Below are 206,449 nucleotides of genomic sequence, written 5' to 3'. Positions count from 1 at the left end.
TAATTATCAATATGTATGTTCCTATTACCATTTTCTTAATTGTTTTGGGTTTGTTATTGTAGGTCTTTTTCTTCTCTTGTGTTTCCTGCCTAGAGAAGTTCCTTTAGCATTTGTTGTAAAGCTGGTTTGGTGGTGCTGAATTTTCTTAGCTTTTGCTGGTCTGTAAAGGTTTTAATTTCTCCATCGAATCTGAATGAGACCCTTTCTGGGTAGAGTAATCTTAGTTGTAGGTCTTTCCCTTTCATCACTTTAAATGTGTCCTGCCACTCCCTTCTGGCTTGCAGAGTTTCTGCTGAAATATCAGTTGTTAACCTTATGGGGATTCCCTTGTATGTTATTTGTTGTTTCTCCCTTTTTGCTTTTAATATTTCTTTTGTATTTAATTTTTGATAGTTTGATTAATATGTGTCTTGTCATGTTTCTCCTTGGATTTATCCTGTATGTGACTCTCTGCACTTCCTGGACTTGATTACCTATTTCCTTTCCCATATTAGGGAAGTTTTCAACTATAATCTCTTCAAATATTTTCTCAGTCCCTTTCTTTTTCTCTTCTTCTTCTGCCACCCCTATAATTCGAATGTTGGTGAGTTTAATGTTGTCCCAGCGAGCTCTGAGACTGTCCTCAATTCTTTTCATTCTTTTTTCTTTATTCTGCTCTGCAGTAGTTATTTCCACTATTTTATCTTCCAGGTCACTTATCCATTCTTCTTCCTTAGTTATTCTGCTATTGCTTCCTTCTAGAGAATTTTTAATTTCATTTATTGTGTTGTTCATCATTCTTTGTTTGCTCTTTAGTTCTAGGTCCTTGTGAAATGTTTCTTGTATTTTCTCCATTCTATTTCCAAGATTTTGGATCATCTTTACTATCATTATTCTGAATTCTTTTTCTGGTAGACTGCCTATTTCCTCTTCATTTGTTTGGTCTGGTGGGTTTTTACCTTGCTCCTTCATCTGCAGTGTGTTTCTCTGTCTTCTCATTTTGCTTAACTTGCTGTGTTTGGGGTCTCCTTTTCACAGGCTGCAGGTTCGTAGTTCCTGTTGTTTTTTGTGTCTGCTGTCTGCCCCCAGTGACTAAGGTTGGTTCAGTGGGTTGCGTAGACTTCCTGGTGGAGGGGACTAATGCCTGTGTTCTGGTGGATGAGGCTGGATTTTGTCTTTCTTATGGGGAGGTCCACATCTGGTGGTGTGTTTCGGGGTGTCTGTGACCTTATTATGATTTTAGGCAGCCTCTCTGCTAATAGGTGGGGTTGTGTTCCTGTCTTGCTAGTTGTTTGGCATAGGGTGTCCAGCACTGTAGCTTGCTGGTCGTTGAGTGGAGCTGGGTTTTGGCATTGAGATGGAGATCTCTGGGAGATTTTTGCCGTTTGATATTACATGGAGCCGGGAGGTCTCTGGTGGACCAATGTTCTGAACTCAGCTCTCCCACCTCAGAGGCACAGGCCTGACACCCGCCCGGAGCACAAAGACCCTGTTATCCACACAGCTCAGAATAAGAGGGAGAAAAAATGAAAGAAAAAATAAAGTAAAATAAAATAAAGTTATTAAAATAAAAAATAAAAGATAATTATGAAAAATAGAAAAAAAATTTAAAGTAATAAAAAAAGAATGAAAGAAAGAAAGAGAGAAGAGAGCAACCAAACCAAAAAACAACTCCACCAACAATAACAAGCGCTAAAAACCACTAAAAAACAAAAATAATAATAACGGACAGATGGAACCCTAGCACAAATGGTAAAAGCAAAGCTATACAGACAAAAATCACACACATAAGCATACACCTGCACACTCACAAAAAGAGAAAAAGGAAAAAAATATATATATATCATTGCTCCCAAAGTTCACCACCTCAATTTGGGATGATTCATTGTCTGTTCAGGTATTCCACAGATGCAGGGCACATCAAGGTGATTGTGGAGATTTAATCTGCTCCTCCTGAGGCTGCTGGGAGAAATTTCCCTTTCTCTTCTTTGTTCACATAGCTCCTGTGTGAACAGCTTTCAATTTGGCCCCACCTCTGCCTGTAGGTTGCCTGAGGGTGTCTGTTCCTACTCAGACAGGGCGGAGTTAAAGTAGCAGCTGATTAGGGGACTCTGGCTCACTCAGGTGGTGGGGGGGGAGGGAGGGGTATGGAATGCAGGGTGAGCCTGCAGTGACAGAGGCCGGCATGACATTGTACCAGCCTGAGGCACTCCGTGTGTTCTCCCGGGGAAGTTGTCCCTGGATCACAGCACCCTGGCCATGGTGGGCTGCACAGGCTTCTGGGAGGGGAGTTGTGGACAGTGACCTGTGCTTGCACACAGGCTTCTTGGTGGCTGCTGCAGCAGCCTTAGCATCTCATTCCCGTCTCTGTGGTCCACGCTGATAGCTGCAGCTCGCTCCCGTCTCTGGAGCTCATTTAGGTGGTGCTCTGAATCCCCTCTCCTCGTGCACCATGAAACAAAGAGGCAAGAAAAAGTTTCTTCCTCTTCAGCAATTCCGGACTTTTTCCCAGACTCCCTTCCGGCTAGCTGTGGTGCACTAGCCCCCTTCAGGCTGTGTTCATGCAGCCAACACAAGTCCTCTCCCTGGGATCTGACCTCCGAAGCCAGAGCCTCAGCTCCCAGCCTCTGCCCGCCCCAGCAGGTAAGCAGATAAGCCTCTCGGGCTGGTGAGAGCTGGCTGGCACCGATTTTCTGTGCGGGAATCTCTCTGCTTTACTCTCTGCACCCCTATTGCTGCTCTCTCCTCCGTGGCTCCGAAGTTTCCCCCTCCGCCACCCGCAGTCTCCACCCGTGAAGGGGCTTCCAAGTGTGTGGAAACCTTTCCTCCTTCACAGCTCCCTCCCACTGGTGCAGGTCCCATCCCTCTTCTTTTGTTTCTGTTTTCTCTTTTTTCCTTTGCCCTACCCAGGTACGTGGGGAGTTTCTTGCCTTTTGGGAGGTCTGAGCTCTTCTTCCAGCGTTCAGTAGGTGTTCTGTAGGGGTTGTTCCACATGTAGGTGTATTTCTGGGGAGGAAGCTGATCTCCACTTCTTACTCTTCTGCCATCTTGAAGCTCCTCCCATTTGTATTTTTTTAAAGAAATGCATTTTACTTTATTCTTAGATGGAATATAAATTCTTCTTTTATTCTTGGATGAGATATAAATGCATAATATATAAATCCAAAAGGTAAACAAAACGGTAAAGAGTGAAAATATTACTAGTTCTTCTTTTGATAAGCAACCAGTGTTACTAGCTCCTTAAATACAGAGATAATCTATGCAAATGCAAACATGTATGTATATTAGGAATTAGGAAATTCCTCTTATTTTGAAATATTTATATCTTCTTCTGCATTGTGTTTATGAGAGCCCAAAGGGTTTCGCTAAGACACTGGTTGAGAGAGAAGTACTTAGACTCTTACGTTACCATTCATGTTAGGAGCACAGTTCTGTATTGTTTCATCATTCAGTGTCTGATGTACATCATAATTATTGAAGATCCTAAAGATCTTCAAGATAGAAAAGATCAAAAGATCAAAAAGACACATGCACCCCAATGTTCACTTAAGCACTATTTACAATAGCCAGATCATGGAAGCAACCTAAATGCACATCAACAGACGAATGGATAAAGAAGATGTGGTGCATATATACAATGGAATATTACTCAGCCATAAAAAGGAACAAAATTGGGTCATTTGCAGAGATGTGGATGGTCCTAGAGCCTGTCATACAGAGTGAAGTAAGTCAGAAAGAGGAAAACAAATATCGTATATTAATGCATATATGTGGAATCTAGAAAAATGGAACAGATGAACTGGTTTGCAAGGCGGAAATAGAGACACAGATGTAGAGAACAAACATATGGACACCAAAGGGGGAAAGTTGGGGGATTTCAGTTGACATATATACACTAATATGTATAAAATAGATAACTAATAAGAGCCTGCTGTATAAAAAAATTCAATTCAATTCAATAATAATAAAAATAAAAGTTGTGTTTCTGTTGATTTTCACTATATCTGTCTCTTCAGTCTGGAGGAAAGGATGGCCATGGATATAGGGAGTTACACTGCTCTTGTCCACAAGTTTTTAAAACAGTATCCAATCTAGACTCTTCTCTATGACAGAGACTATATAATATCACAACATCTTTTCCTTTCTTCAATAATAAGAGAATTCAAACTGGACACATGATTGAATAACTAGGAACTATACTTCGTTAGCTCTCTTCTGGTAGATGTGATCATGTGACTAAGTTATTTCTTATGGTCTAAGAGTGGAAGTGAGGTGTGTAAACTACAACTTTAATTGTTTACTCTGGATTTATACTCATCGTTTCTCCACAAGCTAGCACATAGATAAGTCCTCAAGCTTTGAATATGTAGAATAGTCCAACAATCTGGATGAGCAACAAAACAGAAGGAACTAGGTTCTCTGTATGATGGTGTGAAGCACAGATGTCCCACCAACCTTCATTGCTCAACTTGGGGTGTTACATGGGAGAGAAATAAATTACTGCCTTTTTAAAGCCACTGTCTTTTGGAGACCAGTTTATTACAGAGCTCATCCTGTACCTTAAATAATACAGATCCATGCTTGGATCTCAGAAGACAACCTAAGATTCCTTTGTCCTCTGCTGTGTCTCTCTTAACCTACTTCCTCATTTTGGTGGAGCACAAAATGACTTCATTGTTTTTATTTGTACATGTTTGAAAATATCTTTATTTGACCCTTCAAGTAGGTGGATAGGTTGATTAAACCTGGAATTCTAGCTGGGAAATAATTTCCCTTCAGAGTTTTGAAGTTATTACTATTTTCTTTGTTATTCTAGAAAAAGTTCATTTGGTTTATTAATTTTTTTCTTGCTTTACCAAGGGTTTTAAGATCTTTATTACAGTAAGATTCTGAAATTTTTCAGTGTTGTATTTTAGTGTGGTTTTATTTTTATCCAGTGTGTTCAGTGTTCAATGGATTCTTTCAGTATGCCCTTTAATCCTAGGAAATTGCCTTGAATTACTTGATGGATAATTTTCTCCTGTTTTCTCAGTTCTTTCCTTCTGAACTGCTATTTTTTGGATGTTGAAACTCTTAGATTGCTCCTATTTTCTTAACCTTCCCTCCTGCCTTTCATTTCTTTGTCTTTTTGCTCTATTTTCTATGAGACTTCCTCAAATTAACCTTCCATCCCATCCATTGATGTTTTTCATTTCTGCCATCAAGTTTTTAATTTCCAAGATCCACTTTTCTGTTCTTTGAATACTATTTCCTGACATGATCATGGATGCCTTTCTTCTGTTTGGGAGGATATCAGTAATAGTTATTTGTTTTGTTTTCCCCTACAGTTTTTGTCCTCCAAGTGGCTTTTATCCTTATTGATTGTTTGTTTTGATTGCTAACTTCCTGTTAGCTTTCCTTAGATGTTTGTAGATCCTTTCTGGTCTGCTTATAGAATGTGGGCTTAAATTGAATGCTCTGAGTCTGGGAATGGGGCTTGCAGATTTATAGGTTCACAGTAGGGTGGTCTTGGCAGATAATTAGCTGCCAAGCTCCAGATGTCAATGTCTTTATAAATTTCCTCCTGGTTGACCAGGTGTCCCAGAGAAGGGTCTCCCAGCTCCCAGCCTAGATGTTAGAGATTTGGCTGCCAGAGTTCTGGGAGGTAAGGAGAGGATGGGGGTGGGGCTGGTGGTTCCAACATTCAACAGTGCCCCTGTTGCTTTTATCCTCCACTTAGTGCCCCTGTCTGCTTTTTCTTCTTGAGCCCCAAATTTTATTTCACTTAATATCTTTTCATTTTACCACAAACTCTCTAGAGTGAGAGCATTGCAAGTTAATAGGTTATATTGGGATTAAAAGCTTATTGCCTTGGAAGAGTTTAGGAAATTTTAGAACGTTTCTTAAAATCTCAGTTTCTAGTTGGAATGAAGACTGTAATAATAAACAAAAGCCTCAATTACATAGAGTCCAGAGATGGGGGGTGTGTGAGGGGGGGAGGAGGGAGGTCTCACGCCCTGGGAACAGAGCAGAGACCAACAAGAAGAACGAAGACTACTTTCCTGAGTGCCTCTGTTTTTATTAAGTTTCCCAGGTCCACAACTGTACTAAATACGCCCAGCCCAGAGATTCTCCATTTAAAACTTTTCTGAAGGATTATCTTTCATATTTCTGTTGGGGTGGGGGAGGTACATTCACTCTATGGAGTAGAGTCTGGAAGGACATCTAGGGTTTTAAAAGATTCTCAAACAACTTTTACCATATTTTTATTTTATTCTTTCACTCACTCAGTTTTCCCTTCACTCCCATTCCAGAAACAGCAGAGGTCCCTGGTATTGCCAGCTTCTGAGCCTTTTGAGTGTAAATCAGGTATGTTTCTAGCTATTCTCCACTGAAGACTTAGGAGTTTGGCTGTATTAGATCTACTTAATCAGTGGCCATTCATTTATCTGATTTTTATAGTTTCAAAAATTAGTGGCTTTCTTCCTGATATCTTTGAGAGTATTTTTTGTTTGTTTCTATATGGGGATTTTGTTTTTTTTAAAGATCCCATTTGGTTCTACTTCAGGAAGGAGTGAATTTAGATGTGTGTTTTCCATCTACCATTTTAACCTGGAATGCTGGTGATTGCTTTTATTAGTCATTTATTTTTCTCTTAGACTAGCAGAGAAAGTTTAAAATGATTTACATTGCTTTACATACATTCTTCTATGAAAAAGAAAGTGAAATTTTATTATGAAGGCTGATGGAGAGTATTAAGTAGTTATATTCTCTTAATCAGGGAATTAATTTTGGACAAAAAGAATGCTATGAATGGGGAGGATAAAATTTAATGAATTTTCAATAACTTTCAGAATCCACTATTTAGTACTCCATTTATTTAAAAGGACAGAACTTGTGCCAAACATGTACTTGGGATAAAAAAATGACACTAAAAGGCTGATGGTAAACTGGCCAAGTATAGAAACTCAGTCACATAAAAATGATATAAAAGAAGTTAATCAAATGGATCAAAACTCAGAAAATGGATTTGTTTGTAGGCAGTAGTACCTCTACAGCTGACAAATTTGTAATGAAGTCTAAAGATATTGAGAACTCTTTCTCTATTCATTACTAATTGGCATTCTAGAAAGAGTCTGCCTGTATGTACCCAAGTGAAACAGAACCAGATCTATTTCTTCTACTACTTTTATCTAAATTTTGTGTCTTTGTTAGTATTAGTCCCAAAGTGCTTCTCTTTTTTAGTTCCATGTCGAGTTCACTGAATCACACTGACCAGTGGAAATAAACTTTCCATATCCCCTTGCCGCTTTCAAATGAGAAGTTTCCATGGCATTCAGAATTATCTGACTTTCTGAAACCCATTAAAAAGCCTGTGAGGTAGAGAGGTTGTAATTGTAATCACTCAGGTCCAATGTAATCAGCTGTCCAACTACTCGTCAGCTCTAACAGCGGCTTTACCGCCTTCTTGCTTCTGAGATGCCTCTCTGAGGATCACTCACATCGGCCAGGGCAGAGAGGGAGAATGAATGAACTTAGATTCTTGTTTGCAAGCCAACTATCCCACACAGAATGAGATCATTTCTAACAGAGGAACTGGTGGGGCTTCTGACATTTGCAGGGTGTTAGCTGTTGGCGTGTTTGAAGTGGGCTCTGGGAGCATGTCTCTGCACAGAGAAACCTAACATGGAATCCATTTATAGTTTCTTTCCAGGCAGTTGAAGCATCAGTGAAATGTGGTTCATCATGATGAAACTCTTTTTTAAATTATATGAATGATTCACGTGGTCATTCAGTAGGACCCACTAGAATCTATATTGTGTCCTACCAATCCCCCTTTCCTGTGAGTGTTGTTACAGAAAATCTGGCTACTTGGCCAATGAAGGGAGATAAAGGATACTTCAGAAGGACCATTTGCCTTCAGGAAGCCAATATATTTTGGTAGAATATTTAGAATATTTAGAGCACAGAGACATAGACTATGCCACTAGGAGACATTTTTAACCCAGATCTACCATAGTATTTTGTGCTTTTAAGTGCTTTACGGTTATTCATGACAGGTAGAGTCTATTTCCAACAGTCTTAGAACAGGCTGGCACCATCTGGAATGAAAAAGAAAAACAGACCTATACCTTCCACCATAGTAGTCTGCTCTTCTAGGTTGTCCAGGGTTGAAGAACCTCTCTTTGTCTCTTGTGTGGATTGGCTTTTCCCTCAGGCATCTCTTATTGTTTTTATGCACACTGAAAGGGCCTTGAGACAGCAGAGCTATGAGTGACTGGTTTGTCTACGTTGCCTCTCATTATGTCCTATCTGGGCTTTTTCTCCCTTTTCTCATTTATACCAGCATCCCCAAATGCCCTCAGACTCTTTCTTCCTCTTCAACCCTGAGTTTCTTAAGAAATGACCTGTTAAATTAATGTTTCTGATGAGTAAACCGATGAGGAGTCATACTATATACCCTCATAATGTTAGCATTCTAACAAAGAGTAAAGAAAGAAAAACAGTGAAGCCAAGGGAATGCTTTTGTTGTTGTGGCATTTCAGATGTCAGTAAAAAGTTGGTGGAGTAATCTGAGGGTGGGTGGGTGAGGTGGGCGGAAGGGTATTCTTTGTCTTCCTGAAGTTATCTGAAAGTTTCTACCCTATCCTTCCATAGAAACGTACAGAGGTATTGGTTGGATTTCCAGATAGAACACCATGAAAAGAAATGGTGACTTCATGAAAGTGCCTAAATGTGAACTATTTTTCCTCCCAACGTTTTCTGCCTTGAAGAACAACTCTAAGTTTTACAAAATAAATTAAATTGATAGTAGAATAAGTAGGCCAGACAGGTGCACTTCAGATTAAATAAAAATTACAAGCCAATATATTCTGCTTTCACTCTGACACTCAAAACTTCTCTCCCTTTATATTACTCACTCAGCAATTCTTAGAAGCCAGCATTATATGGACAAAATGCTGCTCGTTAACCAACTCTTTACAGAGGGAGAATGCGTGTGAACTGATTTGCTGCGAAATAAAAGAATGTTATTGGAACTTGAAGATCCTGTATTACAGTAAGACTTAGTTTGTATAATTCTTAAGAATACAACTTAGAAAACTCCCCATTATACAGGTAGGGCCATAGTCTCAGAGATGAGAAGTAATCTGTCTAAACTCATAAAATTTATTCAGCAGAGCTTGGATTAGATTCTCTTTCCCAGTCAGTGTTCTTTCCATTACACTGTGCTGCTACTTCCATTTAACAACAATATCCCATATACACTTTCAGTTAGTTTATTATGAATCAAGTAGTAAATTTCACAAAAAAGGAGACAAGGAACCTTAGAATCATTAATTAGGCAGGTTATAAAGATTCAAAATATTAAAGCATTGGAAAATTCTTTGTCCTCCAACATTTTATCTTGAATAATTTCAAACCTACATACCCTTCACTTAGATTTGCTGATTGTTAAAATTTTATCATATTTACTTTCTCTTTCTCTATTTACATACATACATTTACTGAACTATTTGAAAATAAATTGCAGACATCATGACACTTAACTCTTAAATGTTTTCTAAGAATAAGGCATTTTCTTACATAATCAAAATATATTAATGAAATTGAACATTGATACAACAATATCTATTAACAACATATACTTTAGATTAAAATTAATCTAGGTAGTTCCACTACTTTTGTATTGTTTTCATAACACTGACTATTATAAAGAGACAAGATTAGTGCTTTTTTTTTTTTTTAACTTCCAATAATTTGGATTGCCTGATTGTTTCCTTATGATTAGAGTCAGTTTAAAAATTTTTGGCAAGATATCAAATACAGGATATTATGTTCTTCACGGTGCATCAGCGTTTTAAGTGTCACTTTCCTAATTTATAAATTCTGTGTTGTACAGTGATAATTTTTAATGCAAAATTTGTCAGTTTTAAAAATTTATTTCATTTTTAGTTTTCATACAATTTTGAAAAGTTACTTCCGTTTATAGTTATTAAAAAATATTGGCTATATTTCTATGCTGTACAGTATATCCTTGATCCTATTTTACACCGAATAGTATACCTCCCATTCTCCTGCCCCGATATTGGCCCTCCCCAATCACTGGTAACCACTAGTTTGTTCGTTATATCTGTGAGTCTGCTTTTTTTTTTTTTTTTGTTATACTCACTAGTTTGTTGTATTTTTTAGATTCCATGTGATATCATATAGTATCTGTCTTTCTCTGTCTGACTTATTTCACTTGGCATAATACCCTCCAAGTCTATCCATGTTGCTGCAAATGGCAAAATTTTGTTCTTTTTTATGGCTGAGTAGTATTCCATTGTGTATATATACCACATCTTCTTTATCCATTCCTTATCTGTTGATGGACACTTAGGTTATTTCCATATCTTGACATGTTCATAACAGCATGTATCGTTTTGAATTAGTGTTTTGTTTTTTCCAGATATATACCTAGGAGTGGAATTGCTGGATCATATGGCAGTTCTCGTTTTAGTTTTTTGAAAAACTTCCATACTGTTTTCCACAGTGGCTGCACCAATTTACATCCCTACCAACAGTGTACAAAGGTTCCCTTTGTTCCATATCTTCCCCAACACTTGTTATTTGTGTTCTTTCTGTGGTGGCCATTCTGACAGGTGTGAGGTGATATCTCATTGTGGTTTTGTTTTTGTGTTTGTTTTAATATTTATTTATTTGGCTGTGCCAGGTCTTAGTTGCAGCACGTGGGATCTTCATTGCCACATGCAGGATCTTTAGTTGCAGCATGCAGAATCTAGTTCCCTGACCAGGGATTGAACCTGGGCCCCCGGCATTGGGAGCGCAGAGTCTTAACTGCTGGACCACCAGGGAAGTCCCTCATTGTGGTTTTGATTTGCACTTCCCTGATCATTAGCGATGTTGAGCATCTTTTCATATGCCTGTTGGCCCTCTGCAGTTCCTCTTTGGAAATATCTATTCAGTTCTTCTGCTCATTTTTCAACCAGGTAGTTTGTTTTATTGAAGCTGAGTTATATGGGCTGTTTATATATATATGTTGGATATTAATCCCTTATTGGTCATGTCATTTGCAAATATTTTCTTCCATTCATTTGGTTGTCTTTTCATTTTGTTGATGGCTTCCTTTGCTGTGCAAAATATTTTAAGTTTAATTAGGTCCCATTTGTTTATTTTTGCCTTTTTTTCCATTACTGTAGAAGACAGATCCAAAAAATATTGCTGTGATTTATGTCAAAGAGTGTTCTGCCCATGTGTTCTGCAAGTTTTATAATATCCAGTCATATATTTAAGTCTTTAATCCATTTTGACTTTATTTTTGTATATGATGTTAGAGAATGTTCCAATTTCATTCTTTTACATGTAGCTGTCCATTTTTCCCAGTGCCACTTACTGAAGAGACACTCTTTTCTCCATTGTATATTCTTTCCTCCTTTGTCTTTGATTAGTTGACAGTGAGTGTATGGGTTTATTTCTGGGCCCTCTATCCTGTTCCATTGATCTATATTTCTGTTTTTGTGTCAGTACCATACTGTTTTGATTACTGTAACTTTGTAGTATACTCTGAAATCAGGAAATGTTATTCCTCCAGCTCCATTCTTCTTTCTCAAGATTGTTTTGGCTATTTGGAGTCTTTGTATTCCATTCAAATTTTTAAATTATTTGTTCCAGTTCTGTGAAAAAATACCACTAGTTTTTGATAGGGATTGCACTGAATCTGTAAATTGCCTTCAGTAGTATGGTCATTTTAACAATATTGATTCTTCCAATCCAAGAACACAGAATATCTTTCCATCTGTTTGTTTCATCTTCAATTTCTTTCATTAGTGTCTTATAGTTTTCAGAATACAGATCTTTTGCCTCCTTAGGTAGGTTTATTCCTAGGTATTTTATTTTTTTTTGATGCATGGTAAATGGGATTGTTTCTTTAATTTCTCTTTCTGATAGTTTGTTCTTAGTGTATAGAAATGCAACAGATATCTGTATATTAATTTTGTATCCTGCAAATTTACCAAATTCATTGATGAGCTCTAGTAGTTTTCTGGTTGCATCTTTAGGATTTTTTCATGTCATCTGCACACGGGGACAGTTTTACTTCTTCCTTTCCAACTTGAATTCCTTTTCTTTCTTTTTCTTCTGTAATTGCTATGGCTAGCTCTTCTAAAACTCTGATGAATAAAATTGGCAAGAGTGGGCACCCTGTCTTGTTCCTGATCTTAGAAGGAATGTTTTCCACTTTTCACCATTGAGTATGATGTTAGCTGTGATTTTGTCATATATGGCCTTTATTATGTTGATGTATGTTCCTTCTATGCCTGCTTTCTGAAGAGTTTTTATCATAAATGGGTGCTGAATTTTATCAAAAGCTTTTTCTGCTTATATTGAGATGATCATATGGTTTTTATTCTTCAGTTTTTGGGGGTTTTTTTTACATCTTTATTGGAGTATAATTGCTTTACAATGTTGTGTTAGTTTCTGCTATATAACAAAGTGAATATTCTTCAATTTGTTAATATGGTGCATCACATTGATTGATTTGCAGATATTGAAAAATCCTTCATCCCTGGGATAAATCCCATTTGATCATGGTGTATGATCCTTTTAGTGTATTGTTGGATTTGGTTTGCTAGTATTTTGTTGGGGATTTTTGCATCTATATTCATCAGTGAGATTGGTCTCTAATTTTCTTTTTTTGTGATCTCTTTATCTGGTTTTGGTATCAGGGTGATGGTGGCCTAATAGAATGAGTTCAGAAGTGTTCCTTCCTCTACAATTTTTTGGAATAGTTTCAGAAGGATAGCTGTTAACTCTTTTCTAAATTTTCTAAATTTTTGGTAGACTTCACTTGTGAAGCTGTTGGTCCTGGATTTTTGTTTGTTGGGAGTTTTTTAAATTACAGATTCAATTTCAGTACTGATAATTGGTCTGTCCCTATTTTCTGTTTCTTCCTGGTTTAGTCCTGGGAGGTTGTATCTTTCTAAGAATTTGTCCATTTCTTCTAGGTTGCCAATTTTATTGGCATATAGTTGCTCATAGTAATCTCTTGTGAGCTTTGTATTTCAACGATGTTGGTTGTAACTTTCATTTTTCCTTTTTTATTTTATTGATTTGGGCCCTCTCCCTTTTTCTCGTGATGAGTCTGGTTAAAGGTTTATCAATTTTGTTTATCTTTCCGAAGAACCAGCTTTTAGCTTCACTGATCTTTTCTATTGTTTTTTTAGTCTCTATTTCACTTATTTCTGCTCTGATCTTTATGATTTCTTGCCTTCTGTTAACTTTGGGTTTTGTTTGTTCTTCTTTCTTTAGTTCCTGTAGATGTAAGGTTAACTTTTTTATTTGAGATTTTTCTTGTTTCCTGAGGTAAGCTGGTATCACTGTAAACTTCCCTCTTAGAACTGTTTTTGATGCATCCAGTAGGTTTTGGATCATCGTGTTTTCGTTTTCATTTCTCTCTAGGCATTTTTTTTTTCTTTCTGACTTCTTCAGTTACCCCATGGTTGTTTAGTAGCGTATTGTTTAGCCTCTTCATGTTTGTGGTTTTTGCAGGTTTTTTTCTTGTAGTTGATTTCTAGTCTCATAACATTGTATCCAGAAAAGATGCTAGATATGATTTCAGTTTTCTTAAATTTACCAAGGCTTGTTTTGTGGACTAACATGTGATCTATCCTGGAGAATGTTCCATGTGAACTTGAAGAGAATGTGTATTCTGCTTTTTTCAGATGGAATGCTCTCTCTTGTCTCTATGTATATATCAATTAAGTCCATTTTGTCTAATGTGTTATTTAAGGCCTGTGTTTCCTTGTTGATTCTCTGTCTGGATGATCTGTTAAAAGTCCCCTACTATTGTTGTGTTACTGTCAATTTCTCCTTTTATGTACCTTAATATTTGCTTTATATATTAAGGTGCTCCTATGTTGGGTGCATATATATTTACAATTGTTGTATCTTCTTCCTGGATTGATCCCTTGATCATTATGTAGTGTCCTTCTTAGTCTCTTGTAACAGTCTTTATTTTAAAGTCTATTTTGTCTGATATGAGTATTGCTACTCCAGCTTTCTTTTGATTTCTACTTGCATGGAATACCTTTCCCCAGCCCCTCACTTTCAGTCTGTATGTGTCTCTAGATCTAAATTGAGTCTCTTGTAGGCAGCATATATACAGGTCTTGCTTTTGTATCCATTTAGCCACTGTGTCTTTTGGTTGGAGCATTTAGTCTGTTTACATTTAAGGTAATTATCAATATGTATGTTCTTATTGCCATTTTGTTCATTGTTTTAGATTTGCTTTTGTAGGTTTTTTTTTCCCTTTCTTCTTTTGTTCTCTTCTCTTGTGATTTGATGACTATCTTTAGTGTTGTGCTTGGATTCCTTTTTCCTTTTTGTGTGTATATCTATTACAGATTTTTGGTTTGCAGTTACCATGAGGTTTTTAGATAGTAGTCTAATATCTATCTATCTATCTATCTAGATAGATATGATTTTAAGTTGCTGATCTTTTAACTTCAAATGCATTTAAAAACCCTGTATTTTACTCTCTTCCCCTCATGATTACTGTTTTTTATATCATACTTTACATCTAATTGTTTTGTGTATCCCTAAACTGCTTATTGTGGGTAGAAATGATTTTACTACTTTTATCTTTTAACCTCCCTACTAGCTTTTTGTGTGGATGATTTCCAAACTTTACTGTATGTTTGCCTTTACCAGTGAGTTTTTTTCATTTTGTAATTTTCTTATTTCTAGTTGTGGCTTTTTTTTTTCACCTAGAGAAGTTCCCTTAACCTTTATTATAAAGCTTTTTTGGTGGTGCTGAACTCTGTTAGCTTTTGCTTGTCTGTAAAGCTTTTGATTTCTCTATCAGATCTGAATGAGAGCCTTGCTGGGTGGAGTATTCATGGTTGTAGGTTTTTCCCTTTCATCACTTTAAATATATTGTGCTACTCCCTTCTGGCCTGCAGAGTTTTTGCTGAAAAATCAGCTGATAGCCTTATGAGAGTTCCCTTGTATGTTATATGTTGCTTTTCCCTTGCTGCTTTTAATATTCTCTCTTTATCTTTATTTTTTGTCAGTTTTAATTGCAGTGTGTCTTGATGTATTCCTCTTTGAGTTAATTCTGTATGGGACTCTCTGTGCTTCCTGGACTTGGTTGACTGTTTCCTTTCCCAGGTTAGGTAAGTTTTCACCTTTTATGTCTTCAAATATTTTCTCAGGTCCTTTCTCTCTCTTTTTTCTGAGACATCTATAACATGAATATTAGTGTGCTTGATGTTGTCCCAGAGGTCTCTTAAACTGTCCTCATTTCTTTTCATTCTTTTTTCTGTTCAGCAGCAGTGATTTCCACTACTCTGTTCTCCAGCTCACTGATCCATTCCTCTGTATCATTTAGGCTACTTTTAATTCCTTCTAGTGTACTTTTCATTGTGTTTTTCATCTCTGTTTGGTTGTTCTTTATGTTTTCTAACTCTTTATTTAAAAATTCTAACTTCTTATTCTGTGCATCCATTCTTCTCCTGAGTTCTTTGATTTTCTTTATGATCATTACTCTGAACTGTTTCTTGGGTAGATTGCCTGTTTCCACGTCACTTAGTCCTTCTTCTGGGGTTTATTTTGTTCTTTCATCTGGAACCTATTCCTCTGCTGCCTCATTTTGCCTACGTTGCTATTTATATTTTTATGTATGTAGTAGGTTAGTTATGTTTCTCAACTTTGGAGAAGTGGACTTCTCTAGGAAAGGTCCTTTGCATCCCAGAAGTGCCCTCCCCTTCTGTCACCCCAGGTATATGCTCTAGGGGTTCCCCTTATGAGGGCTGTGTGGGTCCCTCTATTGTGGTGGGCTGACTATGTGGGTTTTCCGGTAGGTTTGGTTGGCCCTTAGGCTGGTTGGTTGCCAGGCTCTGCCTTGTGTGGATGCTGCTGGCTGCTGTTTAGCAGGGCCTAGTCATGAGGTGGCTGGGTGCAGAACAGTCAGATCCAGTCCCTGAAGTCTGGCCGCAGGGCCCAGGGATCCCAGAGTTCATTTTAAATTGTTGGGGGGGTGGTGTGTGTGGGGGGTTTCCTGACACAGTTGGGCATGAGGTCTGGGATGTCCCAAAGCTTGTGTTGGCCTGCTAGTGGACAGGACCAGGTCCCGGGTGAGCTGTGTCCACAGGCTATAGGATCATAGTTTTCCTGTGTCTAGTGTATACCCCCTGGTGTATGAGGCTGGTCTAGAGGATTCTGCAGGCTTCCTGGCAGGAAGGGCCAGTGCCTGCCCATTGATAGTTGGAGCTGGGTCTTGGTCCTCTAGTGGGCAGGGCTGTGTCTAGGGTCATGTCTAGAGGTGGCTCTGGGGTCAGGAGGTCTTTAGCCAGCCTGTCTACCAATGGGTGGGGCTGTATCCCTACCCAATTAGTTGTTCAGCTTGAGGTGTTCCAACAATTGTGCCTACAGGCTGTTGGGTGGGGCAGGTCTTGGTGCTAATGAACCAGTATGGCAGCCACCAGCAACAATGTTCACATGATAGAATGTTCCTAAGTATGGCTGCCACCAGTGTCTGTGTCCCCAGAGAGGGCCACAACTGCCCCTTGCCTCTCTGGGAGACTCTCCAAAGACTAGAAGGTAAGTCTAGCCAAGGCTTCTATCCAATTACTGCTTTTGCCCTGGGTCCCAGTGCACATGAGATTTTATGTGTTCCCTTTAAGAGTGAAGTCTTTAATTCCCCTAGTCCGGTGAGGCTCTCAAAATTAAGCCCTATTGGCCTTCAAAGCAAAATGCTCTGGGAGGCTCATCTTCCCAGTGCAAGACCCCTGAGATGGGGAGCCCAACGTAGGGTTCAGAACTCTCACTCCTTTGGAAGAACCTCTGTAATATAATTATTCACCAATTTGTGGTTCACCCACCTGGGGGTATGGGATTCGATTATATAGAGAGTCTACCCCTCCTACCTGTCTCGTTGTGGTTCCTTCTTTATGTCTTTAGTTGTAGAAAATCTTTTTTGGTAGATTCCAGTCTTTTTCATCAATGGTTTTTCTGCAGAAAGTTGTGATTTTGGTGTGCTTGTGACAGGAGGTGAGCTCAGGGTCTTTCTACTCTACCATCCTGGCCCCTCTCTGTACAGTGTTAATTTGAGGCTGTGTGAATACCTGTTCCTCAACAAATTTCCATTCAATGGTTTGAGCAATCATTAATGATGGTTTCCTGAGTCAGTTATCATATTGGTAGTTGCAAAACTGTGATTTTATCATTTCTTATACATTTATTAGTTTATATTCTTCTGTAAAGAAGAATATTCCCATCTTACTAAGACTCATGAATTTCTTTTATTCAGCATATCATAATCTATTATTAATCTTTGGTTTTTTAAAATATTCAAATTGTCAAGCAAGAGCTCTTACAGAAGAGTTCCTTTGTCCTTTTGACATCTCTTCATCAGTTTTTTGGCACTTCCTTAGTTTCTTTACAACACATTATTTCAGGCTTACTTTGAATATTTCCTATCTCATATCTGGTATTAGTTCCAAGGGATCCTGATTCCTTTTAGTGAAGAATTGTATTTAGAATCCTTTATATATATTTTTTCACATCTTTCTTACAGAAGAGGTAGAATAAAAAATCTGATCTTTTTACCTAACATGCTTTGCTTAAAAATATATCCCAGCAATTGCTTTGTATCTGTTCTTAGAGATCATTCTTATTCTTCTCTACAGCTGAATAATATTCCATGTACCATAGTTTTTCTCCTATGTTTGGGCTTCTAGGTTGTTTCCAATATTTTTCTATTGCAAAGAACACTAAAATTAGTAAATGTGTACATAAGTATTTTTATATTATTGAAGTTACATATCATGGTAGGGTCATAATAGTGGGATTTCTGGGTGAACAAATAAATACTTATATAGTTGGTTAGATATTTCCAAGTTCACCTTCATAGGGATTGCACAATTTGCACTCCCCCTAGCAATATAAGCAAGTGCTGATTCTTCACAATCTAACCAGCAAAGTGTGTAGTCAGGCTTTTGAATTTTTGCTAATTTGATAAGTGAGAAATGGTTTCAGTGTGGTTTAAATGTGCTTTTCTTTTATTATGGGTGAAGTGCAGCATTTTTTCATATATCTAAGGTCTATTTTTCTGTATTTATAATTAACTGTTAATCTTTTTCCAGTTTTCATCAAGTTTTTTTCTTTCCCTCTCTATTTTTAAGAGTTCTGCATGTATGGATATTAGTCTTTTACAGATGGTATATTTTAAATATTTCTTCTGGTTTGGCAATTGTCTTTTGACTTCCTTATAATTTTTTTCATGCAATGTATTATTTTAAAGTTTCATTCATCAATCTTTTAAAACTACATCTGGATTTCTCACATACATGTTATAAAAATGAAATCACATGTATCTCCTTCCAAGACTTATGTTTTCAGTTTTTTACTGTTAGATCTCTGATCCATTTGAAGTTTTTTCTGGTGTTTGATGCAAAGTATGCGTCCAGTTTTATCTTTTTCCAAGTGGCTATCCAGTACTTCTCATATCATTTATTAAAAAGTCTATTTTTTCTTTAGTGCTTTAAAATAATGTCTTTTTCATATGTTAAATTTCTACATGTTTTGGAGTTCATTTCTGGATTTTTCATTTGTCAGTCTATCCATGTATGAGTATTATACTGTTTTAATTACATATAATTTCTAGTTTGTTTTAATATCTTATAGAGTTAGTCCTAGAGTTTACCTTCCTTTTCTCATGTTTATTTTTACACATGAAATCACAATAAATCTGTCCAGATCTAGAAAAAAATGGTATTTTTATTTAGATCACATTAAATTCATATATAAGCTTAGAGAGTATTGCTGTTTTTATGACACTGAATTTTTCTGTCCAAGAACAAGGAATGTATTTTTTGTGTCTTTTAGAAGTGTTTCTTTTTTGGCTCCCTCATTAAGTGTTACATATTTCTTGTTAAGTATATTCCTAAAGATTTTCTGTTGATATTGTAAATGGGATTTTTTCTTCTATTGTAACTTCTGATTATTATTGTATAAGTGAAGGCTTTTAATTTTTGTATATTAATATTACACACTTCTAACTTAGTGAATTTATTGAGTAATATTTACCATTGATTCTTTGAGTTCTCCTGTTATAATGTCATATCATCTTCAAAGAGATCAGTTTACTTCTTCATTTCCAATCCTTTTTCCTCTAATTATTTTTTTCTTATTTGATTTCACTGGTCAGTGCCCCAAGTACAATGTTAAATAGTGATGGAAACAGTGGGTATGCTTACTTTGTTCCTTACTTTAGTCAGAATAACTGTTGTTTCTCCATTAAATAAGGAGCTGACATTAAATATAAGGTCTCTAGACCTAGCTCCATGTCAATCTCCACTTCCACCTCCACCTCTATTCCTATACCTATCTCTGTCCCTGTCAATATTGTTGTCATCATCTTCTTTCTAAATGGATAGATAACATCCAGAGTAGGACTGTAAAATCATGCTCTATACAAAGTGTAGAACCTACACAGTACTAAAATTATTAATAACTAAAACAATGTAGACAATAGCAAAATACAGGTTATTTTTTTGGAATGGTCTGAGACCATCAACACAATTCTCCAAATGTCCTTTCTCTCCCTTATAAGGATATCTTCTGGACTGGATTTAGCATACAAAGTTTTGGGGTTTTTTTGTTTTTTGTGGTACGCGGGCCTCTCACTGTTGTGGCCTCTCCTGTTGCGGAGCACAGGCTCTGGACATGCAGGCTTAGCAGCCATGGCTCACAGGCCCAGCCGCTCCGCGGCATGTGGGATCCTCCCGGACCGGGGCACGAACCCGTGTCCCCTGCATCAGCAGGTGGACTCTCAACCACTATGCCACCAGCATACAAAGTTTTAATGAATGTGTATGCAACATTACTTGAACAGAGAGCCATTTCAGCAGAACATGCCCATTGTGTGCCCCTTTAGGTAGCTTGTGTGACTTTTTACAATAAATCGTGCCTTACAAATCCATATCTGATTTGATATATCAATAAAATGAGCAATTATTCTACTAAAATGTCTATCTTACTAAAAGTATTTTAGAGATAAGGACTCTTCTTGGTCTTTCTGCTAGTAAATAGCACTAATGTGTTTGTAGGAGGTCAGCTTGTTTGCAAGGAGATTGACTGGGTCATTTTTTCTCCTTCCTCAGAAGTCTCCAGTAAAAAAAGAAGAATATGATACAAGATTGTTACATATTTTTTTTCTTTTTTTTTTACAGGATAAGGAAGTATCAATTCCCTGTTGTTGAATGTTTCCATAAGGAATAGATGTTGAATTTTTTCAAAGGTTTTTAAGCATCTTTTGAGATAATTATCTCATTTTTCTCCTTAGATCTCTTAATTTATTATATTAGTGGATTTCTACTATTGAGCCATTGTGTTCATTATGCATTATTGTTGTTTACTGTTATGTGTGTGAGTGTATGTGTGTGTGTGTGTGAGAGAGAGAGATCTGTATTCATTATGCATTATTGTTGTTTACTGTGATGTGTGTGAGTGTATGTGTGTGTGTGTGTGAGAGAGAGATCTTACACAAGTTTAGGTATTAGTGTTACACTTGCTTCATAAAAGAAATTTGGGAGTTCTTCATTTTCTATCCTCTGGAACAATGTTTAAATATGTTTTTTAAAAACTAGGTGATATCTCCTTGTGAAATCATTTCTGGGCCTTGTGCTTTTTTTGTAGGGTAGAAATTTGATAACTTTATTCTGTCTATGGAAAATGGTTTGCTCAAGCTGTCTATCTTGATTGGAGTCAATTTTAGTAAATTGTGTTTTCCTAAATAATCATTGATTATTTTATATAGACATTAAATTTTTTGCATAAATTGTGTAGTCTGTTCTGATTGTTTTAATTTCTTCTGCTTCTTAAATTCTGTTTATATTATTATGTTACGTTTATATTATTATTACTCTTTAAGAAACAGAGGAATTTCAGATTGTATTTCCCCCTTTACTCAAGAATTATTTCACACAGTGCTTCCTTTAATAGATATTGAGGAATTTTCTGATTTTGTTATTAATTTTTGGTTTTACTGCATTGTCATCAAAGAATGTTTTTTCTGTTATTTTTATTTTATGGAACTTACTGAGCTTATCTTTACGACTTGATATTTGGTAAATAGTTGTACATGTTCCATTTGTGTTGAAGAAGAAGAAATATTCTCTATTTGGGCTTACAGAGGACAGTATCTATTCTAATACTTACCTTATTGGTACTGTTGTATAGGTCTTGTATATCCTTGCCTATTTACTGTCTACTTGATTTGTTTTGGACTGAGAGTTATGACAGTGTCTCCTCTTTTTAGTGGGTTTCTCTCTGTTTACCCTTTACTTCCTTTTAATTTTTGCTTTATGAATGTGATTTCTGTGTTTCTGGTACATAGATTTTCATGAATATTGTATCTTCTTTGTGAATTGTGGCTTTTAGTTTGTCAAGAGAAAATTCAGAGAGGTTTACTTGATGTGGATATTTTATTGAGCAAGAAACAAACTGCTCATGAATAGGGAGACTTCAAACCAGAAAGTGGTATGAACCTCAGAGGCTTGTTATTACAGGATGGCTTATAAAGTGAGAATGAACAAGTTGTTTAACCTCACAGTGATTGGTTGTTAGAATGGAGGTTTCCAGACAACAAGGGATTGGTTACAAGTGATTTTCTTCTATCATTTTAGGAAGATAACTTAAGTTTCCTTTGTGATTATCAGATGTCTTTACAAGAAATAATCTAAGTTTCACTTCCATTCACTTACAAGAACCTATGTAAGTTTCACATGCATAAACTAGATTGAGTTTTGCATATGTGGCTAAACTAGTTTTGTCTGCTTGGGAGACCTTCAAGCCTAATTTCCATTTTATTTTAACAAGTATTACATACTGTATGTTTTTTTTTAACATCCAACGCCTTTTGGTCTGAATTCTAGTCTGTTTGATATCAGGAAATAGCTCCTGTTTTCTTATTGTTTTCATTTGTCTTTTATACCTTTGTTCATCCATTTATTTTTAGGCTTTCTGAATTACTTTATTAGAGGTAATATCTCTTGCGTACAACATAAAGTTGGCTTTTGCTTTGCAAAAATTCCATGTTTTATTAAATAGACATCTAAGCAATTGTTATTTTATCTTAAGGCAACGGGGTGTAAGGAATTACAGGAGTCAGGGGATTATCAGTTACATGCAGTAGGAAGAACACTTTATGTTACCACATTGCACTGTTTCTTTCCCTTGATATATGTTATGTAGTTGGTTTTAATTGAGTCACTTTAAGGGCAGAGTGAATTTTTTTAAGTTTGCATTTTGCAGGAAAATAAGCACCAAAAAAGAATGAAAAAAGGATTTGGAACATGTTGCTCTAAGGGCGAATCTCAAAGAATATAAAGTATTTAAAATTTGGGAGATCAGGTTCTACTTCTACAGTATATTTCCTATTTACTATCAGTAAATCTTTGGATTACCACGTTAAACTCTCTAAACCTCAGTTTCACTATAGAGAAACTAAGGATAAAATTAGCCCTGCTACCTTCCTTTCAAAAATTCTGTACCCATCAAAATGTCCATCTCCATTATCCATTTTTCATAAGGTCCCATTCCATTACCAAACTCAGGTCTGGCTGCTCGCCACTCAAAAATCAATACCCGAGAGGCAGTTATTGGTCAAAAGGAAAGTTGCTGTTAATCAGAATGCCGGCAATCTGGGGAGAAAGGCAGACTCATGTCCTCCCAAAACCCAACTCTGAAGATTCTGCTCAGCCATGAAAGTTCTTAAAGGGAAAAGGAGAAGTAATCTCAATTAATCATTGAGATAGAGGATCAAATTTGTAGCCATCTCCCACTGCGTGGAGGCTTGTCAACTCCTTGTGATCTTTCTTTAGATGCTATCTTGTTCACACAGTTTGTTCATGAGATTACTAAAGGGGAAGCTAGGGAAGAAATCTGATCATCTGATAATTACTTATTCTTCATTTCTTCTTCTTTGATCTAAGGAAAGAATCAGCAGGTTAGGCAAGGTATTGTGTGATCAAAAGATTTGAAAAGTGTGCTTGGGCCAGACATGAGTGGAGCATGGGGGTGCATGGTTTAAGGTTAGTTACAATATAGCTTTCCTAAAGTGACAAGGGAAAAGGGATTTTCTGCTGAGAGTGGTTTCCTGCAAAGAGCTGCTTACAGATTCCCCCAGTCAGATATCATTCCATTTCTATGGGATTGGGGACGAAGCTGTATCTTCTGTAATTGCTTTATACTGAAAAATGGCGTTGAAGTCTTAGAGTGAAAGATATCGATATGGGTTTGAGGCATCTCTTTGCCGACAGTTTTAGTTGCCCCCTTACATATACGGGCAGAACAAAGTACAATTATTTTGCTGCCCACAAAGGTATAGATTATTATGAGTGATAGTGTTAATCCCGTTCTCTTCAGGCCAGTTTTTAGAATTGTGCTAGCCATAGATGCAGTACTGCTCAGGATGGAGCAGCTTATGTCACGGCTCCAATCTGACCATTATGAAGTTAGCTTTTTCCCTCTGGTGGCAGTTATAGTATCTGTAAAATAACTCAGGAATGCATATCAGACCCTGAGTCTGCGACTCTGTTGTCCTAATCATTAACTGCTTGAGCCTGCTCTTCTGTAATTCAGGGAGGCCTGGGAGATTTCAGCTTTTCTACAAAGAGGCAGGGGACATAGAGGGCCTTTGTACCAGTGTTGGGGGTGGGGTGACAGGGTGTGCTGCAGGGTTCTGCTTGGTTCCAACTCCCTAACAAAAATTTGGTCATGCTACTTATCTTATATATCTTCTATAATGACTTTCCTTTCTCTTTATGTATTTAAATAATTGAAATATTTTTATAAAATAATAACTCTAAACACCTTATACTTGGTAGTATTCTGCTCTACCCTTCTTCTGAGCTCTAGTCCTCTGGAGGTAAACACTCAGAATTTTCTGGGTTTTGTTTGTGTATGTGGCAGGGGGCAGGGGGTGGTACTTATTTACCTTCATTCCTCTAAGTAATATGAACACACTACTATTTCTTGGTTTATCAATTTGAGACAGTTGCTTCCTATTGCTTCTCCACTATGAAAAATGAGGATTAACTCAAATGGAACATCATCTTTTCTTCCCTTCCCAATATTTAATAGTTGTAACATTATTTTTGATTTTTCCTACTTCTAGCTTTAAATAATGTGCTTATATCTCTCCTTACTGCTCCATCAGTTTTAGGCACAACCAAACTTATTCCTTGCACCCTACCATTCCCTCTCAGCACTCCTTCCTAATTGCATCTTGAACTCTTTCAGCTCCACCTGTCATATATATGGTTATGGTTGATACAGTTCACATTCTCCTCTGTTAACATAATTACCTGTTTATGGAAAAGTCATAGGAAGAGATTGATTTTAAAGGATGAGCTCAAATGAACAGTATTTATATTATTGTCTTATTTTTATATTGGTAATATATTCCAGTTACATCCCCTTTTCTGGGTTTTAATACTTGTGCTCCTCAAAGGAGTATGTTCCTAGGATCAAGGTTAAATAGATTACTTTCATTTAAAATCTACCTTTGTAGCTTGTTTCATTTTTGGACTGTAAGTTTCTTACATTTCTGTTTTCTTGTTGAGAGAGTTTATCATTTCCCAAATATCTTCCACCTGTTTTCAGGGGTTACCAACTGTTTGATTCCATTTCATTCTTCTTCTTGGAGATACTCTTTTAGGAGCTTCACTTTCTCTTCTAACGTGGACCCATTCAAGGCTGCTATTCAACTAGTGCCTACCAGTACAACTGTACCTGTTTGAAAACAATGAAATATTTGTATGTCAGAAGCAAAATATTTTAATAGTATCTATAACAAATAGTAAAATTAATTAGATACATAAGTTTACATACAAATGCATTAATTCAAGTATTGTCACAGGATGCTGTGATGACCACTGTAAATGGGCCTCCCTTCTATCACAGCAACTTCTGAGAAGCTACCTGCCACTTAGATCCAGGTAGGCAATATAGCATTCTTTACAAAGTACTCTGTGGTTTAGGCTAGTTGTTCATTTTTATACTCTAAATAATTTTATACTTTGTGTGTTAACACCCTAATCCTTGCACAAAGTTGTTAGTGAATTGTTTTAATATTCATAAAATCAAGAATTAATAATGAAATATTAAAACTATCTTTTCCATTTAAAAAAAAAACACTGCCTTTTCCCTTTTTTATTTTTTTTGCCTCCTGGGCAGTGCTGTCATTTCATTTAAATGTCTGATTTTCCTTTTATTTTCAGAGAGTACACCTGAGGTCTTTTCTTCATAAAAAAATGCAGAGATGATAAAATCTGAGTCCTTGCATTTCTGCAAATAAATTTATGAAACAGTCAAACTTAATTGATAGTTGGGCTGAGCACAGAATCATAAATAACATATCTATTTTTTCACACTCTGAAGATATCACTTCCTGTTTTCGCATCCATTGTTGCTGATCCTCTTAGCAGATCCAGTTTTTTTACCCACTGTATTTTAGGTGCTAATGCTAATCTGAGACTGATTGTTTTGTTGATGACATTGCTCAAAGGACCCTTTCGATATAAATATTATGACTCTGAGGTATTTTCTTATATTACTTGTTTGATAATTTCCTCCCTCTTTTTTCTCACTTCTTTCTTTTAGACTTCCTAATAGCTGAATGATGAAATGATGTTCTCTCTCTCATGATGCTGTATTTCTCAACATTTTCGCTTTGTTTCCGTTCTTCCTTCACATGCTAAGAAATGTGTTCCATGTAATTATCCTGTTTTCCATTAAATTTTTCATTTTGGAAATCATTACTTCTAATTAATTGTTCACTTTGTCATTGTTCCCTTTCCACTGCACAATATACAGATAAGCAGTAGTCAGTCCACTTATATGATAACTGAATTTGAAACCAGGCGACAAGTATCCTAGTAAGAATGTTTCACAACTGCTTTTCTTATGCAGATTGTCTACTTTACTCTTCCTTTTCATGCAATTCCTTCATTTACTTTCCTATTCCTTTTTAATTTTTTTTCAGTCTTCATCTAAGATCTTTAGTTTTCTTTCCGTTCTATATAGAATTCTCTTATCCATTTTTTTGTTTGTTTCTTTAATGTTTCCACATGGCAGAATATCATGAAATCTAGAGTAGTGGCTATCTTAAAATGATCATGTATTTCACATTTTATTTTCTAGCATAACTTGATGCACCCTCTTCCTTTTTCTTCTTCCTGCTTTCAGTTTGAGTGTGAGTGAATCTTTTTGTGGAATTTTAGGCTTCCAGTGTCTCCATGCTGGTTTGCAAAACAGTAAAACATGTATAAAAGATGACTAAGATAAGGACGGTTATATTTATTCTATACATAATTTAGGTAACCCAAGGAAACTTGGAAGCATTAAAAATGAGTACTGCTGACTGTAGGTTAATTGTAGATCAGGAAGGGCATTTTCTATTGAAACAACGCATTTAAGAAGTTTGAGACATTTTTAACTCTATTATCATAGCTTTGAAAAATCTGAAGAAAGATGCAGGAAGTGACTTTAATAAATTAAATTTAATAATTCTACACATAACTTTTTCTTAAAGATTTATTACTTATTTATTTAATTTATTTATTTTTGGCTGCATCGGGACTTAGTTGGGGCAAACAGGATCTTCGTTGAGGCATGCAGGAATCTTTCATTGCATTTTGTGGGTTCTTCCTTGTGGTGCACGGCCTTCTCTCTAGTTTTGGCATGCAGGTTTTCTCTTTAGCTGTGGCATGCAGGCTCCAGAGCATGTGGGCTCTGTAGTTGCAGCAGGTGGGCTCTAGTTGAGGCGCTGGAGCTCAGTAGTTGTGGCACCCTGGGTTAGTTGCCCCGCGCATGTGGGATCTTAGTTCCCTGACCAGGGATCGAACCTGTGTTCCCTGCGTGTAAGACATGTCTTACACGCAGTCATATAAGTGGACTGTCATATAAGTGGACTGACTACTGCTTATCTGTATATTGTGCAGTGGAAAGGGAACAATTGGACCATAAGGGAAGTTCCTATAACTTTTTTATTATTCTGGAAAAGTCATAATTGTCTACTGAATATTATGATCCTCAATTAAGAATAGTTTAACTTTAAGTTTTTTTCTAGTTCTGTTTACATTAATCAGCATCACTGTTTTGCAATAAAGTAAGATCAGAGAACCACTTGGGGAGAATAATCTTTTCTAATATATGTTAGTTGAAGTTGCTTTAATTAAGTCCAAATTGCATGCTAAATACAAAATGACAGGTCCCATAGCAGGCCTAGCTGAAGGCCAAATGCAGTCCACATCTTATTATTATTATTAAATTTTGGCATTCAAACGTCTCCCTCCTTTCTTTCCCCACAAAAGTCATTGTTCCTTTGCAAAAGGTGAAATAAGTGCACCAAAAAAATCTATTAGATGAGAAACCAACTTCTTGACTCCTCTGATTTACAGAGTGTTAGCAAGAAAATTCACAAGAAAGCAATACAATTAATCGTGGCCTCAAATGCCTCAGGACCCACCGTAGCCTGTCAAAGGTCATTGTAAAGAACATACATCACAGTGCCATCTGATATCTCTTTATAGCCAGTTAAATAGAAGCGGTTACCTATTTCAGTTGAGCCACAAATTCAATTCCCTGCAGTAATTTGAGATAAATTTCTTTAGTGTGCTCTTGTATTTTCCCCAGTCTATATGTCATTTAGGACTGAGCAAAGAGGAATAGTTTGTGTAGCTGAATGCCTGGACAAATGTAAAACGAGGCAACGTATGTGATTATTCCTCCACCAGTTGTGATATTGTCTTGCCCACAAAGGTAATAATGCTGTGCTACTTGGAACCGTGAATTCTGCTGCCAGATGGAAGCTGCACTAACCATCTAATGGACCCATCATCCAAACCTTGGAAGAGACAGAAACACCTTTCACCCCCACGGTCCTTGAAGTGTAATAGAAATACTTGCTGGAGGCATAGGTTCCTTTGCATTGTTTCAGGAAGAAAGGTGTCTTTCTTGAGGACAAAGAGGAGGGGAGTTTGTGGAACTGTGATCTTTCACACAGCAACTGAAAAACTTATTCTGGGATACAGGGAATGAGAGTAAGAGAAAACCTGACAAGAATCAGTGTCTGTGTTTCGTGACTCAAAAAACAAAATGCAGTATCTTTCATTAGATGATAAAGTGAGAGGTTAAACTGCCACTGCTCCTTTCTCTTCTCTTCATCTGGGTTCAAATTAATTACAGTTTTAGTTCAGATCTATGGTACAATGAACTAGAATTCTCTTATCTACAGAGTCACGCATTCAGGCCTATGCTCTAGTGAGGAATGCTTATCATGCTATATATTTCTTTTTAAAATCATCTGTATTGGACTTCCCCGTTGGCGCAGTGGTTAAGAATCTGCCTGCCAATGCGGGGGACGCGGGCTCGAGCCCTGGTCCGGGAAGATCCCACATGCCTTGGAGCAACTAAGCCCATGCGCCGCAATTACTGAGCTTGCTCTCTAGAGCCCGCGTGCCACAACTACTGAAGCCCACGCGCCTAAAGCCCATGCTCAGCAACAAAAGAAGCCACCGCAATGAGAAGCCCGCGCACCACAACCAGAGAAAGCCCGGGTGCAGCAAAGAAGACCCAGTGAAGCGAAAATAAATTAATTAATTAAAAAAAGAAATCATCTGTATTCATTTCAAATTTAGAGATTTCCCCACCCCCCAAGATTTTGCTGGTCAGGATTTTCAGGTAAACTTCAGTCAACACCTATTTGAGCACCCAATAATGATATGAAAACCTGGACACAGGAATTTTCAAACTGATGATCTGGATACATTATCGGTACAGACACATTGACCACATTGAATATTTCTACCTCATCCACACTGACCAGTCTAGGTGCCCCAATAGGCCTGACCCAATAGTTCATACCAAGCATCTAGTGTGAGTATACCCTTCATTCCCTTTACCATCTCAGCTAGATCTGACGCATTGATGTTGGGGAAGAAGTTGAGTTTGAGATGCTTAAAATTTCCAGCAGGCCAACTTCTCTCTACTTGTATTTATAAAAAAATGTGGTCCTCAGTTAATTACTCTAGGCTCTGAATGCAAAAGCTTCCAGGAATCACATAAAAACAATGCCTGTTGTTCTTTCTTTTCTTTTGTAAAGGTTGCTGCTTACTGGACGCTGGCAAGTAGTGTTTGGCTTGAGACAGGAGTACAATTCAGAGTATTTATTTACTCAATCTTTTAGAAATCAATCTTGGAAGTTCTACAAAGATGACTCCTATTTTAAACTTAACAATGCCTATGTATAAGAATTGGGCATTTTGATAGAGTCTCCTTCTGTAACTTGTTTTTAGTAATGGAAAAATATATGAGCCTATGTCAAAATTTTAATCATTGGACTCAAGTGTGATGTCTTAGAGGAATTACGTTGCCAATAGTGTTTTTAATGAAATATATTCATGTACTCATTTGATTAATAATTATAAAGATCTCTAGTATGGTATAATTTACATTTAGTACAGGTGGCTCAGGTGAACAAATTTGAGTAACAATTCCTTTCTGTTTGCTGCAGCATCTTTTCATTTCTTTGTTACAGAAGGAGTTATAGGATACCTGGCATAACTTCATCAGCCTCACCTATGGAACGTTGACTGCTTTGCCTGTAACGTGTTTGGTATTACGTTTAACATGTTTGATCAGTTTTAGCTATGACAGTTATGGTTTTGTGCTCCTGTAAAACTGAAGGTCATTTTAAAAAAGAAAGATGATTTGCTTTATCTGAGAAAGAACAGACAGAATCCTTTCACGAGGCCTTCTTTTTTTTTCTTCTTTTTCTCAGTGGGAATGAAAAAGAAGCTGCCTTAGTGGGTGCTATTCATATTACGCTGCCACCATTACTCGGCTTGCTCTCAAATTAGGTGTGGGCATGCATGTATTCTTGGAATAAAAGAGCCAGTATCACCTGAATACTGCTTTTCACAAAATACAGAGATAAAATGACTTGTCTCCTTTACTGATTTCCTAGGCAGAAGCATAAACACATGAATAAATACTCATTCAGAATTGACCTTCACGAAAACTTCTGTGAATTAACGCCTCACACAGATGCTCTGAATTTAAAGATTAGGTGATTTAAAGTAACACAAAAATACTAGACTCTGGTTAAACTTTAGAAAGTTATTCATCAATTCTGTTATTCTTTCCCATCCTAAGAACAAATAATTTAGTATCATGTTCTTATTCCAACTTCTTCTCTATAGCAGGATCTCTAGGGTATCTAGTTTTATTTCCACACATAACAAGACCTCTCTCACAAGGAATGAGACTTAAGCACGTCAAAAAGTATTTTCTATGAAGTTTTGTGACACTGTAATGGAAATTCTGTTACTATAATGAAGATAACAGATACCTCCTAGTTGACAACTCAGAAATATTCATGGGAAAATGAATTGTGATTTGGAGTTAAATCAGCTGTAGATTTAACTTCTGCTTGCTTTGTCACTGCATATTATTTTCAAACAGTGTAAATTACTAGGAACAACTAAAAATTTAAAAGGATTTAATATCATACAGTGACAGGAAAAATAGAGAACATGCTTAGTGGCACATTAATTAACGCTAAATTCAAATTGAATTCTATATAACAGTCTACAAATGCATTGGGGAGTTGGTTTTTAATCTTTGCAAACATAGTGAATAATATAAATTAATGATAGGGCACTGAGAATGCTGTTAGATGTGTTAGAATATCCAAAGGAAAGCAACTGCTTATTAAAAAATTTCTCTGCAGGCAAAGTACAACTCATAATTGACAGCAAAAAGGTAGAAAGAAAGGCAGTGTCATAAGCCTTATGAAGCTTTTGCTCAGAACTCTAAATTAGAAAAGCTTTCCTTCCACACTTCCACCCCGTGGAACCTATTGAAACCCTATTTTTGTGTCTGAAGTTCACTAATGGAAAGGAGCTGAAAAAAGATGGAAATATAGACAGTAAGTCCTTTCTTTAGGAGAGAATATAAACATGCGTGCACAGGCAAACAGAAAACCTTATGGAGGTACATATACCTTTAACTGCACACATGGCTTTATTTGAGGGCCATTGTGAGAGATTCTGGCTATCAGGACCCACTCTAAGGTCAGGCCCTTCCAAGGAGCAAACTCATCTCATTGACCCCAGAAGTCCTGACTTCTTTCATCTGATCCCATCAACTCTTAAAATTTGGTCAAAACTGGAAAGCCGTCTCTCCTTTCTCTGCTCAGATTCCTGGATTTTAATTTGTCATCCTGTTCTCTTTTCTCCCCTTTCTTTGTTTTCTCTTGAAAATCTTCCCTGCCCCTGACCTGACACAAGCTCATGCCCTCAGATTCTCCTTACCAAGGAACCTGTGCCTTTGGCCAGGTGTCTCTACGCAACTACATGTGTGGTTATATCCGTTGGGGGCTTCCTGTTCTCCTCTGGTGTCTCCACCTCTCTTGAACAAATTCTTCAGGCATAGTTTGATATTAACCCTAATTACACAAGGGTATGTCTGGGAATGAGAAGCAACTAATATGAAAATAAATGCTTGTGGGAAAGATGTGCAAATTCACTTGGAAATGTTAAGCAAATGTCAGTTTATTATTCTAAGCTGAAATGCAAATATACCCCATCTTGATTTCACCTTGACCACTTACTAAAACTTAGTGAAATTATTGGCATGTTAATGGATTTTCTGTCAGGTAAATCCATGAAACAACCTAGGCTGTTAAACCTTTCAATAAATAATTTTGAGTCACACAGGTTTAAATATGAATAATTAAGGCTTTTTTTATACTATACGAATTGCATGGAGATATAGATACAATTGTAAATATTCCCTGAATTGTTCCTTTATGAATTAGGATAGTGATAACATTTGAACTTTGAAATGGAAAGAAGCAAACCTCACATTCAGCCATTGTCTTTCACTAGTTTGAGTTTGTGGATTTATATGTGTTGTATTTTGTAAAAAATAAAAACAGTATGAGAAAAGAGCTTAACAGGGAGGAAAACTGAAGAAATATTTCCCTCAAGTTAGTTCTTTTCTGTAACAAATATATAAATATACATATATATATATATTTTTAAGAAGCTTTCTCAACTTAAACTCACCACATAAAAATTGGAGAATATCATGGAAACTGATTATTTCTGGAATATCCCAGGATATTACTTATTAAATTTTTCCTAGGAAAATCCATTTTGATTTAAGCGTAAACTCTGGATCAGATACTTCTATAGGCTATGAATATATGGATTATTTACCAGGGTAGGACTTTTTAGAAGTTGTTCGTACATAAAATGTCCCATCCTTGATACATAAACCTGAACTGGAACTAAACCTGCAGGGTATTCATGACAATTCATACAAAGTCAGAATTATGCAAAGAAGTGCACCCTTGCCTACTAAAAATGGAAAACACTGTCGCTACCAATGTCCCTGCTCACTATTAAGACAGGCAGCCTTCAGCAATTAAAAGTTTTTCTTCAAGAAACTCAATATGCTTATTAAGCATCTGCGCTTCGTGTCCCTGAGGGAAAGTTTACCTTCCTAGCCTACTCCTCCCTCTTCCTTCAGATTCTTGGCTCCCCTTGATTACTTTCCCTCCCCTTGATTACTTTTGCTGCTTTTTTCTGCCTCTATGTTTTTCTCAAACCGTATGAGTGTTTCGTCATTAAAAGACCTGCTTACGTTTTCCCTCTACCTTGAAGCTTTGGCAGATCGCCTCAGAGCTTGTTCCCCCAGCTGCACGTATGAGCTCTTGTGGTCTACACAGATCATTTATTGGGCCTTTATCATTAATGCTTAAGTATAAGTAGGTTTTTTTGGCATTAGTTTTTCTCTCCATTCAGGTGGCAAACTTCCTAAGTGCACAAGGATCCTGATTTTTAAAATCACCCCCACCTTCTACTATGTGCCTTATTTGTTGTGTATACAGAATAGAAACTAGTTTTTTGATTGATTGCAAGAAGGGATTAAAAATACCCTGAACATTTCACACAAATGTTCATGTTCTCTGAGTCCAGCTTGAACTCTGCTTAAACTGAAGTGTTAGGTGTTTATTCATACACCATATGTACAGTGCTACTCAAAGAGTAGCCTGCAGACGCCTGGTGGGGCATGAACTGTTGGTTAGCAGTCCCTGCCCCGATAAGGAGTTGCATCACAATGTAAATAGACTATGTCACTAAGCACACTGTAGAGTTCAGCTGACTTTTTTTTGTTTTTTATTTTTTGTTTTTAGATTTATAAGAATAATCCTTTATTTCATCATTGAGAAATATTTTCTATTTTGCAAGGTAATTTATAAAGAGGCCAAGTTTCTAGATCCGAAGAGGTTATTTTCCTAAGGATGTATTTCAGGAAATACCAGAGGATTGCTTGCTTTCATTTTACTGTAGTTGAAAACATATTTTTAATAAAATGGAGTAAAAAACAACCCACAAACTTTGTGTTCTAGAATTTCCTTTTGTATTACACTCTTTTTACAGTCTGTTCCCAATAAATGTTTATTTCAATTGGAAATTTTTAAGATCAAAAGGAAATAACAAATACTTGGTCCAGATTTACCTGTCTCTCAGAATGTTAGTTACTTTAACATCTCAGTGTGTAGAGTGTCGATCTTCTGTTTGAGTTTAGTTTGTATTTATATGACCTGTTTAGCTTATGGTGATCAAATATTTTGTTTTGTCATCACCTAGAATTAATATTATTATTTCTTCAGAATCACCTCCTATGACACTTGAAGGAGTTCAGGTCGACAGGGAGTTCATGAATTGTCTGCTTTTGAACAACTTATTGTGGAATTGGTATGGCATGACGACAGCTGGCCTTTTTTGAAACTCATTTCTAAAATCCAGGTAATATTACTAGACTTTATGAAATGTGTTCATGTATATTATCTGATTTAGTCTGCATGGCAACTTTTTTTTTTTTTTAAAAGCAGGACTTTCTCAGTGAAGAAAGCAATGACAAACTGAGATAAAAATTCTGTTTTTATAATAAGGATAACAGACGCCCTCTAGTTGACAGTTCTGATATATTAATGGGAAAATGAATTGTGATTTATTTGATTTACATTCCAGAAAAAGCTTATCTCATGTCAGACCGTAACAAATGGTTCACAACTGCCGCTTGGGCAGCCCTGGTCTTACTTGATGAGTACGTTAGAGTGTAAGCACATCACATACCATTTGTATAATGCTATGCATAAATTGTACTTTCTTGAACGTATAATTTTCTTAAGACTGTTTCTTCATCTACAAAATAAGGATAATCATATTGTCTTTATAGAATTTTCATAAGGATTAAAAATTTTTAATGTGTGAATAGCTTTTAGCCTAGGATCTGATATGTATTATCACTAAGTGAATGGTGCCTATGATTATTAATTAAGCTATATCTTATGTGCTACGTGCCATTCTAGCAGAATATATGAGTTAATTATGAAATGTTAACATATTTATTATATTTAATTATTAGTATAATTAAAAGAAAACATTTAAGTCTACTAAATATACTTTTAAGAAAGCAGTGAACAGTTTCTCATGGCAAGACACAGACTGGAAGATATGAACAGGTTCTATCAAGACAAAATTGCTTTCATAAAAAGGAAATCCTGTCATATGCAACAATAAGAATGAACCTGGAGGACATTATGCTAAGTGAAATAAGCCAGCCACAGAAGGACAAATATTGCACGATTCCGCTTATATGAGGTGTCTTAAGGAGCCAAACTCATAGAAGTAGCAAGTAGAATTGTGGCTGCCATGGGCCAGGGGGAGGGAAAGTGGGAAGCTCCTATTCAACAAGTATAAAATGTCAGTTATACAAGATGATTTAGTTCTAGAGATCTTCTGTACAACATTGTACACATAGTTTAAAAGGCTGTATTGTACACTTAAAATTTTGTTAAGAGGGTATATTTCATGTTAAGTGTTCTTACCACAATTTTTTTAAAAGGTGCATACTGCATTGTAGGCACTTTTATGCAGTACCTCAGGTTCAAAAAGGGAAATTATGTTATGCATTGTAGAAATTCTAAAGTTAATTTCTTTTTTATTTAACTTTTATTTTTAATGAGGTTTACTTGACATATATTAGTTTCAGGTATACAGCATAATAATTCCATATTTGTAGATATCATGAAATGATCACCACAGTAAGTCTAGTTAACATCCATTGCCGTACACAGTTATAGAATTTTTTTCTTGTGATGAGAACTTTCAAGTGATTATTAGCAACTTTCAAATATGCAGTACAGTATTGTTGTTTTAAAGAAACTCTTAATGCATGTATCCATTTATTTGAAAGGCTTTGTTGAGATACAATACACATACTATACAATGGACCACTTTTTTTTTTTTTTTTTTTTTTTGGCTGCACTGGGTCTTAGTCGCGACACGCAGGACCTTCGTTGTGGCATGTGGGATCTGTAATTGCGGCATGCAGGATCTTTTTTTAGTTGCGGCATGCAGGGTCTTTTTTTATTTGCAGCATGCAGGGTCTTCAGTTGCGGCCTGCAGGATCTAGTTCCCTGATCAGGGATCAAACCGGGGCCCCCTTCATTGCGAGCACAGAGTCAACCACTGGACCATCAGAGAAGTCCCTGCAATACAGTATTATTAACTGTAGTCGCCATGCTGAGCATTACATCCTCATGATTTATTTACTGTATAACTGGGATTTTGCACCTTTTGACTCCCATCACCTATTTGCTCCACCCCCCACCCCACCTCTAACAACCATCAGTCTGTTCTCTGTATCTATGAGCTTGATGGTTCATTTGTTTGTTTTAGACTCCACATATAAATGAAATCATACAGTATTTGTCTTTCTCTGTCTGACTTATTTCATTTAGCACAGTGCCCTCATAATTCCATCCATGTTGTCACAAATGGCAAGATTTTGTTCTTTTTTTATGCCTGAATAATATTCCACTGTGTGTGTGTGTGTGTGTGTGTGTGTGTGTGTGTGTGTGTACATACATACCACATCTTCTTCATCCATTCATCCATTAATGGACACTTAGGTTGTTTCCAGATCTTGGCTCTTGTAAATAATGCTACAGTGAACATGGGGGTGCATATATCTTTTTGAATTTAGTGTTTTCCAGAAGTGGAATTGCTAGATTGTATGGCAGTTCTATTTCTAATTTTTTGAGGAACCTCCATACTGTTCTCCACAGTGGCTGCACCAATTTACATTCCCACCAACAGTGCAGGAGGGTTCCCTTTTCTCCACACCCTCTGCAGCATTTGTTATATCTTGTCTTTTTGATGATAGCAATTATAACAGATGTGAGGTGATATCTCATTGTGGTTTTGATTTGCATTTCCCTGATGATTAGTGATGTTGAGCATCTTTTCATATTCCTGTTTGCCACATGTATACTTTCTTTGAAAAAACTGTGTGTTCAAATCCTCTCCCCATTTTTAAATCAGATTGTTCAGGTTTTTTTCTGAGTTGCATGTGTTCTTTATATATTTTAGATATTAGTGCCTTATCAGATATGTGATTTTAAAATATTTTTCCCATTGGGTAATATTTTTCCCATTGGTTGCCTTTTCATTTTGTTGATGGTTTCCTTTGCTGTGCAGAAGCTTTTTAGTTTGATATAGTCCCAACTTCTTTATTTTTGCTCTTTGCTTTTGGTGTCAAATCCAAAAAGTGTATCACCAAGACCATTGTCAAGGAGCTTACTGCCTATGTTTTCTTTGAGAAGTTTTATGGATTTTAATCCATTATGAGTTAATTTTTATGTATGGTGTAAGTTAGTGGTCCAGTTTCATTCTTTTGCATGTGGCTGTCCAGTTTTCCCAACAGGATTTATTGAAGGGACTGTGCTTTTCCCACTGTATTGAGGTTAATTAAAGAAACACATGTCCAGCATGTCTGTGTCTGAAATTTCTGGGTAATCATCATGTCTCAGATGTTTAGTGTACACAGACCAAACACACTGTTTATAAAGCAGACGTTGTAGAATGCCTATCAGTGTGGCCAGACTGGTTATTATGTAGAAAGTAGAGATTCATTCATCAAATATTTATTAAACACCTATTCTGTGCCAGGCACTATTCTTGGACCTGGGAATTCAACAGTGAATTAAAAAGTCCTAAGTCCCTTCCCTCATGCCGCCACACTCTCATCATTTCTGTGTCTGCAGTGGTTCACTGTGGCCACCAACGGCACTTGTGGTTAGACTCATTAAGGTCTGGAAGATTTAGCTTGGGTTCGTGAGGTTTGGGCCACACCTTTCGATTTCTGCCTGTTCTGCTACTAGGTCTGGGTGAAGGGTACTTCTCTTCGGCTGGAAGGGCTGTGGACCACCGACAGCCATTGCTGGGGTGGGGGTGGGCGTGCAAGGCTTCAGGCTCCCACAGGGACTCAGTTCCATGCCCTCCCTGGCTCAGCCCAACCCAAAACAGCCCCTTATTCCCAAGGCAAAGTCCTTTTATTCCTTTCCTTTTTTCCCTAATGAAGTTTTAAAAAAATTTTCCTGTGACCATTTGTAGACTATATCGTCCCTCCTAAATGTATACACTATACTTGATGGTATAACTTAGATGCTTTAGGTACCATTTAATTTCATGCAGTAGTAATCAGCTATTTATGATTATGATTATGTGTACTAGCTCCTGAAATTTTTAAGGATCCTGCTTGGTCCCACAGAGCAGTGATTTGATGGTGTGTTAAGCCCATCAGTGAGATCAGACTAGTTATTATGTAAAAGTAAAGAGTGCTTTCTTTGCTAAGAACAGTATTTATTTTCTAAGCCAATGGAATCTCTTGGATTTTTAAATCTATTCACATGAAGTCACTAGAAGTAATATCTAGGGATATATATTTGTATCTCCATTTTATAATTTAGAAAATTGATACACACACACACACACACACATATATATATATATATATATATATACATACAAAAGTTCTCCCTCCATGCATATTACATCTTGTCCAGAACTATTGAAAAGTTTATTTTACAAGTCAACTATGAACAAATGGTAGGAGGCAAGAACCTTTTAAGTTGCTTCTGTGGTTTCTCTTTGTTTTTAATATTTAATACACTTTTTAAGATGTAAATCAATTACTCCAGTGATTTCCTGTGTTTTTCCTTTGTAACTGAAAGGTTTTGACTTGGCTAGATGTCATCCTTGCTAGTTTCCTTTTCTATTCTTATTGGAACATATGTCATACATTCAGAGTGAGAATCTCCTCAAAGAAGATGCATGAGTATCTGTGGCTTACTTCAAAACTTTTGGCAAAATTTGTGTTAATGGACATCTCTGGTGACAGTTCAGGGAAACAAAATAAGAAGAATATTGTCAGATAGTGCATTACAGTAATAATGACTGCTGTACTAATGATACTTTCAGAATTAGGTGATACCAGATTAAATGTCATAAGGCAGCGGGGAAATAACAAAGAATGAAGTATCTACTTTTTCATTTGTAAATAAATAAAATCAAATTCATTGAGGTCTTAGGTGGGGAATTGTAGGCCAGAGCCACTTGTGACTAGGTTGAAGGAACAGGATGATTAGAATTTTAAAATATCTACTTACCGGTCCTTCTCTTACACTATACACTGCTAACAACTCACATCCACTAAGTTTTAATGTTTCTTTACTACAAAGCAAAAATGTAAAAGAAATAGGAGGTTATTTACAATCTCCGTTAGGAAGCTGATGCCTAGAGATGGACTCTAAGCTCAAATGCCAGGCCCTTGACTAGGGATGTAGGTAACTACACACATTTGAGAAGTTCTGCCCGAGTGAAGGTGTGTGTTCCTGCATCATTCTAGAAACATATGTCACTCAAGGAAATCATGACATGTATGAAGATAGCTGCTGTCTGATGTGTTCAAGTATAAACAGGGGCAGAGTGAGTCACCCCTGGATGATGAGTTACTGAGGGGCCATTTGGAGGAAGGAATAAGCGCATGAATCATCTGTGGGTGTCTTGGAAAAGGAACAACACATCATATGAGGTCCTAATTTTGAGACCTGGAATTTGACCACTGCAGATGTTGGTATCTTCTAGCATTCACAGTGCACCACTGCAGTCTGCCATAAATCGAGATTGCTTTTAGTCATCAATTTTCAATCCTGAGACTCACACTCCAGCACACAGGATTTAAACCCAGTCTTCCACTGGGTCCTAGGTCCCTTATTTTTTCCACTTATGGAAAGTGCAGGGGAAAACCTGGGAATTCTTGGAATACTGCCAGAAGGGTAGCAGCAAATTTGGGAGATCAGTAATTCTTCTTTTTTTTAAACATTTTTATTTTTATTTATTTATTTGGACTGCACTGGGTCTTAGTTGCGGCATGCGGACTTCTTAGTTGCAGCATGCGAACTCTTAGTTGTGGATTGCATGCAGGATCTAGTTCCCCGACCAGGGATCGAACCCAGGCCCCCTGCATTGGGAGTGCGGAGTCCTACCCACTGGACCACCAGGGAATTCCCAAGATCAGTGATCCTTAAATATAATGTTAAAAATACTAGCCTCGCCAGATCAGTTGCAGAGTATATAACAAAATAAATTATGACTAACGTACTTAAGTGTCTCAGTAATCCCATGTATGGGTGCAAATGGCACATTATTATCCATATTTCACTGGTTTGTGCCCTATTTCCCCATCCCACATCGAAGCCCAACTGCAGAATATTTGTAACTCAGCCACAGTATCTCCTCTCCTGTTCCTGGGATCTCTGGAGTACCTCACATTCCTCTCAGTGACCACCCCCTACCTGCCTAAGGAACTTTCTCCCACTCCCCAGGTGCTGAATAATGTACTACCCTATTGCCTTCCCTCTGTGCCTGGAGATTTCTTGCATTTGATTTAGAAATGGGACAGTACCTGCCCCCAGGTATTGCTATTAAGTTGCTATTAAGCTTGATCCCCAGAGTTCCAGAGCAGCAGATGTTGGGCCCTGAGTCTGTTGTGAAAAAACCCCTTCATCTGCTTACTGCTATCTCTGTGAGAATCAGACCTAGTACTTGGGACCAAGGACACCTCAGTGCTCTTCTGCATGTGCCTGGCTTCCTTATCTGTTACCTGGCATCCACACTAATAACAGATTTTACCCAGAGGCCCTTTTACCCCATGCTTACCAACTGAAACCAAGTTGGGCCTAGGTGATACCCTACTATCAGCTCAACATTGTGAGCTGATGACACTGAGCTTACACCAAGATGTAAAAATCTACGGATCCATGTGGACCAGTAAACTTTTGTTGTGGCTGAGGTTAGGCAAGTGTGGAATGAGTGAGGAAAAAGAAATGATAAAATTAATTAATTTGGGGGCAACACTGTGAAGGCCCTTGAACACCTTGCTGTGCTTGAATATTATTTGGTAGATAAATGGAAATAATTAAAATGTTTCATACAGGTAAGTATTATGGTTAATTCTGGATTTTTTTAAAGATGATCCTTGGCAGCAGTGAGAGAACAATTAACCTGGGGACATGCAAGGAGACTAATGCAAAGACTGATGCAATAGTACAAGTAAGAAATGATGAAACTTGATAAAAGTCGTGTACTTATATTAATAAGAATGCTGATATTTATTGTTTACTGCATGGTAGATATCAAACTGAAAGCCAAAAGTAAAAAATGAAATGGTAAAAAGCATGAACTCTTCAGTCAGACTAGTTTTGAATCCTGGCTGAACATTTACTGTTCATGTGACCTTTGTTGAGTTCTTTAACCTCTGTTTTTCAGTTTTCTCATCTATAAAATGAGATCAGTAATAGCACCTATCTCATAAGTTGTAATCATTGAGTTGATATGTGTATTTAGAATAGTGCCTGGCACATAGCCTTTTTCTTATTTCTATTTTTATTTTAATTTTTACCATTATTTCACAAGATCACATAGCTAATAAACAGTGGAGCTGGGATTTAAATTGTGGTTGTCTGACTTCAAGTCTCCACTCTTAAATGCTATACTCTATAGAAAGACAAATCAGAGAGAGGATTAAAAGAGTAGTAACATAACCAAATATAAAACATAAGGGAGGGCTTTCCTGGTGGCGCAGTGGTTGAGAGTCCGCCTGCCGATGCAGGGGACACGGGTTCGTGCCCCGGTCCGGGAAGATCCCACATGCCGCAGAGCGGCTGGGCCCGTGAGCCATGGCCACTGAGCCTGTGCGTCCGGAGCCTGTGCTCTGCAACGGGAGAGGCCACAACAGTGAGAGGCCCGTGTACCGCAAAAAACAAAACAAACAAACAAACGAAAAACATAAGGGAGAGGGAGGTGTCCAGAATGACTAAAGTTTCTTATTTGGGCAGCTTTCCAGGAGAGAAGGGAAAATAGAAAACCAAGGGGAAAAAAACTTTTTTGAAGAAGCGATTGATTAACCATGTCATATGCAGTGGTATAAGGAAAGCTCAATTAGTGCTAACAAGTGACTAGATTTCCAAAAGGATAGATGGAAAGAGAAGTAGATACCTTTTTAAAAAAAAAATAAATTTATTTATCTATTTATTTATTTTTGGCTGTCTTTGGCTGTCCTTGTTGCTACCTGTGAGCTTTCTCTAGTTGTGGAGAGTGGGGCCTACTCTTTGTTGTGGTGTGTGGGCTTCTCATTGTGGTGGCTTCTCTTGTTGTGGAGCACGGGCTCTAGGCACACGCGCTCAGTAGTTGTGGCTCGCAGGCTCTACCGTGCAGGCTCAGTAGTTGTGGCGCATGAGCTTAGTTGCTCCACGGCATGTGGGATCTTTGCGGACCAGGGCTCGAACCCGTGACCCCTGCATTGGCAGGCGGATTCTTAACCACTGCGCCACCAGGGAAGCCCCAAGAAGTAGGTATCCTTGATCAAAGAATTTTACTCCTCTAACTCAGAAGATAAAACTTCTTGGCACAGCATTGCTTTGGTCAGGGAAGAAGAAAGTTCTTACCTAGCAATGGAATGAAACATGAGTCCAGTGATAATTGGAGAGATTATTATCTGCTTTCTTCTTTGTTTTTGGAGGGAAATATCTATCTTCAACTCTGTGAATTCCAATTTTGTGATTCTCTTTTTTTATATAGAACCCCAACATTTTAATATGTTTGGGATATCCCTGGATGAATAAATGGACCTAAGAAAATTTTTTACCAACACAGACTCAATGGATTTATTTATATCGTTTTTATAAATGAGCTTTAGTATCAATAGTATACTGATGCAGAACTAGAGTTTGACTTTCACTCTTTTAAAAATGGCAAAACGTCCTTGGATTATTTGTCTACTCTTAATAAGAGGTTGTAAAAGATTTTTCGTTACCTTTTGAGTAATCCACTTACAAGGCACAACGGAATATGTGTCTTAGAATTATGTTCCCTGTGGGGCTTCCCTGGTAACACAGTGGTTAAAAATCCACCTGCCAATGCAGGGGACATGGGTTCGATCCCTGGTCCGGAAAGATCCCACATACAACAGAGCAACTAAGCCCGTGCATCACAACTACTGAGCCTGCGCTCTAGAGCCTGTGTGCCACAACTGCCGAACCCGCGTGCCACAACTACTGAAGCCCATGCACCTAGAGCCCATGCTCTGCAACAAGAGAAGCCACCGCAATGAGAAGCCCATGCACTGCAACGAGCCGCAACTAGAGAAAGCCCACACACAGCAACAAAGACCCAACGCAGCCAAAAATAAAATTAAATCTTTTAAAAAAAATAGAATTATGTTTCCTGTACACTATGTTGACATTATCATATCATTGATTATGTAAGAGAGCCAAGTCTTGTCATATTTGAAAGAGTTAAAGGTTTTTTTACAATCACATTACCTCTTATATTTACTTTTTAAATATTTTATTGTCACCTGGATTAAATAAGTAGCTATTTTTCTCAGTGACTCATGATCCTATTTAACCAAGTGTTCAAACTTGACTTCTGATATTTTTTTCACAAAATAAAATACTAAAGGAACTTTTCTTTCTTTCTTTTTTTAAACCCATTTTATTGAGGTATGATTGACATACAAAACAGCTGTACATATTTAATATATACAACCTGATGAGTTTGGAGATAAGTATGCATCTGTGAAATCGTCACCACAATCTATGCCATAAACATATCCATCACCCCCAAAAGTTTCCCCCCATTCTCTTTATTTATTTTTCTTGTTATTATTATCACTATTATGATGATGATTATTAGAATACAACTTAAATCTACCCTCTTAGCAAATTGTTTTTAATAAATTTATTTATCTGTTTATTTATTTTTGGCGGTGTTGGGTCTTTGTTGCTGTGTGTGGGCTTTCTCTAGTTGCGGCGAGCAGGGGCTACTCTCTCTTGCAGTACATGGGCTGCTCATTGCGGTAGCTTCTCTTGTTGCAAAGCACGGGCTCTAGGCACGCAGGCTTCAATAGTTGTGGCACATGGGCTCAGTAGTTGTGGCTCGTGGGCTCTAGAGCTCAGGTTCAGTAGTTGTGGTGCACAGGCTTAGTTGCTTCACAGCATGTGGGATCTTCCCTGACCAGGGATGGAACCTGTGTCCGCTGCATCGGCAGACGGATTCTTAACCACTGCGCCACCAGGGAAGCCCTACCCTCTTAGCAAATTTTTAAATATATAATACAGTATTATTAACTATAGACACTATGTTGTATTATAGATCTCTGGGATTTATTCATTTCATATAACTGTAACTTTATACCCCCTCCCCTTAACCCCTGGAAACCACCATTCTATTCTCTGATTCTGTGAGTTTGACTATTTTAGATTCCTTTTATAAGTAGTATCATGTGGTATTTGTCCTTTTGTGTCTGACTTATCTCACTTAACATAATGTCCTCTACTTTGTTTATGTATTTGCAAGTGGCAGCATTTCCTGTTTTTAATGGCTGAGTAATATTCCATTACATGTATAGACCCCATTTTCTTTATCTATTTATCTGTTGATGGACATTCAGGTTGCTTCCGTGTTTAGGCTATAGTGAATAATGCCACAGTGAACATGAAAGTGTAGATATCTCTCAGAGATCCTGATATTAATTCCTTTGGATCTATACCCAGAAGAAGGGCATGCTGGATCATATGGTAGTTCTATTTTTAATTTTTTGAGGAACCTTCATACTGTTTTCTATAGTGGCTGCACCAATTTATAGTCCCACCAAACAAATTACCTTGCCAATTGCATTATTTTTGTAATGAACTCTCATTAGATCTTTAACCACATCCATTTTAAGTCATATGTCATCCACATTTTTTTTTTTTACTTTGATGTTTCCCTGAAACATCAGTTAGCTCTAGGTCAGAATGCACTGTCTTCAGAAAACACTATGCCAGGTACTCTAAGACACAAGCTTCTGATGACATTGCTTAAATGACTTTGAGACCATACCACCGGACTGAGTCAGAATTTCTATAACTGTAGTGGAGATGCTGATGGGTTCATGAGACTGCTAACCTATGATCAAGCAGGAAAAGAATTAATTACATAGTACTGAATGAACTGATGAAGGATGATTATGGGTTTTGTTTGGAAAGGAGTATGGGCTCTAGGCATGCAGGCTTCAGTTATTGCGACGCGTGGGCTCAGTAGTTGTGGCTCATGGGCTCTAGAGTGCAGGCTCAGTAGTTGTGGCTCATGGGCTTAGTTGATCCACGGCATGTGGGATCTTCCTGGACTAGGGATCGAACCCGTGTCCCCTGCATTAGCAGGCAGATTCTTAACCACTGCTCCACCAAGGAAGTCCCAGACTTATTTTGTGATTGAGGATAATCTTACTTTGCTTATCTTTGAGTGAAAGAGCCTAGACTGTAGAGAGAAATTTTATGTTGCAGTAGAAAACTGTAGCTCGCCCTTGTGAGTTATTAGACTCTAGTCCTATTCATCGTCTTCCATCTATTATTCACCTCTCTGTAGGTAAAATAGTTCTGTTACCTACCTGTACATTACACTCAATCCTGTCATTTTGCACAAATTGTCATTTCTTATCAAATTAAAAAAATTTGCAGTTTCTTTCAATATCAGACTCCAGGTCTACAAACTAATGTTTCCAGTTTTTCTCCCACTCTCCTGACTTGGCATCACTGAGAACTCAAATCTGCCCAGATCTTTATTAGGATTCTGTATTGCTTCATAGCTGGCCTGTGCCCCCAGGATTAGAAGTAGTCCTGCTAACTAAAGCTGGATGACTTGAGGTTTATACCAGAGCAGATCATGTATGGGCAGACTTTGTGCCTGAAGCTGCTTCTGTGGGCCACTCAAGAAGTTCATAGGAACTATCGCGTCTTCCATTCTCTGCTGCAGAAAATAACCACAGTCATGGATGATCCTACCAAAACCTCTCTGATGTCTATGTCATCACCAAAAACATTCAGAGTGCAAATCAGGAAATGCATTGAATTACCACTGCTGTCCTCACTCTATAATCTAAATATGCTTCAAGCCCAGTGTCTTGGGATCTTTTGAACTACGTGAGCTCTGGTCTCCAAAACTGGGTTTAAAGTCTGCTCCAACTACTATTCTGTGTCTTTCTTTGCATTTCTATAGGAATCCACCCCCCCACACACATTAAATGCCTCATTGCTTGTACCATCCAGCAAATATTCTCTACTGCCAAGGCTCAGCAGATGGTTCCAGTAGGCCTTCAACAGCAGAAATATGGTGAAATGAACTCCGTGGACTAGCTTTCCTCAGTTGTTCAGTGGAAAACTTGGATTCCCTTGAGCAAAAGAGGGCACTGCCCAAATGATCTTAACCTTCCCCTCAGCTTGGCCAGTCTTTAGACAGGGTTCTTTCTGTCTCCAGGTCTCTGACCTCTCTTTCCTTAGAGCATTCACTTCAGAAAACTTTAAATATATTTAAAGTTATAAAATAGAATTATATTTAAATAATTTTAAATTATTTTCTGTTTCTTTAAGTTGTAAATAGTTTCTAAAAGCCTCCTGTCAGTTTTACAATCCAGAACTGTCTTTCTCAAGGACCTGGAAGCCATCCCTTTGAAATATAATTGTCAGTGAAGATAGTGACCCTATCTTCCAGTTTCTTTGGGAGGGTAGGAGGCTACCTTTGGTGATGGCTTTGATACAAGTTATAAAACTACTTTCTGTCACAAAGATGTGAGAAAGTTTATTTTTCCTTTGAGTAAAGTCAGTTAGCAAACACAGCTGGCCTGTGTTCTTCTGCTCATCCCAGCATTTAAAAACCCTCCTGCCCTTGATTTCAGTAGAGTTGAGTTCAGACAGCTTTTGGTCTCCTTTCCATATTGGTAATAACTTCTTAAATTTTCCTTTGCCTGCTTAACTTTGTCAGCTTTTGCTTTGACAATATGAAACCCACAAGACCTTTTGGTTGTCCTCAGTTGTGCTTAGATGTTATATCACACATAAAAATTATTTGGGGACTTCCCTGGTGGCACAGTGGTTAAGAATCCACCTGCCAAATTAGGGGACATGGGTTTGAGGCTTGGTCTGAGAAGATACCACATGCCATGGAGCAACTAAGCCTGTGTGCCACAACTACTGAGCCCACGCGCCTAGAGCCCGTGCTCCGCAACAAGAGAAGCCACCGCAGTGAGGAGCCCGCGCACCACAACGAAGAGTAGCCCCCACTCGCCGCAGCTAGAGAAAGCCCACGAGCAGCAACGAAGACCCAACACAGCCATAAATTAATTAATTAATTAGTTAATTAATTAATTTTTTTAAAAAAAAGAAGTCGAGGGAGACAGGAGATAAAGGAATCCTGGCTTCGTTTTAAAAACAAAAATTTATTTTGGACCCACAAGTCTAGAATTTAAAATTTAGCAAACTACAGGCAATAAATGTTTTTAATTCAAATACAGGATATGACTCACAACGCAGGTAAATTTTTTTTCATTTACCTGTGGTTCCATATTACCAGATGGGTTGCTGTTTTTTAATCCAAGCAGGATTCTTTGTGATTTGGTCAAAAATATTTGTACTTCCTTTTTTCCTGAGATGATGGAGTTGGGATTTATGAAACCCCGAATGCTGCTCCCTCATAAGCATCAGCACCCACCTGGGTCCCTGAAAGTCCTGTTAAAGCTAGGGATTTGATCACATACCTGGACTCCTACCTTGGCTAGTTGTAATGGCATATATATGTATAAGCCCTGATTTTTTCCTTTCACTCTTGAGTTTAAAGCTTAACCTGGAGGCAGACTCAGGAAATCCGCTTCATGGTTTAACACCAGCAATATATAAAGGGTAAGGGAGAGGGCAGGTGGAATGATGCAAGAGAGAGCAGCAGGGGAACATATACCGCACAGTGGAGTATCTTTGCTTCAGCTCAGTTCAATTTATAATTCATTTCTACTCTCCAGTAAAAGTTGTATGCCCCCCTTCATTTGACACCCAGGCATAAGTTCTTTTCCGTAGGAGTAAAGGTTTGATTGTGTAGAATGCATCATGAATAATATTTGAACAATTTTCCATGAGGAACTACTTCTAAAACTTTTGTAATAATAATATTCATTACCTATTTTTAGTGTTTTATGTTGTTCTTTAATGCTTAATTTTCTGCCCTAGCTTATACCCTCTTAAATTTTTTACTTGCTTTACCCCATCTTCTGAATGTAAGATTTTTTTACTTTTATTTAGTTACATTAATTGAATCCTAAAATTTTAAATGCATTTTTCTTAAATGTTATCTAGTATAAATGTAAATTTTGTTTTCCTACAGGTTTTCAAATGAAAGACCACATGATCAATGCTTTATGAAAAAATTTCAGCATAATCAGACCATAAATGCCATTCTGATAAGCAGAAAGGTAGCTGCAATGATTCATTCCCCTGAGGCTGGAAGTCTTCGCAGAATTTCAACACTTGCAGAGAGAGAATCCTGAGAAGTATGGTTTTGTTTTCCTTGTGGCTTTATTTCTTAAACTACACAAACTACTTAAGCAATTGTTCATTGCGTCTTTGCAGCCATTTCCTTCTTCATGAACAATTGACTTGTCTGATAATTTCATTAGTCAATACATTTTAATGACTTTTCATGGCTTATATACTAAAAAAGTAAAACTGCATGTTTTAATCTTGAAATAATGGATGTGCTTTGAGAAATATTTAAAGGAAAAAGCAAAACCAAATGATTTTTCATTGATTAGCACATTGCTTTTTCCTAAACTTGTTTGATCTCCATCTCTCCTTACCACCTCTCCTATATTCTTGTAATACCTATTTATACCCTGCAGTTATAGTACTCTAAAAAACACACTTCTGGAAACACTGAATTAGATATAGTCTAATCTAGTCTATAGTCTAGTCTAAAAATGGAATGACTTCAGGCACATTTTTTCATTAAAATTCTTTTGTTGAAAATATACAATTTAAGTTCAAAATTATATGCCACCTGACAGCATTATAGCACAGGTAGTCAAGAGAGAGAAACGCATTGCATTTGTTCTGCAACTGTGATTGAATTTTCAGGGTGTCTGTATTTTACTGGGAAACTAAAGATTCAAAATTGGATCTTCAGCTTTGCATGTTCAGCTGTTCAGTTATATCAGTTGTATTCTTGTATTCAGTCTCTGTGAAAATGAGTCACATGACCAAGCTCTTGAGACCTCAATTTAGAAAATGGTTTGTTAATCATAATTAATGATATATTTTTCTAAAAATGTTTTATGTAATACATATTTTTCAAAATGTTTCTTTTATCTGTAATAACAGTATTTCTTTGTCAAGTAACCTGTTAGAGATTTGATTTCATTTACTGCACTGTGATTTTCCAGGAGGAAGATAAAATATGCAACTATAGGAGTTTTTGTGGAATAGACTAGAAAATGTCGCTGACAACATTTGGGATTTCAAGAAAGCACCAATGTAACAGCAGACCTTTCTTCTCATTTTTGTCAATGAAATTAAACCTGAAATCTGAGACCTAATTAGACAACAGAAATTATAATGGGAAATAGTGCTGTTACAACTGGCATGACATTTTGAAAGGCCTTGAGAATAAAACCAAACAGGCCCCAAATAAACTTATGGCCTTCCAGATCAAAAAGGTAGGTGACCCACTTGCTAACAGACCACCTATTAACAAGGACAATTGTAGATATTGTAAATAAAAAGAACACTAGATAAAAAACATTGATCCATCTTACAAAAGAAAACCAAGACAGAAAAATCCCTCAAGATCAATGAGAACGCTCCGGGAAAGGAAAAAGCTCCCAATATACTGCCTTCACCTTAAACATTTAAGGTGAATTAACTATAAATATAAATGGTCAACTACATCAGTACCTGGTAGATACCAGCACTTCTCTTTCTACATCAAATCCTGCCACATTTGCTCAATCTCTTCCTTGGAGTAAACATACCACACAGGTGGTGGATATTTTAAATACCCACAGACCTTCCCTTTTTCTCAGTCCTTGCGCAACGACTGAAAAGTATTTCTTTCTGCTTTGTGACACCAGTCCTCCAACAGGGAGAGGCTTGCTTTGCAAATGGAATTGTCACATTAAATGCACACCAAAGGGACGATTTCTAGAGGCTCCAAAGGACTCTTCTTTTCATAGTCAAGTGTGTCTGCTCTGGATATACCTTTGCCTTCTCAATTACGTTTGACCCCTGTTGTTGTCCATCCATAATTACCCTATTTCTCTTTTCTTTCCTCTTTCTGATAACTGTTAGGTCAGAACAAACTTATTCTAATGCCATTCTTAGATTATCCCAAACAGTAGCCACTGCTTTTAATCTTACCGACTGCTGGATATACCATCCGTCACCAGACAAAAAAAACCTCTGCACAATTCTAGTCTCATCAAATGATAACAAAGGGAATGATAGCTAGTAGCATTTCCACTTGCACCTACATAAACAAATGACCTTAAAAACCTACCTATGACTTTGATGGTTACCCCCTCTCAGAAAAAGGACAAATTATTACAACTGATCAGTTAGAGGTAATTTTAAATCTGAATTCAGCAACCTTCATTGAATGATGGGCCAAGAAATTGTCACTTAGAACAGACTAATAGAGATTCAAATATGTAACCAAGCTAAGGTAAGGCCCTAATTCTCATCTCATGTTTTGAACAACTTCTTTTTTCCTCTGCTCCTACTGGCTACTACTTCCTTTACAGCCAGAACGTCTGGTCCAGTTTGCCTCAGACTAGACCTCATGTGTTTTAGGAATAATACTCGGAAATCTAATTCTATAAATCACCAAGGGTGAAAATTCCAGCTTAGACATGAGCTACAAAATGTGGCTACCCCTGATTATTCTGGCACTCTACCTGGAAGAATTACTGACTCAGTGTTGACGCAGTCAGAGCAGTGTTCCCAGTGGTGAGCATCTTACAAATAGAAAAGACCGAAAGAAACTTTTCACTAACTCTGGCAGAAGTTATTAATGATACCACCTCTTCTTTAGACGGACAACAAATCATTCTCAACCTATTGGCATGAGTAACTCTAGATTTCTTATTGACTAATCATGATGGCATCTACGCCATTGCTAAAATTTCTGTGAGGGTTGGTCTGTTAGGAGCTTACTCTGACATGCCGAAGAAGACACTCCTGGAATAGATATGGTATGGATTGGAGAGATCTAGGTTTATTATTTTTTCATTTGCTTGTCAATTATATATCTGAAGTTTGGGGAAAATACATTCTTTTCTCACTGCATTGGAGTGACACAACATGTAGAATAACTCTATATGTGTTTGTATCTCAGTTTTTTATTCAGCTCCTTACTCTGTTCCATTGATCTATTTATCAATCCTTAATTAATATCACACTGTCGTATTTACAGTGAATGTCAGATTCATTGTATCTTTGCAATAAGTCTTGATATCTAGAAGTATAATATCTCAAGTTTTATTCTCCTTCTTCAGGGTTATCTTTGTTATTTTTGGCCCTTTGCATTTCCATATACATTTTAGGATGAACTCACTAATTTCTACCCAAAAAAAATCCTACCTGGATTTTGACTGAGATTATGCTGAATCTATAGATTTTTCATTATTGAATCTCTCAATTCATGCACCTGGTATATTCATCTAAGTCTTTGGTAGGTTGTTTTTTTGTTTGTTTGTTTGTTTGTTTTAACTACATAGCATCTGTCTCCAACAAACTACCTTTATTTTCCTTTTTATTGACTTATTTTTATATGTCCTTCCACTGAAAGCTTAAAAAGCTGATTAAAAGCCTGTAACAAATGAGTTAACTTGTTGAATTTAACCTTCTTTGGTAGAGTGATCAGGTAGGTTGTTTGTTGAGAAACTCTGGTATACAGTATTTTTAGATATTTTCTCTTGGCCTAATCAGTTTTCCTAAATATAAGCCTTTTATCTTCTCTTTGGAGGGTAAAGTACTATCTATTAGAGTTCTAGGGAGTGAAGGAAATTGGGATCTCAGTAAACAATCTGCATAAGATCACTTAACCTATCTATTTTTGTTACTGCACCAATGCCCTTAACTTTGCCTTATGTTCCCTAGGCTAGATGCCCTGTGTTTACTCTCTCCAGTCCTGAATTATCATGGGTAGAGTGGAATCAGTTGCCCAGAAACATATAATGGTGAGTAGGTTCAGAAATATCTTTTTCATTCAATTTTCATTAAATCAGTATTATTTAGCATTCCCTTTGAACTCCATTTCAGAGGTATTTTGTACTGCTGGTTTCCAAGTCTTTGAATATTCTGCAGTGAAAATCAGATTGTTTCTCGGTTTTTGCTCTTATTGGCTTAGTATTCAGCTCTGTACTCTGCTAAGTTGCTTATTGTGTATCTCTTTTCCAGCTTCCAAAATTTTGTGTATGTTTTCTCTTTTTTTGTTCTCACTGTCTTTCTGAGTTTATTTTTTTAATCCCTTTTTAAAATTCCTTGCAGTTTAAAAATGTAATAAAAAAATTTTTAAGCCCTTACTGTATTTTTAGTTGCATTTGAGGAATAAAATTTGATACCTTTGTTCAGTTAGCCACCTTAATTTGGAATGTGACATCTCCATTTTCAGAATATTCCTAAAATTCCTTACTGAGATGTATTTAGCACTCTAGTTATACCAGCATCGTGCTTACAAATACATGTTTAAATTAGCTATGCTCTTTTAAAAGGGAGTTAAATATCATCCATATTTTAATGATCGTTATGCTATTTTAAAGGGAGAGTTTCTGACCTTTTTCTAAAATTTCAGATATATGATAAAGTTAGCTCTTATATTTCCCTCAGCACTGCCTACACACACACACACACACACACAAACACACACACCACAGATTGTCATTTTAGCCTAACATTTACTTTTTAGTTTTTATTTATGTTATTAGCATTTTTTGGGATTACATAATAAATCATTTTAGGGGTCACATAAGTTTCAGCAGTATTAAAAACAGATATTATTTTTGAAGTAAATAAGCAATTGATCAAATTCTGATTATTTATATTATGTACACCTAACAAGAGTACATTTATCATATTGAAGATGTTAAGCTGTAATTGTCCATTAGTGATGTTGTCTTATTTAACAAGACAGCTATTATAGATGTCTGGATAAAAGACGATATAGGATGGATTATGAGGGTAGTTTGGACAAAGAAAGAAGTGGACAAATTCAAGAGGTATTTTGAAATACAAATACAAATCCCAAAGGATTTGCTGATGGATGTAAAGGGTGATAAATGGAGAGGATACAAGGATGGCTCCTAGCTTTTGGTCCTTGCAATTGAGTGGGCTGTGCTGCCATTTATTAGTATGGAACAGACTGTGAAAAGGTAACCTGGGAAGGGAATAAGTTAACAATCTGTTGTACACATAATTACATTTAAGATGCTTTTTAGGCACTAAACTGTATGAATAAGGATGTTAGGGGAAAGGAGCTGGAGTTTAGAGAAAATCTCCCTCTCTCTCTTTCTCTCTCTCTCTCTCCACCTATATATATAATGTATACATATATAATATATATAATATAATTTGCTAATTTTATAAGTATATTAACAGAAACAGATTTTTCATATCCTGGCACCCAAACTACATCTCCTACCTTCCCCTACACCAAAGAGACAGCTTCACAGGTGTGGTAAATCAGATGGAATGCTACCCGGGAGAGCAAAATTATATGAGCACATAAGCACAAGGAGGTTGGCAATAATATATAACAAGGCATAGTTAAAAAAAGAAAACTGGTCCAGCACACGTTCACTATTTGCCTAAAACCAGTTTTCTATATCCTTTAGTACAGAATCAATACAAAGTTTATGTGAAAACTCTAGCGGCAAATATCAGGCTGAGTTTCAAGCAAATCCTGCATCATGAGATCTGGACTGATAATGTAAAGCTCATTATTTTTCCAGGAGAGAAAAAATGAGAAATCCCCCAAATCTGCATCCATTAGATTAATTTAGAATTGATCTTTGCCTTCTCTCTTGTTCCCCCATTTATTCCTTTTAGGAATATGTGAATCATAAAATTTGTGTTAATAACTTCAAGTTGAAAGCAATTAACTTGTGATTAAGACATTACAACCGCTGGAGCTTAAAACATTAAAATAAATCCCAATCTACATGATGAAAGTGCTTTTATTCGTTCCTTTTACAGCTAAAGAATGGAAATGAGTATGATGACTATCCCTACACTTTTAGATTTTACTGCCTAGTATTTTCCTCTCTCAGTACATCCAGATTTTTATGGTCACTCACTCCAGATAATTGCATAGACTAAGAGCTCAGCACAGTTCCCTGAAAAATAGTTATAACCCAAGCCCTTCCTCCAGCCTGATTCCAACACATTAATGGGCTAGGATACTTCTGTGGAGGATTGCTGATCTAGGTGATAGAGACAAGCATATAAATAATTCCAATGAAGTGTTAAAAGTTCAAGGATATTGCAACCAAAATCAGTAGACTCTCTCAGCCCAGCCCACTAAGGAACTTCTGGCATGTGCCTTCCCTCCCTGCCACCCCAACCCTGTTAGGCAGAAGCAGGTAATAAGTAAGGGCAGAGGACTAAGGAATCTGACAGGAAACGAATCCATGGAAGCATCCGTAGAGCTGTGAGGGAGATAGAGAGTGAGAAGACTGGGAAAGTGGCTAGTTTGAAAAGTAGTCCTGTGGATTATTTTTTAATACATTTATTTATGTATGTATTTATTTGGCTGCATTTGGTATTCATTGCTGCGCATGGGCTTTTTCTAGTTGTGGCAAGTGGGGGCTACTGTTCATTGCGGTGCATGGGCTTCTCATGGCGGTGGCTTCTCCTGTTGCCGAGCACAGGCTCTAGGCGCGCAGGCTCAGTAGTTGTGACACACGGGCTCAGTAGTTGTGGCTCGCGGGCTCTAGAGCACAGGCTCAGTAGTTGTGGCGCGCAGGCTCAGTAGTTGTGGCTCGTGGGCTCTAGAGCGCAGGCTCAGTAGTTGTGGCGCACAGGCTTAGTTGCTCCGTGACATGTGGGATCTTCCCGGACCAGGGCTCGAACCCATGTCCACTGCATTGGCAGGTGGATTCTTAACCACTGCGCAACCAGGGAAGTCGCAGTCCTGTGAATTTTGAATTGAGTCTCCTCTAATATTCTTCAAGAGACATAAGTGAATATTCGAATTAATTTTAATTACTTCTGGTTGATCAATTATTTGAATGTGACAGTGCTGAGGTTGGCAACATGGAGCCTTTGGATTCACTCAGGTTATAAGGGAAGTACATACGGAAGGTCTAGGATATGATGAAGAGAAAGGGTTGAGAAGAAAAGTTAAGAGGGGCAAATCAGGTTTGCAAGCATGAGCAGTAGCAGAGACGAAGAATGGTAAGATATGACTCAGCTTCATGGTTCATGGCTCAAGCCAGACGCAGAGAAAGAGATGGGAGAGTAGCAAGTAAACAGGCCTAGCAACAGTCAGATGCTGACTGTTTTTCCCACCTTCTCTTTAGAAAACCACGTATTTGAGTGTACATGTCGTAGGGACACTCTAGACTTAGCAAGAAGCTAAGCCACTTAGAAGAACAGAGAGTGGAGACAGCATAGGTGAGATTAACCTATGCATATTTGATTGCCCTAATGTGTCTTAACTAGAGTATTTGTAAGCCTGACAGGATAAACTCAGATTTTGCTCTTCCTTTGAAGAAATAACTCTCTGTAATATACCAAAAACTCATTAGAGAATTAAGAAGCAAAATTTCTGTCTCTAAAGGAGGCTAAAACTGCTAAAATAGAATCCTGGGCATCCATCCCAGTTGCTTTTAATGGCACCAGGAAACTAAGATAATCCTCTTCCTCCTTGCTTTGGCTCATTTTACCAGCCCTGAGCCTTTCTGAAAGCCAGCCCTTTCCACTTTTGTCCAATAACATTTCTTTGTGCTCAACTGACCAGTTTAGGTTATTTTCTGCCTCTTTGGGATTTTTTTGCTCCAGGTCCCCTGTAGTTTTAAAATTACATTCTTCTAACCATTATTTATCTTTCACTTTCATAAGTCAACTTTTATTCACACTTTAATCTACAGCTAGTTACACAAATTAGAAATGAAAGGGTCATCCTTGCCCTTGCCTCTCTCTTTTACTGGCCTTATTCAGTCATGGGAATTTAACCTTCTAAGTATCTCAGGTTTATCCGCCTGCCCACGCTGCCTTGGTTTAGGCCATCATCACCCCTGGTCTGAACAGCTGCTGCACCATTACTGAGTGCTCCTTCCTACAGCCGCAATCATGTCACTGCCCAGATTTAAATCCTTTAATGCCCTCCCCCGCCCTACAGGGTAAAACCCCAGCTCTTAAGCATGGTGGACAAAGTCTTTTAGGCCTGGTCCCTGTTGGCTGTCCCTGTATCTTCTTCTCCCTCTCCTAGACACACTCCCTCTGTGAGTCAGTAATACTGAGCCTCTGGAAATTCTCCAGATGCACCCAGCTCCTTCCTAAGCTCTGTGCTCTTGCACATGCTCTTCCCACACCCAAGATGCCCAACCTCAATTGTCTGCCTTCAAGTCATGACTTAAAACCGCCCTAATTACTCAGGTGGACTTGGGAATTTCCTCCTGAACTCCTCTCACTCCTTGTCTACTCTTCTGCTACAGCACTTGTCACCCAGTAGTATCATTATCTGATTGTGAACTCAAGTTCTTCTTGCACTGTGACCTTCTTAAGGGCAGAGACAGCATGGTGCCTGGCATAATTGTAAAATGAGTAAATAAACAAAGCAGAAAAGGGATCACTTAGAACACAGAAGGGCAGTTTTGTCACGGTCCCAAAGCCTCAGTTCAGAGTCCCCAGAGATCAGTGACACATCAGGGTAATGGCTTAGGGTTGTCTTTATGTCTTTAAGGAACAAAATCTAGACAGACGGTCTCTGACATGAAGTTCTATATGGTTCTTGTTCAAGTCTATTAGATCATTTTTATGGTCTCTTGTTCCGTGCTCATATTTTCAAGTCACCCTTTTTTTGAGGGAAAACTTATAATAAAAACATACCTTGTCTCTTCTACTTGCTGTAGCAATCAAACTAAAAGTTCTCAGTCACTAAGGTTGAATAGATTCCTTCAGGCTAAACCACTCCCCAGGATTCCTTCTTTCACTTTATTTTTTGACTTCTGTAGATTCTTTCATTTCTTGCCATCTCAGCAACTCATTTAACATAGTGATTGTTATGTATTATGTAGCTTTTGCAGTCATTTCATTGGGAAAGTCCTTATGATAGCTAATCAACAAGCTTGCCTTCCTTTTGTCCATGTAAACAGACCCAGAATATCCTGATCATGGATGGACACATAGCAGAGGCTGAGACTTAGTCTCCAGTCTCTCTGGGCCCTTGGTTGGTCCAGGCTGAGCATGTGCCCCAAGCGAAGACAGAGAACTTCTGCAGGAATTTTCTAATCCCAGACAAGGGCAAAGGGATTTTTTTTTCCTCTCTTTGGTTTTGAGCTGTGAGAATGTGATACCAAGCATCTTTGGTACTCATTTTTTCCCCTGCCATGAGATGAAAGCTTGTTTGCTATAGAAGTGGTTAAAGCCAAGCAAAGACCAGCAAAGATGAGAGATGAGTTGAGAAAGAGTGATAGAGGGGAAAGAAAGAGCACTTTGGAGGTATTAGGTTTTCAGTTCCAATTCCTGAGATCCTTGGAGCTTCATGAGTTCCTACAGCCCTTCCTTGGATACTATGACAAAACCAAATATCCTTCCTATAAACTCCTTTTTTATGCTTAATTTAGTATCAGTTGGATTTCTAACACTTTTAGCCAACTCATTCTAATATAGGTCCTCCTTTTTTAATTTTTGCTCTGAATATATGATATTGCAAACACTCAAAGTTTTCACTAATACCAAGAGTCGCTGCTTTTTTTTTTTTTTTTTTTTTTTCGGAAGACCATTGTCTCTTTCAAATGGAGTTCTGACTGACCACACTACCGTAGCATTATGGCATGGGAATGTGACAACCTTTTGGGGTAGCAGAGGATGTGGGAATCACTGGTTTATCCTGGTCTGTACTGGCACCCTGCTTTTTGAAACTAAAATAATAGAGTGGCAGAGTTCTTATAAAACCAAATGATGATAGAATTTGTATCAGTCAGGGCCTAGTCAGTAAACAGAGTAATTTAGTAATTAGATAGGAAAGATTTAATAGGAAGAATTATCAACTTGTAACAGGAGATTGGAGTAACAGGAGATTTACCCCTTGGTAAAGAGGACTTAAAAATAAAGCAATAGCAGCTATAAGGAACAGCTACTACCCCTTGGTCTGAGGCAGAGTACCCAAGGAAGGAACACATTTGGGATATTCTGCTTCTCCCCATCTAATGCTGATATTCAGACCTCTTTGGGGAAGGTGCAGCTATAACCCTCTGGGTGGCAAAGGAGTTCACTAAGAAGCTGTGAGCCAAGATTGGAAAGCAGGAAATAGGTTACTGGGATGCTGAAGAAACTCACTGGCAAGCTTCCCATGGAGAGGGGCTGCTGTTGAATTTTCTGGGAAGTTAACTGGTCATCATTGGGACTCATTGGGAAGTCACTCACCCAGGGGGAACAGGGTGCTTGCTGGGAATCTGGCTGGAGTATCTACAGAACTCATGGGAAGGTGTGTGTGTGCAGAATGCTGCTGAGCTTGCAGAGATGTCATCTGGTGCACCCATGGAACTTGCTGGAAAGATACCTGCCTGGGTACCCCCTGACATCTGCTGGAGGTTAGCTCTGCTGGTTGTCCTGCATGCTAGCTGAGTCACTTCAGTGCCCTCCATTGGCATAGCTTAACATCATGCCAGCTGTCAAAGGAGGAATACACATAAGATTTGGCTCTAATACAAGGTTTGTACAAATTAGGTTTCTGTATAGGGCAAGGAGCAGCTGAAATGCCACATTTCAGAGTCTATTTTTTTTTAACTGATGTGTAGTTGATTTACAATGTTGTGTTAGTTTCTGCTGTACAGCAAAGTTATTCAGTTATACATATGTATACATTCTTTTTTCATATTCTTTTCCATTATCGTTTGTCACAGGATATTGAATATAGTTCCCTGTGCCATACAGTAGGACCTTGTTGTTTATCCATTCTATACATAATAGTTTGCATCTGCTAATCCCAAACTCCCAATCCATCCTTCCCTACCCACCCCACCTTGTCAACCACAAGCCTGTTCTCTGTCAGCAAGTCTGTTTCTGTTTTGCACATAGGTTCATTTGTGTCATACTTTAGATTCCACATATCAGTGACATCATATGGTATTTGTCTTTCTCTTTCTGACTTACTTCACTTAGTATAATAATCTCTAAGTCCATCCATATTGCTGTAACAAGCATTATTTCATTCCTTTTTATGGCTGCATAGTATCCCATTGCATATATGTACCACATCTTCAGAGTCTACTTTAGAGTCTACAAGTAAAGACAGTGTGTGGTCTTAGAGCTGGGTGTGGAAGCATCTGGGAGAGCTGGGCCAGAGGTCACGGGACCAGTTCTGGGAGCTCAGACATTATCACATGAGCTATGAACACACCTTGTCCTGCCCTTCATTTGTAGATAGGTGAGACCTGGTTAAAGTGATCCTGAATGGGAACAATGAAGGTAAAATGAGGAGAAGAAAGCCCACCAAAAGGCAGTAGACAGAGTGGCATGTGTAAAAGCAGAGAGGCTTACCATCCAGGTCTCTAGCCTTTAGGCAATGCTGGGTATACAGCATATTTCTGAGCCTCAGTTCTTCTGTAGCGCCAGCTGGCTCATTTCCTGCTTCCTTTTTCTCTTCTCTGTGGTGTTTCAGCTGCTTGTCTCCACAGTCCAGTGCAAGCACTGAATCCAGGTCCTTAATAATGTGCTGATTGCTACAGGTGATTCTGACTAGATGTAATAATGCAGAATTAAATTCACCATTCTAATGAAAGAGGGAAAACAGAAATCCATTATATAGGAATTCAAATTTAGTGCTAGTATAAATTGCAAGTATTTTAAAAGAAAAAAAAAGAAAGAAGACGTTACAATTGATACCACAGAAATACAAAGAATCGTAAGAAACTACTATGAACAATTACAGGCCAAAAAATCAGACAACCTAGGAGAAATGATAAATTTCTAGAAACATACCAAGACTGAATCATGAAGAAATAGAAAATAGAAAATTTGAATAGACCAGGTAATAGTAAAGATGAATCAGTAACCGAAACTCTCAACAAATAAAATCCAGGACCAGATGGCTTCACTGGTGAATTCTACCAAACATTCAAAGAAGAGTTAATACCAATCCTTTTCAAACTCTTCCAAAAAATAGAAGAGGAGGGAACACTTCCGAATTCTTTTATGAGGCCAGCATTACCCTGATACCAAAACCAGACAAGAAGCCCAGAAGAAAAAAAAAATTACAGGCCAATATCCCTGATGAACATAGATGCAAAAATCCTCAACAAAATGGTAGCAAACTGAATTCAACAATACATTAAAAGGATCATACACCATGATCAAGTGGGATTTATTTCAAGAATACAAGGATGGTTCTATATCTGCAAATCAATCAACGTGATACACCACATCAATAAAATGAAGGATAAAAATCATATAATTATCTCAATAGATGCAGGAAAAACTTTTGACAGAATTCAACATCCACTTATGATAAAAATTCTCAACAAAGTAGGTATAGCAGGAAAGTACGTCAACATAATAAAGACCATATATGACAAGCCCACAGCTAACATCATACTCAACAGTAAAAACCTGACAGCTTTTCCTCTAAGGTCAGGAACAAGACAAGGATGTCCACTCTTGCCACTTTTATTCAACATAGCGTTGGAAATCCTAAATCAAAATAATTAGGGAACAAAAGGAAATAAAATACATCCAAATGAAAAGGAAGAACATAAACTGTCTCTACTTGTAAATGACATGATATTATTTATAGAAAACCCTAAAGACTCCACCAAAAACTGTTAGAATAAATGAATTCAGTAAAGTTGCAGAATAAAATATTAACCTACAAAAATCAGTTGTATTTCTATACACTAATAACAAACTCTCAGAAATAAAAGTCAAGAAAACAATCCTATTTAAAACTGCATCAAAAAGAATAAAATACCTATGAATAAATTTAACCAAGAAAGTGAAAGACTTGTACACTGAAAACTGTATATTGATGAAAGAAATTAAAGAAGACACAAATAAATGGCAAGATATTACATTCTTGTAGATTGGAAGAATTAATATTCTTTAAATGTCCATGCTACCCAAAGTACTGATTCAATGCAATTCCTATCAAAATTCAATGGCATTTGTCACAAAAATAGAACAAACAATCCTAAAATTTGTGTGGAACTGCAGAAGAGCCCAAATAGCCAAAGCAACCTTGAGAAAGAAGAACAAAGCTGGAGGCATAACACTTCCTGATTTCAAACTACACTACAAAGCTATAGTAGTCAAAACAGTGTAGTATTGGCATAAAAACAAACACATAGATCAGTGGAATAGAATAGAGGGCCCCAAAACAAACCTGTGCATACAAGATCAGTTAATTTGTGACAAAAGAGACAAGAATTTACAGTGGGGAAAGGTTAGTCTCCTCGATAAATGGTGCTGGGAAAATTGGAGAGCCACATGTTAAAGAATGAAGCTGGACCACTTTCTTATACCATACACAAAAATCAACTCAGATTCAATTAAACACTTGAACATAAGACCTAAAGCCATAAAACTAAAAGAAAACACGGAGTAAGCTCCTTGACTTTGGTCTTGGCAATGATTCTTTGGATTTGACACCAATTCTGAACAGCAGAGGAAACAATCATAAAACAAAAAGTTAACCTACAGAATGGGAGGAAATTATTTGCAAATCATATATCTGATAAGGGGCTAATATCTAAAACAAATAAAGAAGTTATACAACTCAAAGCAAAAAATAAATAATCCAATGGGCAAAATTAACAATGAACAGAGGAACTGAATAGACATTTTTACCAAGAAGATATACAAATGGCCCAAAGGTACATGAAAAGGTGCTCAACTTTACTAGTCATCAAGGAGATGCAAATCAAATCCACATTAAGGTATTACCTCATTCCTGTTAGAATGGCTGTCATCAACAAGAGATAACAATGTGGAAAAAAGGGAACCCTTGTGCAGTATTGGTGGGAATGTAAATTGGTGCAGCCACTACGGAAAACAGTATGGAGGTTCCTCAAAAAGTTAGAAATAGAATTACCATTTGATCCAGCCTTTCTACTTCTGGATATGTATATGAAGGAAATGAAATAACTATCTCAAAGAGATATCTGCACCCCCATGCTCATTGCAGCATTATTTACAATAGCCAATACATGGAAATAACCTAAGTGTCCATCAACAGATGAATGGATAAAGAAAATGTGACACACACACACACACAAAATATTGTCATTCAGCCATAAAAAAAGAAGGAAATCCTGTCATTTGCAACAACATGGATGGACCTTGAGGGCATTATGCTAAGTGAAATAAGTCAGAGAAAGATAAATACCATATGGTCTCACATATATGTGGAATTTTTTTAAAAACACCAAACTCAGAAAAAAACAATCAGATTTGTGGTTACCAGAAGCAGGGAGGTGGGGGAGAGAAGGAATTAGATGAAGGTGGTGAAAATGTACAAACTTCCAGTTACAACATAAATAAGTACTAGGGATATAATGTACAACATGATAACTATAGTTAACACTGCTGTATGGTATATATGAAAGTTGTTGAGCAATCCTATCATAAGGAAATTTTTTTTTCTTTCTTTTCCTTCCCTTTATATGTATAGGAGATAATGGATGTCAACTAAACTTGTTGTGATAATCTTTTTTTTTTTTTTTAAGTTGCTAAGAGAGTAGATCTTAAAAGTTCTCATCACAAGAAAAAAAATTTATGTGAGGTGATGGATGTTAACTAAATCTATTTTGGTAATCATTTAGCAATAAATACATATAGCAAATCCTTAGGTTGTATATACCTTAAATGAATACACTGTTATATATCAATTATATCTCAATAAAACTGGGAGGAGGTAGGACTTCCCTGGTGGTGCAGTGGTTAAGAATCCACCTGCCAATGCAGGCAACAGGGTTCAAGCCCTGGTCCAGGAAGATCCCAAATGCCATGGAGCAATTAAGCCCATGAACCACAGCTACTGAGCCTGTGCTCTAGAGCCCACAAGCCACAACTACTGAGCCTGCGTGCCACAACTACTGAACCTCATGCACCTAGAGCCCGTGCTCTGCAACAAGACAAGCCACTGCAATGAGAAGCCTACGCACTTCAATGAAGAGTAGCCCCCACTCGCTGCAACTAGAGAAAGTCTGCGCAGCAATGAAGACACAATGCAGCCAAAAATAAACAAAAAAAAAAACTTGGGGGGGTGATGAAGAACAGGATAATTTAAAAGTTTTTTTACAAGATTAGGTCAAGATGGCAGAGTAGGAGGACATGCTCTCACTCCCTCTTGTGAGAACACTGGAATCACAGCTAACTGCTGAACAAACATCGACAGGAAGACACTGGAACGCACCAAAAAAAATATCCCACATCCAAAGCCAAAGGAGAAGCCACAATGAGATGGTAGGAGGGGCGCAATCACAATAAAATCAAATCCCATAACTGCTGGGTTGGAGACCCACAAACTGGAGAACACTTATACCACAGAAGTCTACCCACTGGAGTGAAGGTTCTGAGCCCCACGTCAGGCTTCCAAAGCTGGGGGTCTGGCAATGGGAGGAGGAATTCCTAGAGAATCAGCCTTTGAAGGCTTGTGGGATTTGACTGCAGGACTTCGACAGAACTGAGGTAAACAGAGACTCCACTCTTGGAGGGCCCAGACAAAGTAGTGTGCGCATTGGGACCCAGGGGAAGGAGCAGTAACCCCCATAGGAGACTGAACCAGACCTACCTGCTAGTGTTGGAGGGTCTCCTGCAGAGGCGGGGGGGTGGCTCTGTCTCACTGTGAGGACAAGGACACTGGCAGCAAAAGTTCTGGGAAGTACTCCTTGGCGGGAGCCCTCCCAGAGTCCGCCATTAGCCCCAACAAAGAGCCTGGGTAGGCTCCAGTGTTGAGTCCCCTCAGGCCAAACAACCAACAGGGAGGGGACCCAGCCCCACCGATCAGCAGACAAGCGGATTAAAGTTTTACTGAGCGCTGCCCACCAGAGCAACAGCCAGCTCTACCCACCACCAGTCCCTCCCATCAGGAAACTTGGACAAGCCTCTTAGATAGCCTCATCCACCAGAGGGCAGACAGCAGAAGCAAGAAGAACTACAGTCCTGCAGCCTGTGGAACAGAAACCACATTCACAGAAAGGTAGACAAGATGAAAAGGCAGAGGGCTATGTACCAGATGAAGAACAAGATAAAACCCCAGAAAAACAACTAAATGAAGTGGAGATAGGCAACCTTCCAGAAAAAGAATTCAGAAAAATGATAGTGAAGATGATCCAGAACCTCGGAAAAAGAATGGAAGCAAAGAACCAGAAGGTGCAAGAAATGTTTAACAAAGACCTAGAAGAATTAAAGAACAAACAAACAGAGATGAACAATACAATAATTGAAATGAAAAATACTCTACAAGGAATCAATAGCAGAATAACTGAGGCAGAAGAACGGAGAAGTGACCTGGAAGACAGAATGGTGGAATTCACTGCTGCAGAACAGAATAAAGAAAAAAGAATGAAAAGAAATGAAGACAGCATAAGAGACCTCGGGGACAACATTAAACACAACAACATTCGCATTATAGGGGTCCCAGAAGGAGAAGAGAGAGAGAAAGGACCTGAGAAAATATTTGAAGAGATTATAGTTGAAAACTTCCCTAACATGGGAAAGGAAATAGCCACCCAAGTCCAGGAAGTGCAGAGAGTCCCATACAGGATAAACCCAAGGAGAAACATGCCAAGACACATAGTAATCAAATTGGTAAAAATTAAAGACAAAGAATATTATTGAAAGCAGCAAGGGAAAAACGGCAAATAACATACAAGGGAAATCCCATAGGGTTAACAGCTGATTTCTCAGCAGAAACTCTACAAGCCAGAAGGGACAGGCATGATATACTTAAAGTGATGAAAAGGAAAAACCTACAACCAAGATTACTCTACCCAGCAAGGATCTCATTCAGATTCAATGGAGAAATCAAAAGCTTTACAGACAAGCAAAAGCTAAGAGAATTCAGCACCACCAGAACAGCTCTACAACAAATGCTAAAGGAACTTCTTTAAGTGGGCAACACAACAGAAGAAAAGGACCTACAAAAACAAACCCAAAACGATTAAGGAAATGGTAATAGGAACATGCATATCAATAATTACCTTAAATGTGAATAGATTAAATATTCCAACCAAAAGACACAGGCTTGCTGAATGGATACAAAAACAAAACCCATATATATGCTGTCTACAAGAGACCCACTTCAGACCTAGAGACACATACAGACCAAAAGTGAGGGGTTGGAAAAAGATATTAAATGGAAATCAAAAGAAAGCTGGAGTAGCAATACTTATATCAGATAAAATAGACTTTAAAATAAAAAATGTTACAAGAGACAAGGAAGGACACTACATAGTAATCAAGGGAACAATCCAAGAAGAAGATATAACAATTATAAATATACATGCACCCAACATGGGAGCATCTCAATACATAAGGCAACTGCTAACAGCTATAAAAGAGGAAATTGACAGTGACATAATAATAGTGGGAGACTTTAACACCTCACTTACACCAATGGACAGATCATCCAAACAGAAAATTAATAAGGAAAGACAAGCTTTAAATGACACAATAGACCAGGTAGATTTAATTGATATTTATAGGACCTTCCATCCAAAAACAGCATATTACACTTTCTTCTCAAGTGTGCATGGAACATTCTCCAGGATAGATTACATTTTGGGTCACAAATCAAGCCTCAGTAAATTTAAGAAAATTGAAATCATATCAAGCATCTTTTCTGACCACAAGACTATGAGATTAGAAATCAGTTACAGGGAAAAAAATGTAAAAACCACAAACACACAGAGGCTAAACAATATGTTACTAAATAACCAAGCGGTCACTGAAGAAATCAAAGAGGAAATCAAAAAATACATAGAGACAAATGACAATGAAAACACGACGATCCAAAACCTATGGGATGCAGCAAAAGCAGTTCTAAGAGGGAATTTTATAGCTATACAAGCCTACCTCAAGAAACAATAAAAATCTCAAATAAACAATCTAACATTACACCTAAAGGAACTAGAGAAAGAAGAACAAACAAAACCCAAAGTTAGCAGAAGGAAAGAAATCATAAAGATCAGAGCAAAAATAAATGAAATAGAAATAAAGAAAACAATAGCAAAGATCAATAAAACTAAAAGCTGGTTCTTTGAGAAGGTAAACAAAATTGATAAACCATTAGCCAGACTCATCAAGAAAAAGAGGGAGAGGACTCAAATCAATAAAATTAGAAATGAAAAAGGAGAAGTTACAACAGGCACTGCAGAAATACAAAGCATCCTAAGAGACTACTACAAGCAACTCTATACCAATAAAATGGACAACCTGGAAGAAACGGACAAATTCTAAGAAAGGTATAACCTCCCAAGACAGAACAAGGAAGAAATAGAAAATATGAACAGACCAATCACAAGTAATGAAATTGAAACTGTGATTTAAAATCTTCCAGCAAACAGAAGTCCAAGACCAGATGGCTTCACAGGTGAATTCTATCAAACATTTAGAGAAGAGCTAACACCCATCCTTCTCAAACTCTTCCAAAAAATTGCAGAGGAAGGAACACTCCCAAAATCATTCTGTGAGGCCACCATCACCCTGATACCAAAACCAGACAAAGGTACTACAAAAAAAGAAAATTACAGACCAATATCACTGATGAATATAGATGCAAAAATCCAGAACAAAATACTAGCAAACAGAATCTAACAACACATTAAAAGGATCATACACCATAATCAAGTGGGATTTATCCTAGGGATGCAAGAATTCTTCAATATACGCAAATCAATCAATGTGATACACCGTATTAACAAACTGAAGAATAAAAACTATATGATCATCTCAATAGATGCAGAAAAAACTTCTGACAAATTCAACACCCATTTGTGATAAAAACTCTCCAGAAAGTGGGCATAGAGGGAACCTACCTCAACATAATAAAGGCCATAAATGACAAACCCACAGCAAACATCATTCTCAATGGTGAAAAACTGAAATCTTTCCTCTCAGATTAGGAACAAGACAAGGATGTCCACTCTCACCACTATTATTCAACATAGTTTTGGAAGTCCTAGCCACAGCAATCAGAGAAGAAAAAGAAATAAAAGGAATACAAATCAGAAAAGAAGAAGTAAAACTGTCACTGTTTGCAGATGACATGATACTATACATAGAGAATCTTAAAGATGCCACCAGAAAACTACTAGAGCTAATCAATGAATTTGATAAAGTTGCAGGATACAAAATTAATGCACAGAAATCTCTTGCATTCCTATACACTAATGATGAAAAATCTGAAAGAGAAAGTAAGGACACATTCCCATTTACCATTGAAAGAAAAGGAATAAAATACCTAGGAATAAACCTACTACCTAGGGAAACAAAAGACCTGTATGCAGAAAACTATAAGACACTGATGAAAGTAATTAAAGGTGATACCAACAGATGGAGAGATATACCATGTTCTTGGATTGGAAGATTCAATACTGTGAAAATGGCTATATTACACAAAGCAATCTACAGATTCAATGCAATCCCTATCAATTTACCAGTGGCATTTTTTTACAGAACTAGAACAAAAAATCTTAAAATTTGTATGGATACACAAAAGACCCCGAATAACCAATGCAGTCTGAGGGAAGAAAACGGAGCTGGAGGAATCAGACTCCCTGACTTCAGACTCTACTACAAAGTTACAGTAATCAAGACAATATGGTACTGGCACAAAAACAGAAACATAGATCAGTGGAACAAGACAGAAAGCCCAGAGATAAACCCACACACCTATGGTCAACTAATCTAGGACAAAGGAGGCAAGGATGTACAATGGAGAAAAGACAGTCTCTTCAATAAGTGGTGCTGGGAAAACTGGACAGCTACATGTAAAAGAATGAAATTAGAACACTCTCTAATACCATACACAAAAATAAACTCAAAATGGATTATAAACCTAAATGTAAGACTGGACACTATAAAACTCTTGGAGGAAAACATAGGAAGAACACTCTTTGACATAAATCACAGCAAGATCTTTTTTGATCCACCTCCTAGAGTAATTAATGGAAATAAAAACAAAAATAAACAAATGGGACCTAATGAAACTTCAAAGCTTTTGTACATCAAAGGAAATCATAAGCAAGACAAAAAGACAACCCTCAGAATGGGAGAAAATATTTGCAAATGAATCAACCTACAAAGGATTAATCGCCAAAATATATAAACAGCTCATGCAGCTCAATATTAAAGAAACAAAAAACCCAATCCAAAAATGGGCAGAAGACCTAAATAGACATTTCTCCGAAGAAGACACACAGATGGCCAAGAAGCACATGAAAAGCTACTCAACATCACTAATTATTAGAGAAATGCAAATCAAAACTACAATGAGGTATCACCCCACACGAGTTAGAATGGGCATCATCAGAAAATCTACAAGCAACAAATACTGGAGAGGGTGTGGAGAAAAGCAAACCGTCTTGCACTGTTGGTGGGAATGTAAATTGATACAGCCACTATGGAGAACAGTATGGAGGTTCCTTAAATAGCTAAAAATAGAATTACCATATGACCCAGCAATCCCACTACTGGGCATATACCCAGAGAAAACCATAATTCAAAAAGACACATGCACCCCAATATTCCTTGCAGCACTATTTACAATAGCCGGGTCATGGAAGCAACCTAAATGCCCATCGACAGACGAATGGATAAAGAAGAAGTGGTACATATATACGATGGAATATTACTCAGCCATAAAAAGGAACGAAATTGGGTCATTTGTAGAAATGTGGATGTATCTAGAGACTGTCATACAGAGTGAAGTAAGTCAGAAAGAAAAACAAATATCGTATATTAACGCATGTATGTGGAACCTAGAAAAATGGTACAGATGAACAGGTTTGCAGGGCAGAAATTGAGACACAGATGTAGAGAACAAACGTATGGACACCAAGTGGGGAAAGCCACGGCGGGGTGGGGATGGTGGTGTGCTGAATTGGGCGATGGAGTTGACATGTATACACTGATGTGTATAAAATGGATGACTAATAAGAACCTGCTGTATAAAAAAATAAATAGGGCTTCCCTGGTGGCACTGTGGTTGAGAGTCCGCCTGCCGATGCAGGGGACACGGGTTCGTGCCCCGGTCTGGGAAGATCCCACATGCCATGGAGCGGCTAGGCCCGTGAGCCATGGCCGCTGAGCTTGCGCGTCCGGAGCCTGTGCTCTGTTGTGGGAGAGGCCACAACAGTGAGAGGCCCGCATATCGCAAAAAATAAATTAATTAATTAAATTTAAAAAATATATATTTTTTAAAGTTTCAGGAGACTTGAGACTTAAAACTTCTTTTTGTAATCTCAGGGTATATATATATATATATATATATATATATATATATATATATATATATGTGTGTGTGTGATTGGGATGAAAAAGACAGAATTTTTTTACAAGTCCCCAGGCAACCAAAATAAAACTCTAAACTGAATCATGGTATATGTCTAAGAAGCCTTTTACTGAAAAAGTATCTACCAAGAAAATGTGAATAATGCTGAATTGAGAGTGACTGGAAGCCCCACACGGCAAGGCAAGCAAGACAGTGTTGGCCCAGGAAGTAGTAGGAGGTGTGATTTGCAAGGGGTGCCCAGGATTCTCAGTGGCACCAACAGGGAGAAAGGCTTCTTTGATCATCAGGCTGTAAAAGGTGGAAAAAAGAAAAGAGCCCTGAACATTTTGTGAGTGAAGCAATTTGACCATCAATCTACGAGGTGTTTGTCCCATGAAATTGCCGTTGGCTGAGGAATAAGTCTTTGATAAGTCTAGGAATTCATTTTGCATAAATGTCCATATTTTATTTAAACTACTTTGCAAGAGACTATTCTTCCCATTCATAGAGAAAGGAAGAGTAGAGTTAACGATCCTAAATAAGAGCCCAAAATTTCAATTACTCTAGATTGGCACCCAACTACTTAAGCTTGGGAAAGAAATGAATTATATATTTCATGCTGTCCAAATCTGTGGGAGAACAAGGTATCCCATAGGAGGATTTTGCTCCATTAAGCTTTGTTGCAATCCATAAGACTAACCAATCGGGGTGTGTGTGTGTGTGTGTGTGTGTGTGTGTGTGATGTTTGGGGGAAAATAGTTCAAAAATACTGCATGCAGAAGCAGTTTGAGGTTTCACAATTTGTTGTGGATAAGTCATGGCTTGGATGATAAACCTACTGATAATTTTGGTTTGGTTGTCTTAGCATTTCCTAGGGCCCATGAGAGATTGGGATAAAATTACTATGGAAGGTTGACATTAATAAAATGTATTATTTCAATTGCAGGGGCTTTGGGTTTTGTTTTTCTTCTTTTTATTCCAAGTATGGAAATGGGATATAATTTTTTTCTGGTGCAGTGCTTAACTCCACTTCTTTGATGGGTAATTTTCACCTCAAAAACATCAAAGTGTTTTCCCACCCCATCTAAAACTGGAAAATTTGTAACCTATGTTTTCAGAGACTTTGAAATATAAACTACATCCAGCTGTAGGAGCAATGTGGAAATGGATTGATCACAGTTTGAAAATAATCAAGCTAGACCAACGAAATCTCTAGCCAAAAAGTCTGTTTGATTTAACTATCCCATTGGTATTATGAGTTATTAAAAAATGAAGAGTCTCCCTGGCTGCAGAATAAGTATACCAATTCCCCACTTCCTTCCATTTTTGGAAACTTCTCAGAAATGTAAATGCACAGAGGGAGAAAATATAATAAATATGCTCCCTTGGTGAGAATGAAGGAAAAGTTAGGCAGTAAATAACTCAGTGAGTTCATTGTGAATTCTTAAAACCTCTCTTTCACAATCATACTCTTTTATTTTTTTATTTTTTTTAACATCTTTATTGGAGTATAATTGCTTTACAATGGTGTGTTAGTTTCTGCTTTATAACAAAGTGAATCAGTTATATATATACATATGTTCCCATATCTCTTAGGATCATACTCTTTTAAATGCAAACTCAAAGCAAAAAAAAGGAAGTTCATCTCAGATTTGTCATTTATGACAGCAGTGTGGAAGGATTAATAAATGTTATGAGACTTCCTGAAGAATAAAGACACTTTTCAGAGTGAATAAAAAGTACTTTTAATAGATACAAATCCCATTTTCATCAATATAAGTTTTGAATTTCCCCCAAGGTGAATAGAGAGATAAAGGAGCCAGCCAGGATAACTAGTTGGTTGTTTTATTGTAGTATATACTCCAACACGAATGGCAGTTCAAGGGTTCAGTTTTCAGTATTAACTGACATTGTACCTTCTTCGTCTCCACACTCCCTGTTTCTAACTCCTTCTCCCTTCTAACCAAGTTGATGCTTGAGAAGTGAAGCTGGGAATGCTTGCTGCAAACATCCGCATATATTCTATACATAGGTTTTTGAGGTGTGTAGCATAGAGAAGTTTTGCAAACCTCTGGTCCACATAATGGTTATCTCTGTGGCCTGAGATCCTTGCATCAACATTCTCATCTCTACTGAGGCTCTGTTGTCAGAATGAGGCTTGCTAGTTGATTGTCTGTGATTTAAGCCTGTGGTCTCAGATGGAGGACCCCTAGAGCTCTCTTCTTCTTTTATATTCTTCATGATTTAGTGTCATTGAAACCCAACTGAGATTCTCCCTGGCTGCATGGGACTTTTACTTGCTTACTTTGGGATGCATCTGCAGCTGATTCATAATTGTCTCTATTCACTTCAGAATATTTACTAGCATGTACCATTCAAACTTCTGCATAAATCCTCCTAGGACATTTTCATGTGCATATTTCAATTACTTGGGGATTATTCCAAATTATGTAGAGCCCAATAAGAAGATCTGCTAGAGTATGACTGAGGTTGGTCTGGGGCTGAAAGGCTCAGTTATCTAAAACACGTTCTTGAAGTGCCAGTACACCCTGTTTTATAGCATATCTGTCTCTTCTGTAATCTTTCTTGAAATTGATATGTCTGGATTCATTAACCCTGTTCCCACTCAGGAGAAAACTGAATTGGGTTAAGTTGGTAAAGGAGTGACTGTGAGTGATATTTCCTGTTTATATATAAGTAAAGCAACAGATAAAACAGCTTAGTAGATAGAATCCATATAGTCAACTTAGACATTTTTGTATACATATTTTTTATCATGATATAATCTATATGGTGTAAAATGCACAATTTTAAAGTGTACAATTCAGTAGTTTTCTAGCATATTCACAAAGTTGTGCAACCATCTGTTTAGTTTCATAACATTTTCATCATCCTAGACTTCTTTTTGACCTCAAAAAAGTACTTTTGTTTTGCAATGGCTTAAGAAGAAGATAGTGTTGTAGACAGAATAATGCATCCCACCCCAAGTGTCTATATCCTAATCCCCAGAGCCTGTGAAGGTGTTAGGTTACATGGAAAAGCTAGATTAAGATTGCAGGTGGAGGGACCTCCCTGTTGGGGCAGTGGTTAAGAATCCGCTTGCCAATGCAGGGGACATGGGTTTGAGCCCTGGTCCGGGAAGATCCCACATGCCGTGGAGCAACTAAGCCCACGCGCCACAACTACTGAGCCTGCACTCCAGAGCCCGCGAGCCACAACTGCTAAAGCCTGTGCGCCTAGAACCCGTGCTCAGCAATAAGGACAAGCCACCTCAATGAGAAACCCGTGCACCGCAAGGAAGAGTAGCCGCCGCTCACTGCAACTAGAGGAAGCCCGCACACAGCAACAAAGACCCAATGCAGCCAAAATATTAAAAATAAAAATAAAAAAAGATTGCACGTGGAATTAAGGTTGCTAATCAGCTAACCTTGAAATGGGGCGATTACCCCAGATTATCTGTATGGTCCCAGTGTAATCATAAATGTCCTTAAAAGTGAAAAAGAGAATCAGAAGACTGTTTGGCAAAGTCACAGAAGGAGATGTAATGACAGATGCAGAGGTCAGAATGTTGCAGTTGCTGATTTGAAGATGTCTGGAGAGGCCAGGAGCCAAGGAATGCAGGTGACCTGTAGAAGCTGAAAAAGATAAGGAAAGATATTCACCCCTAGAGCCTCCAGAAGGAACGCAGCCTTGCCAACATGTTGGTTTTTGTCCAGCAAGGCCCATTTTTTGACTTCTGACCTGTAAGATAATACATTCGTGTCGCTTTTAGCCACTAAGTTTGTGGTAGTTTATATAGGAAACTAATACAGATGGGGAAGGATAGTAGTTGGGAGAACGAAGAAAGGAGGAAGAGAAAGGGAGAGAGACACCATGAGGTACTGTTTGCTTATCTAGCCCCTTTGATGATGTCCCAGACTGAGTGCTGGCTTTGTCATTCACTTGATCCTACTGATCTTTGAAAGAGTGGTTGAGAGTAGATGCACTTTTCTCATATGCTTGTAGGTCACGTCATGTGCTTTGCCTGGTTAGAGTTTAGGAACTCCACTGTTCCTAATGGTGAAGTGAACGGACTAGAATTTTGACTGGTCTTGAGAGTTTACTGAGTCTCTCAGAAGCTGTTAGGAAATTGAGTTTGTTAGTCAAGGAGAACAAAGAGCTGCACACCTCCATCCCCACCTATTGACTCCATTTCAGGTGAAGCTAACTGCACGAGAGAAACCCCTGACATCAAGAGGGAGTCAGGTAAGAAACTTGATTATTGCACTGTGACTCAGTTTGCCAACTGTTTAAAACCTGAAATCTGACAAGCTTTAAAAGTAAAAGTAATATGAATACTGATGTAATGTGCTTCTCATTTCTTTTTGAGAAAATTTAAAAGGTTTTGTAAAATCTGGTGTTAGTTATTTTTTTCTAAAAGCAAAAAATGAAATTAAGCTTGAAATTCTTTATATTCACTTTCAAAAATATGTTAAATATTCAATTATGCATCAAGATATCTTACTTTGCCAAAATTTTGGCAACAGCTGGACATGCAACAGAAAATATAAGAAAGCTAATTTCTCCTAAATGTTGGTTTGAATAAATACAATGCTGGTGAAGGCTCTGAACTGACACATTTGTGGCCTGCAGCTTTAATATTGTCTTTGAAGACACAGTAAAGACTGTGTCACCTCAGCTGCCTTTGATTTGGCTTCCAAATTGGGAGCCCTGTGCGGTGCTCATACCTAGTGTCTCTGATCCTAAATTCTTAGCCTGAGAGCCATGTTGTTGGGTAGTCTAACTTTGAGATTAGAGGGAATAACCCATGGTTATTTTCACAAGCTGCCAGTCTGCAACAGAGTCATACTGGTAAAAGTGTGGCTCTAGGGCTGTCTCCTAAGTATCCCACAGTACTGGGGCCCTGAGGTCCCAGAGGATTCTCACCCATAATAGCTTAAGAAATTTATTGGAAAGATATTGGGATTTGTCACAGAATGAAAGGGAGAGCTGCAGGAACTCATGCAACTCCAAGAATCTCAGCAATTGGAACTGGTAACCTGATACCTCCAAAGTGTTCTCTTTGTATGTCTATCACTCTTCCTCAACCTATCTCTCATCTTTGCTGATCTTTGCTTGGCTTCAACCTCTCCCATAGCAAACAGGCTTTTGCCTCATGGCAGGAGGAGAAAATGAGTGCCAGAAACTCTAGTATCACATCCTCACAGCTCAAATCCAAGGAGAGGAAAAAATTCTCTTCCCCTTGACTGGGGTTAGAAGACTCCTGGGGAAGGCCTCAGGAGTGGATTGTCTCCACTTGGGACACATGCTCAGAAAGATTGGAAACTAAGATTATCTCAGCCTGTGTCATGTGTCCATCCCATGGTCAGGATACTCTGGGTCTGTTACAGGGATAAATGGAAGGCAAGTTTGTTGATTAGATATTGGAAGGACTTTTCCAATGAAATGACTACAAAAGCTAAATAATATTGAATACTTAATGGTCACCATGTAAAATGAGTTGTTGAGATGGCAAGAAAATAAGGAATCTACAAAAGGCAGAAACAAAGTGAAAGAAGGAATCCCAAGGAATGATTTAGCCTGAAAGAATTTGTCCAACCCTGGTGATCTAGTTCTTCAAACAAACATGCAGGGTTAAGGAAACAAAGGATTGCAGGAACCCAGGCTAACAGCGTCAGAGCTGTTATCAAAGGATGAGGAGAGGGAAAGGTTACCAGAACCCAAAAGGAGAAAGAATCATAAAGAGTAGGCCATCTCAAGAGGAGCAAGGACCTTAGTTGAGGAACATAGCCCTTGCAGGAAAGAATCCAGGTGAATAATTAGCCTCAATCTCATTCTCTGATCTCCACAGTGACTGTTGATCAAACCCTGCTGAAGCCAGAGGGCTTGGGAGCTCTGTTGAAGTAATTCATAATCTGTTTAACCACATAGGACAGATTATAAGGTAGATCTGTAGGAACAAACAGTAGATGTTCAGAACATATATGTCCTAATTGGCCTGCTTCTAACCTTCCCCCTTTCCCACCTCTTCACAGTAACCAGAATGATCTTTCAAAATAAAATTCACCTCCTACCATAACCCCAATTAAAACCCTTAGGGTCTTCCCATTTTTACCTTGAGTTCCATAATGAATAATCTCCATACCTTGTCCTTCAAGGTTCAGTAAACATAATTTGGATTCTACCCACTCTCCAATCCAACTCATCCAGTTTCACTTTTTCCCTTAAAGTCTTACACTTACTGTTCCATCTTTTTGGGAATCTTTTCCTTGACTTTTCATGTGTCTAGCTTCTTTATAGCTATCAAGTCTCAGCATAAATGTCAGTTCCTCAGAGAAGTCTTCCATGACCACCCAATTGCAATGCTGAGTTATTTCCTTAATAACACATAATACAGTGTGCAGTTATGTTATTTACTCACTTGTCTGCCTGCTTATAATCTGCCTTGCATAGTACAACATAGATCCGTGAAGATGAGGAATTTTCTTATTTTATTCACCATTGTATCCCCAGTTACTGTACTGGTGCTTGGCACAAAGTAGGTGGTAAGGAATTATTTGATGAATGAATGAATGAATGGTTCCTTGTCAAAATAATCATCTTCAGAACCCCATACTGTGTGTCAATCAGTTATTAATATTACTAATTTCTTCATGTGCTTCTGTCACCATGGTGGTGCTGATATTAAGCAGTCATCTGTTTCAAACTGACAAAGACTCACTAGAAATCATAGCACCCTAGAAATCCTTCAAGACTAGGAAATGTAGTACAGTTCTTCAGGGAGTTTTTTGGAGGAAGAGACTGAGCAAACACAATGCTCTTGCTTGGGCTCTAAAGAAGCAGCAAAAGCAGAGGCTCAGATACAATGATCTTCAGTAAATTTCTTAAGAAAAGGAAAAATCAAGGAAAATTTGCAGGATTAGAATACCTGCTGTTGAGAATATGGAAATCATGTATGTATTCTTTGACTATTGTGAAAGCCCAGCCTCACACTAGAGCATTATCAAAGTGTCAGTAAAGGGCTCTTTTCCTTCCCAAACAACAAGAATGTGGAAGGGGACAGGAAGTCCCCTTTCTTCTGCTGTGTAGAAAACCAATCATAGAAAGGTGGCATAATTAGAACTTCTACAAGTCAATTTATTTGGTCAACCGCCTCACAGATCAAAGCAGTGATGCTCATGGAAAGTGGGCCAAGGGGAAATATATTAACCATGTACACAGATAACTGATTAGTAATAGAATGAAGGTCTTCAGTCAAATTTGTCATTTCACTTTTGGAACCACAGCACAATAAAACAATCTAAAAATGAAACAGAATAAAATAACTTTTTAATATTTCATCGTGCTTATGCCATACAAATGTATAAGCCTAAATGATATATAATAATGTCAATAAAGAGGATACAGAGTTAGTTAATCAATTTCCTTCTCAATCCCATTACCCTTATGAAGTTATTCAGTAGACCCTTTTGTACTCTGTGGACTGATAGGTGTGCTAATCTGGGCGGCTAACTCTTAGCCTTGAATCCAAGTTAATTCTGATCATGCCATGCCCTTGGACCTGCCACGCCCTAAGGACAAGGCATTCCATACTGAAGCTGACAGCCCTAATAATGAATATCCAACACAGGTCAGTGGATTTTTGTCGAAACCTCTTGACCCAATGCAGAGGGATGCTTGGTGCCTTCATGGCAGAGGCATTTCCCAGAAGCCTGGGAAGAAAATCAGGGATATTAATCTTTTGGTTTTCAATTTATTCTGGGCAGGGCAAAGGCAAGTCTTGAACTCTTATCTCTCTTCGAATGTTCTATATTCTTTGTTGAATATTCAGAGACTTGAGGCTCAGAGGGATGTATGACTACAAGTGCCCTTTGGGCACTCCAGCAGAAATTTCCTGACTGACTTCCCAAACCTATAATTTCCTTCAGAAGAACAGATGATATCTTCTTCCTGACTTGACTACAGTCCAGTCAAAGCATTTGGGAAGAACATAATGCCATTCTTGATGTTTTAAGTGGTCAAAATCATATGCAAGACTTTGACTTCAAGTTAGTTTGGCCTAGGTCTTCATTCATTCTCCACTTACTAAATCATTCATTCAGTTGGCTGATCAACAAATACATGCTGAGAGCTGCTTTATCTGCAATAGAGGATATAGAGTGATGGACAGCCTCCATTTAATGGGAGAATTATAAACGTCATACACACAACAAGGCCATATATAAGTACAGACATTGCTATTGATTCTACCAGTGGGGAGAGATGACTGCAAATAGAGCAGTAAAGGAAGATTCAATTGAAAAAAAAAAAAAAAATGATACCAGGGATCCACTTGGACAGGTGATTAACATGTGAATGCAGAGAAAAAACAACAAGGTGCAGAAGAGTACTAAGGCATGAATACACTGTCAGACCTGCTGCAGAGGTTCTGATGTGGGCATAACAGAGGACATTATTGGAAATGTGTGTTTCAACCAGACTGGAAATCCTTGAATGCCAATTTGGGCTTAATCTACTAAATAACAGGGAAATTCTAAGTGTTCTTGAATAAAGGAATTATAATATCTTTGAACTAGAAATGCCTTTAGAAGTCTAAGTAGTGCTCTCAGAAGACTGATACGAAAATGGGTGGCTGGCTAAATTAGAGGGCAGAACCTGGAAGTGAGGAGATAAGACAGGTGGTAATGGCTTAAACCTAGAGTGGTAACTTCAGAAGTGAAAAGAAGGAGTCTAATATGAGAGGAGTTGTGAAGTAAGAATTGACCATCTTTAATGACAGGTCATGAGATATAAGGAAGAAGGAGTCTAAGATAACTCTGAAGTTTTGACCCTAGTTGAACACAACTATGGTGGTATTCACCATTAGAGAAGTCTGTTGGGAGGGGTGGGGTTGAGGGTAGATGATGATGATACTTATAGTTAAGTTCAGGATATCCCAGTGCATTTCCACTAAGTAGCTGGATTTTATGACTGGAATCCAGAAGTGTTCAAAGCTAGGGATGTGGATTTGGAAGTCATTTGAGTAGAGGATTCTGCCAGTATTGAAATTATGGTCTGAGAATAGCCACTGACTTCTGAGAAGCCTCAGATATTGTGGCTCTCTTATGTGGACACACAAGAAAATTATTCCCTATGTTTTTGTTATCCCAAGAGAGAAGAGTAGGCAGAGTATACTCCACAATTAGTACTTTGCATTAGAAATCACAATAAATATAATAAAGTCAGTACCTATAATATAGAACAGTAAGGCCTATTCTTATTTGTCTTTGCATTCCCTGTGCCTTGCACACAGTATGTGGCCCCCCAAAATCTTGTTGATTAAGTTAAAATAAAAGCTAGCTTTTAAGATAGTTAATATACCTTTTTTTAAATTTTATTTTACTTATTTTTTTATACAGCAGGTTCTTATTAGTCATCAATTTTATACACATCAGTGTATACATATCAATCCCAATTGCCCAATTCATCACACCCCCACCCCGCCCCCTGCCGCTTTCCCCCCTTGGTGTCCATATGTTTGTTCTCTACATCTGTGTCGCAATATCTGCCCTGCAAACCTGTTCATCTGTACCATTTTTCTAGGTTCCACATACATGCGTTAATATACAATATTTGTTTTTCTCTTTCTGACTTACTTCACTCTGTATGACAGTCTCTAGATCCATCCACACCTCAACAAATGACCCAAATTTGTTTCTTTTTATGGCTGAGTAATATTCCATTGTATATATGTACCACTTCTTCTTTATCCATTCGTCTGTCGATGGGCATTTAGGTTGCTTCCATGACCTGGCTATTGTAAATAGTGCTGCAAGGAACATTGGGGTGCATGTGTCTTTTTGAATTATGGTTTTGTCTGGGTATATGCCCAGTAGTGGGATTGCTGGATCATATGGTAATTCTATTTTTAGTTTTTTAAGGAACTTCCATACTGTTCTCCATAGTGGCTGTATCAATTTACATTCCCACCAACAGTGCAAGACGGTTTGCTTTTCTCCACACCCTCTCCAGCATTTGTTGTTTGTAGATTTTCTGATGACGCCCATTCTAACTGGTGTGAGGTGATATCTCATTGTAGTTTTGATTTGCATTTCTCTAATAATTAGTGATGTTGAGTAGCTTTTCATGTGCGTCTTGGCCATCTGTATGTTTTCTTTGGAGAAATGTCTATTTAGGTCTTCTGCCCATTTTTGGATTGCGTTGTTTCTTTTTTTAATATTGAGCTGCATGAGCTGTTTATATATTTTGGAGATTAATCCTTTGTCCGTTGATTTGTTTGCAAATATTTTCTCCCATTCTGAGGGTTGTCTTTTCGTCTTGTTTATGGTTTCCTTTGCTGTGCAAAAGCTTTGAAGTTTCATTAGGTCCCATTTGTTTATTTTTGTTTTTATTTCCATTTCTCTAGGAGGTGGATCAAAAAAGATCTTGCTGTGATTTATGTCAAAGAGTGTTCTTCCTATGTTTTCCTCCAAGAGTTGTATAGTGTCTGGTCTTACATTTAGGTCTCTAATCCATTTTGAGTTTATTTTTGTGTTTGGTATTAGGGAGTGTTCTAATTTCATTCTTTTACATGTAGCTGTCCAGTTTTCCCAGCACCACTTATTGAAGAGACTATCTTTTCTCCATTGTATATCCTTGCCTCCTTTGTCATAGATTAGTTGACCATAGGTGCGTGGGTTTAAAAGGCATTGGGAAGGGTTTATAGTGCTCAGTTTTTATCCTAAGTACTTTTTGCTGAGAATTTAGTAAAAAGCCCACAAAAATTAGAAAAACTCTGGTTATTTTTTTTCCAAAAGGAATTAAAAATATGAGAATTCTTCCTTTTATACATTAATTCATCATTAGTAAGAGTTTTGGGGACCAAAAAAATCAACCTTGAATCTTTATTGTTACTGTTAATCTTCTAAGGCAGTACTAGTTCTATGCCATAAAACTTTGGACCTGCTTATATATTCTTTTTATTTGTCCTCTAAATCATAGAATCAAAGTTTTAGAACTGGAAAAATCTTAGTGCTTATCCACTTTCAATGGTAAAAATTCAGAATTCTAGTAATTGTTTAACAAGTCTTATCTCCTGTGTCTTACCTCTCAAACCCAAACTGGACATTTGTAAAATCTATATTCTTTGCTTGTTTGAAAACCCCCGTATTAGCAGTGTATTCAATACATGGTATTTAACGAACACTTGTTGACTTGTATGCAAGTCTGCCAAACAAGCCCTAAACATATAAACACACACACACACACGTATACACACACATATGCAATACACACACTATAACTTGCTCAAAATAGGGATTAGAAAGTCTTTGGGGATGGGTATTAATTAAACTATAGTAAAATATTGTTGGGGTCAGTGAAGGTCCTAGACTTTATGGAGAGCAAGGTAGCAAAGGAAATGCTATTTTTCATGTGAACTTTTCTGAAAGGATTGCCAAGATTGAAAAAACAATGTTAATAGTAAATGATTGGGTTTACAACTTGTCATTGGAAAATTTTTCCCATATATGCTCAGTTACTATATTTATTTTTTATTTTTTAATTTACCAGTGTCTCCACAGAGTCCTACCTACAGATTACTGTAGAAGTAGCAAGTTGATGGTTTCTCAAAGGGATCCTCTCAGTCACAACAGCAAAGACAGTGGCTCTCCCAAGCACGAGGCTAGGTTTCTGTTCCCTTCCATTGAGGAATGCATCAGACAAAATGAAAAGCAGTTTTACAGAGTAAACATTAAGTTGTTGTCCTTCTGATGTATATTGAACATAAACACACACAAAATGCTCAGAGGGTATGAAAATTCTTCAGAAGGACCTGTGAATTTACTAAGCACAACTTCAGACAAAGCATTCACAGGGTCTCATATTAGACTGCAGAATCAAATAAGGTGAAGGCCAGCAGACATGCATTCTAATGGCTCAGGCTGACTAGTGTTCATTTTATGGTCCTGCTCTGCCCTGCTGTGGGAATGCTGAGAAGTGCATGAGGGGACAGTGCTCAGCACTTGGAATCAGCGAAAATAAATGCCTTTAGTCAGAGAAATAAGCAGAGCACAAAGGAAAAAACAGAGGCTTCTCTTTCAATCAGAAATCCACACTAAATATTCATATTTTCTGAGTATAGTGTTACTGGATGCAATAAGATAAAATATAAATGACTTAGAGGAAAAGTGATTTGCAAATGTCAGATGGTTTTTAACTCATCCACTTGTAAAGTTGAATTTAATGTTCAACTTATCTTCTAATTTTCCCAAGGTGAAATGTTGTTTGATGGTGTACAAAACATGGTATGGGTTTAAATATAAAAAGTAGGGACAATAATAATAATTAATATTAACTGAGCAATTACTATATATCCGGCACCACGTAAATATTAATTTGTTTAATTTTCACAACAAACCCATGAGATGAGTACTAGCTCTTTGTACTTTTCAAAGTGCTTCATGTAAATGTTTTCTGTTGCTCCTTACACAGTGCTTCCGAGGGAGACCGGGAACTTCATGGTACACAAGACACCTTGAAGACCCTGAGGTGAGTAGGTAGGACCCAAACCTATTGTGAGATTCAGAATCCGAGTCCAAGTATCCTAGCTCCCAGAGCAGCTTTTATTTCATTTAAACAAAGATGTGTGGTTTACAGCCCTAAAGAAAAAACATTTACCAGACCAATCCTGATTAAGAAACACCTATCAAAACTGAATAAACAAAAAGTATTATGACTGCATCTGACAATTACATGTTTTCTCTGTACTATTTTTAATTTTTAACATTGTCAGAAAAATGATGCTGACTAAATTATGAAAACAGTAAGGCTTAATTATTTATTCTATTATTTACTAAGCAGGCTTGGTTTCAGGTAAGTTAATTAGCATTTAAGTCCCATATGAAGGCAAAAATGAACTTTCCCGAAGTTTTTTCCCCCATTGATCTGACCTACTTACCTAAATCCTGTTCCTAAAATCTAGACGTGAGACTTCCTCAGGGGCTAATATGGTTTGGTCCTAACCAGTTATCCACTTCCAGCCTGTTTTGGGGGTTTTGTTTGCGTTTTGTTGTTTTGTTTCAGTTTGGGGTTTTGTTGCTTTGGGGCAAACAATGACCGTCATTTAGATTTGTAAACCTTCAATCTTGTGGTAAATTATATTTGAAAACTGCATTCTAAATTTAGCTTGATTTCACCAGCAAGCTTCTCAAGATCAAGATATTTTATGTATTTTCAGACTGACTGTGCTCATATGACAGTTAACAACAACAGCTGCAAATTAACAAATGCAAGGGCTGGATCAAATTAACATGGACTTGACAGAACAGGGTTCCAAACTTATAACTGGGTTACAAAGGTTTATCTGCGAGTTAACCAGATGGAAATTGTGATGGGTTTTCCAATCTAAATGTTAATACTAAAAACATTTATTTTTAGCATAGCATTTTTTTTTAATTAATTAATTTATTTTTGTCTGTGTCGGGTCTTTGTTGCTGTGCGCGGGCTTTCTCTAGTTGCAGTGAGTGAGGGCTACTCTTCATTGCGGTACGCAGGCTTCGCCTTGCGGTGGCTTCTCTTGTTGTGGAGCACGGGCTCTGGCACGTGGGCTTCAGTAGTTGTGGCTCGCAGGCTCTAGAGCGCAGGCTCAGTAGTTGTGGCACACGGGCTTAGTTGCTCCGCGGCATGTGGGATCTTCTCGGACCAGGGCTTGAACCCGTGTCCCCTGCATTGGCAGGCGGATTTTTAACAACTGTGCCACCAGGGAAGACCTAGCATAGCATTTTTTGTCACAAAATTATTAATCACTGGATCCCTGCAAGACCTCTGCAAGGAGGGCCTCCATGCGAGCTCTGAACCTTCATTTGGCTCACCTCTCTGCATGGGGCATGGAGCAAGGTGTCCAAAGGACCACAAGGATGAGGCCACCCAGACTCTGTCACCTACTACTAGAACCTGGGCTCCCAGTTCACTGGGGGTGGGGGTGGAGGGGTCCTTTGTAGGGAGATGGAAGGAGTATGGTTACAAGAGCCAGGGTATAGGCACCCTGAGCACTGCCTCAGGGAAAAAAGGAAAGAAATGGGTAAGCCGTGGACCTGGAACTGAGCTGGGGACCAGCCCTCCCTGCAGTGTCACGTTCTAGGAAATTGAACTTAGCCTTCCAGGTCTTTATGAAGGTGTGTCAGCCAGGAGGGAGTCCAGAAAATAATATTTTATTCAAATGTTTATTGGCTAGATTTTTTAAAACAAAAGGAGAAAACCGACAAAACTTGGCAAAATACAGAACCAGGCAACACACATTAGAAGCACTAATAATAAGGACTTCCCTGGTGGTCCAGTGGTTAAGAATCCGCCTGCCAATGCAGGGGACACGGGTTCGATCCCTGGCCCGGGAAGATCCCACATGACGCAGGGCAACTAAGCACACATGCCACAACTACTGAGCCTGGGCTCTGGAGCCTGTGAGCCACAACTACTGAGCCCGTGCACCACAACTACTGAAGCCTGCATGCTCAGGTGAGCAGCTAGTCCTGCACACCTGCCTTCCTGAGGTTTTCCCCTCTATTTAGTCTATCATTTGTACCCCACAAAATGCTACATTTCTAGCCTCTTCCCTGAAGAAAAATAGAGATTAATTACAGCTCCCTATCAGATCTATGAATTTTTTAATGTGTCACCTAAGTGAAATTTAATGAGTCCCCAAAGTACATGACTAAGGTTTATGAAAAGCACTCACCAAAAGTATAATTGTTCCATGTGAGTGGCCTACTAGAGCTTCTAACTGTATGCTGCACTCGGAAAAAAAAAAATACACTTCTGGAAAATTAACACTCTGCTACAAAACATGAATAAAATAAAGCCTTCTTTGCTCTACTTGAGTTATATCTTTATTACTTGCTAAGCCCCAGCCTCCCAATTTGGAATGGAAGCAGAAATTCTCAAACCTCATTAGCCATTTAGGGAAACTAAAGCAATTCACAAAGTCTCCAGGGATGATTCCCACCGTCTAGAGAATGGCAGTTGTCTAGAAGGGGAAAATCACTGTTGACAAGTGAAAAGACGTCTATCCTCTGGAATGCCATTGATATGACAAGAAAGATGTGCTCTCAAGGCACAGACACATCCTCTCGTCCAAGATAAGAGCTCCAGTAAGCATGGAGCACAGCATTTACAAATCATCCTCCTGTAAAAGGAGACAGGCATTCTGTTGTTCACTATCGAAAACATCATTGCAAAAATGTAGAGATAACATAGAAGGACAAGATGCTGAACTGTTAGGGACACTGGTTCCCTCTCTCAAGATCAATGCCAAGCATGTAGAGAAGGAAAACTGTGAGAAATCCTTGATAGGGGAAGTGCTTTGAACTGGTTTGTGCAGGGTATGGTGGCTTTAGCCCCAAACAGGAGGCAGCCCAAAAAGGGAAATATTGGCACTCTGGTTCTATTTCTCCTCTGCTACTGTCTTGGAACAAATACTGCCCATTCCCATGCGTGAAGTGACTCAGATCCACTGATGTGCTGGAACTGGTATAGCGGCTCTCAATAGCTGATTGTTAACTTGTCAGAAATTTTGCAAGCCAGTTTTTAAATACAGCCATTATTAAAAATTAAATTATATAAATTTACAATTAAGTAAGTTGTATTAAAAACAAAGGCAACACTCATGTTTATAGCAGCATTATTTACAATAGCCAAAAGGTAGAAGCAATCCAAGTGTCTATCAACAGATTATGGATAAAGAAAATGTGGTATATATACATAATGGAATAGTATTCATGCTTAAAAAGGAAGGAAATGCTGACACATCCTACAACATGAATGAACCTTGAGGACATTATGCCAAGTGAAATAAGCCAGACACAGAAAGACAGACACTGCATGATTCTACTTAAATGAGGTACATAGAGTCATCAAAAAACCCCCAAAGTAGAATGGTGGTTTGCCAGGGGTAAGGGGGTGAGAGGAATGAGGAGCTGTTTAATGGGTATAGAGTTTCAGTTTTGCAAGGGAAAAATTCTGGAAGTTGGTTGCACAGCAATGTGCATAAACGTAGCAATTACTGAACTATACACCTAAAAATGGTTAAGATAGTAAGTTTTATGTAGTGTGTATTTTACAGCAATTAAAAGTTTAAAAATTAATTTTTTTTAAAAAGCAAAGGCAATAGAATCTCAATTTCCTGGTTTTCATAATATTTGATAATTATGTAAGATATTACTACTAGGGGAAATGAGTGATGGGTACCCAGAACCTCCCTGTGCTATTTTGCAACTTATTATGAGTCTATATTTTAAAATAAAAAGGTTTTTTTGAACAATAAATACTCAAAAGTCATCACTTCCTAATTATACTACAATTTGCAATTATCTGTATTCTTGAGATTATTTGTATCTATTGTACTTGTAAGGTGGAAACTCTATATAATATTGTGCTACTGCACATCTCTCAACTCCACTTTCAGTTGGCAACTTGAAATCAGCCCTGATTTTATACCATGAAAATCAACAAACCCTACTAATCAGGGCTTCCCCCCAACAACCCCCAGCTGGTTGTTAAGCCTTTACCAGCAGCCTGTGGTCCAGGTGTACTCAGGATTAAAATTAGTTTAACAGTGAAGTCCTGCACTTGTGAGGGTATGAGACAAATAAGTGGGGACTAACTGACCTCAAGCAGTTGCTTAGAAACTTCAGAGTTGGGGAATTACAACCAAGGAATGCCCTCTTCTGCTGTTTCTCCCAAGGAAGCTGTGATAGTTAATTCTATGTGTCAACTTGACTGAGCTAAGGGATACCCAGAGAGCTGAAAAAACATTATTTCGGGGTGCACTGTGAAGGTGTTTCCAGGAGATTAGCATTTGAATCAGTAGACATAGGAAAGAAGATCCTTGCTCTGTAGTGAGGGCGGCTATCAGCTAATCCGTTTTTCAGGGCCTGAAGATATAACAAAAAGATGGAAGAAGGAAGAATTCTCTCTCTTCCTCTCTCCCTCTCTCCCTTTTCCTCTCCCTCTCCCCTCTCCCTCTACTGGAGCTGGGATTTCTGTCTTTTGCTGACTTTGGGTTTTAGGATATCAGAGCTCCTAGTTCTCCAGCCTTGAACATTGGGATTTACATCAGACACCCCGTGGTTCTCGGGCCTCTGCACTCAGACTGAATTATACAGCCTACTTCCCTTGTTCTCTGGCTTGCAGATGACAGATCATGGGACTTCTTGGCCTCCATAACCTCGGTGAGCCAATTCTTTTAATAATTCTCCTCTTATCTATCTATCTATCTATCTATCTATCTATCTATCTACATATGTTCTATTGGCTCTGTTTCTCTGGAGAACTCTGATTAATACGGAGGCAATGGAGAAAGACCAGACCGGCAGCGTTGTTTTGAGAGGTAAGGGGTGACTGATTGTGGGTTTTCTTGACAGTGGGTTTTCTCCTGCTTGGAGCTCTGTACCCTAGGGCTCATCCACTCCCGGGTCCTGAGTTCATTGGAGCTGAAGCAGAGTGGTGTCTGGCTTTCTCCCATTTCTTGCTCTTGGGGTAGAGACATATTTTTTTCTAAATTGTGGCTATGATGGGGCCTGTGGACACTTTGAACTTTTTAAAATGGGAGAGTCAGGAGAAACTTGCCTCTAAACAGGTATTATTTCTGGAATTCTGAAGAAAGCATACTCCGTCCATGAGAGTCAGCTGAAACCATAGTTATAGGAGGAACTCCAGTCCCACTCAAGCATTTAGTTCCTCACTAAAACCAAGTAGGAAAAAAATTTGAGGGAATGGATTTTGGACTTGAAGAATTTTAGGCTTTGCACTTTTAAGTCACAAGAACAAGAGATTTTGATTTTGGATTTTAATTCCTTTATTCAAATTATCTCTGGGCTTAAATTTACAAAACAAATTTCATTATTAGACTTTCATTTCTCCCTGAGAATTTGATAAAGAGAAAAGGTGTATATTCACATTAGATGTAGTTCCATATTTTTAGAGTTTTTATTATTAGAGAACCTTACTATTTTCATTCAGTTTTATGCAGAACCTCTGATATGCTGTGTTGAGCAATGTTATTGGACATAGTTTGGCATGGAAAATAGGAAATTAATTTTCAGCCTTTGAAATAGAGTATCTTTAGTGTTGACTGATTAGTGTATTTTCTTACCCATTTCCTAGCCTTCTGTGGTCAAAACTACACTCCACCAACAATCCCAGAATGATGCCCAAAAGAAGTGGTTGGTTTGGGAGGAGCACTCTTATGAAACAGGGACAAAACTGAAAACAGCCTATGGTTGACCATAGGCTTAATTACTAAATCAATGGATTAGAAGAACAAAAAGCCAAGGAACGTAGGAATAGAATTCCTTTCTTCTACTCCCCGCTTCCAAGAGAAGGGCTTTTTCCTAAGTATGCTCTTCTCATTTTTTGCACTCCATCCCAAGGTAGGTGGAGTGACTTCTCTGATTGGTAAATCTGTGAAGAACAACCACTAATGCAAATTCTCAGCTCTGCTCTTCTTCCTCTTAGAAGCCCTCAGGAGGCTCACTTCCCCTGCTAACCCACCCAATCCCTTTACCCATCCAAGGTTAAATCTACTTAATTGTAGGTTAAGTATTAGCAAGGACACATGGTTACAGACATAGAGCCACATCCTCTAACCTCATCTCTAACAATAATGAAGATGTAATCAAAATGTTGGCCTCTATATTTACTCTTTGTTTTATTTTCTCAATTTGTCCAAAACTCAGGCAAGGAAGAGGGATGCTATTTATTTGGGGTCCTCTTGGGAACCCCAATGAAAGATGTTTCATATCTTCCAAAGAGAAATGCTACATTAGGATTTCAAAAGAATAAATAACAAAAACTATTATAGAATCCTAAATACACCTAATAGCTGAATCTTGACAAACAATGTCTTGATGTTAAGGATTATATCCTCCACTTAGCAAATATGAGCTTTCTCTGATAGCCATCTTCTTTCTCTAAAACATTTATAACCATATTTGATGGAATAAAAGTAACATAAATGGCAAAATATATATTACATGCAGATCTTGCTTAATTATTTCCAACAGGAGGAAAATTCATTCCTTTGTCTTCTGCCTAACCATAGTTAATAGCAAGCAAATATTTGAATGAGACATTTCCTGAACTTTAGAAAAGAAAATCAATGCAATTCCTTTTTAATATAGCAGATTTTTTTTAATTCATGGCATTACACACCATTGTACAGCAATTATACTCCAATAAAGATGTTAAAAAAAAACAAACAAAACAGTAGTCCCCCAAAACAAGTCTTAATCCTCTGAACTAAGTGAATGTGACCTTGTTAGGAAAAAGGGTGTTTGCAGATGTAATTAAGTTAAGGATCTAGAGATGAGATCATCCTGGGTTTAGGGCGAGCCCTAAATTCAATGACAGGGATTCTTAGAAGAGAAAGGTAGAGGAAGATGTGAGAAAGAAACACAGAGGGAGGACTTCCCTGGTGGTCCAGTGGTAAAGCATCTGCCTTCCAGGGCTTCCCTGGTGGTGCAGTGGTTAAGAGTCTGCCTGCCAATGCAGGGGACATTCCAGCCCTGGTCCGGGAAGATCCCACATGCTGCGGAGCAACTAAGCCCGTGCGCCACAACTACTGAGCCTACACGCCACAACTACTGAAGCCTGCACACTAGAGCCTGTGCTCTGCAACAAGAGAAGCCACTGTAATGGGAGGCCCGCGCACTGCAACAAAGAGTAGTCCCCGATCACCGCAACTAGAGAAAGCCTGCACAGCAATGAAGACCCAATGCAGCCAAAAATAAATAAATAAAATAAATTTTAAAAAATAATAGTAATAAATAGTTGATTTAAAAAAAAAAAGAATCCTCCTTCCAATGCAGGGGACACAGGTTCTATCCCTGGTTGGGGAACTAAGATCCCACATGCCGCGGGGCAACTAAGCCTATGTGCCACAACTACTGAGCTTGTGTGCCTCAACTAGAGAGCCTGTGTGCCGCAACTACACAGCCCATGCACTCTGGAGCCCACACGCCCTGGAGCCCCTGTGCCACAACTAGAGAGAGAAAATCTGCACACCACAACTAGAGAGAACCCTGGTGCGCCACAACGAAGAGCCTATGCCACAATGAAAGATCCCACATGCCGCAACTAAGACCCAATGCAGCAAAAAAAAAATAATAAATAAATAAATATTTAAAAAATAAAGAGACAGAGGGGAGGGCCATGTAAAGATGGAGGCAGAGACTGGAGTGATGCAGCTACAAGCCAAGGAACGCCAAGGTATGCCAACAGCTACCAGAAGTCAGGAGAGAGGCGTGGAGTGGATTCTCCCTCAGAACCTCCAGAAGGAACCAGCCCTGCTGACACCTTGATTTCTGGCCTCCAGAACTGCAAGAGAATAAATTTCTGTTGTTTTAGGCCACCCAGTTTGTGGCACTTAGGTTAGGGCACACCTAAAAAAACAAATGCAACATCTCACAAGTTATAAAAAAAAAAAAAAAATTCACGGCATTAACAGAAGTTCCGAGAAAGAAGTGGAACGTAATTTATTTTCTTTAATAACAAAAACATGCTCCATAAAAGTTTTATTAAATGACAAAATGCAGTCTACCAAATGCTCTTCTGAATCTGACCTGTACTGTGTGGCCAAATATAATGTGATTTAACAAAATACAATTTTAAAAGGATACACTGTTGCTCTCAAGAGTAAGATTCTTATCAATCTCATAGCTGGTGATAGCCTTTGGACTGTTTTATTTTTAGGAGCTGCTGATGCTGTTCACAGCAGGACAGATACATCATATAAAGAGGAAATAAGAGAAAGAATAGTGACAATGTCTCTTTTATTTAAATTTAATTTTATTGGAGCATAGTTGATTTACAATGTTGTGTTAGTTTCAGGCATACAGCAAAGTTATTCAGTTATACATATACATATATTCATTGTTTTTTAGATTCTTTTCTTATATAGGTTATCACAGAATATTGAGTAGAGTTCCCTGTGCTACACAGTAGGTCCTTGTTTATCTATCTTATATGTAGTAGTGTATGTATGTTCATCCCAACCTCCTGATTTATCCCTCCCCACCACATTTCCCCTTTGGTAACCATAAGTTTGTATTTGATATCTGTAAGTCTGTTTCTGTTTTGTAAATAAGTTCATTTGTATCATTTTTTAAAATTAGATTCCACATATGAGTGATATCATATGATATTTGTCTTTCTCTGTCTGACTTACTTCACTTAGTATGATAATCTCTAGGTCCAAGCATGTTGCTGCAAATGACATTATTTCATTCTTTTTCATGGCCGAGTAATATTCCATTGTATATATGTACCACAATCTCTTTATCCATTCCTCTATGGATGGACATTTAGGTTGCTTCCATGTCTTGGCTATTGTAAATAGTGCTGCAATGAGATCATATGGTTTTTATTCTTCAGTTAATTTGGCGTATCATACTAATTGATTTGTGGATATTGAAGAATCCTTGCATCCCTGGGATAAATCCCACTTGATCCTGGTGTATGATCCTTTAATGTATTGTTGGATTCAGTTTGCTAGTATTTTGTTGAGTATTTTTGTGCCTGTGTTCATTAGTGATATTGGCCTGTAATTTTCTTTTTTTTGTGGTTTCTTTGTCCGGTTTTGGTATCAATGTGATGGTGGCCTCATAGAATGTCATTCTTTCTTTCTCAGACATTCAGCAATATTAGAAGCAATCACAACACCTCCATAGTCCTAGTATTCTGCTTACCCTTCATATCATCCTATGGCAGTAGCACTTGAAAGTACAAAGTCTTGCCTTCAATTGGCATATTTAGTACAAGTGATCCATGGAATGATTTAGCTATTTTGGTACTATTTACCATGGGCTGTGAAAATCCAGTTTCTTAATGTTAGCTGGATTCTCCTTGTCTTCATCTTAAACCAGACCAAGTAACTAATCTTAGGTCTCCCCCCCCCCCGCCCCCACCCTTCCCTGATCTGTTGCCTACAACCATCCCTGGTAAAAATTTCTCCAAAATTTAATTTCTTGTAACAATATTTAATGGCTACCTCGCAGATTTAACTGGTAAAGCAGGCAATAATCAAGAGAACCTATGCAGATAATACCACAGCCAAAAATAAAACCAAAAAGCTAGTCTATTGGGGCACCACTACTGCTGCCACTGAACAAAGGAACTAACTGCAGCTTGCACTGTTGTCATCCCTGGTATTTAATACTGGATCCAGCAGTTGGCAACACAGACACTGTTGTGCCTGCCAACTGGATGCTGCTGCCACTGACATCAGAAAGCAATCTCCACTGTCCTTTTTTCTTTGTGTCATTAGTTTCAAATTCAAAATCCCAGATGAGTCCATCTGATTGGCAAAGCCTAAGTCAAGGGCTTACATCCCAGCTAGCAGCGGAGCTAGAATACTAGATGTCTTTTCATTTCAACTTCTCTTTTGGGGACAAGGAATCCCTTAAATTCAAGGGGGTTTCAAATGGTGGACATCAGTAATTACTAGTGTTCATTATACATATAATTTCTCAGTAAATGCCGTAGGATGTAATAGATGTACACAGAGTTGTTTGGTTTTTATCAATAGTATATTTAATATATACAGCAGCATACTGCCTACCTCTCATAGCAGACAATAAATAGAAATTGCTGTTAATACTATCATAAAACTGTCATAATTACTATCATAATCATGGTCATCATTATTAAAAAATATCAGGCTACAGGGATCAGTGAATAAGGATTAAATGAGATAGCTAAAGTCTTGAGAACACTGTAGAGACCAATGACAAAGAAGCGTAGATAGGCCCTCCTGATGCTGTGACACTATATAAGACCCTCCAGAAATTAGGTGTGACCAAGGGATGGAAGAGAGAAACTCTAAGCTGACTAAAAATATGCATTTTTCATCATGATGGATCAGAGACTCAAAAGAGAAAGTAAGTTGTTATAGAAGATCAAAAGGAGGTATATTTTTGCATACTACATTGTAAGCTGATATTTGTACACACTACATCTTTTCCCAGGTGCTCTGTACCAGTCAAGCAAGATGCCTGTATTGACCCCTTCAGGAAAACTTCAGAGGACCTGCCACACCCACTGGCCCTTTGCCCTTTTTATAAGATTCTTTGAGTTCTTTACACACTGGCTACCATGGATACCAGATTGGCTCACCACAGTGAAAGCTGGTAAGCCATTTATAGGCTATTTTGCTGCTTATGAGGGGATCTGGCCCCAAATTTATGCCTTAGGAGTCCTTGTCTTCTCTTAGGAAGTATGAACTCAAGTCACAAAGAGATACAGAAGCAATTGGTCTTAATGGCAGGAGGAGAGAAAGAAAGTAGGCGAGTCAACATAACGGCAGTGGAGTAAACTGATTAATGGCTATATATCTTCCTTCCATACTAGTATGTACCCACCTTTGCAATGTGACTTTTCTGCTTCTCCCTTGTATAAGTGAGGTCTGTTTCTCCAAATCCTTGAATCTAGGCTGGCCTTTTTAACTTGTTTTGACCAATGGGTTGTGGGGGAAGTGATGTTATTTGAGTTCTGAAGCCTAAGCCTCAAGGGGCCTTGCAGCATCTGTTTCGCCCTCTTGAAATGCTGCCTTGAGAACATTATGCTGTGAAGAAACTTGGGGTGGAAGACAACATGGAAAAAGGCCAAGCCATTCCAGTTTTCCCAGCTGAATCCATTCCATCCAACCTACATGAGCAAGCCCAGGTAAGATCAGCAGAACAGCCCAACCAACACAAAAAATCATGATGAATAATAAATTGTACTTGTTTTAAGCTAAGTTTGAGATTGTTTATTACCATGTGACCACCATGTAAGCTGGTCTAGCCTACAGGAGAATAAGGGGCCATATAAAGGAGACTCAAAGGACCCCTGCTGACTGCCAGCACCTACTGTGAGGCATCTGAGTGGGATCATCTTGTACCTTCCAACCTTAAACAAAGCACAGCGACATGACTAGGCAAAAAGCAGCAGACTGCCAAGTTGGTCCATAGAATCTTGAGAAATAATAAATCCTGACTGTACTTTCTTATGCAATTTACCCATAGGCAAATGCTGCCAGCTTTACCTTCAAAATGCATGCTGAATCTGATCACTTCTCATCAGCTCCATCACTATCATACAGGACCAAGCTACAGTCATCTCTTGCATGGATTATAAAATGATCTCCTGACAAGTCTTTTTGGAGTGATTAAAATATTCTATATCTTGATTGTGGTGATGGATACATGATGTACATTTGTCAAAAGTCATCAAGCTGCACACTTTTAAAAAGGTAGAGTTTATGGTATTTAAATTATAAATCAATAATCTTGACTTTTAAAAAAATAATGTGAAGCCATCCAAGCTTTCAGGTCATTTTCAAACGGAGTACAATAAATCCATGTTAAACCAACTGCATTTTTCTAGGACAAATGCAAATACTCTTCAGTATGGAACAAAGAGAAGAAATCAGGCTATAAAAACATCAGAATTTACTCTTCGTAAACAAATGCATGTACAAGTCTCACTACTTCAGAGAAGCTTATAGAACTGGATATCATTATAATAAATATGCTCAGGAAGAAAACTTAATGAGCTATTATAGGCAAAAATTTCTTTATTAAATGATCCTGTATATCATAGAAGGCAAAGCAAGAAGCAATTACTATCGTCAGCTGGTGCTTTTAAATAGTTTGCTTCATAGATGGATGAAAGGATTGATATACAGAGAACTGATATCAACTCTTGGCATACTTGCAGTACATATTTGAAAAAGGCTTAACCACTTTTTGTTCTTTTTCCTTACAGTTTTATTGAAATATAATTGATGTACCCACTATATGTTTAAGGTGTACAGCATAATGATTTGACTTACACACATCATGAAATGATTACTGTAATAAGTTTAGTGAACATCCATCATATTATATATATATAAAATTAGAGAAATAGAAAAAAAATTTTTCTCTTGTGATCATAAGAAAATGATCACAAGTTGTTGACCCTCAACAACTTTCATATATAACATAAAGCAGTGTTGATTTATCATGTTGTATATCACATCCCTAGTATTTATTTATCTTGTACCTGAAAGTTTGTACCTTTGATCGCCTTCATCCAATTCTCCCTCCCCACATCCCGCTTCTGCTAACCACAAATCTGATTGCTTTTTCCATGAGTTTGTTTGTTTTTGAAGTATAATTGACCTGTAGCACTTTGTTACTTCCTGTTACACAACATAATGATTCAGTACTTCTGTACATTTCAAAATGATCACAATAAGTCTAATCACGATCTGTCAACATAGAAAGATACTACATAGTTATTGGCTATATTACTCACCCCGTACATTTCATACCCCTGACACATTTATTTTACAACTGGAAATCTGTACTTCTTATCTCCGTCACCTATTTCTTTCCTCTCACCACCCTCATCCCCTCTGGCAACCACCTGAATGTATTTCTAATTCTGTTTCTGTTTTGTTTGTTCATTTGTGGTTTTTCTAGAGTCCACATATAAGTGAAATCAGATATTATTTGTCTTTCTCTGTCTTAATCACTTAGCATAATATACTCTAGGTACATCCATGATGGCACAACTGGCAAGATACTATTCTTTTTTATGGCTGAGAAATATTCCATTGTGTATATATATATACCACATCTTCTTTATCCATTCATTTATCAGTGAGCACTTAGGTTACTTCCATATCTTGTCTATTTTAAATAATGCTACAGTGAACATAGGGGTACCTATATCTTTTCAAATTACTGTTTTTGTTTTCTTCAGATAAATACCCAGAAGTGGAATTGCTGGATCCTATGGTAGTTCTACTTCTGATTTTTTTTTTTTTTTTTTTTTTTTTTTGGCCATGCTGCATGGCATGTGGGATCTTAGTTCCCCAATCAGGGATTGAACCCATGCCCCCTGCAGTGGAAGCACAGAGTCTTAACCACTGGACCCTCCAGGGAAGTCCTCTACTTTAAGTTTTTTGAGGACTGTCCATACTGTTATCCACAGTTGCTGCATCAATTTACATTTCCACCATCAGAGGACCAGGGATCTCTTTTCTGTACATGCTCACCAACACTTATTATTTATTGTATTTTTTATAATAGCCATTCTGACAGGTATGAGGTGATACTTTGTTGTAGTTTTGTTTTGCTTTTTCCTGATCATTAGTGATGTTGAGCATCTTTTCTTGTGCCTGTTGACCATCTCTATGTCTTCTTTGGGAAGATGTCTACTCAGGTCCTCTGCCCATTTTTTAATCAGATAGTTTGTTTGTTTGTTTGATGCTGAGTTGTATGAGTTCTTTGTATATTTTGGATATTAACCCCTTGTCAAATATATGGCTTGCAAATCTCTTCCCCTGGTCCGTAGGCAGCCTTTTCATTTTGTTAATAATTTCCTTTGCTGTGCAAAAGCTTTTTAGTTGGATGTAGTCACATTTGTTTATTTTTGCTTCTGTTTCCCTTGCCTGAGGAGACAGATCCCAAAAAATATTACTAAGACCAGTGTCAAAGAGCTTAGTGCCTATGTTTTCTTCTAGAATTTTTATGATTTCAGGTTTTACCTTTAAGTCTTTAATCCATTTTGAGCTTATTTTTGGGCATGGTGTGAGAGAGTAGTCCCGTTTGATTCTTTTGCATGGAGATGTCCAATTGGAAAAATTGAAGTGACCATTTATTGAAGAAGCTGTCTTTTCTCCATTGTATATTCTTGCCTTCTTTGTCATAGATTAGTTGCCCATAGAAGTGTGAATTCATTTCTGGGCTCTCTATTCTGTTCCATTGATCTATGTGTCTGTTTTTGTGCTGGTACCATACTGTTTTGATTACTGTAGCTTTGTAGTATAGTGTGAAATCAGGGAGCATGAGACCTCTGAAGCTTTGTTCTTCTTTCTCAAGGTTGCTTTGACTATTCAAGGTCTTTTCTGTTTCCAAAACATTTTAAAATTATTTGTTCTTGTTCTGTGAAAAATGTCATTGGCATTTTGAAAGAGATTGCATTGAATCTGTAGATTGCCTTGAGTAGTATGGTCATTTTAATAATATTAATTCTTCCAATTCGTGAACATGGTATATCTTTCCATTTGTTTGTGTCATCTTCAGTTTCTTTCATCAGTGCCTTATAGTTTCCAAGTAGAGATCTTTTACCTCTTTAGTTAGATTTACTCCTAGGTATTTTATTCTTTTTGATACAGTGGGATTGTTTTCTTAATTTTCTTTGTGATAGTTCATTGTTAGTATATAGAAACCCAACAGATTTCTGTGTATTAATTTTGTATCCTGCAACATTACCAAATTCATTCATGAGTTGTAGTAGTTTTTTGGTGGCATCTTTAGGATTTCCTGTGTATAGTATCATCTTTTCTGCAAAAAATGACACTTTAACTTTTTCCTTTCAAATTTAGATTCCTTTTATTTTTTTTTCTTGTATGATTGCTATGGCTAGGACTTCCAATAGTATGTTGTAAAAGTGGCAAGAGTGGATATCCTTGTCTTGTTCCTAATCTTAGAGGGAAAGCTTTCAGATTTTTACTATTCAGTATGATGTTAGCTGTGGGTTTGTCATATATGACCTGTGTTATGTCGAGAAACATTCCCTCCATAACCACTTTGTTGAGAGTCTTTATCATAAATAGATCTTGAAATCTGTCAAAAAGTTTTTCTGTATCTATTGAGAGGATTATATGATTTTTTATTCTTCCACTTGTTAATGTGGAGTATCACATTGATCTATTTGTGGGTATTGAATTATCCTTGCATCCCTTGGAAAATCCTACTTGACCATGGTGCATGATCTGTCCTTTTAATGTATTGTTGAATTTGCTTTGCAATTACTTTGTTAAGGATTTTTGCATTTATGTTCACTAGTGATATTGTCCTGTAATTTGGTGATGTCTTTCCATGGTACTGGTATCAGGGTGATGCTGGCCTCATAAAATGAGTTCAGAAGCATTTCTTCCTCTGCAATTTTTTGGAATATTTTGAGAAGGATAAGCATTAACTTTTCTCAAAATATTTGATAGAATTCACCTGTGAAGCCATCTAATTCTACACTTTTTGTTTGTTGGGAATATTTTTATTACTGATTCAATTTCATTATTGCTAATTGGTCTGTTCATGTATTCTGTTTCTTCCTGGTTCAGTCTTAAAAGATTATACATTTCTAGGAATTTGTCCATTTCTTCTAGGTTGTCCATTTTATTGGTGTATAATTGTTCATAGTAATCTCTTTTAATCCTTTGTATTTCTGTGATATTGGTTGTAACTTTTCCTTTTTCATTTCTTATTTTATTGATTCAGGCCCTCTTTCTTTCTTTTTTTTTTTTTTTTTTTGATGAGTCTGGCTGAAGGTTGTCAATTTTGTTCATCTTTTCAAAGGACCAACTCTATGGTTTGTTTTTTTTATATCTTTATTGGAGTATAATTGCTTTACAATGGTGTGTTAGTTTCTGCTTTATAACAAAGTGAATCAGCTATACATATACATATATCCCCATATCTCCTCCCTCTTACATCTCCCTCCCACCCTCCCTATCCCACCCCTCTAGGTGTTTCTATGGTTTTTTACATCTCTATTTCATTTATGATTTTATTTATGATTTCTTTCCTTGTACTAACTTTGGGTTTGTTTGTTTTTTTTCTACAGTAAGTCCCCTACCTACGAACCTTCAAGTTGCAGACTTTCAAAGATGTGAATGTGCGTTCACATGTCCAATCACGTAAGTTAGTTCACGTGTCTGGTGTACACTGTCACATGCATGCATCCTCTACAAGTGGTTGTGCTTTTGTGTACTTTAGTGTACAGTACTTTATAGAGTACAGTATCTTTATTTCAAGCCCAGGATGTCTGGAAGCAAGAGTAAAAGCAGCAATGATGTAGCTGGTACTGTACTGTACTTTTCATGGTACTGTACTGTAAGATTAAATTTTTTTTTATTTTTTGAGTTCATTTGGTATGTGTTATTTGTGTGAAAAGTATTATAAACCTATTACAGTACAGTACTATATAGCCTATCGTGTTAGTTGGGTACCTAGGCTAATTTTGTTGGACTTACAAACAAATTAGACTCATGAACGCACTCTTGGAACAGAACTCGTTCGTGTGTAGGGGACTTACTGTAGTTCCTTTAAGTGTAGGGTTAGGTTGTTTATTTGAGATTTCTCTTGTTTCCTGAGGTAGACTTGTATCACTATAAACTTCTCTCTTAGAACTGCTCTTGCTGCATCCCATAGATTTGGATCATTGTGTTTTCATTTTCATTTATCTCCAGGTATTTGCTTACTTCTTCTTTGATTTTTTTCAGTAATCTATTGGTTGTTTAGTAGCATATCATTTAGTCTCCACATGTTAGTGTTTTTTTCTTTCTTTTCTTTTCTTTTTTTTTTTTTGGCTGCGCAGCTTGTGGGATCTTAATTCCCCAACCAGGGATCAAACCCAGGCCCTCAGCAGTGAGAGCAGAGTCCTAACCATTTGACTGCCAGGGAATTCCCTACAGTTTTTTTCTTGTATTTGCATTGTGGCTGGAAAAGATGCTTGATATGATTTCAGCCTTCTTAAAGTTTACTGAGACTTGTTTTGTGGCCTAGCATATGATCTGTCCTGGAGAATGTTCCATGTATGCTTTAAAAGAATGCATATACTGCTGCTTTTGGACAGAATGTTCTATATATATCCATTAAGTTCATCTCATCTAATATGTCATTTAAGGACAGTATTTCCTTATTGATTTTCTGTCTAGATGATTTGCCCATTCATGTAAGTGGGGTGTTAAAGTCCCCTACTATTGTGTTACTGTCAATTTCTCCCTTTATGTCTGTTAATATTTGCATTATGTATTTAAGTGCTCCAATGTTGGGTGTGTATATATTTACAATTTGTTTTTGAAAGACTAAAATTGTCACTTGGAAATAAAGTGCCTCCCAGGGCACACAGAAATAGGTTGAGAACACAATGGTTGGAGAGGGAGGAGCTGTAAATACAGCAACCTACACACCACACATCTCAGAGGAACAGGCTCCCGCACACATGGACTTCATAATACCAGATGGTCTATTTGTTCACAATATTAAAGGGCATCTAGAATTAGCTACAGTAAGGGATAAAAAGTTGTCTGAAGAATGGACACAGAAAGGCTATGTCTGAAGATGACCTGTCACTTGGGAGGGTGGAGCTGCTGGGCCTTCCTTTTGACCACTGTCTTGCAAAAAGTGCAGAAGAAGGAGAGGTGGCTTTAGTCATCTGCCATCATTCCTTTCACTGGGTCCTTTTGCCTTGTCTCATCCAGCTGTCTCTTAATCTCTTCTTCCATCCTTTGAATGCTATCCATAGTCAGGTCAACCCACTTATTGAGCCAACAGAACAGCTGCCTGTGGAAGTTTGTAAACAGACACCTCTCTTACTTATGTATAAAGTTTTCCACTTTGTTCTGCAGGCCCCACCACTTGAACTTGACAGTAACCATTTTGTATGTATGAATGTATGGGTAGTCTTTCTGATTTACAAGTTCTTGCTTCCAGTTGGGGCTCAAGGGTTCTCAGCCTGTTTTGATAGGTTTAAATTTTGCTGGGTCTTCCTCTACCTTGAAATCCTTTCTAAGTACTTGGTTTTGATCTGCAGTGTCTATACATATGGCTTCCACATGTTTTCATGCCTCAGGTTCCAGTTTATGCACATTCTCCTGGGTGCCAAGATATGGTTTGTGCCAGGTTTCAATTTTAATCAGAAAGTCTTCTTTCATGTACTCATTTGTAATAACAGTTCAGCAATAAGGGTAGGAGGGTAGGCATTCCATGCTTTTTCATGTATATTCATGGCTCCCTCTGGGGCCAGCATTTGAACAAACATGGGCACTTTGCTCTGTAAGTGGTAGATATTGTGTGTTTACTAGCCTTTCTCACTGTCCTTCTCATAGGGCTCATTCACCAGGACCTCTATGCCTTTACCACCACCAGTTTCATTTTTGTTGACCTCAGCCACAGAATACAGCTACCCCACTTGATACTCTTCCACAGCCACAGGTAAGATGACTTGATACTCCTTGAGCAGCACCATGTTGCTTCACGGCTAGGCAGCTGCCCACTGCCCACCCAGCCTCCTGCCTGCTTCCCAGTGGCCACTCTCCCCATGGCCTGGCCCAGTCTGGCTGCCTGTGCACCTTCCTTGTGGTCTGCTCTGTCCCTGCCACTCTTGCTGCAATCACTGGTTGGCTTCCGCCATCGCAGCCTCGCTGCCTCCTATGTCACTGCTGGTGCTGCCCAGAGCTCCAGTTCTGCCTACAATTATTATATCTTCTTCTTGGACTGACACTTGATCATTATGTGGTATCCTTCTTTGTCTCTTGTCACAGTCTCTTTAAAATAGACTTTAAGTCTATTTTGTCTGATATAAATATCACTACCCCAGCTTTCTTTTCATTTCCATTTACATGGAAAGCCTTTTCCCAATCTCTCACTTCCAGTCTGTGTATGTCTTTAGATCTGAAATGAGTCTCTTGTAAGGAACATATATATGGGCCTTGTTTTTGTATCATTCAACCACTCTATATCTTTTGATTGGAGCACTTAGTTCCTTTACATTTAAAGTAATTGTTGATAGCTTTGTACTTACTGCCACTCTGTTAATTGTTTGGGGGTTATTTTTGTACTTCTTTTTTGCTCCTTTCTTCTTTTGTTCTCTTCCCTTGTGATTTGATGACTATTTATAGTGTTATGTTTGGAATCCTTTCTTTTTTGTGTATCTATATAGATTTTTAGTTTGTACTTACCATAAGGTTTATATATAGAAATATATGTGAGTGTATAATTATTTTAAGTTGCTTATCTCTTAAGTCTGAACACATTTTAACAACCCTGCATTTTTACTCTCCCCACCTTTACTGTTTTTGACATCATATTTTGCATCTTTTTGTTTTGTGTACCCCTTGACTACTTATTGAGAATATAGATGATTTTACTACTTCTGTCTTTTGACCTTCCTACTAGCTTTATACATGGTTGATTTACTATCTTTATTGTATATTTGCTTTTATCAATGAGATTTTTCCTCTGTAATTTTCATGTTCTAGTTGTGGCCTTTTGTTTTGTTTTGTTTTGTTTTTTTTGCTTAGAGAGTTCCCTTTAACATTTCTTGTAAAGCTGGCTTGGTGGTGCTGAACTCTTTTAGTTTTTGCTTGTCTGTAAAACTTTTGATCTCTCCATCAAATCTGAATGAAAGCCTTGCTGGGTAGAGTATTCCTGATTGGAGGTTTTTCCTTTCATCACTTTAAAGTGGGTGGCTGTGCAGCTGGGGATCCTGGATCTAGTGTCCACCTGCTGGTAGGCAGGACAGGTTCCTGACATGGCTGGCTGCAGGGTCCTGGGTGTCCCAAAGCTGGCGCTGGCCCACTGATGAATGGGGCTCAGTCTCAAGGGTGGCTGGCTGAGGGGTCCAAGGTGTCTCAGAGCTGGTGGTGTAAACCTGCTGGAGGGCAGGGCCAGGGCCCTTGGGGTCCCAGGGCTACTGCTGGCCCACTGGTAGGTGGAGCCAGTTCCCAGGGTTTCTGGCTGCAGAGCCCTGGGGGACCAGAGCTGGTGTCAGCCACTGGTCTGTGGGGCCAGATCTTGAGCAGCTGGTTCAGGGGCCCAGGGTTTCCCAGAGTTGTCCTGCTGGTGGGTAGGGCCAGGGCCCAAGGGTCTCAGGGCTGGTGCTGGGTGCTTGTAGGTGGGCTGTGTCCTGACACAGCAAGATGCAGGACTGCATTTGTCCTGGGGCTCATGTCTACCCACTGGTGGGAAGGGCTGGGTCCTGAGGCCTCTGGCTATAGGGCCTTGGGGGTCATGAAGCTGGTGCTGGCCTGTTGGTGGGTAGGCTGGGTTCTAACATGGCAAATTGTCATACTTTAGTGGTCCTGGGGCTGATAGCCTGTTAGTGGGCAGGGCTAGGTTCTGGGGTCTCTGGCTGCAGGGTCCTGGGGGGTCCCAGGGTTGGTGCCAACCCTCTAGCAGGTGGTGTCTGGGCCCAGGCTGTCCTGGAGCTATTGCCTGCCCACTGGTGTGTAGAGTTGGGTCCTAAGGTCTCTAGGCTGCAACTCTGGGTGTACCAGAGTTGGTGTTATGCCCACTGCTGAGCAAAGCCAGGTCTCAACAACTAGCTGTTGGGCCTTGGGGCTCCGAGGCTAGTTCTGGTGCACTGATGGGTGGGACCAGATCCTGGGCCCTCTGGTGGGCAGGGTCAGGTACCAGGGCAGCTGGGGGCTCAGGGGTTCCTAAGGCAGCCAATCTGCTAGTGGGTGAGGCTGTGCCTCTGCCTGGCTAACTGCTTGGCCTCAGGCATCCCAGTACTTGTGCCAACATGCTGATGATCAGGGCTGGGTCCCAGCACTAATACGCTAGGAGGACTCAAAAATGGCACTTGTGGGCTTCCTTGCTGGTGCAGTGGTTGAGAGTCTGCCTGCCGATGCAGGGGACGTGGGTTCGTACCCCAGTCCGGGAAGATCCCACATGCCGCGGAGCGGCTAGGCCCGTGAGCCATGGCCGCTGAGCCTGCGCGTCCGGATCCTGTCTCCGCAACGGGAGAGGCCACAACAGTGAGAGGCCCGCGTACTGCAAAAAAAAAAAAGAAAAAAAAAAAATGGCACTTGTCGGCACCAGTGTCCTTGTGGTAGAACACATTCCCCTTAATGGCTGCAACCAGTGTCTGTGTCCCCAGAGTGAGCTCCAGTTGCTTCCTGTCTCTCCGGGAGGCTCTCCAAGATCAGCAGGTGGATCTGACCCAGGCACCTTTCAAATTACTGCTTCTGCTCTGAATCTTGGAGCGTGTGAGATTTTGTGTGTACCCTTAAAGAGTGGACTCTCTATTTCCTACAGCCCTTTGGCTCTTCCAAAAGTAAGCACCACTGGCTTTCAAAGCCAAACGTTCTGGGGGCTTATCTTCCTCGTGAAAGACCCCCAGGCCTGAAGCTGGGGAGCCCAATGTGGGGTGGACCTCTCACTCCTTGGGGAGAACCTCTGCAATTGTAATTATGCTCCCATTTGTGGGTCGCCCACCCAAGAGTATGAGTTTTGACTATACAGCATTCCTGCCCCTCCTACCCATTTCACTGTGGTTCTTTCTTTATATCTTTAGTTGCAGAAGATCGTTTCTGCTAGTCTCCAGGGCTTTCTCATCAATAATTGCTCTGTAAATAGCTATCATTTTGGTGTGCCTGTGGGAGGAGGTGAGCTCAGGGTCTTCCTACTCTGCCATCTGGGCCACTCTCCCCACGTTTTGTTTTTTTTAACTAGAATTGATGCCATAATTTTTAAATTTTAGTCACTTATTATTTTGTAAGTCATAATATGAGTAGGAAAGATATGTTGTCAGTGTAATAGGACACTAGAAATGAGTGCAATAAGAAAGGCGCTTTTTTTTTTTTTTTTTTGCGGTACACGGGCCTCTCACTGTTGTGGTCTCTCCCGTTGCGGAGCACAGGCTCTGGACACGCAGGCTCAGCGGCCATGGCACATGGGCCCAGCTGCTCTGCGGCACGCGAGATCCTCCCGGACCGGGGCACAAACCCACATCCCCTGCATCGGCAGGCGGACTTTCAACCACTGCGCCACCAGGGAAGCCCAAGAAAGGAGCTTTGACATGTATACACTGATGGGGATAAAATTGATGACTAATAAGAACCTGCTGTATAAAAAAAAAAATAAAATAATTTTTTTTTTAAAAAGGAGCTTTACCTGGAATTAAAATTGCACCCACTACTATTTTCTTTTAATTTTTATTGGAGTATAATTGATTTACAATGTGTTACTTTCAGCAAAGTGAATCAGTTATACATACATATATCCCCTCTTTTTTAGCTTCTTTTCCCATATAGGCCATTACAGAGTATTGGGTAGAGTTCCCTGTGCTGTACAGTAGGTCCTTATTAGTTATCAATTCTATATATAGTAGTGTGTATGTGTCGATCCCAATCTTCCAATTTATCCCTCCCCCTCCTTACCCCCCAGTAAACATAAGTTTATTTTTTACATCTGTAACTCTATTTTTGTTTTATAGATAAGTTCATTTGTAGCCTTTTTTTATATTCCACATATAAGCAATGTCATATGATATTTGTCTTTCTCTGTCTTACTTCACTCAGTATGACAATCTCTAGATCCATCCATGACTTACTTCACTCAGTATGACAATCCCTAGGTCCATCCATGTTGCTGCAAATGGCATTATTTTGTTCTTTTATTTATGGCCAAGTAATATGCCATTGTATATATGTACCACATCTTCTTTATCCATTCCTCTGTTGATGGACACTTAGGTTACTTCCATGTCCTGGCTGTTGTGAATAAGTGCTACAATGAACATTGTGGTACATGACTCTTTTTGAATTATGGCTTTCTCAGGGTATATTCCCAGTAGTGCGATTGCTGGGTCATATGGTAGTTCTATGTTTAGTTTTTTAAGGAACCTCCATACTGTTTTCCATAGTGACGGTATCAATTTACATTCCCACCAACAGTGTAGGAGGGTTCCCTTTTCTCCACACCCTCTCTAGCATTTATTGTTTGTAGATTTTTTTTTCTTTCTTTATTTTGTGGTATGCAGGCCTCTCACCGTGTGGCCTCTCCCGTTGCGGAGCACAGGCTCCAGACGCGCAGGCTCAGCGGCCATGGCTCACGGGCCTAGCCGCTCCGCGGCATGTGGGATCTTCCCGGAACAGGGCACGAACCCGTGTCCCCTGCATCGGCAGGTGGACTCTCAACCACTGCGCCACCAGGGAAGCCCCTCATTGTAGTTTTGATTTGCATTTCTCTAATAATTAGTGATGTTGAGCATCTTTTCATGTGCCTCTTGGCCATCTGCATGTCTTCCTTGGTGAAATGTCTATTTAGGTTTTCCACCCATTTTTTAACTGGATTGTTTGTTTTTCTGATATTGAGCTACATGAGCTATTTGTATATTTAGGAGATTAATCCTTTGTCTGTTGTTTCATTTGCAAATATTTTCTCCCATTCTGAGGGTTGTCTTTTTTGTCTTGTTTAGGTTTCCTTTGCTGTGTAAAAGCTTTTAAGTTTAATTAAGTCCCATTTGTTTATTTTTGTTTTTATTTCTTTTACTCTAGGAGGTGGGCCAATAAAGATCTTGCTGTGATTTATGTCAAAGAGTGTTTTTCCTAGTTTTCCTCTGAAAGTTTTATAGTGTCTGGTCGTACATTTAAGTCCTTAATCCATTTGGAGTTTATTTTTGTGCATGGTGTTAGGGAGTGTTCTAATTTCATTCTTTTACATGTAGCTGTTCAGTTTTCCCAGCAGCACTTATTGAAGAGGCTGTCTTTTCTCCATTGTATTTTCTTGCCTCCTATGTCATAAATTAGGTGCCCATATGTGCATGGGTTTATCTCTGGGCATTCTATCCTGTACCATTGCTCTATATTTCTGTTTTTGTGCCAGTACCATACTGTCTTGATTACTGTAGCTTTATGGTATAGTTTGAAGTCAGGGAGCCTGATTCCTCCAACTCCGTTTTTCTTTCTCAAGATTGCTTCGGTTATTTGGGGTCTTTTGTGTTTCCATATGAATTGTAAGATTTTTTGTTCTAATTCTGTGAAGAATGCCATGGGTAGTTTGATAGGGATTGCATTGAATCTGTAGATTGCTTTGGTTAGTATAGTCATTTTCACAATATTGATTCTACCAATCCAAGAACATAGTATATTTCTCCATCTGTTTATGTTATCTTTGATTTCTTTCATCAGTGTTTTATAGTTTTCTGAGTACAGTCTTTCTCCTCCTTAGGCAGGTTTATTCCTAGGTATTTTATTCTTTTTGTTGCAGTAGTAAATGGGAGTGTTTCCTTAAGTTCTCTTTCTGATTTTTTGTTGTTGGTGTATAGGAATGCCAGAGATTTCTGTGCATTAATTTTGTATCCTGCAACTTTACCAAATTCATTGATTCATTCTAGTAGTTTTCTGGTAGCATTTTTAGGATTTTCTATGTATAGTATCATGTCATTGGCAAATAGTGACAGTTTTACTTCTTCTTTTCCAATTTGTATTCCTTTTATTTCTTTTTCTTCTCTGATTGCTGTGGCTAGGACTTCCAAAACTATGTTGAATAAGAGTGGCGAGAGTGAACATCCTTGTCTTGTTCCTGATCTTAGTGGAAATGCTTTCAGTTTTTCACTATTGAGTATGATGCTTTCTGTGGGTTTGTCATATATGGCCTTTATTATGTTAAGGTAGGTTCCCTCTATGCCCATTATCTGGAGAGTTTTTATCATAAATGGGTGTTGAATTTTGTCAAAAGCTTTTTCTGCATCTATTGAAATGATCGTATGGTTTTCATTCCTTAATTTGTTAATGCGGTGTATCATATTGATTGAGAAAAATAACATTTTTAAAAATGAAGGATAAAGGCCACTTTTTCTTAGTAGCTTACTCAAGCAGATTATCTCAGTGATAAATTAAAACCCTTGAATGGTCTGAATCTATCACTTTTGGTCTAAACTTACAACATTTAATGTTAAAGGTAGGAGTCATTTCCCATTTAGCCTCCCTCTCAGTTCAGTTCAATCAAGCTGTGCTACAGAAACTGGCTTACACTCTGCTTATGAGCCCAACTGTTAACTCCAAGTTCTACTCTTCTTACCCTGTCAGTCTCACCCTCCTAGGTAATTCAAAGGGCAGAACAATCAAATAGGCTGCTATGATTGTTAAAAGCCCAAGCCACCTTATGCAGACAAGTAAGTTCCACCACTCCTGAATGGACCTTGTATTAATTATGGTAAATATTCCTAGCTGCTGTTACCTAATCCCTGAAATCTCAGTGGATTTGAAACCGTGCAACTGAGATCGGGACTTGAACCCAGCAAAAACCCAGATTGAGACTTGAGCCCATGGGCCGGGACTCGAACCCAGGCAAAAACAGGATTGGGACTCAAACCCAGGGTTTTTTAACTGAGATCACACACCTGGTCTCAGGACTTAATGAAGCTCGGGTTCTTTTTTTAAAATTTATTTATTTGGGGCTGTGTTGGGTCTTCATTGCTGCGCATGGGCTTTCTCTAGATGTGGCGAGCAGGGGCTACTCTTCGTTGTGGTGCGTGGGCTTCTCATTGCGGTGGCTTCTCATGTTGAGGAGCATGGGCTCTAGGCACGTGGGCCTCAGTAGTTGTGGCTCGCGGGCTCTAGAGTACAGACTCAGTCATTATGGCGCATGGGCTTAGTTGCCCCGCAGCATGTGGGATCTTCCTGGACCAGAAATTGAACCTGTTTCCCCTGCATTGGCAGGCAGATTCTTATCCACTGCGCCACCAGGGAAGCCTGAAGCTTGGATTCTTGTTGTCTTGTCACAGAAAGAATTCAGTGAGAGACAAAGTGATAGGTAAGAAGTGGATTTACTTAGAGAGAAACACACTCCACAGACAGAGCGTGGGCCATCTCAGAAGGCAAGAGTGGCCCTCAGGGTATGGGGTTGTCAGTTTTTATAGGGGTGGGTAATTTCATAGGCTAATGAGTGGGAGGAGTATTCCAGCTATTTTGGAGAAGGGGTGGGGATTCCAAAAATTAGGCCAGCACCTACTTTTTGACCTTTATGGTCAGCCTTGGAACTGTCATGGCACCTGTGAGTGTGTCATTTAGCTTGCTGATGTGTTACAATGAGCGTATCCTGAGGCTTAAGGTCTAGTGAACTTGTCCGCCTTCTTGGACCTGTTGGTTCTAATCAGTTTATATTGTGTCCTCGGGCTATGTCATTCTTTTAAAAGTTGTGCCCTGCCCCCTCCCCTCCTGTTTCAGCTTAACAAATTCTGATGTGGGTCAGGAATAATGAGGACTCTGCCCCATTCATTCAGGGATTCAAGCTCCTTCCATCAAACAGCTCATTGTCCTCTGCTGGATCCTTTCTGCATTTTGCCAAGACAAAGGAAAAGAGAAAGCATGGGGGATAAATAGCATGGGAGATTTTTCTGGGGCTTGAAATGGCATACATCAGTTCCTCACACATCTCACTGACCAGACTATAGGCACATGCCCCCACATAGCTGAAGGGATGCAGGGAAACGTAACTTAGCTATATGCTAAGGAAAAGAGGATGTTTGTTATCTATTGCTATGTAACAAATTATCCCCAAACTTAGTGGCTTAAAACAATCCTTTGTTATCTCTTAATTTCTGTGGGGTAGGGATTTGGGAGATCAGTCAGGTGGTTCTGCCTTGGAGTCTCTCATGAGGTTGCGGTCATCTGAAGGCTTGACTGGAGCTGGAGGATCTACTTCCAGGGTGGTTTATTCATAGCTGACATGTTAACTCTGGCTGCTGGCAGGAGGCCTCAGTTCCTCCCAACATAGGCTTTCCCACTGGGCTGCCTGCGTGTCCTTGGCCATAGCAGCTGGCTTCCCCCAAAGTGAGCAATCCAAGAGAACAAGGTATATAAGCCACAAGCCCTTTGTGACCCACTACACAAGGGTGCGGATGCTAGGAGAGGATGTCTGTGGGCTATCTTGTAAATTGGCTACCACCTGAGGTTTGGTGAATATCTGACACAAGTCTGTTTCAGGCAGTTTGATACTGTGATTTATGGTAAGAAATATATATTTGGTCTTCATCTCCCTTTCTGGCACAGAGCTCCTAAAACCCTTGTAATTATCCTAAGTGATAAGAGGGATAAATGTATCTTTTGTTATGTTATGTTAATGAGGTGACTTTTGGACCACCCTTAGGTAACCTAAGGGAATCAACCCCTTGATTGGAACTTTCAGACCCACCCAGCAACCTCAGGGAGGGGGAAAAGGGCTGGAAGTTGAATTCATTTCCAGTGGCCAATGATTTAATCAATCGTGCCTATGCAGTGAAGCCTCCATAAAACCCAAAAGAACATTTTTCAGAGATTCCAGGTTGGTGAATACGTGATTTGGGGAGAGTGGTGCACTGAAAGAAAGCATGGAAGCTCCTGGCCCTTCCCCATACTTTGTGCTATGTATCTCTTATCTGGCTGCTTCTGAATTATATCCTTTTCTAATAAATCACTGATCTAGTAAGCAAAATGTCTGAGCCCTGTGAGCCACTCTAGCAAATTAATTGAAGTCAAGGAAGAGTCATGAGAATGTGTGATTTACAGCCAGCTGGTCAGAAGTACAGGTAACAACCCGAGCTTGTGAATGGCATCTGAAGTTGGAGGGATAGGGGGATGGCAGTTGTGTAGGACTGAACCCTTAACCTGTGGAATCTGATGTTATCTCTGGGTAGTGTCAGAATTGAATCGAACTGTAGGACGCCCAGCTGGTATCTGGAGAATTAGCGGATGCTGTGTGGGATACTCACCCCCTCCACCCCCCCCCCCCCCCCCCCCACCCCCCCCACCCCCCCCCCTCCCCGCACACACTGAAAATTGAGTCTCAGAACGATTTTAGGCAGAAAGGTCGGACACAATCAGCAAGACAACTTAGCGGTTATCTACCTGATTTATTAGCACTAGTTTGACGAAATCAATGGGAACGTTAATATGCCTAAGGAAACTAGACTCAACCCTCTTATACATAGTACAAATGCTTCTCTCATTATTACATTTTTTACAGTGGCACAAATCCCTCCAAAACTCATCCCCCGCCCCAGAACTTCCCTCATAAAAAAGTCATAAAAATACGTAAAGCCATAAAGTATTAGGGGAATAATTTCTTTTATAAATCCTCCTAGGGTGAGAAAGGTTCTTAAAAATATGAACTAAATTAAAAATTGGTACATTAACTATATAAAAATATGAACTAAATTAAAAATGGATACATTAACTATATAAATATTTTAAACACCATAAACAAAGTAAAAAAATGACAGTTGGAAAAAACTCACTTGTAAGACAAATACAGCCAATTTCCCTAATCCACCCCCCCCTAAATTTTTTAAGTCACTAATAAAATTAAAAATTTAGAAGAAAAACAATTTGCAATAAAATGTGTCAAAATCTACTAAAATGGCCTTAGGGATTAAAAATGGAAGGAACCCATAAACACAAAGAGAATGAGAGAAGAGACAAAGCAGGCAAGAAGTATTAAATAAATTTTAGAAGCTGGAAAGTGCCTACATGAAGGAAAGCAAAGAAGCAAACCTGTTTGCCCTGCACAAACTTAGAAAGGCTAGGGTGCATGGCAAGACCAAAAAAAAAAAAGTTTTGTTGTCAGCCAACATAAGAACTCAAACCCTGAGATTTCCCCCCAACTCTACACAGCCAGAGTCATGCGTAACTTAAAAATTTTTGCTAGTGTGTACATACACATTCACAACAATGAGTTTTCAATTTGGAGAGTTAATTCTAAATAATATATTTTCAAGCCTTTATAATAAATAGCATTAGGTAACAAGGAAACATCATAGTATGGCTTCACATGGTCATCAAAGATTCTGTGACAAATCTACTTTCATCCCTTCCACACTACCCCAGTAGTCCAGGAGAAACACGTGAGCTGGACAAAAAGCATTTTTGCTAGACCCACAACTGTCATTTTCTGGATCAATCACATCACATACTCCTTTGTTCTTAGAAAATAAGAGAATTGGATTAGAAAACCTTCTCCTGGACTAATATTTTACCCTAAAAGTATATTTCAAAGCTAAAGCTAATTTTATGAAATTTTTACATTTGTCTTCAAAGATCAGTCACACCATTATAGCCATGTACACATGCTGAGTCCTCCGTGGGGAGAAAAAACAAAAACCTCCCAAATTATGAACTCCACCTTCAAACATTCCAACAAATATGTTTTTAAAATAAGTCAAATACAGAATTCAGACCATGCAACAATGTCTTTTATTACGTATGGGTTTTTAAAATTATTTCTGCAATCTCTCCATACACAGGCAAAAAAAAGTATTGTTTTGCATATTGGAACTTGCAGACCTGATCACTGCATAGAGAAGGGAAAATGATCCCTACAATACACTTAACCAGGAGGCCAATTCATCTGTCGACCTCCAAGAACATGGAGATGAACATGATAGACAGACTGTCCCCCATCTGAACCTTCATTCACCACCATTCGATAACCCTTCTTCAGGCCCAGATCAGCAGCACATTTCTTGCCAACAATCATTAAATGTCCAAGAAGCTGAAAAAAAAAAAAAAAAAGTTTCTTAAGCAATGGTAATTTAGAACTTCTTGTCATCATGTAACAAACTACCAAGTTGAAATATTAAATTAAAAGACTGCCAAACTGAAACAGACTTTGGGCAAATATTTGGAAACACTTTTAATCCTAAAATAATATAATCTACAATTAAAAACCCAGTAAGATTAGGTATTTATTAATTACTAATTTCAATAAACATATTAAAGACAAAAATCTGCTCAACTAAAACAATTTTTAAGGCTTCCCTGTGGTGCAGTTGTTGAGAGTCTGCCTGCCGATGCGGGGGACACGGGTTCGTGCCCCGGTCCAGGAAGATCCCACATGCCGCAGAGTGGCTGGGCCCGTGAGCCATGGCCGTCTGGAGCCTGTGCTCCGCAACGGGAGAGTCCACAACAGTGAGAGGCCCGCGTACCGCAAAAAAAAAAAAAATTTTTTAAATCATATTCCAAGTGGTATTTAAGTTTTCTTAATAAGGCACGATACCTTGCTTGCTTGTTACGGGGGAGTGTATCAGTCAGGATAGAATTGGTTATGCTGTGGTAACAAACCACCTCCAAATCTGGTTTACAACAAACATACATTTCTTGTGTTTACTACATCTTCATCACAAGTTGACCAGGCGCTATATTCTACATCTTTTTCACTTTGAAACCCATGCTGATGGAACAGTCTCTGTATGATCACAGTGGCAGAGGCAAGAGAGAACATGGCAAACCGGGTGCTAGCTCTTAAAGTTTCTATTCAAAAGACATGTATCACTTCTGCTTGTACTCATTGGCCAAGTTAAGTCATATGACCAGGCCCAACATCAGTGAGGTCAGAAATATAATGTACCCCTAAATAAAATAGTATTTATGAACAATTATATAATCTACTGCAAAGAGCACCAGGAAAAATTTTAATTGAGGCCAGTACCTCCTAGCAAAATCAAATAATTATTTTTCTTTAACGGCATTAACAGAAGAGCCAATGAACCCTCTCCTGTACAATAACACTATTTCTTACTTAAGGAAAAATTAGTCTCACCAACTAATCCTTGCTTAGAACGCTTTTTTGTTTAAAAATTTGTGGTGATAACTTCTTTTGGGCATCATTCTGGGATTGTTGGTGGGAGTGTAGTTTTGACCACAGAAGGCTAGGAAATGGGTAAGAAAATACACTAATCAGTCAACACTAAAGATACTCCATTTCAAAGGCTGAAAATTAATTTCCTATTTTCCATGCCAAACTATGTCCAATTACATTGCTCAACATAGTATATCAGAGGTTCTGCATAAGACTGAATGAAAATAGTAAGGTTCTCTAATAATAAAAACTCTAAAAATATGGAGCTACATCTAATGTGAATATACATCTTTTCTCTTTATCAAATTCTCAGGGAGAAATGAAAGTCTAAAGATGAAATTTGTTTTGTAAACTTAAGCCCAGAGATCATTCGAATAAAGGAATTAAAATCCAAAAGAAAAAAAAAGAATTTGTGGTGATAGATGTAAACAAGACTTACTGTGATCATTTTCTTTTTGAAAATAAAAAAATTATTTATTTATTTGGCTACGCCAGGTCTTGGTTGCAGCACTCGGGATCTTCGTTGAGGCATGTGGGATCTACTTCCCTGACTGGGGATTGAACCCAGGCCCCCTGCATTGGGAGTGCAGAGTCTTACCCACTGGACCACCAGGGAAGTCCCACTGTGATCATTTTGTAGTACATACATATATCAAATCATTTTGTTATATACTTAAATCTAATATGTTATATGCCAATTATATCTCATTAAAAAATCAAATTACTTATACATTGCATTGAATCACTGATGATTTTCTGATTTTCCTCAGTAATGCCCTCAGGAAAATGAAAATGTGATATCACTTTAAAGTCAAAATTTAGTCTCCCAATTTAAAAAGCAAGAAAATTAATGATGTTAGTAAATGTACTTACACTTTCATCGTCATCTTCTGCTGCAGAAATCTGGGATATATGTTTCTTGGGTATCACCAGAAAATGTGTTGGTGCTTGAGGGGAAACATCATGGAAAGCAAGACACTGGAATAAGGGGGGGGAGGGGAAATCAAGGTTTTCATATATAATCTTACAGCCTAAACTTATCATTCTTTCACACTAACCCCATGGGAAACACTGTAATAAATGCTAGGAAATCAGAATTGGACACAACACATGTGGTCCTCTGATCCTTTTCATGGAACTTACAGTTTAATGGTATCCTTTTGAATTATAGTTTTGTCCGGGTATATGCCCAGGAGTGAGATTGCTGGATCATATGGTAACTCTATTTTTAGTTTTCTGAGGAACGTCCATACTGTTCTCCATAGTGGCTGCACCAATTTACATTCCCACCAACAGTGTTGGAGGTTCCCTTTTCTCCACACCCTCTCCAGCATTTATTTGTAGACTTTTTGATGATGGCCATTCTGACTGTTGTGAGGTGGTACCTCATTGTAGTTTCGATTTGCATTTCTCTAATAATTAGTGGTGTTGAGCATCTTTTCATGTGCCTGTGGCCATCTGTATGTCTTCTTTGGAGAAATGTCTCTTCTGCCCATTTTTCCATTGGGTTGTTTGTTTTTTTGTTGTTGAGTTGTATGAGCTGTTTGTATATTTTGGAAATTAAGCCCTGTGGGTCATATTATTTGCAAATATTTTCTCCCATTCCGTAGGTTGTCTTTTCGGTTTTCTTTTTTTATGGTTTCCTTTGCTGTGCAAAAGCCTGAAGCCTGTAAGTTTGATTAGGTCCCATTTGTTTATTTTTGCTTTTATTTCTATTGCCTTGGGAGACTGACCTAAGAAAACATTGGTACAATTTATGTCAGAGAATGTTTTGCCTGTGTTCTCTTCCAGGAGTTTTATGGTGTCATGTCTTATGTTTAAGTCTTTAAACATAAGCCATTTAAGCCATTTTGAGTTTATTTTTGTGCATGGTGTGAGGGTGTGTTCTAACTTAATTGATTTATATGCAGCTATCCAACTTTCCCAGCGCCACTTAAAGGAAATCTTTTGATTCATGTCCCCACCTTCCCTAGGTCAGGAGTCCTGGTTGTGCAATTTGGTTTTTTTCCTTTATGGCGGTGATCACTTTTGTAATGAGAAATTTGCTGATATTTGACCAACACCGATTTCTTCCAACTTTACTGAATTACTTAATAAATATATCTATTCTCTTTTGTAGAAATGAAGAGCATAAGTAACATTTAGACAAATTACATACCACTTGAATGGTTTTGAATCTCTTGTTCTCTACTGAAGGTGGAAGCTGTTTAATAGAACCTATCCCAGCTTAACTGTCTCAGGAGTTATTCTACTTGGTACTCTGTACAAAAATGCTGTATCATTTAGATTGCTTCATGCTGTTACACCTTGGAACTTTGATGGCTCAAAAGTCAGTATTTCAACGATCATTTATTAAAAGAAACTTAAAATATTTTTAAAGAAATACACATTACCTACAACAAAAGAACTCCCCTAACGGACAAATAAAGATATTTATATAAATTCACCTCGAGGTAGGTGTTCTGAATCTAAGAACGCTACTAGTAGCATAAAATCTTTCCTTATATTCCATATTTCATAAAGCTAATTTATTAAAGTTCACAAACCTTGTATCTAAATCAGCCAACCTGTCCAGCTTTATGTGAGATCCATAAATATAACCGCCCACTAAATATTTTATACAAGATGTCTCGAAGTCAAATGAACTCGGCCTTTCTAAAACAGTTTCACCTAGAGTGAAGTCAACAAAAACGACATTCTTAATCCCTTGGCATAAAATTGCTTCCTGAAAATATAAAAGGAACCATTCTTCCCGGGAGGGGCCAAAGGAAAGCAAATCCCAGATGCAGGCCCACTCTCATCTCAGGAGTCCTAGGCCCGAGAATGGGCGGCGGGGGTGGGTCCGGGTGGCGTTGGCTAGCGGCCCTCGCCCAGGCCCAGCGCGTCTGTGCCGCCCCCAGGCCGTTCGCCCCCGGCCCTCTAGCGCAAGGCGGCGGGGAGAGGCGCCCGGGAGCTCCCGGGCAGGCCGGCTGTGCGCGGGAGATCGCGGAGATTGGGCCCGAGTCAGGGTGCGATCGGGTTTCTGCCTGTCAGGCAGAGCGCGGGCGAGATTGTCAGATTCCTGATACAGGAGAGGTCCGAGGCAGTCGGGGAGCAGGCGAGCGCTCATGCCGAGGACCCGGCGCGCCCACAACAAGCACCCAGACCCCGCAGCGCGGGCCCGCGGGCGCCCGGCGGCCTGGCCAGCGCTTCGGGCTGATAACGCGTAACCGGAGCGCAGGCACGCGCCGGCCGGCCGCCTCGGAGCGGCCGCGGCCCAGCCCGCTGGCTGTGGGCCCGAGGCAGAGGCCGCGCGAGGCGGCCCGCTACCTTCCCTTCTCCGCGGCGCACCCCCACCCCGACTTTTCCCTTCCCTTCCCTTCCCACTACGGGAAACCCGCGTGTCCACAGGCGGCTGCCCCGCCTCAGCCCACGAGCGAGGCGGCGCCCGGTGCCTACCTGGTCATCCTCATAAATTATTTTGGCTGGGATTTCCTTGCGAATGATCTTCCCGAAGATCGTGTCGCCACCAGGCCGAGCGGCCTGAGCCTTAGCGATCTCATCTGCCATCTCGGCCTCCCTCCCGCGCGGCTGGCCGGGGAGAAGGTCGGGAGGAGGGAGGAGCCGTGGACGCTGGCAGAGGGCGGGAGCTGGCGGCCAAGCCCGCTAGGGGACCGCTGCTCTCTTGCTCCGGCAGCTCGTGCGCGTGCGCACTGGCGACGTGCGCTGGGCTGCTGCGGGCGCGCGGCAGCTCTAGGGGAATCGCTGGGCGCGACTAAGCTGGAGGGCGGTTCCTGATTGGAGGCCCGGGGGTTCCGCACCAAGGTCGTTTTTCTTCCTTTCTTGTCTCTCGGGGAGCGGTGTTACTGCAGTAAGCCCTTTGCTTAACTTATGGATGCTTGTAGGAAAAATCGTATACTGTAACTGAAAAGATTTGATAACCTAAGCAGAACTGGCCGTTTTTGCTGGCAGAGACACCATGATAACTTCATTTGTCAGCTACATAGGTCTTAGCTCCAGCAAGTAAGCCCTCCTGCATCCGTTTTTTTTCCTCACTCTAGCAGTGGTTCGCAATCTTGACTGCACATTAAAATCACTTGGGGAGCATGTAAAAAGTCCCCGGGAACTTGGCCATACCTCAGGTCAGTTAAATCAGACTCTCTGGGGGTGAGAGACCCAGGCATCAGTAGTTTGTAAACCTCCCTAGACTGTTCTGCAAAGAATTATTCCCAGCATTAGTCAGCATAATGTAAGATGCCCCGCCTTAAAAGAACAACACCTTTCCTAACCCCACATACCCCTCCATGTCTTTGCTCCTTTTTAAAAGAGTTTTCTATATATTGTGTCCACTTTATCTTTCTTTTTTGAAACCATTTGCCTCTTGTCAAGGTCACTAAGGACCTCCACTTACAAAATCCTATAGGCAATTCCAATTATACTTGACCCCTTGGCAACATTTGCCACTGTTGACCATGCCCTCTTTTCAGCAAAAGCCTTCACTCTCCTACCTTTCTGGATGCTATTTCTCCTTCATAGTGAGCCTTCTGTTCCAGGTCTTTCAATGCATTCCATTCTTTGCCCTCTTCTCTAACACTTAATCTCCAAGTGTCCTTATTATGAAAAATTATACCTTTAGCACTTTACCTTGGCAAAATTATTGATAGTGGTCCCCTTTAATCACAAAAGTGTCCCATTTGGTACTTTTGGTATTAAAGACATTCCTGAGACAATTGGTGAAATCTAAATAATGCATACAAATTAGGAAATAGTTTTGAAAGTCTTGTTAATTTCCCCACGTACATATAGCAAAATTATCAAAATCAGTTGATCTGGGGTGGGGCTCTATAATTTAGGTTTCTAACAGTTTCCAGGTGATGCAGTTGCTGCTAACCTGGGAACTACACTTTGAGAACCACTGATGTAAGAGAATGTCTTTTTTGTAGGAGAAAAACCTACTGAAGTGTTTAGGAGTATAGCAGTATTGTGTCTGCAACTCACTTTCAAACAGTAAAGAGATCCCCCCCCAAAAAAAGGATAAAGCAACTGTAGTAAAATGTTTACAGTAGGGGAAACTGAGTGAAAGGTATTTGCAAATTCAATCATTCTTGCAACTTTTCTGTAAGACTGAAATTGTCAAAATTAAAAAATGAATATATACTGGGTTGGGTAGTAAATAATATGGTCATCTTTCACTAAGAGGCTTTGCTTTCTACAGAGTAATGACTCCAGTATTTATCTCCCGACTTCTTAATTCCAGATTGGTGTATGATACATATTTCTGCCTACTCACCACCTTCAGTAGGATGTCTACCAGGCACTTCAAATTTATTTTTACTCCCTCACAACAAACAATCTAAAAACCTCTTCCTGCAGCATTTTACATCTACTATGATACCATTCACCAAATTGCGCAAGCCAAAAGTCTTGCAATCATCAACTCTTCTTTGTGGATTTTCAACACATATGAATCTAATCACTTCTCACCTCCTCTACTCCACCAGCCTAATCCAAGCCTCTATCATATCTTGCCTGGAGTACTTCAAAAGCCTCCTAGTTTGCCTATCTGCTTCTACTCTAGTCCATTTGCTATACAGTAGTCAAGATGATTTTTATAAAATATAAATCATGATGTCACTCTCCTGATGGTAAGGCATTTCATCATAGAATTAAATATAAAATCCTAAACTTGGCTTATAAGCTATTAAGCAATCGGGCCCATGGCTGCTTCTCCTACATTTCCTTCCATTTCATCCTTATTGACCAGCTTCACCCAAAGTGGGTATGAGAGGCAGAAGATTTCCATGTCCTAATCCCTGGAGCCTGTGAATATGTTACTTTACGTGGTAAAGGGGATGTGCAGATATGATTAAGTTAAGGGTCTTCAGGTGGGGAGATTCCTCAATTATCCAGGTGGGCCCAGTGTAATCACATGGACCCCTTTAAATGAAAGAGGGATACGGGACAGTGAGACTCAGACAAGGAGATATGATGATGGAAGCAGGGGTGAGAATCAAAGATTGAAGATGCTCCACTGTTGACTTAGAAGATGGAAGGGGCCACAAGCAGATGACATTCTGGAAGTCAGAAGTCCAAATTGGGTTTCACTGGGCTAAAATCATGGTGTCAGCAGGGCTGTATTCCTTCTAAAGGCTCTGGGGGCGACCGGTTCCCTTGCCTTTTCTGTCTTCTAGAGGCCACCTGTGTCCCTGGGCTTCTGGCCCTTCCTCCATCTTCAAAGACCACAGAAGAGCATCTGCAAACCTCTCTCTGACTCTGCTTCCTTCTTCCACTTATAAAGATCCTTGTGTTGGGACTTCCCAGTGGTAAAGAATCTGCCTTCCAATGCAGGGGATGCGGGTTCTATCCCTGATTGGGGAACTAGGATCCCACATGCCACGGGGCAGCCAGGCCAGCGTGCCACAACTACTGAGCTCAAGCGCCTCAACTAGAGAACCCACATGCCGCAAACTACAGAGCCCACTTGTTCTGGATTCTGCGCGCCACAACTGCAGAGCCCACCTGCCCTGGAGCCTGCGTGCCACAGCTAGAGAAGAGGAAAACCGCACGCCACAACTAGAGAGAAGCCCATGTGCTGTAACGAAAGATCCCACATGCCTCAGTGAAGACCCCGGGTGCCACAACTAAGACCCGACACAGCCAAAAATAAATATAAATAAATAAATAACTAATAAGTAAATCTTAAAAAAAAAAGATCCTGTGTTTACATTGGGCCCATCAGACAACCCAGGATAACCTTCCCATCTTAAAATCCTTAATTTAATCACATCTGCAAAGCCCCTTTTGTCATAAATGGTAATAATATATTCAAAAGTTCCTAGGATTTAAATAGGGACATGTTTTGGAAGCCATTAGTCTGCCTACCACATAGTCCATGACCTTACATGATGAACATGTAGGAATTTCCTGTTCAGTTCTGGGTCCCACACTTTGAGATGCCAACAAACCAAGACGTATTCCCAGAACAACCAGAATAGTCGCTTCTTTTATGGAACAGCTCAAGGAACCATACAGATTTACCTAAGAGAAGAGAAGTTTCAGGACTGAATTGATTTTTGGGCACTATGGAAACTATACTTTCAAATATTGGCAGATAAGTGGCTTTAGTTAACTGAATACAGGACCCTAGTTAGCCAGAAATTATAAAAATAAATTATGAATGTTTAGGAGATTGGGCTGTGATTCTAAACTGAAAATGAAAATTGGCATCTTTGAATCATTCATTAGCAATCAGAAGGCACTACTATACAATGTCACAAAATCATCGAATTTATTGTTTCCTGGATAAAAGACAGTATCCAGAATATTTGGTTTAATTGCTTATGTTAAACACTCTTTTGCAAATCCAATTCATTTTAATTTTTAAAAAGTCAACTATTGCTATTCTCATGATGACTTGCAATATTCTTTAAAATGACATAAATCAGAGAAGGAAAAGGGTCTTGGATATCCATTGGTCTAAATCTTTCATTCCTAATAAAAAGTCAATTTTACCTAAAAGTTAACCTGGGGGGATGGGTAGGGAAGACAAACGATTATGCAATGGGAGCAAGGTTGAGATATTTTTCTTGATGCTTGCAAGGTCATAAGTTAAATGTACTTAAATGCTTTATGATTGTTTATGATCATGATGCTGCTAATAAACTATCTGTTTCCAACCTCTTGACCAGCAAAACCAAGGAGTAGGGCGAGTTGAGTAGGCAGGATGAGTAGAGGGTAAGACTGAGCTTTCAGGTTAATCATAGGCATTTGTATCCCAGACCTCCATTTGCTGATCGTGTGGACTTGAGCAAGTAACTCAACCTCTCCTTCTAGAGGAATGAAGTGGGATAACGTACCAATAGCGCTTTTGGGAGTCAGCGTTCCAGTCAACGCCTACTGTAGTTGTTAGGGCTTGGCTCTTATTTATGCACTTTTGCAAGGACACATTTGCAACCCAGAAACGTTAAAATAATGATTCCTTAATAGATAACCCCAACCGCCAAACAGGAGGTTAAGTACATAAAGGTGCCGAAGCCATCAACTAAGTGTCAATGCACACTCCGCCACCGGCGGTTGCCTCAGAAATGGCCGGAAGTGCCGCTGCCCCTAACTAACATGGCGTCCAGGTGATTTCCGTTCCCCTCTCGGCTGTAATTGAGCTCGGCGGCTCCTCGCGGTTTTCCTAGAGGGTACCGGCTTAGCAAACACCTCACGCCTGTCCCTCCACGGGGGGCGGGGCTACGAAGGAGATGCTGCGTGGTGATTGGTTGCGGCTCGTTAAGAACGTGCCTACGGGGTGTTGGACCGTCCACACCAGGCGGTGACTGGTTGCAGAGAGGCGGGGCGACTCGACCGCTGGAGAAGTAGCCGCAGCTGTGAGGAGAGCCATGAGTCAGGCGGCCAAGGTGACTGGGTCCGGGGAGGGGTTGGGTGCGATGCCGGCGGGGTGGGTAAGAGCGCGGCCTTGCGAACGTAGTCTGAAATCTCTGTAGCTGGGGTTCAGGACCCTCCACGGAGTATGTGGCCTTTACAGCTGAGGAGCTGGTGACCGACCCTGCAGGGCAGTCGAAGGTTTGTGCAGGTGCGGAGGAGAGAGGGCGACACAGGTGGTCCTACTTCGTCTGCCGGGTACGGAATGTTTGTCCGTGATGCATGCCGGCGACTTGAGTTCTGCCCCCTTGCCATCTCCACACCGAGCGTTTGTGTGAGGGGCCCATTTCACATCCTTGGGAATTGTACGAGACCCCAAAGTCAGTCCTGCGCTGAAACCTTCCTATGAGGTGAAAGGTTTCGTCAGATAACCAGAAGGTGCACAGACGTCTAGGAACCAAGGAAACCGATTCCCAGCAAAACCGTTTGCCAGAAGTAGCACTTAGCGAGACAGAGCAGAAACCTGTGATTCCTGAGTGTTCTGAACGAGCTTGGGAAGTGATGGCCCCGCCGGGGTCGGGGGTCACATCCCCGAGGACCTGGTGTCGGATTTATTTCTTGTCAAACTGATGCGCATTCCTGGCCAGTGTACAGTTCTCTGGGAGCAGCCATCCCTAACTTTAAGTATTATCAGCATGGCCGGTTGAGACCAGTCCCTGTCACTGGTTGAGATATGGAAAATGGGAAACGGCCTGCTATAGTATAGTAAGGAAAAGCAGTGCTTACAATTGTTGGTCAATAACAGGGAGCCACCAAGAGTGCCTCCTGTACTACTGAACTCTGTTCTTAGTACATTTCAATATATGTCACAAGACCAAGAGAAACAGAATTGTAAACAGTTATTCATTCAAAAAACTTACTGAGCGTCCATAATAGTTATTAGTAGCACCTAACAGCCAGCATTTAGCCTATACTGTCTAGGCATAGTGGAAGCAACAGTAACTTCATACAGAAATCTGGCAGGTAGGGAGAGTTTAAACAATTAATTACAAGTGTAGTAAGTGCTTTGAATTGAAAACACAGTGTTTTTTTTTTTTTTAATATACAGTAGGTTCTTTTTGGTTATCTGTTTTTTACATATTAGTGTATACATGTCAATCCCAATCTCCCAGTTCATCCCCAGCTTTCCCCCCTTCGTGTCCATACGTTTGTTCTCCACATCTGTGTCTCTATTTCTGCCCTGCGAACCGGTTCACCTGTACCATTTTTCTAGATTCCACATATATGCGTTAATATACGATATTTGTTTTTCTCTTTCTGACTTACTTCACTCTGTAAGACAGTCTCTAGGTCCATCTCTGTCTCTACAAATTACCCAATTTTGTTCCTTTTTATGGTTGAGTAATATTCCATTGTATATATGTACCACATCTTCTTTATACATTCATCTGTCAGTGCACACTTAGGTTGCTTCCATGTCCTGGCTATTGTAAATAGTGCTGAAATGAACACTGGGGTGCATGTGTCTTTTTGAATTATGGTTTTCTCTGGGTATATGCCCAGAAGTGGGATTGTTGGGGTGTATGGTAGTTATATTTTTAGTTTTTTAAGGAACCTCTATACTGTTCTCCATAGTGGCTATATCAATTTACATTCTCACCAACAGTGCAAGACGGTTCCCTTTTCTCCACACCCTCTCCAGCATTTGTTGTTTCTAGATTTTCTGATGATGCCCATTCTAACTGGTGTGAGGTGATATCTCATTGTAGTTTTGATTTGCATTTCTCTAATAATTAGTGATGTTGGGCAGCTTTTCATGTGCCTCTTGGCCATCTGTATGTCTTCTATGGAGAAATGTCTATTTAGGTCTTCTGCCCATTTTTGGATTGCGTTGTTTGTTTTTTTAATATTGAGCTGCATGAGCTGTTTATATATTTTGGAGATTAATTCTTTGTCCGTTGATTTGTTTGCAAATATTTTCTCCCATTCTGAGGGTTGTCTTTTTGTCTTGTTTATAGTTTCCTTTGCTGTGCAAAAGCTTTAAGTTTCATTAGGTCCCATTTGTTTATTTTTGTTTTGTTTTTATTTCCATTACTCTAGGAGGTGGATCAAAAAAGATCTTGCTGTGATTTATGTCAAAGAGTGTTCTTCCTATGTTTTCCTCTAAGAGTTTTATAGTGTCTGGTCTTACATTTAGGTCTCTAATCCATTTTGAGTTTATTTTTGTGTATGGTGTTAGGTAGTTTTCTAATTTCATTCTTTCACATGTAGCTGTCCAGTTTTCCCAGCACCACTTATAGAAGAGATTGTCTTTTCTCCATTGTATATCCTTGCCTCCTTTGTCATAGATTAGTTGACCATAAGTACGTGGGTTTATATCTGGGCTTTCTATCCTGTTCCATTGATCTATATTTCCTTTTTTTTTTTTTTATCTTTTATTTTCTTTATTTTTGGCTGTGTTGGGTCTTTGTTGCTGCACGCAGGGTTTCTCTAGTTGTGGCAAGCGGGGGCTACTCTTCATTGCGGTGCGCGGGCTTCTCATTGCAGTGGCTTCTCTTGTTGCGGAGCATGGGCTGTAGAGCGCACCGGCTTCAGTAGTTGTTGCCTGCGGGTATGGTTGCTCCGAGGCATGTGGGATCTTCCTGGACCAGGGCTTGAACCTCTGTCCCCTGCATTGGCAGGTGGATTCTTAACCACTGCGCCACCAGGGGAGTTCCCTGATGTATATTTCTGTTGAAAATACAGTGTGTTTTGTGAGCACATAACTCAGATTTAACCTGTGTGGAGGGATGCAAAAAAAAGAAAAAGAAAATCCCTCATAAAAGTATGAGTTGAGACCTGAAGTTTTGTTAGAAACTAGCTAGAATAGAGAAAAGAGTATTCTATGAAGAAGAAATATCATATGGACCATCCAAGTTGCTTGGAAAACTTGAATGCAAATGAAATTAAATAGAATTCATTCCAGAAACACTTTTGGTGAGAACTGCCATGTGTAGAAGACACCTGTGCCATGTGGAAGATACAAAGATGACCGAGAAGCCTTTCAGGAAGTAGGGGACACAGCAAGTAATTGTAGTAAGTGCCCACTGCTGTGGATGTACTCAAGAGGGGCATATAACCCAGACTTAGAAGAGACAGAAAAGTACTAACCAGCTAAAGTGATACCTCGTACAGAAATTATATCATCCACCCTTAAAATTAGCCCATTATTCAAGCCTTTTTGAGGCAAAAAGGCTAAGTAATTTGACTTTCCATATATACTGCCAGAATTTGTCCAATCAATATAAGTAAATTAGGAAGAGAAGACAGTCTATGACCTAGCTGTCTACATTTTAATAAAAGTTTATTAACTCCAAGGTGATATTAGCTCTAAGGCATTTCTTTTTTTTTTTTTTTTTTTTATTTTTGCGGTACGCCGGCCTCTCACTGTTGTGGCCTCTCCTGTTGCGGAGCACAGGCTCCGGACGCGCAGGTTCAGCGGCCATGGCTCACGGGCCCAGCCACTCTGCGGCACGTGGGATCTTCCCGGACCGGGACACGAACCCGCGTCCCCTGCATCGGCAGGCGGACTCTCAACCACTGTGCCACCAGGGAAGCCCTAAGGCATTTCTTAATACTAATTTTCTTTTTCTTAATACTAATTCTTAAAGTAGGGTTACTGGTGGTTGTACTAATGGAATCACTTTGTTTTTTCCCTGAATAGCATGTAAAATGATTAGGCTTACTTACTTCTCACTTTTTTCTTAATCCCATGCAATCTCTTCCACCACTCTTGTAATATTAAACTCCCTGGGTTTCTGTGATGTTCTGACACCTTTAATGTCCCTATTTCTACCAACAATCTTTGCAAGACAGTCTTGACTTTTACTATCAAACATCTCAAAATGTTTCCAGTCTCTACACGTTACTCAATTCCAAAGCCAATTTCACATTTTTAGATGTTTGTTACAGCAGCATCCCACTTCCCAGTAGTAAAATCTGTGTTAGTTTCCTATGGCTGCTCTAACAAACTACCACAAATTGAGTGGCTTAAAACAACAGAAATTTATTGTCTCACAGTTCTGGAGGCTAGAAGTCTGAAATCAAGGTGACAGCAGAGCCATACTCCCTCTGAAACTCTGGGCAGAATCTTTACTTCTTCCTAAATTCTGATGGTGGCCATCAGTCCTTAGTGTTCCTTGGCTTGCTGTTGCATCACTCCAATCTCTGCTTCATCTTCACATGGTGGTCTTACACCTTTGTGTTTCTTTCTTCACCTGGCATTATCCTCTTCTTTTAAGGATACTAGTCATATTGGATTAGGGCCTACTCTAATGATTCATTTTAACTCAGTTATAGCTGTGAAGACCCTACTAGGTCACATTTACATGTACTGAGGATTAGGACTTAAACATGTCTTTTGAGGGGACACACAATTCAAGCCATAACAATATAGATACACCATGTTTTATTTATCCATTCCTGAGTTGGTAGACATTTGGGTTATTTCTACTTTTTGACTGTTTTGTATAATGCTAGTATGCACATTCATGTGCAAGTTTTTATATGAACATATGTTTTCATCTTGGTTGTATATGTAGGCATGGAATTGCTGGGTCATATGATAGATAACTCTGTTTAATTTTTTGAACAACTGCTAAACTTTTCCAAAGCAGCTGTAGGATTTTACATTCCCACCAACAATGTATAAGAGTTATAATTTTTCCACATCTTACACATGTTATGGACTGTCTGTTTTTTTGACTGTAGCCATCCTATTGGGATGAAGTGGTACCTCACTGAAATTTAGATTTGTATTTCCCAGATGGCTAATTATGTTGAGCATCTTTTCATGGCCTTAGTAGCCATTTGTGTGTCTTCTTTTGAGAAATGTCTATTCAAGTCCTTTGCCTATTTTTAAATTAGTTTTTTATTTGAATTGTTGAAGTTCTTTATACATTCTAGATACTAGCCCATTATCAGGTATACGATTTATAAATATTTTCTTTCCTTCTGTGGGTTGTCTTTTCTCTTTCTTGATAGTGTCCTTTCCCTTTATCTTTTTAAAATATTTTTTTTAGTTTTTATAAAGGGGATAAATGTGTAAAATTTAAGAAGTCAAATAGTGTTACACAGAAACCAGTAGGTGTCTACTGACTTCTACATACTCCCAATTCCTGCTCCCAAATATAAGTACTTTTAATCATTTTACTTATTTTTTCTGATATTTACCTCCATGTTTCTAAATAACATGTTTAAACTACTATTGATTTTTTTTTATCTCTTTGGGGATATTTATTGACCTTTGTCTATGAAAGTTGAGGACTAAGTTCCCCCTTATACCCTATTCCTCTCAATATACAGATTTTGGTGAAGCAGTTTTTCATCTTTGATATTAATATGACTATATAGAACTTGTCCACAGCTGAGCCCTCTAATATAAATATATGATTACGTTGCCTTTCTTTTCTAAGTCTTAGTTTTTCTTTCTTTCTTTTTTTTTTTTAATAGGTATTTATTTAGCTGCACCAAGTCTTAGTTTCATCATGCAGGCTCTTAGTTGTGGCATGTGGGAGCTAGTTCCCCGCCCGGCCAGGCATTGAACCCAGGCCCCCTGAATTGGGAGCATGGAGTCTTAACCACTGGACCACCAGGGAAGTCCCAGCTTTTCTTGAAGTTAATAACTGTCTTGTTTTTATTATCATTTTCCTACATAGCTATTTCCGAACTCTGAGCAAAACTGATGTCTACTAGTATCGTTTTTTCCTAGCAGCATCTTTTGTAGAGCAATATAGCCTTTTGCGGGCTTCCCTGGTGGCCCAGTGGTTGAGAGTCCGCCTGCCGATGCAGGGGACATGGGTTCGTGCCCCGGTCCGGGAGGATCCCACGTGCCGCGGAGCGGCTGGGCCCGTGAGCCATGGCCGCTGGGCCTGCGCGTCCGAAGCCTGTGCTCCGCAGCGGGAGAGGCCACAACAGTGAGAGGCCCGCGTACTGCAAAAAAAAAAAAAATATATATAGCCTTTTGCTATAGTCCAGACTAGTTGCTTTCTATGCTGGCTGCAGAAATGCTGACCTATATTTGTCCTTCACCATCATCTCTGCCTCTCCAATGTTGGATTACCTGTGTCCCTCATTCCCATTTTTTTTCTTTTGTGATTCATCTCTTTATTTTGGTGGAGCACAATCTTCTGTAGCTTTCCAAGAAAGGGCGTATGGCAAATAAGAGACTTTGCATTTCTAAAAATCTTTATTTGCCATTGCAGTTAGGTGATAGTTTGGATATGTATGGTGTTCTAAGCTGGACATTTTATACAAAACTTGAAGATTTTATACCATTGTCTTCTCACAGTGATGCTATTTGGAAATCAGGTACCATTCTGATTTTCTATTTTTTATATGTGAACTGTTTTTTTCCCTCCAGGATTATTCATGGGTTTTGTGTTGAGCACTTGATGGAGGCTGTTTTCTTTGTTCAGTCTTGTTGGAGATCTGTGAATATAACTGTTGGTCCATCTAGACTACTCCTTTAATTTTCTTATCCTTTCTCTCCTTATTTTGTATCTCGGAATTCTTATTCAACTTTTGGGGTAGTTTTTCTCAACTTAATCTTTGCTATCACTCTTTTGATATCCAAGAGTTTGGGGGCATTTTCTCAATGTTCCTTTTTAAATTTACTCTAACTTCTTTTTGTTGTTATTCCATGTTTGCAATAATTTATGTTTCTGAGAAGGTTCTTTGTGGGTTGGTCAGTCTTTGTTTTGTTTTATTTTTATGTTTTCTGCTCCCTGTTTTCTGTTTCTGTTTTGGTATCTGCCTTTGATATTTTAGGTTTTCTAGTATATGTAAAATACTTAAAATAGTGCCTAGCGCACAGGATACACTTAGTAAAGTTTAGGTATTGTTATCTGGTGAATGGACTTGGGGAAAGGAGAGAATGGTGGCAGAGTGACAAATCTTTGTCAGTAGTCTAAGCAAGAGATAGGGAGAGGTCTGAACTTAAATTGTTTTGGGTGATGGAGAATGTACAAAAGATTAGAGAAACATCCCTACAGTTTCTACATGAGGAGTAAGGTAGATTTAAAGAATGACCTAGAGATTTCTGGCTTGAGAAGTCCATTATTTTCCATAACTGAAATTGAGAAGACAGAAGAAAGAGCAATATTGGGGGGTCAATATTGAATACCTTTTTGTTTGTTTGTTTTTAGCACAGTCTTAGAATATTCAGAAGTCTCAGCATTCCACTTCTTTTTTGAGAAAGCACAATTAAACCTGCCTGAATTATCTGAAACATCTTCCTCTGGCCTCTTCTAAGATGTAGTATATTCACGAGTTTGTGTGCATGTGTGTATGACTTTAAGAGCAGATGAAGTTCTCAGGTTAAGCAAAATAAGAACAAATACCAGACTGATAAAGTTGATTAACTTAGCAAACTAGTTTTGGCAGGGGGAATCATTAACTTTTTAACCATTCTCGTATTGTTTTGTTTCAAAGAATTTTGTATTGTTTTTATAAATACATAAGGCTAATTTTTTTAAAATTTAAAGATAAATAATCAAGGGAAAGTTATTTTGGCCAACCCTTGTTTTCACCAACTATTTCGAAAAATAGTCTAAAAAACAAACAGAAAATAAATACTGTTTAATCCATGTAATTATGTAAAATGTGAAATTTTTTCTTTTGAGGTCTGAATTCTAATTTTCTTTATAGGTTTTACAGCTCTTTAAAACACTGCACAGGACCAGACAACAAGTTTTTAAAAATGATGCTAGGGCATTAGAAGGTAAGTTTATATTTTGCCCCTTTGGAGCAAGTCCATTCTTTAGGTGGCTGCTAATAATACAAGAGACCATGTATGGTGGTCAAGACCTATCTTGGGGAATGACCTTCACGATCTCTCCCCTAATGTTTTTTTAAATAAAAATGAGTTTACCTTACCCTTCTTTGAGAAGTATCTACAAAGAAAAAAATTTAAAGATCAACTTTTCTTAAAAAATTAGGAAAAAAAAGAGGATCAGAATTTCAATGTGCTCCATTACTTGTCTTATGTTCAAGCCATGAAACTCATTTGTCTATTATATGATCAAATTTTCACATCCTCTAGGACCAGATACTACCATATTGTTAATGCTTTGTGTCTTTCTAGAAGTGACAGCAGCTATGAAAGAGAATCTATCACAAATGATTCCAAATTCAGTATTTCACTGTTTAAAGTGGTTTCTGTCTTATCCGGAACTCAGAGCTCTAAAGCTTAGGTTCTGTGTTGGTCATACTCAGTTTCTAAACCTCTTTAAGAAGGCACCTTGGGGGAGGGATGGAGGGATAAATTGGGGTATTGGGATTGACATATACACACCGCTATATATAAAATAGATAACTAATAAGGACCTACTGTATAGCACAGGGAACTCTTCTTTTTTTTTTTTTTTTGCGGTATGCGGGCCTCTCACTGCTGTGGCCTCTCCTGTTGCGGAGCACAGGCTCCGGACGCGCAGGGTCAGTGGCCATGGCTCACGGGCCCAGCCGCTCCGCGGCATGTGGGATCTTCCTGGACCGGGACACGAACCCGCGTCCCCTGAATCGGCAGGCGGACTCTCAACCACTGCGCCACCAGGGAAGCCCGGGAACCCTTCTTAATACTCTGTAATGACCTATATGGGAAAAGAATCTAAAAAAGAGTGGATATATGTATAGGTATAACTGATTCACTTTGCTGTATAACAGACACTAATACAACATTATAAATCAACTATGCCAAAATAAAAATTAAAATTAAAAAATTCAACCTCCATTTAAAAGAAAGAGGCCACCTATGTAAAGTGTCCCCACTGTCCCTAGGAATTCAAGTTTTTGTAATTTATCGAAAAAAAATTCTTGAATATTAAAGTATATGCCTCCTATTATATGTACTTTACACAAATTCCTCATTTAATTCTTATCACAGCCCTGTGAGGTAGTTACTATCATAATTTCTATTTTTTCAGATGAGAAAACTGACAAAATGTGAAAGGATTTACCCCACATCATACTTAGTAAGAGGTGGAGCTGGGATTTAGCCTAAACATTCTGGCTCCAAAGCCTAAACTCTTACCCACCTTACATATTGAAATGTATCGAGCACAGAAGGAAGGTTTTATGGCTAATCTCCATCAGCATAACATATTTTTAAATGTTTTAAATGTTTTTAAGTGAAATAATTATAAGAATAGCTAATACTGCATATTTACTAAGCACTGTACATGAATTGTTCCATTAAATGCTCACAGCACACTCTAAGGCAGTTTATCAGTTATATTGAATTATGCTGCTGTAGTGATGCCAAAGTCTCAGTGGTATATGAACAAAAGTTTTATTTATCAGTCACTTTACTTGTCAGTCAAGGCACCCAGAATTATTTGTATATCCTCTTTGCTGCTATATCTTCATTTTAAGTGTGTGTTTGGCGGGGGGGGGTAGGGTTAACATGCTTGTATGCATTGAGTTTTGCCATCTTAAAAAAAGCATGTTAATTCAAATCCTTAGATTTACAAAAACAAAGTATTAACTTGAATTTATTAGGATTTCATAGCTAGAGGTTCAAAATGAAATTAGAAATAAAAAGCAGGACACAAAAGTATTAGAGTGCTAAAAATAGGTATTAAGTTTAATTACAAATTTGCCAGCCTGTCAAAAGCTCTCCAAGGACTTTTTAAATAAATTTCTTATTTTTATACTTTGTTTTACATGGGACAAAATTATTTTTTCTACTAGAGAACTAGTAGATATATGTGTATAGCATATAGTATCGTAGTATAATGAATAATATGTAAATTATTGGGACAGGAATTATAAATTAGAAAAGCAGGGACTTCCCTGGTTGTCCAGTGGGTAAGACTCCATGCTCCCAATACAGGGGGCGCCAGTTTGATCCCTGGTCGGGGGAACTAGATCCCGCATGCATGCTGCAACTAAGAGTCCGTATGCCGCAACTAAGAATTCCACATGCCTCAACTAAAGATCCCACATGCCGCAACAAAGGATCCCACATGCCACAGTGAAGATCCTGCATGCCGCAACTAAGACCTGGTGCAGCCAAAATAAATAAATAAATATTTAAAAAGAAAAAGGAAAAGAAAGAAAAGCAAATAACTATATACATATTTTTTCTTTTTCTAGCAGCCAGAATAAAGATAAATGAAGAATTCAAATGTAATAAAAGTGAAACTTCTCCTAAGAAAATAGAAGAGGTACAGTAATTAAGTTTTTCAATTATAATAAAACTCCAATTTTAGCAATTAAGGAAATGATAAAAATAGAGGGATTATATGAAATAAAAATCATTACTTGATAGTTAAAGCAAGCCATCACAACTATAGATAACCTTCAATTGTTTGGTTTGGCTCACCTTCTCAGGGTCATCAGCCTACACCCTTAAGATAGCAAGTTGCCTGGTGAAAAGAACATTAGTGTAGCCATGATCAAAGTAAGAGCAGCTGAACCAACCCAGAAGTTCACAGAAATGCTGTCTTCATCTAAGGCAAGTGACTGAAACTAAGGAGAGTGAGTGTTGTGGTAACTCACTCAGAGTTACACAGAGGGAACGTCTACTCATTTAGCTCAACTAGACAGAAGTTTTTTTTAAATTCATATCTTGGCTGTGAAAGTTAACCAGCCAGAGTTTATGAACTATTCTTGCTTTGCCTTCTGTATTTGCATTTTAGTCACTTGCCGCAGTTGAAGACAATCTACTAGTCGGTGAGCTCCCTAGTATTCCTAGTACATGTTCGTTGAAAAAGTGCACAATGATTCTTTTCCTGTATAAAATCATATGCATATACACATTGTCTCTGTCTTAGGAAGGAACACTGCTTCCTAGGTGTTCCTGTATCTAACTTTGTATAAATGTAGGGAAAGGACCATTAGAAAGAAAATGAAAAATGACAAATTATTTGCTGGAATAATTAAGATTCGAAGAATTGGTTTGGTAAAGAGGAAGGTACAAATTAGAGAAATTCTTCCATGTTTAATAGAATTTCCACATAGTGAAAAAAAAATTTTTATACAAATACTTTTCTACTTAGTAGAGAAAATGCTATTTTTGAAATAGTAAATATCTATGATAAAATAATGAGACAAAATGAGATAGCCTAAGGATTTCTTTCCCTATAACATAAAGAAAAAAGGGGGAGATTTCACTTAAGCGTATGATAGGGCAAACAGGGACTATGTAATTTCTATTCATGAAAGAAGTTAAAATGACATTCTAATCAGGTCATGACATGAAGAGAAGTTAAAATGTATATACTGAAATTTGTACTATTTTGCTATTTGGTAGACTGATTAATAACAATATGGTACAGGTATACCTCGTTTTATTGTGCTTCGCTCTATTGCACTTCACAGAATCTGTTTTTTACAAATTGAAGGTTTGGGGCAACTCTGCATTGTCAGATGCTGGTTAGCATTTTTTAGTAATAAGGTGTTTTTAATTAAGGTACGCACATTGTTTTTTTAGACATAATGCTGTTGCACACTTAATAGACTACTGTATATTGTAAACATAACTTTTATATGCAGTTGGAAACAAAAAAATTTGTATGACTCACTTTATTATGATATTTGTTTTATTGTGGTGGTCTGGAACTGAACCCACAATATCTCTGAGGTATGCCTGTAAGTGTTTTTAAATTTTGAAGTCATGATTTAAAAATTTTTTAATTGAGGTCTGTTTATATTAACTAAACTGGAAAAATGAACTACCATCTCCCAAATTAATTTTACTTGTAGAACACTAACATTAAGCACTCCTTTTTTTTATATATAAATTTATTTATTTTATTTATTTATTTTTGGTTGCGTGCGGGCTTTCTCTAGCTGTGGTGAGTGGGGGCTACTCTTCATTGTGGTGTGCGGGCTTCTCATTGTGGTGGCTTCTCTTGTTGCAGAGCATGAGCTGTAGGCATGCAGGCTTCAGTAGTTGTGGCTCGTGGGCTCTAGAGCACAGGCTCAGTAGTTGTGGCACACAGGCTTAGTTGCTCCACAGCGTGTGGGATCTTCATGGACCAGAGCTCAAACCCATGTCCCCTGCATTGGCAGGCAGATTCTTAACCACTGCACCACCAGGGAAGCCCACATTAAGCACTCTTGAAATTAGATATTTGTTATATACAAGTGTATATTTTATACTTTCTGTAACTCTGCATATATTAAATACTTAGTAGTTTTTAGATAATTACATTGTCATGTATTGTCATGAAGTCTTGGCACCAAAATGAATCATAGGCATTCTCTTGACCAGCAGTTCTCAAACTTTTTGGTTTTAAGACCACTTTACCTTCCGAAAAACTGAAGACCCCCAAAAGTGCTATTTATATGTTATACCTATCAATATTTACCATACTAGGATTTAAAACTGAGAAATTTTAAAAATATATGTTGATTAAATAATTTAAAAATAATAAGCTCGGGCCCATGTACCGCAAAAAAGAAAAAAAAAATAAGCTCATTACCTATTAAATACAATATTTATGAAAAATAACTATATTTTCCAAAAAATTTAGTAAGAAGCAAGGCATTATTTTATATTTTTGCAAATCTCTTTAATGTCTGGCTTAATAGGAGTCAGCTAAATTTTCATACCTGCTTCCTCATTCAATCTGGCACTGTATTTTTTTTTTTTTTTTTTTTTTGCCGTATGCAGGCCTCTCACTGTTGTGGCCTCTCCCATTGCGGAGCACAGGCTCTGGACGCGCAGGCTCAGCGGCCATGTCTCACGGGCCCAGCCGCTCCGCGGCATGTGGGATCTTCCCAGACCAGGTCACGAACCTGTGTCCCCTGCATCGGCAGGCGGATTCTCAACCACTGCACCACCAGGGAAGCCCAACTGTATGTTTTTTTAGATTGAATTATATGAAGAAAATTCAGCCTTATGCAGATATGTAGTTGGAAGAGGGTAGGTGTATATGTTAGCCTTTTCAAATAATTGTGAATATTCTTTGATATCAGACCTCAACAAGTGGTAAATTTCTTTAAAGGTTAGATGCAATGCGGAACTCTGTTATCTGTTAGACCAATGGATGTGTGTGGGTGTGTGTGTTTATCCTTTGCCGGGGTGGTTCCTAGGACTTATACATACCACATCCTGCTCATCCCCTTTGATCTCCCATAATCCCTTGTTTCTTATCTAGCCTTGTTTCCAGCCTTAAACCTAAGACTCAGCTCAGTTTATGCACCTCCAGTGGGTGAGGAGTCGCATTGTTTTTCTTTCTCTCCCCTTCTAAGCCCCTTCTCAGCTCTGTAGGGAGGTGAGGCTTTGCTCTCCTACAGCCTTCTCCATTTCAATTAATGGCAGCTCCCTCCTTTTGATGCTCAGACCAAAACCCTTGGTGCTCTCTTTTTCGACTGCTTTCCTTCTCTCACATTTACATCCAATCTGGCAGCAAATCCTGTTGACTTAACCTTCAAAATATACCCAGAATTCAACCACTTCTTATTTGCCCTATTATTATTTCCTGGTTCAAGCCATCATTATTTCTCACTGGGTTGTTACAGCAGCCTCCTAGTGGGTCTTTTTGCTTCTGCCCTAACTCCCTGCAGCCTATTCTCAATACTTATAAAAGGCAGTGAGCCTTTTAAAAAAAGGCATATCCCATCACTCCTCTGCTCACAATCCCCATGGCTCCTCATCCCATTCAAATTAAAATCTAAAGTCTCTACCTACCATGACCTATAACACTGTATTATCTGACCCCTGTTAACTTCCTGCCTCAATTCACCATGTACTTCTCACTCTTCCAGTCTCAGTGCCTTCTTTGAGGGTGCTTCAGTTTACCAAGAACTTTCCTACCTCAGGCCATTTATGCTGTTGCTTCTTCCTATGATATTCTTCTCCAATATGCCCTTCTCTAATATGGTAAATATTGATAGGTATAACATATAAATCTGTTGGTTATTTAGTAGACCAACAGATTTTAATCTGTCTTTCCCTTTGAATGGATCTTTCAGTCATGCATGTTTTATAACATCATGCATCAATGATTTGGAAAATGTAGGTTCAGCAAGTAATGCAGATCTTCCAAATGTTGACATAGTTCAATATGTAATATTTTAAAATTATATCTTAATATCCATCTCATCAGAAAAATCTTTAAGTATTGGGAAGCTGTCAAGCTTACAGTGACAGATATAGCTTCTCCAGAATTCTGATTTTTGCTTGAAAGCTTGAATTTTATCATTGCCATTAAATACTGTCAGTTGTTTTCTTAAAGTGACATACTCATTTCACCTATCTGCCAGTTACCCAAATCTGAATAAACAGAGTTTGTCTATAAAAGTAAAAATGGTATTCCAAAGAGAAAACTCTACTTGTGCTCACAACTCAAACAATGCAGACAGCTCTAGTATTATGAAAATAATTTTGACTTTACGGGTCCCCTGAAAGAGTCTCAGGGTCCACAGCTTTGAGACTCACTGTTTTAGTTCAGTTCTTCATTTTGCAATGATGAGTTCTGAAACTTAGTGAGTAGGTATTAACCCAAGGCCATACACTTGATGACAGATCCAGAGTTGGGAGTCCAAGTATTCTGTCTCCTGATCCAGTACTCTTTCTAGTGTTCAGAACATCCAACTCTACAGTAAAAGAAAGATTCAGCCCCTCTCAAAAAAACAAAATGCACATTTTAAACACATTGTAAAATATATATTACAACAAAAAATACTCCAATCTGTTTTGGAACAAAATATGGAATGGATAGATAAAAGGTAAAAACATACGCATGTCTGAGCTTTCTGTATGCTTGGAATGGTTACAAAAAGTTAAAGACAAGGGGCTTCCCTGGTGGCATGGTGGTTAAGAATCCGCCTGCCAGTGCAGGGGACACGGGTTCGAGCCCTGGTCCAGGAAGGTCCCACATGCCACGGAACAACTAAGCCCATGCACCACAACTACTGAGCCTGCGCTCTAGAGCCTGCCAGCCACAACTACTGAAGCCTGCACTCCTAGAGCCCGTGCTCCGCAACAAGAGAAGCCACCGCAATGAGAAGCCTGTGCACTTGCCACAACTAGAGAAAGCCTGCGCGCAGCAACGAAGACCCAATGCAGCCAATAAATAAATAAATATATTCTTTAAAAAAAAGAAGTTAAAGGCAAGTATCACCTAAAAAGAATTGTAAACCTTTAGTTTTCAAAAACAGTACATTCATGTGAACCATTGAAAAAACGGAGGATTTAGTCTATTTTTTTTTTTCTTAACAGCTAATAAAAATAGGTTCTGATGTTGAGCTGATACTCAGAACATCTGTTATACAAGGTATTCACACAGACCACAATACGCTGAGTAAGTAATATTAAAGAAAAATGTTGCTTGCAATGTGTTTTAAACTATTGAGCAATTACAGTGCTTTTAATGCTGATTACTAAACTTGATTTTGCCAGACAATGTGGTATATATTGTACACATTTATAAGGCTGTATTTTAAAATGCTGAATTATGAAACTTTGTTTTACCAGACTTTTTTTTCTTTTATATATTTTTTCTTTTTAATCTTAACCACTGGTTATACTGCAAAACTACAGTTACAAAGGCAGTATATGCATACCGCAATTTATTGCACTTCCCAGATAATGCATTTTTCACAAACTGGAGGTTTGTGGCAACCCTGTGTCAAGCAAGTCTATCGGTGCCATTTTTCTAACAGCATTTGCTCACTTGGTGTCTCGGTGTAACATTTTGGTAATTCTTGGAGTATTTCAAACTTTTTCATTATTACTGTATCTGTTATAGTGATCTGTGGTCAGTGGTCTTTGATGTTACTGCTACGACTTGCTGAAGGCTCAGATAATGGTTAGCATATTATAGCAATAAAGTATTTTTAAATTAATATATGTACATTGTTTTTTAGACATAATGCTATTAGACATTTAATAGACTATAGTACAGTGTAAACATAACTCTTATATGCTCTAGGAAACCAAAAATTGGTGTGATTTGCTTTATTGAGATACTTTACTGTAGTGGTCTGGAACCGAACCTGCAATATCTCAGAAGTTTGCCTGTGTGACTGTTTTTATAAAATATATCTGGCATTCTTAATTTTCCTAGTATAATTTGTCACCTACCTAGACTGTGTCTATTTCTTTATCTTTTCTCCTATGATTCTACTATTTTAATTCAGAAGAATTGGGATTATACAAAATGGTAATATAGTTGAGAATCCTCCATTATACCTCCAAACTCCTGGTGGGGCTTCAGCAGACTCTCATTTCACATAATATTTGGTTTTCATTCCCTGAAGTATTTTGGGGGACAGAAACAACAGCAAAGATACAAACAACATACAAACAGAAAAGTACACAATTTATAATAGTATAGTCCAGTGAATTTTCACTAAGTGAAATATCATGTAACCAACATCCACATCAAGTTATATAATGCTACCACTTTCCCAAAAGCACCATCATGCCCTGATGTCCCTCACCGTCAGCCCCTTCCCATAAGTATAACCGCTGTCCGTTTAACACTATCAATTTTAACCTAATATAATAAAGTGTTTGAAACTTTATGTAAATGGAATCATATAGGATTTCTGTTTTGTCTGGCTTCTTTCTCTCAATATTATATTTGTGAGATTCATCTTTATCATTGTGTGTAGCAACATTTCTGTGAATATTGTATGAGTGAAACTGCCATGTCATATGGTATGTGTTTATTCAGCTTTAATAGGTACTGCTAACCAGCTTTCCAAAGTAGTTAGACTAAGTTACACTTGAAGCAGTGGTATCTGAGAACTCCAGTTGATTTATCCTCACCAGCTCTTTGATACTGTGCATCTCTTAATTTTAGAGTTTCTGGTGGTTATGTAATGGTATCACATTGTGATTTGAATTTGCATTTCTCTGGTAATTAATGAAGGACTAGCACTTTTTCAGTTGTTTAATGGCCATTTGGATATTCTGTTTTATGAAGTGGCTGTTCAGGTCTTTTGCCCATTTTTCTAAGAGGTTATCTGCCTTTTTATTATTGATTTGAAGAAATTCTTTGTATGTTCTGAATATAAATCCTTTGTTGGATATATATATATATTATAAGAATCTTCTGCTTTTTGTCTTGCTTTTTCGTTTTGCTGTTTTTATCTTTTGATGAGAAGGTCTTAATTTTAATGTAGTCCAGTTTATCCCTTTTTTCCTTTATGGTTAATATTTTTCTGAGTCTTGTTTAAGAAATCTTTTCCTGTCTCAAGCAAGATCATGAAGAGATTATCCTATGCTTCTTCCAAAAGCTTTATTGTTTGGTCTTTTTCATTTTGTTGTTTATATCAACTAGAGTTGATTTTTTATATGGTATGAGATAGCAGTCAAGATTTATTTTTTTATATCTGAATATTCAGTTGATCCAGCATCATTTATTGAAAAGACCACTCTTTCCCCGCTGCACTGTAGGGCCACCTTTATCATGAAATCAAATAACTGGAAGAGACAAAGAAGGACACTACATAATGATCAAGGGTTCGATCCAAGAAGATATAGCAATTGTAAATATTTATGCACCCAACATAGGAGCACCTCAATACATAAGGCAAATACTGACAGCCATAAAAGGGGAAATCGACAGTAACACATTCATAGTAGGGGACTTTAACACCCCACTTTCACCAATGGACAGATCATCCAAAATGAAAATAAGGAAACACAAGCTTTAAATGATACATTAAACAAGATGGACTTCATTGATATTTATAGGACATTCCATCCAAAAACAACAGAATACACATTTTTCTCAAGTGCTCATGGAACATTCTCCAGGATAGATCATATCTTGGGTCACAAGTCAAGCCTTGGTAAATTTAAGAAAACTGAAATTGTTTCAAGTATCTTTTCTGACCACAGCACTATGAGATTAGATATCAATTACAGGAAAAGATCTGTAAAAAATACAAACACATGGAGGCTAAACAATACACTACTTAATAACGAAGTGATCACTGAAGGAATCAAAGAGGAAATCAAATACCTAGAAACAAATGACGATGGAGGCACGACAATGCAAAACCTATGGGATGAAACACAAGCAGTTCTAAGAGGGAAGTTTATAGCAATACAATCCTACCTTAAGAAACAGGAAACATCTCGAATAAACAACCTAACCTTCCACCTAAAGCAACTAGAGAAAGAAGAACAAAAAAACCCCAAAGTTAGCAGAAGGAAAGAAATCATAAAAATCATATCAGAAATAAATGAAAAAGAAATGAAGGAAACGATAGCAAAGATCAATAAAACTAAAAGCTGGTTCTTTGAGAAGATAAACAAAATTGATAAACCATTAGCCAGACTCATCAAGAAAAAAAGGGAGAAGACTCAAATCAATAGAATTAGAAATGAGAAAGGAGAAGTAACAACTGACACTGCAGAAATACAAAAGATCATGAGAGATTACTACAAGCAACTCTATGCCAATAAAATGGACAACCTGGAAGAAAGGGACAAATTCTTAGAAATGCACAACCTGCCAAGACTGAATCAGGAAGAAATAGAAAATATGAACAGACCAGTCACAAGCACTGAAGTTGAAACTGTGATTAAAAATCTTCCAACAAGCAAAAGCCCAGGACCAGATGGCTTCACAGGCGAATTCTATCAAACATTTAGAGAGGAGCTAACACCTATCCTTCTCAAACTCTTCCAAAATATAGCAGAGGGAGGAACACTCCCAAACTCATTCTACGAGGCCACCATCAATCCTGATACCAAAACCAGACAAGGATGTCACAAAGAAAGAAAACTACAGGCCAATATCACTGATGAACATAGATGCAAATATCCTCAACACAATACTAGCAAACAGAATCCAACAGCACATTAAAAGGTTCATACACCATGATCAAGTGGGGTTTATTCCAGGAATGCAAGGATTCTTGAATATGCGCAAAACAATCAATATAATAAAACATATTAACAAATTGAAGGAGCGAAACCATATGATCATCTCAATAGAGGCAGAGAAAGCTTTCGACAAAATTCAACACCCATTTATGGTAAAAACCCTGCAGAAAGTAGGCATAGAGGGAACTTTCCTCAACATAATAAAGGCCATATATGACAAACCCACAGCCAATATCATCCTCAATGGTGAAAAACTGAAAGTATTTCCACTAAGATCAGGAACAAGACAAGGTTGCCCACTCTCACCACTTATTCAACATAGTTTTGGAAGTTTTAGCCACAGCAATCAGAGAAGAAAAGGAAATAAAAGGAATCCAAATTGGAAAAGAAGAAGTAAAGCTGTCACTGTTTGCAGATGACATGATACTATACATAGAGAATCCTAAAGATGCTACCAGAAAACTACTAGAGTTAATCAATGAATTTGGTAAAGTAGCAGGATACAAAATTAATGCACAGAAATCTCTGGCATTCCTATACACTAATGATGAAAAATCTGAAAGTGAAATCAAGAAAAAACTCCCATTTACCATTGCAACAAAAAGAATAAAATATCTAGGAATAAACCTATCTAAGGAGACAAAAGACCTATATGCAGAAAATTATAAGACACTGATGAAGGAAATTAAAGATGATACAAGTAGATGGAGAGATATACCATGTTCTTGGATTGGAAGAATCAACATTGTGAAAATGACTCTACTATCCAAAGCAATCTACAGATTCAATGCAATCCCTATCAAACTACCAGTGGTATTTTTCACAGAACTAGAACAAAAAATTTCACAATTTGTATGGAAACACAAAAGACCCCGAATAGCCAAAGCAATCTTGAGAATGAAAAATGGAGCTGGAGGAATCAGCTCCCTGACTTCAGACTATACTACAAAGCTACAGTAATCAAGACAGTATGGTACTGGCACAAAAACAGAAAGATAAATCAATGGAACAGGATAGAAAGCCCAGAGATAAACCCACGCACATATGGTCACCTTATCTTTGATAAAGGAGGCAGGAATGTACAGTGGAGAAAGGACAGCCTCTTCAATAAGTGGTGCTGGGAAAACTGGACAGGTACATGTAAAAGTATGAGATTAGAACACTCCCTAACACCATACACAAAAATAGGCTCAAAATGGATTAAAGACCTAAATGTAAGGCCAGAAACTATCAAACTCTTAGAGGAAAACATAGGCAGAACACTCTATGACATAAATCACAGCAAGATCCTTTTTGACCCACCTCCTAGAGAAATGGAAATAAAAACAAAAATAAACAAATGGGTCCTAATGAAACGTCAAAGCTTTTGCACAGCAAAGGAAACCATAAACAAGACCAAAAGACCACCCTCAGAATGGGAGAAAATATTTGCAAATGAAGCAACTGACAAAGGATTAATTTCCAAAATTTATAAGCAGCTCATGCAGCTCAATAAGAAAAAAACAAACAACCCAATCCAAAAATAGGCAGAAGACCTAAATAGACATTTCTCCAAAGAAGATATACAGACTGCCAACAAACACATGAAAGAATGCTCAACTTCATTAATCATTAGAGAAATGCAAATCAAAACTACAATGAGATATCATGTCACACCAGTCGGAATGGCCATCATCAAAAAATCTAGAAACAATAAATGCTGGATAGGGTGTGGAGAAAAGGCAACCCTCTTGCACTGTTGGTGGGAATGTAAATGGATACAGCCACTGTGGAGAACAGTATGGAGGTTCCTTAAAAAACTACAAATAGAACTATCATACGACCCAGCAATCCCACTACTAGGCATATACCCTGAGAAAACCATAATTCAAAAAGAGTCATGTACCAAAATGTTCATTGCAGCTCTATTTACAATAGCCCGGAGATGGAAACAACCTAAGTGTCCATCATCTGTTGAATGGATAAAGAAGATGTGGCACATATATACAATGGAATATTACTCAGCCATAAAAAGAAACGAAATTGAGCTATTTGTAATGAGGTGGATAGACCTAGAGTCTGTCATACAGAGTGAAGTAAGTCAGAAAGAGAAAGACAAATACTGTTTGCTAACACATATATATGGAATTTAAGAAGAAAAAAATGTCATGAAGAACCTAGGGGTAAGAGAGGAATAAAGACACAGACCTGCTAGAGAATGGACTTGAGGATATGGGGAGGGGGAAGGGTAAGCTGACAAAGCGAGAGAGAGGCATGGACATAAAAAAAAAAACAACTTTCTGTTGGGAAAGTAGTCTTTAAAATGGTATAAAAATAATTACATCTAAAGTATAATTAGTATAGCACAGGGCACTCTGCTCAGTTTTATGTGGCAGCCTGGACGGGAGGGAGTCTGGGGGAGAATGGATACATGTATATGTATGGCTGAGTCACTTTGCTGTGCACCTGAAACTTTCACAACATTGTTAATTGGCTATACTCCAATATGAAATAAAAAGTTAAAAAAAATCAAATAACTATATGTGTGCATCTGTTTCTGGACTTTATAATCTCTTCAATTAGTTTGTTTTTCCATCCTTGCATCACAACCCATAATGTCTTGATTACTACAGCCTTACAGTAAATCTTAATATCTAGTAGTATATGTCCTATAAGACTTTTAAATTTATTTTTAGTTCATGAGTATTTATCAGAAATTATCAGATCCAGTTATATTTCTAAGGGCAATAAACATGGTTAATCCTAAATTGAAAATTTGTAGTCATTGTCTTTAATCTTAATAATAATCTTTAGAGCTTCTGTGTACTATAGCCAAAATTTTATATGGGTAATTATAGCAAAATATTATCTTTATTATATGAATAAAAATTTAGGTTATTTCAGATAACTAAATTTGATAGCTACATTTCAGAAGCCTGGTTTTAAATATGATAATATTGGTTTAAATTTCTTTTTTTCTTTTGGTTTTCTGTATAGTTTAATTTTTCCACAAGATTGAAAATTTTGACTCGTACATGATTATTAGTATCTAATGCTATATTGCCTTAATAAAGGCCTCATTCTTTCTGTTAAGTTATATATGGGTCTCTTTTTCCTACTTTATTCCTATGGGTTTAAGATAGAACAAATTTGAGTCTTTAATCTGTTTTAAGAACTTACTTTAAGTAAAATTCCTCCACATATTTTAGCAACGTCTTTACTGACATACAGAAGTGAGAGGAATTAAAATTCTGCTTGCCTAGAAAATAGAGTTATGACTGTGTATCTCTAAAAAAGATCAGATAAAGTCCCAACATGAAAAATAATAGAAACTGAAAATAATGAAATGAAACTTCATCTGCAAAATTAATTACCTGTATGCGTAAATTCTCAATCCATCTCTTTTTTTCTCCCTTCTAAGTAATATCTACAGTGGAAATTAACTACTGAGTAGCAGAAAGAACTCTTTATCCTAAATAATTTCTCTTTTTTTCCTTTTAAAAAAGACTGCTTTCCTTATCCTTGAAGATAATTTCACTATTCTTTATTATAGATATAATAATTTCATCATTTGAGAAAAACTCCTTATTTTTAAAATCTCAAAAATATTGGGAAAACTATTTTCTTTCCAAGCATTCCCTACTTTTTTTGTATTTTTATTTTTTTTGGTATGATCACAGGTACATGAATTTGGATTAATCATAAATTTTAATTCATATCAGTCTCATCATTGGTCCATTCTAGCCTTCCTAGGTTTTCTGTAGAAAAGTGAAAACTAACTATGACTTAGAACAATGAGTTAATTTCAGTATTTTTCTATACTTGCTTTGTCATTGACTATTGACATTTTCAAAGCCCTCTTTCTAATATGGATATTGGTCAACTGGTTTCAATGTTGGCCTTTATGAAACATATATTCTATAGACAGTAACCAAATGTATGGTTATAGATGGTACCAAGAAAACTCAAGACTTTAGGGCTACATATTTACTTAGTTTCTGAGTAGCATTATCCATGTTTTTTTAACTTCCTGTCTGGTATATATGTAAGACAAACAAAATAGGGACATGCTTCTGAACATGTGTGATACATTTTTTTAAAAACAGTATATACCCTTTTCATATGCTCTCATGGTACCTTGTAATCTCCCTTCAGATTATTTACCCAGCTTGCCATTGGGTATTATCTTTGTGATGTGTATATGTGCTTTATTTCTCTCTCTGGTGCTAGATATCAGACTCCCTGAGGCAGGAACTGTCTCACTCATTATTTTATCTATAGTTATTCATGAATATTCGTTAATTGTAGGAAAAAATGCCCTTTCTGATCCAGAGTTTACCTTTATTGTTCCATCATCATTTTTCTCCCTAGTGGTTCAATATACTTTGGACCTTTGGACAGTTGCTTTTCTTCCTTTTCTTATCCTTTTACAAGATTTTATGCAGCACACCATTTAGACAGGATTTAAAGAACACGTAGCATGCTGTTTCTCGTTTTGTTTGTTTTAAATAGATGAATAATCTCATACCATGGATTTGATGTACCACAATGCAACCATTTTAGCATTCATGCCACCTACAAAGGATCTCAAAGTCACCAGAGAGCAATATGATATTGCTGAGAATTAAAACAAACATGGGTGGGATGAATGATGAGCTAGTAAAGAAGGAGGATGATGGATAAACGTTTCTGCCTATGGATGGAAGGAGTTTTTTGCGATATGTGCTTCAAGGTCAGAGGCTTTAAGAAGACATATTTTCTGGCTAATGTGCTTGTGCAGAAAAGCAGAGGATATCTGCATATTTAACAAGGTCCCCAGAATTTGAGCTCTTTGAGATCAGAGGCCTATATCGTGAGTCTTCTCCATATTTCACAGAGTGGATATTGCTGAAGAAAAAAAGGTTAAATATATTCTTTGTCTGCATTGTGTTACCTAAGTGATTGTAAAATAAGGTGTTTTTTTTTTAATTGGAAAATAATAAAGAACAGTACTGAAAGAGAAAAAAAAAGCTCTAGGAAGCTATTCTTTATTTCAGATGTGTTTTTAAACTTCTGTCCTTTGGTTTTTTATATTCGTCTTTGCCCTAAACTATCTTTATAGTTTGTATTCTAAGGTAGGTTAATGTGATTCAACAACCATTTATTCAATACCTGTTGTGCTAGGCACTAAAAATAGAACAGTGGTCAGTCTTTATGGAACTTAGAGCACCGTATTAGAAGATAAACAATAAAGTGTTCAGTCACAGTCCTTTGGCTGCCATATCAGGAGAGGTAGAGGGGCTGTTCAGGTACATAGGCAGAGCTCCAAATCCCAAACTTGGTGGGTCAGGAAGAGGTTCTTAAAGAAAACAATTTTGAGCAACCTAAATGTCCATCAACAGAGGAATGGATAAAGAAGAATGTGATACCTGTATACAATGGAATATTACTCAGCTATAAAAAGGAACAAAATTGGGTCATTTGTAGAGACGTGGATGGACCTAGAGACTGTCATACAGAGTGAAGTAAGTCAGAAAGAGAAAAACAAATATCGCATATTAACGCATATATGTGGAATCTAGAAAAAATGGTATAGATCATCTTATTTGCAAAACAGAAGTAGAGACACAGACATAGAGAACAAATGTATGGACACCAAGGGGGGACGGGGGAGGGTGGGATGAATTGGGAGTTTGGGATTGACATATATACACTATTGATACTATGTATAAAATAGATAACTAATGAGAACCTGCCTTATAGCTCAGGGAACTCTACTCAGTGCTCTGCGGTGACCTAAATGGGAAGGAAATCCAAAAGGAGGTGTATGTATATATATATGTATGTGTGTATATATATACACATATATGTATATATATATACATATATGTGTATATATATATATATAGGTGATTCACTTTGCTGTACAGTAGAAACTAACAACATTGTAAAGCAACTATACTCCAATAAAAAATTAATTATAAAAAAAAGAAAATTTTGTATGCAAGTTGTCTATTTAAACTCATTTGTATTTTTGTGTTTTATATATTTAGAGACTTTTTATAATTGCAGAGTTAAATATTTTAATGTCCTATAAATTATTTATATCCTAAATGCCTCTGTGATTTTCACACTCTTACAAACCATGCCATTGAAAGATTTTTTTTAATTGACAGTTAACATACAACATTGTATTAGTTTTAGGTGTGCAACATAATGGTTATATATAATCATTTCATTATGTATACAACATATATGTGTATATAGTGAAATGATTACCACAGTAAGTTTTTAGTTAATATCCATGACCATATACAGTGACAAATTTTTTTCTTGTGATGAGAACTTTTAAGATTTACTGTTAGCATCTTTCAAATACACAATACAGTATTTTTAACATTTATTTTATTGAAGTAGTTGATTTACAATGTTATGTTAATTTCTGCTGTACAGCAAAGTGATTCAGTTATACATATATACATTCTTTTTCATATTCTTTTCCGTTATGGTTTATTACAGGATATTGAATATAATTCCCTGTGCTATACATTAGGACTTTGTTGTTTATCCATTCTATTTATAGTAGTTTGCATCTGCTAATCCCAAACTCCCAGTCCATCCCTCCCATACCGGCCCTCCCCTTTGGCAACCACAAGTCTGTTCTCTATGTCCGTGAGTCTGTTTCTGTTTCTAGATAAGTTTATTTATGTCATATTTTAGATTCCACATGTAAGTGATATCATATGGTATTTGTCTTTCTATTTCTGACTTCACTTAGTATGATAATCTTTAGATCCATCTATGTTGCTGCAAATGGCATTATTTTATTATTTTTTGTGTTTGAGTAGTATTCCACTGTGTATTTATACCACATCTTCTTTATGCATTCATCTGTTGATGAACATTTAGGTTGCTTCTGTGTCTTGGTTATTGTGAATAGTGTTGCTATAAACATAGGGGTGTATGAATCTTTTCATATTATAGTTTCAAATATATGCCCAGGAGTAGGATTGCTGGATCTTATGGCAACTCTATTTTTAGCTCCCCCCCCCCATCTATATATACATTTATTTCCCTTTCCTGAAAAAAACTTAGTTCAAACTAGTAGCATATGCTCCCTTTCAAATTTGAGTTACGTGCGTTTCCTTTGTTGTTTGGCTTGGTTTGGGGAAGAGAGAGAGTTAACCAAAGCATCTCAAAGTGCCGGGCAACCACCAGCCACACTCTCCACACGCCCAAGCCACGGGACTTCACAGAGCGCTCAGTAGTCAGTCATTGGAGGGAAGCTACTCAGGGTCAGCATTCTAAGGACATTCTAGCCTCGTGGTGACTTCACAGTACAGCTGAATTGTCAACCTGATCGTACGGACAGGGGACTGCAGTGTCCCCACCTGCGTGTACTGTGGGACGGGGTGTGCCAGCTTGTGTGGGAACACTCCCAGAGGAAGGAGCCTTCTGGGTCCTCAGGGGTGGAGGCAGCACCAGCAGCCTCCCCTAAAGGTCCAGGCGGTGACTGCTGTAGGTTTCGTAGGCCATGGCATCTGTGACTTATCTTCTCCCTGCCGCCGGCGTAGCCAGAGAAGCAGCCACAGGCGTTGCGCGGTGCATGGTGGGGCTGTGTGCTGTTAAAACTTGATTCATGACAGCCGGTGGCTGAGCAGGCCCAGGCTTCGGGTGTGTGAGCCTCTGTCCGCTTGGTGCTTCAGAGGGACGCCACGGCCTGCCCTGAGTTCTTAGCCACTGGGGCGTGGACATAGAGCAGCTTAGACAGGAGGCGATGCCGCTGGAGCTCCGCCTGCCTCTTCCTGACTAATTTTCATCAGCCTCAAACCTTAAGACTGAGGATATTCGAGGTGGAAAAATACTCCACTATGGGGAGCTTCCCTGGTGGCACAGTGGTTGAGAATCTGCCTGCTAATGCAGGGGACACGGGTTTGAGCCCTGGTCTGGGAGGATCCTACATGCCGCGGAGCAACTAGGCCCGTGAGCCACAACTACTGAGCCTCGCGTCTGGAACTTGTGCTCCGCAACGAGAGGCCACGGTAGTGAGAGGCCTGCGCACCGTGATGAAGAGTGGCCCCCGCTTGCCACAACTAGAGAAAGCCCTCGCACAGAAACGAAGACCCAACACAGCAAAAATTAATTAATTAATAAACTCCTACCCAACATCTTCTTAAAAAAAAAATACTCCAGTATAAATATAGATCTCTTCCTATAATATTTTAAACTTACGTAATTTGAACTTCAATTTTGGTGAACTGACCACCGTCTAGTTGCTTATCCTAGAGCATTAAGTAGAAATAAATAAGTGCTGTGGTGCGATCAGTGTTCTCAAACGCTTGCTCTGCTGTCCCGGCACTCGGCGCAGTCAGCATGGTTCACCCTGACCACGGGTCCCTGCTTCCTGGTGGGCTTGCTGTGCAGTTTCCTTTGTTCACAGAGAGACATGTAGTTCCTAGTTAACCGCAGTTAGTAGAAGCGAATGGGTATTGCATAGAACATGTAGCAAAGATGCACACTTGCCTGTGTGTCCACAGTGTCCAGAGCCTGAGGGAGGCATGTGTGTCTGTGCAGAGCTTGGAGCCCGAGCGATGTGCTGTGTTGGGGCTACACACAGATGCCGTGATAGAGCCGATGGGGAGGGGGCCACCGCTTCCTCCTGCCCTGAGCGGGAGATGTGCTTCCAGAGCTACACTTTGGGAAAGAAGCCTCAGGCGGGTTGGGGACACCTGAGACCCACCTGGACACCTCGGCCTCAGCAGTTTGGGAGCCCGCAAGTGTGGGGCTGAGGCAGGGATGGCCACGGGGGCAGCTGTGTGCAGTTGACTTTCCTTAACCCAAGGAGGAGGTGCTGCTGTAACCATCGGGAAGATGGTTTCCTGCAGCGGGTGGTGTCAGCCCTGCAGGCCGGCCCCGGGGTGGGGGCAGCGTGAGGAAGCGTCCCAGGATGCCACTGGCGTGGTTTCTTCCGCTCAGACCACCTCCCGTGTGCTCCCGGGCAGGCCAGCCCCTGACCAGCTGGGAGGGCTGGACTCCAGGGTCCTGCTGTGGGACGGCTCAGGGGGGGCGCCGGGCTGTCAGGCAGGCAGAGACCCGCAGCGAATGGGTAGAGCATGGGTCTGGGGAGGAGTCCTGTCCCGAGTCCACGGAGAGGAACCGGCTGACCCTGGAACACGGGCTTTCCCATCTGTGATGAACTTAGTGCTCAGAAACACTCTGCACGTTCAGAGTTCTCTGCAGACGTGATTCCCCAGGTGACTCTTGCCTCTGGAGGGAGGAGAGGAGCCTAGGGTGGGGGTCGGTGTCCTGCCTGCTTTCCCCCAGCCCTCGGGCCTCAGTTTCCTGGTGGTGGATTGGGGGCCTGGCCGGGCAGGTTCGGATCCCCAAGTTTTAGAAACTTTCTAGACGGCAGCGATTCACATCCTCGCAGTGACCCCGGACCTGTGCTCCATCACTTCTTGGATGACAGTGTGGTGAGGTGCCAGGACCTCAGGACGAAGCTGCCTGCAGAGGCCACTGCCATCCCAGGGGGAGCCCCGTGCGAGTGGCCGTGTCGGCTGGGAGCGCTGGCCTGAGCCCCTCTGTGTGGGTGGGCGGGGTCTCCCAGGTCCAGCTGTGACCAACGTACCTGCCATGGCAGTGCTGTGGCACTCACGGCCACCTGTGCCGTGGGCCAGGCCATGTGTCCATGGAGGGGTGCCCCTAACTGGCCTGCTGCCCTGGACACAGGACAGATAGCGGCAGGGCAGTTGGATTCCTGGGAAGCATTCCCCAGGGGCTGCCATGGGCTTCCCCCAGGACCAAAACCAGGACCACAGGGCCCAGAGCATTACCCGCCAGGCTGTGGCCATGTCCATGCAAAGGGACACATTGCCAAGGGCCCACTGTGACAGCAGGAGGCCCCACCTCTGGCCTCTCAGAGAAACCAAACCCTGCAGATGCTGCCGGCCTCTGGCCCTCCCCTGGCCTGGCCCTGCCCTGCGGTTTCTGCACTCCAGGGCAGGGAGGACGGGGAAGGCTGCTCACGGAGGTTCCAGAGAGGCCAGAGGAACCACAGCGGCCGGAGGAGCAAGGAGAGAGCCACCCGCAGCCTCTAGTCCAGGGCCCGGCCCCTGGGGGTCTTCCCCGCTCAGGGCCGGGAGACAGGGGCCATTGGGAGGGAGTCACAGAGACGGAATATTCTGAGTCTTCCCTGAGCCATTCTGAGAATAAACATGCATCACTGTTTCCTGTTTCTTCTCAGAGAAGCGAAATGAATTGCCCTTAGTTTCCATTTTGAAATCTTGTGACATCACACTTCAAGTCACTTTGAGCGACAGAGGAGGCTTCTTCCTTTGCACTGCAGCCCTCAGCTCGGCGCCCGCCATCAGCGCAGACCTGGTTGTCGGTTTGTGTGCCTGAGCGCGTGTGGGTGCATGCGTGTGCGTGCGTGGGTGCGTGCGTAGCTACGTGTGTGCGTGTGCGTGTGTTGTGGGTGCTTAGCGAGTGTGTGCGTAGGTGCATGCGTGGGTGAATGTATGTGCATGCATGTGTGCGTGGGTGTGCAAGCGTGCACGGTGTGCCCTGCCTCCCATACCTGCGTGGTGCTCTCTGGGCACTGCGGCGCCCTGTCCAGGGCTCCGTCTGCTTTATCGGTGCTGCTGGTTGGTGCCTTGGCGCTTGCGGGTCAGCACCCCCAGACAGCGTCTACCCACCAGCTCCTTTAAAACACCCCCTTTGCTGCAAACCAGTGGCCGGTGTGGTCTGGCCCTGGGAGACACTTTGGAAAGGGTCATCTGCCCACTTCCTGGCAGGGACGAGGCAGTTGTGTTAGGAAAGGTGAGTCGGGACCAAAGCTGGGGTCGAGGGGAGTGTGGGTCCGCCGGGGAGGGAGGCCTGGTGCCTCCGCGGCTGTCCAGCCCTGGGTCAGAGTTCTGCCTGCAAGCACAGGAATATAACGAAGTGTGAGGCGGCGGGGGGGACCGGGCGACAGGAGAAGGCCCCACCGGCTTCTTGTTCCCCTGCACCTTCTGGTCGTAGGTGCCCGCGTGCTTGTAGCCCGGCACATAGCCTGACTCGTCCACCAGGTCCACGTGGCCCGCCCTGCCCTTGCGCCTTCTGGACGGGTCGAAGCACTCCTTGTGGAGCCCGTGAACTTGGTGGTGTCCGTGAGCCGCAACACGGTGAGTGAGGAGATGGCTTTCGTCACCCCCGAAATGATGGGGGCCTTGCCCTCAGTGAGCCTGTGCACCTCTTGGGTGGCCTCCTCACGGCTCTTGTCTTTGAATCTCTTCTTGGCCAGCTCCTCCAGAGCTTCCTTGAACTGCTCAAATGTGATGGTCCTGCAGGACTTGCCCTTGATCTTGCTGAAGATGATGTCCATGTCGGTGACGGTCATGTTCCTGCCATCGATCACCTGGCAGTCCCTGCACAGCTTGGACCAGTTCTTGCCATGCATCTCCTTACAGGTGGCTCTGGTGTACCAGTGCACCGTAAACCTCCTCCAGGGCGCTGGGCTCCGGGCCGTGGTGGCTCCCCCTTCGTTGGCGTCCTCCAACTCTAGTGACAGCCTCTTGGCTGCCTTGTCCTTCGTGGGGTCCCCTGGGGACTTGGGGGGCGTCTTGTTGGCAGGCTTGGGGGGCTTGGGCTTGCTGTCAGCCATGCTCAGAGATGCGGCAGCTGCAGCAGGTGCCTCTGCGACTCGCAGGCGAACGACCCAGTCTATTTTTAGTTTTTTGAGGCACCTTCATACTGTTTTCTGTAGTGGCTGCACCAATTTACATTCCTACCAACAAGTAGGAGGGTTCTCTTTTTTCCACACCCTCTCCAGCATTTGTTATTTGTAAATTTTTTCCTGATGGCCCTTCTGACTGGTGTGAGGTGGTACCTCACTGTAGTTTTGATTTGCATTTCTCTAATGATTAGTGATGTTGAGCAGATTTTCATGTGCCTATTGGTCATCTGTATGTCTTTGGAGAAATGTCTATTTAGATCTTTTGCCCGTTTTTCAATTGGGTTTGTTTTAATTGTTGAGTTTTGTGAACTGTTGGTATATTTTGGAAATTAAGCCCTTGTCAGTCATATCATTTGCAGATATTTTCTCCCAGTCTGTAGGTTGTCTTTTCATTTTGTTTATGGTTTACTTTGCTGTACAAAAGCTTGTAACTTTGATTAGGTCCCATTTGTTTATTTTTGCTTTTATTTCTATTGCCTTAGGAGACTGACCTAAGAAAACATTGATACGATCTATGTCAGAGAATGCTTTGCCTCTCTTCTCTTCTAGGAGTTTTATGGTGTCATGTCTTATGTCTAAGTCTTTAAGGCATTTGAAGTTTATTTTTTGTGTGTGGTGTGAGGGTGTGTTCTAACCTCATTATTTTACATGCACCTGTCCAACTTTCCCAGCACCACTTGCTAAAGAGACTGTTTTCCATTATATATTCTTGCTTCTTTTGTCAAAGATTTGACCATAGGTATATGGATTTATTTCTGGGCTCTCTATTCTGTTCCATTGATCCATGTTTGTTTTTGTGCCAATACCACACTGTTTTGATTACTGTAGCTTTGTAGTGTACAATACAGTATTTTTAACTATAGTTACCATGCTGTACATTGCATCACCAGAGCTTATCTGTCTTATAACTCGAAGTTTATACTTTTTGACCAGCCTCACCTGTTTCACACACACACCCTGATCCTACCTTTGACAACCACAGATCTTTTCTCTGTGTCTGTGTGTTCCATTTTTGGTGGTTGTTGTGTGCTGTTTTTCTTTTATGCCAATACCATACTGTTTTGATTGTTATAGATTTGTAGTATAGTTTGAAATGAGGAAGTGTGATATTGTCAGCCTTGTTCTTTCTCAAGATTGTTTTGGCTATTCAGGGTCTTTCATGTTACAAATTTTAGGATTGTTTGTTCTGTTTATGTGAAAAATGGCATTGAAATGTTGATAAGAATTGCATTGAGAGCTTCTCTGGTGGTGCAGTGGTTGAGAGTCCGCCTGCCGATGCAGGGGACACGGGTTTGTGACCTGGTCTGGGAAGATCCCACATGCCGCGGAGCGGCTGGGCCCGTGAGCCATGGCCGCTGAGCCTGTGCTCCACAACGGGAGAGGCCACAACAGTGAGAGGCCCGCGTAACTCAAAAAAAAAAAAAAAAAAAAATTGCATTGAATGTGTAGATTGCCTTTGGTAGTATGGACATTTTAATGATAATATTAATTCTTCCAATCCATGAGGACACAATATCTTTCCATTTATTTGTGTTTTCAGTTTCTTTCATCAGTGTCTTATAGTTTTCAGGGTACCAGTCTCTCCCTCCTTGGTTAAATATATTCCTAGATATTTTATTCATTTGTATGCAATTGTTAATAGGGTTTTTTTCTTAATTGCTCTTTCTGATGTTTATTCCATTCATTATTAGTGTATAGAAATGCAACAGATTTTTTTGTATTGCTTTTGTATCCTACAACTTTACCAAATTTGTTTATTAGTTCTAACAGTTTCTTGGTGGATTCTTTAGGATTTTCTTTATGTAATGTCATGTCATGTTCAAACAGTGACAGTTTTACTTCTTTCCAATTTGGATGCCTGTATTTCTTTTTCTTGCCTGGTTGCTCTGGCTAGGACTTGCAAAATTGTGTTGAATGAAAGTAGTGGGTAGGCATCCTTGTCTTGTTCCTGATCTTAGAGGGAAAGCTTTCAGGTTTTCACCATTGAGTATGATGTTAGCTGTAGGCTTCTCATATATGGTCTTCATTATGTTGAGGTATATTCCCTCTGTACTCACTTTGTTGAGAGGTTTTTGTCATAAACAGATGTTGAATTTTGTCAAATGCTTTTTTTGGCATTTATTACATGATCATATGATTTTTATCCTTCATTTTATTGATGTGGTGTATCACGTTTATTTGCTGATATTGAAAAATCCTTGCATCTCTGGAATAAATGCCACTTGATCATGGTATATGATCCTTTTAATGTATTGTTGAATTCAGTTTGCTGTCATTTTGTTGAGGGTTTTTGCATCTATGTTCAACTGGGACATTGGCCTGTAATTTTCTTAATAGTGTGCTTGTTTGGTTTTAGTATTAGGCTAATGCTGGACTCATAAAATGAGTTTGGACATGTACCTTCCTCTTCTGTTCTTTTATTTATTTTTTTAAATCTTGACCTAAATTTTGATTTGTGGCCATAATTGAGTTAAAACATGTTTATTTTAAGAAATTAATTTTTAAATGATACATTTAATATGACCATAAGAGAGAAGCTTTTTCAGGGGCCTAAAATACAGGAAATAAATCACGATCTTAGTGTGGTTCCTTGTTGAGATCTGACAACTTCCTAAACTAATGTTGTTTTGGTACTTTGATATCTAATATAGAGAGCAAGGTTAGGAATTTTATAATCAATAAAATAATCACAGTGAAAAATAGTATACTGCATGTAAATATAACTGTAATATGTTTGGCCTAATTAAAGTATTAGCAATTAATGAATATAGAAAAATTCAATTGTAGGATGCCTTTTGATTTCAAAGATTGCATAATAAGATAAATTGTGTGAAGGGATAGAGTAATGAATATCTGACAGTTTTTCTGGTTATTTACCACTTTTTGAATGTCCTTGTCTTACTTCAGGAATTTCCATCTCTATGAGTTCTAAATTCTCAGGATAGGATCTAGAATATTCATTTCCTCAGTTTCCTTTGCACCTCAGGCACATGCATTTAACATAGGTGCAGCACACTACCTGTACTGTATTCGGAAGTGAGCTTGAGAAAAGAGGCTTGGCACAGAACTCTTTTTGCTGGCAGGAGTTAGCATCAGTGGTTGCGGAGTCAAGTTACTGATCCAGAAGTGTCATTGATGTGGTAGCAGGAACAGATGTAGTAAAGTTGAGTTTCTGGCAACATCCAAAGTATAGCATGTTGTGCTCCATGAGGGTAGAAATAGTGGTAGTTATTTCTAGTGCTCCATAGGCAGCAGCAGTTTTTGTCATCAGGCCAGTTCTATGGTATGTCTTTGGACATTGTTCCTGGAAGGTTAGACTCAAGCCTGCCTGATTCTTAAGCCTTCACAGTAATTCCTTGAGTTAGACCAATAAACTGTTAATGAATACCTTTTCTGCCTCATTAGCCAGAGTCAGCTTCTGTTACTTATAACTAAGAACAACAGAAGTTGTTGCCAGAAGTGAGATACTGAAAATTACACAACCTAAAATGTGAAATTAGTTGAGTGGAAGACAGGGATAGAGGGGAGTGTTGTTAACATGGACCTGACCATTATAGGCCTTAAGCTGGTGGCCCTTGTTATGTAGTAGTGAATGTAAGGTTAGTGCAACTTACTGTTTTTTGGGAGTACAGCTACAGCAATAAGGGATATAATCAGAATGTCAGTGTGTGCTTGTTATTTCTTCCTGCTTTCAGCAAAATATTGAAAAAGAGGATTAATGCAGGTTGCGCTAGTCAGTCTTCAAAGCAAAGATGGAAAGAAGTACTACTCTGCGAAGGGACACTTCTTGCTACAACCTGGAATCTGATTGAGGGTCCTATAATTTAGAGCCTTGCAGGCCTAAAAATGCCAGTTGCTTCTATCCACTAAAACTAAAGCCAATACAAGCAGGGGGTCTTTTAGCTCTAATATAAGATCAGTGCCCCAAGCTTTCTCATTTGCCAGACAAAGGTCAGATATATGATGCATTTACTCACTGGAGCCTATAGTTTTTCATTGTGTTAAGAAGTGTCCATTAAGCTAAGAGTTAAGGAGATGGGACAGCATAGAGACCATAACCAGAGAATGAAAATCTTCATGCTTAGTAACTGTGTCAACATGTTTGCCTGTGGCTACTTGCACATGAAAATGACTGGAAAAAAATAGATTGGAAGTTATAAGGTTTTTGAATAAATTGTATTGCCAAGAAACCCCAAGTTTGGTTAGCTCTCTTTCACTCTTAAGGCCATCCCTGGGTCCCTTAACTCACATCAACAGGAAGTGGGTTATGAAAGCTTCAGAGCCTCAAAGAAGGGCATTTTTTGTAATATCTCCATCTGGATCCCCCAGAGGACAGACCAGAAGCCTTGAAGGACAGTGGACAATAGAGGGTCTTTGGGTCTCCCAGAAAACAGGATTAGGTGTTGCCAGTTTGGCTGACTAGAGTTTATTGCTCTGCCAAAAGCAAGGAGCTTTTGCTTCTCTGTCCAGAAGGATTTAGGATTTAGGATTTGCTGTGGAGCAGTAACTGCCATGTGTTTTCCATTCCAGGTTTTTATTGCTGTATCCTGTTTATTCTTTACTATGGTCCAGTAGGTATCTACCATGTGAGCCACAGCTGGACCTAATGGAAAGGCTAGCACATCAGCTAGAGATCCTTGATTTGAACATGGATGAGATCTTAGGAGTCAAGTAGTAAACGGATGTAGTATTCTATATATCGGAAGAAGGGTGCATATTCATGTTGTGTAGCTAAAAGGGTGAATGGGTTGTTGCCTCTCAATATCCTTTCTGTCTCACTAACTGAAAAATTGTGTTCAGAGTACGGTGTGACAGGGGACGAAAAAAAGTGATATCTCAGACCATGTGATACCTTTCTGGTCAGTGTAAGCAGCTGTCTACTGAATGTTGCTTCCAGTAAAGCTATTGTTTTCCTGTTAAAAGGCAGAGGCCGAGCTAGCACTCTCTTTTTCGCCCTTTTCCCCTCTTCCTGCCTGGAATGCAGATGTGATGTGACAGCTGCAGTGAAGACAGAAACCATACATGAAGAGGAGCAGAACAGGGAAAAAAAGAAGAGCCTGGGTCCTTGGTGGTACTAAGGACCTGCAGTAGCCTAGGGTTGCCTTAATCTATATTTCTTGATATGTGAGAAAGTTAAATCTCTTACTTAAACCACTATTTGTTGGACTTTTGGTTAATCTGTCTTTTCCACTAGCTTGTGAACTGTTTGAAGCTGAGGAGACTTTTTTTTTTAATTGAGGTATAGTTGACATATAACACTATATTAGTTTCAAGTATACAACATAATGATTATATATATATATATATATATGTATATATATATATATATATATCTCCTTTTAATTTGTTGTTGGATTCTGTTTGCCAGTATTTTGTTGAGGATTTTTGTGTCTATATTCATCAGTGATACTGGTTGGTAATTTTCTTTTTTTTGTAGTATCTTTGTCTGGTTTTGGTGTCAGAGTGTTGGTAGCCTCATAGAATGAGTTTGGGAGTGTTCCTTCCTCTGCAATTTTTTGGAGGAGTTTGAGAAGGATGGGTGTTAGCTCTTCTCTAAATGTTTGATAGAATTCACCTGTGAAACCATCTGGTCCTGGACTTTTGTTTGCTGGAAGATTTTTAATCACAGTTTCAATTTCATTACTTGTGATTGGTCTGTTTATATTTCTTCCTGGTTCAGTCTTGGAAGGTTATATACCTTCCGAAGAATTTGTCCATTTCTTCCAGGTTGTTCATTTTATTGGCATAGCGTTGCTTGTAGTAGTCTCTTAGGATGCTTTGTATTTCTGTGGTATCTGTTGTAACTTCTCCTTTTTCATTTCTAATTTTATTGATTTGAGTCTTCTCCCTCTTTTTCTTGATGAGTCTGGCTAATGGTTTATCAATTTTGCTTATCTTCTCAGAACCAGTTTTTAGTTTTATGATCTTTGCTATTGTTTTTTTTTGTTTCTATTTCATTTATTTCTGCTCTTATCTTTATGATTTCTTTCCTTCTACTAACTGTGGGTTTTGTTTGTTTTCTTTCTCTAGTTCCTTTAGGTGTAAGGTTAGATTGTTTATTTGAGATTTTTCTTGTTTCTTGAAGTAGGCTTGTGTAGCTATAAACTTCCCTCTTAGAACTGCTTTTGCTGCATCCCATAGGTCTTGAATCATTGTGTTTTCGTTGTCATTTGTCTCTAGATATTTTTTGATTTTCTCTTTGATTTCTTCAATGATCTCTTGGTTATTTAGTAATGTATTGTTTAGCCTCCATGTGTTTGTGTTTTTAACATTTTTTTCCCTGTAATTGATTTCTGATCTCATAGTGTTGTGGTCAGAAAAGATGCTTGATATGATTTCAATTTTCTTAAATTTACTGAGGCTTAATTTGTGACCCAAGATGTGATCTATCCTGGAGAATGTTCCATGTGCACTTGAGAAGAAAGTGTAATCTGTTTTTGGTTGGAATGTCCTATAAATATCAAATCTATCTGGTCTATTGTGTCATTTAAAGCTTGTGTTTCCTTACTAATTTTCTGTTTGGATGATCTGTCCATTGGTGTAACTGAGGTGTTAAAGTCCCCCACTATTACTGTGTTACTGTTTCCACTTTTATAACTGTTAGCAGTTGCCTTATGTATTGAGGTGCTCCTGTGTTGAGTGCATATATATTTATAATGGTTATATCTTCTTGGATTGTTCCCTTGATCACTATATAGTGTCCTTCCTTGTCTCTTATAACATTCTTTATTTTAAAGTCTATTTTATCTGATATGAGTATTGCTACTTCAGCTTTCTTTTGATTTCCATTTGCATGGAATATCTTTTTCCATCCCCTCACTTTCAGTTTGTATGTGTCCCTAGGTGTGAAGTGGGTTTCTTGTAGAAAGCATATATATGGGTCTTATTTTTGTATCCGTTCAGCGAGCCTGTGTCTTTTGGTTGGAGCATTTAATCCATTCACATTTAAGGTAATTATCAATATGTATGTTCCTATTACTATTTTCTTAATTGTTATGGGTTTGTTTTCGTCGGTCCTTTTCTTCTTTTGTGTTTCCCACTTAGAGTAGTTCCTTTAGCATTTGTTGTAGAGCTGGCTTGGTGGTGCCGAATTCTCTTAGCTTTTGCTTGTCTGTAAAGCTTTTGATTTCTCCATCGAATCTGAATGAGATCCTTGCTGGGTAGAGTAGTTTTGGTTGTAGGTTCTTCCTTTTCATCACTAAATATATCGTGCCACTCCCTTCTGGCTTGTAGAGTTTCTGCTGAGAAATCAACTGTTAACCTTATGGGAGTTCCCTTGTATGTTATTTGTCATTTTTCCCTTGTTGCTTTTGATAATTTTTCTTTGTCTTTAATTTTTGTCAATTTGATTACTATGTGTCTTGGCGTGTTTGTTTCTCCTTGGGTTTATGCTGCCTGGGACTCTCTGTGCTTCCTGGACTTGGGTGGCTGTTTCCTTTCCCATGTTAGGGGAGTTTTCGACTACAGTCTCTTCAAATATTTTCTCAGGTCCTTTCTCTCTCTCTTCTCCTTCTGGGACCCCTATAATGTGAATGTTGTTGCGTTTAACGTTGTCCCAGAGGTCTCTTAGGCTGTCTTCATTTCTTTTCATTCTTTTTTCTTTATTCTGTTCCGTGGCAGTGAATTCCACCATTCTGTCTTCCAGATCACTCATCTGTTCTTTTGCCTCAGTTATTCTGCTGTTGATTTCTTCCAGTGTATTTTTCGTTTCATTTATTGTATTGTTCATCTCTGTTTGTTTGTTCTTTAATTCTTCTACATGTTTGTTCTTTAATTCTTCTACGTCTGTTAAACATTTCTCGCATCTTCTCGATATTTGCCTCCATTCTTTTTCTGAGGTCCTGGATCATCTTCACTATCATTATTCTGAATTTCTTTTCTAGAAGGTTTCCTATCTCCACTTTCATTTAGTTCTTTTTCTGGGGTTTTATCTTGTTCCTTCATCTGGTACATAGCCCTCTGCCTTTTCATCTTTCTGTGAATGTGGTTTTTGTTCCACAGGCTGCAGGATTGTAGTTGCTCTTGCTTCTGCTGTCTGTCCTCTGTATTTATATATACTTTGAAATGATCACCACAGTAAGTCTAGTTAATCTGTCCCCATACATAGTTACAAAAATTTTTTTGGGGGGGGATGAGTACTTTTAAGATTCTATTAGCAACTTTCAAGTATGCAGTACAGTATTATTAACTAAAGTCACTGTGCTGTACTTAAGAGACTATTATATATTTATTTCTGTATCTTCATTTTGTGATGTAATGTCTAGCAAAAAATAAGCACATGTATGTTTGATAAGTGAAACAATTTACTGCCATTGTTAATAAGTTAAAACCTAAATTATAATTTGCTGTCTGGTGAAACCTCCAAAGATTTGGTAACAGCAAGTGAGATATAAAAAATGGTTAAATAATACTTATTTAACTGGTTTTCATTTCAGTAAGCCAGATTTACCATGTGGCTCATAAGAGCATTATCTTTAGTCAGATCACTTATTTTTTTGTGAGAATTTCAGTTTTCCTTTTGAATTCATTTTAGTAATATCTCTAAAATATTTTTTAATGATTCAGATTTACAGAAAAGGTGCAAGAAAAGTTGAAGAATATGTGAATTTCCTTTATCCAGATTCTACAAATGCTAACATTTTACCACATTTGCTTTATCATCTCTCCCTCATTTTTTTCTTGAACTTTCTGAAGCTAAATACAGGCATAATGTACTGTTTCCCCCACATGAGCATTTTTCAGATCATAACAGCCCACTTGGGTTTAGATCTGGAGAAATACTTCAGTGTGTATTTCTTAAGAATACTACATTGTGTATTTCCTAAATTTGTAAAGACGTTCTCTTATATGACAACAGTATAATTATCAAAATCAGTATATTAACATTGATTCAGTTCTGTTATTCAAATTTTCCATTTGACCTAAGAGTGCCCTTTATAGTAGAAGAAAAAAAATGGATTGGATCTCTGGTCTAGGGTCCAACTGAAGGTCACACAGATCGCATTCAATCATCATGTTTGTGTGTGTGTGTGTGTGTGTGTGTGTGTATGTTTCCAGCATCGTGATTTAATTAAGGGAGCATATTCATTGTAGAGAATATATTGATGATTGTAAATGTGACTCCTCATTACAGCCTTAAAATTTTTGAAACACCAAAGCACAAAGATGTCAAGTATATATCCAAACTACAGGTACAAAACAAGGGCTTCCCTGGTGGCGCAGCGGCTGAGAGTCCGCCTGCCGATGCAGGGGACACGGGTTTGTGCCCCGGTCCGGGAAGATCCCACATGCCGCAGAGTGGCTGGGCCTATGAGCCATGGCCGCTGAGCCTGCGTGTCCGGAGCCTGTGCTCCGCAACGGGAGAGGCCACAACAGTGAGAGGCCCGCGTACTGCAAAACAAAACAAAACAAAAACAAAACAAGTACATGTATTTTCCACACTCCAAAATTGAGTACACACTGTACTGTCATAGGGAAGGGGGTTACCAATGATGACCTGACAATAAAGTACTCAAGATTGATATACCAAAATAAAATATAAAATAGGAGTTTATAAAAACAAGTTTGACAGTAGCAGAGAGGACCCTTTTCATTTCTGAGCAAAAATGCATTTCATTATACATACTCTCTCCTAAAATGAATAAATCAGTTACTTGAGAATGTTCTATTTATTTCTTCCATTATACAACAACATTCTCCGTGTCTTTTGAAAAAAAAATATTGTGCGGGAACTGTGGGATAAGCATGCATGTGAATGGAACAGCACAATTACAGTGGTTCTTACAACTCACTTCTAGATAAGAAGAAAGTGTTATTCATTAGTGTGGCCCCATCTTAGCCAATATTCAGTTTGGAAAGACACTGGGTTAAGATCAGAATGAACTGAAATTCCAAGTTCTACAATTGATGATTATATATGCCATTGTATTAGTGAGGCTTCTTTTTTTTCTTTTTATTGAAGTATAGTTCATCTACAATGTTGTGTTAGTTTCTACTGTACAGAAAAGTGAATTGGCCACACATACACATATATCCACTCTTCTCTACATTCCCCTCCCATACATGTCATTATAGAGTATTGAGAAGAGCTCCCCGAGCTACACAGCAGGTCCCTATGAGCATCTGCCATTACATGTAGTAGTATGTATATGTTTTTAGTCTTCCTTAATCTGGAGCAGCTCCTTAGTCTTTCTTTGTCTTTCATGACCTTGTTCTTTTTTTTTTTTTCTGCGGTACGCGGGCCTCTCACTGCTGTGGCCTCTCCCGTTGCAGAGCACAGGCTCCGGACTCGCAGCCTCAGCGGCCATGGCTCACGGGCCCAGCCGCTCCGCGGCATGCGGGATCCTCCCGGACCGGGGCACGAACCCGTGTCCCCTGCATCGGCAGGCGGACTCTCAACCACTGCGCCACCAGGGAAGCCCGACCTTGTTCTTTTTGAAGAATATAGGCAAGTTATTTCATAGAATTTGGTGTGAGCATTTTTTGATCATGGCAGTTCACCTGGATACAGCTCTTCTAAAAACTTTCTATCTTAAGAGCTTTACCTCAGTTGACTCCAGCAGGATGTCTTCCCTAGGACTCAGCATTTGTTGTTGTTGTTCTTGTTGTTGAACAGTGTTTCTCAGTGGGGCCCTATTGTCATTTTGAGCAGATAGTTCTGCACTACACAGACTATCCCACACATCCCTGGCTCCTCTCTAAATTCCAGTAGCATTCTTCAGTTGGTGTGACCACCCAGAACACCTCCAGTTGAGAACCACTGTTATGTAAAATTTGAAATCGCATGCAGGATCTTAGTTCCCCAAACAGGGATGAACCCAGGTGCCCTGCAGTGGAAGCGCAGAGTCCTAACCACTGGACTGCCAGGGAAGTCACTGAAATCTTTAAATTAGGAAAGTGGTCTTGCTTTTTATATAGTTGGTAGCATGAACTAATTTTCCAGTTGATGGTTTTAATTAATTTATTTATTTTTGGCTATGTTGGGTCTTTGTTGCTGCGCTCAGGCTTTTTCTAGTTGCGGAAAAGCGGGCCTGCTCTTCATTGCAGTGCATAGGCTTCTCACTGCGGTGGCTTTTCTTGTTGCAGAGCACGGGCTCTAGGCGTGTGGGCTCAGTAGTTGTGGCTCGTGGGCTCTAGAGTGGGCACAAGCTCAGTAGTTGTGGTGCACGGGTTTAGTTGCTCTGCGGCATGTGGGATCTTCCTGGACCAGGGCTCAAACCCGTGTCCCCTGCATTGACAGGCAGATTCTTAACCACTGTGCCACCAGGGAAGTCCCCAGTTGATGGTTTTAATTATCATTAATCTGTAATCTGCTACTGACAGCGTGCTTTAGCTGAATTCTAGTCAGTTATTTAGTTATATTTAATAAATTGATGGTAAATGGTTAAGTTGGTCACGTATGTTTTTGTATAATCTGAAATGAGAGTCCTATTAACTATCTCCATTTAAAATCAGGAACGCTACCTTAGAAGTTAACTGAAATAAAATATCACTGGGAAGATTTATTTTAAAACTAGATAATTTACTGTTACACATTTTAGGGGGAAATGAGTGTATTTGCATTTTATTTTAATTTTAATGATGTTAAATATTCTTCTTGTTTTTCTTTCAGAATTGGTCCCTAGGAAAGACCTTCTTATAGAAAATGTGCCGTATTGTGATGCACCAACTCAGAAGCAATGAATTTTTCTCGAATAAAATTAAATCTTCATCATTTTTAATTTTAACGTATATAACTCTGGCTAAACTCCTGGAAATGCAAATATTTTTCTCTGAAATGGCATATTGAAATTGAGTGCATTAAATTATAGTTTCATAATTAAGTTTCACGTTGAAAGAACATTGCTGAAAACTGCAGAACATAGTTAAATATTTCTAAAGAACATTAGGTAAGAAGACATTTCATTTTCACTGAAAATCAAACTGTATAAAGTGAAATAAATGCTTAGGGAGGTATATTATATTCACTTCTGTTTGACCTTAATGAGTATTTTGGTTTTATCATAGCTATTTGAGAATGAAGTGTTTTGACAGGTTGGTGGGTTTTCTTCCCATGTGAAATGAAACTATTAGATTAAAATTATTAGATTAAGTTAACATTTAGTCCCGAAAAGAATTGGTCTAAAAACCACAGTGTGTGCCAACTTTCCACATAAGGCAGCCTTTGTTCCTAAAGCACTGAAATTATTCCTGTAGCTAACAAATAATTATACAGTTTCCTTTTAGAGATAGAGTGTATCTCTGTTCCTAAAAGAAAATTTTTAATCAGTCTTCTGAAGATAGATGAATAAAATGTCAAAATCACGTAACGTAACTGTGGAATAAAGAAATTCTAATTTTTTAAGGAAATAGTGTCCCTTGATCCAACTATATAATATAGGCTTAGTAGAATTAGCTGTACTTAGACCACAGCTAGACCTTATTGTGAAAATGTAATATATGGCTGCATCCTCTTCATTTTAATCAATAAAATCTAAATGGCTTTTTTTTTTTCTCCAACATTTTTCATCCCTGACAAGATTGACAGTATCACAGAACAGCTTGGCATTCTACCATCTAATGATAGGAACTATAAAACTGTGTTTAATATTCTTCTTGTTTCTCTTTTATCTATGCATCTTTACCATTCTGTTTTCTCAGTGAGCAGTGTATTCTCTTCCATTCACTGGTCAGTTCTCCCATTTGATGATGATAACAGCGTTTTTAATTTTTACAAGATTCTCAATGCGAGCTTTGTTTGTTGGCAAACATATTGGTATTGCCATGCTCAATATAAAATGTCATGTTTTAAAATAATTTAATTTTAGTAGATAAAAAAATTATCAAAATTGCCTAGACATAGTACACTTAACAGTAAACCAGAGACTACCTTTAATGCCTCCTAATACTTTGGAGATTAGTAGTCTGCGAAATGGATTATATAGGTCAAAAGATTTGCTACATAATTTTTTTATGTCTCACGCCTCTTTCTTATTGTGTGTATGGAAATTATACCTACATAAACGTTGTTTCAGATTTGAAATTTGCCCTTATAAGAAAATGCTAAAGGTCGTCATGACACAATCACTGGTAAATTCTCTGACTTACTATTATTTCAGTAAGTGTCTATATTATGTCTTTTGAGGAAAGTTGGCTAAAATAGTTTAAATTTAATATATATTTTAATTGTTTTAATATTATTTAACATTTTTAGAAGTTTCTAGTTTTTTTCTTTAACCTGAATTCCCTTGTTCCATTCTTCACTCATGTTAATTTAAATATCTCATCAAAAAATAGTTGTTTTTTTTTACAATCTAGTTATCATTAGGAGCAACAGAGATTAATAACTAACATGTTACATAAAATAAAAAATGATCATTCAGATGTTTATTTTATTGAAGCTAGTACGTTAGACATTTTAAGATATATACTATATATGTATATGTATTATATATATATATAGTGATTTTGTGCCTTAAGACTATGCAGTACAGTTCCTATGTAATATACCAGGATATCAACAATAGGTTTCACTGTCATAAAGTTTTGAGAGATTTGGCACCCTGTCCTTAAAGAGCATATATTTATATTTCAAATTAATTTTAACATTATTTAATAGTTTTATTAGATCAGTTAAAACAATTTATGAGTTCTTGGCCTGTTGTGAAACAAAGATTGTCAGTATTCTAGAGAGTAAATTTTGAGAATGATGATTATCTAAGTGCCTGACTTCTCTGTGGTACAATGTCAGATTTAATTAAATCTTTTTTAGTTAGTTAAAAAAAAGGTTCCCATGTTCCCAGAGGGAATTACCCACATCTAACATTTCACTTTGACTATTGAAACCCAGTGAAAGTGGGTGGGTGCAAATTCTAATTGCAGATATCTAGGCTCAGAGGCCCAGCAGGACTTTGTAAAACAGTCTTTTGGCAGAAGTCAGAAAGGGTGTATGCCAGGAGACTTAGATTTGGCAAGCATATGTGGGGAAGAATCCTTCACTAAAGATTTGAAGCTAAAGGAAATATGAGAGATAGTTTGCATAACATCTAATTCAGAACATTGAAATTAAGATTTGAGTATAATTGTGTTTAAGTTGGTCCTCATTTTGCCTTCAGTTGCATATTTTAACATCAGTACAATGTCCAAAAAGCACACAATAATAAGAATAGGTAGAATTTCTACACTCATTGACAAAACCAATCATTTCACTGTAAACACAAAGCCATAGGTCAACAAAGAAGTGAAAATTCCATTTCTTAAGCAGAATTTTCTAAAGTGAAAGTAGATAAATAAAAAATTAATGTAACTTTACTATATATCAGGAGTAACCTATCAGAAATGAAATGGAAAAAAGATCCTGTGTATAATAGCAAACTAAACTAAAATAGGAAGCAACATTTTAAAAAAACTGTAAAACTTAAAAATGAAAGATGTACTGTGTTCCTAGATGGGACAGTTGAAAATTGTAGAGATGACAGTTCTTTAAAATGTAATCTATCAAGATCCCAACAGATTCACAGATATGTGTACATAAAAATATAAAACTTCTGTATTCTGTGAAAGCTACTATAAATAAAGTTTAGAGAAATTTGCCACCGATGTAGTAATTAAAATAGTTAAGATATAAAATGTTCCTATGACTCAGCAAAAGATAACTCTATGGAAAAATGGGCAAATGATATAAATAAGAAATTCATAAAACAAGCAATACTAACCCATTTAGTGGTCAAAGAAATGTAGGTTAAAACAAAGGAAACATTTTTCGTCATCAAAGTTGCAAAAGTTAAAGAAACTGGTCATATCCAGTATATGTAAAGGTGATACGCATGTGAGAAAATGGGCACTCTCATATATTTCAGGAAGGAATGTAAGTTATAGGGCCTTTTTGAAAGGGAAATTGACATCAAAATTTAAAATAAACATACTATTCAGAATGTATCCCAGTGGCTCACAAGAATACTAATAAATGTACACCTCAAGTATATGTACAGAAATTTCTACAGCATTGTTTAAACAGCCTAAATTTCCAAATTTAGGGGAACAATGAAGGAAGATATGGCTCGTTCATACTCTGGGATATTATGCAGAAGTTGAAAAGTATGATATGGAATATATATATATGTATATATATATACATGTCAAGTGAAAGAAGCACGTCACAGAATATATATTCTCTTTGAATCCACTTAGATACAAAACAACTATTTTTGTACACATATATGCATATGTGTATATAAATACATAGAAGTAATGCATGCTAAATGTTAATAATTAGTCTGGGAGAAAAATGAGATTTGGGGAAGGGGACTAGTAACTTGAGGACTTTTATTCTGATAACTCCTGAATGTTTAAATGTTTTATAATTTTTAAAGGACAATAATACCTAAGCTACTAGTGATTTTTATGTAAAATTTTAAATTATAAAATGTTTCAAATATCAGCAACTGGTACATCAGACACTCGTAAACCTAATTCCCACATTTGACAGATGTTACATTTTGCCATATTTGTTTAACAAAAATCTTCTTCCTTTTAAGTCATAAAATCCTGTAAAGCTGAAATCCTACCTCCCTTTTTATTTTCTTGTCTCATTTCAGGGATAATCACTATTTTATAGTCAGTGGATATCACTCCTGTACTTGTTTTTATACTTTTATCAAACGTGTGTGTGTTCAAAACAATATATTGTATTGTTCTGTGGCTTTAAAATGCAAGTGAATGGTGTTATGCTCCATATATTCTGCAACTTACTTTTCATCACACATTAGGTTCTGAGGTTTATCTATACTGTTGGATAAATATCTAGGTCTTTCACTTTTATGTCTTATTCCATTGTAAGAATAAGCTAGTTTATTTATCCATGTCTCTTGATAAACAATAGTATTGTTTCATTTTTTTGATATTGCAAATGAATTTACTGAAAGCACTAGCACATGGATTCTTGCACCCATGTAAAAGTTTATCTAGGTATATACCAAGAAGCAGAACTGTTGAGGCATAGGGTATGTACATATTCCAGTTTTCCAGGAATTTTTCACTTGTTCTTTAAAGTAACTGTACCAATTTATACCCCAATCAACACTGTGTGAGAGATCCCTTTTCACCATATCCTCACTGTTATTGTTATATATAACTTTTCTCATTTTTGTCAAACTCATGGATATGAAAAGCTATCACATTGTTTTAATTTGCATTTCTGGATTACTGGTGAGGTAGATCAGCTTGTCATGCTTATGGTCATTACAGTTTTCCATTATGAATGTGTATTCATATCCTTTGTTCACTTTTCTCTATTGGGTTGTCTGGCTTTTTCTTACTGATCCTTTATATACTCTTGATATTAATCCTGTGTTGGTTATCTGTGGTACAATTGCCTTTTTCCAATATGTGACTTGTCTTTCAATTCTGTTTATGATAAACCTGTAGTTTGGGACTTTTTTTTAATCATATTCATTAAAAAAACTTTTATTAATTTTGCCTTTATAGCTTTTTAAGAAATTCTTTCTACTCCAAATCATAAAGATATTCTAGTACATTTTCCTCTGAATGTTCAAGTTTTGCTTTTTATGTTTGGGCCTTTACGTCATCTAGAATTTATTTTTATTTATGACATGAGAGAGGGATCTAATTTTATTTTTTTTAATGAGTTAACAGTTTGCTTCACCATCATTTATTGAATGGTCCGTCCTTTTCCTGATAACATGTAAAGCTACTTTGATCATATCCCAAGTTACTATATATTGGAATCAGTCTAACCCTCTTAGCTATTCAAAGACTTTGCTCCTACAGTTGTCCCCCTCCTCTGCCAAATATCTTTTTCCCTTTCTCCACTGGATTGTTCTCAACAGCATTCAACATTCTGAAATATTTCCCATCAAAAAAAAAAACTTTCTTGAACCCCAGCTCCCCACCTTGAGCTTCAGCACCGTTTTTCTGCTCTTCTTTGTTCTAAGAGGTTTCTATATTTACTGTCTCCACTTCTGTCCCCATTCTCTCTTATACACACCCCAATCAGAATTTAATCCCAATCACTCCACTAAAACCCTTCTTGTCCCAGTTACCATTGACCTTTACTTGGTAAGTCCAAAGGTCAGTTCTCATTTCTTACTTTATTCACCCTGTCAGTAGCAATTGCATAATTGGTCATTCCCTCTTTTTTGAACAAAGACCTAGACATGTGTTTATTATAGACCTACTACAAGTAAGATACAGCCATGAACCAAAGTAACAAAAATGCCTGCCTCATCTTCTGCTTGTGATTTTAGATACACTCTCAGCCCTTGTTGCTGCTCTCAGCCTTCTGTGGGAAGACTGACCTATATGAATCAGCTCAAGTGGCTCTTGTACCCTCTGACTTTTGGTTGGTTCAGCCAGTGGCCAGAGATCAGAAGGAGGGAAGAGAGTGAAGGCAGGTATTTTTTTTCCTGGCTCTATCCCTGAGAGGTTGCCTCATGCTGGCATTGTGCCTCAAAGTATCTCTCACGGTGACCTCTGTACAGTTCTTTCCTTCCAGTTTGGATAAGAGCTTCCCTCCCATCTTCAGATCTGGGGCATCAACATCTCATCTGCTACTATCCATGTGAGTTCCTTTACATGCACAGTTTTGTAAATAGACTCTTTATAAATAAATCTTCCTCAAACATGTATTTTTAAGTACATCATCTATTTCCTTTTAGGACTCTCACTAATTCACTGCCCTGGGGGAACTTAACTTTCTGTAGGTGAGAGACAGATAATAAACAAAATTAAAAAGTAAATAAGAAGGTGATAAGTAATGTGGAGGAAGATAAGGTAGAAAAGGGAAATAGGAAAGCCAGGAAGAACGAGGTGTTGCAATTTGAAGTCCTGCGATCAGGGAAGGTCTCACTAAGGAAGTGATAGTTGAGCAAAAACGAAGGATCTGAGGGATCTAGCCATGCAGATATCTAAGGGAAGAGCTTCCCAAGCAGAGCAAACTGCTAATGCAGTGTTCCTGAGACAGGTTCTTATCTGCTATGTTTGAGGAGAACCAAGTGACAGGAGCAAAGTGATTTTAGGGGGAGAGTAGTAGGAGACAGAGTCATAGAAATGAGGGATTTCCCTGGTGGCTCAGTGGATAAGGCTCTGCATTCCCAAAGCAGGGGGCCTGGATTTGATCCCTGGTCAGGGAACTAGATCCCACATGCATGCCGCAACTAAGGAGCCCGCCTGCTGCAACTAAGACCTGGTGCAAACAAATAAATAAATATATTTTTTTAAAAAGTCATGGAAATGATATGGTAGAAGGAGGCAGAGAGTAGATGCCAGGTTACGTAGGCTATTATAAGGACTGTGGTTTTTACTCTTAATAAAATGCAGAGCCATTAGATGGTTTTGGGAAGAGGAGTGATATGATCTGATTTTAAGTTTTAAAGACATCATTCTGGCTGTTGTGTTGAGAATAGACCATGGTGGCAAGGATGAATTCAGGGATACTAACTAGAAGTTTCTTGCGTTATTCTAGGTAAGAGATGATAGTGGCTTATACCAGAGTGGCAGCAGTGATGGTGGTGAGAAGTGGCAAAATTATGGGTATATTTTGATACAGCTCCTGGGTTTCCTGATGGATTGAATCTAAGGTAAGAGGAAAAGAAAAGAGTCAGGGATGATTCCCAAGGGTTTTGGCCTGTGCCGGTGGAAGGATATTGTTGCCGTCAATTGTACTGGTGAAAACAGACTAGATTTGTGAAAAAAGATCAGGCATTTCGTTTTGGGCATGTATTAATTGAAATATCTAGAAGGTATCCAAGTGGAGATGTTAATAAGACACTGGACTAAGATCTGAAGTTCAGGAAGTGGTCTGGGCTGGAGATATAAATTTGGGAGCCATTAATATAGATAAAATACTTACAGTCATGACATTGGATGAAATCACTAAGCAATTGACATAGAGAAGAAGAAAAGTCCATGATTGAGTCTTTTGTGGCACTCCAATGTTAAAAGTTAAAGAGATAAGAAACAACAAGTACAAGAGACAAAGAAGTTTCTGAAAACAAGGAGAATGTAGAACAGAAGTTGGCAAACTGTGGCTCAAAGGGGCCAAATCTGACCCACTGTCTTTTTTTGTAAATAAACTTTTATTGGAACACTACCACACTTATTCATTTACATATTCTCTATGGCTGCTTTCATACTACGGTGGCATAGTTGAGTAATTTCAACAAACTGTATTATCCACAAAGCCCAAAATTGTTATCTGGCCCCCTTGCAGAAAAAGCTTGTTGACCCCTGGTGTGTAGAGTCTTAGAAGCCAAATAAAAAAAGTGTTTCGTTGCGAGGGAGTGACTGCATTGCGATCATAATTAAAAATTCCACTAGGAAGGGCAACATGGAGCTGACTTTGGTGACTTTGGCAAGACAGTTTCAGTGAAATAATTGGAGAAACATACTCTTGTTGATTATTCCCAGATTGATCTTTAAATTTGTTGTAATCACAGTTAAAATTGCAGTAGGATTTTTATAAGGAACTGATAAAACTTACTCAGAAATTTATGAGGAATAATAAAAGTCCTTAAATAGCTAAATCAGCTATGACAAAAGAATAAAATTAGATATCCATACGCAAAAAAATGGAACTTTGGTCTGTGCTTGACACCGTATACAACAATTATCTCAAAATCAATCATAGATCTAAATACAAAGCCTCAAACTGTAAAACTTCTTGAAGTAGCAGGAGAAAATCTTTGTGACTTTGGGTTAGACAAAGATTTCTAAGATATGACACCAAAAGCACAATACATACAAGAAAAAATTAATAAACTGGACTTTGTCAAAATTAAAAACCTTTGCCCTGTAAAAGATAATTGTTAAGAGAATGAGAAGATAAGCCACAGATGGGGAGAAAATATTAAAAATCATAAACTGATTAAAAAAAAACTTGTTATCCAGAAAATATAAAAGACTTTTAATAAGAAAACAAAAAACAATTTTTTAATATTTGAGTAGATACTTTTTCAAAAAATATATAAATGGAAAAACTATATATGTACAAATGGAAAATAAGCACATAAAAAGATCTCAACATCATTAGTCATTACAAATTAAAATCATAATGAGATACTACTACATACCTATTATGATAGCTAAAATTAGAATGACTGAACATACCAAGTCTTGGCAAGGATGTAAAGGAACTGAAATCCTCATTCATTACTGAGAGAAATGTAAAATGGCAGGACAACTTTGGAAAACTATTCAGCCATTTCTTACAAAGTTAAACATATACTTCCTTTATAATCCAGACTTCCCGCTCCTAGGTATTTACCTAAGGGAAGTGAAAGCACAAAGACTTACATGTTTATATTACACAGCAAAAGAAATCATCAACAAAATGAAAAGGCAACTTCCAGACAGAAAATATTTGCAAATAATATATCTGATAAGGAGTTAATATCCAAATTATATAAAGAACTCATATAACTGAATAGCAAAAAAAAATCTAATTTTAAAATGGGCAGAGGATCTGAATAGACATTTTTCCAAAGAAGACATTCAGATGGCCAACAGGTACATGAAAAGATGTTTTTTTTTTTTTGGCCACGCCACACAGCTTGTGGGATCATAGTTCCCCAACCAGGGATCAAACCCGAGCCCTCAGCTGTGAAAGCACGGGGTCCTAACCATTGGACCACCAGGGAATTACCGAAAAGATGTTCAGCATCACTAATCATCAGGGTAATGCAAATCAAAACCACAGTGAGCTATCATCTCACACCTGTTAGAATGGCTATTAGCAAAAAGACAAGAAATAGCAAGTGTTGGCAAGCATATGGAGAAAATGGAGCTCTTGCTCACTGGTAGTGGGAATGTAAATTGGTGGAGCCACTATGGAAAACAGTATGGAGGTTCCTCAAAAAATTAAAAATAGTACAACTGTGTGACCCACCTACTCCACTTCTGTGTATTTATCTGAAGAACATGAGAACACTAATTTGAAAAGGTATATGCACCCCTGTGTTCACTGCACCATTATTTATAATAGCCAAGATATGGAAACAACCTAAGTGTCCATCAGTGGGTGAATGGATAAAGATGTGACATATATACACAATGGAATACTACTTAGCCATAGAAAAGAATGAAATCCTGCCATTTGAACAACATGGATGGACCTTGAAGGTATTATGCTAATTGAAGTAAGACAAATGGAGAAAGACAAAACACTTATGATTTCACTCATATGTGGAACCTTAAACAAAATAAAACAAAAACAAACTCATAGATACAGAGATTAGATTAGTGGTTGCCAGAGGGGGAGGGGTTGCCAGTGGGTGAAATGGTGAACAGGCCAACTGTATGGTGATGGATGGTAACCAAATTTGTGGTAGTGCTCACTTTGTAGTATATACAGATACAGCATTAAAGTATAATGCTGTATAATGTTGAAGTGTATATAATTTTTAAAAAATAGGCCTAGCATGTCATCCAGCAGTTCTCCTTCTGGGTGTTTATCTGAAGGAAATGAAAATGCTAACTGGAAAAAATATATGCACCCCTATGTTCATTGCAGCATTATTTACCATAGCCAAGACATGGAAGCAACCTAAGTGTCTTTTAATGAATGACTGGGTAAGGAAAATGTTGTATGTGTCTGTATATATGTATATGTGTGTGTATGCATTTAATACAGTGCAATATCATTTAGCCATAAAAAAAGAAGGAAATCTTGCCGTTTATGACAACATAGGTGGACCTTGTCTTCTAAGTCAAATGGAGAAAGACAGATAATGGATGCTCTCACTTAGACATGAAATCTAAGAAGGAAACAAAACAAACAAAAAACCCAAACTCATAGTACTGGGTGTTTGCTGAAGGCAGGGTTTGAGGGGTGGGAGAAATGGGTGAAGGGAATCAAAAGGTACAAACTTCCAGTTGTAAAATAAATAAACCATGGGTTTGTAATGTACAGCATGGTGACTATAGTTAATAATATTGTATTATGTATTTGAAAGCTGCTAAGAGAACATATCTTAAAAGTTCTCATCACAAGAATAAAAGATTTGCAGCTGTGTGTAGACTTAATGTGGTGATCATTTGGCAATATATACAAACATTGAATCATTATGTTGTGTGCGTGATACTGGGATAATGTTGAATGTCAATTACATCTCAATTTTTTAAAAAAGACTTAGTTATAGCAGCCTTATTTGTAATGGTCCCAAACTGGAAACAACCCAAATATCCATCAGCAGATGAAGGAATAACCAAATTATATGTCTGTACAATGGAATACTTCTCATGAATAAAAAGAAATGAACTATTGCTGCAAACAACAACATAGATGCATCTCAAGGTACTTATCCTGAGTGAAAGAAACCAGACAAAAACAAGTACATATTTTATGATTCCTTTTCTATAAAGTTCTAGAAAACACAAATTAATTCATAGTGACTGAAAGCAGATCAGTGGTTGCCAGGGGATGAGAGCAGGGAGATGGGTGGAGGGAGAGACTGAAAAGGTACATGAGGAAATTTTAAAGGGTGATGGATATTTTCATTATCCTGATTGTGGTGATGGTTTCATGGGTGTATGTACATTTTTAATGTGTATAGTTTACTATATTTCAATCATAACTCAATAAAGCTGTTTAAAAAATACTACAAAGCCATAATGATTTTTTTTTTTTTTAAGTGTAGTATTGGTGAAAGAACTGAAGGATGGTTAGCAGCTGACCAGAAGAGAGCTCAGGAGTAGAGGGGTAGACCCATATTCTCTCTCTCCCTTTCTCTCTCTGTTCCTTTTGCACAGTTATGTGTTCTTTATATCTTTTATATCTTTCATCATTTAAAGGTAATTTTGTACTCTTTCAGAATATTCCATTTGTTCATGACATAGTCTTTCCTCATGTGTTCTGTAGTTTTTTGTTTTTTGTTTTTTTTTTTTCAGTACACGGGCCTCTCACTGTTGTGGCCTCTCCCGTTGTGGAGCACAGGCTCTGGACGCGTAGGCTCAGCGGCCATGGCTCACGAGCCCAGCTGCTCCGCGGCACGTGGGATCTCCCCGGACTGGGGCACGAACCTGTGTCCCCTGCATCGGCAGGCGGACTCTCAACCACTGCACCACCAGGGAAGCCCTGTTCTGTAGTTTTTTAGTGTAAGTATATCTTGAAGGGAAATTGTTAATTCACTGAGGATCCCATATGGAGTTGTGGATTGTGATATAGGTGCTAGAGAATCAAAGACAAGACAGTCTAGCAGGAAAGACTCTCAGAAAGTAGGCAATTGTAGTGTAATTAGTGCTACACAGGAATTAGAGTTTTAAGAATATAAAGTAGTTTATTAGAAAGTGGTTTGTAAAATATAAATATATAAGATAATGTGCTTTTAATCTCTTGAAAGAAGTAAACATATAAAATAACTCATACCTAACATTTAAAATATATAAATTGGAATAAAAAAACGGGATTTTGTGAGGCAGGAGAAGTTTGGGGAAACCTTAATCTTTCTGCCACAAACTTCTTTTGTAGCATTTTTCTCTCCTGTTATCTTTTACTCTGGCAACAGAGTGAAAGGGCTACTGTTTTAGGTAAGATTTCCAGAGAAACGGACTTTGAGACAGAGATACGGATGCAGGAGTGCAGTCAGGAGTAACCTCTGTGAGGGAGTGAGAAGTGAGATAGGGCAGAAGGAGTTGTTGAACTGTGATGCAGCTGCAGAGGAGCCCTGGAGCTGAACTGGCTTTCAGAATTCTGAACTGTGGGAAGGGGACTGGGCTTTTGTTCGCTGGTATCAACAGTCATTGAAGGTGGGGCAACCCCAGGGAAGAGAGAAAACCTTAGTGAGGCAGCTTCCTTCAGTGCGACAGCTCCTAGAAAGAACAGTAGCTGTGCACAGTCCCAGGAGCTAAGGAAATGAATGCCTTCTTCTGAAAGGGACGTCTGGGTAGTTGCACAGAACCCACTACACCAAATAAGGCTGTTCTGTAATTAGCTCAAACTGCTTGAGCAAGAGAGGCAGAATTGTAAAGCTGGGTGTTTCTCTTCTGGGAAGTGAGTACCCCAGGGACAGTTTGTTACCTATTCAGACCAAAAGAAGATGGCAAGTCCATTAGAAAAGAGCTAATTATGAGTTGAGACTCAAAGTGAGTTAATGTGTGGGGTCATTATTCATTCAATAAATGTCTAACGTCACCTGGAGATAAGCCTACCAAAGAGGGAACAGGGTCCTGGATTCTAGTCATAGCTCTGTCAGTGAAAATTGGGTCTTTGAGCAAATCATTTATCATTCCTGGATTTTAGTTTTTTGAGGAATCTCAATACTATTTTTCATAGATGCTGCACCAATTTACATCCTACCAACAGTGTATAAGGTTTCCCTTTTCTCCACATTCATGCCAACATTTGTTATTTGTCATCCTTTTGATGATAGCCATTTTCTTTCTTTTTTAAAAAAAATATTTATTTATTTTATTTATTTGACCGTGCCGGGTCTTAGTTGCGGCACACGGGATCTCCGTTGCTGCCTGCAGGATCTTCGTTGCAGCATGTGGGATCTTTAGTTGTGGCATGCAGGATCTTTTAGTTGTGGCACGCTGGATCTTTTTAGTTGCAGCATGCAGGATCTTTAGTTGCGGCACGTGGGATCTAGTTTCCTGACCAGGGATCAAACCCTGGCCCCCTGCATTGGGAGCGTGGAGTGTTAGCCACTGGACCACCGGGGAAGTCCCTTGATGATAGCCATTCTGACAGGTGTGAAGTGATATCTCAGTGTGATTTTGATTTGCATTTCTCTGATGATTAATTACGTCAAGCATCTTTTCATGTGCCTGTTGGCCATTTGTACGTCTTCTTTGAAAAAAATCTATTCAGAACTTCTGCCCATTTTTTATTCCAGTTGTTTGTTTTTTTGATGTTGAGTTATATGAACTGTTTCTATATTTTGGATATTAATCCCTTATAGGTCACATCATTTGCAAATATTTTCCCCCATTCAGTAGGTTGCCTTTTCGTTTTGTTGATGGTTTCCTTTGCTGTGCAAAGACTTGTAAATTTAATTAGGTCCCATTGGTTTATTTTTGCTTTTATTTCTTTTTCCTTAGGAGACAGATCCAAAAACATATTGCTACAATTTATGTCAGTGCTCCACTTACGTTTTCTTCTAGGAGTTTTATGGTTTTTGGTCTTACATATAAGTGTTTAATCCATTTTGAGTTTATTTTTGTATATGGTGTGAGAAAACGTCCTAAATTTATTATACTACATGTAGCTGTCCAGTTTTCCCAGCACTTCTTATTAAAGTGACTGTATTTTCCTCATTGTATATTCTTATCTCCTTTGCTGTAGATTAATTGACGATAAGTGCACGGGTTTATTTCTGAGCTCTCTATTCTGACCATTGATCTATGTGTCTGTTTTTGTGTCAGTACCACACTGTTTTTGTTTGTTTGTTTGTTTGTTTTTTGCGGTACACGGGCCTCTCACTGTTGTGGCCTCTCCCGTTGCGGAGCACAGGCTCCAGACGCGCAGGCTCAGCGGCCATAGCTCAGTGGCCATGGCTTACCGCTCCGCGGCATGTGGGATCTTCCCAGACCAGGGCACAAACCCGTGTCCCCTGCATCGCAGCCGGACTCTCAACCACTGCGCCACCAGGGAAGCCCCACACTGTTTTGATTACTGTAGCTTTGTAGTATAGTCTGAAGTCAATGGCTTGTAATTTTCTTTTTGTGATATCTTTGTCTAGTTTTGGTATCAGGGTGATGCTGGCCTTGTAGAATGAGTTTGGAACTGTTCCTTCCTCTGCAATTTTTTGGAATAGTTTGAGAAGACTAGGTGTTAATACTAAATGTTTGGTAGAATTCACCTGTGAAGCCTTCTGGTTCTGAACTTCTGTTGGTTGGGAGTTTTGCAATTACTGATTCAATATCATTACTGGTAATTGGTCTGTTCATATTTTCTGTATCTTCCTGGTTCAGTCATACAAGATTGTACATTTCTAGGAATTTGTCCTAGATTGTCCATTTTTATTTATTTACTAATCTCTCACGATCCTTTGTATTTCTGTGGTGTCAATGTAACTTTTCCTTTTACATTTCTTATTCTATTGATTTGGGCCCTCTTTTTTTCTTGATGAGGTTGGCTAAAAGTTTATCAATTTTGTTTATCTTTTCAAAGAACCAACTTTTAGTTTCATTGATCTTTTCTATGTTTCTTTTTTTAGTCTCTTTCATTTATTTCTGCTCTGATCTTTATTATCTTTTTCCTTTTCTAACTTTGGGTTTTGTTTGTTCTTCTTCTAGTTCCTTTAGGTAAAAGTTCAGGTTGTTTATTTGAGATTTTTCTTGTTTCCTGAGGTAAGCTTGTGTCACTATAAACTTCCCTTTTAGAACTGCACAAAACATAAACAAGTAGAAATGCATGAGACACTAAAAAGTCCATGGAGTTCTGGGGCTAGTGCTGGCTCAGTGGTGGGTGGACCCAGGCCCCTGGATCTCTGGCTTCAGGGTCCTGGGGGTCCTGGAGCTGGTTTTGGTCCACTGGTGGGCTGGGCAAGTTCCTGGCACAGTTGGCTGTAGGGTCCAGGGTGTCCTGAAGTTTGTGTCACCTGCTGGTGAGTGAGACCAGATCTTGGGGCAGCTGGGTGAGGGGCCCAAGGTGTCTCAGAGCTGATGTTGGCCCCTTGAGTGTGGGCTGGGTCCTGGCACAGAAAGCTGTGGGGCTGTGGTGTTCCTGGGGCTAGCGTCTACCTGCTGGTGGATGGGGCCTGAGTCCAGGAAATCCTGGGGCTAGTGCCTGCCAGTAGTGGGTGGAGCTGGGTCCAAGGCTGTCTGACTTCAGGGCCCACTGGTGGATGGAGCCGAGGCCCAGGGGTTCCAGGGCTAATGCCACCTCACTGGTAGGCAGAGCTGGGCCCCAAGGTCTCTGGCTGCAGGGCCCTGGGGTTCCTGGGGCTTGTGCCTGTCCACTGGTGTGTAAGGCCAGGTCGTGGGCCCTCTGGTGGACAAGGCTGTGTCCCAGGCTTGTTGTGAGCTCAGGGAATATTAAAACAACCTGCCTGTTGGTGGGTGGGCCTGTGTCTAGTTGCTTGGCCTGAGGTGTTCCCATATGGTGTCCAGAGGCTGGTGGGTAGGGCCAGGTCCTGATGCTAATAAGCTAGAGGGAAGATTCTAAAATGGCACTCACCAGCACCAGTGTCCACGTGGTAGAACAAGCTCCCCAAAAGTGCTGCCACCAGCGTCTGTGATCTCAGGGTGAGCTCCAGTTGCCTCCTTGTCTCTCCGGGGGACTCTCCAAGATCAGCAGGTGAATCTGACCCAGTCTCCTTTCGAATTACTGCTTCTGCCCTGGCTCCCGGAGTTTGTGAGATATTGTGTGCATCCTTTAAGAGTGCAGTCTCTAATCCCTGCAGCCCCTTGGGTGTCCTGAATGTAAGCCCCATTGACCTTCAAAGCCGAACGTTCTGGGGATCTGTCTTCCTGGTGCAGGACCTCTGGGCTGGGGAGCCCTGTGTGTTTCTTGGACCACTCAGTCCTTGAGGGAAACCTCTGCAATTGTAATTATCCTCCTATTTGTTGGTTGCCCACTCAGGGAATGGGTCTTGACTATACTGCATCTCTGCCCGCCCCCCGCCGCCGCCCCATCTTGTTGTGGTTCCTTCTTTATAACTTTAGATGTAGAAGATCTTTTCTGCTAGATTCCAGTCTTTCTCATCAATAGTTGCTCTCTGAATAGTTGTAATTTTGGTATGCCCATGAGAGGAGGTGAGCTCAGGGTCTTCCTACTCCACCATCTTGGCCAATGAAAGTTTTTATTTAAAAAAAAAATACAATATGTGTTACATTGTTAGCCCCTGTGATCTTGGCATAGTGACTTGAACACAACATATTTGAAAAATAAAAGAAATTGTTGATATTAATAATGGTACACATTATACCAGTAAGTGGTAAGCTCTTAATCCTGTTATATTTCAAGATTTTAAAATAATCCAATTACCATTTAATTCAGTCTGGTACCAGGAAGCTCCCTGATTGACAGTAGCTTATATTTTTGCTAATTCTGAATGTACCTCAGTATCCCTTTCTGAAGAATGAAATTCTGACCCTTTACACTAAAAATAAAGTCTGACCATTTTTTCCAGGAACTGTAGAGCTTTATTACTTCCCTCTACAATAGTGAACCAATAAGGCTGAAAAATAGAATTCTTTGAGATGGGTCATTAACTATTATATACAGAACTTGAGTTGCTATAAATGTCATTTGCAAACACATCGTGTTGTGGCTTTGATACACAATGCAGAAAAGAAAAGTTGTGGGTGGCCACAGCAACTGTGTTGTAGGTGTCTATTGGAATAAGGTCTTGATTAATTCTGTTTATGATCACTCTAATTTCTTTGCATTTTATATCAACATGGCTGAGTAATGGTTGGTACAGGAATTACTTTAAAGTACTGAATTTCTATAAATGTTATCTGTCAGCACGTAATGCTCTGATCACACACTTGCACTTAATTATGTCATTTGTTTTAGGAATAACCTGTTTAAAAAATACTTTTGACTTTTTTCTCAGAAAATATTTCCAAGCAAGCAGCATGTAACACTTCATCTGCAATAGCACGTTTAGCTAATATGACTTTATGGCACCTTGATAGGACATCTTATTATACATGTAGAAAATGAGGTAGAATGACAGAAGATAATAAATTATTTAAGATCACACAGTAAATCAGGACAGAACTGTTATTGATATTTTGCTCAGGACAAGCCATTCTCGAAGTGGTATTTTGTGAAACATGTGCTATGCCTGATTGCTAGAGCACAGTTCTACATTATCAGTGCCTATGTGTACTTGACTTTAATCTCCAAGTTATACACACTTGTTTGTGTGTCTCCAAGGTTGAAATGTTTCCAGGAGTACCTCACCTGAGACTAAATGTTTTGCTTATCTATTCTGTGTAAATTAGTTAGGGTTTTCTGGAGAAACAGACCAATATCTGTAAATCTTTATACTTATAGGAATTGGCTCATGCCAGTTATGGAGGCCAAGTCCCACGATCTGCCATCTCCAAGCTGGGGAACCAGGAAAGCTGGTGATATGGAGTCAGTCCCAGTCCAAAGTCCTAAGAATAGGAGTGGGAGTGGCAGAGCCATGTGGTGTCAGTCCTGATCTGAGTCTGACAGCCTGAGGACCAGGAGCGCCCGTGTCTGAGGGCAGGAGAAGATGGATGTTTCAGCTCAGACAGAGCAAATTCGTCATTCCTCCACTTTTTGTTCTGTTCATGCCCACAACATTGGTAAGGAAGATCTTCTATACTGATTCAAATGCTAATCTCTTCTGGAGACACCCTCACAGAAACACCCAGAAATAAGGTCTTACCAACTATCTGGGCATCCTTTTTTTAAAAATTAATTTATTAATTTATTTATTTTTGGCTGTGTTGGGTCTTCATTGCTGCGTGCGGACTTTTCTCTAGTTGTGGAGAGCGGGGGCTACTTTACTTTGCGGTGCGCGGGTTTCTCATTGTGGTGGCTTCTGTTGTTGTGGAGCATGGGCTGTAGGCACACAGGCTTCAGTAGTTGTGGCACGCGGGCTTAGTTGCTCCGTGGCGTGTGGCATCTTCCCGGACCAGGGCTCAAACCCGTGTTCCCTGCATTGGCAGGAGGGTTCTCAACCACTGCACCACCAGGGAAGCCCTGGGCATCCTTTAGCCAATCAGGTTGACACATAAAATTAATCATCATACCCAGCCAAATCAATATTTATTAATAACACCCTCTCCTATGCAAAGCACCAGATACTATGAAAAATATACAGGAAGTGAGAAATGTGACCGTACCCTCAGAATTTACAATGTAATACTCCCTTGTGTGAGCACACTATCTGTGGGAAAAACAACAACAAAAAGCAATCCCAGAATACCCACTCTTTCTCCAGAGGATGAAGCTTTTATGAACTACTTCTGTTACAGGGTGGAAGAGCTTCATGCCTAACAATATCCTCTGACTTCTTTGTTTCATTTTTCCACCTCTACAATTTATAAAATAAAGAGGAAAATGTTTTTACTTACTTGCAAAAATGAACTGTTCTTTCTCATTTTTTTCTCTATTAGCCCTCTTTTTTCCCAGTTGCCATCAGCTGTTTTCCATAGGTGAATTGTGTAAATTTTAATGTTTTATTAATTGGTAGATACGGATATTGAAAAGAACATGGCAAGTTAGCATTGATTCATATGTATACATAAAGTCAGAAATAATTTGAATAACTAAACTGCACCTGAAGAATATTCACAATAAACATTGTGCAAATTTATAATTTTAGTATGATAATTAGCAGTATAAATAATGTATCACTCCCCAAACCTTTCAAACAGTTCTGACTCACCATTACATAGTGCTCACATGGATGAGTGCTCCCAGAAATTGTTTGGATTCATAAGAAAGACTAGCTAAGTTTTTCTACTTTAAAATCTCTGTGAGGACAAGAAATTTCCACTCAATCAAATTTTAATATTGAAATAGAATCTCATAATGCAAAGATAAAACAGATTTTTTCACAAACACCCAAAGTCAGTAATAAGTTCTTAGCAATCCAGAAGTCCCCAAGTCCTGAGATGAGCCTATTCCAGAGTAGGTAGGAACATTGGCTTTTGTCACTAGACTGCCTGGATTGTCTCCCAACTTAGCCACTAGCTTTGTGTGCAGAGTCAGGTTATCTAACCTCTGTGTGTCAGCTTCCTCATCCGTAAAGGGAGAATAATAGTCCCTGCTTGAAATTAATTAAATACCTTTTTTTTGAAATATTTATTTATTTGGCTGCACCAGGTCTTAGTTGCAGCATTCGGGATCTTTAGTTGCGACATGCAAACTCTTAGTTGTGGCATGTGGGATCTAGTTCCCTGACCAGGGATTGAACCCAGGCCCCCTGCATTGGGAGTGAGGAGTCTTAGCCACTGGACCACCAGGGGAGTCCCTAAATAAATACATTTTAACTACTTAGAACAGTGCCTGACACATTGTAAGTTCTTAATATGTTACCTATTATTGGCATTATTTGATAGCGACAGTGAATCAAAGAAAACAGAGCTACTGCTAAATGAAATTTTAAACAAAACGAATGCAGATGAAGACTCACACATCACTGCACTTGTATTTGCATTTCTGCTATTTGTTGTAGACGAGTACCCTGCAATTCTGTTTTGGTCTCAGATGATACACTCTCTGCTTCTTGTCCAGATCTTGTACTTCAGCAGGCTTCTTTAACAGAGTGACAAGTGACTGGCGTGGATGCAGATGAGGACATGAGTGTGGGACATGGCACCCTTAACTTCTCCATACCATTCTCAGCAGTTCCCTCAGAAAGACAAATCCAGATTGCAATGTCATTTTCTACCTTTATCCTACTGCTTATCCAGTCTTGGCTTCTTACTCTGCTTGCTGCCAAGCTTCTAGATTTGTGCAAGATTCAAGTCTTCAGGCCTCTCCCCCTGAATCGTACAATAAGCGCTGGCTGGTTTCTTAGCTAATGTAATGAAATCATTGTCACCCCATCCATTTTCTTAAAATAGATTATTTTCTCTCCTTCCTAGCACTGTTTCTTAGCTAATTTATTGACTCATCATCACCCTATTCATTTACTTAAAATAGAAAACTGTTTCTTTTTTCTTCCTTTCTAGTCCTAAATGGAGCTCAATTGACAGAAAAACACAAGTGTTTCTTTCCTCTATTCCCACCTGATGTTCTAATCAAATCAGGAGCATCTGCAAACCAGAATTGAATGTCAGTGACCAACATAAAGACCCCTTTCTTTGGCCTTCCCTAAATATGCCTGGGGCCTGGACCACCCCTTGGGATTGGGCATGTGTGTGCCGGATGAGTACTGGGGGAGGATGTGTAGGGGCACAGCTGCCAACTTGGAAAGCTGACTTTCCATTGATCTGACAAACCCTCTGCTCTCTTATGACCAATATTATAAACCAGATTAAAAATTGCCATTTTCTACATGAAGCAAAATCTCCCCCATAGCAGCTTGTTACCATAGATGAGCTATTCCTGCTCTGTTTAAAGCCAGTCCCTCAACTTAGACACTGAGGTCCTATTCCCTCTCACCCAATAAAAGACATTGCTCCAGTAGTTCCTGCTCCCTAGGCCCTGTTATCAGCTTTTCACTCTCCCCTAAATCATTTCCATCAGCCTACAAGGGCGCTATTATTTTTACTATTTTTAATAAAATGAACAAAAACTCCTTTTGACCTACTTTTCCCTCCCCCTACTGTCCAATTTCTTTACAGTTAAACTCCTTAATAGCCATTTATAGATTCTAATTTTTCCCTTCCACCTCTATTGAACCAAATTCAGTGAAGCTTTTGCCTACACTACTCTACTGAAATTGTTCTTGTCAAGGCCATCAAGTGACCTCATATTGATCATTCCATTGGTCAATTTTCAGTCCTCATCTTGTCTGACCAGCAGCATTTTATGACATTGATCACTCCCTCCTCTTTGATGTACTTTCTTTTGACTTCCAGGATACCACACTCTTCTAGTTTTCCTCCTGCCTCCCTGGCTATTTCTTCTCAGTCTTTGACTGACTTGGTGTCTTCTCTCTAACCTTTTAGTGTTGGAGTGCCCCAGGCTCAGCCTTGGGCCCTTTCTTCTCTATCCAAACTCACTACCTTGATGATCTCATCTGGTCCCTGGGCTGTAAATGTAAACCTCTTATCTGACAACTCCCAAATGTCTCTTCAGCCCAGTTCTCCCTCTTGAATCCTGAGTTGAATATCCAACTGCCTATTCAACATCTCCTTGAATGTCTAATAGGCATCTCATACTTTACAGGTCTCCAGCAGAACTCCGGACCTTACTCTTTAAACTTGGCCCACCTGCAGCGTTCCCTATCTTGGCGTCTTGAAAGTTCGCAACAGCTCCTTCCTTCCATCTGTTCAGGTGAAAAATATCAGTGTTAGCTTTGACTCCTCTCTATCTCTCACATCCAATTTCTTGGGAAATCCTATGTGACTCTCCCTTCAAGTATTACCAGAATCTGAGTACTCACCACCCCTTCAGTTACTACCTTGGTCTGAGCCACCATCCTCTCTCATTTGGACTAACCTCATAACTTCTTCACTATCCCTCTTCCTCTAACCTAAACGTCATAGTTAGAAGCCAGAGCTTTAAAAAATGTAAGACAGGTCGTATCATTTGTCTGCTCAAAGTCCTCCAAAAACTTCCCACTTTAGAGTAAAAGTGAAAACCTTTACAACAGGTTCAAGGTCCAACTTAACCTGGCATCCCATTATCTCTCTGACTTTGTCTCTTTCTACTTTCCCTTTCACTCAGCTTCACTCCCCTTCAACAGCTTACTTGCTGTTAACTCCATTACACCATGCACATTCTTGGGTTAGGACTTTGCCCTGGCTGTGCCCTCTCCCTGAAATGTTCTTCTTAGCTAACTTTCTCTCTTCCTTCTTGTCTTCCCTCAGTGAGGGAACCTTCTCAGTGAGACTTGCCCTAACCATCTGGTTTACTACTACAACTGTGCCCATGCATGCAGGCACACACTCACACATGTGCACACACATACCACTGACACTTCAGATTATCCTTACCCTGTTCTAGTGTTATCTTTTTTCTGCAGTCATCAGCTACTAATACGTATTATATTTGTTTATTGTATTTTTTTTTCTGTCTTCCCACTAAACGTAAGTGCTTTGAAGACAAAGATCTTTGTTTTGCTCATAGATATACTTGGAGCATCTGTCACAATATATGTATCTGACAAATAATTGTTGATACATGTACATACAAACATACACACATATACATGTATGAAATGAAGTTATTTCCCTCTGATAAAGCCAAATGAGAGTTTTTAAATCCTACAGTGGAGTGACTATCCTTTATATTCTAGTGTGGAGTGAGGCCCTCACACACCACTGGATCTGTTTGTATTCACTGGCATCTTCTAGGACAAGCATTTGAACTGTGTTCATGATAGGAATTCAAACTGAGTAGAAAACTGGGTAAAAGAGAAGTAGATTATGCAGCTCCTGTAAGAAACCTGGCACAATCTCAAGGAAAGAAGCCTAACACAATAAACTAAACTCAGTAATAAGACCTGAGATTTCAAGAGGATTTCTGGGTGTAGTGCAGTGCCTCTGACTCAACCTCCCCACAAGCTCTACTGCTGTCCTAATCGCCAACATGAGCCTATGAGGACAGGAGCATGTGTGGATGATACTGAAGACTCCTTATACTATGTAACACCTTAGGCCCCAAGCAGCTCTGAGGTGGAATTCTATGAGAGGACAGAGCACAGAGAAGAGGAAAATGTTTCTGTACGTATTTTATACAAGGTGAATGCTAGCAGCCTAAGGCAGATTGGTGATGACAGTGAAGGATGTTGACTGGCTGCAAAGGATAGGGTGACCACAGCAGAAGCAGGAGGCAAAGCAGAAGGTCTGGCAATGGAGTAGGACAGAGCAGCAAGGCACCCAGAAGTAGCATCCAGGTAGAGTGACAGCAGCTGGGCCAGCAGCAGCCCATGTGGAAAGGCCAAGAGAGTTAGTTACCTTGGGCAGCAGCGCCAGCATAAACAGCAGCCTGAGGGAGAGGGAATGGGGGTGAAGCAGCTATGACAGGGATGGCAGGCATAGAGTGTAAAGGAGCAGCCCCTGTGTCAACAGTGGCTTAGGTGGAGCACACAGCAGCAATTCAGAGTAGGGCTGTGGTGCCAGCTCCAGCAGCAGTCTGCTGGGAGTATGGAGTGGTGGCCCAGAGCCAAGTGCAAGCAGTGCCACGCACAGTGGCCATGCATGCTTTGTGACACTTATGCGACAACCTCCAAAAACACCAGAGGTATGTCTGTAAGAGAGAAACCTCAAAAGAGGCCCAAGGTTTTACAGTTATGTACGTGAGAGCTTTCAAACTAGTGGAATTCAGTCTTCAATATTAAGGTGACTTTAGTTGTTTCCACAAGCCAGGGAATTCTAGGAACGTTCAGAACTACAAACTTGTTTATGACTGCCCTAAAAGAAACTCTATCTCATGCAGTAGCAAAGTTTCTGAAATTTTTCTGAAAAACAAAAGGCTAATCCTGTGGGTGATTGAATTACAAGGCAAATTGAATTTACCACTCCATAGGGTCTTTTTTGTTCAAGTTAGGGCATTGATTGGGAAGAAGAGGGACTTTGAAAATTGATATGGGGACTTTATGGGCAGATGTGAATGAACCTTGGCCCATGACCTTTAAATTTTGCTCTGCCTTCTATTCCAGTAGAAGTAGCCCTTCTTTCTGCATGAGAAGGTCAGTCTCCGCTTGCCTGAAGAACCTGAGAGAGTGGCTTTGCAGGAGACAAAGCCTCCTCAGGACCTATCCCCACCATCCCTCATTGTTTCTCAAACTTGAAATAGACTTAAATCCTGGCAGGCCTCGGGAGGTCAGTTACAAAATGACCTACAAGAAGGAACCAAATGCACCAAAAGAATAGTGAGATTTTGCTAATTTTGACTGATAAAATACGTTTGGGATCCTAAGAGTGTTGGATCAGGGTGGAAAGAATGTAAAGTAGGATCAGGCCAAATGTATTGATTTGGGTGTACAAAGCAGAAATTCTGGATCTGATACGTTAGGCCAAGAAACTAAGAATGGCTTTCCACTCTTGGAGTTGGCTTGGTTGTTCACTAAACCCTGGAACCAAAGGATCATAGGCTCCTGTGGTGAAAAGGACAAAATGGCAATGCTTAATTGCCAAAGACAAGGTGGGTTTGGTTAATGTAACAGACAGCAGAGCCATAGGGGTAATCAGAACGAGTTGACCCATAGAGATCTTTGGTGTTGGCTAATTGCTTGTGGTGGCCCTAGGTCAGAATTAGGTAAGCAATGTACTGAAATCTTACTTTAGCATAGTAAGTTAGTGTCATTTATATTTAGTATGATTTGCATAAGCAGGAAACGCTAGGTCTGATGAGCCGAAGTCTGACTTGAATCACAGAATACAAAACTCTTGGCTCCTGAACCAATTACCAGACTTGAGCCAATTCACAGACCCAGAGCCTCTTAAATAAAGGGGAGACCAGGTTCCCCTGAGGAACAACCCTAATGCACAGCCCAAAATATATACTGTAAATCTTGCTCCTAAACTTACGCAAAGGGCCCTGCAGTCATTTACTAGGGTGATATGCACTGAGGAAGGTGGAATAACCAAACTCTATGGAAATTATGGGACACGGGCACTAATTCCTAGAGAACCAAAGCACCATTATGGTCCATCAGTCAGAGTAGGGGCTTACGAAGGTCAGGTGTTTATTGGAATTTTGGTTCCAATCCACTTCACTGCAAGCTCAGTAGGCTCTTGAATTCACCCGATGGTTATTTCTCCAGTTCTGGCATGCATAGTTGGAATAGCCCCCACATTGGTTGCTTTACTCTTGGAAAAAAAAACTATTGTAGTAGGAAAGGCCGAATGGAAGTCACCACAAACTCACCTCTGCTTACCAAATAGATATTCTTACTGGTTTGCTTGTCTAATCAAACCCTGGCTGATACAATTACTCAAACCACTTTAAAGCTGACCTGGGATACTAACACTATTCTGGCTGCAAATAGAAAATCAGTCAGTTCAGGAGCTGGCCAATCGTAAGGAACACCATTACCATCAGTAATATTCATGGTATTTTTAAAGAAGATCCCTTTACAAGATGCGGTCTTAAAAAGAAGTAAGCCTTTATAGTTATGAAATCTAACTTCTTTATTTGGTAGTTCATGACTCGTTGTCAGGTTGAATACATTTGCTTTGTAAAAACTAAAAGTGAACATTAATTTATAGAATTTGATTTTATTTTGTACTTTCGTATTTGTCTCCATTGGCAACTTTTCTTACCAAGTATAAAAGTGAAAAATTCTGTTTATTTGGGTGATTAAAATCTCATGTCTTTCAAATATGGTATAGTTCGCCAATTTCTAGAATCCTAGAATTAAAGGTGGTACAAAGAAGTTTGGAAAAGGAACTTTCAGAATTAACAATAGCAACCGCTATTTTACTAATATAGTAAACTTATGGACGAGTGGAATATTTGTTAGAGGTACATAACCAACCTCATGGTTAATAACCATATTAGACATATCTTATTGTCTGCCTGACCTACAGCACCATATAAAGAATCTGCCCCATAGACTGGAAACATAGAGTGGCCTTGGTCCCTGGTGGCTTTCTAGTTCCCATGAAGTCCATTGGAATTTGGCTTTGGTCTTTGGTTTCTGTGAGACTTACATCCTTTATCTGAGTTAATCAGAGGCTCTATTCCCTGCAATAAAGGACACTTGGCTCTAAAGGTAATTAAGAATACATCAGTTTTAGAGTGCAGACACAAACAGCTTAGCTCCTTGCCCTTTTTCAGGGTATTTGTCCATTGTTATGGATAGAATGTTTGTGTCCCCCTCAAATTCATATTGAGGCCCTAACCCCTGGTCTGGCAGTATTTAGAGAGGACCCTCTAAGGAAGTTATTGAGGTTGAATGAAGTTATAAAGGTGGGTCCCTGATCCTGTAAGATCAGTTTCCCTTATAGGAAGAGACGCCAGAGAGCGCTCATGCGCCCCCTCCTCCATCTCCCTCTCTCGTTCTTCCCTAATCATCACTGTTAATGATATTTGTTGCAGAGTCTGGTGGATACCTATATCAGTTATTAACCAGTTTGAAAAACACAAACCAATTAGGTATGTCAGAGGGAAGCTAACACACGGAACTAATTACAAAATTGTTGGAAAGGTTAAGGAGCAAAAAGGTGAAAGTGCTGTTAACTCAGAGCCCTAGAATGCTGTGCTTCTGGGCAGCTGGGGCACAGCTGCTACAGCTGCTCCTGCTACTAGAGCCAGAAACAGAAGAAGGAAACAAATGGCTTCTCTCCCTTTGCCACCTTTTAAATCCTCAACCATTGTCTCCCATTGACAGAATCTAACCAAACCACAGCAAGGGAGCACGGGAAATACAGTTGTCAGGCTTCCAGCCCCCTGTGATAGAGAGAAGAGAAAACGCAAGTGCAAGAATGAAGCTGACAGCTAAAAGTCAAAAAGCTGCACAATGTCCTTATTCAGATTAGGAAAGTTTCTGTCCATTTATGTAGTCTTCTACGAGTTTTCTTTTTCTGTACCTAATAAGACGATAAAATGGCTTTTCTTTTTTGAATCTTTTAATGAGGACAGTAATGAATTAATTAGGTTCTGGATTTTCTCATTGTTGAATCTGCTTTGCATTCTTGCTATAATATCTACTTTGTCATGATAGATTTATATGTGTATATATATATATGCTAGATTTTGTTTGCTAATATTTTGTGTAGGACTTTTTCATCCATGTTTATCAGCAGGATTGACCTTTAATTTTTCTTTCTCCATACTCTTCTTGTATAATTTTATAGCAAAGTTACACCAGTTATACCAGGTTTTATCTTTATAATTCTACGGAAATTAACTGTTACCGAAGTTTGGTTTTTAAAAAATCTAACGTAAACTCTAAACCTAGTGCTTTAAATGAGGGTATATTTTAGATTAATGGTTTATGTTTATTCATAGTTTCACTCTCTTTTTGAATCTGTTTCTGGAGTTGATCTTTTTCAAAAAAGTTGTCTTTTTTACAGGTTTTCAAAATTTAATAGCATAAAACTGTTGCAAGTATTTTATTATAATTTTTAAAGTCCCAACTCTACCAGTTAACTTTTGCTGCAAAACATAGTGGCTTAACATATATTATTGTTTTGATTCTGTGGGTTAGCTGTATGGTCTATTCTGGTCTGGGCTAATTTGGCTGGGATTGAATGATCTTAACATGACCTTTCTCACATCTTTGGTGATTGGCAGGCTGCTCAATCTAAAGGAGCCTATCTGAAGTTACCTTGTCTTTTGCTTGTGAGTTTCATGAGCTCACACTCATTGTGATTTCTGATATATTTGAATTTATTACTGGCAGTCCTATTTTGTGCCTTTTATTTGTTTCTTCCTTTTTGCCTTCTGCTGAATTATTTTTTTCTTTACCCTTATTCTATTTTAGAATTGTACGTTTTATATCCATTCTTAGCAGTTACCTTAGAATTTTATCCTGCATACATGTCTTTAAATTATCTGATTCATTCTCATAACTACCTTTCAGCCTAACTCCCATCATCTTTCATATTATTATTCTCTGATATTTTGGTATATTTTTAAGTATTTTATGTTTTGACTAGGTTGTACATAGTGAAAACAATTTTTTTGAAAGCTACAAAAAGCTGTACAGTGTAAGGTTTATTCCCATCTCTATCCCTTGTCTTCAAGGCCCCCTCCCCAGAGGCAACCATTAGTATCAGTTTATTGTATATCTGTCCAGAAGCAGTGTATGGATATACAAGCATATAAGGTGTGTACATATTTCTTCTTTCTCATGTGAATGGTAGCATATGACCCACACTGTTCTACATGTTGTTTTTTTTATCTAAAAGTATTTCTTTGAAATTACTTCATATCAGTACATATAGAGCTCCCTCACTCCTTGTAATACTTTATATAATTATTTATAATAATATAAATATATATTTTATACTACATATATAAATATATAATAGTATAATGGCTTTGTAATTCTTGTAATAGCCATTAGATACACGTATCATAATGTATTTAACCAATTACCTACTTTGGATATTTAGGTTGTTGAATGTTTTTGCTACTAAAAACAATATTGTAGTGAGCATATTTGTACAGACCTCATTTTGCACATGTGTATATCTGTAGTATAAATTCCTCAAAGGGCATGCAACAACAGACATGTGTGTTTTAATTTCAATAAATTCGTCTCCAAATGCGTTTCATTGTCTTCCTGTGATGCCCCATTAAAACGTCCTATTATGAAATGAATGTTTGTAAACACCCAAGATTCATATGTTGAAACCCTAGTCTCAATGCAGTGGTATTTGGAGGTGGGGCCTTTGGGAGGTGACCAGATCATGAGGGTGGAGCCCTCATGAATGAGATTAATGCCCTTACAACAAGAGGCCAGAGAGCTAGCTCCTTCTTTTTCTGCCATACCAGAAGTAAGCCATTTGGAATCCAGAAGAGGGCTCTCATCAGAGCCCAACCATGTTGGCATCACCTTGATCTCAGACTTCCCAGCTTCTAGAACTATGAAAAAAAAAATTTTGCCACCAAAGTCACCCAGTCTATAGTATTTTGTTAAGAGTAGCACAGGTTGGCTAAGACATTTCCCATGCACTCTTCTCCATGTTCTTTCTGCTTTTCTTGGCTGGATGTCAGTACTCAGGGCAATTTGGAAAGCCACTTGCTGAAGAAACAGAATTATTACCAACCTAGGTCCCTGAGTGACTTCATGGATTAGACCTCCATCCCTACACCTCCCTTTCTCCTCCCTTGCTCCCATCACTAGGAAATTCTGCACTGGTCTATTTCTTGTACAAAAATTACACTTCTGTGTGTTAAGTAAATGAAATTATGGGGTCTATTTGAAGCAGCAATCAACATTTCCTCATCAAATCACCTTCAGGTTCATCAAGTACATTTTAAACCGAAATAAATAAAGGAATGAATGAATGAGTAAAATTTAAAAAAAACATTTCTCTATGCTCTTGTTAACAACGTGTTAGAAACTCTTTTGTTGTTTACTCACCAAAAGGTAAACAATCCATCTTATTGGAGTTTCAAGTTGCATTTCATTTATTATGACTCAAGTCAAAAGTCTTTTTGTATCTTTTCATATATTAAGATCCATTGGTATTTCCTTCTGTGTGAACTGTCAGTTCACGTCCTATGCCCATTTTTCTATAGAATTGTTGGGTTTTCTTTTGTTCATGATATGAATTGCAAGTATTTTTTTCCCAGATCATCATTTGTCTTTTAACTTTGTTTAGGTATTTTTTTAAATCAGTATTTTCTTTTACAGTTTCTGGGTTTTTTGTCACTTAGAAAAGTCTTCTCTACTTCAAGATTTTTAATAAGTATTCTTCCATATTTTTGTGTAGTATTTTTATAGTTTATTTTTTTACATTTAAATCTTTGATGCAATTAAATTTTATTTTGCTGTGGGGTTTTAGGTAGATAGATAGTAAATTTATTTTTTTCCCCAATAGCTACCAGTTATTCTAACACACTAATTGCTTAATCTAGCTTTTCCCCAAGTCTTGAAGTGCTACCTTTATCATGTACTAAAATTCCACGTATGATACAATAGTTTCTGTGCTTTCTGTTCTGCTCCACTGACTTGTCAGTATCACATTATTCTTTTATCTCTATAACAACGTTTGAAGGTCTTGTAGAGCGAGTTCCCACTCATTACTTTTCTATTTCGTAATTTTACCAACTATTTTGGCTTATTTTTCCATATACACTTCAAAATAGGTTTATCTAGTTCTCAAAAAAATAACACCAGTTTTTTTTGGGGGGACGGAGGGGGAATCACCTTATTTTAAACACCCAAATTAGTCATTTTTGTTGTTTTCTTAGGTCAGCATTTTCCAGTCCTGTGAAAACTGTTATTTCTTGCATCTCACTCTTCCTTAGTTCAATTTTCTTTTTGTTAAGAAAGTTCTTTCTCTGAGGGTCTGTGAGAGGCACATTCCCGTAACTGGCTTGTCTAAAATGTCTTTATTTCTCTTTCATTTGTGAATAATAGTTTCACTTGATGTAGAATTCTCTTCTGACAGTTATTTATCTTCAAGACTTTGAAAGTATTATTCTTTGCTTTCTGGTTTCTGTAGTTGCTCCTGATATATCTTTTGTCAATGATATGGTTCTTCCATTGCCTTTCAGATTTTCTTTTTATCTGAGATGTGTTGTAGTAACCATCTCTTCTCAAGGTTGCCATAAGAGTTTCCTTTTAATATATATGTTTTGTAATATCACTGTTATGTGTCTAGATATGGATTTACTTTTATTATTCTTCACCAGTCTCCTCTGATTTGGAAATTTATTTATTTCATCATTTCTAGAAAATCTCATCCACTGTGTTTTCATGTATAGCCTCTCCTGTGTTCCTTCTATTCTATCTAAAACACTTTTCAGACTATATTGGGCCTTTCAGTCTATCCTTCATGTGTCTTAATCTCCCATTCTTATTTTCCATTCTTTTATCATTGTATAATATATTTTGAAAAATTTTCTCCATCATCCATTTTGCTATTTTGTTTCAGCTGTGTGTAATCTGTAATTTAATAACAGCAGTAATAGTAAGTTGATTGAATTTTTCAATTCAAATGACTGTTTTTCATTTCTAGAAATTGTATTTTTTTAAATCAAAATTACCCATTCTTTTTCATATGTATTATCCTGTAATTTTGGTTCCTGTTTTTTCTTTAATCTTTATTCTTTAAAAATTATTTACTATTAATTCTTTAAAAATTAATTTAATTTAAAAATACTTTGAAAGATAATTTTGCAGAAATATTTTTCTGTAAGTTCTTGAGGTTGCTTATCCTCCTGTTTATTATGTTTTTGTGAACTGTAATCTAACTGCATGTTTTTTGTCATTTTTTATTTTGAACGTTGAGTGCATAATTCATGTGACCATTGTTGCAGAAGCATCCCTTAGAGTCGTTTGGGGTTTGCTACTGCCAGGCATCCTAGGTGTTTTTCACTGGGGTCCAGCTCCAGTGTTAATATTAATGTCTCAGCAGGGAGTTCCCTAACTATAAGGGTAGAATAAATTTAGATTCCATATCCGAGAGAGAGGCTTAGCTTTGTTTTGTTTTCTCAGCTGGGAGTGGGATCTTTATCCCAGAGTCCTGCTCAGAGTAAACTTCCTTGACTCTTCTCTGATTTGACAGTGTTTCTGCTCAGAGGGGAAATCCTTCCACAGGTCATTGCTTTAGTTACAGATTTTAAACATTTCTCTATGTTTTATACAACATTTTTCTGAATTTCAAAATTCATGTTATAGATTTTTATTATGTCCTGTCTTCGCTCAGAATCTAAACTACTTTTTTATTTTATTCTTTCATTCATTCATTCATTCTTTCATGAACACAGCAGTAAAAGCGCTGAATCCTAACTACTAGGCCACGAGGGAACTCTGTTTTTCTTAAGATTATAAAATTATGGTCTTATTTTGCATGATGCTTCCTTTATAAGCTGTGATGTTAATAATTTATTAAACACTGTCTTTGCCTTTATTATCCTAAATAAGCTCATTTTTCCTTATTCTGTACTTCAGCTCTCAAATTATATTCCTACATTTCTATCTTATACACTTTCTTTTCTCTACTAATATCACCACTATTTCCTTGACCTTGGTCTTATGTCTCATAGGATTAAGGTTGCTAATATCACCTTAACTCTGTACAAAAGTCAATAATTTACAATTACCTTTTACTCTGAATTCTTTTTTAGGTCACTTTCTCTGATCTCAGAAAATGAATTGTCTTTCACTTTTCAGGGTCAATCCCTTAACCTATGTTCCTTGATCCCACCCCCTTATCACCTCCCAGACCATCTTCCATCATTTATCTCTTCTCCTTTATCTTCAGTCTCTTCATATCCACAAACACACTCAAAATTCTCATAATACCTGCATCTACTTCAAACATTTCCTCAAATGTCATCTTCCCAGTAAAATCTGCCTTGACCGTCACCCCTTTAAAATTTCAACCCCTCTTTGCTTCCTATTCCTTTTAACTGCTTTTTTTCTTATTATACTAATATCTGATACATACATTTACATATCTACATGTATATATGTATATATATACGATGTTATTTTTTTACTGTTCTCTACTTGACATATAGTAGGCACTCATTAAACAATTGTTGAATGAATGAATATACTATTGCTGTTCATTTTTCCAACCTAATGAAAGCATGATATCTTATTAGGTATCCAAATTGCAATGTAGCTTATACCCTTCCATGGTATATCACACAACTATTATTAACTCACTGGTATATACTTGTTTTCATCCAAGTTATTATTTCCACAGTGAAATCTAAAGGATGGGTGGTAGCTATGGGAAAATGTTTAGAAAACAGAATTGAATTCTGGAATATTTTTCCGTCTGCCTCAGTACTACCTTCTACTAAGTGGTAATAGTTGTAGTAAATGAGCAAAAATGAGTCTCTTCACTTCTTTGACATTTCTGCTCATTTATTATAATTAGAGTAAGTTGTCTTCTGAAAGCAATAGCTGAGAATTGTAAGAAATCACTTGTGTATTCTTCCTAGAGAAGTCTGTGTATGTTTGCAAGAAGGTTATCGATTGCTTTCTAAAGTTTTATGACTCATTTCTTTCGATCAGCTTTCTTCTTTGAATTTCACTCAAGTCCTAATGGCACAAATGGCTCCATTTGTGCAGAAAAGTAATAGATCACCACAACAAGCAGAGTCTATCTCACACAGTACCAGTTTCATGGGTGTACAACCTGTGCAGTCACACAGGCCCCGTGTTCAGAAGGACCCTAAACTTGGTTTAGTGTCCTGCTACCACTGTCTTGATATTCTTAATAATTTTGGGGGAATTCCCTGGCAGTCCAGTGGTTAGGACTCTGTGCTTCCACTGACGAGGTTCGGTACCTCGTTGAGGAATTAAGATCCCACAAGCCGTGCAGCATGTCCCAAATAAATAAATAAATGAAATACATTTTTTAAATAAAATAATTTTTAACAAAAAGTCTTTCATTTTGCACAGAGCTGCACAAATTATGTGCCAATTCTGATCTCAGAACTTAGTCATTTCTACCATATTTGTTTTTCTGGTTTAGCTCAGCAGGCTTATAATTTCAGCCCATGAGAAAGTGGATTTTGATTTAGGAACAGTTGTTCTGAATTGTCTGCTGCCATAGTTCACACCTGAAGTGTATAACCTTTATAGGAGCCAAAGTTAGATCCCAACAACAACGGAAGTCAGAAAACAGTGGAATGATGGATTCAATGTACTGACCCAAATAGCTATTAAATTAGAATTCAGTAAACTCCCATTGTTTTGAGCAGAGATCTTGAAGTTGAAAGCAAAAGAATGGAGAAAGTTAGATCATACAAATACTAACCAAATGAAAGCTGATGTAGCTTTAATATCAGGCTTTAAAACAAAAAGTACTACTAGAGATAGGGAAACACTGCATAATGATAAAAAGTCCAGGTCCAGTTCACCAGGGAGTGGACCACAACATGATAAGGGACAGCTGGAGTTGTTCCTTTAGTACACAAAGAAAATATAAAAGAAATTGACTACTGATGGCTCCAAATTGCAGCCAGCCTGATAGGCTGATACAAATATCTGGAATGGATTTTGCTACTTCTGTGGAGCAAACCACAGACAAGCAAATAGGCTGATGGGAAAACCTAGAACGGAGTAAGAAAATTATGGGAACAGGAAAGAAAGGACAAGGATTAGTTAGTCCCCAACTCCTCTTCTTGCAAGAGGAGACCCCGAAAGCATTCTTAAATTTGCTGGATACCAGAGCTTACAGGTGGTTATCTCTGGGTTTTTGTTTGTTTGTTTTCTAATTTATTTTTGGTCCTTACTGTGCTTGCTATTCTTTTGTCAGTCTCCATGATTGATATGGATGTTCCAGGTACAGGGCATACTGATTGGATTTATTCATTGTAACTCTTGTTGGTGATTTCTGTAACAGTTGGCCAGATTCATAGTCAAGAACAGCCTGTTCTTGCCAAGATTGTATACTAAAATAATATCTCACACAAAGAAGGAAAAAAATAGTTTTCTCATACAAGATTTAATATACAGATTGTTACACACTGCTGTCTCCTTGTTCAACAGCCCTGAGACTGGTAGAAATCAAGAGTGTTTGGTGTACTTACCATGGACTATTGAGGCTTGAAAAGGAGAGTAACTATCATTATTCCCATAGTGCATAGTGGTTCCTAAATTCAGCTGCCTGTTAGAATCACCTGGATACATTTTTTCAAAAACCCAATGCCAGATGAATTTTCTTAAATATATTGCTTGAGTCTTTACCTTTTTTCCTTCCTGTCCCAACGTGTGTGTGGGGGCGGGGGGCGGGGGGTACGCGGGCCTCTCACTGTTGTGGCCTCTCCCGTTGCAGAGCACAGGCTCCGGACGCGCATGCTCAGCGGCCATGGCTCACGGGCGGCCATGGCTCACGGGCGGCCATGGCTCACGGGCGGCCATGGCTCACGGGCGGCCATGGCTCACGGGCGGCCATGGCTCACTCACGGGCCCAGCGGCTCCGCAGCGTGTGGGATCTTCCTGGACTGGGGCACGAACCCTTGTCCCCTGCATCGGCAGGCGGACTCTCAACTACTGCACCACCAGGGAAGCCCCCAACTTTTGTTAGAAGTAGTATTCCTTTAACATCAGAATTTATGACATTTACATTTTGTTCTTTAACCACAAAACTTTTATATTCTGTTCTCACTGTCAAATGAATTCAGTATTGCATACTTTGTCCTTTTGCCATGGTTTCATTTATTTCTCAGGTGACTGAAAGTAAATCCTCGAGTAGTTTGTTCAAGAAGAACGTGGATATTATGTTCTCTAAATTCTTCTATATTTAGAATTATACTTCTATTGCTTTTATACCTGAAAAGCAATTTACTGGGCATAAAATTCTTGACTCACACTTTGTTTCCATGAGGACTTTGAGTTCTTGAGGACATTATTTTACTGACTTGTAATCAGGGCTGTGGGGAAATCTGAGACACAGTTATTGTGCCTTAAACTTTTATTTGGCAAACCAAAGTTTTCTTTCTTTTTCTTTGATTCTCAATAACTTTTTTGCTAGGATATGTCTCATATTATTTGATTCATAATAGTCAAATTACCTTTTATCTGGAGAAAAAGTTTTCTTGATTTATGCTTTTAAATAGTTAGGATGGTCATTTTGTGGGGGAAGGGTTTGTATCTTTGAGGATACCAATTATATATATATTTCTCATCTTCCTTAACTTGATTAGAATACTGTAGATAACCTAAAGCAAACATCATTCTAAGTGGGACAATATTAGAAGCATTCCCTTTAAAAACAAGAATAAGACAAAGATTCCCCTATCATTTCTTCTATAAAACCTTACACTGGTGGTCCTAAGTAGCATGGAGGCATATGGATTGGCAAGGAGGAAACAAAACGGTCAATATTTGCAGTTGATATGATTGTTTACATAGACAACCCAAAATAACCTAAAATTAACAAAATGTCCTATGTAAGACAAAAATGAGTTGCATTCCTATATATCAATACTACTAGCAGCAAACAACTGGAAATACAATTAAAGAGAAGAAACTATTTATAGAAATATTAGAGAATATCAAGTGTCTAGGAGTAAATCTAACATAAGATATCCAAGAACTATCTGGTAGAAAGTTGAAAACTTTGTTGAAAAAATATCATTCATAACAATTATGCCACACTAATGTAAGTTGTTAATAACTGGGAAACTGTGGGGTGGGGGATGAGGGCTACCTGGGAACTCTGTACTTTCCAGTCTATTTTTCTATAAGCCTAAAACTACTAAAAAGAAGTCTGTTAATTTTAGAAATGCACTTTTAAAGAATATATAGGGATGCCTAAAACTATGTAAAAACAAAGTGAAAAAATAATATTATAGCTGCTTATCAGAATTCTTAACAAATAGATGACTTATTTTAATACTTTATATATCTTTCTTTTCTTTTTATAAATTTATTTATTTGTTTATTTATTTTTGGCTGTGTTGGGTCTTTGTTGCTGTGTGCAGGCTTTCTCTAGTTGCAGTGAGAGGGGGCTACTCTTTGTTGTGGTGCATGGGCTTCTCATTGTCATGGCTTCTCTTGTTGTGGAGCACGGGCTCTAGGCACATAGGCTTCAGTAGGTGTGGCATGTGGGCTCAGTAGTTGTGGCTTGCAGGCTCTAGAGCTCAGGCTCAGTAGTTGTGGTGCATGGGCTTAGTTTCTCCGCGGTGTGTGGGATCTTCCCAGGCGAGGGCTTGAACCTGTGTCCCTTCTTGCATTGGCAGGCAGATTCTTAACCACTGCTTCACTAGGGAAGCCCTGTATATCTTTCTTATTGATTTAATATTTATCAATCAATGGAATATAAAAATAGAACTGAATAATTTTGATGAGCAAAAGAATATGTTGGGCAGGTCTTGCCTGGAGCAGGAAGCTGTAATTAACCCCTTTGAGATTCTTTCACTTTTCTAATCCAAGAAATCACAGCAGAGATCACTCTTTTTATTAAAGGTAACTATTTTTTTAAAAAAACTTACGGGACTTCCCTGGTGGTGCAGTGGATAAGACTCCGTGCTCCCAATGCAGGGGGCCTAGGTTCAATCCCTGGTCAAGGAACCAGATCCCACATGCATGCCACAACTGAGAGTTTGCATGCCACAGCTAAAGAGCCCATGTGCTGCAGCTAAGGAGCCCTGGAGCCACAACTAAGACCCAGTGCAACCAAATAAAGAAAAAAAAAAGATTAGAAAAACTTTTTTTTTTTTTTTTTTTGCTGTACGTGGGCCTCTCACTGTTGTGTCCTCTCTCGTTGTGGAGCACAGGCTCCGGATGCGCAGGCTCAGCTGCCATGGCTCACGGGCCTATCCGCTCCGCGGCATGTGGGATCTTCCCGGACCGGGGCACGAACCCGTGTCCCCTGCATCGGCAGGCGGACTCCCAACCACTGTGCCACCAGGGAAGCCCTAGAAAAACTTCAAAAAATTTTTTTAAAACTTTCATGTTTCCCCCATTTAGGAAATTCCCATGAACTTGATAAATGGCTAAGAAGTTAACATTTCCCCCCAACCCAAATAGGTTAATTTCCTTTCTCTTTCAAGGTACCATTCTCTTTTAAGAGATTCTCATACTTTTTCTATTTGTATTTAACCTACTTTTTAGTAGAATAGAATATGCAATTCTATATTGTGATAGAAGAGAAAAAAGAAAAAAACGTCTAGGAGATAATACATGAATAGCAGAGTGACTCATGGAATTGACATTGACCACTGAATTTCATGTGTGTGCAATTATTATTCATAATGAGATAAACATAGTTAATAATAAAAACTGTTCAGATTAATGGAAAATTAACCAGAAAGTAATCAGCCTCCACAATACTGATGATTTATTATTAAAAGCAAACAGATAAGCTTGAAATAATCATGTAGGTACTGTAATTCCATTTCTGGTTTTCACATACTACACTTTATGAGTGAATGCTACATGGAGCTTATCAAGGAAGTTATCAAAACAAGAATATCTTGAAATTCAAAAGTTATGTATGATACACTGATGATATGTCCACATATATAAACTTTATTCTTTTAAAGCATCATCATTAATGCAGTTTGTCTTTCTGCTCTACTTTTTATCATCTTCTAAATAAATCCAAACTCCTTAACATGTTATAGTCTCTTTCTGCAGGTCCAGAATCATTTCCTCTCCCTGCCCACAAGATCCTTCTCTGACCGGCACTCATTCTCTAGTTCCCTAAGAGCATCACACTCTCACTTCTCCCTGATTTTGTACATGCTGTTCTTCTATGCCAAAAAATCTCATCCTTCCTTTCATTCTTGGATAATTCCTCTCAAGCATCTGCTCTTTTTGGAATCCTTTCTGGATCTTCACAGGCTGAGTCAAATGTTCTCCACTAGAACTATCTCTATGATAATACTTAGTAAACTGTGCCCAACTTCCTCTTTATACCAGAGTAATGGTGGAGCCTGAAGCTGTGGTGGCAGCTTCTTGATTCTGTAGCTTCCTGACTAGAGCTAGAGCTGGAACAGGAGGTGGGCAGAGTGTGCATGTGGCTGCAGGGTAAGGGTCAAAGAATGAAACCCTGATCCTACAACCAGGCTGATCTGAGAACAAGATAAGACCAAGAGTCATATTCTAGATGAAAGGTCAGAAACAGAGAAGAGATAAGAAGTCGTTTGTGGGTACAAGAGGCAGACCCTCAGAAGACTTCAGAGGCAGAGGGATGTCAGAGGTAACATAAGGTGGAAAAAGTGATTGGAATCCAGAAAGCTGTATTGCTGGTTTTACTTGTCTTTCACCATTCTTCACCCCCATCCACAGCTTAAAAGCAGACTTCCATTACTGAATCTCCACTGCCTACAATGGGGCCTGCCACACAGTAGGTAGGAAACAATATCTGTTGAATTGAGCCCTATTAACCATCATTTAAAGAACATTCTTTAAAACCTCTCACAAAGGATACTTTTCTAGGAAACCCTCCCTAATCCCCACGGAAAAGAATTCTGTTTTACAAATACTTGTGGTATGCTTTTTGGTATCTCTCATTCTCTTTCAGTGTTCTGCCTTGTGTTATACGTGTTTGGATGTCTCCTATGTTTTTCTGTGTATCCACTCTAGGGGCAAGATCACTGTCTGAATCATCTTTGAAGATCCTAGTAGAAGTGTCACACATTTTGTGTGAGTCCTTAGTGACTGCTGTGCATTGCTCCTATTTTCTATAGTTCTGATTTGCTTTAGTCCTCATTCTCACATAATGGAGATAATGACATAGAAAGAAAAAAAACAAGCTTTTGTAGAATCCAAAAGTCTACTCCAATGTCTTCAAAGAACAAGCAAAGGAAATAAATATATAATCTTTTACTAAAGTTACTTTAAAAATCAGAGAGTATTCTTCTGTGCAAGATAGGTTTTTGTTTTAACCTAGCTATCATGATTGTCCGGTATTGCTTTACTTTGACTATGTAGCTCTGATGTGTGGTATGTTTTCGAATTTAAAATTAGAAACCCACGTACCCCTTACACCCTGCTCCTCTGATTCAAGTGTGACTCATTGTAACTAAGAACTGATGGTAAAATAACAACAACAACAAAACCCCAAATCATCTGGGTTTGGTATGTGCCAGAGGGTAATGTGTGCGCATGTATGTTCTCATACATCTGTAATTATATATTGATCACCTATTCTTGTTTATTTTAGAATTAACGAAGAGTAAAGGAGAATTGATTGAAATATTTATTTAGATGGAGTTCTAGTACTGAGCTAACACTATAGTCATTAGCTACATATTGCTATTGAGCACTTGAAACTTGGTATACTGAATTGAAATGTGCTATTAGTTTCACATTTTTACTTTTTTTCATGTGACTACTAGAAAATTTTAAAGTACAAGTGTGGCATGCCTTATATTTCTGTAGGATAGCATTGGTTTGGTATATGCTATAATTTGGCTACTTTTACCATAGAAACATTGCAAAGGTGTTGTGAAAAAAATTCCACTCTAGTAATGGAGATAAACTATCGATAGTCTACTGTGCTGCAGGCGCTGAGATTTTACATGAACTATTTCATTTAATTCTCCCCAAATCTTATTAGATAGTTGTTTTCCCTATTTTAAGATAAGTAGTCTGGGGTTCAAAAAGGTTAAGAAAATTTCCTACAAGTCCATGATCAGACAGCTAGCAATCTGCAAAACATACTCATATCCACTTGTCACTAGAGATCATTCTCTTTTTGCTGAAGAACACTTTCTTTCCTCTGTCTTTCCTTTGCCTTATGCTACCTGAAATTTTTATTGTTTTTATATTTATTTATTTATTTGATTGTGTTGGGTCTTAGTTGTGGCAGGCAGCCTCCTTAGTTGTGGCATGCGAACTCTTAGTTGCGGCATGCGTATGGGATCTAGTTCCCAGACCAGGGATCGAACCCGGGCCCCCTGCATTTGGAGCGCGGAGTCTTAACCATAGTGTCACCAGGGAAGACCCTGAAATTCTAATAACACCCACGATCGTGAAGTCTCACTAGCCTGTTACTTCAAAATAGGGTCATATTTCCTTTTTTACCCAAATGAAAATAACGTAAGTCCCTCACAAGCCAAATTATCAGGAATTCCAGTCTTTTCCCATGATTCCCCTCCTCATATAATCATAAATGACCCAGGCTTATATACTAATGCCTGAGAATTGATCCATTTGTCTGTGGATTGACAATAGAGCGACAGCTCATACACTCTTGAGGCTAGAGGCCTGTCTAGAGAAGGGTTAATTCAGTGACAGGGTTGTGTTAGTTTCCTATTACCTTGTAACAACTTACCATTGGTGGCTTAAAACAACACCTGTTAACAAATACCGTATGCTAACACATATATATGGAATCTAAATAAAAAGGTTCTGAAGAACCTAGGGGCAGGACAGGAATAAAGATGCAGACATAGAGAATGGACTTGAGGACACGGGGAGGGGGAAGGGTAAGCTGGGACAAAGTGAGAGAGTGGCATGGACATATATACACTACCAAACGTAAAATAGATAGCTAGTGGGAAGCAGCCGCATAGCACAGGGAGATCAGCTTGGTGCTTTGTGACCACCTAGAGGGGTGGGATAGGGAGGGTGGGAGGGAGGGAGACACAAGAGGGAGGAGATATGGGGATATATGTATATGTATAGCTGATTCACTTTGTTGTACAGGAGCAACTAACACACCCTTGTGAAGCAATTATACTCCAGTAAAGATGTTAAAACGACAACAACAACAACACCCATTTATTAGCTCATATTATCTGTAGGTCAGAAGTCCAGCATGGCTTTGCTGAATTCTCTGCTCACATTATCACATGGCTGAAATCAAGATGCCTGCAAGTTTGAGTTCTCATCTTGATACCTTGGCGGGGGGGAGGGAAATCTGTTTCAAAGCACATTTTTGTTGTTGGCAGAATTCAGTTCCTTATGGGTATAGGACTTAGGTTTCTGCTTCCTTGCTGGCTGTCAGCCAGAGGCTACTCTCTGCTTCTAGAAGCTGGATGTGTTCCTTGTCACGTGCCCCATTTCCCATCTTCATGCCAGCAATGGCAAATTGAATCTGTTTCGTGCTTTGAATCTCTCTGGCTTCTCTTTCTGCCCCCATTTATAGAAAACTCTCTGCTTTTTAAGGGCTCAGGGGCACCCAGATAATCTTATTTTAAGGTCAACTATGACATAACATAATTGTTCCAGGGTTTAGGGAATGGGATACTGGGGGGAGTGGGTGGTGCATTTTCAGTTCTCTGCCTGCTACAGTCCTGGGGATTATACAGGGCATGTATACCACCACAGAGACAGTGGCAGAAAGCAAGCTGTCAGAGTCTTCCCAGCTGCTTAGCTTAGCTAGTCATAGGGACAAAAGGAAGAGCTGAATCATGATTAGACAGTAACACTTACTGGAGGAGAAGTAGAGGATGGATGTGAAGGTTCCTGACTTGTTACCTTCCCTTCAACTTTACCCCCCAGTTTTAATCATCATATACTTTCTTTCTGAAAGCCACATGTAGATCTCTCTGCTAGGAGGAGGTATAACATATCTGTCCCACCTGTTTTAAAGGAAGCAATGTCCAGGCACTTTGAGGTATGTTGGAGCCTCCATGTCCTGTATTGCTGGAGCCCTGATAAACCATAGAGATGGGAGTCCCCATGAACGGCTTCCTAACAGGCCACTGGGGCCAGTTCTGCTGGTTCCTCTGGGCCAAGGAGCTTCCTCAGTGTGCAGGAGGAGCACCCTCCCCTGCCTGTAGCAGACTTCACTCCCTCTAGGTTACCTGCCTTTTGAACCCTTTCTTTCCCCACACTTGCATGCCAATCTCCCAATACTCAGCTCAAAATCCATTGTGGCTCTTGCTCTCCCTGGGAACACACCTTTCATGTGCCAATTACTGAACCTTTGCTCACCAAGCTTTGTGTTCCCTAAAGTGCCAAATCCCCTTTCTCTTTATTGCCTTTGTTGTTTACTTGAGAGATTTCTTTTAGCTGAATCATATTTTTAACCTTAACAAATGTATAAAGGAAACTTCTATCACTATCATATGTGGAAAATCTGAATTACCTGCCATATATAGGTGTTAACTCTAAAAGAAAAAGAAAAAAAACAAAAAGGAAGGAAAAATTCTTAGTCACTTGTGGTCTCTAACCTGACATAGCAGAGTGATTCTCAAAAGGCTCCTTTCTTCCTCTCTGATTGTCCCCAGGGGCATTTTTATTACAATTCCTAACTCTTTTTCTGTTTGTTTTTGTTGTGTTGTGTTTTGAGCTAAGGGGCTACAATGCAGTTATATTACAGGCCACGTGTTGAAGCTTGGCGAGCTGCATGTACCCCAAACTACTTTGCCTCTTCCTTCCCATCCCCACCTCTCTTCAGTGTGCTACCTAAAGTCATCCCCCATACCACCAGAGATGTGCAATCCACAGTTCAGAAAACACAGACCCCACTTTCTTCTTCCCAGAGACCCACCTCAAATTCCTCTCCCTCTAAGAAACCAATACAGTGATCAGTGATCCCCTCAACTGCATTCATAAGGCTACTGTGTCTAATTATTCAAATGTTGCTGTGTGACATTTCATTAAGGACAAAGACCATGCTTTATACTAAGTTTTCCCACAGCATTTGGTATGCTACCTGGCAAACAGCAGGCATTCAGTGAATATTTGTGGTTTGATGAGCAGCAAGGGTCAGCTCTGGGTAAGAGTGTAAAGCAGAGTTTGACTTAGGTTCCTCTCCTACCTTGGGCTGCTTCAGTCACAGAAGGGCCATGGACTGTGGTTCTCCTCTGAGGCATTTTCTCCTTTCTCAATAAGTTCCCTGTGTTTCCTGATTTTTCTGTCTCCCCAAATCACACTTTGTGTGCTGTGTCTGATTATCTCGTTGACTAATTAGCTAAGACATTTGGTGTTTGCCACTAGATCTTGCATTGCTTAATTCTGTCTTGTAAATATTTTTTGTATCCTCTATCACACTAAAGACCACATATACATAGTGGATGCTCAATAGATATTTGTTGTATAAATAAATGAATGCATGTTTTATTGTTTGTGTCTTGGAGTGTCCCTGATATATCTTCAGGAAAAAATACGAAGTCCTCAAACTAATTCATATAACATTGGTCAAGGGGATTTACTAAGTTTTTTAACAAGTATGGAAAAGCTTTGTAGTTTTGACTCAGAACAATAAAAATGAAATCTTCCCTCTGCCTTTCCTCCCTCTTTTGGCCACTAGGCCAATTTAGATGTTCCTTTCAAGTAGCAATTTAAGTCTCTTTAGCTTTACACGAAGCTTATATTTCCTTCTCTGTACCCCCAAGCAATTTACACATACTTATTATCCAAACCTGGACATACTGAGAACGAAAGTGGGCACAAATAACTATTAAGCCAGGACAAGAAGTGTCCCTGACAAACAAGGAAGTACAGTCATACTACTTTGAGAGCAGTTATTTGCTAACTGTATGTCACTTTTCATTTAACTGTAAAGCCATTCTAGGTCTGGGCCTTATTTCTCTTAGCTTCCTTTGTTACCCAGAACTGTGCCTGGCACATAGTGGTGGTAGAAGAAATGTTAGTGCTGTTTTAAAAATGTTCATTTAATTGCATATAATACTACCTTGATGTAGAATTCAAACAATCCCATTTGGGGCCTATTATGAGCCATTTTCTCAGTATTCCAAATATAGGGCAATGAGCTTAATTATATGCTTGTGTAATGATAATAGCTAGCATTTACCAGCACTGAGCATGTGCCAGGCCCAGGGCTAAGAACTCTGCTTGAGTTCTCTCACTGATTTCTTCCAACAACTCTTGGAGATAAGTACTGCTATGGTCCCATTAAATGAGAAGAAAAGACAGGTTTAGAAGATTAATAACCTTGGTCAGGATCACCCAGCTAATTCTGC

At 38.7% G+C, this 206,449-nt stretch overlaps 2 protein-coding genes, 1 non-coding gene and 2 pseudogenes across 7 annotated transcripts; 1 reads left to right on the top strand and 4 right to left on the bottom strand.

The window, feature by feature from the left end:
- Positions 1–21,402: 21,402 nt before the first annotated feature.
- Positions 21,403–115,783, bottom strand: HINT1 (histidine triad nucleotide binding protein 1). Of its 2 annotated transcripts, none has more exons than XM_027098541.1 (3): positions 115,523–115,783; positions 59,006–59,237; positions 21,403–24,753 (listed from the first exon to the last, which is right to left on the bottom strand). In XM_027098541.1, the coding sequence occupies exons 1-3, from the start codon at positions 115,631–115,633 to the stop codon at positions 24,725–24,727; spliced, it is 372 nt and encodes a 123-aa protein (XP_026954342.1). In that variant the 5' UTR covers positions 115,634–115,783; the 3' UTR covers positions 21,403–24,724. The 2 variants fall into 2 exon arrangements, with proteins under 2 accessions (XP_026954342.1, XP_026954334.1); XM_027098533.1 differs by lacking the exons at positions 21,403–24,753; positions 59,006–59,237 and adding exons at positions 110,678–110,998; positions 112,958–113,062 and having other exon boundaries at positions 115,523–115,714.
- Positions 98,746–100,503, bottom strand: LOC113615757 (phosphatidylinositol transfer protein alpha isoform pseudogene; annotated as a pseudogene).
- Positions 112,628–112,700, bottom strand: TRNAG-CCC (transfer RNA glycine (anticodon CCC)). Its single transcript has one exon. It is a non-coding gene; the product is annotated as a tRNA-Gly (tRNA).
- Positions 115,784–120,221: 4,438 nt separating the features above from the next.
- LYRM7 (LYR motif containing 7) lies at positions 120,222–167,801 on the top strand. Of its 4 annotated transcripts, XR_003431116.1 has the most exons (6): positions 120,240–120,468; positions 128,120–128,192; positions 130,565–130,635; positions 135,642–135,723; positions 162,548–162,824; positions 163,455–167,801. XR_003431116.1 is itself a non-coding variant. In XM_027098512.1 (5 exons), the coding sequence occupies exons 1-5, from the start codon at positions 120,451–120,453 to the stop codon at positions 137,840–137,842; spliced, it is 261 nt and encodes an 86-aa protein (XP_026954313.1). In that variant the 5' UTR covers positions 120,222–120,450; the 3' UTR covers positions 137,843–137,940. The 4 variants fall into 4 exon arrangements, 3 of the variants coding, with proteins under 3 accessions (XP_026954313.1, XP_026954308.1, XP_026954297.1); XM_027098512.1 differs by lacking the exons at positions 162,548–162,824; positions 163,455–167,801 and adding an exon at positions 137,826–137,940 and having other exon boundaries at positions 120,222–120,468; XM_027098507.1 differs by having other exon boundaries at positions 120,232–120,468; positions 130,568–130,635; positions 162,548–167,801.
- On the bottom strand, positions 149,800–150,914 carry LOC113615732 (tubulin polymerization-promoting protein pseudogene; annotated as a pseudogene).
- Positions 167,802–206,449: the final 38,648 nt, after the last annotated feature.

The sequence above is a fragment of the Aethalodelphis obliquidens genome, unplaced genomic scaffold, assembly GCF_003676395.1.
Source record: "Aethalodelphis obliquidens isolate GAN/ISIS:26980383/991018 unplaced genomic scaffold, ASM367639v1 scaffold4, whole genome shotgun sequence".
In the NCBI taxonomy this organism is placed as follows: Eukaryota; Metazoa; Chordata; class Mammalia; order Artiodactyla; family Delphinidae; genus Aethalodelphis; species Aethalodelphis obliquidens.
The sequence above is the reverse complement of the archived record's forward strand: the minus strand, read 5'-3'. Positions and strand labels throughout refer to the sequence as shown.

Coding starts and splice junctions, on each gene's coding strand:
- LYRM7 (XM_027098496.1), top strand. Junction 128,193..130,564: donor TGATGCTAGGGCATTAGAAG/GTAAGTTTATAT, acceptor TTCTTTTTCTAG/CAGCCAGAATAAAGATAAAT. Junction 135,724..162,547: donor CACAGACCACAATACGCTGA/GTAAGTAATATT, acceptor TTTTTCTTTCAG/AATTGGTCCCTAGGAAAGAC.
- HINT1 (XM_027098533.1), bottom strand. CDS start 115,633: ATGGCAGATGAGATCGCTAAGGCTCAGGCCGCTCGGCCTGGTGGCGAC. Junction 113,063..115,522: donor TAATTTATGAGGATGACCAG/GTAGGCACCGGG, acceptor CCCTTATTCCAG/TGTCTTGCTTTCCATGATGT. Junction 110,999..112,957: donor CAGAAGATGACGATGAAAGT/GTAAGTACATTT, acceptor TTTTTTTTTCAG/CTTCTTGGACATTTAATGAT.